The 271045-nt window shown below is 45.8% G+C and overlaps 6 protein-coding genes across 12 annotated transcripts; 4 read left to right on the plus strand and 2 right to left on the minus strand.

Moving 5' to 3' along the window:
• Window positions 1–1128: 1128 nt before the first annotated feature.
• LOC132394455 (zinc-binding protein A33-like) lies at window positions 1129–13075 on the plus strand. Its single transcript, XM_059970631.1, has 6 exons — window positions 1129–1527; window positions 2259–2354; window positions 4178–4411; window positions 8243–8259; window positions 8340–8452; window positions 9792–13075. The coding sequence occupies exons 1-6, from the start codon at window positions 1138–1140 to the stop codon at window positions 10331–10333; spliced, it is 1392 nt and encodes a 463-aa protein (XP_059826614.1). The 5' UTR covers window positions 1129–1137; the 3' UTR covers window positions 10334–13075.
• Window positions 13076–15525: 2450 nt separating this feature from the next.
• Window positions 15526–30332, minus strand: LOC132394454 (butyrophilin subfamily 1 member A1-like). Its single transcript, XM_059970629.1, has 8 exons — window positions 30177–30332; window positions 28906–29013; window positions 25185–25301; window positions 19464–19799; window positions 17324–17608; window positions 16679–16717; window positions 16562–16588; window positions 15526–16069 (listed from the first exon to the last, which is right to left on the minus strand). Exons 1-8 carry the CDS (start codon window positions 30208–30210, stop codon window positions 15543–15545), a joined length of 1473 nt encoding a protein of 490 aa, XP_059826612.1. The 5' UTR covers window positions 30211–30332; the 3' UTR covers window positions 15526–15542.
• Window positions 30333–30475: 143 nt separating this feature from the next.
• LOC132394779 (zinc-binding protein A33-like) lies at window positions 30476–42764 on the plus strand. Its single transcript, XM_059971186.1, has 6 exons — window positions 30476–30544; window positions 34994–35089; window positions 35285–35518; window positions 36172–36188; window positions 36277–36392; window positions 41273–42764. Exons 1-6 carry the CDS (start codon window positions 30476–30478, stop codon window positions 42628–42630), a joined length of 1890 nt encoding a protein of 629 aa, XP_059827169.1. The 3' UTR covers window positions 42631–42764.
• A 4486-nt stretch (window positions 42765–47250) lies between these two features.
• Window positions 47251–80001, plus strand: hsd17b8 (hydroxysteroid (17-beta) dehydrogenase 8). Of its 2 annotated transcripts, XM_059970640.1 has the most exons (9): window positions 47251–47360; window positions 48309–48505; window positions 51691–51807; window positions 60499–60594; window positions 62443–62528; window positions 65310–65394; window positions 70566–70608; window positions 72011–72085; window positions 77880–80001. In XM_059970640.1, the coding sequence occupies exons 1-9, from the start codon at window positions 47294–47296 to the stop codon at window positions 77894–77896; spliced, it is 783 nt and encodes a 260-aa protein (XP_059826623.1). In that variant the 5' UTR covers window positions 47251–47293; the 3' UTR covers window positions 77897–80001. The 2 variants fall into 2 exon arrangements, with proteins under 2 accessions (XP_059826623.1, XP_059826624.1); XM_059970641.1 differs by lacking the exon at window positions 51691–51807 and having other exon boundaries at window positions 47263–47360.
• bbs10 (Bardet-Biedl syndrome 10) lies at window positions 79823–87506 on the minus strand. 4 transcript variants are annotated; one of them, XM_059970634.1, is made up of 3 exons: window positions 87375–87506; window positions 83577–83769; window positions 79823–82614 (listed from the first exon to the last, which is right to left on the minus strand). In XM_059970634.1, exons 2-3 carry the CDS (start codon window positions 83765–83767, stop codon window positions 80310–80312), a joined length of 2496 nt encoding a protein of 831 aa, XP_059826617.1. In that variant the 5' UTR covers window positions 83768–83769; window positions 87375–87506; the 3' UTR covers window positions 79823–80309. The 4 variants fall into 4 exon arrangements, with proteins under 4 accessions (XP_059826617.1, XP_059826618.1, XP_059826616.1 ...); XM_059970635.1 differs by lacking the exon at window positions 87375–87506 and adding an exon at window positions 87088–87294; XM_059970633.1 differs by lacking the exon at window positions 87375–87506 and adding an exon at window positions 87025–87294.
• Window positions 87507–87602: 96 nt separating this feature from the next.
• On the plus strand, window positions 87603–156854 carry rxrba (retinoid x receptor, beta a). Of its 3 annotated transcripts, XM_059970636.1 has the most exons (12): window positions 87603–88415; window positions 93917–93994; window positions 106954–107180; window positions 118064–118205; window positions 129177–129356; window positions 134670–134833; window positions 137985–138062; window positions 146529–146658; window positions 147838–147970; window positions 149283–149374; window positions 150978–151083; window positions 152477–156854. In XM_059970636.1, exons 1-12 carry the CDS (start codon window positions 88397–88399, stop codon window positions 152622–152624), a joined length of 1497 nt encoding a protein of 498 aa, XP_059826619.1. In that variant the 5' UTR covers window positions 87603–88396; the 3' UTR covers window positions 152625–156854. The 3 variants fall into 3 exon arrangements, with proteins under 3 accessions (XP_059826619.1, XP_059826620.1, XP_059826621.1); XM_059970637.1 differs by lacking the exon at window positions 137985–138062 and having other exon boundaries at window positions 87604–88415; XM_059970638.1 differs by lacking the exon at window positions 93917–93994 and having other exon boundaries at window positions 87607–88415; window positions 152477–156853.
• The last annotated feature ends 114191 nt before the right edge of the window (window positions 156855–271045 follow it).

Below are 271045 nucleotides of genomic sequence, written 5' to 3' on the forward strand. Positions count from 1 at the left end.
AGGAGGCCACAACGGGAGCACCGGATTCAGCAGATGACCCCAGCAGACTTACAGGTGAAGTGTCGTCTCACCTGGAAGGACTGTTTGGGGCCCTGAATGGTCGTGAGGGAGGAGGCGTAGGGGAGCACTTGTTCCGCTTGCAATGTTAAGCGCCAGGAGGGAAGACAATGAGGGATGAATGAACAAGGGCGTCACGAAGGGAACGATCCCTGCGGAAAGCAAAAGGTGCAAAGAAGGGAAAGATGTGCTTGATGGTGGGATCTTATTGGAAATGGTGAAAGTTATGGAGAATTATGTGCTGGACTCGGAGGTTAGTGTGGTGGTAGGAGAGGACAAGTGGAACCATGTGTCTGGTGTGGTGGCGGGCAGATGGGGTGAGGGCAGACGTGTGCAAAATGGGAGCAATGCGGACGAGGGCAGTGTTGTTGGTGGAGGAAGGGAAGCCCTTTTCTTTGAAGGAGGAGGACACCTCCATAGTTCTGGAATGAAAAGCCTCATCCTGAGAGCAGATGTGGCAGAAACAGAGGAATTGAGAGAGGGGGGTGGCATTTTGACAAGTAACAGGGTGGGGAGAGGTACAGTCCAGGTAGCTGTGAGAATCGATGGGTTTATAAAAGATATTAGTAGATAAGCCTTCTCCAGCATTAGCCCAATCGAGAAGGGGGGCAGAGGTGTCGGAAATTGACTGTCCTCAAGTCCTGCAAGGGAAATTCTGCAGATGCTGGAAATCCAAGCAACACACACAAAATGCTGGAGACTGGATGTGTGTATTGATTGGAGCTGGAAGTCGATTGCCGGGAAAGGATGTTAGATATTCTCCCCCCAGTCAGCAATGAGGATCCACTCCTAGGTCAGCAGGCTAACTCTCTTCTCGGCCTCTTGATCACGACGAGGTCACCATGATATTACACCTGATCTTAGTCGAAAGGCCGAAAAACGGCATCGCAGATCGAAGCAATGAAGGGGGGAGGCTTAATTGGAGAATTACAGTGTAAACCTCAACGGACTGAATAAATAAGGCAGCCACGCCTCTGAGTTAAGGCGGGAAGATTAAAGTAATTAATTTGAATCATTGAATCCATTAGGCCAGTCTCACAACTGCCACCTGTGTTTTTGTCCTTGCCCGCCAGCCCCGGGATGGATTTGGACAGCGCTGACCTCAGTTTCCGCGAGGAGCTGCAGTGCCCAATCTGCTTGGAGCTCTTCGTGGATCCCGTCGTTCTGGGCTGCGGCCACAATTTCTGCCGGTCCTGCGTCGAGGGGTACTGGCGCCATCAGATTCCCGACCCCTGCTGCCCCGCATGCCGCGAGCCGGCCGGCGCGTCCACCCTGCGGCCCAACGGGGCGGTGAGGCAGCTGAGCGAGGCGTCCCGGACTCTGGCGGACCTCTACTGTGAGCAGCACGGCCTCCGGCTCAAACTCTTCTGTGACACCGACCTGCGGCTCATCTGCCTCGGCTGCCGAGACGGACCGGGGCACCGGGAACACCAGGCCAGCCCGGTCGGCGAGGCCGCCAGGTTCTACAGGGTAGGGAAGGAGGGGTGGTTGGAAGGGGATAGGCTTCTCATTTTCACACCGAACCTGAGCCTTGCAGACTACTGGTAGATAACACTCGAATGACCCCGCTGGAGGCGTAGTCAGCTAAGGGGTCAAGTTCTGTAGAAATGCATATACAGTGCGGAAACGGGCACTGCCAACCAGCTGTCTACACTGACCCCATTTCATTCTCTTCACTTACCTCTCAATTCCCCCCTCGCTCATTTAGAGCGATTTATAGCAGCCACTTGAATTGTATTTCCACCAGTCCTTTAAAATCAACCCCACACCGGCTCATTCTGGAATTTCCTGTCTGGGTGTCTCAGTGTATCACTCAGACCCGCCCTCTCCTGTTGGAAACAGCCCTAATCTACTCCCCATTCTTCTCCAAAGTTCGGACATGAACTGACATATCAGTCACAATGTATTTATTTAAATGTATTTGACCCCTCATGGAGACCTTTAACCTGGACCGACGTCACGAAACTAAGTGACCCATGCAGCCATGTCTTTCTCTAACTGTTCCTCCTGCCTCCCAACCCCTCCCTATCATGTTCCAGTTCTCCGGTGTATAGCCCCATCTTTTCCCCCTCATCCTTTTCCACCTACATCCTTCCTCTGAAGACACTTGTATACTCAGGACCCCTCACCTGCCCCCCTGTCCCTCCTGTCCCTGCCTTTCCCCCAGTGACCCTCTCATAAGTGCTTCTCCCTTCCCGCAGGGTGAGCTGCAGCTGGAGATCTCTACAGTAGAAGATCGATCATGCGCCTTCAGGTACCTCCTGTGTAATGAGCAAGACAAAGTTTCTGCCTTGCAGGTAATATTTGCAATTGACAGCCCAGAATTGGTTCTCCAAGCTGCAATCCCACCAGTTGTTTTTGAAATAATCTGGACTGGTTGGCACACCAGTTTAAACTAACAATAGTGTTTGGAATAATGAGGTTTGGGATTTGACACTGTCAATTGGGTTCAGCTGTCTTTTTTGGTGTGGCTTTCCTGACTTGCCACGAAGGTTTGAGGTGTGTAGACTGGTGTAGGTGTGTGAGAGAGAGAAGGTAGACTAAAGCTGGCCAGAGTACAATGGTGACTGCTGGACTTTGTAAGATGAGCATTGTTCTGTCCTTTTTTTTTTGGGCAGTATCCTTGACTTGGAGATGTGTCTTCTCTGTGAAGTCAACAGGCCCATTGTGGGTAGGACTTGGACCCCCTCACAAGTGGGGTATGAGGTCCCTGAGGGGACAGGCAGGTAGGGAGGGAGGTCCCCTCTGGGGTTGCATGCCCCATCTGATTCTCACTCCCATGACCAATGTTCATAGAAACTAGGATGTGGTTTGTGCAAGGTGCCTCTTGGAGTTCAGCAAGAGTGAAACACTTGTGCAAGGTGGGCATGTGGTGAGTCTTCATCTTGTATGCCTTAATGAGAATAAGGCCACCGGGAAGTTCTGGTTTTGGCAGATGAAGCAGAGGTGCTGGACAAAGCGGTCAGTTTTGACCAATGTGGAGGAGCCACATTGGAGGTGCCAGACACAACAAATGACCCCAGCAGAATTGTAGGTGAAGTGTTGACTCACCTGGAAGGACTATTTGGGCCCCGAATGGATGTGGGGGAAGGAGGTGAAGGGGCAGATGTACCACTTCAACTGCTTGCAGGGTTAAGTGCAGGGAGGGACGAATGGATAAGGGGATCATAGAGGGATTGATCCCTGTGGAAAGTAGAGTGAGGGGGAGGTGAAGGTGTGATTGGTGTGGAGAACGATCTGTTGGATGTGGAGGCTGATGGGGTGGTAGGTAAGGGCAAGAGGAACTCCATCTCTATTAAGGTGGCAGGAAGATATGAGCATGGTCATCTGGGAAATGGGGGAGATGTGAATGAGGGCAGCATCAATAGTGAAGGTAGAGAAACCCCATTCCTGTCGAGTGCTGCTGGAAAGACATCAACTCAGTGAAGGTGCCCTTTGGTCTACCTGAAGTTTGTTGGTCTTCCAGCACAGTGAGATGTTCGCAAGGGAATGTTATCAACTGGCATTTTCCAGCCTGCTGGTGGAGGGGCTGAGGGATGCATACAAGCTTGGTGCAACGAGTACCAAAACTCTGTGGGGCAAGACCTGCACCTTCACATGAAGTTCAGAGTTGGGCAGGGAGATCCCTCCAACATTGAAAGGGTATGTCGCCCCAGGAGACAACATCAGTGGCAATGTCAGCACTACTAAATGTAATTGCTATGAATGTAAAAATTTGACACTATTTTGTATGTTTTTTTATTATGACTAGAGTTTTAATTTTAAAAATGTATTGAGAGTACCAAGGACTGTACCTGGTAGTGTTTGGAACTAATAAATGGATTACAATGTGCAATACATGATTATGTTCAGCAAATGGGCTGTTCTGGTGAACAGTAACCTTTCTAAAAACAGTGGGTTGTTGGAAGTTGTAGGGAATAGAAGGAGAGGATAGAAGGAAGCAAATTTCTTTACCGGAAGAAGAAATCTTTCTTCATGCTATCAGGTTGGCAGCTACCCAGGCAGAATATATTGTGTTGCTCCTCCACCCTGAGGTTGGCTTTATTGTGGCACAAGAGGAGGCCATGGACTAACATGTCAGAATTGGAATTAAAATGTAGGTTTTTCTTTTTCATTGTAGAGAAGCTCTGAGCAACTGTTGCTCCACATCAGGGAGCAGTTTGCACAGATGCACTCCTTTCTGCAGGAAAGGGAGGAGAGCTTGTGTCGGGAGCTGGTGGTGCACAAGAACCACATCCTGCAGCAGATCCAGGGTAACCTACAGAAGATCCAGAAAGGGCTGGATTCCCTGGATAGCCGGCATGAAGAGTTAAGGACACATCAGGCTCAGGAGAGCGACATTGAGTTCCTGAAGGTAGGGCAATGTGGGTGCCTGTTCCACAAATGGACATTGGTGATCGGGCAGTGCAGCCGATGCTGTGTACAGTGACTGTTAAAACATGGAAATACCAAACCTGAAGCCCATCACCATTCCATCTGCCAGTTCTCTGCCTATTCTCCCAATCCAGGTCCTTCATCACAGAGCAGAAGGAACAGCACTGGATCAGTGGTGGGAAGCAGTTGGGACATCGAGTACAACACAGTACAGGCCCTTTAGCCCACAATGTTGCACCATCCTTTTAGCCTAACCAAAATCAATTTAATCCTTCCCACATAGAAAAGTAGAGGGTTATTGTCTATCATCCTCTGTCTATCTGAGTCTCTTAAATGTCCTTAATACACCTTCCTCTGCCACTGCCCCAGCAGTGCTTTCCTGCACCTATCATTGTTTATTTAAAAAAGCACACCGCCTCTGTCATCGCTCCTATACTTTCTTCCAATTAGCTTAAAATGACGTCCTCTTGTATCAGGCATTTCTCCCCTGGGGAAAAAGAGGTTATTGCTGCCCAAATCACCCAAGTGCTCCAGATCGCAAAATTTACTATCTCTCGAGTTTCCATCTCCCTCCTGTCGGGGCAACCCAGTGAGATCATCCCATCACACGGAAGCTTAAACACAAGAGCGGGAACTGTTTGGATTTTAGATTTTGTGCCACAATTTTCAAATGTGTGGATTATCAAACGGGGCAGAAGCTGGGTGTGGGGGTGTTAATGGACCAGCAGAGGACAGCTGTAAGTGGGGATGAAACCATCAAATTCTCTCCTACATCAGCTCTTTCATTGCTGTAACCATTCTCGTTGACCTCTGGACCCTCTCCAATGCCAGCTCATCTTTTGGATAAGGAGCCCAAAACTGCTCACCATACCCCGTGCAGACTGAATAATGCCTTGTAAAGCCTCAGCATTTCATCCTTTCTCTTGTATTCTAGTTCTCTTGAATGTGCTAACATTGTGTTTGCCTGATCACCAGTTCAACCTGCAAGGTAACCTTTATGGAATTCTGCACAAGGACTGCATAGTGTCTTTGCATCTCTGAATTTTGAATTTTCTCCCAGTTTAGCAAATATTCCATGTCTTTATTCCTTCTACCAAAGTGCATGACCATGCAGTTGACACTATATTCCATCTGCCAGTTCTTTGCCTATTCTCCCAATCCAAGTCCTTCTGCAGACTCTCTGCTTCAACAGTACCAGCCCCTCCACCTATCTTTGTATCACCTGCAAACTTGGCCATGAAGCCATCAGTTCTGTCATCCGAGTCATTGATGTATAATGTAAAGATGCGGTCCTAATAGCAACCCCTGCAGAACACTCGGTCACCGGCAGCCAACCAGAATAGTCTTCTATGCTAGTGTATTTCCTGTAATTCCGCGGCCTCCTTTCCTGTTAAGCATCCTTGTGAAAAGGCCTTCTGAAAATTCAAAGGAACAATATCCACTGACTCTCCTTCAGTGACTATCCACTGAATATCCTACCTGTTATTTCCACAAAAACTTCCAACATATTTGTCAAGCAAGATTTTCCCCTTTTAGAAAACCCCTTTTGCCTACTTTATCATGCCCTTCCAAGTACCCTGAAACATCATCTTTAATAATAGACTCCAACTTTCTATTGAAGTCAGGCTAACTGGCCTATAATTTCCTGTCTCTCTCCCTTAGAGTGAAGTGACACTTGCAATTTTCCAGTCCTCTGGAACCATTTGAGAACCTAGAGATACTTGAAAGACCACCTTCAGAACCCTGGGGTATAGTCCATCTGGTTCAGGTGACTTATCTACTTTCAGCTTCCCAAGCACCTTCTTAGTAATAGGAACTGCACTAACTTCTGCCCCCGTCACTCTTCAATTTCCACCATACTGCTAGTGTCTTCCACAGTGAAGACTGAGGAAAAATACTTCAGTCTGACTTTTTTGTCCATTACTACCTCTCCCGAGTCATTTTCTAGTGGTCCAATATCTACATTCACCTCATTTTTTTTATTATCTGAAAAATACTTTTGGTATTCTTTTATATTACTGGCTAGCTTACCTTCATATTTCATCTTTTCTCCCTGTTTGGCTTTTTTTAGTTGCTTTCTGTTGGTTTTTAAAAGCTTCACAATCCTCTATTTTCCCACTAATTTTTTTTTGCTTTATTCTATGCCCTCTTTTGCTTTTATCCTGCTTTTGACTTCCCTTGTCAGCTACAGTGGCCTCATCCTCCCTTTAGAATACTACTTCATCTCTGGGATTATCTATCCTGAACCTTCTAAATTGCCTCCAGAAATTCCAGCCTCTGCTGTTCTGTTATTTCTGCTAACATGCCATTTCCAATCAACTTTGCCCAGCTCCCCTCCCATGCCTCTGCAATTCACTATAATACAGATTCATCTCCCTCTCAAGCTGCAGGGTGAAATCTATCATTTCATGATCACTGCCTCTTGGAAAGGGTTCCTCTTGTATGTACAGTAAGATGCCAGAAAATGGCCAGCAATATCATAAAGGATCACACCCATCCTTTTATGGGCTGTTTGTTCCACTCCCATCAGGGAAGAAGCTACACAGCATCCACACCAGGACCACTGGACTCTAAAACAGTTACATCCCCCAAGACATTAGGCTGATCAACACCTCCACCCATGAGCCCACCCCACCACGACCTCTATGTACACACCACTACCATCCCTTTATGTACATACGAAGTTTATCTATACAACGGTCACTTGTACATTGTTTTATAGGATAGCTTTTGTATTTAATGCTTTTTTAATTGTTCTTTGAGCTTATTATGTTTTTAATGCTGTAGTGGATCTGAAATAATAATCATGCTCTTCACGCACGTACTGAAGAATAGAAATAGACAATAGACAATAGGTGCAGAAGTAGACCATTTGGCCCCTCAAGTCTGCACCGCCATTCTGAGATCATGGCTGCTCATTCACTATCAATACCCAGTCCCTGCCTTGTCCCCATATCCCTTGATTCCCCTATCCATCAGATATCTATCTAGCTCCTTCTTGAAAGCATCCAGAGAATTGGCCTCCACCTTCTTCCGAGGCAGTGCATTCCACACCTCCACAACTCTCTGGGAGAAGAAGTTCTTCCTCAACTCTGTTTTAAATAACTGACCTCTTATTCTCAATCCATGCCCTCTGGTACTGGACTCTCCCAATATCTGGAACATATTTCCTGCCTCAATCCTATCAAATCCTTTAATTATCTTAAACGTTTCAATCAGATCCCCTCTCAATCTCCTCAATTCCAGTGTGTACAAGCCCAATCTCTCCAATCTCTCTTCGTAAGACAGCCCTGCCATTCCAGGAATCAACCTAGTGAATCTACGCTGCACTTCCTCAATTGCCAGAATGTACTTTGAATCTTGAAGCTGCTGTTTGTAAACTGTCTCCACATTCCCTCAAACTGTAAACCCCTTTGGTTCAGACAGTCCCATTTCAGCTCCTTGCTAATGAAATCAATTTTTCCCGTTTATTCCATTGTATTGTATTCTATGCCACTCAGTTTTGGCTTGTTTTGTGTGTGTCTGATAAAATACATTCTTGAATAGAATTGTGCAATCTCCCAGGCTATGACCTTGTACCTTGTTTACCTGCTCTGCAATTGCCCTGTTGCTGTTGCATTTTATTCTGCATTGTTCCACCTCAATTAAGCTGTATTCTGATTTCTGTGAACAATATGCAAGAGAAGCTTTTCACTGGATCTCGGTACACGTGACAGAATAAACCAACTCCAGTGGCTCAGTTTGTTCATGCAAGAGCTGGGATTTGTTGGTCAAATTCAGATTGATGTGTCCTCCTCTCTTCTCCCTACAGACAGTGAAAAGCCTAAGGTAGGTGGACACTCCGTGCTCATTTTTGCTGACTCGACCTCTGGGTTCTTGTTCAACCTGCCACAATACCGCTTTAACAGGCTGGATAACATCCAGATGCCCAGTGAGGTGCCTGCCACGCTGCCCTTGGGAGAGTTCAAGGGACCCCTGCAGTACAAGGTGTGGCGAGAGATGAAAGACTTCATTGGCCCAGGTAGGACAACCTCCATTCATTCCATGTGTAGGTGTTACTGGCAATACTGGGGGTGCTTCTGATCCTACATCACTAGTGTTTTCTCTGGAGGGTCAGAGCGGAGACCTGAAGTTCATAAAATTGAGAGGCCGTCAGTAGACAGCCTGTACCACTTTCTCAAGGTTGAAATGCCTTGCTATAGGACATGCATGAGAAGCGGATGTAAAGGGGCAAGGAAGTAGATGTAAGGGACATGTTTTTAGAGTGCCGGGAGTCTGGAATGTGCTGCCAGGGATTATGGTGGAGGCAAATCCAACAGTTTACCAATAGGCCTTTTGAGGGTGAGTGGATCAAAATCCTTTGATTGGACCCTGCTCAGGTAGATTTCCCCTCCCTGAAGGTTGCTTAAGTGACCTATCCAGCTGGCTGTGAACATGAACTTGCATTGATGTAGCACATGGTATAGCCTCACTTATGACCTGTATCAGGTATTCTACCAAGCCTCTTGATGTGATTTTTTTTGTATGTTTTTTCCCCTATTAGGACATGACTGGTGGAACTGGGCCAGCACGATCGCACTGGGATGTGCAGGAGGGTGGTGGTAGGTGGGAGGGTGTACCCAGGTTTCTTGACTGTTGAGCAATAAGTTGATGTTGGAAATTTTGCACAGAATGTCTGAAAATTCCCAACATAATGGAGCCCTCTGGAAAGAGTCAGTTCCTAGCCTGAGGGGTTTGGTGGGGGGTGGGGGAAGAGAGGAAAGAATCATTAGTAATATTACAGAGCCAAAAAACTTCACAAAGGAGAGTGGTCCTAATGAAATATCTCTATGGCCCAGTGGATCACTTGGCTTTGTGAATGTTAAGTTTCAAAGCCAATCACCCAAGTTCTAATTCAATTTATTATCAAAATATGTATATATCACCATATGCCAAGATTCATTTTCTTGCGGGCATTCACAATAGATGCGGAGAAACATTAGAATCAATGCAAACTTACGTGCAGAGACGGACAAACAGCCAATGTGCATAAGAAGACAAATTGGTTAAAAAAAAGAGTAAGCAATAAATAAAATTGAAAACCTGAGTAATGGTCCTTGAAAGTGAGTCCATCGGTTGTGGAATCAGTTCAGTGCTGAGGTGAGTGATGTTATCCATACTGTTCTTGGACCTGGAGCTGTGGGACCTAAGGCTCCTGTTCCTTGTCCCCAATGGCAGTAGCGAGAAGGAGCACGGCCTGGATGGTGGATGCCGCTTTCTTGTGGCTGTGCTCCTTTGAAATGTGTTCAATATTGGGGGGGAAAATGCTTTAGTCTGAAGTGGCTACTGGTATGTAATGTTTTTACTCTGTTTTCTGCCAGTCCCCGCCTCTCTCACACTGGACCCGAACTCTGCACACCATAAGCTCCTGGTCTCAGAGGACCTGACCCAGGTGCGCCTGACTGACAGCAGGCAGCAGCACCTTCCCTCCGCTGACCGCTTCGACCCCTGCGTCAACATCCTGGCCGCTCAGGGCTTCAGCTCTGGAAGGCACTACTGGGAGGTGGAGGTGGGCACCAAGACGGCCTGGGACCTGGGTCTGGCCCGCGAGTCTGTCCAGAGGAAGGGCTGCCTCACCCTGTCACCAGTGGATGGCTACTGGACCATTTGGCTACGGAATGGCAAGGAGTACAAGGCTCTCGACTGGTCCACAATCCCTCTGCATCTCTCCGTCAAGCCCAGGAGGGTGGGAATCTACCTGGACTATGAGGAAGGCCAGGTGTCCTTCTATAATGCTGATGACATGTCCCACCTCTACACTTTCATGGACACCTTTACCGAGAGGCTCTTCCCCTATTTCAGCCCATACTTGAACTGCGGGGACAATTCTGAGGGCCTGACTCTGTGCAGACTGAAGCTGTAGCGCACACATGTCCCAGTCCTCCCCTGCCTCACTGCGGGCTTGCCACTTCCCAGCACCCCCACTGCAAGCTGGCATGGTTTTGATGAGCCAAGTGTGTCAAGAATTAGACACCGTCAATTTCCATTAAATGCACACAACCCCTGGCACTGGTTGACCTCTGTTACTGCAAGCACAACATTAAAAATCCTTGTAAAGCTATTAGCTGCAGATGCGTCAAATCCATGGGAGGGGGGTGGAGGAAAGCGAGTTGGGTTAAGTGTTGGAAACACTCATCAGGGTGGATGGCATCTGGGAAGAGAAATAGTTAATGTTCCAGGAAGCTGCAGATCCTGAAAGCTGAAGCAAAAGATAAACTGGAGAAACTCAGTGGGTCAGGCAGCATCTGTGGAGGGAAAGGGGATGGTGTCGGTCTGGAGTTGAGTCCCTGCATCAGGCAGGATCCCTCTCCCTAAACGTCACTGGTGTAAATGAACAGTGTTAACCTGAAAAGTTGATATTCAATTTCCCTCCACGGATCCTGTCTGAGTTGCCGAGTTCCTCCAGCACCTTGTGATCAGATTCCAGCGATTGTAGAACCTCTTCTCTCCACAGGGAGAGTTAGATTTGCACTCTCACCCTGGCTCTGGTCATCAGCTTGCATTTGTATAGCACCCTGCAGAGCCTTGGGCTAACTGAACTTGCTTTTCTGGGGTTGAACAGCTGTTGTACCCAGGTACCCAGTAACCAATATACCACCTGCATCAAACTCCTGCTCCACCTGTTATGGTGACGGCAGGTGGAGCTGCTGGCTCACAACTGGATTTGAACCTGAGCTTGTCTGCTGTCCGTGTGGAGTTTGCATGCCTTCCCTGTGACCCCAGGAGCTTTGGTTTCCCTCCATGTCCCAAAGATGTGTGAGTCAGTGGGATGATTGGCTGCTACAAGTGGGCGAGGGGTAGAGGATGGGAATGTGGAGAGAATAAGATGGGATCAGTGAAAGAGGCTGCTTCATCGCTGGCATGGACTCAATGGGCTGAAGGGTCTGTTTCCATGCTGTGGGACCAGCAGGGCTATTGAACTTGACGCAGCATCCCCTGCCCTCACTTTTATTTATCAGCTCCCACAATCAAGGGAATAGCAAGGAAGGGGGGGACCTTGCCATGCAAGTCTGAGGATCCTGGAACATGGCAGCTCGTGGTGAAAATGGTGCATGGGATTATCCAGAACAGTGAGTATGAGGTTGTTGGACAATTCTATAAAGCACAGGTTAAGCCTCTGCTGGAGTACTGTCCCCACGAAATGTAATGATGTGATTGTACTGTGGAGGGTGCAAAGCTGGTTCACTGGGAAGTGACCTGGGATGCAGCTTTGCTCAGGGGAGAGGCTTTGGTGTGGATGAGCAACACAGACACAGTACAAATCTGGGGGCATTGAAAGGTTGGTTTGTGAGAAATATTCCCTGCAAGAGCTCCAGAACCAGGAGGCCTAGGCTTCGGGTGAGGGGATCTGCAGATGAACTTCACCACCTCCCTGCTCCCGGATAGTTGGGGTCTGTATTGCATTGTCTGAGGAGGAGGTGGAAATGGACTCAACATTTAAGAAATATCTAGGTGAGCACATGAGCCACCGAGGCAGTGAGGACTACCCAATGGGATGAGCCTAGATGAGTAGCTGATGGTCAACATCCATCCTGTGGGCCGCTTACTGAGGATGTGACCGACCATGCTAAGGCAGCAGGACTGGAGAAGGTTGTTCTTGAACTGCTGACATGGCAGTCAGGGAGAGGGAGATTCCATACTTGTTTATTTTTAACCTATTTTCTCGTCGACCCTCCTCCCTTTGGCTTACTTAAAACACACCAATGGGTAGTTCACAGAGCCCAAATAATTTACTTGTCTGCAGGTTTGGGAATATTGGAAGAAGCCGGAGAACTCGGGAAACCCAGATGGTCACAGGGAGAAGAGCACACTTTGCACTCGCATGGTATCTGAGATGGGCATCGGACCGGGATTGCTGGAGCTGGGAGTGTGTGGTTTGCCCGCTTCACTGCCCTGCACGTTGCTCACTGCTGATCAGGATTAGCTGGCAGACTTTGCCAGTGCTGAACAACAGCCTGAAGTCGAGGTTTGGGTTACTTGTAGGTAAAATCCAGGTGAGTGGAGATGGTGGACAGGCCAGGAGGTGAACAGAGACCCAGTCCTTTTAAGGGCATCACAGCTTGATGCTGCCCCTCCCCAGATTCATTCCTGAAGACTCCTGTCACCCGGCAACATGGAAAGCACTGGGCTTCTCCGTTCTCAAGATCTCACACTCCGTACACCTTGATTCTAAACTGTACCCGTGTATGAGGCCAGTGCTGGTGATTGCCCACTTGCCAGGTGTTAATGGTTGGGAGGGGGAGACTTGGTTTGAGTTGGCTGAGGATGGAAGAGAGAGTTTGTATTGGGGAAGGAGCTGCTGTCCATTAGCTTGTTCTTCCATGGATTTGGGAAGATTTTGTAGAAATGGCATTAGTAGCATCTTGTGTGCCTTGAGCTGCAAGGTGGTCTTGGTCTCGATGCAGTGGAGCCTGCTGTCCATCTGAGCAGCTGGCCATTCTCTTGGTTGTGTCTGATACTGCCAAACTCAACCAGGGTCAAGGGTCATCTTCATCCACCATACACATGTACATGTATTAGGAATTTGTTGTTTTTGTTGCATGTCACACCATGACCAACAATATTCCACAATTATAAAGAATTATATAAAAAAATAAAGTTGAAGAATGGATACTGAATAAAATGTGCATGAATATATAAATACCAGCATGTATTTACAATATAAACAGGTGTCGGGTGATGAGTATTTGCCTGACAGAAGAAGAATATGTTGTCACAGATCCAAGAAAACGCTGCTTTTGAAGATGCAAGTGATGAAAATTAACAGCAAACTACCCTTGGCTCTGCCTTTCAAGACAAATTCAGTTTATTTTCAGTGAATCATTGGATACAATCACTGGAGGAACGGTCTGAGCTGAACAGACATTGAACTCTGTCCTCGGAGGTCCGTGTCCTGGTACTGAAATCTGTCTAACTCTCTGGAACCAGCCGAGATTTCCCACAGAACCAGTGGGGGATGGGATAAGGAGGGCACAGTGAACAAAAGGCTGGAGGAGCAGGGAGGACCTGCTCACATATTGTAGGAGCAGTTGTAACCAGAGGTTGTGCAAACTGGTAATGGGGAGAACAATATAGCAGTTCTGCTGCTTGGTGAACAGTTAATAAGAATCGTAAACTATTATGATTCAACAGTCCTTCCACGCGAGGCCACACTTGTGCAAATCTGTTTGGGTCGTTGTTGTATATACTAGTCTTGATGTGGCCTCCTCTACATCAGTGAGATGTGTCATAAGTTTGGGGACTGCTTTGTTGAGCACATCTGCTCCATCTGATAAAAGCAGGATTTCCCAGTGGCCAAACATTTTAGTTCCCATCTCCATTCCCATCTCCATTCCCATATGCTATGTCAGTCCATGGCATCCTCCTTCCCTCTTGCCTCTTCTTATCTGCCTTTCACCTCCCCAAGTGCCCCACCCCTTTCCTTTCTCCCCTGATCTACCCTCCTCTCCCATCAGATTCCTGCCCACCAGCTCTTTGTCTTTCCCACCAACTTGGCTTCACCTATCACCTAGCTATTCTCCTTCCCCCTTCCATTTTTTTAATTCTAGTATCTTTCCTTTCCCTTCCTTTCCAGTCTTGAAGAAGGATCTTGGCCCAAAATGTTAACTGTTTATTCGTTTCTATAGATGCTGCCTGACCTGCTAAGTACCTCCAGAACTTTGTGTGTTGCATAAACTATTCTATTATAAAAGAAATGTTTGCCTAGTGGATCAGTTATTTGGCTATTTGGAAAACTGGTAACTAAGAGAATCAGAGTCCAAGTTTTTAGTTTTTCTGGGATGGGATGGGAGGGGAAGAGTGTATTCCTTACACAGTGAGTCAGTGCGCTCTAGAAAGGTGCAGGGTTTTCAGTCACGTCCTGAATGATGCTGGAAATCTGCATCAAATGGACAGACATCATGGGCAGATGGAGAGATGTCAGCCAGCTTCGAGGGAGGGAAACGTTACCATCAGGAAGGAAGTACAGAAGCCTGAAAGCAGATACTCAGTGATTCAGGAACAGTTTCTTCCCCTCTGCCATCTGATTTTCAAATGGACATTGAACCCACCTTAACTCAACTATTTAATAGACCTAATGTAACTCAGTTTTTATTGTGCTCTATATTTATCAGATATCAGATATTTCATTATACTGCTGCCATAAAGTTAACAAATTCCATGACACATGCCGATGATATTAAACCTGATTCTGATAATCTGGCATATTTTCCTGGATTAGTAGATGATTTGAAAAACCCCAACACAGTTTTCTGCCTGTTACACATTGGGACAGCAAACTTCCAGTGAACCTAGTATGTTTGAAGGAAGCAGGAAGCGTATAAACAGTCCAAACCATGTCTCTGGCTGTAAATGCACCCGTATTGCCAACCTCAGTCCAGCCTCTGGACAGCCCAATTTACAGTCTGGACCCCAGCTCACTCTCTGAATGAATGACTAAGCTAGTTGCCCAACCAACAAGGTTTCTGAACAATGTTGATGTGACTTGTCACCTCTTTTGACCAGCAGGTCAGGACTGGCTGTGCAAGTTACCCTGAGGTTGTCCAAGCAGTGATGTCTGAGGAGGGTTGTCAAGGTGTTCCTAGCTGACACTGACTACTCTGGTCCTTAAAAACACCCTCCTTTCTTGGTTATCCACCTGGTGGGACTGTGCTTGAGTTGGTGATGGAGAACCTGTACAGACTGTGATTATAAGCCACTCACTGTGTTTTCCCACACTCTCCATCCACTGTCCCTTTGGTTGTTGACTTTCCAGCCCTCAGGTGCACTGTGAGCTGTTTCTCTTCCCTTGGGCTTCAAGTCCAGGAGCACTTTCTGGTTCAGGGAGGAGAGTTGTGTTTATTAACTCCTGAATGTCCTTGTGCTTCTCATGAAACTGGGTCCAGGTTCTCACAGGAGAAAACAAGGGTCTCTCTCCCCCCCCCCCCACCCCGGTGTGATATGAAGGGAGGATGTGATACAGTCACTCTGGAGAGTATTGCCTCCTGTCGCCGAGTCTCATACTGGATTGGTCACTGGAGTCAAAGTGGGCCCCCCCTCCCCCCACACCAAGGGGCAGCAGTCCTGAGCTGCGGTCAGATGTCTCTGTCACTACCGGTGTTGCCGTGAGCCTGTGCCGTGGGGGAATGGGTGCAGAAGATGGGGTGGAGCCTTTTGGTGGAGTCAACTGCCACCGTGCAGAGGTGCAGCTGCCTGCGAGCATCGAAGAAGGAGAGGTACCCTCGCAGGTGGTTCAGGTGGAGCCCCACCACTGCAGGCTCATCGTCCAGCACCAGGGTCCGCCCTGGAGAGCCCGTCACCCAGTACACCGTCTCGTTGAGCCGCGACAGGGTCCATACCCAGGTTGATCCCTCTCCCCAGGCCTCGTCATCGTCCCTCTGTCCCAGCAGGCCCAGGTGCCATTCCTGGCTCCTACCCACCTCCACCTCCCAGTAGGCCCGGTCTGAGGAAATGGCATGGGAGGAGAGGGCACAGGGGCTGAGTTGCAGGCTGTAAAGTAGTCCAGGGTCCAGCGGTGGTAGGGAGCCCACTGCCATGCTGGTCAGGTGACCTGAGAGGCCAAGCTGTAGATCGGCTGAGTCCGTGTCCAGTCTGAGGGTAACTGAAAGGGAAATGGCAAGGTAACACCATTATAACACAGCGACAGATATGGAATAGTCATTGGTCACACCTTTCCCCTAAACACTAATTAAGAGTATGCTCACCCTTGGCCCATCAACACTGACCTTTGCTCTCAACCAACAGACCTCAAGCCATCCACTGCCCCCTCACTCTGTGGAGCTGAGCATCATCTAGTGAGTTCCCAGGGCTGATGCAAAGATGCTGCCATGGCTACTATATATGTGCCCTCTTTTGAGGGTATTCTCAGGAACCAAAATGGGAAGGCACTGGGCCAGAAAACATTACTCAGCCAGTGAATGGGGTTTCTGTCACATCACAACCCACCCATGCCTCAGCTCTAGGTGTCCAGTGGAGGCATGGAATTCATTGGGGATCTCTCTCTCGCCAACTGTTAACCAGCATTCTTGCCTCTGTTCCTTGAGTCCCACCGTGAGCTGGATTAAATTACCACTGCTCCATCCACTTCACTCACCTGAGAAACTGTGGATGAGTCTCCATTCTATGAAACAAGACGAAACCAGGGTCAGTTCTGGCTGATCAAAGAACCAAAGCTTTAAGTACTTGCTTATCATAATGTGAGATGTCTTACCGGTTTTGCCAACGTAGAACTGAGTGTGTGGAAGCAGTTCTGAAAAAAATCAATAAAACAGTCACAAATTTTCAGCTTTGAGCACATCACGTTTTGCTCTCATTTCCTATTGTAGCAGCCAGTAAGAGCGACTCAGTCCGGTCATAGCAGAATTAGTATTTGTCATGTCATATTAAATGTTGGGATGAGAATTATAGCTGCTGTTACAAACCTCTGCCCCAGAAGTTCCTGTTGGGTCAGTGTAGAGGAAGCTTCACCCTGCGTCTGACCTTTGGAGTGTGTGGTCAGGAGCTTCACTCTGATCAAGGGAGTGCGTGATGGGATGGTTTGGAGTCAGTTTCCCTCTGTGTCTGATCCCAGGAGGGTGTGCTGGGGCAGGGTAGAGGGGATTCACTGTGTTTCTTACCCCATCCGTGTATGATCAGACAATGTTGGGAGCTTCATTCCATTTCTGACTCTGGGAATGTGAGGTGTGACAGTGTGGAGGGAACATCTCTATGTCTGTCCTGTGATGTACCTGCCTGGCCTCAATAATTAAACTGGATGCCGGAGTGGGAAATGTATTCCAATTCTTGATCTCATTAAACTGGTCATTTACATTTAAGCACACTTTGTAAAATACATTTGCAAGTTCAAGTAACTCACCTCTGGTGCATGCAGTTGACACCTTCTTGATGTTATTCACCCTGTTGTGGATGATGCAAGTGACAGAGGGTGGGACCACCTGGGCTGTCCAGTGCTGGATCTCCAACCTGTACAGGCCTTCCTCTCCTGTTGTCTTGGTTACCTTCGACAGTGGCAACAGGTTCTTCCCCTCACTGTTCTTCCAGATGAGGGCGGGTTCGGGGAACCAGCCTTCTGTCCGGCATGTGTACAGGAAGGAGGTCTCGTTGAACTGCTCTGCGGATAAGGTGGGCTTCGTCCCAAGGGCTGAAACGGAATGGGACCATTGGTCAGTTTGGAGGAAGTTGCATAGACGTTGCACCCCCCCCTGGACATCCGAAAGCAATGAGGCACTGTTAGAGAGTGGACACTCATCACATCACAGTAAGGCAGTCTACACATGCACAAATCCCACAAATGAGGAGCTGATTACTTTTGTTTGAGGGGATTATTAATAAAACTGCTGAGGTATCTTCAATATGAATCCCTCAAACAGGCCGTTTTGGATCTCAGGTCAATATATCATCCAAGTGACAGCACCTCCGATACACTGGCACTCCCTCAGGACAGTAAAGTTCGGATAAATCACCACACCCCAGTTCCTGTAATCTCCCTCCAGGACTCTGACTCCTGTGAGTTATTGAAGTTTTACTGTACTGCAGGAGTCCTGGAGCCTCTGTATGGTGAAAATTGACTCTCACTTTTTGTTTGAGGGATTATCTGTTTATTGTGGGATCTTATTGTGCACACAAAGACTACCCTCCTGGGATCTTACTGTGCACACAAAGACTACCCTCCTGGGTCATTAGTGACCACACCTCAACAGTGCTTCATTGCTTTGGGATGCCCGGATTCTCCCTTTAGAACTAACCCACTTCAATGGGAGATTCATTTTGCTCCTTTGCGACATCTAACGCATGAATTAAAAGCTTTCCAGGAGTTTTAAGCGATACGGTATTCATTAATTCTGAGTATTTCCCACTCCAGCACAAAGTCTTGAGTGCGCAGGATTATCAGAGTTCTACTGGAATGAGGATTTCTGCTCAGGCTCGTATTGAAGGATTCAATCCTTGTTCTGAGGGGAGCTCTCCATTCCTTGTTGTCACTGGTCCCTGGAACATACAGCACCCTCCCCCCACCCCCACTCCCATTCATGGCCAGCACCATCTGGGGTCCCAGTTCAATTGGACCTTTACCTCCACCAAGCAAGATGGTGCCACCTCCACACGGCTAGTGTCCATGGACACCCAAGATGGGGAACAGACTCATTACTCCAATGCCAGTCTGACAGGGTGCAAACCCTCTAGGTCTTTGCCCCAGTGAAGCCTGGATGGATGGACACCATTTAGGTTGACGTCTCTACGCATACTGTATGCAAGATGTTAGTGGGACCACACATGGAGTATTGTGTTCAGTTTTGGTCACACTGTTATAAGAAAGGCAACATCATTAAACTGGAAAAAAGTGCAGAGAAGATTTACAAGTGTGCTGCCTGAACTCAAGGGTATCTGTTATAGGGAGAGGTTGGGAAGGTTGGGAAATTTTTCCTTGGAGTGCAGGAGTCTGAAAGATGACCTTACAGTGATGTATATAATCATGAGGAATACACAGTCTTTTCCCAGAGAAGAGAACAGATTCAGAGAGGATCTGAGGGTCAACTTCTTCATGCGGAGGCTGGAATGTATATGAAATTACTAGTGTTTGACGCAGGTACAAACACATTTAAGTACATTTGGCTAAGCACATCGATAGGGCAAATGGGACTAGCTTGGGGAGCACCATGGTTGGGATGGACAAGTTGGGTCAAAGGGTCTGGTCCCAGGCTGTTTGACCCTAACATTGAGAAATGGAGGAAAGCAAGAGTCTCCAGAGAGTAGCAGAGACACCATTTCCATTGTGGGTACAGCTCTCCTCATTGCCTTTGTATTAGTGTGGAAGGGTCAGTGTATATGGAAGGCTGAATCACCTCTTCCAGGGGACACTCTCTACACCTTGCAGTGCGATCTGCAGTTGGGATTACTGGAGAAGGTGTAGTACTGTCCACTCCCCCAGGATGCTAGGCCTGAGCCTATGATGTGGTGGGACCTGGCCCCGTCCCAAAAGTAACTGACCGCCATCATACCCACAACATTTAGATCCATCCGCACGTAGCTGGAGTGGGCCCCAGAGAAGACGGTGCACTGGTACATCCCTGCGTCGGAGGCCTGGACCCCCTCTAGCCTGATCGACACATTCCCATCCTCCAGCTGGTCACCAAGGAGGTGTGTCCCATTCCGGGAGGACTGGCAAGGCCCCCCCTGATCATCGCAGGTCAGGACCACAGCTTGAGACCTCAGGTTCCTCCACTCAACCCCCAGCCCCCTGCCCTGGGGGCAGAACATCACCGAACAGTTCAGTACAGCGCCTTCGCCCACCAGGGCCACGATGGGATGGTCCAGCCCCTTCACCCGAAACAACTCTAGGATGAAAGAAGAGAGCGTGAGAGGGGGCCATCCACCAAATTCAAATTCCTGAGGGCTCGGGAGGGCAAGCAATGTCTGCCAGTGCAGAACACGAACCCACCGAGAAAGGAGTCAATAGTCAGTCTATCACACAAACCGGCCTCCTCTTCGTGGACTCTGTCTCAGCACAGCAGCCAGCTCTTCCAGTCTTTGCCTCTTCTTCCCTCGTCCATCAGAAAGAAGACACAGAAGCCTGAAAGTACACTTTCACCAGACTCAGAGACAGCTTCTACACTATCGAGCAGTCCTAAGGTGGACTTGTGACCTCGCAGTCCACCATGCCATGGTCCTTGCACCTTACTGTCTGTCTGTACTGCACTCTCTCTATAACTGTGGCACTCTATTCTGCACGCTTTCTTTTGTTACTACCTTGATGTTTTTTTCTCTGGGATGACCTGTCTGGATGGTGTGTGAGCAGAAACTTGCCACATGGAGTCGTAGAACACTACATCACAAGAGGAGGCCCTGTCACCCATCTGGGCCATGCCAAACTAATCCCATTGCCCTGCCCCAGGACCGTAGCCCACCCAACCATGTACAAACCCCATTTCCAGAAGCGTTGGGACATTTTCCAAAAATACAATAAAAACAAAAATCTGTGATATGTTAATTCACGTGAACCTTTATTTAACAGACAAAAGTACAAAGAAAAGATTTTCAATAGTTTTACTGACCAACTTAATTGTATTTTGTAAATATAGACAAATTTAGAATTTGATGGCTGCAACACACTCAACAAAAATTGGGACAGAGGCATGTTTACCATTGTGTTACATCACCTTTCCTTTTAATAACACTTCTTAATAATTTTGGAACTGAGGATACTAATTATAGTAGATTTGCAATTGGAAATTTTGTCCATTTTTGCTTGGTATAAGACTTCAGCTGCTCAACAGTCCGTGGTCTCCGTTGTCTGATTCTCCTCTTCATGATGCGCCACACATTTTCAATAGGAGATAGATCTGGACTGTCAGCAGGCCAGTCAAGGACATGCACTCTGTGTCTACAAAGCTACGCTGTAGTAGCTCGTGCAGAATGTGGTCTGGCATTGTCCTGCTGAAATAAGCATGGGCGTCCCGGGAAGAGACGTCGCCCTGATGGCAACATATGTCTCTCTAAAATCCTAATATACACCTCAGAGTCAATGGTACCTTCACATACATGCAAGTCACCCATGCCGAGGGCACTGAAGCACTCCCATGCCATCACAGATGCTGGCTTTTGTACCTTTCGCTGATAACAATCAGGATGGTCGTTTTCATCTTTGGCACGGAGAACTCGACGCCCGTTTTTTCCAAAAACTAGCTGAAATGTGGACTCATCTGACCACAGCACACAGTTCCACAGTCTTTCGGTCCATCTGAGAATGAGCTCGGGCCCAGAGAACTCGCCGGCATTTCTGCATAGAGTTGATGTATGGCTTCCTCCTTGCATAATACAGTTTCAAGTTGCATTTCTGGATGCAGCGACGGACTGTGTTAAGTGACAATGGTTTTCCGAAGTACTCCCGAGCCCAGGTGGCTATAAACATCACAGTAGCATGACGGTTTCTTAGGCAGTGCCGCCTGAGGGCTCGAAGATCACGCACATTCAACAGTTGTTTCCGACCTTGCCCTTTACCGCACTGAGATGTCTCTGAATTCTCTGAATCTTTTCACAATATTATGTACGGTAGATGTTGAAAGACCTAAATTCTCTGCAATCTTGCATTGGGAAATGTTCCTTTTGAACTGACTAACAATTCTCTCATGAATTTTGGCACAAAGGGGTGAGCCACGACCCATCCTTGCTTGCAAAGACTGAGCCTTTGATGGACACTACTTTTATACCCAGTCACGATACCTCACCTGCTACCAATTAGCCTGCTTAACGTGGAGTCTTCCAAACCAGTGTTACTTGAATATTCTGTGCACTTTTTAATCTTATTTTAACTCTGTCCCAACTTTTGTTGAGTGTGTTGCAGCCATCAAATTCTAAATTTGTGTATATTTACAAAATACAATTAAGTTGGTCAGTAAAACTATTGAAAATCTTTTCTTTGTACTTTTGTCAGTTAAATAAAGGTTCACGTGAATTAACATATAAGAGATTTTTGTTTTTATTGCATTTCGGAAAATATCCCAACTTTTCTGGAAATAGGGATTATACTTAACAAAACATTATCTTAAGTGTTGAATGTGAACCCACATCCACCACTTCGACTGGCAACTCGTTCCACTTCTCACCACCCTCTGAGCGAAGAATATCCTGTTATGTACCCCGTAACTGGGTCACTTACCAGCAAAGGTAGAGAGGTCTGTTGAAGTCTGATGGTACTATTTTCAACAGTATTTATTGGTAAAAATACACAAAAATAATATCAATGCAAACATACAGATAATACACGTCGTCAATACTAAATCTAAAAGTGCGGGTATAATAATAATCAATAAGAAATAAGCTCTATCGTTGTCTAGGGGATAACGTATTGTCCGATGGAAATATAAAAATCATTTAGTTCTTTCAGGCTGCAGCTTTTTGGTTGGAGGGAGACAGATTTTAGAAACTTGCCAGCTTTTCCTTTTTATGATGCCGATCCTTCGAAATGTCGTTGGTGGTGATCTCTTCTTTAGCTAAGCCGACTTCCGTGGTAAGGCCTCAATCCCGGGCAACGGGAAAGGACACACGTGGGCCTTCCACCGGCTGACGCTATTAAACGCTGTCACGGGATTTCTAGCGTTTCTCCTGGTGCGTCTGAAGGGGTTGTTCCCCAGACCCTCTTTTATCTTTACTCAGATGTCAATCAGGTTGGGATGATGCCATCCCTCAACCAGCCCCCTCTGATCATCCCCTGAGGGGCTTCAATGAATAGTACAGTACTCAGTACACAATTCCGTCTCCAAGAGACAATGGCCGGTATCCGTGGCTTTGTCTCGCTGGGGGCAGGACACACATTACAAACCCTTGAGGATTCTCTCTCATTTCCTGGGTCCCCAGACCTGAATTAATAGCGATCTTGCGATTCTCAAAAAGGAGGGGGCTACTTTGTACCCTTCGGCCCCTCAGAGTTGTGGCACAGTCGTAACAATCCCTTTCAGGGTCACCTCAGATATTTCACCTTTCACCCTTACCATATGACCCCTAGTTCTAGTCTCGCCCAGTCTCAGTGGAAACCCTCATAGCAAGTGACAATAATAAACAAATTACAAAGTCCGTCTCTCTTTGTGATGTTTGAGCAGTGAACAGTTCTGGACCAAATCCCTGCTGCTGTTTATTGGTTTTGGAATTAGTTTATTAGTTTATTGTTGTCACTTGCACTGAAGTACAGAGATAAGCTTGTCCTGCATAGCTTCATACAGATCAGTTCATTACACGGCACATTGAGGTAGAACAAGGGAAGGCAATAACAACACAGAATAAACGTAACACGAGTGAATCTGCAGATGCTGGAAATAAATAAAAACACAAAATGCTGGCAGAACTCAGCAGGCCAGACAGCATCTATGGGAGGAGGAGACCTGACGAAGGGTTTCGGCCCGAAACGTCGTCACTACCTCCTCCCATAGATGCTGTCTGGCCTGCTGAGTTCTGACAGCTTTTTGTGTTTTTACAGAATAAATGTAATGGCTACAGTGAAAGTACAGAGTAGGGAAACAGTACGGCCTTCTACATCTACCCCATCATCACCCTCAGCAAAACTACTGGTTGTATCCAGATATGAAACTCCCCCACTGATGTCCCACAGAGGGGCACATACTGTGAGGACAGTGGGGGAGTACCCAACACTTCTCTCTCCTGAGTAGGACCAATCACTACACCACTAATCTCCCCGATATGTTACAGGGTCACTGATCACTGTAACCCCGAGCTAGTTCTGGGAATGGTAGCTCCAGCCATTTGTCCATAACACTATCAGGGCAGAATTAGGCTCCGCACCTCTGCCTTTACCTGATGCCGCTGTCTGATCCGTGTGGTGGAAGGTGAAGCCTTCGTGCTGGATGTTGGGGGTGAGCCATGACTCTGTGGAGCTGGGTATGCAGCAGTCCCTGATGTCCCTCCTGGTACTGCAACCTTTCTCGGAGATCTTCACTCTTAATTTTCAGAGACCGTACATTAGCCAGGAGGATGGTAAGAAGGGAATTGGGGTCTTAAGGCCCTGTGTTTCAGTTTTACCTGCAGTCCACTCCAGCAAGCTTGCTTTCTCAAATTCCCTGCATACCAGAGTAGGTCCCGTAATCTTTCTGCTACTACGTTAGCACGCTGGGTGTTCTGCAGTTGCGGGGACTCGAGAGGTCTCCACATTTTGGATCCACATCACATGTTCTGGGATTGCCCGACACTGTCTGAGATACATTACTCAAAGCCACAGAGAGAAGTGATGTTAACTGTAATGAACCATGATTTCACTGGTCATAACCTCAAGCTCAGAAGTTGGAGAGTGTGCAGACGAACTTGTGCAGACAGTGGAGGCTAAGTCAGCACAACTGCCTGTCATGATGAGTTTCTGGGCAACACTAACCCTCACTGTCTCCATCCCCACCTCCCATCCCATAATTCTAATCCAGCACATCCACCCGGGGGTTAGGACATAGAACATTACCAGAAAAGGCCCTTCAGCCCAAAATGTCTGTGCTGACCATTATGCCAACCCAGTTAATCCCACCTGCTTGCAAGTGATCCATATCCCTGACTTCCTGCTTGTTCTTAAGCCCGTCTAAATATCTCTTAAACATTATTGTCGTTCTGCTTCCACCTCCTCTCCTGGCAGTGCGTTCCACGTACCTACTGCCCTTTGTGTCAACAAATTGCCTCATTAATCTCTTTTAAACTTTCCCCCTTTTGCCTTAAAGTTCTGCCCTTTAGAATTTGCCCCTTTAACACTGGGACAAAGATTCTGGCTGTCTAGCCAATCCATGTCTCATTATAGTTTAAACGTATTTCAGGTCACCCCTCCGCGGCAGAAACAATTCTAATTTGTCCGACCTCTCCTCACAGCTCAGGCAGCATCCTGGTGGAGCTGTTCTGCACATCCATGCTGTAATGGAGTGACCACAACAGCATACAACACCCCGGATGTGGCCTGGAGCTGTAACATGACTTCCCGGCCGTGACATTGAAGACCCCGAATGATGAACGTTCCTGGGCCAAGGTCCCACCCCGTTGAGCGGGAGCTGCCCAAGTGCAGTGAGCTTCAGTGAACGGGAGGATCACAGAGAGTCAGGGGTCGAAGGGCCGGAGGAAGTTAGAGTGTGAAGGAGGGACAGGAATGGAAGGAGTTACAAACCAGAATGGGGGATCTCAAATCCACCCGGTTGTACCTTTTGCCGGAGTTGTTTATTCCGTTATCTTGCACCAAACCTTACCTAGGTTTGCCGTATCCCAGTAGGACGTGAGCATTGCTCCTGAAAGTATCACCACCTGTAGTAATATCTCCACTATCAGGTTTCTCCCCCACACAGAGACCGAGCTGTCAGAACTTCCTGTTGAGACACGGAAATCGATAAACTGGTTTATTATTGTCATTTCCTCAGAGCTACAGTGAAAAACACTGTTTTGCTCGCCATCCGTACAGATCACTACATTACTACAGTGCATGGAGTAACGTGTACATTGGAAAACAATCTCTGGCTGCAGAGTAAGGTGCTACAGAGAAGGTGCAGTGCAGGCAGGGAGGAAACCTGGGGGAAAGCCACTCAGTCACAGGTAGAACGTGTAAACTCCACACAGGCAGCACCGGAGCTCGGAAGACAAACCAGATGGGAAGTGTTGGAATCTGGACCGATGCTAGAAGAACTCCCCTTGTCAGGTAGCATCTGTGGAGGCTAAATGTTGAAAGTTGATTGTTTGAGTCAAGACCGGGCATCAGGACTGAGAGGGGACATGATAGCCGGAGGAGTTGTGAGGGAGGAATAGAAGTTGGTGAGTGATAGCTGGACTTACTGCCCACTGGTATGAACAATGAACTTCCCAGTTGTCACATAACCCACAGCTCCCCACCCCCACCATGCTCTCCCAACAGCCATTTGTCCACCTAGTTCTGTTCTCCCTTTCTTCAGTCTTCCCATCCTTTCATTCACCTGGTTCCACCTCTCGCCCAGCAGCCTCTGCTTCCATCTGCCCACACTCCACATGGATAGTCCCAAGCCCAGTTACAAAGGGAGGAAGGTTGGGTGCTGGGCGAGCAACCCCTATAAAAAAACCCAGTGCTACAGAGAGGGCAACAGAAGCTCCAAAGACCACATCCCTGGGAGAAGAAGCACGAAGGTGGCTACACACGGGGAGAAGCTGAACGACTGGCTCAGGACAGAGGACTCTGGCGAGCTGCTGCCAGTGGCTTATGCCCCGACAGAGAGGAAGGGCTTACGAAGACCCTCTCCTCCCCACCTGGATCCACCTGTCACCCACCAACCTCTGTCAAATGCTCCTCTATGCTCTATATACTTCTATACCTGATAAATACTGGCAACCTTCCCTATCCCCTCTCAGTCCCGACACAGGGTCTTGATCTCAAACATCGACCTACTCTATGCTTCCTGACTTGCTGAGTTCTTCCAGCATTGTGGTCTCTTGCAGCCGTGGCCAGGGTCAAACCAGATCTAGGGAGTGCTGCTTCTAGCTGTGCCACTGGGAGGTAAACCCACAGGGTATTTGAACTGGAAATTCAATCCAGCAAAGCACAATTCTACCCTGACCGGTGATGCCTAATGAGCACCAGTGTTGCCATAGCCTTCCTGGTTCTAAGTCTAGTACCCAGGAAAGGAAGCCCGCAGTCCCATCCTAGGATCTCACTTGAACACGGGGGCAGTCCTTGACATGTCTTTGGCTCCCTATGCCATCTGGGAAAATAGGATGGATAACACAATATACTCCCTAACCAGATCCCAGAACTACTTCTAAAGAGTTCTTTCCTGATCTTTGCCAGATTACTGGCCTCTCCTGTGCTGTGTCTATCTGAGACTCGATAAGAAGTGAGTAATCCACAGAAAAGTGGCGCATTAGACGGACGCTAATTCAGTTGAAACGACCAGTGTTTTTATCAAAAACACTACAGATACTTGTTTTCCAATCTGAGGGTCTGAAGGAAGCTCTGCAGAAACTGGTCCGAGGGAGCCACCCAGTGGTAAGAGCCTTCAATTACATCAGCAGCATTTCACAGTAACCATCCCTGTGGAGAAGCAGCCAGTTTGTGCGCAGAGGAAGGACGCGCAGACATAAATGAAGAACAATCGTGTGGTGGGCTTTGGGGGTTGGCTGGGACTGAAACTTGCTGGGTGGAGACCGAGTGTCTGAGGGAAGGGTTTGGAATTGGAACTGGTTTAGTATTGTGACATGGTCTGAGATTCAGTGAAAAACTTATCTTACATACTGTCCACACAGATCAATTTGTTACACAGTGCATCGAGGTAGCATAAGAAAGAAAAAACATTGCAGAAGAAAGTGTAAAATCAAGAGAAAGTGTTGTGCAGGTAAACAATAAGTTGCAAGATGGTAATAGGCAGATTGTGAGGTCGAGTCCTTTTAAGGTCCGCTGTGCTCATTCTATCGGTTAGACAATAGACAGTAGGTGCAGGAGTAGGCCATTCAGCCCTTCTAGCCAGCACCGCCATTCACTGTGATCATGGCTGATCATACACAATCAGTACCCCGTTCCTGCCCTCTCCCCAAATCCCTTGACCCCGCTATCTATAAGAACTCTATCTAACTCCCTCTTGAATGCATCCAGAGATTTGGCCTCCACTGCCTTCTGGGGCAGAGCATTCCACATATCCACCACTCTCTGGGTGAAAAAGTTTTTCCGCATCTCTGTTCTAAATGACCTACCCCTTATTCTTAAACTGTGGCCTCTAGTTCTGGACTCACCCCTCAGCTTCCTGCCTCCAGCATGTCCAATCCCTTAATAATCTTATATGTTTCAATCAGATCCCCTCTCATCCTTCTAAATTCCAGTTAGGCTGATGTGTTACCTGTCCTAGAGCATAGCATACCGTCTCCACTCTACCCCAACCTCCAGCTTGGTTCATGAGCTCAGGACTTGACCCCCAGTCTCTACCCCTGGGGTGTGACAATCTACCAAGCCACTGTTAACCCTTGGCCTCAGTAGGAACTGTCCGTGGGGAGTAGAAGGATGGAATTAGTGGGCAGGCCTGCACTTGGCTAATGCCCAGTGTCTGAGCTGTCAGACATCAGCACCGGCAGAGGCTGCTGACTCCAGAGAAAGCCTGCCACAGCGTCGGCAGCTCCTGAGGTCCCGGGTGGGGAGGGTAAGATAATTACTTCACAAACAGATGTGGGTGTTTAGTTGCAACATTAGCATCTCACTCTCTGTGACCACAGCTATGACTCAGGCATGAAGTCTCTGTGAACATCGGAACAGAGAGCCTAAATGTCTGTCAACACACGTCTTTCAAACAATCAATGGGCCATAAAGAAGACGTAGCACACAATCAGTCTAATTCTGCTGGTGATTAGATGAGTTAATTTGTTCGAAATATTGTAGAATTATACAGCACAGAATGATGCAACTTGCCCCTGAGAACTCCAATTGCTCCCTACTAAAGCTAACCAACCTCACCCCGCGGTCTTATGACTTCTCTCAATGTCCTTTTTTGACACTGGCCTGCTGAGTTCCTCCAGCATTTTGTGTGTGTTGTTAACCTCCTCTGCTCCACGGAATACAGACCTAACCTTTCTAGTTTCTCTTCAAACGGGATTGGAAAAGATGTGCACAGACAGTGTGGCCGGAAAGGACTTTTCCTGTGTTGTTTCTATCTGAGACTCTATAAGAGGCGTATCATTTACAGAAAATTGGCCCATTAGCGGACGTTAATTCCATTGAAACGAGCAGTGTTTTGTCAAAAAAATGTAAGGTACTCTTTCTGATGTGATGGACTGAAGGAAGCTCTGGTCCAAGGGAGCCACCCAGTGGCAAGAGCGTTCAATTACATCCAGACCATTGCCGGCCTTCTGTGGGGGAGCATCTTCCAACGAGGATACATTTCGCGTTCCCTGGCCTTCCTCGTCATCGGTGAAATTCTCATAATGTTCCTTCCCACCTAAGTCTTCTATCACTTCTTTGATACTTACTTTTCCGAAAATGTATCCAGGTCGTTACGCTGACCGCGATTACAGTCACTGTCAAGGCTTCCCAAACTCGAGGCGACCAGCTCTGTGCACCGTGGGGAATTAACCGCCCTGGGGAATTAAAACACCAACACAGTCTGGGTCGGAGTTCCTTGAGGTTAGCAGAAGGAGGGCTGGCTCTTTTCAAACATATGAGATCCTAAGGGGGAGATGCTGGGTATTTCCACCAGTGGTAGAGTCACGAACGAGGGGAAATGGATACAGGATAAGGGTCCGGTCATTTAAAACCGAGGTGTAGAGAACGAGGGTGGGTAATCCCTGGAATTTGCTGCCCTTGAGGGCGATGGAGTTCAGATCTTGAGGTATTTTTAAGTTGGAGATGGATTCATATTTGAAAAATGGAGGAATCGAGGGTGATGGGGAACAGGAGTTGAGTGCAGCCCTGATCATGTGGAATGGTGGGGCTGGAGCGGGTTGAGAGGCCGAGTGGATTCACCCTGTTCCCAGTTTCTTGTGTTCTGCTTTTATTCTTGCTGGCATCTTGGCACAAGGAGTGATTGGTAAATCGGTAAAATTGTTCATTATTGTTACGTGGACCGAATACAGTGAACACTTCGGTTTTGCGATGCTGAGCCCTGGTCCTCAGCTCAGCCTTCATTTAACCGTCCTTCTCCCCAAGCACAGCTTGTGGGGTCTCATCCCTTTGGAGACCGACACCGTGGGGCGTCGTGTACCGCGACCACTGGCTGTTCACCCCGCTGCTGCAGCGAGCCCCGCAGCCACTCCGAGATATCCTCAGGTGCGGCGGGGAAACAGGTGATCCGGAGCCCGGTACGTCGGAACTGGAAGCCTCTCTGTGCTACACAGAGTGGATGGCGCATCACCCTGAAAGGCGGCCTCAGGTTAAACCCAGAACTCATCCCCATGACAAGCTTTTCAGCGTATCCCGGCACGTGTGACTATAATAAACCGAATCCAACTCCAGAACATATACTGTAATACAAATAAGTCCAAACACTAAAATTCCAATTCCGGGGATCTGATCAGCTAGGACTGGGTTTCATTCACCCTGCGGACCGTGGCGTGTGGAGCCGGTAACACAGCAGCTCCGGAACGACGGGGAGCTAACGGTGGTCGGTTCCCTCAGCATGACGGTCCCGGCACTGAGGAACTGCGAAGGGTCCGACCGGTGACTACACCGCTGCTTCGGGCGAGGTTGGCGGACTGACAGCCGGGTTTAGGGAACGCGGGCGAGGGATCGAACGGGAACTCACCGGTCGGCTGATTCGGCAGACCCACCGCGTTCATCCCTGGGCGCTGATACTGGCTCCAGGCCAGATCGGTGCTCTAATTACTGACTTTATCATCTGACGTCCAGTCCACACCCAGCCACGGTTCACACACACGAGTAACTCTTTCTCGTATATACACTGAAAGACAGACACACAGCAGTCTCTCCCTCTCCCTCCCCCCCTCTCTCTCTCTCCCTCCCTCCCTCCCTCTCCCTCTCCCTCTCTCTCTCTCTCTCACACACACAAAGTGCTGGAGGAACTCAGCAGGCCAGGTAGCATCTATGAAAGCGTACAGTCGACTATTCGAGCCGAGACCGTTCGGCAGGATTCGGAGAAGTCAGCGTAAGAAGGTTGGGGGGGGGGGGCGGGGGGAGGTAGTACAAGGTGGCAGATGATAGGTGAAACGGGAGAGGGTGGTGAAGTGAAGAGCTGATTGGTGAAAGAGATAAAGGGCTGGAGAAGGGGGAAACTGATGGGAGACAGTAGAAGACGATGGAAGAAAGGGAAGGAGGGGGAGCACCAAATGGAGGTGGTGGGCAGGTAAGGGGATAAGGTGAGAGGGAATCAGGAAAGGGGGATGGTGAAGGGGGGCAATTACCGGAAGTTCGATAAATCGATGTTCATGGCATCACGTTGGATGCTACCAGTATAAATGTCTTATTTCTCTCTCTCTCTCACACACACACTCACACACACACACACACACACACACACACACACACACACACACACACACACACACACACACACACACACACACACACACACACACACAGTGTTCTCGGTGCTTTACTCTGAACCCTTGGGCAATACCATTGAGTTTTATGCCACTCTCCAGGGGTAATAAAATAATAATTCCAAGGAACTGCAAAACACAAAATGCTGGAAACACACGGCGGGTCGGGCAGCGTCTTTGGTGCGAGTGAACGTCTCAGTTCTGATCATCTTTGACCTGAGACATTAACTGTTTCTCTGCTCAACCCGCTCTTTACCCCCATCACTTTGTGTTCGTGTAAAACACCTGATGCACACAGTTATATTCCGGTCTGTAACTCCCCACCCCAACATAGTTCAATTTTCTATATTTTCTTTCATCGAACCCCTCTTTCTTATACAAAATATCTTTATTACAAATTCCGTGCTACGTGTACAAAGCAGCAACTAACACAACCACCACATTACAAATATACAATACACATTAAACTAAAGTGTTTCCATCTCTGTCAATGATGGCAATAGCCCCCCGCTGGAGCCCAGCGCTTGTCAGGGCGATCGGGCGATGAACGGTGTGAAGAGGGCGGGTGTGCGTATTTGCAGATGAGGCGAAGTGATGAGTGAGTGAAGGAGTGGTTGGAGAGGAGGCGGCAGTTCACGGAGGGGAATTAGGCAGGAATGGGAGCTAGAAATTGCGACAGGTAATCCGCCGTTCGGTGGAGGGGGAGGTTTTCAGCGCTCCGGGTCAAGAGGAGCGGGAGTGGAAACGTCGTGTACCGTAAGGACGAATGTGTGTGAGAGTCCGGAGGTGGGGGAGCGATGGCCGGGTGGGGGGAGGTGGGGTGGGACATTACGGATCACCCGGGCTTCCTGTCACCGCGGGGTCTCGGAGCGCCAGACAGGGACGGAGAGGGTGTGTGTGTGTGTGGGGGGGGGGGGGGGCGGGGGAGAGATCCAACAATCTACCAGATACATGAAACTGCAGATACTAGAACTGCAACTACTGGAACTGCAGATACTGGAACCTGCAGATACTGGAACTGCAGATACTGGATCTGCATCTACTGGAACTGCAGATACTGGAACTGCATCTACTGGAACTGCAGATACTGGAACCTGCAGACACTGGAACTGCAGATACTGGATCTGCATCTACTGGAACTGCAGATACTGGATCTGCATCTACTGGAACTGCAGATACTGGAACTGCATCTACTGGAACTGCAGATACTGGAACCTGCAGATACTGGAACTGCAGATACTGGATCTGCATCTACTGGAACTGCAGATACTGGAACTGCATCTACTGGAACTGCAGATACTGGAACCTGCAGATACTGGATCTGCATCTACTGGAACTGCAGATACTGGAACTGCAGATACTGGAACCTGCAGATACTGGAACTGCAGATACTGGATCTGCATCTACTGGAACTGCAGATACTGGAACTGCATCTACTGGAACTGCAGATACTGGAACTGCAGATACTGGATCTGCATCTACTGGAACTGCAGATACTGGATCTGCATCTACTGGAACTGCATCTACTGGAACTGCAGATACTGGAACCTGCAGATACTGGAACTGCAGATACTGGATCTGCATCTACTGGAACTGCAGATACTGGAACCTGCAGATACTGGAACTGCAGATACTGGATCTGCATCTACTGGAACTGCAGATACTGGAACCTGCAGATACTGGATCTGCATCTACTGGAACTGCAGATACTGGATCTGCATCTACTGGAACTGCAGATACTGGAACCTGCAGATACTGGAACCTGCAGCAACCAGTAAAGTGCCGAGGGAACTCAATGGTTTGAGCAGCATCTGAGAGGGCTGGTGACGCTTCCGGATAAAACCCTGCCTGAGGACTGGTAGTGTGGGGGGAGGGAGGGAGACAGTCCTAGATATCCCCTCCTTTAGAACATAGAACATGGAAATCTACAGCACATTACAGGCCCTTCGGCCCATAATGTGGTGCCAACCATGTAACCTACTCTAGAAACTGCCTAGAATTTCCCTAACACATAGCCCTCTGCTTTTCTAAGCTCCATGTACCTGTCTAAGAGACTCTTAAAAAGACCCAATTGTATCCACTTCTACCACCACCACCAACAGTGCATTCCACACACTCACCACTCTCTGAGTGAAAAACCTACCCCTGTCATCTCCTCTGTACCTACTTCCAAGCACCTTAAAACTTTCCCCCTCGTGTTAGCCATTTCAGCCCTGGGAGAAAGCCTCTGACTATCCACACAATCAAATCCTCTCATCATCTTTCACAGCTCTACCAGGTCACCTCTCAATCTCCGTTGCTCCAAGGGGAAAAGGCCGAGCTCACTCAACCTATTCTCATAAGGCACGCTCCTCAATCCAGGCAACATCCTTGTAAATCTCCTCTCACTCTCTCTATCCACATCCTTCCTCTAGTGAGATGACCAGAACAACCTGGGACAGGCCTCACAAGGGCCTGGGGTTTTACAAATCCTTGAGTTTTTGGACATCACACACCTCCTTGTCACATGTTTCCTTTTTCCCTGATGAAAGCTTCAATACCCTTCCTACTTCTACCCTAACTAGTCCATATTTCTTATACATTGTGTGTGTGTGTGTGTTGTCACGTACCCCGTGACAGGTTAAAGAACCAGCAGAATTGGAAAGCACATTGGGGTCTGGTATTACTATAAACTAATAGTGTTTATAAGTAACTAAGCAATACAGTAATATAAATGCAGATATATTGAACAGGTCAGAAATGATATATATATACACACACACATAAGTGTGGAAATAGGAACAAAACTCGGCTCTTTCAAACCTAGGGGTGGATGGATGTAGTCTTACGAAGATGAAGAGAGTTCAGTTCAATTTGAGGTAGTTAGTTGAGTCGCGTTGGAAAGAGAGAGAGAGGTGAGAGGTGAGCTGATGTCGTTGATCTTCCCGTTGTCTTTTGAAATCCCATTGAAGTCACCGACTGTGACCATAACACGTGCGACCATTCTTTAGTGATGGAATTATCACCCAGGCAAGGGTGGACACACAAATAATTCCCCACTGGTGGCACCTTTTTCACACCGTGAGAGCCACTGATCTATTTCCCTGAATCGATCCTCCAAAAACCCACCTTCATGTGGGCACAACAAAGCTCGTCTAAAACCGTGAGTCTGTGTTTATCGGCGGACCTGGCATTTTATCTCCGCGTGCTGGACACCAGCTGTCCATCAAGCTGCTCCGCCCTCCTCTCTCTGTAAGAACTTTACAAGCAGGTAAGTGTCCTTGCGGAAAGGTAAACAACTTGTACAGAAACCATAACATCAATCTTTCGAGCAGTCTCTGTCTCTCTCAATAGCAGCACAGTTCATAGGGTCAATTCTGGATCCCGTCACAACCTAGGGTCATTTCTGGCCCTGTCACAGTGTGTATTCTACATAGTTGCATGCTCATGAGGTTCAGGTGGAGATTCTGTATGCCTGTGTGTTGTAAAGCATATGCATATATACTGTACCACTGTACTTACGTTGGCTCTGCTGTTTGCTTGGGAAGAACCTATGAAGTAAATTGGTGAGAATTTTCCCTAGTTCCTGAAGCACGGCCACTAATTTTACAGGATCGCCCTATATATTCCAAGAATTGACAAATAAACTGCTGACTTTTGCAGGGTCTAACATCCCGAAGAAAGAAGGTCATAGAGACAACAATGTTCCTTCTTTGTGTACTGTTCATTGTGAGGTGGGAAGAAGACAGATGGTTAGGCTGCCCATTGGGAAGTCTCTGGTTGGGTAATGGAAGGCTTGCTGACCTTCCCATTGGTCTGTGCATGGACTCTCTGGACCAATGGTGAGAGATGGAGGTGGAACAGTTTGAGGTAGAGAAGGGGTGGTTATTCTGGGCTCAGAATTCCAAGGCATAAGAGCTAACGTTTGGGCAAATGACATCTTCAGGGTGTGAAAATTTGGTGTGGTTGTGTATAGTTACGGACTCTTTCACTCTTATTGAAACTGGAAGGTGAAATAGGCTAACGTGCCTCAGTGTCCAAACCCACCACATGGATTCGCTCAATTCTGCCTTTATGATTGTAGGCTGCTCTGAATGAGATCTGGAACACACTGAAGGAGAGGCAGAAGGCCATTGCCAGTGCCCAGATTAAACAGAAGCTGAACATGGCTGAGGTGGAGGTGAGTTCAGTGGACATTCCCTCCATGGTCACTCAGTTACTTGTTCTCTACCTGCTTGCTGACATTGGAATCAGTCTGAGCAGTCAATGGATGCTGCCTGACCTGCTGAGTTCATCCAGCTTTTCTACGTGTTGATTTGACCACAGCATCTGCGGTGTACTTTGTGTTTACTGTTGGAATCGGTCTGTCTTGCAGAAGGCTTTTGTGACTGAGATGGACCAGATTCGACTCTGCTTTGCTGAAATGACAGAGCTCTTGAGAGGAAAAGTCCAAAGTCTGGCCGAAGGGCTGGAAGAAAAGAAGCAGAACATCTTGAAAAGGATGGAATTGAGACTGGAAGAAATCCAGGAAGGTCTGACACGCATCGGAGTGGACCTGCCAAAGGCAGAGGAACAGCTGCAGGATGAAGACAGTTTTCAGCTGCTGCAGGTACAAGCTGGAGCAAACAGGATATGTTATAAAGTTAAAACAGAGAATATGAAGGTCTCCATGGTAGCGTAGAGTTCAGCATGATGTTATTACAGCACCAGGGAGCTTGGTTCAATACTGCTGCTGTCTGTAAGGAGCTTGTGCATTCTCCCTGTGATCCTGTGGGTTTCCACTGGGGGCTCTGGTTTCCTCCCACATTCCAAACGTGTAATGGTTAACAGGTTATCTGGTCACACAGGTGTAACTGGGCAGTGCAGGCTCATTGGGCCAGAAGGGCCTGTTACTGTGCTGTGATCTGTAAATATATAAAACATAAATATAAAAACAATTGGAGTACCTAACATTCATTTAAAAAGGAACAGACTATCCAGCAATTATCAGAAGTGGGTTTATGGATGAGTATGTCTATGAGTGTCTGTGTAATGCATTTATTCTTTGAGCTAATTGCTTGCCAGGGTATAATTTCTACTCCGTTGAGCAATCAGTTGAAGAAACTATGTGACTTGTCTAGACGGCACAATTAAATATTCCACTGGTGGGAAAATAACAGCAACATTTCACCATAAGATAAAGCAAAAACAAATTTCATGACATAAAGCAGGATATTAATTCTGATACTGATTCTTTTAATTTTTTTCTTTCTGTTTTTGAAGGGATTCTCAGAGCTGAGGTAAGTAGCTAATCGTGAATAAATATCCAAAAATGTTCAACATTGGGACATTTGCTTTGCTTTATGTACAGTCTCTCTATATGTACAGGTGTCCACAAGACCTGCGGCCTTTAGAATATATATCTGAAGATCTCTCTCTGGACTTACCAAGTGGCCTTTTAAAGTACGGTTTGTGGAAAGAGTTGGGAGCTGTCATCAGTCCAGGTAAGAAAGGAAGAGGTCCTTGGAGCTATTCACAGCCTCAGGATGTCCCAGGATGCCATTACACTAGGAAGAGTGAGATTACAATAATATTGCCAGGACTTGAGCGACTGAGGTAGAGGGAGAGGTCGATCAGGGTGGGACATTTTTCACTGGAACATATAAGAATGAGGGATGATCTTATAGAGGTCTGTAAAATCATGAGGGAAATAGACAGGGTGAATGTGTATAGTCTGTTTCCCAGGACTGTTTTAAAGTGTGAGGGAAGAGATTTAATATGGAACTGAAGGGCAGCTTGTTTTACCCAGAGACTGGCCATGAGCTGCCCGAGGAAGTAGTTGAGGCAGGTACATTAACAATATTAGAAAGGAACTTGGACAGGCACGTAGGTAGGAAAGTTTAAGAGGGAAATAGGCCAAGTGTGGGAAAATGGGACTAGGTTGGATGGGAATCTCGGTCCACGTGGACCAGTTGGGACAAAGGGCCTGTTTCCATGGTATATGACTCAATGACTCTACTTGGCTGGAGAGCAGTCCCCATTGTCATCAACATCAAACTTCAACCAGCAGCAGAGAGATTGAGCAGAATAGTTTCTAAGTGATGTAACTGCAGGATAAATATTGCCCACGATACTTTACACAGAACAGCACAAGTACAGGCACTTCAGCCCACAATGTCAATGCTGACTATAATTCCAATTCAAACTAATCCTATGTACTTGAAAATGCTCTTTTCCTCTCCATTTCCTGCCTGCCCATGTGTCTGACTAAATGCTTCCTAAACGTTGTTATATCTGCCTCACAATCACCTCTGGCAGCATGCTCTAGGCAACCACCACTCTGTGTAAAAAAAAACTTGTAAATCTTTAAATTCACACCCTCCCCACTGTCAGGTTACCCCTCAGCCCCCGCCACTCCAGAATAAACCATCCCAGATTGCCCAGCCTCTCGTTATAGCTCATGCTCTCTGTTTCAGATGGGGATTGTGATGAACCTCTTCTACAGCTTTGCCAGCACCTCCTGTGATGTACTGACCAGAAATGCAAACTATCTCCAAATACGGTCCATCCAAAATTTATTCGTACACTACAACATGACCTGCCAACTCCTAAGCTCAACACCCTGAACAATGAAGACAACTTCTTTGCCATCCTAACTACATATGTTACCACTCCCAGGGTGCTATGGACTTGCTCCCACAGACCTCGCTGCACTCCCGTGCTCCCAGGGGCCCTGCCATTTACTGGGCACTTATTTCTTACATTTGACCTCCCAAAGTGCAACTCCGCACACTTGTCTAGACTAAACTCCATCTAGCTTTCCTCAGCCCAAATACCGACTGACTATATCCTGCTGCACTTGCTGGACTCATTTTGCTTCATTTGGCGGATGTCTAACACATGACCCCTGCTCATGAGTGATTGGGAGAACCGTCTTTACCCAAAGGGCTGTGTAAATGTGAGCACCCCCCACCCCGCGTGGTTGCATTGAGTAAATGCAGAGATGTTTAAGAGGTAGATGGGTCACCATGAGGAGGAGGAATAGAGGGCTGTGCTGAGGAATTACTAGAGGAGGTTCCAGTGCAAGTGTTGTGACGAATGGCCTCTCTCTGTATAATTCAGCCATGATTATTCCTGGTTTTCAGTATTTCCCCCTTCAGTCCACCCTCCCTCCCCCCACCCATCCCACGATTTCAGAAACTCCAGGTCCCTTATCACAGTCCCTCATAATTTTCTACACCCTTCCACTCGCTAGTACCCTGCAGTGCCATTGGAATGGATTGGCCAAGGTTATGTGGGACTGCAGAGTAGCCTGCCTCCCTCTCCATGAGTCTACTGACTCCCACAGGAGCTTTCATTACCTTTGTATTAGACTGCCATGGTCAGTGCTGAGTTCTGCAGACAACTCCTGACAAGGACTGCACAGATTCCATTTTGGTCTGTGAATTGACTTGGCTGAATGCCCACTTCCTCCTTTTCACCCCATCCCTCACCTCTCATCCTCGTTTCGTCCTCCCATTTTTGTCCTCTTTCCCACACCACCCCCCCCTCCAATCCTCCCATCCCCCGTCATTGTGCCGTTCCGCCTTCTGATCCCATCCGGTCACTCACTACACATTCAGTTCACTTGTGGTCTCTCCCCTTCTCAACATCTCTCATCCTCCTGACACTGTCCAAATCCACCTTTCCCCTCCCCTACCTGCTGCAACATGCCTGTCATATTTCACTCCCCCCCCCCTCGCCACTCCACCGATCACCTGCAGACACCTGTCTCATGACTCCCCATGCCCTCTTTATTCTGGCCATTTCCCCGCTCCACTCCCATGTTGATGCGGGGTTTCAACCTGAAATGTTGCCAGTTTCTTTCTCCCCTTGGATGCTGTTTGATCCTGTGAGCTCCCCTAGCAGATTGTGAGCTGCTCCAGATTCTAACATCTGCAGTCTCTTGTGTCTCATCTGTTTGCGAAACGCTGGGGCGGTTCTTCAACATGTGTTACTGCGCGATTTTGCAAACTGCTCTGGTGATCAGAATTTCAATGATCTCTCTATGCAGCATGTGATTGCAGATTGTTATGGGCGTAGAGATACAGCTGCTGTCTTTTTGGGTCATAATGACTAACACTAGAGGGCATGCATTAAAGGTGAGAGGGTTAAATTCAAAGGAGATGCATGGGGCAAGCTTTTCTACCCGGGGGGTAGAGAATGACTGGAATGCACTGCCAGGGTTGGTGTGGAGGCAGGTATGGTAGAGGTATTTAAGATAGTCTTAGATAGGTACATAATGTGCAGGAAATGGAGAGATATAGACATTGTATAGGCAGAAGGGATTAGCTTAGTTAAATATTTAATGAGTAATTTGGTTAGTTTGGCACAACTTTGAGGACCAAAGGGTCTGTATTCTCTGTGCTTAGCAGACCAGCAACCCCACTTCCAGGCAAGTCTCCAGGATTTCACACCCAGCAGGGAGCACTGATGATTCCTCACCAGACAGTGGAGCTGGGACTGCGCTGGGAACCGATTGTGCAGAGGTGGTCCACGCATGACATTGAACGGCCGTCAGCAGAGGGAGGGAGGGCATGGAAGGTGTTAAAGAGAAGCTGGAGAGAGGACAATGGGGAGAGGGTGTCCGATGGAGGAAGGGAGGGTTCTAATGACCTATTGACCCCTTTCCTGAACACAATCTTTTTTTATTCCTCTTTCTGTCTCATCCTGAAAACTCCTAATGTACGAGCAGTGCCTACGGACAGAAAACCTGAAATAGGAACTAAAGAGTGAGCCATTCAGCCCTCCCTGTCTTTCCTGACATTTAATGGGACCACCCTGTCCCTGCTTGTTGGTTAAGTTATAATAAAAACAGAAAATTCTGGATGCACCCAGCAGGTCTGCATGAGGAGAAACAGAATTAACGTTTCAGCTCAAAGTCCTTTCGTCTGGACTTCATCAGGTCTTCATCGTGACCTGTTAGCTCTGTCTCTCTCCCCACAGAAGCTACCTGACCTGCTAAGCATTTCTAACATATTCTATTTTTATTAAATTTCAGTACTTTGACTTTCACTGAGCGAATGAACTGTTCCTCCATGTGCCCCTTAGTGCCCTCAGATTATTTCCTGTCGCAATCTCTCTCTGTGCATTGGGTGTGTACCATTAAACTCAGCCAGACTTCACTTCTGCATTTATCAATCACCCGCAATCTTCTGATTTCCCACTGTCTATTTCTAGGTTAGTTATTCCCCCTTCTAAATCTCCCTTCTGCTTCCAATTGCCCTGCCCAGCTAAATGTTCTGGCAATTCGGGGGGAAAAGGGGAGACATTTATTATACTGCAACCAGTAAGCTGTTGTTTCTGCTGGGCTTGTTACAGCACACCAGGAGGTTAGCAGAGAACAGATTGCAGAAGCAGCAGTGTGATATAGGACCAGGTAGCTTTTGGGACAACTATTGGTCAAAGTCAAAGTTGAGTTTACTTTCAAATGCACAAATACATGTGTGCACAGTGCAGTGGAAAACTTAGCTGCAGCAGCATGACAAGCCCTTTGCATCACGTACACAACATTCACAAGAAAATCATAAATGAGAAATAAATTCCACATTCAGAACAAGGAAACAAAGCCCATTGTAGTGAAAAGTTGTCAAAGTGTCAATCTAAGGAGGTAGTGACTAGGGTTGTTCAGATTGGTTCAAGAATTGAATGTCTGAAGGGAAGTAGCCGTTCCTGAACCCCGTGGAACTTGAGGCTTCTCTACCTCCTGCCCAATGGGACAGTAGGTGCAAGAAGACGGCATGGCCTGGGCAGTGATGATCTTTGATGGTAGAGACACACGAGACTTCAGATGCTGGATTCTGCTGCAACAACTGACCTACTGAAGCTTCTTACCTTCCTGTGCATTCAAACTAGCATTCCAAAGTCAGAGCCAGAGCTGTTCGGACGGAATATCCGTGTTCATTCCGGTTGCTGCGGACCCGTTTTCATGGGGAGTACGTGGGGTGGTGGAGGGCATATGCGGGTATATTCTGGGGGGAGTGTATACCACTAGGAGTCTAGCTTTTGGAGATCTGGCCTGATTGGGTGGTTTATTTTGCATGGGGCTGGCTGTAGTTAATTAATGTCCAGTGCCCCACGTTTTGTGTATTGCTCTCCCTAAACGTCCCACCCCTCCATAAGTCTGGACAGAACTTTCCCAGTCTAATCTTGGGCCCAGTTTTAAATGTTGCTGCTGTTTTCCCTCAGTGGGAAACTTCAGTTCAGTTCCACTTCTTCGTTTGTAATGTCCAGTCACAGGGTTAGTTTGAGCTTGCTGCAGTAATTGGTCTTGGGGTACGAATGAATCTCTGGCCGGCTCAGAGGAAGCGAGTCCCCCTCACCTGCCCTCTGTTGTATTTCACAGGCTCTGGCCCACTGACTCTTAACCCGGCCACAGCCAGCCCGTGGCTCTCCTTATCCGGGGATCTGAGCAGCACGGGGCCCCGGCCCGAGAAGCGGCCGCTGCCCGAAGACCCGCTGAGGTTTGACCCCAGTCCCTGTGTCCTTGCTCTCGGAGGGTTTGTGATGGGGAGGCACTACTGGGAGGTGAAGGTGGGCCACAAGATCTCCTGGACTGTCGGGGTGGCGAGCGAGCTGGCCAGGAGGAAGGGCAGCATTGTGCTGTCTCCCACCCATGGATATTGGACTCTGGGACTCAGGAACGGGGTGACATACAAGGCCTTCACCGGTGTCTCGGACGAGCTCCACCTGGAGCTGCAGCCCCGGGTAGTGGGGGTTTACCTGGACTACGAGGGGGGCCGGGTATCCTTTTATAACGCCGATGGGATGTCCCACCTCCACACCTACCACGACCGGTTCAGCCAGAGGCTCTTCCCGTTCTTCAGCCCAGGAGCGACGCTGGGTGGCAGGAACGCCGAGCCCCTCCGGCTGCTCCTTTCTTCTACCGGCGATCCCGGCCCGAGGCTGGCTGGGCCACCAGAGCCCGAACGAGAGGATGCCATCCTTGCGGCTCCACGCGGGGACCCCAGCGACGGGTTCCCGGGCAGGCGCTGGGACTGGGTCTGCTCCGCCCTGCTAATCTCCCTCGCCGCCGCCTGGCCGGGAAGAGCCGACTTCCTGGAGGTTTACTTGGTCTGCTGTGGTGTGCTGGGGTTTTCCGGCCTGTGGTGGTCTCTGCTGGATAACAGGAACCTGGCTGGGATCTCTTGGCGGTTCTGTGGTGTGCTGGGCCACGCTGGGCTCTCTTGCTTCCTGCTGGCTTCTGCTGGGCTCCCTGGAACCTGCCTGGTTGGGCTGAGTTTCTTCGGGTGGTGTCTGTCATCCCGAGGTTACACAGTCTCTTCCTGGCTGGCGGTGAGCTTCGGGGGCTTTCTGGGGCTCCTGTGGCTGTTGGACAATAATACTTGGATCTGGTGGGTCTGCTGTGGTGTGCTGGGATATGCTGGAACATTCTTATCATTGCTGGGCTGTGACAATGTCGCCCTGGTCTGCTGGTGGTGTTGTGGCACCCAGGGTTACGTTGGCTTGTGCCTTCTCCTGCTGTGCTCCTCTCCGCTCTGGGGTCTATTCTGGATCGTATCGGGCATGGTGGGGCTGCGTTTGTCCCGGAGGGGCTCCACACACAGCCCGTGGGCTCTGATGGGCCTGCTGTCCTACAATGCAGTGTGGTGTGTGCTGGTGGGCAACGCTGAGCTCTCTGCGATGTCCCTGGGCATCGGCACCTTAGCGTGGTGGCCGTGCTCCCGTCCTCACAGCAGCTGATCGGCCACTACAACGTCTCTCAGGCAGCATTTGCAAATTGACTTCAGCCGGCGGGTCTGCCGCAAAAGTCAAAGTGGAGTTTATTGCCATGTGCACAAGTACATGTATACACAGGTGCAGCGAAAAACTTACAAGATCATCACAGACACATAGCTTCAGAGAAGCAACATTCACAAAAGTACATACATTAATCAGAATCAGATTGATTATCATTAATGTTGTATCAAAATTGTCCTGAGACAACATTGCAATGTAAAGGCACAATTAAATAAATTCTGAAAAAAAGAAATAATGAGGCAGTGTTCACTGGTTTGTGAGCTGTTCAGAAATCTGGTGCCTGAGGGGAAGACGATGTTTCTTGACCCTGGATCTCCAGTATTCTGTACCTCCTCTTTGATGGTATTAATAAGAAGAGGCATGTCTGATTGCGAGGGTACTTAGTGATAGATGCCATGTTAGTAAGGCACCGCCTCTTGAAGATGCCCTCGTGGTGTGCTGGGTTGGATCAGGACACCAGCACCCCTCACCCACCTCCCCTCTGCTGACATCAGAGAGTTACTGAGCTTAACTCACTGTCCAACAACAAAACAATCTGCTGGAGGAACTCAGATCTGTGGTGGGAAAGGAAATGCTGTGTTTCAGGTCAAAATCTTGCTTCAGGACCATCTATTCCATCAATGCCTCTCATCTTTTTATAAACAGGTCTTCCCTCATCCTCTGACATGCTGAGAAATAAACAAGGATGATCCAACCTCTCCTTGTGGCCTATACTCTTGAGATAGGACATATCCCGGTGAATCCCTTCTGCACCCTCTCTTAAGCCTCCAAATCCTCATCATAATGGGGAGACCAGGACTACACACGAAACTCAAAATGCAGCCCAACTAAAGATGCATACAGCTGCATCATGACCAGCTGACTTATGTACTCAATATATTAACCAATGAGGGCAAGCATGCAGTGAACATTATTTACCCACTACTTGAGTTACTGCTTGCAGCCTTGGTCTTGCTCACAACAATCCTTCTGTGCATCAGTGTTCCAAAGTGTCCCATCATTTTCTGTACACCTTCTTACACTTGACACCTCACACTTTTCTGGAGTAACCTTCCTACTGCCATTTCTCTGCCCAAATTTCCTGCTGAATTCTTTGACGAGCTTCCCCGTGATTCACAGCATGACCACTTTTTGACTCACCAGACAACCCCGTTACATTTTTGTTAAAATCATTTTTATATTTCAGAAACAACAGAGGCCTCAGCACTAATCCATGTGAAACACCAGTGGACACAGACCTCCAGTCATAACAAGCCACCTTCTATGGTCAACCCAGTTTTGAATTCGGTCCACCAAATCACTGTGGCTGCTATATGCGTTAATCTGCAGGAGCAGGGCCCATGAGAAAACTTGTTGATGCTTTACTAGGGTCACTTAGGGTCTAGTACATTGTAGACAACATCCACCAACTTATTCTTGTCAAAAATCCTCTTCACCTCGATGCACTGCATTTCACCTTCCAACAAAATGGGTCCACAGCAGAAGCCATCTCTCTGACCCTACACTCATCTCTGAAGCATCTGCACAGTAAATACACTTAATACAGGTTATTGTTCATTGACTACAGCTCTACCTTCGGACAGATGGGGCAGATCAGCCTTGGACAGTAGCCTGCCTAGGAGAAGGAAAACTCTGATTTTGAACCTCTGCGGCCATACCCACTCATGGGAAAGGCTTCAGGAGTAAACCGCGAGGAAGAAATCTGGAGCCAGGGTCCCTAAGGCAGTTTGATGTTGTTTACAATTTTACTCTGGCAACCTCTGTGACAATATTGGTGCCATGATGTATCGGCGCTTGCCGATACATTTATGGTGTTGCAGAGCAGGTACAGAGGAAATGTCAGGGGTAAGTTTTTTACTCAGACAGTGCTGAGTGCGTGGAATGGGCTGCCGGCAACACTGGTGGAGACAAGTTGTCTGTAACTTGCCTTAGACTTCATCAGTGATATGGAGAGGGGGAACCTGCCATATGGGCAACAACCGGATCTTCACATCTTCTCTGGAGAGGACGCAGTCCACCACAGGCACAAACCCATCTCCTGGGATCGATGGCTGCCTACCTCTATAGCTCCGCCTTCAATCCCGTAATTCCAAACCAACTCCGCTATGAACTCCTCGAGCTCACTTTGCAACAGGACCAACAGGCCACAGTTAGCAAGGATAGGCATCAAAATCCCTGTGACAATGATCCTCAACAATGACTGCATCCTCAGCCTCCTACTTTCCCCCTTTACACTCATGACTGTGGGACAACACTCTGCTAATTCCACCTAAGGGTTTGCAATGGGCTGGATCACAAACAATTACAAGGCAGACTACAGGAAGGAAATAGAGATTCTGGTGGCATGGGGTCAAGACAACAACCTTTCCTCAAGACAAAGAATCTGGTCATTGACTTCAGGAAGTGGGATGGAAAGCATGTTGCTGTAGGTATTGATGATGCTGAGGTGGAGATGGCAGGAGTTTCAAATTCCTAGCAAATTTCACCGATATATTGTCCTGGTCCAGCCAGGAAAGCTCACCAAAGCCTTTGCTTCCTCAGGAGGCAAAAGAAATTTGGCATGTGCCCAGTGACCCTCATCAGTTTTTCTTGATGCACTAAACATATCCCATCTCGGCTTGACATGGCAACTAAGCTCCCCAAGACCAAAAAGTTGCAGAGTTGTGGATGCAGCTTGACACAACACAGAAACCAGCCTCCTCTCCGCAGACTCTGTACATTTTGCTGCTTTGGTAAAGCAAACATAACCAAAGGCCGACCCAGCCAGCCCAGAAACTCTCTCTTGCCCTCCCTCCCATTGGACAGAAGATACAAGAGCCAGAAACATGTACCACCAGGTTTAAGGACTGCTACTACCCTTAGTTATAAGAGTATTTATCATATTATCTGAATATGCTAAGATAGATTCTGGACAGCCACCACTTTGTTATGGCTTTGCCCTTCGTTCTGCCTGCACTTTCTCTGTAACTAACATTTTATTCTACTTTTGTTTTCCCTTGTACTATTTCAATGCACTGATGTAATTAAATAATGTATATGAATGGCATGCAAAAGAAGGCTTTTCACTGTACCCCCTTTCACTTAAACCAGTGCTCCCTAGTGTTAGAGGTGAGCAGTGTTGGGACTGGGAGGCAGTTGCAGGTGATGGATTTGTGGAGTTCACCTGCCACTATCTCTCAACTTTAACCCCACTGAGTTCCTCCAGCAGATTCTTTCTTGATCCAGATTCCAGCATCATAGAAACACAAACACTGAAAACCTACAGCACAATACAGGCTCTTCATCCCACAAAGTTGTACTGAACATGTCCCTACCTTAGAAATTACTAGGCTTACCTATAGCCCTCTATTTTATTAAGCTTCATGTACCTATCAAAATGTCTCTTAATAGGCCCTATTGTATCTGCCTCCACCAGTGTTGCTGGCAGCCCATTCCACGCACTCACCACTGTCTGAGTAAAAAACGTACCCCTGACATTTCCTCTGTACCTACTCTGCAACACTATAAACCTGTGTCCTCTTGTGGCAACCCTTTCAGCCCTGGGAAAAAGCCTCTGACTATCCACATGATCAATGCCTCTCATCATCTTATACACCTCTATCAGGTCACCTCTCATCTTCCTTCGCTCCAAGGAGAAAAATCCGAGTTCACGCAACCTATTCTCATAAGGCATTCTCCCCAATCCAGGCACCATCCTTGTAAATCTCCTCTGCACCCTTTCTATGGCTTCCACATCCTTCCTGTTATCAGGCGATCAGAACTGAACACAGTACTCCAAGAGGGGTCTGACCAGGGTCCTATATAGCTGCAAAATTACCCCTCGACTCCTAAATTCAATTCCACGATTAATGAAGCCCAATACACCATACGCCTTCTTAACCACAGAGTCAACCTGCGCAGCTGCTTTGAGCATCCTATGGACTCAGACCCCACGATCCTTCTGATCCTCCACACTGCCAAGAGTCTTACCATTAATACTATATTCTGCCATCATATTTGACCTACCAAAATGAACTATTTCACACTTTTCTGGGTTGAACTCCATCTGCCACTTCCCAGCCCAGTTTTGCATCCTATTAACGTCCCGCTGTAACCTCTGACAGCCCTCCACACTATCCACAACACCTCCAACCTTTGCGTCATCAGCAAATATCCCTTCCCTTCCTCATCCAGGTCATTTCTAAAAATTTCTAAAAAGAGTAAGGGTCCCAGAACAGATCCCTTAGGTCTACTGGTGACCGACCTCCATGCAGAATATGACCCAATGGTCAATGGTCTCTTGTGATCTTCGGTGTTCCTGATTACTTCTGCATCTCAAATTCATGCCGGTAATAAATCGGCTTCTATTATTCACCCCTGGTGTTAGGATTAAGGGCGTGCTTTACAAAAGGTGAAGAGGTTCCCAACCTGGGGTTCATGGACCCCTTGCTTAATGGTAAAGGTCCATGGCATAAGGAAGGGGCGGGGATCCCAGGTATGCACGGGATGGATGGGACTCCTGGACTGCGGTGGTGGCTGAGCTGCCGGACGAAGCTGCAATTCCGCCACTCACCGGCTGGGGGAGCGGCGCGCGTGCGCAGTGGGTCTTGCCCCGGGACACAATTCAATGGCGGCGAGCAGCAAAGGGTTGGGGCTGGGTCTCCGCCTCTGCTCGCGGCTGGCGCTGGTGACAGGTGAGGGGCGTCGGTTTACGTGGACCGAGCCGCGGGAGAGGTCCGGGGGCAATGACACGAGGTAGGGGGACAGGGGACAAACCAGGAGCAAAGGGCTAGTGAGTGGGGGAGCGTCTCCCAATCACGGTGCGCGTTAGTGGAGGGCGGAGGGGACAGTTCCCGGGTCAGTGGGCGGGGCGTGAGGAAGAGGGGCGGGGTCTCTGATGGCAGTGAGTGACACCTCAGATTATGGGACTATGAATACTGTATAGAGGATGAGGAGGGGTGGGGATTCTGGGTTAGACCCTGGACCTGTGTAGGATGCAAACCTGGGATGGGGTCTGTGGGGAAGGGAGGGTTGGGACCAGCTCATCGCCAAGGGAATGAGGGATATTGGGTATGTCCAGGACCCAAAGGGAGTAGAGGACTGGGATAGGGAAACGGGATGGAACTGATAGGGGGGAGGTGCAGCCAGGATGCACAGGAAGAGGGATCGGTTAGTGGGGGTAAGTGGAGAGGAAGTGGGACTGTGAGTGGTCAGGACCGAGAGGGACAGGTGAGGAGATGTAACATCTCAGGCATGCCCCAGGACTCCTCCTTTCATACTCCCTTCGTCTGTCACTTCCTTGCCCATCCAACCCTTCACTATCCACCCATCCACCCCTCTGCTTGCTCATTCCAGTCTCCCCAACTCCCATCCCCATTAACATCACATGCTGCTTCTCACCCATCAAAGCTGCTGTGCTCCTGCCTCCTACCTGTATCATTCAGTTTGCCCTCCCTGAGTACAGTGCAAGTTTCCCCAGGCTGTATCCCCAGTATTCTGCTGCCTTGGATTTTCACTCAAGGTACACGAGCTGGTAGTCCCGCCTTGCCCTTGAGAAGGTGGTGGTGCACTGCCTTCTTGTATTGTCTCCTGTTATTTTGGTTGACACAATGCCCTTAACGCTGCCGTGTGATGTTGTGAAGGTGGTGGGAATGGAATCGGCCGCGCTGTCTGCCAGCGGTTCGCTGATGAGGGAGCCTCGGTGGCAGTGGTGGACATTGATGAAAACTCGGCCAACGAAACTTTGAAGAGCCTGCGCTGCGATGAGCAGAAGCACTCGGTGTTCCTGACGGATGTGACCTCCCCTCAGAGTGTCCACAGTCTCGTGTCATCAATACAGGTATGACTGTGACTGGCTTCAGGAACTGAATGATCATTGATTGTCCTAATGTGCTGTACAATTAATGTAACTACAGGGAATAACAGGAACCTTCTGTCCTTTCTTCTGTACATGAGTGTAAAGGGGAACAAAATAATTGTTACTCTGGATCTGATGCAGCATAACAAAACACAATAAGGAAAAAAAACACGATAAATATAAAAACAAGGCTATAAAACACCATGTGCAAGTAACTGATAAACACAAGAAAATCTGCAGATGCTGGAAATCTGGGCAACACACACAAAATGCTGGAGGAACTCTGCAGACCGGGCAGCATCTATGGAGAAGAGTACAGTTGAAGTTTCAGGGTCGAGTCCTGCAGGTCGACTGTACTCTTCCCTAGACGCTGCCTGGCCAGCTGGGTTCCTCCAGCATTTTGTGTGTGTTTGCTTGGATTTCCAGCAGCTGCAGATTTTCTCTTGTTTGTGATTGGGGAACTCAGCAGGTCAGGCAGCATCCATGGAAATGAATAAACAGTCGATAATGTGGGCTGAGACTCTTCATCAAGACTGGAAAGGAAGAGGGAAAATGCCAGAATAAGATGATGGGGGGAGGGGAAGGCGTACAAGCTAGTAGCCGGGTGGGTGGGGAGAGGGGGGATGAAGTAAGAAGCTCGGAGGTGATAGGTAGTAAAGGTAAAGGTCTGAAGAAGAAGGAATCTGATAGGAGACGTGAGTGGACCATGGGAGAAAGGGAAGGAAGAGGGGCACGAGGGGTAGCTGATAGGCAGGTGAGGAGAAGATGTAAGAGGCCAGAGTGGGGAATTGAAGTGGAGGGGGAGAAATTACCAGAAGTTGGAGAAACTGATGCTCATGCCATGTGATTGGAGGCTAATGTACAAATAACTGTTTGAGTATGGCTGTACACACAACTGATCAGAGTATTAGTTTGACTGGTTGTACGTACACAAAGTGGTGCCTGGTGCAGGAGTATCTGTACATAAGGTGACTCTGACAGGAAATGTCAATGTACACCATCTTGTAATGACCCAGTGCTCATCACTCATTCGTTGTTAGTGAGTGACAGATCTCTCTCATCTTCCGGGACTGCACTGATTGATGCATATTGGGGCAAAATAAGAGCCTCCTGTTGTTCCAATGCCAAACATCAGATGATCGGTGTTGGGCCTAGAGCTGCTTCTCTGTCAGGAATAGTGGAGACCATATTCCATGAGATTTTACTGCCTGCAGCTCTGTGGTGGCACTGGATGATATTCAGTGGCTGTTGCTATGCTGTGTGCTGGGCATTTGGCTGTCATGTGGGCTCAGCCATTGGTTGCAGAGATAGTGCAAGGTGAGCTCCAGCAGGCAGGTCAGCAGAGGAACGGAGTGTGTGGGAAAGGGTGGGACAGATAGAGTAGTGGAGACACGGCAAGGAAGAGAGGGGAAAGGAGACAGAAGCTGATTGTGAGAGTGTACACATAGTGCTCATTGAGGTCCTCTGAAACAATGAAGGATTTATTTCCAAGTGAATTGGTGTGTAACAGGGAGAGATACCTGCAGATGGTGTACCCTTGGGCCTGCTACCCTTGTCCTTTCTGGTGCTAGAGCTTGTGAGTTTGGGAGTATGCAAACGCAGATACTCCCAGGTTATGACAGAGTTCTGTTCCTCTTTGTAACCAAACAGTGCCCAAGTGCGTAATGAGGCTGCCTGGCAAGATATTTAATTAGAAACATCAGCCAGCCAATGGTGATGGGCTGTTAATAGAACAGAACTTTATTGTCATTGCTCAAGGCAGTGAGTTTGCTGTGCTACTCCAGTCCGTGTGAAACAGATATTTACAATGCAGGTAGTATGGTTTAGTTAAAGTAAATAAATAATCCCATATTTACATGCAACAAGTGACTTTGATAGTCCCTAACACTCAAAGGCCATCGGCAAGCCGGGGTGCACTACAACCCTCGGGAAGAAGCTGTTTCTCAGTGTGACTGTCTTGTCTAAGATATTTCTGTCTCTCCTATGAGCTAGCAGGAGATTGAACAGTTTCCAGTAAGTATCAGTATGTTTAACTTAACCAGTCAAATAATGCCATGATTGTGTTCTCACATGGCAGAAAATATCTGCAGTCTTGCTGCAGCTGACAAGTTCTCCCTGCTGCTCTTCCAAATAGTCAATCATATGTATGGGCTGGACGCAAGTTGGGCATACGTAGCCTGGGAAGATCAGTGTCTGCATTTGAACTCTGCGCTATGCAGCCACGGGGTGGGACTGAATGTTTAGTGTGGTTGATGGGCTTCCTATCAAGTGGGCTGCTCTGTCATTGATGGCATTCAGCTTCCTGAATGTTAGAGCCAGGCAAATGGAGAGTGAGAGTGGATGATGGAAAGGCATTGTGGTGTCAGAAGGCGAGTCAGTCATCACTGAATAACCCGTCTGTAACCCGTTCTTGTAGTCCTAGTTCTATTGCACTTGCCCAGTGGTGTTTCTTCTCAGTGGGAATAACTCCAGGATGTTGACATCATTTCCAGTCCTCTAGTAACTAATCTCTAGTAATCTGCGCACTAGATCTTTGGAATAATTTCTAGGTATAGGAGCCTTAGGTCCCACAACACCCAGTTCAAGTCACCCTCCAACCATCAGGCTCCTAATCCACTGTGGATAACTTCGCTCACCTCAACACTGAACTGATTCCATAACCTATGGACTTGCGTCAAGGACTCTACAACTCATGTTTCTTTTGTCATTGTCTGTGGTTCTCATTGGTTCTATTGTATTTCTTTGTTCTACTGTGAATGCCTGCAAGAAAATGAATCTCAGGATAGTATATTGTGACGTATAGGTACTTTAATAATGAATTAACTGAGAGTGCTGAATTTACTTTTGGGCACCACGGTAGCATAGAAGTTAGCACAATGCTATTCCAGATTGCTGCTTCAGAGTTCAGAGTTCAATTCTGAAGCTGTCTGTAAGGATTCTGTATGTCCTCCCTGTGGAATGCATGGGAACTTGAAGTCTACCTTCTCTGCTTCTATTTCCAGTTGACCACAGTCTTTAATGGTGTGGTCAATTACCTTCCAATCGTGAAGCTGCCAGTTAGAATATCTGAACAACTTTTTTCTCTAAACTGAAAGGCAAACCTCATAGTGGGATCGACCTGTAGCCTGGGGTCACTGCTTTAGCCTCTCTTGCCCTTTGCCTTTCAGGAGCAGTTCTCCCGACCTCCCTGCATAGCTGTGAACTGCGCCGGAATCACCATGGACGCTCTGCTGCTGAAGATGGAGCCTGAAGCTTTTGATCGCGTGTTGAAGGTTAACGTGATGGTGCGTGGCATTAGTTAATAAGGGGGTGGAAACAGAATGCTGGTGGGGGAGTTGGAAAGGAGTTTAGCACAGATTCCGCTCTTGGGTGCAAAGTGAGTGCTGCTGCACTGTTGACTAAATAGCCCAACTTAGCTTAGTAGAGGGGTTAGGAAGTAGGGAGGGCAACAACTTTGTTAGCTGGAAGATTAGACAAAGGGGAGGAAACAAAGACTCCGAGGACACTCTGTGTTGTGCTGTGTGACACGGTAGTTGTCAGAATTAGCTTTATTATCACTGACCCTGTTTATTGGGCTTATTTCACTGTTGTGAAATGTGCAGCAGTACAGGGCAGTACATAAAATATATTATAAATTACAATAAAAATACATAAATTAAATAAGCAGTGCAAAAAGTAGTGAGGTAGTGTTCATGCGTTACAGAAATCTGATGGTGGACGCGAAGAAGCTGTTCCTAAGACATTGAGTATGTGTCTTCAGGCTCCTGTACCTCCTCCCTGATGAAACAAAGTTGTGATAAAGGGATAGACTCGGTAGATTGGGTAGCCCGAAGTGGGCACCAGTAGTAGCAGCAGCAGAGGTGTACACCAGCACGATGTGTAACCTCGTGGCCTGGCATGTCCCTCGCTGCCCTGGCTCAGTGAGGTTATGGAAGAGTGTGCTGAGGTTTGGAAACCTGGTAACACGGCAGTGATGGTTGAGTCCAGCATAGGAGCAGCTGAAGCTGATGTTTTCGAGGTGTGTTAAAGCTTCTTTTTGCAGAGGGTGATGAAGGTGGAGTTCTCTACCCCAGATGGTTGTAGGGGCTGAACCTGTAGAAGTGTTGAAGATGGAGGAAGATCATCTTTTTTAAATGGTTGGGGAATTGGGTGTGACGGATCCTACCACAGAAGAGGGGTTGAGACCAGCACAGAGCACGATTATGAGGAGTATTGACAGGGTGAATGCAAGCTGGCTTCTTCCCCTTAGGTTGATTAAGACTCAGAGGACATGGGTTTCGGGTGAAAGGCAAAATATTGAAGGGAATCTGAGGGGGAGTTTCTTCACTCAGAGTACAGTATGGACGTGGAATGAGCTGCCAGTGGAAGTGGTGGATGGCAGATTCAGTTGTAACATTTAAAGAGAAGTTTGGATAGGGATGTGGATGAGAGAGGTATGGAGGGATATGGTCTTGGTCCAGGTAAAGGGGACTAGGCCAGTGTGGACGACATAGGCCACAGTGCTTGTTTCTATCTGTAGTATTGTATGATTCTGTTGATCTTGATTGTATTGAATGGAGGGGCCGAGTGGCCTACTCCCGCTGCTGTGTTCCTGTATCTGTGGTCAGCCAAAGCGCTGAGTGGAGGACCCATCTCAGCTTGTTCTTCAGGTCCCCACCAGTGTAGAAGCCAATTCAAGTCAACAGCACGTGGTCTCAGAAAATGGCTGAGAGCACCATGTATAGCAGAGGCAATGGTCCAGACAGTCTGACTGCAGTACTGAAGGTCTGTGCTCCAGAGCCGGCTGCACCTCCAGCCAGTTCACTTCAGTTCCATGACTGTGCCAGCACTGCCATCTACCTGACAATGTACAGAATGACCTGGATTTGTCATCCACAAAAAAGCAACGCCGGCCGGGGTTGAGGTTATTGTCATGTGCACAGTTGCAATGAAAAATTTACTTGTGGCACCACTAGCATCATATCAGCAGTATTCATCAGGAAAACTAAATAATACACAATTATTGTAAGAAAACAATTAGAACAAAAAAAAAGTTCATTTTAGTGCAGGATTTTCAAAGTGGTCATAGTGTTGCTAAACTGTAATGAATGTCATTTTACAAGTTTGTTCAAGAACCAAATAGTTGAAGGGAAGTAGCTGTTCTTGAACCTAATGGTGTGCGACTTCATGTCTCTGTACCCCTGCCCAATGATGGGACAAATCAATCCAGATATTTTACTGCGCAATCAGACTACCCTTAATAATCAGTGGAATGGTAGAAGGTGTCATTGACATTGTGGTCAAGTGGCACTTACTCAACAATAATCTGTCTGTTCAGTGACCCCCTGTTTGGGTTTTCACTTAGCTCTGCTGCTACAAGTACGGTTTTTAGTTTAGCTGTGCGTATGTGAATTTGCACATATGAAAATAAACTCGACTTTGACCTTGACTGATATTTAACTTTATTCTTTTGGCTCCTGAGCGCATTGCAGCCTAGGCTCAGACATTGAGCCACTGAGGTGAGATCAGAGGGGCTGCCTTTGACAACAGGACAGTGTTTGCTGGAAAGTGGTAGCAAATAATGTTGATGGGCATCCCTCCAATGGCTGACATTATACCCTGTACAAAATGAAGATGGTTGTGTTTATTGGAGGTCAATCATCCCTTTCCCTGAACAACGCCATATTTCCTCAGTGCAGTGTCCTGGGTCCAAATTGGCTGAGTCAATGTATCTAATACAGACTGCATAAACTAATTCTATTGCCACTTTTTACAGTAAAATTGTGTAGTAATTTTTTCTAAAGCACTTTATGTATTTCATGGTGTTTGAATCACATGGTGACATCTGTTTGATTGTAAAATTTGACCCGGAGGGCTACAGCCGATAGTTTCACAACCAACTTCACTGGCTTCTTGGTGACTTTCCATCCGTCATTAGGTTAGTATGGAGATGTTTGCTGATGATGGCCCAATCACTGCTTCCATTTGCGTGGGTGGGAAGATGGAGCAGACCTGTTTTGCTACTTGCTGTGTTCTGCCAAGCACTGTGGACATGCTATGTTGCTGTTGGAATGTGTGACAACACTTGTGGGCTGCACCCTGCATACCCTCATGTGTGTTGGTCATTAACACCAACAACCTGAAACAGTAACTGTTTTTCCTTCTCTACATATGCTGCCTGATCTAGAAAGTATTTCCTGCGGTTTCTGTTTTTGTTAGGTCGGGAGTGCAATGGAATAGTCTCTACTTGCCCGAATGAACACAGATCCAGAATAACTTGTGAGGTTTGATAACACTTATTCTTATTTCATCTTAGTCTTGTAATCAAGTCTGTACTTCTTCCTTATTACTTGCTGTACCTTCCTGTTTTCCTTCAATGAATTCTGTACAACTCCAGATTCTCTGAACACTTGTAGCTACTCTTGTACTTCTTCTGCATGTGGTCATCTCATAACTCAACATTATATTCCACCCGCTGTAGCCTCATCTGTTCAGTTAGCCCAACCTTAACTTCCTCGTGTCACCTCACAACCCATACAGCTACCCAGCTTTGTATCTTCAACATAGTTTGATATGTTCCAGTTGTTGCCCTCACTTACATAAATAATAATCAACTGGGTCCCCAGCACCAGTCCCTGTAGCAGTCCACAAGTCACAGCCTCCTTGCCTATAAAAGAACCACCTATTCCTACTTTTTTCTGCTTATGAACTAATTGTCAGTGCATACCATCTCATATCCTCATCCTTGTATGCTCTAACTTTGTTTAATAAATTTTTGTCTGACACCTTACAAAAGGCCGGAAAGTCCATTGACTAGTCTCTCAGTTACAATTTCAAACAGATTTCTCTTTCATAAGTTGGTGCTGACTCTGTCAATCTCAGGTGGTGATAAAATAGAGCCAAGCATTTTCCCTACTGTTGATGTCAGATTAACTGGTCTGTACACATCCCCACCCACCCAGATTTTACTCATTTTAAGTGGTGGGGTTACAGTCTGTTCTGTAGGAATGATCCTAGAATCCATGAAATTGTGAAAAATGATAGCCTTCACTATCTCCATCATCAACCATTGAAGATCTTGGTGTGCAAATCATCATGTACTGGAAATTATTAATTTCTCCAATACATTTAATGAAACCTAATTATATTCTGCTCCTCATTTACTCTTGATTGTTGTTTTATACCATATTTCGAAGGTTTGTGCTTTAGGCTAAAACCATTTCTTTAATTTTTAGTCATCTCTAGATTTCTCAAAGACAGACAGACAGACATACTTTATTGATCCCGAGGGAAATTGGCACAGTCGCACTAACCAAGAATAGTGTAGAAATATAGTAATGTAAAACCATAAATAATTAAATAATAATAAGTAAATGATGCCAATTGGAAATAAGTCCAGGAGCAGCCTATTGGCTCAGAGTGTCTAACACTGTGAGGGAGGAGTTGTAAAGTTTGATGGTCACAGGCAGGAATGACTTCCTATGACGCTCAGTGTTACATCTCAGTGGAATGAGTCTCTGGCTGAATGTACTCCTGTGCCTAACCAGTGGATTATGGAGTAATTATGGAGTGGATGGGAGAGATTGTCCAAGATGGCGTGCAACTTGGACAGCGTCCTCTTTTCAGACACCACCGTCAGAGAGTCCAGTTCCACCCCCACAACATCACTGGTCTTACGAATGAGTTTGTTGATCCTGTTGGTGTCTGCTACCCTCAGCCTGCTGCCCCAGTACACAACAGCAAACATGATAACACTGGCCACCACAGACTCGTAGAACATCCTCAGCATCGTCCGGCAGATGTTAAAGGACCTCAGTCTCCTCAGGACGTAGAGACGGCTCTGTCCCTTCTTGTAGACAGCCTGTGTTCTTTGACCAGTCCAGTTTATTGTCCATTCGTATCCCCAGGTATTTGTAATCCTCCACCATGTCCACACTGACCCCTTGGATGGAAACAGGGGTCACCAGTGCCTTAGCCCTCCTCAGGTCCACCACCAGCTCCTTAGTCTTTTTCACATTAAGTTGCAGATGATTCTGCTTACACCATGTGACAAAGTTTCCCACCGTAGCCCTGTACTCAGCCTCATCTCCCTTGTTGATGCAATATAGTTTCTCCTGTCCTGTCTGCTAAAGATAGCAAATTATCTTTTCCAAATCTTTTCAATTTCACCTTTCTTAAGAGTAACAGCATGTTTACATTTCAAAGTGGATAACTCGTTTTCACTTACCAATGTTTTCCCCCACTGAATACAGAGATGTTCCCATTTTACAAGCTCCCTTCTCTTCCGTCACTGTTAGAAGCCTTTTCCTGTGCTCTACTAACTTCTTCTTAGCCACAGCTGGACTATTTTTTATTAAGCTTTGCGCTTTGGAGCTTCAGAGCCTCGTCCAGTTTAGGTCCAGTGAGTAGAGCAAGTGCTTGCAGCTCCTGTGACCCAGGTTCATTCATCATCTTTGTTGCTGTCTGTGTGGAATTTCCAGGTTTTCCCTGCGAGTGAGTGTTTCTTCTGGGCGCTGTGATTTTCTTCCACATCCCAAAGTTGTGCTGGCTGGAGGGTTAATTAGCTGCTGTAATATGCCCCTTGTATGTGGGTAAATAGTAGAATCTGGGGAGAGTTGATGGGGATGGTGGAGGCGGGAGAATGTATGACGGATTACGAATAGGATTAGTGTAAAAATGGGTGGTTGATGTCAGTACACCTTTGGTGGGCTGAAGGGCTTGTTTTCGTGCTATGTCTCTCTATGGATCTCCCCAATTCTCATTGACCCCTGCTATATTCTACCCATCACCTGTGCAATTTACCGTGGCCAGTAAGCCCACACCTGCACGTCTTTGGGATATGGGAGGAAACCCAAATACCTGAAAGAAAAGTATGGGGTCACAAGGAGAATGTACAGATGCGGCATCTGAGGTTGAGATTGAACCTGGGTTTTGGTGCTGTGAGACGGGGGTCTTGCCAAGCTGCCCTAAACTGAAAGCTCGGTATCACTGCAATATTGATTACTTATCAGACTTGATGAGCTGCAGATTATTCCTGTTTCTGTTTATTTTTATTCAAGAATTACAGCACGGTGAAACCCCCTTCCAGCCCGTGCCCCCCAAATATACTCATGTGCTGAATTGACCCACAAACCTGTACAGCTCTGGACTGTGGGAGGAAACTGGAGGAAACCCACGCAGTCACAGAGAGAACACATAACTCCTTACAGACAGCGGTGAAAATCAAACCTGGGTTGTTTTAACTGCCAGCTACTTGTTATATTTGAATGTCATACAGTCATATACCATGAAATCAGGCCCTTCGGCCCATCCTCTCTCTCCATGTTGATCTTCAAGTACCCATCTACATCAATCCCATTTACCAGAGTTTGGTCTGTAGTCGACCATGCCTATCAAATTCAAGTGCCTATCTAGAATAATTCATAGAGTTCATGCAAGAGTTCCTGCCTCCACCACCCCCTCAGGCAGTCCATTTCAAATCACAACCATTCTCTGGGTTGAAAAATATTCTTAACTAATGATCACTAAAATCCTGGGTTCTAAGCCAGCAAGCTTTAGATCTAATAAAATCCTCATGAACTTCCCAGTGCTTTTTAGAAAATCTTACACCATTCCCATCTCCTTATCAACATTCAAATCACTGAAGGAAAATTCACTCTGACTTACTATTGAAATCTCTCAAACTTAGGGCTGTTCTGCAAAACTGGGCTGAGAAGATGGAATTCAATCCAGAAAAGTGTGAGGTGGTTCATTTTGGTAAATCAAATATGATGGCAGAATATATTATTAATGGTAAGACTCTTGACAGTGTGGAGGATCAGAGGGATTGTGTCCGTAGGACACTCAAAGTTGCTGTGCAGGTTGACTCTGTGGTTAAGAAGGAATACGGTGCATTGGCCTTCATTGACTGTGGGATTAAGTTTAAGAGCTGAGAGGTAATGTTACACCTGTATAGGACCTCTGGTCAGACTCCACTTGGAGTACTGTGTTCAGTTCTGGTCACCTCACTACAGGAAGGATGTGGAAACCATAAAAAGGGTGCAGAGCAGATTTACAAGGATGTTGCCAGGATTGGGGAGTTTGCTTTATGAGAATAGGTTGAGTGAACTCGGCCTTTTCTCCTTGGAGCAACAGAGGATGAGAAGTGACCTGATAGAGCTGTATAAGATGATGAGAGGCATTGATCATGTGAATAGTCAGAGGCTTTTTCCCAGGGCTGCAATGGCTAACATGAGAGGGCACAGTTTTAAGGTGCTTGGAAGTAGGTACAAAGGAGATGTCAGGGGAAGTTTTTTACGCAGAGAGTGGTGAGTGCATGGAACGGGCTGCCGGCAACAGTGGTGGATACAATAGGGTACAATAGGGATACAATAGGGATACAATAGGGATACAATAGGGATACAACAGTGGATACAATAGGGTCTTTTAGGAGACTCCTGGATACATGGAGCTTAGAAAAATAGAGGGCTATGGGTATCCCTCGGTAATTTCTAAAGTACGTACATGTTCGGTACAGCATTGTGGGCCGAAGGGCCTATATTGTGCTGTAGGTTTTCTATGTTTCTATGTTCTACTAGGACATATAAAATCACTCCACTACATACAGGAATAATGGGAAATGTAGAGTTATGCTTTTTAGTACAAAAAATAATAGTGTGAACTGTTTACTAAATGGAGCGAGAATTCAGAAATTGGAAATTTAAGAGAGACTTGGGACTCCCTTCAGGACTCTCCTAGGGTTAACTTGCAGGTGAAGTTGGCAGAAAGAAGGCAAATGCAATGGTCGCATTTATTTTGAGAGGACTAGAGTATAAAAACAAGGATGCACTGCTGTGGATTTACGAAGCATTGGGCAAATCACATTTGGAATATTGTGAGCAGTTTTGGACCTCATACCTAAAGAAGGATGTGCTGGCCCTGGAGAGGGTCTGGAGGAGGTCACAAAGGATTGAAAGGCTTAACCTATGAGAAGAATTTGGTATGTCTGGGCTTGTATGTGATGCAACTCAGAAGGAAGAGTGGGGATCTCAGTTAAATCTACCAGATATTAAAAGGCCTGGATGGAGTAGATATGGAGAGTAATTTTCCATTGGTAGGTGAGTCTAGGATTCAAAGACGCAGCCTCAGAATAAAGGGATGTCCCTTTAGAACTTAAATGAAAGATAATTTCCTCAGCCAGAGGGTGGTGAATCTGTGGAATTCGTGATCACTGACGGCTATGGAAGCCGAGTCATTGGGTGTATTTAAGGTAGAGACTAGGTGTTCTTGGTTGGTTTGGAGCTTAAGGTTTACAGGGAGGAAGCAGGAGAATGGGGTTGGAAAATAAATAATCAGCTGTGATTGAATGGTGGAGCAGACTTGATTAGCCAAATGGCCTAATTCTGCTCCTATAACTTGTATTCAGGAAACCACACCGGCTAAGAGTGAACATCAGGCAAACTAATGTTTGCTTTTTCAATGGCCGATGTAAATACTTGAATGGTTAAGGACTCCTGGTGGGTGAGACTAGAACTAGGGGCATTGCCTCAAGACTCAGGGGAGAAGATTTAGGACGGAGATGAGAAAAAACTGCTTTTCGCAGAGAGTGGTGAATCTGTGGAACTCTCTGCCCAGGGAAGCAGTTGGGGTTCTTCACTAAATATATTTAAGATACAGTTATATAGATTTTTACATAGTAGGGTAATTAAGGGTTATGGGGAAAAGGCAAGTAGATGGAGCTGAGTTTACGGACAGATCAGCCATGATCTTATTGAATGGCGGGGCAGGCTCGCTGGGCCGGATGGCTTACCCCTGCTCCTATTTCTTATGTTCTTACATTCCTGTAGAGGGTTGATGTTGATGTTGAAAAATGTTTTATGTTTTACAGTTAAGCTGGTACACTGACCCATTTATTTCTCCCTCCACTCGCTAGTTAGTGAAGAGGTGTCCTGTTTTTAATCCCCTCTATTCTGTACGTACCCCTGCTAACCCAGGGTTCCCGAATTGTGTTTCCACAGGGCACGTTCCTGGTGATCCAAGCTGTTGCCAAAGCTTTAATAAACAGTGGGACCAAGAAGGGCTCCATCATCAACCTGGGGAGCATTGTGGGGAAGGTATGGACTGATGACACAGTAGAGGGGCTTGGGTTTGTGACCTTTGTTGGCTCTCTGCGGAAACAGTGCCCAAACGTGTGATCAGCTGCTGGAAGGAAAGAGTGGAGCCGGGGGAAGGCACAATACTTAAACTTCCACAGCCCTCCAGGGGAGGAAACTCAAAGGTTTCCAATTCCCCAATGTGAAGAAGTTTCTCCTAACCTCAGTTCTAAATGGCCTATCCTTTACCCTCAAACTCTGGACCCCCCCCCCCCCCCACTGAGTCCAAGACTCCTTAGTTGGGAAATATTCTTCCTCATCTATCTAATCAAGTCTTAAGAGTCATACAGTACACAAACAGTTCCTTCAGCACACCTTGTCCACACTGACCAAGATTTATGCTAGTCCCAAGTATTTTTTCATTATATTGTCACCATGCCTCATACTAATTTTATTTTCTAATTTGTTTTATTTAATTAACTAATTGTTGAGCTGATCTTTAAGAATATTGTAGGCTTTGACAGATTTCCTCTCATTCTCCTGTCCTTCAATGCTTACAGGCCTAGTCTACATAATCTCACTTCAGCGGCAAACCCGCCATCTTGGATTCAGCCTTGTGAATCTTTGCCGTACCCCTTCCGTTGCTAGTACGTTTTTCCTTAGTTATGGGGCCAAAATTCCAGTTGTGGCCTTATCAAAGCCCTGTACAATTCCAATAAGATTTCCTTACTCTAGGTATCAAATCCTTTGATAATAAAGTTGCCTAGCTAAACCAATTGCTTGTATTTGCCCCATATCCCTCTCAACCAGGGTTTCCCAAACTATGGTCCACAGACCCTAATGGTAATTAGTAGTAGTAATAATTAATAGTAGCATAAAAAAAAGTTGGGAACGCTTGCACTATACCTTTCCTATCCATCTACCTGCCAAAATGTTTTTTAAATGTAATTATACCTGCCTCTACTACTTCCTCTGGCAGTTCATTCCATATACCCTCCATTTTCTCTGTGATATATTTGTCCCACATGTCCCCTTTAAATGTTTCCCTCTCACCTTAAATAGATGCCCACTGGCTTTAGATTCCCCTGCTTTGGGAAAAAGACCTGACCAATTATCAGCCCAATGCTCATCATGATTTTATAAATCTCTAGAAGGTAAGCCTTCAGCCTCCTACACTCCAGACTAGCCAGTCTTTTGGAGAATCTCTTTTGCATCTTTTCCAGCCTGATGACATTTTTCTGTAGTGACCTGAACTGCACCCAGTGATCCACGTACATTCTCACCATCATGTACTCCTGTAATCATTACCCTGTCTGATGAAAGCAAGCATCACCTTAATTATTAAGTTCACTTCTGTGATGAAGAGTTAGTCATATGAGAAGAGATTTATCAGACTGCACCAACCCTGTACAGTTTGGAAGAGGTGGTTTCATTGAACTGTATGAAGTTCATACATGATTTGACAGGATAGATGTGGAATTGATGATCTCTCCAGGGTTTCTAGAACCAGAAAATACAGCCATTCATGAGGAGAAATTTATTTGTCAAGAGGTGGTGAATCTGTGGAGGATTCAGCCTGAAGAAACTATGGAAACTCTGACCATCTCAGCAAGGCCAACTCCTGCTTCTGTGTGTCGTGTTCACGGCCACAGGAGTCTCTGGAAACGACTGCTCCAGCTCGCAGTCTACTTCAGTACAGAGACACTGAAAGGAGTGTCTGACACCGCCTGCTCATTTCAGTCTGGCAGTGGCCCAGCTTTGAGGGGCTTAGAGAAGAGGGGCTTTGAGGAGAGAAGTGCTGGGAGGGATTGGGAGGAGAGTTCATTCCTGTGTGAGGAGATTAACAATTGCTTTGCTGCACTGTGACAGGTTGGAAATCTGGGACAGGCAAATTACACGGCATCAAAAGCTGGAGTAGTGGCTCTGACAAAGACCAGTGCAAAAGAGCTGGCCAGGTATTGTGAGTGTGTACGTGTGTGTTATGTGTGCGCCTGTCTTCACATTAACTTTCCCCCCTGTTCCCTACAGTCCCCTACACCCCTCCAGTTGCCCCTGTCTGTTAGGTAACTGAGGTAACTGTTCTAGGTCAGTTAGGGAATTTGGCCTGCACAGACAAGGTGGGCCAAAGGGCCTGTTTCCTTGCTGTATCACTCTGATCCTCTGGAAAGTTTAAATCCTTCACTCTCAGGTCTGATTGAACCCGAGCAACACCAATGTGACCCCTTCTTTATTACAAAACTATCAAAGCGTCAAGAAAGAAATGCTGTAGGTGGAAGCTAGAGGCGACCACAAGTCCCAAGCTCTCACTTACCTCTGGAACCATTTGCTGTTTCCTGACCCTGTCAGTAGGTTCTGAGTACAGGACCCAAAAATATCCAATGCTGAAGATTGTTGGAAGTGTTGTTGTAAAACTGAGGTTGCAATCAAATTATCGTCATCACCCTCCCACCCCAGCAGAGTAACAATGTGATCCTGACAACCTTGCATTCTACTGTCCCTCTCGGTGCTGTTTTATCTCCCAAAAGCCTCCTCCCAGGTGGTTGTGCATCCCTCCATTTGATGCCTTGTCTCATCAAAATCCTAACACAGTCTTCATCATGTTCAGATACCACTCCCCAACCCGATATCCTTCCAGGCCTGTTTGCAAAATGGGTGATCAGCTGCAGGCCATGTCCACCTCTGCCTCCATTGCCTTCCTGATTTCTGTACAGTCCTTACGTAGGGTTGCATTTTCATGTTCTTAGTTGGAACCTCCTAGCGTTCCGTCTGTTGCTTCCTATTTTTCATTTACATTTCTCCTTTCAGTGACGTCCAAAAAACATGTCAGCTTCACATTGGTACACTTAGCTCCACCTCACTGCCATCTCCCCTGACTGTGTCACTGCCTTGTTCCATGAGAACAGAAACTACCCCCAACTAAGTATGGTGAAAACCTCAAAGCAGTAGTCTTCATTTTGTGTGACATTTCCTCAGCCTTATCTCTCTACGTGGCTTCTATCAGAGAGTTGTAGAGTTATACAACATGGAAACAGCCTCTTTGGCCCAACTTCCATTGAAGTGGTTCCGTTTGTTTGTGTTTGGCCCATATCTCTCTCACCCTTCTTATCTATGTACCTGACCAAGAGTGTTAAACATTGTAACTGTACCCACCTCTACCTATTCCCATGGCAGCTCACACAGTCCTCTGTGTGAAATAGTTGCCCTATAGATCTCTCGTAATTTGTTCCACTTCCATCTTAAACCTGTGCCCTCTAGTTTTAGACTTGTGATTATGATTATCTATATATTAATGCCCTTCATGGCTTTATAAATCTCTGTAAAGTCACGTCTCAACCTCCTTCGCTCCAGTAAAAACTGTCCCAGCCTCTCCACAGTCAGAATTCAAGCCCTCGCAGGTCCCAGCAGTGTCCTGGTGGTTCTCCTCAGCACAGCATCATCACAGGATGCAATGCAGTGATCCGCCCAGACTATAACAGCATTTCTCAGTCCCACATCCTGTAACACCCAGAAAGCCTAGGATAGCAGGAACGGAGAGCTCCTTCCCAGTGGTAGGCTGAACTGACTTGGAAGTGTTTTGCCTTTCCTTCACCACTGTGGGTTCTACATTCCTGAGCCCTCTCCCCTGCAGAGCTGCGGGGGGACCTTTGTCTGAAGGACTGCACCGGTTTGTTAAGGTAAAGCACCAACACCTTCTCCAGGATAATTAGGGAAAGGCACCAAACTTGGCCGCGACGCACTGTCAAGATCCCGAAATGTGAACAAAGTAGCATCAGCGCTGCCTCAATGCACCTGCTGCTGAAACTCTCATTGATACCTTTCCTGCCTTTTGACTTGACAATTTAAAATCATTCCAGTCCAACCTCCCATCTCCCTCCTACACTAATGAGCTTCTCCAAAATCTGCAGCCAGTATCTTAATGCGACCCTTACCCCATGATCCATCCACACATGATTCCGGTCCAGATTCACCCACGGTCCTGTTTCGGTTCTCTTCCCCATACCCTTGCCCATCGGTTTCTTTCTGCCCTTCACCTTGTAGTTCCCATTACCAATCTGTCTTACTGTTATTAGCCAGGAAAGTGCACCAATACCTCTACTTCTTCAGGAGGCTAAAGAACATTGGTCTGTCTACATTGACCCTCACCAGCTTTTATCAACATACTGTGGAAAACATCTCATTGGATGCATCTTGGCTTAGTACGGCAACTGCTCTGCCCAAGACCACAAGAAACCATAGAGTTTTGTGAACAGAGCTCAGAAACCGGGCTCCTCTATGTAGAGCCAGTGTACATCTCTTGCTGCATCAGTACACAGCCAGCATAATAAAAGACATCTCTCACCCTAGACATTCTCGCTTCTTCCCAGCCCTTGTATCGGGCAGAAGATACGAGGAACATGAAAACACGTTAAACAGTCTCAAGGATACCTTCAATCTCACAGTTATGTCTATTGAATGGACCTCTTGTAAGATAAGATAGGCTCTTGACTTCACAACCTACCTTGCCGTGGTCTTGGACCTTATTGTCTGCTGGCACTGTGTTTCTCTGTAACTGTGACACTATATTCTGCATTGTTATTGTTTTTTTCTTGTACTGATCCAATGGATGATCTAATATGGTATGCAAAACAAACATTTTCACTGTACCTGAATACATGTGACAGTAGTAAACCAATTTAGCTGTGTGACCCTGGTCCATCTCATGCAGTGAGTCCACAATCACTATCTTCATTCTGCAGGTTTGGCATCAGGTGCAATGCCATCCTCCCAGGATTCATTGACACGCCAATGACTGCCAAAGTGCCCCCGAAAGTACTGGACAAGGTAAGGCCAAAGTGGGTACAGCAACTCATCCCTCAGATGAGACAGGACTGTGGGGTCACAGCACTTAGACAGCTTCAGTCCTTGGGATTAAAGCACTCATCTTGAAACATGCTCTATTTTTATTTCCCTCGTCTCAGTCATTGAAGGGTCAACTGTTCAGGCCAGAGATAGGGAGAATTAGCTTCACTCAGAGGGTGCGGCCTGTGGAAATCTGTGGCCCAGAGGTTTTTTCATTCAAAGCAGAGGATGATCAGAGCTGGCATGGAGGGGTGTCTGACTGGTCTCTGCCTCCCATCCCATTCAGGACACTCTGTCCCTTATGGGACGGATGACATGTTGTCCTGTGGATGCCCACACACGGGGAACACAGACACCCAGAAAGCCAGGACATGGCTCCATATGTCCAGACGACACAGTCCCCCAGTCTGAGGAGGCAAGGATGTCTGGATGCAGGGGTTGCAGACACCCAGTCACGTGGGACTTGGTTCTCCAGAAACACAGCATATAGTTCCATGGACTCTCATGTGGGGCACAATTTTGTGTAGAGTACAAGATGGTGTGGTTCCTCACCCCCTTAGACAGGCCATCATTCCTCACTGCTTAACTCTGTGTTTAGTTCCACCTTGATGCCACTGGACACCTTCCTTTGCTTCCAAATTAGAATCAAGTTTATTTTCACGGAGAAGCAAGGGAGGAGATTGCTGATGATTTTGATGATTCTGGTGATGATTTTTGCATCATCAATAGGGACGGGAGAAGTACTGGAGGATTGGAGGATTGTAAGTATTGTTCCTTTTTTCTAGAAAGGGAGTAGAGATAACCCAGGCAATTATAGACCAGTGAGTCTTACTTCAGTGGTGGGCAAGTTGTTGGAGAAGATCCTGAGAGGCAGGGTTTATGAGCATTTAGAGAGACATAATTTGATTAGGGATAGTCAGCATGGCTTTGTCAAGGGCAGTTGTACTTTACAAGCCTGATTGAATTCTTTGAGAATGTAACAAAACACATTGATGAAGGTAGAACAGTGGATATAGTTTATATGGATTTCAATAAGGCATTTGATAAGGTTCCCTATGCAAGGCTCTTTCCGAAAGTAAGGAGGCATGGGATCCAAGGAGACCTTGCCTTGTGGATCTTAGATTTTCAAAAGGCTTTTGTCAAGGTCCCACATAGGAAATTAGTGTGCAAACTTAAAGCACACGGTATTGGGGGTATGGTATTGATGTGGATAGAGAATTGGTTGGCAGACAGGAAGTAAAGAGTGGGGGTAAACGGGACCTTTTCAGAATGGCAGGCAGTGACTAGTGGGGTACCGCAAGGCTCAGTGCTGGGACCCCAGTTGTTTACAATATATACTAATGATTTAGACGAGGGAATTAAATGCAGCATCTCCAAGTTTGCAGATGACATGAAACTGGGCGGCGGTGTTAGCTGTGAGGAGGATCCTAAGAGGATGCAGGGTGACTTGGATAGGTTAGGTGAGTGGGCAAATTCGTGGCAGATGCAATTTAATGTGGATAAATGTGAGATTATCCACTTTGGTTACAAGAACAGGAAAACAGATTATTATCTGAACGATGGCCGATTAGGAAAAGGGGAGGTGCAACGAGACCTGGGTGTCATTGTACACCAGTCATTGAAGGTGGGCATGCAGGTACAGCAGGCGGTGAAAATGGCAAATGGTATGTTGGCATTCATAGCAAAAGGATTTGAGTACAGCAGCAGGGAGGTTCTACTGCAGTTGTACAAGGCCTTGGTGAGACCACACCTAGAGTATTGTGTGCAGTTTTGGTCCCCTAATCTGAGGAAAGACATTCTTGCCATAGAGGGAGTACAGAGAAGCTTCACCAGATTGATTCCTGGGATGGCAGGACTTTCGTATGAAGAAAGACTGGATCAACTAAGCTTATACTCACTGGAATTTAGAAGATTGAGGAGGGTTCTTATTGAAACTTATAAAATTCTAAAGGGATTGGACAGGCTAGATGCAAGAAGATTGTTTCCGATGTTGGGGAAGTCCAGAATGAGGGGTCACCGTTTAAGGATAAAGGGGAAGCCTTTTAGGACTGAGATGAGGAAAATCTTCTTCACACAGAAAGTGGTGAGTCAGTGGAATTCTCTGCCACAGGAAACAGTTGAGGCCGGTTCATTGGCTATATTTAAGAGGAAATTAGATATGGCCCTTGTGGCTAAAGGGATCAGGGGGTATGGAGAGAAAGAAGGTACAGAGTTCTGAGTTGGATGATCAGCCATGATCATACTGAATGGCGGTGCAGGCTCAAAGGGCCGAATGGCCTACTCCTGCACCTATTTTCTATGTTTCTATGGATCTAGAATTGGCTTGCCTGCAGAATGCAAAGGGTGGTTGTAGATGGTTCGTATTCTGCATGGAGGTTGGTGACTAGTGGAGTTCCATGGGGATCTGTTTTGGGACCCCTCCTATTAGTGATCTTTATAAGTGACCTGGATGAAGAAGTAGAAGGGTGGATTAGTAAGATTGCTGATGACACAAAGGTTGCAGGTGTTGTGGATAGTGTTGTGTCTGTCAGAGGCTACAGTGGGACATCGATAGGATGCAGAACTGGGCTGAGAAGTGACAGATGGAGTTCAACCCAGATAAGTGTGAAGTGGTTCATTTTGGTAGGTCAAATTTGAAGACAGAATATAGTATTAATGGTAAGACTCTTGGCAGTGTGGAGGATCACAGAGATCTTGGGACACTCAAAGCTGCTGCGCAGGTTGACACTGTTGTTAAGAAGGAGTATGGTGTGATGGCCTTGGGCCTCAACCGTGGGATTGAGTTCAAGAGCTGTGAGGTAATGTTACAGCTGTACAAGACCTTAACCAGACCCCACTTGGAGTACTGTCTTCAGTTCTGGTCACCTCTCTACAGGAAGGATGTGGAAACTATAGAGATGATGCTGGGGAGATTTCCAAGGATGTTGCCTGAATTGGAAAGTGTACTTTATGAGAAAAGATTGAGTGAACTTGGTCTTTTTTCCTCGAAGTGATGGAGGATGAGAGGTGACCTGATAGAGGTCTATAAGATGATGAGAGTCATTGATCGTGTGGATAGCCAGAGGCTTTTTTCCAGGGCTGAAAAGGCTAACATGGAGCATAGTTTTAAGTTGCTTGGAAATAGGTTCAGAGGGGATGTCAGGGGTAAGTTTTTCCCAGAGAGATTGGTGGGTGTGTGGAATGCACTGCCATCGAAGGTGGTAGAGGCGAATTCAATAAGGCCTTTTAAGAGACTCTTAGATGGGTACTTGTAGACAAATAGAGCCCTTTGCAGTAGGGTAATTCCAGGCAGTTTCTAGAGTAGGTTACATGGGCAGCACAACATTGTGGGCTGAATGCCCTGTAATGTGCTATAGATTTTTATGTTCTATGTTCACTGACATAATGACATGAAATTTGCTTTGTGGCAGCAGTACAGTGCAGGACATAAAGAATAAGCTATAATAAAAAATCTCTTTCTTTTTTCCTGAACATTTTGGCGAAAGGTCTCATCCTGAGTTAATGCAGACACAGCAGGAGATTCAGGACATGATTCTGATCAGGAATCAGTTGCCTTGTTTTCTGGACCTGAAGCTTTGTAACCAGTATAGTCAGGAGGTGTAATTAACTCACAGATACTGTAATCTTTTCCTGTCGACATAAAACAAGAAGCTTCCTTTACTGTCTGAGAGCTGGTTACAGACCAGCTAGTGTTTGTGAATGTCAGAATATGATATGCAGCCTGGGAATGTGGAATGCAATGTGTTTAGTCTGCTGTTGGTGGCTGACTGAATCATTTATGGTTTAACAGATTGTGTCAGTTATAAGTTACTGATTGATCTGTCTGTTAGTATGCATTCGGACTCTGTGAACCTCTCACTGACATTGAGACATGAAGGCAGTGCAAATATTGACAGCAGCAAACAGATTTAGTTAGTCAATTAATTAATTTGCCTTGGCTTTGCTCCCAGTAACTTAACCAGATGAATGACTCTGTGAACAGATTGCCCTTGTCTGCCTGAACAGTACTGTGACACCCTTGGAAGCAGATGGAATTTGGGGTACCAGGGTATTTTGGTCAACTTGCTGAATCATAGTTATGCAGCACAAGAACTGTCCCTTTGACCCAACTTATTTATACTGAACAAGGTGTCTTCCTGAGCTAGTCCCATTTGTCTGTGTTTGGCCCTTATTCCTCCATTTCTATCCACATACCAAATGTTGTTAAATATTTTAATTGTACTGCCTGTTCCCGTGTTTCATGTACCCATCGCCCTGAGTGAAAAACATAGTTCAGATTTTTGCATAGTAGAGGAATTAAGGGTTATGAGGAAAAGGCAGGTAGGTGGAGATGAGTCCATGGCCAGGTGAGCCACGATCTTATTGAATGGCGGAGCAGGCTCGACGGGTCAGATGGCCGACTCCTGCTCCTATTGTTTATGTTCTTATGTTCCCCTTAAGCTTTTCCACTCTCAGCTTAAACCTGTACCCTATGGCTTTTGATCTCCCTACCCTGGAAAAGAGTACGATCATTCACCTTATCCTGATTTTATACACTTCTGTAATGTCACTTCTCATGCTTTGTTCCCCAGAGAAAATGGCCCCAGTTGTCCAGACTCTTTATAACTCAAACCCTCCAGTCCCAATAACATCCTTGTGAATCTTTTCCTCACCTTATCTATTTTTTTACTTCCTTCCTGTTTCTAATACTGGACTCGTACAGACCTCCAAGTGTGGTCTCGCAAACGTCTTGTACAGCCCTGTTTGTGACTTGTCAACTTATACTCGGTGCCCTGGCAGATGAAAGACAAGTGTGCCAAACGTTATCTTCATCACTTTGGTTACATTCTCTGTTGCGACTTTCAGGAAACTAAGTACTTGTACCTCTAGGTCCCACTTTTTAACAACAATTCCCAGTGCCCTGCTGTTCACTGTGTAAGACCTACACTAGTTCAACTTCCCAATATGCCATATTCTTGCACATGTCATTCCCTCTGCCATTCTTGAGCCCACTTCCCCTGTTGAACTGGACCCTATTGTAACTTTAGATAACCTCTTCCACTGTCACCACACCACCAGTTTTGCTGTTATCCATAAACTAACTGGCAATGCCATCTACATTTTCATCCATGTTGTTCATATATGTGATGAATAATCCCTCTCCTGTCTTCAAGGTTTTGCAGTTGGTGCCCATGGGACGTCTGGGAGATCCCTCTGGTGAGTAAGGCCACTTACTTCAATCATTTCGTATTCTACAGCTTTCTCTTGGCTTTGTAAGTTAAAGCAGATGACTTTGAAATCATGAAAGGTGTGACTGCTGACACCACAAAGATAGGGGGGAAGTAAGTTGTGAAGAAGAGATGAAGAGACTACAAGGGAATATTGGTAAGTAACTGCTGGATGGAGCATAGAGTCATACAGGACAGGAAACAGGCCCTTTGGCCCAACATGCCCATGCCAACCATGTTGCCCAATTGAGCTAGTCCCAGCTGTCTGTTTCTGGTCCTTTATCCCTCTAAACCTTTCCTATCCTAGTAATATGGGAAAATGTCCATATTGATGGGGAAAATTCAAAAAACAAATGTGGCCTGAGAGATTTCAGTGAGTGGAGATGTAGCAACCTCTGAGTGTCCTGGGGCATCATTCACAAATGGCTCATGTTCAGTTACAGTGAGTAATTGGGGAGCATACAAGGAGCTTGCTGGTGGGAACACACACAAAATGCTGGTGGAACACAGCAGGCCAGGCAGCATCTATAAGGGGAAGCACTGTCGACGTTTCAGGCTGAGACCCTTCGTCAGGACTAACTGAAAGCTTAAACGTGGGGAAGCAAGCATTGTTGTTGAGAAATTCAATTCAAAAGTAAAGAGATTACAATTACATCAGGAATTGGTGAAATCACATCTAAGGGACCGTGTAACCCTTGTCAGAGACCAAGAAGGTGTGAAACTTCAGGACATCATTGATGAGGTGGTGAAATAGGCAGAGCAATGGCATATGGAATTTAATTCTGGGAAGTGAGAGGTGATGGAATTTTGGAGGATGAATTGGGGTCGGACATACTCTATGAATCGTGGCCCCAGGGAGATTGAAGAAGAGGGATCTTGGTGTTTAAGTCCAATGGTCCCTGAAGATGGTAGTATGGGTGGTGAAGAAGGCATTAGGAGATACTTTCTTTAGTAGGTAGAGCATAGAATATTTGATTAGGGAAGTTACAGTACAGCTTTATGAAACATTATTTAGGTCACAATTCTGGACAGGATTGATCTAGAGAAGGTACAGAGGGAACTTCTCCAGGAGAGACTGGAAAGGCTCAGTCTTTTTACCATGAAACATGGGAGGCTGAAAGGGGACCTGATAGAGCTAGCCAGAATTATGAGGGGCATAGACAGGGTAGATAGATCCTGCAGATGTTGGAAATCCAGAGCAATGTACGGTACTGATGAAAGGTCTTGATCTGAAATGTTGACTCTTTATTTCTCTCCATAGATGTTATTTTACTTGCTTAGTTCCTCCAGAATAGTCTTGGTGTAGATAAAAGTTAGTATGGATATGATGGGCCAAAGATAAGGAAATACTTTTTTCCTGTTCCTCATCTCTTGTCTGTATTTCTCTGTAGAAGTGGCTAACGTCTGTGCCTTCTTGGCCTCTGACGACAGCAGTTACATCACAGGAGCCAGCCTGGAGGTGACAGGTGAGACACGTGGTCCTACATGTCATTGTCAAGCTTGTGTCACATTATTCTGACCAACTACATAAAGGTCAATAGGGAGCTGTAATATGGCACAAATGGCCAGTGTACCATACTGTCCTTAACATCATACAAATAGTATGTGAACATCTATAAGGGCTATAAATAAAAATATATGTAAATGCAGTAAGAGTATATATTACCATTCTGCTGCCTATGTAACTAAAACAAATGCTAAATTGTGATTAAATCACATTCATAGTCATACAGTGTAGAAACGGGCCCTTCAGCCCAACTCATCCATGCTGACTTTGTTGCCTACCTGAGCTAATCTCATTTGCCTGCATTTGGCCCATACCCCTCCAAACCTTTCTTGTCCACAATTCTGTCCAGTGTCTTTTAAATATTATTATTGCACCTGTCTCAACCACTTCCTTTGGCAGAGAATGTGACTTTCCCACACAGATGGTGGTTCCAAATAGTAACCTTCCTCTGTGTGGGGGAAAACCTACCCCTCAGGTCCCCTTTAAGTCTTTTCCCTCTCATCTTAAATCTATGTTCTCTAGTTTTAGACTTCACTACCCTAGGAAAAAGACTGACCACCCAGATTATCTGTGCTGCTCATGATTTTCTATATCTCTGTAAGGTCTCCTGCTAGCCTCCTATGCTTAAGGGAGAAAAGCTCAGCGGTATCTGTATTTCCATATTAAGAACTGGTACATGGATGATTTAGCAGTGGCATTCCATTGTTTATCGTTGATTGAGTTCATCTTAGTGAATTTCAAACCATTTCATATACCAAAGGATTTCACTATCATTGTGTTGGTAGCTGTATATATCCCCTCTTTATAATGTTGGCGAGGTGCTGCATGAACTCTACAGCGCCAGTGACTTTCAAACCAAACACCCGATGGTATCTTCATTATCTCAGGTGATTTTAACAATGCAAACCTAAAGACAGTCTGTCTAAAATCCACCAGCATGTTGATTTTGGTACCAGAGGTGAAAATACACTGGACCTGGTTGACACTAACATAGCATGTGCCTGTAAAGCAGTCCCTCCCCCCCCCCCCCCCCCCATTGGACTCTCAGATCACTTATCTGTAATATTAACTCCAGCATACAAACCAGTGATCAAAGAGGTCAAACCAGTTCGAAAGGTGGTGAAAACATGGCCCGAGGGTGCAATTTTTGTACTGCAGGATTGCTTTGATAATGAACTGGAGAATGTTCAGGAGTCTGCTACCTGTGGCAATCATGTTAACGTAGAGGAATATGTGGATTCTGTGAATAGCTACACAGAGAAGTGTACTGAGGATGTTACCATCACTAAACACATCTGGATGAGGGCAAATCGGAAGCCATAGTTTACGGCTGAGGGCCGTGCCAGGCTGAGGGATTGTGCTGCTGTTTTTAGATCAAGAAGGCAAAATAGGAGCATTTTCAGAGAATTAATAGCCACTTCTGCAATACCAGAGGCACGAGCCACATGTGGCAGGGGATTCAGAAGCTTACAGACTACAAGTCTACCTGAGTGTCAGTGACCAGGATCTCTCTGAGAGGCTGAGTGTCTTCTACACCCAGTTTGTTGTGCATAAGAAAGTGCTGGTGAGGAATGCACCCATTTCCCCAAGGGAGCAGACACTCCGTCTGGCTGAAGCTGGGGTAAGGAATATCCTACTCAGAGTCAACCCATGCAAAGCTGCAGGGCCCAATAATATACTAGGTCGGGTTCTGAAAGAGCGCGCAGCCCAGCTGATGGATATATTCAGCATCTCTCTGGAATAATCCATTGTTCCCTGGGTTTTCAAGGTGGCAACCATCATTCGAGTGTCAATGAAGGCGACAATATCCTGCCACTATAGACTAATGGCATTAACATTAACCTTTATAAACTGCTTTGAGCAGCTCATCATGAAGCATATTAAAGCCTTTCCAGTTTGCTTACTGCTCTGATAGATTCCATTGATGATGAAATAGCCTCTGCCCTCCACTTGGTCCTGTTCCATCTGGAGAATGGCGTCTCATATGCCAGACTGTTGTTCATAGAATTAATTAAGGCATTCAACACCATCATACCCCAAAAAATGGTGGGGCAACTGTTCTCGCTGGGTCTCAACACCTCATTCTGCAATTGGATACTGGAGTTATTAACAGTATGACTACAGTCAGTCTGTTATCAGCATTACACTGGTATTGCAGTTTGTCCATTACACTGAGCACTGGCGCTCCCCAAGGCTGTGTGCTCAGCCCAATGCTGTTTATACTGTTGACGCATCACTGGGTCGCAGGATCCAGCTCAAACCGGGTCCTCAATTTTGCAGATGACACAACAGTGGTTGGCCTCATCAAGAACGATCACGAGATGGAGTGTAGAGGAGAAGTGGAGAGACTGGTGGATTGGCGTGAGGAAAACAACCTAGGCCTGGAAACGAAAAAGACAAAGGTGGACTTCAGGAAGGTGCGGACAAACCATCCCTCTCTGTGAATACATGGTTCCTCTGTGGAGTTAAGTGCACCAAGTTCCTGGGAGTTCACATCACAGATGACCTCACCTGGTCCGTTGATACAACCTCCCTGAACAAGGCAGCAGAGCAGCATCTCCACTTCCTAAGAAGACTGAGGCAACAAAGCTCCTCCCCCACCCCCAATCTTAAATCTGTTTTACAGGAGCACCACTGAGAACGCCCTGACAAGTTGCATCTCTATCTGGTATGGGAACAGTCGAGCATCACACCAGGAGTCTCTCCAATATTCTGTGAGAATGGCTGAGAGGATCATAGGGGTCTCCCTACAATCCATCGGGGACATTTATCAGGAGCATTGCATACGCAGAGCCCTTAGTATTATTGAGGATCCTACCCATTCAACTAGCATCCTCGTTGACTCTCTACCATCAGGCAGGAGACTTCAATGCAAAAGAGCAAAAACGGTCAGGATGAGAAACAGTTTCTTCCTCCAGGTCATCATATTCAAAATGTCACTGGTTAATCTGTCCTGTACCTTGCATTATTTAATATTAATGCTTTTTAGTTTGTTATTTATGTGTTATTCTTCTGTAGATTATCTTTACCTCCATAAGTTAACATGTGTTATGTGTACCACTGTGCTTTGCACCCTGCTTTGAAGAAATGTCTCATTTCTATATACATTATATGGTTATTTAGGTTGTTTACATGTATATAGTTAGGTGACAATAAACTGGACTTGATTGTCACAGGAAGATGAGACAGCATAAGGTGGATCTTCAGAAATGCTGACATGTTCACGGTTGGCTGAAGTTCGACTGATTTCAGGATGCAAACCTGTACATTGTTCACCTTCTGTGATGGGTGGCGGGTGAGGGTGGTGGTAGTGGTGAGCAGGAAATACAGAAACACTGGTGGCAGAAGATTTTCTATGAGAGCTGAAAAAAATCGAGGAAAGTGGCTACAGCCCAAATTTAATGCGAGCAAGATGTGACAATGTCTCACATGTTTTATCTCGAGGGATGAGGAGTTTACTCTGGGCTTCAAAGTACCCTGAGGTTGCTGTACTAAACTAAGTAGCAGTGCAAAAGGTGATTAGGGCTTGATGCTCGGATAGTCTACCAGAGGACCTGAGGGCTCTGAAGAGTTAGATAAAGGCCAATCTTCCAGCAGTTTTGAGATCTATCAGAAGTTTCTGGATAACCTGCTGATTTTCCAAGATTCTGTCATGTCATTTTTCTTCCCCTTCCAACGATTCTGTGCGTGGAGTACCAGTGTTGCTGATCATGGACAATGTCCCAGACATGTAGTTAACATCAAGGACAAGGCTGACAATGTCCGAATATCGTTTTTGCTTCCTATCACTCATGCAACAACCCATCATTTGCAGTGTGTAATGGAGCAGATCACATTGGATACAAGCGGCAGAGATGGGTTCACCATTCAGAGTATTTGGAAGCAGGACAATATCAGGATAGTTATTGAATTAAAAACAAAATGAGCTGCTGGAGGAATTCAGTAAGTCAGGCTGAAGGAGGAGGGACATGGACAGTGGATATCTTGGGTTGGGATCTTTCATCTGAATATTGACTGCTATTTCCTGCCACAGATGCTCCCTGGCCCACTGCCAACTCCATTTTTTTCCCTCTAGCTTCCAGTCTCTGCAGTCTCTTGTGCTTCTGGCTGTTGAACACATTAGTGTCCCTTGCATGGAGAAAGTTATGGCTAGGTAGTGTCTCCCATGATTTATATAAACCTTTAAAATCTTTAAGATAAGAGAAGACATTTTCAGATTGTCCGTAAAGCTGGATATGATTGTATAGATCAGAATGATGTGGAAGAGTTACCAAAATCTGATACCGAAGAGCTCACAAACAAGGATCGATCAGAGCTGGAAAATCAGATGGACCAGGAAACCATTAGGACAGTGTCACCACCACTCAAACGTTCACTGTAGTAAGATCCAGGCATTCTTTTACATCAAGAAAACAGTTGCCATCTGCAGAGATGACAGTCCCAGTGTGGAGATCAGCATAAACTGAATCAGCCGGATGGGGACCACTGTACTTTAATTTAAAAATTAAAATAGCATCCAGATTTTCACTGATATCTTCAAGCCTGGAAGGACCCTTTTGCTATCAACACCCCAATTCCATGAAGCTGAGGTTCATCCTCTGAGAACCAGTGACAGCCCTCCTTTTCATTTCCCCGACACGTCAGTGTAGAGTCCCACAGCCTAGAGATCAAGGTGCACGTCAGAAGTCACATCCTCAGGTCTTCATTCTCATCCTTCCAGTCACTTTCTTCCCCTTGCTAATCAAGAATCTGAATCGAAGAAGATTCTGCAACCCCTGGATTGAGGAAGAGTTCCAAAGGCTCATGGTCCAGAGACAGAAAGAAAATAAACTGAATTAAAAGAACGACTCTTTAGGACATTGACCCTTGACCAAAAAGATGACTTTAACTTCTCATGTGTCTGTGTCACTGGGAAAGTATCCAGAAAGGATAACACGTATGCTTTATTATCTTAATAAAATATTTTATTAACAAATCTTAAGTTACTTCAGATATTCTTTGTTGATATATTTTGAAGTGCCATTCTGGATTCTGGAACACTGGAGTGCAACCAGTGTTTATATACTGTCTTGGAATATAAATCTTTCAGAAATTGACGTGTATCTGTGCCTGATATTCTTTTGAGCATTAGATGTTCACTGTGTGGGTCCTTTTCTACATTCAACATCTGTTTATAACACTTGACTTTGGTATGTACATCACATATTATACATCGTATTCTTTGATTACATTCATTTTGACATATATAAATTGCATTAGGCACTTCACATGCCCTGTTTTTTAGACTGTGTCTTGGTGATGTTGCCTCCTCTAGGCACAGAACTGTAGCTTTCCCAGGTAAATGCTTCTACATGGTATCTGTGAAGGCTTGGCCACAGAGATAGCCATGCATCCCCACACTTCAACCCCCCCTCCCCCCCGAACCTCATGCATTGAAGGCAAATAGAGTAGGTTCATAAGCTATTTCATGGGTTCAAGGGTTGTTTTGAATTGAAAAATTAGAGGTTGGGCCCTCGCACTATGGCTAGGAGGGTGAAGGTGATCTCAATGAAATAACTGAGCAGGCTTGATGGGGTAATTACAGAGTGGGTGTTTCTCTTTGTGGGGGAAGCTGGAACTGGGGCAAGGTTAGATTCTGAACTGTTACCCAACTAAGAGTTGAGGAATTTCCATATGGGCTTTTATCTTGTATTCTCATTAGTGTATCCAGCAATACTACTCGACTGAAGTTATTGTGCAATCTATCTCAACAGGTGGTCTTTTCATGTAATGCTGTGCAACACGTGTTGGAGACCAAGGAGTGAGGTGAACAGATGACTGGACTGATTGCTACAATGGATCACAATCGTTAGGAATAATTTCTGAGGAATAGGATTGCCTTCCTTCTTTCCTCACTTTTTGGAAAATCATTTTGGTGGTGTTAATCAGAAGATACCCGTTCTCTGACACCTCTTATACTGGGCTGTGTGTCTCTCACATTGGATTGTGTTCTTGACTGTGCAGGGGAATCTCTATTGATGAGGCTGGGTTATGTTAAACTGTGAAGTTGCCTGATACTAGGGTGGAACGGAAAATGGCACAAATGCTCAGCAGAGTTGTTATTTCTAGTCTATCTTTCATCAGTCTGGTCACAAGATAAAGTGAGTCCAGCTGTTACCACAGCTCCAGTGACCCAGGTTCCTCCTGACCTGTACGGCTCTTCTTGTGACTTATGTCGGTTTCCTCCCACATCTCAAAGATGTGCAGGATGGCAGATTTATTAGCCATTGCAAATTGTCCCCAGTGTGTGGGTGAGTGGTAGAATGTGGAAAGAATAAAACAGAATTTGTGTAGGATTAGTGTTAACAGTCAGTGCAAACTCGGTGGGCTTGAAAAGCCCATTTCCTTATTATCCATATGAAAAGTTAGCTGCCATCTTTCCACAGATATTATCTAAAATGCTGAGCGATTCCAGATCACAAGATTCTGCGGAGACTGGAACTCCAAAGTGGCACACACAAAGTGGTCAGGCAGCATCTACGGAGGGAAATGAACAGTTAACATTTTGAGCCGACAACCTTCATCAGACTGGGAGGAAAGAATGCAAAAGCCAGAATGGGAAGACGGCACAAACCAGAATAAGAAGGTGGAGGGAGGAGAAGGCAAGTGATAGGTGAAATTAGGTGAAGTGGAAGGTGGGTGGGGGAGAGGGAGGAAGTAAGAAGCTGGGAGGTGATAGGTGGAGCAGGTGAACAAAGATTTCCCCCAATTTGACAGCACAAACATCTATTTCTCCAACTTCCAATAATTTCTTCCCCTCCTCTTTTTCCATTCCCCATTCTGGTTCCCCCTTCTCACCTGCCTATCACCTCCCTCTGGTGCCCCTTCTCCGTACATTCTTCGATGGTCCACTGGCTTCTATCAGGTTCCACCTCAAGCCGTTCACCTCTTCCACCTATCATCACCCAGCTTCTTACTACATCCCCCTCAGCTGGCTTCAACTATTACCAGCCAGTTTGTATTCCTCCCCCCCCCACCCCCGCCTTACTTTGGCTGCAGCTTCTTACCTTTCCAGTTCTGATGGAGAGTCTCAGTGTCAACTGTTCATTTCCCTCCGTAGATGCTGCTTGACCTCCAGCACTTTCAGTGTGCAGCTCTGTATTTCCAAATCATTTTTTAATTTCAGTTTTCCAGCATCTTGTTTTGTGGGGAAGGAATGTCACCTGTCCAGAGCTGCCACATCCCGCGCATGTCTGTCTGTATGATACATGCTATCTGCTGGGGACCCATGGCTCAGTTCCTACTATTTCACGACTGTGAAGCACTGTGCTTTGTTTACAGTGCACCCTTTGGAAGCAACAATCACCTCGTGACCAATTGATGAGCCTCCTGTATGTGGAAGGTGGTGTCATTTAGATCTGTGGGTTGACATGGCTCCATTATGAAGTCGATGTTTATCAGTGTGATCCCTGGCCCAGTTACTGCTACAGTAGGTGTGGATTACTGTCTACTAAGTCAGGGAGGTTGGTGTTCATCCACCCCCACCCCATGAGTCCCCTATTACAGAGGTCCGGGGGGGGGGGTAGACTGCCCCACTTTACCAAGAGGCTCCTGAGGGTGAGCTTCTGGTGCACCTGCTGCAATTCAGTGATAGGCAGGGTAGTTGGTTGTGGACGGGGCGTGGGTGACACACAGGAACGGGATATGTTCTTCAATGTAAACTTTGCCTGTGTGTGTGTGTGTGTGTGTATGTGTGTCTCTATGTGTGGATGGAATGTGTAAGTACATGTGAAAGCAACATGTCAGCCTTTCAATTTGTGTCCACTGCTGTGTCTCTTTAACCATACCTCTCTGGATGCCTTAATTATAAAAAGATTTGGTGTTTTTAAGCCACTAGTTCATATATGTTTCTTTTCCCCAAAAGTTTGGTAGGAACTGTAGAAATATCCAATGAAGCTGGATTTGTGAGATATTGTGGCAAGGACAGCAGCTCGGTGAGTTAATGGATCGTTTAGATGGGCTGAATATAACTGCTGCTTGTCCGGTTACACTCTCGGGCTCTGCTGACCTGTGGTGCCCAGTGTGGTCCCACAGGTCTCGCACTGGATCCATCAGAGACAGGCACCCTTGCTCACAATAAGCTGTGGTTCAGGTGTCAGTCGTCTCTGACTGGGAAGCTACCCAGTGGCGGCTGGCGTTTCCGTTCACTCCAGGTCCTCGTCTTCTGCCCTCCCCCTGCTGGCCAGCCTGCCGCGCACCGCCACGGCCCTGTCCACCTTCAGCAGGCCCCTCAGGCACTGCAGGGTGGAGCTCACTAGCTGCACCTTGGCTGCCACCACCTCCAGCGACCCCTGATCCCCCGGCATCACCTGCCCCTCCCGGAGCTGCTGCAGGAATTTGGTGTGGGCCTGTAGGAGTTCCCTGCCGGGGCTGGGGCCTCGGTAGAGGTGCAGGGGGATGTTCAGCAGGGCCTGTGCCAGCACCCTGCAAGCTAGCCCCATGGTGGGCTGAAGCTGCCGGGCACACTCCTGCTGGAGGTGGTGGTGCAGCAGGAACTCGAAGGCCCCACCTGGGGGCAGCACACAGCCAGCTGGCAGCTGCCACTCACTTGGCGCGTCCCTGTTGCCTAGGACAGGGTGAGTAAACGGGAGCTCGGGGGAGAGTGTAGGGGTGGGGGGACTGGGGACAGCTCTGGAGGGCTCGCTCCGTGTTCGCTCAATGCTGAGGCTATTCTTGCCCTTGTTTTGAGCTTCTGTTTTTCCCAGGTCAGAGGCACATTGGCTCTCCCTCTGTCTCCTTGAGAGACCAGCATTGGATCCCTTGCTCCCTGTCCCTAGGGTCTCTGGATTATCTCTCTGCCACCATCCTGGGGGGTCTGGTTTGGCTCCCTCCCTCATTCTTCCTGGGACATCAGCACTGACTCCCTCTTTCTCCCGCCCTGGGTTCTCTGGCTCATCTCTCTCCCTCTCCAATCCTGCGGTCGCTGGGAAGGGTGCCCCCCTCCCTCTCCAAGGGACCCCAGGATTGGGTCCCACCATCCCGTCTCCCAAGTTAGGTCCCTCCCTCCACAGTGTACATGGGTTAGAGTTCTCACCCTCCCTTCCTGGGACCATTAGGCCCCCTACTGGATTCTCTCCTTCACTCTTCCTTTCCAGGGCTCCAGGGAAGGGTCCCTCCCATGCACCAGGTCTGTTCATGCTGCTCTCTGGGGCCTCTGCCTTGGTTCCCTCCCTTTCCATCCACCGGGCCTCTGGGCTGGATCGCTCATCTTTCGATCCTGGGCTCCCAGCCTTGATGACTTCCCTCCTGCTCCCTGGGTTAGGTCCCTTCAACCCTATGTTTCTCTTCCTCCCTGGGTTGTCTGGGTCTGGACCCTGACTGCCCTTCCCAGGGTCTAGTCCCTCTCGGTCTGGTTCCTCCCACCCTGGGGTCTCTGGGTCCCCTGTCTCAGCTGCCTCCCTGCCTGGGTCACCCACCTTGGACCCCTCCCACCACAGCTCCCCCCGCTTGGGCAGCAGAAGCGTCAGCAGCTGGTAGGCGCCGGCAATGGCATTCCGGTGCTGCTGGGCCAGACCAAGGATTGGGGCACAGAGACGGAGGCAGTGGGGCCGCAGGTCACGGCATCCAGCCAAGCCCAGCAGCAGCTGCGGGCCGGGTCCAGTGCCCAGGGGCTGCACGAAGCGGGTTTGCACAGTGTCGGCCGCCTGGGCCTCAGCCACCTGTGACACAGGCCATGTGCCTGTCAGCCTCCCCAGCAAAGCTAGCTCGTCATCTGGCAGCCCGTGAACAAGAGCCAGGCCACTGGCCTCGGCCGCCTCCAGCACGCGGTCTGGCTGCCGGGGCCCCGAAAGCAGCAGGCCGATGTCCAGCGCCCGCAGCCGGGCCAGGTCCTGCTCCAGCCGGCTGGCTACCCAGAGGCGGGCCTCGGCCAGTGCGGCAGCTGAGCTGGGCCGCAGGGTGAGGCCGGGCTCGCTCAGGGCCGGTGCCAGGCTACCCGACAGCAGCAGGGCTTTGGTGGGGCCCAGGCATCTGTGCACAGCCAGCCCCCGGCTCAGCGGCAGCCCCTCCAGCACCTGGCTGTGACCCACCGACAGCCCGCCCGCAACCACCAACAGTGCAGTTGGGTGGCTGACACACAGGTCCAGTGCTGGGCCTGGCGCTCCGTCCGACAGCCGCCACAGCAGCTCGCAGGCCAGGCCGGTGAGGAGGGGGGCCTGAGCCTCAGCCACCCGGCCCGACAGGTAGGCCACCAGCACGCGGGCCACCGCCTCCCGCCGTGGCTGTGCCGGTCCTGGGCCGAGGGCCGAGGTGCAGTGCGGGCCCAGCCCCTGGGCTAGTAGCCGCGGCAGCACGTCTCGCTCCAGCTGGGCCAGGCCCCGAGCCAGCTGCTGCCGCAATCCTGCTCCCTTGGTTTGGGCTGCCCGCAGCAAGGCGGTAAGCAGCAGCAGGAAGGACTTGGCTCCGTCTCCAGTCTGCCGGCGGTGGCGCAGAGCACAGTTCACCATCCACCTGCGGAGAGACGGCAAGGGGTGAGGGTGAGGGCAGCACTGTCTGGGCAACACACACACACACACTGTAAGTATACACATACAACACTCTCCCCTCCCAGACACTCACCTTATACTGCATATGGTCCCAACAACACACCCCAATCTCACCTAGCACATATGCGCATTGTTAAACACACAACACCCTCTCATCCTCTATCTCGCACACACACACCCCTCAACAAGAATACTTACTAAAATACACACACCACCTCACGCTCCATACCAAACCACCCTTCCCTCAGTCCCCTTATCAACCACCCCCCACCCACTACACACACTCAGCCCTCAGTAACCATCACCCACATGCCCCTGACCTGTGCTAAACATCTAGCTCAGCTTTAGTGTAGCATTTTCCCAACTCCTAGTCTCAAGCTTGCACTCTCCACCAATGCCATCCCAACCCATTGGGGTACAACACGTGTGTACTCAGAGACCAGTTAATTGTTGAGTAATGTTTCAGCACTGGGATCAGGGCAGCCTAGGCCAAGGTTGTGTTTGAGTCGGACTAACCTGGGCCAGGGTTGTATTTGGAGGGGTTTGGACTTATCTTGGTCAAGACTGGGTTAGAACATATTGGGACCAGACTAACCTGGATCAGAGCTGGGTTTGAGTCGGACTAACCTGGGTCAACACTGGGTTAGGGTTGGACTAACGTGTCTCTAGTTTGTCTTGGGTTTGGTTAATCTGGGTTGGGTTTGGGCTTGGATTGGACTAACCTGGGTCAGGGTTGGGTTTGGGGTCAGGTTGGACTAACCTGGGTCAGGGTTTGGTGTGGATCAGATTAACCTGAGTCAGGTTTAAGTTTGGTTTGACTAACCTGGGCCAGGGGTTAGGTGTGGGTTGGACTAACCTGGGTTAGGATTGGGTTTGGGCTCCGGTTGAATTAACCTGGGCCAGGGGTTAGGTGTGGGTCGGACTAACCTGGCTGCAGGATGATCCAGCAGGAGAGATTCTAAGATGGTGGCCCCATCCCTGGTGATGAGGATGTCTCCCGTAGCTCTAGTGAACAGCACCTGACCTCCCAGTGGACCAAAGCATGATGACACAATGTTCTCCAAGGTTTCGGAAATGTGCACCAAGTTTTCAATGTCCAGTGCACCATCACAGCCCATTCCTACACAACATACAAGAAACCAAAATCACAGCAATGAAATGGACTCAAAACCACCTCACTGGTTTTAGTAATATTCATGCGAGGTATTTATTACCAGTTAGGACAGAATGAAGCTCCCTCTCCTTGTCTCATCGCACACACACACCCAGAATCAGACACAGAGTAAAATTCCCTCTATGCTGCTCTATGACACACTCTTGGGGTCAGACACAGAGTGATCTTCCCCCTGCACTGTCCCATTACCCATTTTGAGGATGATAAAACCCCGGGTTACATGGTGTGATGTAAGTGCGTCTTTAAGCTGTGACTGCTGAGTTGCATCAATAGCTGTGAGCACATCATTCTTGGGAGGGTGAGGATTTCAATAGTATCCTCGAGGAGAGAGATTGCTGCAGTCTCCATCATAGCTGAGTGTTAGTGGAGATGTTGAATGACCCATCCACCATAACTCCAGCACCTCAAGGTCTGGAGAACGATGGTCACTAATGATTTCTCAGTATACACCTCCCATGACTTGGGCTGCAGTGTGTCCTGGACAGGGATGATATTTAACTTTAACCCCTCTACTGCTGCTGTTTTAAAGAGATGAGTGGATTCTTTCCTGCCTCCCTTGCAGACGGGTCACCAGTGGCTGCAGCACATTGGGCAATTTACGACAGGCACCAACCACAAAGACAACAACAGTGAACTGCGGCACACAGAGAGAGTATCTGGCAGACAGTGTTTAGCTCTGAGCAACACACAAAATGCACAACTGATGAAAGATCTCAGCCCGTAACATCGAATGTTTATTGCTCTCCATTGATGCTGCCAGTTCCTCGAGCATTTTGTCTGTGTTACCCTGCATTTCCAGTATCTACAGAATCTCTTATGTTAGTGTTTAGGTCTGATCCTGTGGGAGAAGCAAATTTCCAGCAATAATTCAATTTTATAAATAAAATTTGGCTAGAGTCAAACACATTAGATACAAGGCTTTATCACTGAGGCTGAACAATATGGGGATACATATGTTCCCATGATAGAAAAAAGGATGTGATGCTTGTTTGCAATTGAATTGGGGACATTCAATATCCAGTCCCCTTGGAAGTTCTCATGTTTTATTGTTTTACAACATTGAATCAGAGTGGATTTAATTTAGTTTCTTTTGACAGTGACCAACAGAAAAAAACTTCTCAAGTGAAAACAGATATCTACAAAGTGATCTACATACAAATATAAAACACTAAAATAATTGATTGCATAAATATTCACCCCCTTTAATATGACACACCAAATCATCACTAGTTTCAGAATTCACATAATAAATGGATATCACCATGTGCATTCAAGGGTGTTTTAATTAATTATAGTAAAAACACTTGTATCTGGAAGGTCCAGTTGCTGGTGAATCAGTGTCCTGGCAAAAACTAGACCTTGCAGACTAAAGAACTCTCCAAGCAACTCCGCAGAAAGTTATTGAAAAACACAAGCCAGGAGATGGATACAAGAAAATTTCCAAGTCACTTAATATCCCTTGGAGTACAAATCACTCAGTTTTTGTTGCTCTGGGAAGATTTATAGCTGTGCCATATTCTTCCCATTGCTTGATGTTTAATTTACCTGTACTTATAACATCGAATGACAGTGGATTTAATTTGTTTTTTTTTTGAAACTGATCAACAGAAAAAGATTCTTTCATGTCAAAGTGAAATCAGATTTCTACAAAGTAATTTAATCTCAAACATTAATACAAAATAATTGATTGCAGAAGTATTCACCCCTGCCTCAAGTCAGTATTTAGTAGATGCACCTTTGACAGCAATTACAGCCTTGAGTCTGTGTGGACAGGTCGCTATCAGCTTTGCACATGTGGACAGTGCAATTTCTCCCCATTCTTCTTTACAAGACTGCTCAAGTTCTGTCAGATTGCATGGGGATTGTGAGTGAACAGCCCTTTTCAAGTTCAGCCACAAATTCTCAATTTGATTGAGGTCTGGATTCTGTAATGGCCCCTCCAGAACATCAACTTTGTGATTTTTAAGCCATTCCTGTGTAGCTTTGGCTTTATGTTTGGAGTCTTTGTCTTGCTGGAAAACAAATCTTCTAAGTTGCAGTTCTCTTGCAGACTGCATCAGGTTTTCCTCCAGGATTTCGGCTTTTAGTCTGATGGCTAAAAAGCTCAATCTTGGTTTCATCAGACCAAAGAACCTTCTTCATTTCTGATCTCTCTATGAGGATTGGTTCATGTTCCCTTGTCATACCCTTTCTGAGAGGGTTGTCCTGGTGAATCAGGATAAGAAAATGTTTTTTTTTAATTTCATGAAGGTAAGATGAATGAGTGATGATCTTGTTCTAATACATAAGATCTTAATGGGGCTTGACAGGGCAAATGTTGAGATGTTCAAATTGAGTTTGTCAAGTGAACAAGTATATGAATGTACAAGTGTAATGAAAAACTTATTTGCAGCAGCATTACAGTCCTATAGCATCAGATAAGCAGCATTCAGAAGAATAAAACAAATTAGACCTAAATCACTCTATAACTTTCACAAGATAGAGCACAATGACAACAAAATCAGCCCATTTTAGTGCAAAATGATCATAGTGCTGCTAAACTCCAGTAATTAGGGTATTGCTGGTTCATTTTAAGAAATTAACTTGTTTGTAAACCTGTGGGAGAATCATGAACAAGGGGACGTTGTTACAAAATAATGGGTCGATCATTTAAAACTGAGAACTATAGAAATTTATTTTCTAAGAGGGTGGTGGATCTCTGGCATTCTCTGCCCCTGAGAGTGATTCAGGCTGTATCTTCAGAGACGTTCAAGGTGGAAATCACCTTAAAGTGATCATGTTAAGGTAATATACCCAGATTTGCGACCAGCACAGTTCAATCATGATCATGTAGATCAGTGGTTCCAAACCTGAGGTCCATGGATTCCTCGTGTAATGATATGTTGGTGCATGACATTAAAAAAGGTTGGGCATGGTGGGATAGGTTTCGGGGCCAAATGGCCTACACCTGTCCCCATATCATTCTGTTCCTGACCTTTCCAAGCACAGATCTCCAGACCCAGACCTTCCAAACGACATCCTCGAAGACCTGTACTGTCCCAGCCCGAGACCCCAACACCCTGACACAAAACGAACCCGAAACTGTGAAGCCCTCCCCAAATTTTGATCCCAACTGACCCCGAGACCCCTTCCCTGCAGTCCGACCCGAGCATCCCGACAGCGACTGAACCATGAACCTCTTCTTGAATTACAGATCCCTACCCCACTCCGCTGCTCCCCTCTTCCCGTCCAGCTGTGGGCTATCCTGCGGAGGGGGGCACTGACCTGCCAGCTCCGGCCGTCAGGCGGCTCCTTTGGCAGCCCCGGCCGGTCAGGGCCCAGCCCATGACGTAACTCGACGTCACGCAGGAGGCAGGGCCACCGCCATCGCGGCGGTTAATTCTCACGCTTGCCCCTTGCCATGTCCACGCTGCCTTGTTCATGCCCCTCTTAGGGTCGGTCGAACAGCCCCCTCCTACACTCCCGACCCCTCCCAGTCCAGCCCCACCCTGTTCCCGCCCGGCCCCAGGTGTAGCCCCGCCCCATCACCCCCGCTCCGCCCAGCAACCTACCTGTCAATCACCAGAAGGCTTCGCCACGCGTTCCCCTCTGACGTCATACACGATCACCGCCCTTTCCCCCGCGCCACCGCCTCCAACCGTGACCTTGACCCCCATTAACCCGCACTATCCACTTGCCCCGCTCGGTCTTGGCTGCTGCCCTGCTCTGTGCCCTCTGGTGACTCACTGTCCCCGCCCTCCCGCCTGCCCAGCCAATCAGGTGCCCACGCCAAATGCCGAGGCTGCCGGCCTCTGCGGCGCTCCGGAGGTGGGAGGGAGTGCGGCCTAGTTGTCGGAGCTACTGATACACCGAGGACCCGCCGACGGGCATCGCTAATACCAAGCCCCAGAGCAGGGACCGGTCCCATGGGGAAGAGTGACCGCAGGCTCCGGGCAGAGCGAGCGAGAGGGAGGGACTGGTACTGGGCGGTTTGAGCCTGGGGAGGACTGACTCTGCTTGGAGAGGCAGCCCGTCGATAGCTGTCTTGGTGCCGAGAGCGATCGGTGACAAGCGATCCGGGGATAGAGGGCTCTGGCCACTGGTTGAGGTGGGGCAGAAGGGGTAGTTTAAGGACTGTCCGGGGAGAGAAGAAGGATGTCTGAGCCCCGGGAGGGGTTTTGGTGCTGAGACTGACCCACAGAGAGTGAAGGCTTCAGGCCACCGGGAGAGAGAGAGAGAGAGTGAGGCAGGTTGATTTATTTTCCCTTGGGGAGTGGACGGGGAGTCTTGGCTCTGGGGAAAGAAGCAAAGGGGGACCCTAGGAGAGGAGGAGAAGACCGAGACCCAGGCAGTGAGCCTAATTGGAGGAGTTGAAAGAAGAACGTTGAATTGTGTTTGAGTGAGGTTAACCCCAGGAGGTGTAGAGAGAAAAAACAAAAGTGATCAGCAGATGGGTTGGGATCAGAGGGGCAGCAATGATCAGAGCAAGGGTTAGACTTCAGAAGCTGGGAGGCATCACGTTTTAGTTCCTCGCTGCCACCCTGCTCCTCCTGCCGCTATCGTTTCTGCAGTCTTGGAACTGGCTGAGGACGGAATGTGTGAGAGTAACAGAGGTAAGGGCAAAGTAACTGGGCTGGGTGGGTGTGACCTCTGGTCCTGGGCACCTGTGAAAAGTTAATGACTAAGCTTTATCATGTTGAGAGGGAGTGACCACAGGTGCTCAGAAGTGTAAATTGAAGCAACAGTGCAGTATGGCAGGAGATCAGTCTGATGTTAATCTGTGCAACAGACACAAAATGTTGAGGAACTCAGCAGGTCAGGCAGCATCTATGGAGCGGACTGAACAATCAACGTTTCAGGCTGAGACCCTTTCTCAGTTCCAGCATCAGTACATGGGGAATCTCTGTATGAAACATCGACTGTATGTTCCTCTCCAGAGATGCTACATGATGGGGTATAAAACCTCTTCCCCTTTACTTGATTTTTATCCTTCAGTGAAGTTGTGATACATCCAGGTAAGATGCTTTCTATGGTGCATCAATAAAAATTGGTAAGGGTCAATGAAGACATGCCAAATTTCTTAGTTCTCTTAAGGAAGTAGAAGCATTGGTGAACTTTCTTGACCGTAGTGTTTACATGGTTGGACCAGGACAGGTTATTTGTGATCTTCACTGCTAGGTACTTGAAACTCATACCTTCTCAAACATTCGCACTATTGATGCAGCCCCAGCCCCCTTCCTGAAGTCAATGACCAGCTCTTTTAGTGATGTTGACAGAAAAGTTGTTGTGACACCATGTCACCAGACTCTTTATCTCTTCTCTAAACCCCAGCTCATTGTTATCAGAGATTTGACCTACTGTTGTGCCCTCTGTAACCTTTAGATGGAGTTAGAGCAGAAATCAGCCATGCAGCAGGGAGTGCGCAGGGAGTGGAGTGAGAGGCTGAAAACGCAGCCCCGTGGTGCTGGTTTTTGCCTGTCCTTACTGACTGGGGTCTTTTGGTCTGGAAGTCGAGGATCCGGTTATAGAGGGATGTGTTTAGTCCCAAGTCTTGGAGCTTGGCAGTGAGTTTGCTTGGAATTATACTGAAGGTGGAGCTGTAATCAGTGAACAGTAGTCTTACATGGGTATCTCTGCTGTCCAAGTGCTCCATTGGTGAGAGCAGGGCCAGGGAGATTGTATCTGCTGTGCACCTATTTTGCTGAAAGGTGAATTATAGTGGGATGTGGTTCACTGGGAAGCTGGAGTTCATGTGCCATGGCCAACTTCTTGAAGCATTTCATGATGGTTGAAGTCAGAGCCACGAGGCAGTAGTCATTATACATTTTACCCTGTTTTGCTAAAATGTTGGGATGATAGCGATCTTCTTAAAGTAGGTGGGAATCTTAGATTGAAGTAGGGAAAGTTTATAAAAAGTTCAAATACCCCTGCAGCTGATCTGTGCAGAACCTAAGGATGTAGCAGGTACACCGTCTGGGCTACTCTCTGGAAGACTGATTAATGTTTGTAACAATAACTGTCGGTTCAGGTGCATTGAAGGCTTTTGGTGTTTTTTTACATAGAATGGTGGGTACTTAGAAATGGCTGCCAGGGATAGTGGTGGAAGCTTGAATGGTAGTGATGTTTAGGTGGTTTCTAGAGAATATATGGGGAAAGGAAGGATGTGGATCATGTACAAGCAGGATAGACACTGTTTGGTTTGGCACTATGTTGTGCACAACTTCATGGGCTAGAAGGCCTGTGCTATCCCATTTTATGTTATACAGACCAACAGGTCATGCAGTTGCTAGTAGGATCTTGCATTGTACAAACTGTTTGTTGTATTTCCCATGTTTCCCATGCAACACTTTAACCATACCAAATAACTTTATGCAATCCATAAATTTATTGGCACCTTGGGTCATTTCTGAGGGCAGATAAGCAACGACTTCATTGCAGGTTGGGAGTTGGATTTGTTCATTGCTTTTGAGGAACACAGAGGCTTTAGCCTAAAGTCCGTCAGCTGTGATTTTATGACAGTCTTGTTGTCGACATTACTAGAGTTTCATTTTAGATTTTCTTACTACTGAGTTGATTTTCGGTTCCCCATCTGTTGTGATGGGATCTGGTCTCAGGTTTCCAGGTCATTGATCTCAGGATTCTAATCTCATGACATAGCTTCCATGGTCACTGTCCTCTGAATCATGTTTATCATCACTCACTTATGCTGAAGTTTGTTGTTTTGCAACTCAGATACAGTACAATATACGTAAAAGTTTCCATAAGTTACAACATAAAGAATTGTAAAAAATGGATTAGCGGTTCTGTTCATGGGTTCACGGACTGTTAAGAAAATTGATGCAGAGCGGAAGAAGCTGTTCCTAAAATGTTGAATGCAGACAGTGATACAACCAGTCAGAATATTTTCCACTGTCCATCTGCCTGAGTTCAACATCAGCTGGCCACTGAATGTAATGTGGGCAGTCTGATTCATGCACTAGTGAAGAGATTGATGCCTGGACATACACTTAGTGTGAATGCTATTCCCATACCTGCCTGTTATGTTTCCATGAACTCTATCCATTTGCTTGTGCTGGAATAATTCCCTGCTTTGGACTTCTCCTAACCGGATTGAAAAGTTTAAGTGCTTCTGGAGTGTTTGGAGTTGCACTGAGAGGTTGTCCCCCAGTACCCACCTTTGCAATTTCAGGATATGACCTGGGACACAGGGTTTATCCACTTACGCTCATACTTTCTGCTGATGCTATACAGTGGCATGCAAAAGTTTGGGCACCTCTGGTGAAAATTTCTGTTACTGTGAATAGTTAGGTGAGTAGAAGATGAACTGATTTCCAAAAGTCATAAAGTTAAAAATGAAGCATTCTTTTCAACATTTTAAGCAAGATCAGTGTATTATTTTTGTTTTGTACAATTTCAGAGTGGGGGGAAAAAAGGAGCAACATGCAAATATTTGGGCACCCCAAGAGATTTGAGCTCTCAGATAACTTTTACCAAGGTCTCAGATCTTAATTAGCTTGTTAGGGCTATGGCTTGTTCACAGTCATTGTTCGTAAAGGCCAGATGATGCAAATTTCAAAGTATTATAAATACCCTGACTCCTCAAATCTTGTCCCACCAATCAGCAGCCATGCTCTGAGCAGCTGCCTAGCACTCCGAAAATTAAAATAAATGATGCCCACAAGGCAGGAAGAGGCTATAAGAAGATAGCAAAGTGTTTTCAGGTAGCCATTTCCTCAGTTCGTAATGTAATTAAGAAATGGCAGTTAACAGGAACGGTGAAGGTCAAGTCTGGAAGACCAAGAAAACTTTCCAAAAGAGCTGCTCGTAGGATTGCTAGAAAGGCAAATCAAAACCCCCATTTCACTGCAAAAGACTTTCAGGAAGATTTAGCAGAGTCTGGAGTGGTGGTGCGCTGTTCTACTGTGCAGCAACACCTGCATAAATATAACCTTCATGGAAGAATCATCAGAAGAATACCTTTCCTGCATCCTCACCACAAAATTCAGCATCAGAAGTTTGCAAAGGAACGTCTAAATAAGCCTGATGCATTTTAGTAACACGTCCTGTGGACTGATGAAGTTAAAATAGAACTTTTTAGCCGCAATGAGCAAAGGTATGTTTGGACAAAAAAGGGTGCAGAATTTCATGAAAAGAACACCTTTCCAACTGTTATGCACGGGGGTGGATTGATCATGCTTTGGGCTTGTGTTGCAGCCAGTGGCACGGGGAACATTTCACTGGTCGAGGGAAGAATGAATTCAATTAAATACCAGCAAGTTCTGGAAGCAAACATCACACCGTCTGTGGGGAGAAAAAAACTGAAGATGAAAAGAGGATGGCTTCTACAACAGGATAATGATCCTAAACACACCTCAAAATCCACAATGGATTACCTCAAGAGGCACAAGCTGAAAGTTTTGCCATGGCTCTCACTGTCCCCCGACCTAAACATCATCGAAAATCTGTGAATAGACCTCAAAAGACAGCCCAAGAATCTCACGGAACTAGAAGCCTTTTGCAAAGAAGAATGGACGAAGATCCTCCAAACAAGAATTGAAAGACCCTTAGCTGGCTACAGAAAGTGCTTACAAGCTGTGATACTTGCCAAAGGGGCTGTTGCCAAGCACTGACCATACAGGGTACCCAAACTTTTGCTTTGGGCCCTTTTCCTTTTTTGTTATTTTGAAACTGTAAAAGATGGAAATGAAAAAGTAATTTTGCTTAAAATATTAAAGAAATGTGTCATCTTTAACTTTGTTCCTTTTGGAGATCAGATCATCTTTTATTCACAGTAACAGAAATTTTGACCGGGGTGCCCAAACTTCTGCATGCCACTGTATGGGCAGATTGTTTTTCCATCTTAATGTACCAAATCAAAATGTGCTAGCTTGGGCCAAAGGGTCTGTATCTAAGCTGTGTTCTTTGAATCTTATCTAAAACTCTGTTCAAGTCTATTTGTTACAGACACAGATCAGAATAATTAGTGTAATTACTTTGAAATATATTGGACCAATGAAGCAACTTTTCTGTAGTCTATTGTAAAATGTTCTATCGTACTATGCGCTCCTGTCACCGGGGGTGGGGGGAACCGCCATGGATTTTGCCTCACTTGACTTTGGTGCTGAGTGGCTCAATAACAGTGACTGTGTGTCTGCAGATCCCGTAAGTATCAACTGTTTCAGACAAGAATTGCTGCTGTATTGAACACTTTGTGCATTCCTCATTCCCTATCCTTATGATGAGGGTAATTTGATAATTCACCCATTAATAGAAATATCCCTAGATAATTTTGTAGAATGTACAAGGCCTATAATCTAAATGATTTTCTGTGCAAACACCCCAGTCTGTTTTTCATTTTCTTATGGGTTTGAAGCAAGATATAAACTGATGAGTTTGAAGTGGAAAGGCCATTCAATTTAATTATACGGCACATAAACAGTCCTTTGGCCCAAATGACCAGTGCCAAACAATATACCCATCTAATCTGGTCCCATTTGCCTATGTTTGGCCCCTATCCCTCTAAATCTCTCTCATCGCCCAATCTTGGGAAAAAGGCAGCATGGTCATCAATAGTTGTTTCTTTGATAGAGCAAGGTGACAAATGGCCACCCTGCCTCCCAGTCCTCCCTCATTGCCTTCATTGAGTATTTATGCACGCAACACGTTCTGATGATGCAGAATCCCAGTGCAGTGTTTCAGCCCGAAATGTCGACTGTTTATTCCTCCAGCATTTTGCGTGTATTGCTGAAGATATGTACAATTTTCTGTGAAAGATTGTTATTGATGTCCTTTCAGAAGATGATCTTGCAAGTTGTGATGACTTGCTGCTTTTTAAGTAAAATTGCTTGTGCTTCTTCTTTTATTGTACTCTCCTCTCACTGGATATCTGACTTATTCATGTCAGCTAATTTCAAACGTGTCTACTGTTGAGCTCTCTTTGGGGCCCTGATTGTGAGTGTGTGTGTGTGCGGAAATTTACTGAGAGCACCTGTAGCGTAGGCTAGTCTCGCCTCTGCTCAGACAGACTTGTGGTTTGAGATAAGGAAGTTAACCTGGGTTTGTTGTCCCCGGTGTTCAGTAAGTGAGACAGTAAGTTAATTGCTTCATTTCACAGGTCCTGACCTCCCACTCTGGGCTCTGGTTGACAAGAGAGACCTTTATCCCTTCCTTGGCAGTGTTAAATCATTTCCAGGTATGAACTTAAGCCTAACTTATTCCTAGCCAAAGGACTGAGCAGGTTTGATGGAACAAGTAGCAAAAAGGTTGTCACATGAGGGGAGTCAGAACCAGCGTGTGTAAAACAAAAATATTGCATCTATTTCAGGGGGAGAGTCATTTCCCAGGGAGAAGTTGGATCTCGCTACCACACTGCTACAGAAACATTTTATTCATTGTCTGGGATTCAGACTTTGTCTGCATGGCCAGTATTCCTGGCTCCCCTTCCATTTCTGTCAGGAAAGTAGTAATAAGCCGCCAGCTTGAGCCACTGCAGTCCTTGTGGTGAAGGCACTACCCCCATGCCAGTTAGAGGGAGTTCACATTTGGGTTCCATTGTGATCTTTCCAGATCAGGTTTGTTTGTGACTCGGGGAACAACCGCATGTTGGTGTTCACTGGCTCTTGCTGCCCCTTGTCTATCTTAGAAGTTGCTGTGGGTTTGGGAGGTATTGTTGGCAGTGGTTGTTGTTTGTTCTGTGGATGGTACTTACTGAAACAAGTGTGTGTCAATGGTGCAGGGAATGAATGCTGGGGCTGGGTTGTTGGGCCGTGGGCTTCCTGATGATGCACACCTTCTTGAGAGTTGGAGCTGCACTCATCTGGGAATCTACATTCCTTGTAGATTGTGTAAATGTGACGGGACATTACCGATTGAGTCACTCCCTGACCTGATCTTTTGTCCACTGCCTATATTTTGTCTTTTTTTGGCAGGTCAGGTTGAGTTTCTGGCCAGTCTGTTAATAACAGGTGTTCATACCTTTAAATTTCAAAAGTAAATGGTTGGTGGTGATTATTTTATGGCACCTTTGTGGCCTGAATGTTATTTACCATTGAGATGAGGGAAATGGAGCAAGCAAATAACTTGGATTCAGCAGATACCCAAGGCATCTGACACACCCATTGGCTCCAGTGATCATAGTACTGAGCTCCTTGGAACTGGAGAGAGGATGGGTTGAAAGTAAATTAGAAATGTTGGTGCATCAGAGTCTCTGTGCACCCCTACCATCACTATACCATTGGTGACCACCACATCAGCTGCCTTAGCCCCAGTTCCCTTTCACAAAATTCTCCACCTTTCTTCTTTGAACAACCTCAGCCCATCCCTTTGTTTTGTGACCATGGTGTCCTGTGACTCGGTGTACAATTGTGTTTGAATGCCAGGATCCCTTGTTTTCTTTGTAAGCAGTCTGTGAATAAAGCTTGCGATTTCAGCTTTACTTGCTTGCAGTAAGTCAGGGTGGTGGGAATGAGGAACTGAGGAGGGTGGGGTGGGATGTCTCGTGGTGAAGAAAAACGTTACATCCCTACAAGCTTGTGAAATTTGACTGGGACCTATTTAACTGAAGAAGCAGTGAATGTTTTTTTTTCCGGGGTCTAGATGTCATTGGCAGACTGTCCCTAAAGTGGTCCTTGAGATGTTGAGCTGCATTCTTTAACCACGGTGGTCCTCCTGGTGCAACTATTCTTTGTAGTTACATCATGAGCTGCAGGTGACAGTGAAGGAAAGGGGATAAACTTCCAAGAAATGTAATCTGCAGAAACCAACGATCTGTTGGAGGAGCTCTGCATCTGTGAGATGGACAGTGGGGATAAAGAATTGTTGATGTTTTGGGTCGAACTACTATATCAGACTGAGAGCCGAGTTTGTGAAAGGTGTTACGCATTCATGAATCAGAATTATTCAGTTTGCCTTTTAGTGTCCTGTGTTCCACTTTGGTCAGGATCTAAAGGGGCAATAAACAACCTGGTGGAAACTTTGGGTCCAACCCAATGTCTTCCTCCAGCAGACCATTTGTTGCTCCAGATTCTAGCAAGTGCAGTTTCCCATGTCTCCATAATACCTTTGCCCTTCTTGGCGCTGTCAACTATGTGAGATGTTGGAGGCAGAAGAGTAAGTTCAGGGTGGTGGATGGGGTGCCTGGCGGGTAGGCTTCTTTGTCCTGGGAAGTGAGTGACCTCTCTTGCTGAAACTCATGCGGATATGGAGAGGAACTTGTGTCATGCTGCTGACACGTGCTTCAGTTGGTCAAGCAGTTCCGGCCTGCCTGGTGTCAGCTCAGATTGCAGTTTGCAGTTGTCGGAGCTGAGTGCCTGGAAGTGACATTGATTGATAGCTAAGCTATTTTTTTCCTGCCCACCCCCCCCCCCCCACCACTCCGCAGTCCCCCACCGACTGTTTGCATGCTTGTTATTGTACTGACTTTGCCGTTGTGGTTTCTTTGAATGCACTGAGTGGCAAATTCAGCAAATCTCACTTATCTATTAGAATGCCTTTGCAGCATTTCAGCTGCTGTCAAGGCCACTGCTGTGCACAGGAGAGTGGAACCACACAGATGCTCTGCAGGAAACAAGCTACGCTGAGCCATATTGGGGGTGACCACAAAACCCAGACACTTTGAACCACATCTCCAGTGATTGCTAAAGCTGAAGTGTGTCTGGCTGTCCTACCCAAAATGTTAACTATTGCCCTTCCCTCATATCCTGCCTGGCCTGTTGTGTGTTTCCAGCAACTTCTTTTGTTTCAGATTTTCATCTAGTGATTACTGAAGGTGCTGAGCTGGAGGGTAGCGAGGATTTTATTTCATCTACCCCTTGCAAGGAGGCATGGGATCCAAGGGCACTTTGCCTTGTGGATCCAGAACTGGCTTGCTGGCAGAAGGCAAAGAGTGGTTGTAGAAGGGTCATATTCTGTATGGAGGACAGTGACCAGTGGTGTGCCTCAATAATCTGTTCTGGGACCCCTTCTCTGTGATTTTTATAAATGACCTGGATGAGGAAGTGGAGTCCTGACGAAGGGTCTTGGACCGAAACGTCGACAGTGCTTCTCCCTACAGATGCTGCCTGGCCTGCTGTGTTCCACCAGCATTTTGTGTGTGTTGTTGTTTGAACTTCCAGCATCTGCAGATTTCCTCGTGTTTGAGGAAGTGGAGGGATGGGTTAGTAAATTTGCTGATGACACAATGGTTGGGGGTATTGTGGATAGTGTGGAGGGCTGTCAGAGGTTACAGCGGGACATTGATAGGATGCAAAACTAACGTGAGAAGTGGCAGATGGAGTTCAACCCAGACAAGTGTGAGGTGGTTCATTTTGGTAGGTTAAATATCATGACAGAATATAGTATTAATGGTAAGACTGTTGGTAGTGGATCAGAGGGATCTTCGGGTCCGAGTCCATAGGACACTCAAAGCTGCTGCGCAGGTTGACTCTGTGGTTAAGAAGGCATATGCGGTACATTGGCCTTGGGACTGAGTTTAAGAGCTGAGAGGTAATGTTATAGCTACATAGGACCCTGGTCAGACCCCTATCAGAGTACTGTGCTCAGTTCTGGTCACTTCACTAATGGAATGATGCGGAAACTATAGGAAGGGTACAGAGGAGATTTACAAGGATGTTGCCTGGATTGGGGAGCATGCCTTATGAGAATAGGTTGAGTGAACTTGGCCTTTTCTCCTTGCAGTGGTGGAGGATGAGAGGTGACCTGATAGAGGTGTATAAGATGATGTGAGGCATTGATCGTGTGGATAGTCAGAGGCTTTTCCCCAGGGCTGAAATGGCTAACAGGAGGGGTCAGAGTTTTAAGGTGTTTGGAAGTTGGTACAGAGGAGATGTCAGGCGATTTTTTTTTACTCAGAGAGTGGTGTGTGTGTGGAATGGGCTGCCAGTGACAGTGATGGAGATGGATGATGGTGATGGGGGTGACAGTGATGGAGCAGTCTTTCTTCTAAGAGACTCCTGGACAGGTACACGGAGCTTAGAAAAATAGAGGGCCATGGGTAACCTTATGTAATTTCTAACTAAGTACCTGTTCAGCACAGCATTGTGGGCCGAAGGGCCTGTATTGTGTTGTAGGTTTTCTATGTTTCTACCTCCCACATTAGTTTACAGTGAGACAGGACCATTTCATGACTGGAAGGTTTCGTTGGCTCAGCCCTGATTTAGCTGGCCATGCTCTGGTCTCATTGCAAAGATGCTTAGACTTTGCTGCCTCAGCTGCCACTCATAGTGGAGTACCAGGGTATGCTGCAGCACATGTTCCCCACCCCCTTTACCCCACTCCCGGCTTGTAGCCATCAATCACCCATTTATTGCCAGTTTCTTGCTCACCACAGTTCAGCATGTCACAGAAAACAGCCACCTCTCTGGATTCTGTCTACACTTCTCTCTGCCTCAGGGTAGCAGCCAGCTTAATTAAAGGCCCCATCAACCCCAGGCATTCTCTTCTCTCCCCTCTCCCATTGGACAGAAGTTACAAAAAGCCTGAAAGCACATACCACCAGGCTCAAGTGAACAGTTTCCAAGCACAGTATAATGGATTCTCTTCTTCACAATCTACGTATCATGATCTCGCAACTTATTGTCTACTTGCACTACACTTTCTCTGTAAATGCAGCACTTTATGCTGCATTCTGTTATTGTTTTATCTTGTTCTAGCTCAGTGCACTGTGTAATGGACTGGAACAGTATGCAAGGCAAGTGTTTAACTGTGTATCAGTAGTAACCCAATAACAATAATAAACCAATTCCAATTTACTGATCTTATTCTGGTTCCAACAAACAAGTTGCTGGTGGAACTTGGGAGGTCAGGCTGCATTTATAAAGGGGGAGAAATGGAAAGGCCAAGCCCCTTCATCTCGACTGAGTTCCTCCAGCATCTTTTTTTTTTGGCTCCAGTTTCCAACATCTGCAGTCTCTAGTGTCTTGTGGACATAAGAGGTTGCAGATGCTGGAAACCGTGAGCAACGCACATACAATGATGGAAGAACTTAGCAGGTCAGGCAGCATCTCAATGGAGGGAAATAAATAATCATCTTGGTTTGAAGTGTCGACTGTTTATTTCCCTCTACAGATGCTACTTGACCTGCTGAGCTCCTCCAGAATTTTGAGTATGTTGCTTGTATCCCCTGGTTCTGGTCACATCTGCCCTCCTCTCCTCTAATGGTTCCCATTATTAGATCATAAGACATAGGAGTAGAATTCAGCCATTTAGCCCATTGAGTCTGCTCTAGCTTGGCTGATTTATTATTTATCTCAATCTCATTCTCCTGCCTTCTTGTAACCTTTGACATCCTTGACTAATCAAGAGCCTATCAACTTCCATTTTAAATATACTCAATGGCCTGGCCTCCAAACCCATCTTTTTCTCTATCCTGCCTGTTTTCTCCTCAAAGAACTTCAACAGATTTGTCAGGCAAAATTTTCCCTTAAGGAAACCATGCTGTCTTGGGTATTTTTTTATCATGTACCTTCAAGCACACCAAAATCTCATCCTTAGTAATGGACTCAACCACTGAAAAAAACATTTTCCTGACCATTGGAGTCGGGGTAGGTGGTCTATAATTTCCTTTCTTCTGCCTTCTTCCCTTCTTAAAGAATGGAGTGACATTTGTTATTTTCTGGTCTACCAGAACCATTCCAAAATGTAGTGATCCTGGAAAGATTATTACTGATGCCTCCACAATCTCTTCAGCTATCTCTTTTAGAACCCTGGTGTGTAGCCCATCTGGTTCTGGTGACTTACCTACCTCAGATCTTTCAACTTTCCAAGTACCTTCCCCTTAAAAATAGCAACAACGCTCACTTCTGCTCCCTGACACTCTTAAGCTCTGGCATACTGCTAGTGTCTTCCACAGTGACGAATGATGCAAAATATTTAAGAGTATTAAATTTCAGCCAGTTCATTTCTCCCTTTTGCCATCTCTCCAGTGTCATTTTCCAGCAGTCAGCCATCTACTCTCACCTCTTCTTCACTCTTTATCTAGCTGAAAAAGCTTTTGATACCCTCTTATTTTATTTTAGTTTCACCTTTTCTCTCCTTGAGGCTTTTTAGTTGCCTTCTGTTTGTTTTTAAAAGCTTCCCAATCCTCTTAACTTCCCTCTAATTTTTGCTGTATTATATGCCCTCTCTTTTGCTTTAAAGCTGTCTTTAACTTCCCTTATCAGCCACTGTTGACTCATCCTCCCTTTAGAATACAACTTTAGTTCTAAGATGTATCTATCCTGCACCTTCCAAATTGTCCCCAGAAACTCCAGTCATTGCTGTTCTAGCATATCCCTGCTAGTGTTTCCTTCCAAACAATTTTGGCCAGCTCCTCTCTCATGCTTCTATAATTCACTTTACTCCATTGTAACAGATTTTAGCTTCTCCCTCTCAAACAGCAGGGCAAATTCTATCATGATCAGTGCTTCCTAAAGGTTCCGTTACCTTAAGCTCCCTAATCAACTCTGGTTCATTACACAACACCCAATCCAGAAATGCCTTTCCCCTAGTGGGCTCAACCACCAGCTGCTTTAAAAAGCCATCTCATGGACATTCTACAAATTCTCTCTTGGGATCTAGCACCAACTTGATTTTCCCCAAACTACTTGATATTGAAAAACCCCATGACTATCATAGCATTTCCCTTTTTACATGCCTTTTCTATCTCCCAATTTAATTTGTATCCCACAACTTGGCTACTATTTGGAGGCCTGTATATCACTCCCATCAGGTCTTTTTATGCTTGCAGTTTCTTAACTCTACCCACAAAGATTCTACATATTCTGATCCTATGTCAGCACTTCCCAAGGATTTGATTTATTTATTAGCACAGAGCCACCCTATCCCATCTGCCTCCTTGCTTGTCCTTTTGACATAATGTGTGTCCTTGTCTGATAAACTCTCAACTACGATATTCTTTCAGACACGGATCAGTGATGTCCACTATGTCGTTATCTGCCAATCTCTAATTGCAACACTACAAGATCATCTACTTTATTCCATATATAGCATGCATTCGAATATAGCACCTTCAGTCCTGTACTCATCGCCCTTTTTGATTTTGCCCCCATTTTACACTTCAACTCATTTCACTGACTGCAGCTTTGCCTATTGTTTGCCTGTCCTTCCTCACATTCTCACTACACTTAATGCCCTATCATTCCAGTTCCCATTCCCCTGGCAAGTTAGTTTAAACCTTCCCCAACATCTCCGACAAACCTGCTTCAACCTTCCTTCCTTTGCAGATTCTAGCACTGATAGCCTTGCTGTTCTTGCTTATCATCCTCGTTATCTCCATCTTTGCACTCACTTCCTCCCACAGGCTCCATCTGTCTGTCATCCTTCAGACTTCTCAATTGCCCAGTCACCTACTGGCCTGTGTCTCACCACTCTTGCTCTCCTCTTTATACTGGCCATCTCTCCTCTCTGCCCTGATGGCAGGTTTTCGACCTGAAACTTCAGCAAGTCCTTCCCCTCCCCACAGATGCTACCTGACCTGCTGAGTTCTTCCAGCAAAATGTCTTTTGGTCCAGATTCCAACATCTGCAATCTCTCGTATTTCCTAAACCAAAACTCCCTTCTCTCCTGAGATGATCTTTAAAAAAAAGTTTTATTGGTGCGTTTTCAATGAATAGGGAATTTCCCTCGTGATATGTGGCCAATATTCATTTCCCCTCAACACCATTCATTATCGCCTCATTAGTTGCCTGCAAATTGTCAGTGCAACCGCACTTCTCAAGTGCTGATGTGGTGGTGTTGGGGGTTTCCTGAATTGATGAAAGGTGTATAATACTTTCCTGTACTTGCAATTATTTTTCATGTAATATACTAGGTAAAGTACAGCAACGACGGTGAAGTTGCATTTGCAGTCGAATCCCAATAAATGAGTCTCAAACTAAATTACCATATTATAGATGCCTCAGATCTTATCTTTTCGATGACTTAAGTACATTTGGTCCTGCCGCTCACTCTGTGCCAAACCAACCAATCAATTCCCTGGGTTGGGTTACTGAGCTGCAGAGCACTAAGGTTTGTACATTGGAATAACTCATAATTTGAGATTAAAGTCTCCACAAATATAATTTAATTGGGAAGGTGATACAGGTGCTTTGGGCAACATGCCACAGTTATCACCCTTCAACCATCAGGCTCCTGAACTTGCATGGATAACTTCATTCACCTCAATACTGAACTGTTACACAACCCAACTTTTACGGGATCTGCAACTCATGCTGTTAGTGTAATTTATTTATCTGTTTATTATTTGCACAGTTTGTCTTTTGCATATGTTTATCATCCTATGTTTGTGTGTACTTTTTTCCATTGATTCTATTGCATTTCTTTGTTCTACTGTGAATGCCTGCAAAGTGAATCACAGGTTAGTACAGTCGGCCCTCCTTATTCACAGGGGATTGGTTCCGGGACCCCTCGCGGATACCAAAATTCGCGGATGCTCAAGTCCCTTATTCAACCTGTCTCAATCCGGTGAACCTTGGGACCCAGCAGAACCCCAGACCTTATTTAATCTGTCTCAGTGCAGTGGACATCAGGACCTGGCGCTAGTGATCTGAATGTGTAGTGTTTCTGTTTACAAAAGTAATCACGATCATGATTGAAAATAAAGTGGAAATAATAAAGCGATCGGAAAGAGATGAAATGCCATTGGTCATTGGAAAAGCATTAGGCTACGCTGGTCAATGATAGGAACAATTTTAAAGGATAAAGTGAGAAAGGCTCTGCCCCAATGAAAACTACAATTATTACTAAGCAACGCAGTGGTTTAATTATTGGGTTTTGGGGTTTTGAGTTTTTGATCCTGCACATCAACCTGGCATGGTGGAGAGCGCACTAGGGAGAAATCTGTACTAAGTCTCGAGAACTTCCGTTCCCGAACCTTGCGCTGAAACATACGTTCTTAAGCATTTTATATACATAGAAAGGTTAAATATATACTATATACTAAGACAAACGTTTGACTAACTGACGCTAAATAATACCGGATGTACCTGTTCTGACTTACTTAGTAAGAGAACTTCTGATTTTTTTCGATCCCGATCCATAATAACCCATGCACATCCTCCCATATACTTTAAGTCATGTCTAGATTACTTATAATACCTAATACAATGTAAATGTTATGTAAAATGGTTGTTATACTGCATTGTTTAGGGAATAATGACAAGAAAAAAAGTCTGTACGTGCTCAAACAACAAGTGCTGAAAGAGCACGTCTGGGTTTTCACGATTTGCGGTTGGTTGAATCTGCGCATGCAGAATCCATGGATAAGGAGGGCCAACTGTATATACAGTAGTGACATTTACAAACTAAATTTACTTTGAACTTCATTTAATTTTAATTTTATTTTGAGGTACAGTGCAGAATAGGCTCTATAAGCCCACAGAGCTGCGCTGCCTAGCAACTCACTGATTTTAACACTAACCTAGTCAAAGGACAATATAAAATGACCAGTTGACCTACGAAACAGTATGTCATTGGACTGTGGGAGGAAACTAAAGCACCCTAAGGAAACCCATGCACAGAAATGTATAAACTTTATTAGAGGGTACTGAAATTTAACCCCAATGCCCCAAGCTGTGATAGTGTCATGCTAACTGCTACACTACTGTGGCGCTCCCAACTTCACAAGCACAACTAAAGTGCTTTATGCTATATAAGCTGTTTAAATTCCTCCACCCCCACAAAAATTTGCTGGAAGAACTGGTCGATTTACATCTGTGAGGAAGGGAAAGATTTGCTGATCTTTCAGGGTGGAACCCTGCATCAGGACTGAGAGGGGAGATGGCTGGTTTCCACTCACCCGCCCATCCACCTTTGTAGATGACTGCAGCTAATTAAAGCAGATGTGAATTTTCTGAACTTTCGCCTATTTGTCTGCAATTCAGCTCCAACATCTTGAAGATCATCTGGCGTTTGAAGCTAAAGGCCTGGTATTTCCTGGTGGTCACCTCAGGTTCATTGATATTAGTAATGAAAGAAAATGCAAACTGGAGTCTGGAAGTTTAAGGAAAAGCTCAAAGTGATTATCTTCCTTTGATGCAATTTAAAGAAACAATAGACGTGAGCTATGGAGAGTGTTTGGCTCACTAACTTTGGAGTGGTGGTGCTGTTTTCTCAGTGGGACAGAGAGGCAGAGAATCAAGATGAAGGGACGATTTCAGAGCAAGAGGGACCAGTGCAAGGCGGCAAGTACAGGAAGGGTGAATGATCAGGGTGTAAGTTAGGACGTGAACGTGGTTGCTTACGGTGAGTGTGACGATGGTGGTCACCTTAGCCTGTTGCTGTCAAGTCCAGAACCACGGCTGAAGCAGGCAAGCTGAGAAGGAAGTGGCTGAGACTTGTCATGTAACAGAGATAGAAATCATGTCTTGACGACAGCACAGACATAGAGCAAGCCTACAAGAAATAGTGACTACAGCCCAGTCCATCACAGGAAAAGCCCTCCCCACTACTGAGTACATCTACAAGGAGTGCTGCCACAAGAAAGCAGCATCCGTCGTCAGGGATGCCCATGATCCAGGCTGTGCTCTCTTCTCTCTGCTGCCCTCGGGAAGGAGGTACAGGAGCTGTAGGAGCCACACCACCAAATTCAGACACAGTTTTTACCCTTCTGGCTCCTGAACTAGATAACTTCACTCACCTCGGCACTGAACTGATTCCACAACTTATGGACTGACTGACTTTCACGGACTCCACAACTCATGTTCTGAGTATTATTTATGACTTGTCTTTTTTTTTTGTAATTGCACAGTTCGTCCTTTGCACTTTGTGTAGTTTTTCACTGATTCTGTTGAGGTTCTTTGTAGCTATTGTGAATGTCTGCAAGAAAATGAATCTCAGTGTGGCTTATGGTGACAGATACACACTTTGATAAATTTACTTTGACTTCGAGGTCCAGTGTGATGAGGCTGACTGGTTATGTGGAGAGAAGTTGGTGGCAAGGGAACAGAGCATGTTGCCAATCTGGTCTCTGTTGTGTGGTGATTTTTGAACAGATTCTGATATAAGGAGAAATTACACATTCCAATCAGACTGGTTGTGCTTAGTTGAATTGTGTGTATGAGTGTGATTAATTGATCTAACATGTAGAACTGGTTGTGTGATATGAAATTTGTTGTAACCAATTAATCCATGATACAGAATCCACTAAGGAATATTCTTTTCCCCAGTATTTGGATCATATTCTGTAGGTATCAAAAACAAGTCTTGAGGGGTAAAAGGGAAAATGCTATTTAGAGGATACTTGAGGAAGATGAGATGGTCGTTGGGATCTGGAGCACACTGCTTGAAGGGCAGAGACTGTCACAACCAGTAGGATGTATCTAGACAAGCATTTGAATCACCAGGGCAGAGAAGATATGGACCAAGTGTTGATAAATGGGATTGGTACCATGAGCAAAAGTGTAGATGCCTTGGCCAAGAAAGCTTACTGCTACCTCTGCTTTCTCAGGAAGCGAAAGAAATTTGGCATCTCCCCTTTGACACTAATCAACTTTTACTGATGCACCACAGGAGGCATCCTATACGATGCATCACAGCGTAGTAGATGAATGCTCAATCTGTGAACACAAGAAATTGGAGAGGCTTGTGGACGGAGCTCAGTACATCATGGAAATGAGCTGCCCTTCACGGACTCTGTCTACGCATCTCACAGCCAACACAATCAAAGATCTTATTCACCCCAGACATTCTAGAAACATAGAAAACCTACAGCACAATACAGACCCTTTGGCCCACAATGTTGTGCCGAATATCTACTCAGATGGTTGATGAAGGCCAATGCACTGTGTGCCTTCTTAACCACAGAGTTAACCTGTGCTACAGCTTTGAGTGTCCTGTGGAATCGGACCCCAAGATCGCTCTGATCCTCGACGCTGCCGAGAGTCTTACCATTAATACTATATTCTGTCGTCATATTTGACCTCCAAAATGAACCACCTCACACTTATCTGGGTTGAACTTAATCTGCCACTTCTCAGCCCAGCTTTGTATCCTATCGATGTAACCTCTGATGGCCCTCCATGCTATCCACAACACCTGTGTCATCAGCAAACATACTAACCCATCCCTCCACTTCCTCATCCAGGTCATTTATAAAAATCACGAAGAGAAGGGGTCCTAGAACAGGTCCCTGATGCACACCACTGTTTACTGACCTCCAAGGTTAATTCCTGGGATGTCAGGACTGTCTTACGCAGAGAGGTTAGAGAGACTGGGCTTGTACACGCTGGAATTAAGGAGATTGAGAGGGGATCTGATTGCAACATATAAGATTATTAAGGGATTGGACAAGATAGAGACAGGAAATATGTTCCAGATGCTGGGAGAGTCCAGTACCAGAGGGCATGGTTTGAGAATAAGGGGTAGGTCATTTAGGACAGAGTTAAGGAAAAACTTATTCTCCCAGAGAGTTGTGGGGGTCTGGAATGCACTGCCTCGGAAGGCAGTGGAGGCCAATTCTCTGGATGCTTTCAAGAAGGAGCTAGATAGGTATCTTATGGATAGGGGAATCAAGGGATATGGGGACAAGGCAGGAACCGGGTACTGATAGTAGATGATCAGCCATGATCTCAAAATGGCGGTGCAGGCTCAAAGGGCCGAATGGTCTACTTCTGCACCTATTGTCTATTGTCTAATATGACTTGTCTACAACCACTCTTTGCCTTCTGTGAGCAAGCCAGTTCTGGATTCACAAAGTAATTTCCCCTTGGATCCCATGCCTCCTTACTTTCTCAATAAGCCTTGCAGAATAATACCTTATCAGAAGCCTTGCTGAAACCCATTGGGTGGAAGATATGAAAGTCTGAATGTGTGTACCTGCAGAATCAAGGACTGTTTCTTCTGTGTTGTTATATATATTGAACAGTCCCCTAGTATAGTAAGATGGTTACTTGACCACAAAATCTACCCTATCATGACCTTCCATCTTGTTGTATGCCTTTTGCAACTGTAATCCTTTATTCTGAAATCTGTTCTTGTTTTTACCTTGTTCAATCTCAATGTGTTGCTGTAATGAAGTAATCTATGTGGGTGACATGTAAAGCAAAGTTTTCACTGTACCACCGTGCATGTGACGATGGTGAAGCAATTTACCAGGGTGTGCCAAAGGGCCTGTTTTAACCCTACTGGATTGCTAATACTTGTTCCTTTTCCCTGTAGATTCCAGGAGCCCCGACAGCTCTTCCGTGAATTCCCCGCAACATCGCCGGTCTATCAACAGCTCGCCACCCCTGCATTCTTCTGTTATTGGGTCGGGGATCTCGTCGTCAGTCAGCTCACCAGCCAGCAGCATTGGCTCCCCCTTCTCAGTCATCAGCTCTTCCATAGGCTCACCCACGGTGGCGTCAACCCATTCTCTGGGATATAGCTCTATCAGCAGTCCTCATGTGAGTGGAGTTTCATCTCACCCAGTAACCTGTGGGGAGAGAAGCTGCTTCTATGTTGGGGACCATCTGGGTACTAATTTCCTTAATTGACTTGGTTGATAGGGGCATAGAAAAGGGTTGAACAAGTTTGCCAGAAATTACAGGAGAAAACAATCAGCTGATGGAACTCAGTGGGTGGAACAGCATCAGGATGCGTTGGAAGAATCTTGACCAGAACAAAGAGAGATAGTTTAGTTGCCTGGGACAGTTGAGTAAGCTGATATCCCAAAGCTCCTAACTGACTTGGTTGATGGAGGCCCAGAAAGGGTTGAACAAGGTTGCTAGAAAATACGGGATCAAACAGTCAGCTGGAAGAAGTCAGCAGGTTGAGCAACATCTGTAGGGGTAAAGGAAATATCAACAATTTCTTCCTATCCATGGATGCTGCTCGACCCTGTTGAGTTGTTCTAGCTGATTATTGTTGCAGATTCCAGCCTCTGCAGTATCTTGTGTCTCATGCACTTCAGCCTGCACTGCGAAGCTGCAGAATTATGAAGCATACAACAATGAGGAGAAGGTTGCTTAGTTCCTTGAGCCTTTTCTATCATTCAATTAGTGACCTGATTGCCTTTTCTAAAAATAACCATAAAGGCTAAAATCTGTCTTGGATCTCAATTCAGGAAGTGACTTGGCAACAATTAGAGAGACTGGGCTTGTACACGCTAGAATTAAGGAGATTGAGAGGGGATCTGATTGCAACATATAAGATTATTAAGGGATTGGACAAGATAGAGGCAGGAAATATGTTCCAGACGCTGGGAGAGTCCAGTACCAGAGGGCATGGTTTGAGAATAAGGGGTAGGTCAATTAGGACAGAGTTAAGGAAAAACCTCTTCTCCCAGAGAGTTGTGGGGGTCTGGAATGCACTGCTTCAGAAGGCAGTGGAGGCCAATTCTCTGGAAGCTTTCAAGAAGGAGCTAGATAGGTATCTTATGGATAGGGGAATCAAGGGATATGGGGACAAGGCAGGAACCGGGTACATAGTAGATGATCAGCCATGATCTCAGAATGGCGGTGCAGGCTCAAAGGGCCAAATGGTCTACTTCTGCACCTATTGTCTATTTATGGAAGAGATTTGGATTTTTTCCCACCTTTGCGTTTGGAAAATATTTCAGTTCTGCGAGGGCTGGCTGTAATTTTTTGGTTATGGTCCCCTGTCCTGGACTCCCCAGTCACTGAATATAGTTTCTTTATACAGTTGATGTGTTAAACGTGGGCAAATTCTGGGGTTTTAAATATTTGTCTTTATGATTAAATCCAGGAGTCATTCTGATAAGTGGTTTTGTCCAGAGGAGAAGCCCATTCTATCTTTTCTGTCAGTTATTTGAAAAAGTTGAGCCTCAAAGAGAAACAATTTTATTAACCATCTTTGTAATTATTTATTTGAAGAGTAAAGGGACCATCTCCTCGTACCCAGTGCTTCAGTGTGGAACTCTTGAGCTGCTTAAAGCAGAGGTTGTATTGGACCAGTTAAGTGATGGAGAGCATGGAAGCAGGTCAAGTTGGTACAGTCATTGTGTCTGTTTCAAGGAAGAGTAAGAGACATCACTGATTAGGGAAGGACTGGCTTTGGATGATTCGGGCCAGTTTCACAAAAGTGGTGAGGCAGGTAGACAGCTCAGTGAAGAAGGCATTTGGCCCACTGGCCTTCATCAGTCAGGAAAATATATGATATTACTGTTAAGGTCACACAGAGCACTGTGTGCGATTCTAGTCTCCCGGCTATAGGCAGGATGTCATTCAGGAAGCGATTCACAAAAATGATTTCTAGAAATGGAGGATTTGAGTTCTGAGGGGAGACCAGGTAGGCTGTTATTTTCCCCTGGGGAAGTTTGGGGAGGTTTATAAATCTTGAGGGGCATAACTAAGGTGGATGGTTACAGTCTTTTACAGATGGTGGGGGAGGTCTAAAGTGAGGGAAAGATGGACTTGGGCATTTTTTCCACACAACAGGTGGTGTGTGTATGGAACAAGCTGCCAGAGAAAGTGGTAGAGGCAGATACAGTTACACTGTTTAAAAGACACTCGAGCATGTACATGTATAGGAAAGATTTAGAGGAATATGGTTCCAATGCAGGTAACTGGGACTTACTCAGGTCAGCATGAATGAGTTGAGGTAAAGGTCCTGTTTGTGTGTAGTAAACCTCAGACCCAATGAATTCTATGGTCATATTAAGAAAGAGATGAAGGCACACAGTCACAAAGTTAGTCACCTCAGGATTACTCCTAGTGACATGCACCAATGGAAAAGGAAAGAGCAGAATGCACGGCTGAAAAGATGGCGCAGGAGTGGGAACGTTGGATTTTGGTGACGTTTGGAAACATGGGAGCTGTGCAGCTTCAGCAAGCCCTACCTCAGCAGGACGAGGGGGTCTGATTGAAGCCCATCAGGTACTGAAAGGCCTGGATAGAATGGGTGTAGGGCAGATGTGTCCATTAATAGGAGAGTCTAGAATCTGAGGCCACAATCTCAGAACAAAGGTGTGTCCTACTGAAACCGAAGTGGTGAGGAATTTTTTAAGCCAGAGGATGAAGAAATCTGTGGAATTCATTGCCAGGAAGGGCTGTGGAGGCCAAGTCACTGTACTTGAGGCACAGATTGATGGTTTCTTGATTAGGTTATGGGGAGAAGGCATGAGAATGGAGTAGGGGGGGAAATCTATGATTGAATTGTGGTGCTGACTCGTTGGGCAAAATTAACTTATTCTCCATTAAATCACTGGTAGATTTACAAGTACTGTAGGGGACGATTTAATCTTGTATGGCTGGGAATAGGAAGCTGAGTAAAGATTCAATACATTTCAGTAATGCATTTAACATTATAGAAATGTATGCAATATACATCCTGAAATACTTTTTCTTTGCAAACATCCACAAAAACAGAGGATTTGCCCAAAGAATGAATGGTAGTTAAATGTTAGAACCCCACAGCCCCCCTCCCCCACCAGCAAAAAAGCTTCGGCACTCCCCCACCGTGCACTCAAGTGTGCAGTAAAGCATCAAAAAAGAGACAGACTTGCAGTACCCCAAAGACAACTCAGTATTCGACATACCACAGGCTCTCTCTCTCTCTCTCTCCCTAATAAGGGAAAAAGAGGTGTCTCCATTTCACGGTGAGGGGAAACTTTACAAAACTACTTGCTGATTTACGCTGAATTGGGGGGGGGGGGGTGTCTCACTTCCACAGAGAACTGAATTCAGCATGTAACTCCAGTCAGGTTCTTCAAAAGAACCCTGAAAGAGAAAAATAGAGATAGTAAGTCAAGTCACTTTTATTGTCATTTCGACCATAACTGCTGGTACAGTAATAGTGAAAATGAGGCAATGTTTTTCAGGACCATGGTGTTACATGACACAGTACAAAAACTGGACTGAACTATGTTTAAAAAAAAACAACACAGAAAGCTACACTAGACTACAGACCTACACAGGACTACATAAAGTGCACAAAAACAGTGCAGGCAGGAGTCTGATAGCTTGGGGGAAGAAACTGTTACATAGTCTGGTCGTGAGAGCCCGAATGCTTCGGAGCCTTTTCCCAGACGGCAGGAGGGAGAAGAGATTGTATGAGGGGTGCGTGGGGTCCTCCATAATGCTGTTTCCTTTGTGGATGCAGCATATAGTGTAAATGTCCGTGATGGCGGGAAGAGAGACCCCGATGATCTTCTCAGCTGACCTCACTATCCGCTGCAGGGTCTTGAGATCTGAGATGGTGCAATTTCTGAACCAGGCAGTGATGCAGCTGCTCAGGATGCTCTCAATACAACCCCTGTAGAATGTGATGAGGATGGGGGGGTGGGAGATGGACTTTCCTCAGCCTTTGCAGAAAGTTGAGACGCTGCTGGGCTTTCTTTGCTATGGAGCTGGTGTTGAGGGACCAGGTGAGATTCTCTGCCAGGTGAACACCAAGAAATTTGGTGCTGTCAACGATATCTACTGAGGAGCCGTTAAAGCTAGAAATAGAGCTGTTTCTGAAGTTGCAAGCAAAGGAGTCGTCGTTAGGTGCTATTATCCTAAGCTCCTCCTCCAACCAATTTAAAAGAAAGCAGTAAATCAGTGATTTTAGAAATAAGAGGAAGTAAAACAAACTGCATGACACCTGTGTGATACCTCTCTGTTCCTTTAAAGGGGGAGAGAGAGCCTGTGGTATGTCAGATTAGTTTTTGTTGTACTGCAGACCATGACTTTCTTGGACATTTTGCTATTGCTTGTTTGACGGGTAGAGGATGCTGACGCAATTTTGCTGACAAAAATGGGGAAGATTATTGCTCTGCTGCTGGTTGTACGTGGGGGTAAGTGGGGGGCTTTGTGTTCTAATATTTTTACTGTCACTGATTCTTTGGGTCACTTCTCTTCATGGATGTCTGCAAAGAACAAGAATTTCAGGTTGTACATTGTATACATTCTCTGATCTTAAATGGAACAGTTGAACTATTGAAAACATTAGTAAATGGACAAAAAGATGGAATGTGAATATCATAAAAATGACATGCACTAGAAATCTAAAATAAAGGCAGAAAATGCTCAACAGCTCAAGAAGCATCTGTGGGGAAGGAAACAGAGTTAATGTCCTAATTTCTCTTGGGATCGATAAAGTCTGTCTGTCTGAATTGATGCTCCTTTGTCAAAACTGGGAGTAATTTTATGAGGGGTGATTGATAAGTTTGTGGCCTAAAGTAGGAGGAGATGAATTAACTTCAAGCTTTCTGTATAATCCCTTAGAGTTGATCTGCACGTGCATGTAATGAGAGCTGTATAACTTATCTCCTTCTACCCTAGGCCACAAACTTATCAATCACACCCGTTGTCAGCGTTTTGGATCTCCAGAAGTGGTTGACTTCTGCAAAGAAGGGATTCGCATGCTCCGTGACCACTGGACTAAGTGTGTAAATGTAGTAGGGGACTATGTTGAGAAATAAATGTGCTAGGTTTTCTAAAATCGACTCCTTCTACCTTAGGCCACGAACTTATCAATCACCCCTCGTACTTTTCAGCAAGGGGAAGAAGGATAGGACAAGGGAATTACCTTTGACAGAAAACTGGATGCAGACCTGGAGTAAATAAAAACTGCTGGAGATACTCAACAGTCGGACACTATCTGTGAGAGAAAATGGGCAGTCGATGTTTTAGGTTAAGACTGCTCATCAATAGAAAGCATCTCTGATAGGGTGTGGTTGTTTCTTCTGGAAATGAGGTAATCTGTTTAACACGTACAAACAAGCTGGAGGAACTCAGCAGGTCGGGCAGCATCTGTTGAAATGAGATTGAAATTTAGCTCATTTCAACGGATGCTGCCCGACCTGCTGAGTTCCTCCAGCTTGTTTGTACGTGTTGATTTGACCATAGCATCTGCAGTGTACTTTGAAGCAATCTGTTTGACAGGTTAATTGGAGCAGTTAGATAGAACAGAGATTACCAAAAGCAATAAAATGAGGGTAGTTAAAGTGTGAAAGCACACAAGGAACATCAAAGTTGTGTGGTGTAAAGCTGTAAGACAAGCCCAGCAGGTCAGGTTGTTTTAATGAAAAGAGGGCATCTGACTTATCAACAGTGGAGTGGCCAGTTCTGCTACAGCAATGAAGGTGAATTACCTGATAATATTGGCAAAACTTGCTGGTTCCCATTGTGTAGACTCTTTGCCATATCCACAAAGAACACTTGCAAATCCATCACACATTATTTCCCTATCAGAAAGCTACATTAACCTCTTAATTGATGTATTTTTTAGCTATATTGTTATTCCATCCATAATTATGGATTTCCCACTGGCAGATGTTAGGCCAATTGAGCTATAATTTCATGCTTTTTCTGTGGTATTACATTTGTGGTTTTGCAGTCCTCTGGGATGACCTCAGGATCCAGGGAATTCTGGTTGACTACGATCAATATATTTATGACCTCTGTAGTCACTTCCTTAAAGGCCCTTGGAAGCAGCTCATTGGGTCAAGGGAATTCGTTGGCCTTTAGCCCTTTCGGGTTACTCTGTGGTTTGTTTATAGCGTTAGATTTTGTTTTAAATTCCATCATTCCGGTAGCCCCGTGTTTATCTATTATTATTCAGATGTTCTTAGAATCTCCTTTCCAATTATTAATACCACAGTCCATCTTCTAAGGGACCGACATCTACTTTGGCAATCTGCTTCCTGTGTATGTTCCTTGAGAAGGCTTTTGTCTCTGTTTACCTTGGATTGGTCACAATCTTAGTGGCGGAGCAACTTGAGGAAAATTCTCCTATTCTTGTTCCTGTTTCTTCTTTCAGCCAAGACTCGGGAGTTATTTGCATGGTTACTGTTAAATAAGGGGATAAAGGACAGGGCAGAAAGTGGTGATGTTCGAGTAAGTGAGTCAGATTTCTAATGATGGAATAGGGCTATGATAGCTAGTATTTTTGGCAGTCTGCTATTTTAGAACGTAGAGCAGCACAGGAACAGGATCGTTGGCTCACTGTGCCTGTGTCAACCACGATGCTAAATTAAACTAATCTGCCTGCATATGGTCTGTATGGCAGTTTAAATGGTTTAGCATGAATTAGATGGGCCAAATGGCATGTTTCTGTGCTGTACTCTTCTATGACTGTATATCCACACATACCCTGCGTGTTTATGTGCCTCTATAATTGCTTCTTAATAGCCACTCTCATGTCGGTTTCCAGCAGAACATATTTAAAGTTGAGTTTATAGTGATTTGTACAAGTACATATATGCACAACTGCAATAAAATAATTTACCTGCAGCAGCGTCACAGGCACATTGCATCAGATACTCAATATTCACAGGTAAAACATAAATATACATTATGCACAATTATTACAAGAAAGAACACAATTAGAACAAAAAAGGTCAATTTTAGTGCTGTGCTCCTGATTTTGTTATACTGTGGTGATGATTAGGGTTGTGCCAGTTGGTTCAGAACCAAATGGTTGAAGGGAAGTAGCTGTTCTGAACCTAGTGGTGTGGGATTTCAGGCTTCTGTACCTCCTGCCTGACGGTAGCTGTGAGAATATGGCATGGCCCTGAAGATGTGGATCTTTGGACGGCTTCCAATTGTACATTTTTCTGATTGAAGATTAGGTTTTATCCCCACGTGCTCTAAGGTGCTGCATAGTTTGAGTTGTTTCTGTTGAAGGATCAAAAAACCTAGAACAGCACTGATGGCTGAGGTAGAAATATTTTGTGTACTGTTCAAGTGCAAGGCCCTTGACAAAAGCTCTTCCTTACATAAAATACCCTTTTTTTTGCTCCCACTGGGATCCTTCTAGGTTCAAAATAATGGCACTTCTTGCCTATATGGTTGCAATATCAGTCACAGTGGTGCATTTTTGGCTATGTGCCTGCGGAGAAACCACTGGGTTACTCCAGTTTTGAGTGGAGTATAAAAATTGAGACCACCACTCCCAGTCATGCATTGGAAAGAGTTCGTAACATTAGAGATACTGATTTTAAGCTGAGATGTTACACTGAAACCCTCTGTCTGTTGTCTCATGTGAGTATAAAAATGCCCAAGATTTGAGAAAAAGGGGAGTTTTCTCAGTGTCCCTCTTGATAGCATCACTGAAGAAGAGTTTCTCATGTGTGGCCTCCGTTGATCGTGGTCGAGCATGGGTACCGTGCCTCTGGTAGTCACCAGAAATGGCTTCTCCAGGGCGCAAGCCAGGGCAGAGTTGATATGGAGATCCATCTGTTGACCATGCAGTGGGACCCCCCCTCCCCATGCTGATGACAGGTCCAAAGGAAGGATGAAGGTCGATACAGTTTGATGCCAGCAGCATCGCAGGAGTTGCCTTTGGGCAAGTCAGCTGCCTTTGGGACTCTTGACTCCAGAATTTTCCTCGGGGTTTACTCCCAAAGCCTTTCCCGTGAGTGGGTATAGCCGCAAGGCAGCAAAGATTTGAAATCGGAGTTTTCCCTCTCCTAGATGAGCTACCATCTATGGTTAACGAGCCCTATCTGCCCGGAGCAACTGGTTTTAAGGCGCCAGTGGCCCGCCTTTGCCCCTTCTCCTGTCAGTGAGACAGCTCTGCTGGGCATAAGAACTATGCCACACGAACTATGCCAGGAGTTGGACTTGGTTATCAGAGGCTGTTTGAGATGTACGCCATGAAGAGCATTTGTTTAGCAGTGGGAGCTCGTCCCCACTACAGCCCTTTGGCTATGACTACCCTTGGTATTGCTGTATATGGGTGAACAGATGACACATATAGGAATTATTAGGAGGTTGCTGAATACAGATGGTCTCCTGTATCACAGCAGTGTTAATGCTTCAAAGCAACTGACTTGATTTTAAGTCATTCTTGTGTGCCCCAAATTTGTGTAAGGCAGCTAATAATTCATGGAGACACAAGAGATTACAGTTGCTGGATGAACTCAGCAGATCAGGCAGCATCTTTTTAGGTGAAGGGGCAGTTGATATTTGGGTAGAGGCACTTCATCTGGACAGAAAGATAGAGGAGAGATAGCTAGTTTAAAGATGGGAAGAGTGGAGTAAGAGCTGCAGGTGATGGGTAGATCCAGGTGAGGAGGGGTGATAGGAGGGTGGAGGAAGGAAGAATAAAGTCAGTCTAGTTTATTGTCATCTGCACAAGGATGTGTATGCACATGTGCATTGGAAATCTTGCTTGCAGAAACATCACAGACACATAGCATCATAGGCGCCGTGGTAGCGTAGCAGTTAGCGACACGCTGTTACAGCTTCAGTCCGCAGTTCAGTTCTGGCATCATCTGTGAGGAGTTTGTACATCCTCCCTGTGAACCATTTTGGTGTTCTCCAGATGCTCTGGTTTCCTCCCACAGTTCACAACATGTACTGGTTAGTAGGTTAATTGGTCATTGTAAATTGTTCTGTGATTAGGCTATAGTTGAGATGCTGGACAGTGTGCTTCATTGGACTGGAAGGGCTGTTCCACGCTGTATCTCTAAATTTAAAAAAATGCACCATTCACAAGAGAAACATAAATTAAACAGAATTTTTAACAAGAAAGCACACAATTAGAACAAAAAAACTTCATTTTAGTGCAAGGTAGTCATAGTGTTGCTAAACTATAGTGCTTAGCATTGTGTCAATTGATTCAGAGATTGAATGGTTGAAGGGAAGTAGCAGTTCCTGAACCTGGTGGTGTGGGACTTGAGGCTTCTGTTTGAATTTTGCTGTAAAAAGATGGTATAGCCCGAGTCTTGGGGACTTTGACAGATTGAGGCAGTGCATCCTGTAGGTAGTGGGGAAGGCTGTGATGTATTGAGCACAGTCCACTGAGCTCGACAGCTTCATGTGTTATTGTCAGTCAAACTGCTGTTCTAGACTATGATAGAACCAGCTAGGATCATTTCAACAGTACTTCTATAGAAGTTTGTTAGGGTGTTCAGTGACAAGTTGAACCTCCTTAACCTCTCTTGATAGTCAATACGCTAATACACTTTCCTTATGACTATGTGTGCTGGGTCATGGACAGAGGCTGAGAAGTGATAGCTGGAGGCAACAAAGTTACAGAGAGAAATGACTAATAATTCATGTTTGTTCTTTATCAGACTATTGTCTGTGAGGGAATGAAAGATGTTTTATAAATTTTGAAATGTCCACAGGTTGTAGCTGAGGTGAAGTCTTGTTTCGTTTTTGGGATATTGGTTAATGTACTATGAGAGATCTTAATCCTGCTAATCTTTACTATTGATTTGAGTAAAGGCAGAGAGCTTGGAGTTTTGCAACTCATTTTGCAACTTGACAGCTGTGATGGACAAATATCTTTCGCAGAATGCAATTTTTATTAATGTAAATACCTGAACCTTGTATTAATTTTTATGTCAAAATTGTGAAAAGAATGAAATCCTACTAGTGCAGTGTCAGAGTTGGTGCTGATGAATTGTGGGTGGTGAATATACTGCTTGACAATCAAATCCAATGATACAGACTCTTATGGCAGTATACAGACATTTTGATTGGCCGAGGCCAATCTCGGGAGTGATTTGCAAGTAAAACAGTACATTAAGGGATGAGGAACTATCCGACGATGTAGTTAGGTGAGAAGAAATTTTAAGGAGTTTAGTAGTCATCATTGAGTTTGAAAAGCCATACTACAAGGAGCTCCACTGCATCTTTGAAAATGCTGGAAGCTGCTGGGGTAGTGAATCGAGCAGCAGGGTGGAATTTTTGATGTTTCAAGTCAAGACCCAGCATCGGGATTGAGAGAGGAGAGAGCCGATGTAAGGGAGAGGAGGAGGGGTGAGAGGGGCAACTGGTAGGTGATTGGTGGACCGAGGTGGGGGTGTAGGATGATGGTAGATGGAGCCAGGGAAAGGAATGGGTTGAGAGACAGAAGAGTGGAGGATGGCAAATAGAGGTGGAGCCAGGTGGAGAGAGGGAAGGGTGAAGGTAGAAATAGACTGGAGTGTAATGTGGGAACCCAAAGGCTCCCCATGCTGGAATCTGGTAAGTAAGTACGGTGATCATGAGAACAATGAGGGGAGAGGTGACAGGTAGATAGAGCCAGATGTGGGGGGGGGGGGGGGGAGAGAGGTAGGGAGATCAGTGGATGACATGGATGGGATAAGGAAGGGTGTGTACATGTGTGATAGAGGAGGTATTGAAAAGGAGTACAAAAATGGGAGCATAGAGGGAGAAAGATGGGGGGGAGGTGAATTTTACTGGAGGTGTGGGTTACCTAAAGTTGGAAAAGCCAGCATTCATTTAATTTGGGTTGTAGACTAGCCAATAGGAGATGAGCTTGGAGATGCTTCCAGTGCTGGGCTCAACCACCTCTTGAGACGTTCTCAGAATGCTACCCCCCCCCCCCCCCCCCATGCAAATAGTGTGGATTTCTGCCTTGTAACTTTCGTAATTTGTTGGTTTTTCAGGTCAACTCCACTGTGAGCATGTCAGGGATGCATGGCGTCAGCAGTTCCGATGAGGCACAGTTGTCACGGGGGGTGTACCCAGCTGGCTCCACCACCTCATCCTTGAGACGTGTCTGTTCCATTTGTGGAGACAGGTCTTCAGGTAAAATGTGCCCAGGGTTAAATACAGACTAGTTCTCTAGGACTGATAGTTGTACCAAATCCACAGTGTGAGTTTGTGATTCTGGTCTGCGCTGAGTGAATTACTGTGAGTGAGTGTGACTGAAATTTGCCCTTGTACTCCTGACTTGAATAGTCAGCCTGGATTTGAGTTTCTTCTGGTTGTTCAGCCTCTCTCAGGTGGTGTCTGTTGGCCCTGTGTGGTTGGTTCTCTGGAGTGATGCAATATGGCAGTCTTGGAGCCGAGAAAGTTGAATGGGTACAGCTCAGGGATATAAATAAATTGCCGCACATGTCCCCTATGAACTTCCCCCTTTTCACCTTATATGCATGCACTCTAATATGAGGTATTTGGCTTTGGTCTGTTTGTCTGCCTTTCTATTTGAAGTACTTGGATGAGATTTCAAAGAAAGACTAGACCACAGTTTAGTGGAATTGTATTGTCCCATGATTTAACTCAGCAAATAGGATCGGGGTTAGAACTTGCACCCTTTAAATTGGCTTTGTATTCAGAATGAACATGGATAGTTATCTATCACAAAGCCTTATTTGTGCTGCCCTCACCCTCCTCCTGCAATTCCTTATAACTTTCTGTCCGGAAATCTAAATATCTCCTCCTCTGTGTCAGTGACTTCGCCTCAGCAGTCCTTAGTAGTGGTGCATCCATAGCTCTAAGTGAAGTAATTTCTCTGTATCTTTGTTCTACACCTCCTGCCCTGTAACCTGAGAGTATAATCCTCTCAGTCTAGACGTGCTCAGCCAGAAGAAACATCCTCACCACATCCTGTCTATCAAACCTTGTCAGCATTTTGCAAGTTTCTCTCTTTTTCTTCTGAGCTCTTGTGAATACAAACCTAGTTAACCTAATCCCTCCTTGTCCAGAGGAGAGTTGGCAACTTGTAAGTGTGTTCTTGGATAACATCAACACTGAACATAATACTCTGTGTATATTCCCCTGTATAAATAAGAGGACAATGCCTCTGTACTCAACACTCATGGAGAAAGCCAACATACAGTGCCTTGAATAAGTATTTAACCCCCACAAATATTTCCACATTTTATTGTCTCATTTCTAAATTTAAAGTTTGTTAAAGTCTCATTTTTTTGAACTAATCTATAAAACATTGTGCAACATGTCCAATAAAAAAGAAAAATATGAAAACCTGTCAACAATTGATTTAAAAAAAAAAGAAAAAAACAAAATTGTGAGTCTAAAAAGTATTCATCCCCTTTGTAAGGACTTTTCTCGGGTGCAATATACAATATACTGCATTAATTTGCCAACACGCAACTTGTTGATGTAGAAAATTGGAGGATTACCTGTTTTCAATGAATTCATAAGAATAAATAATAAACTCAAGTCTGCAGATGCTAGAAACCTAAAGTAATACACACAAAATTATGGAAGGACGCAGCAGGTGAGGCAACATCTAATGAGAGGAATAAACAGTCAACGTTTTGGGCTGAGACCTCCTTCAGGACTGAAATGGAAGGAGCAAGATACCCTCTTGCTGAGTTCCTCCAACATTTTGTGTGTATTCCATAACAATAAATACCCTCTCTCTCTCTGTAAGGTCCAACAACATTGGTAGATTTTCAACAGACCAAACCAAAATGAAGACAAAATGAGCATTCAAGACAAGTCAGATAAATGATAAGAGAGAAGCACAAATCTGGGAAGAGTACAAGACCATCTCAAACAAGCTCAGAGCTCAGTGCAGTCCATCATGAAACCATAGCCACACCACATGTGTTAGGCTACCCCTCCAAACTTAGTTGGTGGAGAAGAATGGCATTTGTAAGAGGGGCTACTGTGACACCAACATTCACTCTGAGTGAGCTGCAGAAGTCAGTGACTGAAACTGGAGATGAAGTTCATGGCTCCTCACTCATGGCCTTGCACAAGAAGGGCATTTATGGAAGAGTGGCAAGGAAGAAGCCCTGGATTAAAAAAATCATATCTTTGTCCATAAAGACTTTGAAAAGTGTCACTTATAAGATACTGTAAAGTTGTGGAAGAAGGTCTTGTGGTCGGATGAGACAAAGTTGGAACTTTGCAGCCTCAACCTAGGCGTACATGTGGCATGTTTAATACTGCGCATCAACTAGATAACATCATCCTTACTGTAAAGGATAGTGGAGGTAGCATCATGCCATGGGGATTCTTTTCAGCAGTAGGGACTAGAAATCTGGTCAGGATTGATAGGAAGAAAAAATGCTGTTAAATACAGAGAGATCCTGGATTAAAAACCTGCTAGCCTCTGCCAGAAAGCTTAAACTGTGGAGAAAGTCTGGCTTTCAGCGGGACAATGGCCAAAGCATACTGCCAGAGCAACAATGGGGTGGGTTCAAATGAAGAAAATTGATGTCCTTGAGTGGCTCGGTTAGTTCTGACCTTAATCCGATGGAACATCTCTAGCAAAATCTCAAGATTGCTCTCCTCCATGCTTCCCAACCAATCTGGCTCAGCTTGAGGAATTGGGAAATCTTGCGCCATCACTTTGTGCAAAGCTATCAGAGACTTAACTGTAACCCATAAAACACAAGAGCAGAATTAGCCATTCAGTCCATCAAGTGTGCTATGCCATTCCATCATGCTGATCCTGGATCTCGCCTTATCGTTTGATTCTCTGACTGAACAGAAAACTATTGACTTCCGCCTTAACAATACCCACAGACTTGTCCTCCACCGCAACCTGTGGCAGAACATTACACAGATACTACACTCTGGCTAAAAAAAAAAAATTCCTCTTACCTCTGTTCTAAAGGTTCATCCCTCAATTTTGAGGCTGCGCTCCCTAGTTCTGGATATCCTCACCATAGGAAACAACCTCTCCACATCTACCCTATCTAGTCCTTTCCATTTCTAGTAGGTTTCAATGCGAACCCCCTGCATTCTTCTAAATTCCAGTGTGTACATGCCCAAAGCTGCCAAACGCTCCTTATATGTTAACCCCTTTATTCCTGGAATTTTTCTTGTGAACCTCCTCTGGACTCTCTTCAATGACAACACATCCTTCCTGAGATATGGTTGACATACTCCAATAAAGCCTCAGCATTATCTCCTTGCTTTTATATTCTATTTCTTTTGAAATAAATGCCAACACTGCATTTGACACCTTTACTACAGACTCAACCTGTAAATTTATCTTCTGGGAGTCTTGCATGAGGACTTCTAAATCTCTCTGCACCTCTGATGTTCAAATCTTCTCCCCTTTTAGATAATAGTTGGCACTATTGTTTCTTTTAACTAAGTGCATTATCATACGTTTCCTAACACTGTATTCCATCTGCCACTTTTTTGCCCATTCTTCCAGTTTGCCTGTCCTGCTGCAAAAGCATTGCTTCCTCAGCACTATCTACCCATCCAGCCATCTTCATATCATCTGCAAATTTTGCCACAAAGCAGTCAATTCCATGATCTAAATCATTGATAAGCATTGTGAAAAGTAGCGGTCCCAATACTGACCCCTGAGGAACACTACTAGTCACTGGCAGCTAACCAGAAAAGGCCCATTTTATTCGCACTCACTGCCTTCTACCTGTCAGCCATTCTTTCAAACATACATACCAGTATCTTTCCTACAATATCATCGGGTTATATCTTGTTAAGCAGCCTTGTGTGGCACCTTATCAAATGCTTTCTGAAAATCCAGGTAAATGGCATCCACTGCCTCTCATTTGTCCACCCTGCTTGTTACTTCCTTGAAAAACTCCAACAGATTTGTCAGAGAAGATTTCTCTTTACAGAAACCATGCTGACTTTAACTTATTTTTATCATTAGTCTCCAAGTTCCTTGAAACCTCATCTTTAATAATAGACTCCCAACACTTTCCCAAACACTGAGGTTAGGCTAACTGGCCTATAATTTCATTTCTTTGCCTCCTCCCTTCTTTAAAGAGTAGAGTGACATTTGTAATCTTGCAGCCCTCTGGGGCCATGCCAGAATTAAGTGGTGATTCTTGAAAGATCATGACCAATTCAGCCATTATCTCCTCAGCAATCTCTCTCAGGACTTCGGGATGTAGGCCATCTGGCTCAGGTGACATCCACCTTAAGACCTTTGAGTTTGCCTAGCAATCTTTCCTTTGTAATAGCAATGGCACTCACTGCTGTTCCCTGACACTTAATGGACCTCTGGCACACTGCTAGTGTCTTCTACAGTGATGACAAATGCAAAGTACCCATGAAGTTCATCTGCCATTTCTTTGTCCTCCATTAATATCTCAGCAGAATCATTTCTAGTGCTCCAATATAAACTCTCACCTCCCTTTTACTCTTCATATAACTGAAGAAACTTCTGGTATCCTGCTTTATATTATTGGTTAGTAGTCTGCCCTTGTATTTCATCATTTCTTGTAGCTATTTTTAGTTGCCTTTTGTTGGATTTTTAAATGCTTCCCAGTCACTTTTGCTACTTTATATGTCTTTTCCTTGGCTTTTATGCAGGCCTTAACTTCCTTTGTCAGCCACGGTTCTCTAGGCCTGATATTTGAGAACAACTTCCTCAGTGGGACATAGCTATCCTGCGCCTTGTGAACTATTCCCAGAAACTTAAGCCATCTTTGCTCTGTCATCATCCCCGCCAATATCCTCCTCCAGTTTACCTGGGCAAGCTCTCTCTCGTGCCCCTGTAAATTCCCTTTAATCCATTGTGATACTGATACATGTGACTTAGGATTCTCCCTCTCAAATTGCAGTATGAATTCAATCATATTCTGATCACTGCCTCCTAAGGGTTCCTTTACATTAAGCTTCTTACTAAGATCAGGGTTATTACACAACAGATAGCTTTTCCCTGAGTAGGCTCAAGCACAAGTTGCTCTAAAAAGCCATCTTGTAGGCATTCAACAAATTCCGTCTCTTGCAATCCGACACCAACCTGATTTTCCCGAACCCCTTGCATATTGAAGTCCCCCCCATTACAATTGAATTAACCTTATTACATCCCCTTTCCAGCTCTCTTTTAAATCTCAACTCCACATCTTGGCTACTATTTGGAGACCTATATATTCCCATAAAGGTTTTTTTTTACCCTTGCAAGTTCTTAATTTTACTAGAAAGATTCAATATTCTCTGACCCTCTGTCACCTTTTTGTAAAGATGTAATTCCATCTCTTACCAACAGAGCCACACCACCGCTTATGCCTTCTTGCCTGTCCTTCCAATACAAAGTATATCCTTTGACATTAAGCTTCCACTATGGCCTTCTTTCAGCCACGACTCGGTGAGGCCCACAACATCATACTGACCAATCTCTAATTGCACCACGAGTTTGTCCACCTTATTCAGAATACCACTTGCATTTAAATACAGCACCTTCAGTTCGGCATTCTTCATCCTTTTGAATTTTGCCTCTGTGGTACAATTTAACTCTTTGCTCTGTTTGCATTTGCACCCAGTCATTGGGCTGTCCTTCCTTACATTCATGTTACATCCATCATTCTAATTGTAAACCTGCTGGCTCATCCTCAGCTCTACCTTGCTGATTCTCAAAAGATTAATGGCTGTAATAGCTGTTCAACTAAGTACTGAGCAAAGGGCGATGAATACTTCTGAGCAGCTAACATTTCAGTTTTTGAATTTTTAGTTTTTCGTGTTTTCCCTGTTTTTTGGGCTCCACTATGGAAAAAGATGCAACTGATTCAGAAATAAAAATTCTCAGTTAAATTGATCAAAATACCTGATTGTAGTCCTCAGTTATGTGAACAAAGGATTGGAGTCTGAATGCTTTTCCAAGGCACTGTACCATTTGAGTTCTAACTGCTTGCTGCCTCTGCGTGTTTCCTTTCAGTTTCTGGTGTGCAAAGGCACCCACATCTATTTCCACAACAACTTTTCCAAATTCATTATGACTGGAATAACACACTGCCCCTTCTGTGTTGTATGAATGCTTGAAGTGGAGTAAATGAGGTGATCTGGAATCTCTGAATTAATTAGCTTGATCTTTTTTATGGGGTGTGTGGGTGCAGTTGATATACAATAAATTTCACATTTTAATGTGCCTTGTGTTCACAGTCATCAAAAAAGCCACAGTGATGTTTCAAGCGGCAGTCAGCTAGTTTTCTTATCTAACTAGTTCGTTTGAAAGATAAAGATTAAAGATTAGCTTTATTTTTCACTATGATATTTCACATATAGTGAAATGTGTCATTTTTGTATCAAATCGAATCTGCAAAGATCGTGCTGCAAGTGTCGTCAAACTTCTGGTGGCAACCTAGCATACCCGCAACTCACTAACCCTAACCTATGTGGTTGGAATGTGGGAGGAAACCGGAGCACCCAGAGGAAACCCACACAGTCATAGTGAAAATGTATAAACTCTTTACAGATGGTGGTGAGAATCAGCGGTGGGTCCGTATGAAGGGTCTTGGTCCAATTTGTTGTCATCTCTTTATTCCTTTCCTTAGACGCTGGGTGACCTGAGTTCCTCCAGTATGTTGCCTTTATCTGGATTTCCAGCATTTTTAGAATCTCTTATGTTTATGAATCTTGATCTTACAGTTGGCATGCTGTAAAGCATTGTGCTAAATGCAACACTATTGTGTCACATTATTGTGTCTCAATAATTGGCAACTTCTAGCCCACCAAACTCATGCAAAAATCAGTGGGTATGCCAAAGTGGAGTTGCATACGGAGGCATGAATTTGGTTCCCACTACAGCAATTGGAGTAACTAGTTGAAGTGGTAATCTTTTAACATAGTTGGAGATCAGGTAGGGCCACATCATCCATCTATGGGTGAAGAAAAAGGACAGGGAGCTCTGGATATTGAGGGTTTGGTCCAAAGGTGAAAGGGAAGCATGTGGTAAGTAGAGGATATTGAAAATGGGAGCTGGCCTTCAGGAGTATGGAGTGGTTCAGGGAGAGGGGAGGTTGCTTAAAAAATCAGGAAGGTATAGGAAGTTCATGAAATATTATTGGCATTGAAGATGAAGGAAAATTGCAATGAGTTTTGCAAGTATGTGAAGGACACAGTGGTAACCATGGAAAGTATAGGGCCCCTTAAGGATCAAAGGGACAATCTGTGAATGGAATGAATGAAGTCTTATCTGTAATCATTACAGATTATAGTTGGAGATTAAGACTATAAGAGCTAAGAGCAGAACTGGGCCATTTGGCTCATTGAGTCAGTTCCACCATTCAATCACAGCTGATTTATTATCCCTTACAACCCCATTCTCCTGCTTCTCCCTGTTACTAATCAAGAATCTATCAACTTCTGTTTTAAGTGTACCCAATGAACTGGTCTCCATAGCTGTCCGTGACAGTGCAGCTGAGATGGCCAATTCTAGAGCATGTTAAGTTTGAAAAGGAGGTAAAATTCTGGTGCAGAAGTTTGGAGCCCTTGGGATCCAAGGTGAATTAATAAACGATCCATAATTGGTTTAATGATGGGAGACATGGGGTGATGGTGAAGGGCTGCTTTTTGTGACTGGAAGGTTTTACACAATAATGACTTGGATATGAATATAGATGTAGTATTAGTAGGTATGCAGATGACATGAAATCCGGTGATGCTGTTGATAATAAAGAGGGCTATAGAATGATACTGATCAACTGGTGTATTGGGCAGGGAAATGATAGATGGAATTTAATCCCAAGAAATTGTGAGGTCATTCATTTTGGTAGGTCAAGTAAGGGTCTTGATGTACTATATACCACGAGTAGTAGCGCCCTCGGAAATACTGAGGAACAGACACCGGTGTATCAATCCAAGGATCCCTGAAGATGGCAGCACAAGTAAATAAGTTGGTGAAAAGAGGCATACCAGATGCAAACCTACATTTACTGAGGCAGAGAGTATGAGAAGGAGATTTTGGTACAACCTTATAAAATGTTGTTTGGACTGCAGCTGGAGTATTGTATGCAGTTCTGGTCATCACAGTGTGGGAAGCATATGACTGCACTGGAGAGGGTGCAGAGGAGATTCACCAGGATGTTGCCTGGATGGAGTAGCATAGTTATGAGGAGATACTAGAGAGGTTGGATTTATTTTCATTGCCGTGCATGGGGTGTGGCATGTCCTGCTAGAGGTATGCACAGTTAAGAGGGCAGAGATTGAGTAGGTAATAAGAAGTATTTTCCCCTCGGCAGAAGTGTCCAAGACCAGTGGGCAAAGGTTTAAGGTAAGGAGTAAAATTCAGAGGGAATCTGAGGAAGAATTTCTTTTCACGGGAAGGTGGTTAGAATCTGGAATGCACTGTCTGGGAGGGAGGTGGAGGCAAAGACTCTCTGTGCTTAGGAGCACCATGGTAGCAAAGGAGTTACTATAATGCTATTACAGCTCAGGGCATCAGAGTTCAATTGTAGTGTCACCTCTAAGAAAGTTCGTACCTTCTTCCAGGTGTGAGAGGTTTCCTCTGGGTGCTCCAATTTCATCCCACAGTCCAAGGATGTAGGTTAATTGGCCATTGTAAATCAGAATTGGGTTTATTATCACCAGCATGTGTCATGAAATTTGTTAACTTAGCAGCAGTTCAATGCAATACATAATATAGAGGAGAGAAAATAAATAAATTACAGTATACATATATTGAGTAGATTAAAAATTGTGCAAGAACAGAAATAATATATATTATAAAAGTGAGGTGGTGTTCGCGGGTTCAATGTCCATTTAGGAATCGGATGGCAGAGGGGAAGACGCTGTTCCTGAATCGCTGAGTGCTTGCCTTTAGCGTCGTACTACCTACCTGATGATAACTGTGAGAAAAGGTTTTGCCCTGGGTACTGGGGGTCCTTAAGAATGGATGCTGCCTTTCTGAGACACTGCTCCTTGAAGATGTCCTGGGTACTTTGAAGGCTAGTACCCAAAATGGAGCGGACTAAATTTGTGACCCTCTGCAGCTTCTTTTGGTCCTGTGCAGAAGCCCACCCCCCACCAGACAGTGATGCAGCCTGTCAGAATGCTCTCCACGTCCAACTAGAGAGGTTTTTGTGTGTTTTTGTTGGCATATCAAATCTCTTCAATCTCCTAATGAGGTATAGTCACTGTCTTGCCTTCTTTATAGCTGCATCGATATGTTGGGACCAGGTTAGGTCCTTAGAGATATTGACACCCAGGAACTTGAAACTGCTCACTCTCTCCACTTCTGACTCCTCTATGAGGACTGGTATGTGTTCTTTAATCTTACCTTTCCTGAAGTCCACCATCAGCTCTTTCATCTTATTGACATTGAGTGCAAGGTTGTTTCTGCAACACCCCTTCACTAGTTGGTATATCTTGCTCCTGTACGTCCTCTCATTTCCATCTGAAAATTTACCAACAATGGTTCTATCATCAGCAAATTTATAGATGGTATTTGAACTATGCCTCGCCACACAGTCATGGGTACAGAGTAGAGCAGTGGGCTAAGCACACACCCCTGAAGTGCGCCAGTGTTGATCATCCACAAAAAGGAGATGTTATCTCCAATCTGCACAGATAGTGGTCTTCCGGTAGGGAAGTTGATGATCGAATTGCAGAGGGAGGTACAGAGGCCCAGGTTTTGTAACTTCTTAATCAGGATTGTGGGAATGATGGTTTTAAAAAGTGTGAGTTGTAGCTGTAAATTGTCCAGTGATTCAGCTAGGGTTAAATTAGTTGCTGTGTGGAGTGGTCTGAAGGGCTGTTCCATGACAAATGAATAAATAAATCAATCACATCTGAATGAGCATTTGAATTGCCAAAGTGTATATTGCTTCTAACCAGTGGGATTGGTATAGATGAGTGTTTGATAGTCAGTATGGGCATGATGAGACGTGGCCTGATTTGTGCTGTTTGGCTCCAAGACTTGATAAATAATTCTGGATTTTTCTCATAACCAATTAAGGAAAGACCCAATTGTCAAGAAAAACCCACTGGCTTCCTTACCCAGTCTGGCTTTTTCAGACCCATTAATGTAATCAGGTGTATACATAGGATAGATTGTTAGTTTTGTTTCTAAAGATTAGCTTTATTTGTGACATGTACATCAAAATATTGAAACATACGATGAAATACTTTGTCTGCACCAATGACCAACACAGCCTGCAGATGAGCTGGGGGTGGGGGCAGGCCACAAGTATCACTGTGCTTCTGGTATCAACATAGCATGCCAACAACTTACTGATTCTAACCCATACATCTTTAGAATGTGGCACCTGAGGAAAACACGCAGTCTCAGGGGGAACGTACAAACTCCTTACCCGAATCTTCTGATTGCAGTCTTTCTTCCCTCAAGTTGGGTGAGACTAGAACCACAGGCCATAGATTTAAACTGAAAGGTAAAATATTGAAGAGGGAATCTGAGGGGGAACTTCTTCACTCAGAGGGTGAGACAAGTGTAGAACAAGCAGGTAGATGGGACTAGGTATAAGACGAAGCTGGCACAGATTAGATGGACTGAAGGATCAACTTATGTGCTGTAGTGCTCTGATTCTTTGACTTTGTCAGCAACAGTCTCAGTTCTAAGGCGATGAAAAGTGGGCAAGAAATGCTGGCCTTCTCAATGATAAGCACATGGGATTCTGTAGACACTGGAAACACAGAGTTACACAAGATGCTGGAGGAACTCAGCAGGACCTGTTACAGGCAGAAGTTGTGCAGGCTGGGCTTTCATTGGAGCCTAGGTGACTGAGGGGTGATGTTATCGATGTGTATAAAATCATGGGACGTAAGATGCACACAGAGAGTGAATGTACTCAGAAAGAAAATCAAACACTAGAGGGCATAACATGAGAGGGCAGACATTCAAAAGGGGTAAACCTTCTCACACAGAGGGTGCTTGGTATATGCCAGAGGATGTGGTAGAACCAGGTGAAGTTACATTGTCTACCTGGATAGGGAATATTTAGAGGTATATGGGCCAAACTCGGTCAAATGGGAATCACATGGGCAATGTGGATGAGTTGGGCCAAAGGGCCTGTTTCCCTGCTGTGCAATTCAATGGCACAACTCAAAATCTGTCTGACCTCTGGCTTGTGTCATGTGCAGGCAAACACTACGGCGTGTACAGCTGCGAGGGCTGCAAGGGCTTCTTCAAGCGCACTGTTCGCAAGGACCTCACCTACACCTGCCGTGACAGCAAGGACTGCACGGTGGACAAGCGGCAGCGCAACCGGTGCCAGTACTGCCGCTACCAGAAGTGCCTGGCCACGGGCATGAAGCGTGAAGGTAGGTTCGGCTCTGGGTGGCAGTGTTATAATTTTAAACCCCTTGTCCACACCACCGCTCTTACCCTGGAGGTCTCTCATTCCAATCTGTTCACCACCAGTCCTCTGGTAGGAGATGACACCTGGCGCAGAAAGGGGGTCATTTCATCAAACACCTTTGCTCCATTTGCCACAATGGTCAGGGTCTCCCGGTGACCAGCCATTTCAAATTTCACTTCCCATTCCCACACTAATATATCTGTCCACATTCTCCACTGCTTTGTTGAGTCCAGACACAGGCTAGAGCAGCAACATGTCACATTTGCTCCAATCTGATGGTGTGAACATCAATTTCTCTGACTTCTGGTAACCACCGTCCACTGTTTTCCTCTCCTCCCCCTCCCCCCATACCTTTGTTTTCCCTGAATCCTGCAAACCTCTCAGCTCTTCTCTTTCCCCTATCCTCATAACCTGCCCTTAACTCCCACCGGTTCCCTCACCTCCTTCCCATCATCTGCTGTCCTCTCACAACATTCCTCCTGCTTCAGCCCTTTACCCCTTCCACCTATCACCTCCTAGATTCTCGTGTCATTGTCTTTCATTCCCCCCTCCCGCTCATCTATCTTTCCTCTCACTTGATCTCGCCACCTGCAGTTCTTGCTCCTTCCCCCCCACCCCACCCCACCCCACCGCCTTTTCATTCTGGCTTCTGCCCCCTTCTTTTCCTGTCTTGATGAAGGGTCTCAACCTGAAATATCGGCTCTTTATTCCTCTCTATAGATGCTGCCTGACCTACTGAGTTTTTCCAGCATTTTTGTTTGTTACCACTGATAAGGGGTCTTCATGGCAACCTTGACTTCCAGTTGTCTCACAGTGTGGAGATTAGATACGGGACTATCCTCCTTGAGCACAAACCTGCTAATCTATTCCCTCAGCAAACACAAAAAATGCTGGTGGAATGCAGCAGGCCAGGCAGTATCTATAGGAAGAAGTACAGTCAATGTTTCGGGCTGAGACCCTTCATCAGGACTAACTGAAAGAAGAGCTAGTAAGAGATTTGAAAGTGGGAGGGAGAGATCCGAAATGATAGGAGAAGACAGCAGGGGGAAGGATGAAGCTGAGAGCTGGAAAGTTGACTGGCAAAAGGGATACACAGCTGGAGAAGGAAGAGGATCATGGGACAGAAGGCCTAGGGAGAAAGAAAGGGGCAGGGGGCACCACAGAGAGACGGAGAGCAGGCAAAGAGTGACTGTGAGAGAGGCAGAGAGAGAAAAGAAGAAAAAAAAGGGGAAAATAATAAAGGATGGGGTAAGAAGGGGAGGGGGTCATTTACAAAAGTTAGGGAAATCAATGTTCATGCCATCAGGTTGGAGGCTACCCAGATGGAATATAAGATGTTGTTCCTCTAACCTGAGTGTGGCTTCATCTTGACAGTAGAGGATAGACATATCAGAATGGGAATGGGATGTGGGATTAAAATGGTGGTCACTGGGAGATCCCGCTTTCTCTGGCGGACAGAGCGCAGGTGGTCAGCGAAACGGTCTCCCGGTCTGCGTCGGGTCCCACCAACGTATAGAAGGCTGCACTGGGAGCACCAGCAGACTCACAGGCGAAGTGTCGCCTCACCTGGAAGGATGTCTGGGGTCCTGAATGGTGGTGAGGGAGTAGTTGTAAGGGTAGTGTAGCACATACCCACAAGGGTAAGTTTGGATCCCTTCGGTGGGAAGGGATGGGGGGGGGATAAATGGACAAGGGAGACGCGTAGGGAGCGACCCCTGCGGAAGGCAGAAAGAGGGGTGGTGGCAGGATCCTGTTGGAGGTGGCAGAAGTTATGGAGAATCATACGTTGGACCCAGAGGCTCATGTGGCGGCAGGTGAGGACAAGGGGAACTCTATCCCTGGCAGGGTGGCGGGAGGATGGGATGAGAGCAGATGTGCATAAAATGGGAGAGATGCGTTTGAGAGCAGAGTCGATGGTGGAGGAAGGGAAGCCCCCTTCTTTGAAAAAGGAAGACACTTCCTTCGTCCGGGAATGAAAAGCCTCATTCTGAGAGCAGACGCGTCAGAGACGGAGGAATTGAGGGAAGGGGATGGCATCCTTGCAAGAGACAGGGTGGGAAGAGGAACAGTCCAGGCAGCTATGAGAGTCCGTAGGTTTATAGTAGATATCAGTAGATAAGCCATCTCCAGAGACAGACTGAAAGATCAGGAAAGGGGAGGGAGGTGTTCGAAATAGACCAGGTAAATTTGAGGGCAGGGTGGAAACCGGAGGCAAAGTTGTTGAAGTCAATGAGTGCAGCATGCGTGCAGGAAGCAGCGCCGATGCAGTCGTCAATGTAGCAAAGGAAAAGTGGGGGACAGATACCAGTATCCCATGATCGTTTACCTTCTCCAGCTGTGTATCCCTTTTGCCATTCAACTTTCCAACTCTTAGCTTCATCCCTCCCCCTCCTGTCTTCTCCTGTCATTTTGGATCTCCCCTCCCCCTCCCACTTTCAAATCTTTTACTATCTCTTCTTTCAATTAGTCCTGCCGAAGGGTCTCAGCCCGAAATGTCGACTGTATTTCTTCCTATAGATGCTGCCTGGCCTGCTGCGTTCCACCAGCATTTTTTGTGTGTGTTGCTTGAATTTCCAGCATCTATAGATTTCCTCGTGTTTGTGTTTTAAAATCTATTCCCTATTTCCTATTCCCCAGACTACCAACACAGAATCAGGCCCTTCATTCCACACTGTCTGCGTTAAACATGCTGCCAAATTAAATTATTCCTGTTTACCTGCATGTGGTCTATACCATTCTATTCTCTGCCTTTGATGCATCTCTCTAAATGTTTTTTAAACATTGTTACAATACCTGCTTTCAACTGCTTCAGTTGGCAGCACATTCTAGACACTTAATTGCTCCGTGTAAAACAAAAACTTACTATGTAAATCTCCTTTAAACTTCCCCTCTCACTTTAAAGATATGTCCTCAAGTATTTGGTGTTCCTACCCTGGGGATAAAGCTCAAATTATCTATTCCTCTCATGATTTGATAAATTTCTATCCGGTTGCTCCTCAGCCTCTAATGTTCTGGAGAAAACAGTTCAAGTTTGTCCAGCTTCTCCTTGCGGCTAATATTTTCCAATCCGGTAACAACCCGGTAATCCTTTTCTGTACCCTCTGCAAAGCCTCCACATCCTCTCTGTAATACATCTACCAGAACTGCAGACAATACAATTATTGTGACTTCACTGGAGTTTTATACAGCTGCAACATAACTTAATAGCTTTAACACTCAATGCTGTCACTGACGAAGGTATGTATGCTGTATACCTACCTTATCCTCTTTCGGGGAGCTACAGACTTGCGCCCCAAAATCCCTCTACATCTGTACCCCTAAAGGTCCTACCACTTACTGTATGCTCTTTCCTCACCAAAAGCATTTTGTGAAGTTTTGTGGAGGCTTGACTTGGTATGGATCAGTTCGGGTTCTCTCAGGTACGGCGGGTTGGAAGATCACATCGAGGCAGAATGTGAATTTGTACTGCGCCTTTCCCAGAACATTTCACTGCCACTGAAGGACTTCACAGTGTTGTAAACTACAGACCGTCCTCCCCAGATTTAACAGACGTCTGTTAATTGGAAAATTCACGAATATCATTGAATGATAACCACACATTACAGTATTGTATTGGATGGCATCAAAAGCACATAAGATGAATAAGAAAAAGTAATTACTAAAAGTGGAGAGAAAGCAAACTAATTCTGCTGTCATAGGAATGTATCAAGCTACATTTGACTTCAGTATTGACTTCAATTACTTCAAAATTTGAAATAATATGGGAGTGCATTCATATGTAGAGGTGGCTATAAGTCAGGCGTTCATAACACAGTGATGGCCGAGAATTAAGAGACACATCAAGCTCCTACTACACCTTTTGATGTGATTTAGATTGGAGGGAGTGGGAAGTATTGATACAAGGTTCCTGCCTTTCTGTCAAAATGGGGATTTCAACGACCACGAGGGGAAAACGCAATCAAAATGCTAAAGAAAACTCAGCAGATCAGGCAGCCTTTATGGAGGGAAATAAGAAGTCCAGGGTTTAGGGCCAGGATTCTCCTTCAGTAATAGTGAGGGGTCAACAGGTTTGACATCTCATTTGAAAGATGTCTCCTCTGACGAAACAGTGCTGTCTTGGCATGTATGTGGAGTGTTATCGTGGGGTTGTGGGACTTGAAGCCTTGCCCTTACAGGAGCCAGAGGCATTTTGACTGATTCTTGGGTAATGGAACCCCTGACAGAACTGGTGAGATCAGCTGCACAGAGGGGACCCTCACCACTCCTGGACCATTAATCCACCAATTAGTATAGCACAGATGGAAGCCATTAGGCCCATCGAGTCCATGTTTGCTCCTAGAGGAGCACTCTCATCAGACCCAGTTTCCTACTCTCTTCCTTGCAGCCCTACAAATTACCTTCCCTTATGTTGAACTAATCCCCTCCTGAAAACTGTGATGAATGGTCTTCACCTCTCCCACTGACACTGCTGCAGCTTGTAATTCCTGCCTGCACAAAGATTTTCCGAAACCATTAACATGCATCAGGGGTTCTGTTCCAAGGTGATCCTTTAGGAATTCCTGTACTCTGTTCTGTTTCTTATTTCTAATTACAATTTCTGCTTCAAATTAGGATGTCATTTGCAGCTATTATTTTCAACTTGTCCCATGTAGATGTTGAGGCCCCATTAGTTCCGTAACTCACTGCTCCTGTGTTGGGAGCCAATTTATCCTTGTTTGTTGACTGTTGATATACTGCTTCTCTTTGTGTACAGCCCTGGCTGCTGTGGTGGATCCTATTCTAATAGGTTTCCTTCCCTCAATTCAGAGTGGTGAATCTGTGGAATTCTTTGCCACAGGCAGCTGTGGAGGCCAAGTCTTGATGTATATTTAAGGCAGAAGTTGATGGATTCTTGATTGGTCTGGGGAGAGGGCAGGAGATTGGAGCAGAGAGGAAAATTGAATCAGCCATGATGAAATGGTGGAGCAGACTTGTGGGCCAAATGACCTAATTCTCCTCCTATATTTTATGGTCTTATTCCAACCCAGCCTCTTCCATCTGTCCCTAATTCTTACCACAGCCCCCCCCCCCCCCAAGAACTTTATCCAACCCTTCGCATCCCCACCTTCTGCTAAACTGGCCCACCCTGTGCCACTCCTATCTTGACAGCAGCTCCTCACTCCCACACATAGACCACTTGCAAATCCCACCCTCCCTAAAAGTGTACTTGCCCCCCCACCCCAACCCGCTGGTGGTATGTACCTGCAAGATTCCATGGTTCTGCTCCTTCCCCTAGCCGTCCAGGAGGAGAGGCAGCGGAGCAGGGAGAGGGGTGAGGAGGCGGAATCCACTAGTGGAGCCAATGATGAGATGCCGGTGGAGAAGATCCTGGAAGCGGAGTTGGCCGTGGAGCAGAAGCCAGACCTGCAGGCGGATGGATCGGCGAGTGACATGACTTCGGTAAGAGTAGTGGGGTGGCAGTGAAGCCTGAAGCTGGATCTCTTGTGTCGGCAGTGTGTCCTGTTGTCCGGGGTCTGGGCAGGTTGTCCTGTCACTTTGCTGTATCATCAGCTGCGTAATTTAAACAAATCATCAATTGTAATCATAATTCTCCCATCTTTTAATGTTTCTACTGTTCCACCATCCAAGTCTTTGGACCTGGTACTGAAAATTGGTGTTGTTTTTGCTTTATTATTATTACATGTACAAAAATACAGTGAAAAGCTTGTCTTGCATGCTGTTCATACAGAACAAGTCTTTACACAGTGTGCTGAGGTAAAGCAAAACAGAACAATAACAAATGCAAAATAAAGTGTAAATCTACCAAGAGGGCAGTGCAGGTAGGGAATATAGTGCAAGAACATAACAAGTGAGGTCAAGAGTCCATCTTATCTTTCAAGAGCTCCGTTCAAGAGTTTGATAACAATTGAGCTGAAGCTGACCTTGAGTCTGGTGGTACATGCTATTCAGATTTCTATATCCTCTACATGAGGTTGAGGGGAGAAGAGAGAATACCCAGGATGAGTGGGGTCTTACTCTATACTTCTCGTTGCCTCACCAAGCCAGCTAGCATAATCAAAGTCCATAGTGGGGAGCCTGGTTTTGAGCTATGACTATAACCCTGAAATTTCTTGTGGTCTTGGGCAGAGCAGTTGCTATACCAAACCATTATGCATCTGGATTGGTAAGCCGTACCAAGCCATTATGCATCCGTGTAAAAATTGGTAAGTGTGAACAGGGATATGCCAATATTCTTTAGCCTTCTGAAGGATTGGAGTCACTGGTGAGCTTTCTTGGCCACGGCATCTACGTTGTTGCATCATGACAAGCCATTCATCAGGACCTGATGAAGGGTCTCAACCCTGAAACGTTGACTGTTTTTCCTCTCCATAGATGCTGTCTGACTTGCTGAGTTATTCCGTTCTTCCAGTTTATTTTGTGTGTGTGTGTGTGTGTGTGTGTGTGTGTGTGTGTGTGATCTAGATTTCCAGCAACTGCTTATTCTCTTGTTATTATGACATAGACAGGAGCATGTGGACAATGCCTAACTCTTTTGTTTAGGTTTTGGGTTACATTAAAGCTCTAAGTGTGGCATATTCAAGGATTTTAAGGACTTTATGGGGAGGTGATGCTAAGTTGTGATAGTGTGAGACTTGGAGGAAAATATTTGTCTTGGGGGCATTAAGTGAGAATGCCACCAAGGCTCGTGTAGGAATAGGGCTGGCAAATTTTCCTGACTGTTGGATGTTATTCCCATTACTCCACCAGCATACTTTGAAAAATTTTTCAGATATTGTATAATAATAGAATAAATTTTTGAGTAAAAGTTTAAAGGGAGTGCAGGAGGCAGTGCCCAGTTTAGTTTATGGCAAAGGCAAATGAGCTCCAATAAGTTTCAAGTGAGCAAGGAGCAGGAGAAGTAAAGAATGGGGAGGGGATGGAATGCATGAAAGTTGGGAATGAAGTTAGTGGTCACTTGGACAGAGTGGGATTAACTAGTGATTGTCAAGTGTTGGACAAGGTTGAAGCCTCTGAGGAAATCAGTGTGAAAGCACATTGGCTGTGAACAGGTACTTTCAGAGGCTTTTATCAAGGTGGGGAAGGGAATGAAACAAGGTGGATGTAACGGCAGGGAAGACAATGAGGCTGCGAGCATGCATTGATATCACCGAGGAATCTGGTGGGGACACTCATTTTGTGCCCTCATTTACTCAGAATGGGTAAGGCAGAGTTCACTCTCACAAACTCACCTTGTTTGCACTTGAACACACTCCATTGCAGACTGTTCTACGCCCTGTGAACATAGACATCTTGTTCACGCATCCACGCATGCTCCCCCTTGCAGGCATGCACTCCCTCTATGCTCACCCTCCCCAGCTGACAACCGTGTGGCCCGCCTAAATGAGCTTTGAACCCAGGATTGTCTGATCCCAGTATCTCAGGGCCACACTGAAGCCTCCACGCTTCTAACCAGGCCTCATGGTAACATTGCAGTTAGTGTGTCACTCTTCCAGCTCGCAGTGTCAGGGTTCAGAGTTCAATTCTGGTGTAATTTGTAAGGAGTTTGTACATCCTCCCCGTAGAACGTGTGGGTTTCTCTGGGTGCTCCAGTTTTCCTCCCACAATCCAAATACTTACCAGGTTAATTGGTCGTTATAAATGGTCCCATGATTAAGCTGAGATTAAATAGGTGGATTGCTGGGCTGGAAAGGACCAATTCCTTGCTGTGTCTTGATAAATAAATAAGCATGGCTCCTCAACATCACCACAATAGCTTGTCTGCTGATAGTCTCCTCAATGCCTTGTTTCACGTGTTGCAGTAATGCCCACTCCTCGGAGGTTCAGCTCCTCCCTGGGTTATGATCGCCCAACTTATGGGCACCATTACACAGGAACAAGCTCTCATAAGTATTATTAAATTTTGTAAACAAATAGACCTAAAAGAACTGGTTTCCATGTAACCTCCCATTACCATTGTCTCTGGCCATGGCGAATGTGTGCTGTTTCACTGTGGGAAGCTTTCTAACAGAGTTGCTCTGGAAATTGACAGGTTATCGCTTCTATTGATAATCGTGTGATGATAATTTATTGAGTGGCATAAAGTGCACTGGTTCTTCTGGACTATTGAAACCAGTTATTTAATGTGGGAGATCCTGACTGTACCATTGCAACTGGGCAGGGGAGGACAATAAATTTGCTGATTGGTGTTCACTACAGTACTAATGAGCTGTGGTTAACAGATGTAGTGATTTTTGTGTACAGTCAGAATTGTCATGGCTGTCTAGATACAAAACTGTTTTGTAACCCGGGGACATCCTGGATGTCTTTGGCTGTAAAGTCTCTGCTGTCTAGAAAAGTGCTATATAAATGTACAGTGTTGTTTTTGAAGTAAAGTGCTCCAGTTCTGTATCTGCCCCTTCCTCTCCCACTCCCAGCCCAAGCTGTGTGAGGTATCCTTGTGGGGATGGGTTGTATCGATTCAAGGAAAGATTCTTCACCCCATATCCTCCTGCAGCCCCCACCCCCCACCAGAGTTTGTGCATAGGGCGCCTCTTTGTTTAATCTAGTCTCCGTTCTGTTCTGCTCCTAACTTGTGTCTCTCTGCCATCAGATCGATGTGATTTCTCGAGTACTCGCTGAGGCCGAGCCCCAACCAACAGTCATTCGCCGTGTGATAACAGCTACAAAAGTAACTCCCTTTTGTTCATGGGTTTTCTCTCCTGCAGTGACTGCGCGGGAGGGTGGTGGCGGGGCAGGGTTAATCCACTACATTACACTGTGAGGTTGTTCTCCAACCGCCTGCCCTTCCCTGCCCAGCTGCTCACGTGTGGGGGTTGTGGGGTGCAGGTGGTGTCCACTGTGAATAGTGAGGGTGCCTGCTGATGTTCCAGAGGTTAGAGCTTCTTCTCCATTGTCCTCCTCCCTGTTCCTCTCCTACTCGCTCCTTCCTCCCTATCCCCCGTATGCCTCCTCACTGTTTTCACTCCTTTACCCTCTATTCACTATCCCCTGCCTGTTGAATCTCCCCTCCTGCCCCTCCTTTTAACCCCCTCCTCCTGTTCTGCCTCCTTCCTTCTGAACCTCCTCATATTTTTGCCCTGTTGAAAAGAGCACAAAATTAAGAAAATCCTGTTCCTGCATACAAACCACCTGGAGCTGGTGTAAGATTTTAGACCATAAGCTATAGGAACAGATTTAGGGCAAGTCTGCCCATTGGTCCTGCTCTGCCACTGAATCGTGGCTGACTTTTTCTTTCTGAACCCGATTCTGCTGCCTTCTCCCATATCCTCCTTGCCAATCAAGAACATATCAATCTCCTCTTTAAGTACACCTCTTTAAGATGGAATATGTTTGCTTTAGAAGCATTCTGACAAGGTTTGTGGGATGTTGGCGGGTTGCAGGGACTGTTGGGTAAGGAAAGGTTGGTCAGCAGTGCCTGTATTTGAGGTTAGGAGAATGAGAGTTAAAGAACTCTACAGGGTTACGAGGGGAGATTGAAGTGACGGTCACAGAGAGGGTGTTACCTTTCATCAAGTTGGTGTTGGTGAATTACTACTCAGTTAAAATACTTTCAAATATACCCCTTTGAATTACTCTCACTGCAATCTACAGCGTCTAATTCCCGTCTAAGTCATGTACTTTTAAATCAACTTAATGACCCCCAGATTTTGCAATCATCTGAAGGACTCCGTGCACCAAGCAGGTACAGGTATGGCACCTTTAAGTGGATGAAATCTCATTACCATGGCCGGAAGCAAGGCAGGAAGCGGGAGCTTCAAGCCAGGCTGAAACACAGAAAGATGAGCCCCCCTCTACCAAGCTTCTTGTTAACAAATGTACGGTCGCTGGAGAACAAAATTGAGGACCTAAGGGCAAGTTTTCTGTATTGGAAGGAAATGCAAGATTTTTGAGTTTTATGTCTGAGCAAGATGTGGCTTTCTCCCAGCAAGTCAGATACAGTGATCAGACCAGAAAGCTTCTCAGCTGACAGAATGGATCGAACTGCTGATGCAGAAAAGGCAAAAAGTGAGTGTGTGCGTTTCATTATAAGCTCTGGACAGTGCTCTCGTGGTGGTTATGTCAGACTCCTGTTCCCCAACCTTGAACACTTAATGGTCAAGGGCCTTTGGGCAGTTCTCCTCCATAAGCCTGACCACAGTTTACATACCACCAATGATGGACTATAATCAAGCGCTTGAGATGCTGCATGATGCCGTCTCCAAACAAGAAAACATCCCGACGCATTTCAAATCATAGACTAGGACTTCAACAAGCCTTGTTTGAAGAAAACTCTGCCCAACTACCATTAGTAGCATGAGAGGTTCCCACGCACCAGACCACTGTTATACTAAGATAAGGAATGCCCAGACAGTATTTCAGAAAATCTGATTAATTGGCTAACCATCTTCATGCAGGCGGAGGCTAATGAGCAAAGCTCCAGAGATTAGGGCCTCTTGTGGTTGTTGCAATCAGAAGAGCTGCTACAGGATTGCTTCGAGTTGGTGGACTGGTCCATGTTCAGTAGACCTGAATGATTTGTTGTCATGAATTTATTAAAACTGTTGTAGACAAGTATATCCCCACAAAATCTTTCAGAGTTTTTCCAACCAGAAGCCCTGGATGAACCATGAAATCTGCAGATCAGAGGCATTCAAGTCTGATAACCAAGAAAGTTGGAAGAAGCCCAGATGCAACCTCCAGAAAGCCGTTTCATGGGTGAAGTGGCAATTCCAGATTAAACTTGAATCAACAAAGGATGCTAGACAGTTGTGGCAGGGCTTGAATACTATCACCTCTTATAAAATTAAATCAATTGATGTAGACGACAGCAGGGCTTCGTTTCCAGATGAACTTGATGCCTTCTTTGCTCACTTTGACCATCAAAACATGGAGGAACCATCACAAGCTCCCACAGCCCCAATGATCATATAATTTCAGACTCTGAGGCCAATGTATGAGCAGCCTTCAGGAAGATGTGCCCATAGGAAGCATCTGGCCCAGACGATGCCTAGCCAAGTACTAAAAAATCTGTGCTGATCAACTAGCTGGAGAGTTCACTGAGACCTTTATCCTTTTGCTTCAGTAGTCTAAGGTAACCACCTGCTTCAAGCAGGCTTCAATTATACTGGTGCCGAAGAAGAAAGTGGTAACCTTTTTCAATGGCTATCGTCCACTAGCACATGCATCCACATTGATGAAGTGTTCTGACAAGTTATTGATTAAACGTATCAACTCCTGTCTGAGAAGCGACTTAGATCCACTCAGGTTTGCTTACTGGTGCAACAGGTGACAGACCAGTAGCAATGGGTTCACAGCAGATGCCATCTCACTGGGTCGTTACTTAACCCAGGAACATCTAGACAGCAAGGGTGCAAATGTCATGATGCTCTTTATAGACTACAGCTCAGCATTCAATACATCAGCCCCTCAAAACTAATCAAATACTCTTCCAGACCTCAGTACTTCCATGTGCATTTGGATCCTTGATTTCCTTACTTGCAAACCTCAGTTTGGACTGGCAACATCTCCTCCATAATATCCGTCAGCACAGGTGCATTACAAGGCTGTGTGGTTGGTCCCTGCTCTGCTCGCTTTACGTAGGACTGCGTGGCTAAGCAGAGCTCCAATGGCATATTCAAGTTTGCTGATGACACCACTGTCGTAGGCCGAATTAAAGGTGGTGATGAATCAACATCCTCTGCTCAATGACCAAGACATTTGACTTCAGGAGGAGGAAACTAGAGGCCCATGATCCAGTCCTCATTGGAGGATCAGAGGTGGAAAGGGTGACCAGCTTTAAATTCCTCAGTGTTATTATTTCGGAAGACTTGTCCTGGGCCCAGCACATAAGTGCAATTGCAAAGGATGCCCAGCAGTGCCTCTACTTTCTTAGGAGTTTGCGAAGATTCGACATGGCATCTAAAATTTGACTAACTTCTATGTGTGTGTGTAGTGGAGAGTATATTGACTGGCTGCATCAGACTGCAGAGCGAAGAGAAGGAGAAGATCTGGTGGTTTCAAAGGCATAATAAGTCGTAGACTGGGGAAGAGAGAAGGAGGCTTGGTAGGAGAATGGCAGTGGTGAGGGGAAGGGACGTTGGATGAACAGATGATTGTTGGATTTTGAAGGCAGGGTCTTGCATTTTCCACAGAAAGTTCCCTTGCTTCCCATTTCCCAAGAGCTCAACCACCACCTCTTGGGGCAGAGAAGAATAAGTAAAGGATGGGTGCTTGAGATTAGGAGAATTGTGTAGGCTTCAATCCTATCACACATACCACCTCCTTCAGTGGAGAGGACCAGATCTGTAAACATTATTCTGAGTGTGGTCTCTGAGATACCTTCATTCGTGCATGAGCCCTCATGCAATAAAAAGTGCAGTGCACCGTTTGCTTTCCTGGCTAATTGCTTCATGTTGACTTGCATACCAGGCCTCTCCACACCATGCGCCCCTCACTCTCTCATTGTCTAAATCTGCTTTTACAACGTTATGTTTCATCTGTTCTGTCCATGTCCATGCATAGAACCTGTACATATCTCCCTGAAGTCTTTCTGTATCCTCCTCAGAGCCCACATTGGTACCCAGCTTTTCCAGCAAACTGAATATTTAACACTTAATTCTCTCATGCAAATCAACGATCAAACGGGGCCCCAGTGTAACTCTTGTAGAACCCAAATCAACAAACATATCCATGTTCCCTCTTTTGTATCCATTAATTGATCCCCATTCTTTCCTTGTTTAATAGCCCCAATAATATGTATAGGTTTATCTGTATTCCTTATTTTCTTTTAATCAGTCCCCATTACTTCCTAATGTATTACCCCAATTACATGTGCTATAATTCTATTTATTAACCGGTTGTGAGTCCCTCTAGCTAAGTGCTCCTCAAAATCTGCATGTATTACATGCAAGTTCTACATTTTGCAAGTCACACCTTTATAAAGTTGTTAACAGAACTGTTGAACATCTTTTCCCTTCCATAAATCTAAATTTGGCCAATTCTATAGTTTTTCCAAGTACTTTGTAATCCACTTCGGGTTAGTGAGAGTGAGCCAGTCTCCCCAATATTGACTCTGTGGTACCTTGGTCTCTGTGTAGATGAATGAGCCACTTGAGTCAGAGCTGTGGCTGTGGTCTGATTGCCAGGTTGACGATGCAGCTCCGAAAGATGCTGATGGAGCAGCAAGCCACTTTCACATACTAACTGCAACCAGTCTCGATCAATTCCTCACTGATTTCCTTCAGATAAGAGGGGCTAGGTGGCTGTCAGCTAACCATTCAAAACCTGATGTGAATCAGTACATGAAGCTTTATAAAATGTGGATTGTTTTCCTCGTGCATCGATATTTGTGATTCTGTGTGGTTGGTGATCAGTCCCTCAAATCTTGACAGGAGCCATGCTCCTTTTGTTAATGGAGACAGGGTGGGGTCATAGCAACACAACCTCTTTCTGTGGAGAGGAGTGGACTCTCAGTTGCAAGCAAGGTACTGGAGGCTGTTGTTAGAAACAATCATATATTAAATGTTGAATAAACAGTTATTCTAGTGTGGTCCTGATTGTGTGTCTTGGAAGACCTCAGCATCTGTGGGGAGGAAGGGAACTGTTGACGTTTCAGGTCAAATCTTCATCCTGTATGCTCAGAATGAAACGGAGAAGGGGAGGGGTGAGAATGAGCCGAAGGTGCTCAGATTGAAAGATGATAAGCAGGTGGGGGAGGATTGGAGTTGGGAGACAGTGAGAGGTGAATGCTATATATAGGCAGCAAGAATGAGAGAGAAATGAGAGATAGATGGAGCACAGTGGGGAGAGGAGGCATGGATCTGTGCTGTAGCTAGTTGACAAATATCAGTATTTGCAGTGGTTGTGTTCCACATATAATATCATGGCCTCTTGCTTTAGGTTTCATCTAGTCAGCAGGAGTAATACCCATTTTTTCCCCTTTTTAAAAAATATAATGTTGGATTGTCTGTATCACATACTGACATTTATGGTAGTACCCAGCCGGTATGTCTGGTCGACATGTGCCTTCTCCCTCAACCCATACCTCCTGCAACCCTGGTACTTTAATCCATTCCTGCCTCTCCATGTACCAGTGACATTGCCCATAAATCCATTTCTCCTGCATGAGTTCAGTATTCCAGCCATTTTGGGTTACATCTGAACTCAGTCTTTGATTTATTAGTGTTCATGGCCTGGGTGTCTACTCCTGCTGGGGGTGGCCAACATTGCTTCAAGGGATGGTCTTCTTAACACTTGCTGTAATAATTGGCAATTGGCTGATGAAGGGTGTAGAATAGCCTGGTTTGGCGTAATGGGATGTTTATTCTAACATCAGTTCCTGCTGGGAGAATTGCTCTGGATGGGTTTATTTTGGAGGTTAGTGATGAATGGGCAGTGCTTGTCACTTTTCACAAAGTTCTGGCCTTTTCATTTGCTGATGACTCCAGGATAAACTCCTTCAGTCTCGTTTCACTTCAGGCCAGCCAGGAGCATAGATTCGCAGAGTTATACATCACAAAAGTCAGCCTTTCAGCCTATTGTGTCCATTCCAATTAATACGTTTACTTGAGCTAATCCATCTACCTGCATTTAGACCACATCTCTCTAAATTTTTTCCAATCCGTGTACTTGCACAAATGTCTTTTTAAACATTGTAACTGTACCCTTCTCTACTACTTCCACTGGCAGCTCATTCCACTGCTGGAGTCTGATTGTGTTCCAGATGGTTGAATGGATGCCCAGGGTGTGAGCTGAAGGCTGAAATCTACAGAAGTACTGTTTAATCTGTTCATCCAGTGCCTTCCATTATGGTGCTGTCGTGGTTTGGGGCTCTGGCTGACTGGGATTATTCACCAGAGGCAGTCCTCTCCCTGAGCATGACTGGTTAGTATTTGTACCAAACTTCACCAGTCCCAATGTTAGAGAGAAGAGTAGACAGCTATTATCCTTTTATTCTTATCAAAATGCCTAATACTAGAGCGCACACACTTTCAGGTGAGGGGCAGATATGCCAGGCAAGTTTTTCCACACAGATTGGTGGGTACCTGGAATGCTTTGCCAAGGGTGGTGGTGGAGGCAACTATGATGGATATGTTTAAGAGGCTCTTGGAAAATAATGGGAATGGAGAGACATAGACTTTGTGTAGCAGAAAGGATTAGTTTAATTAGGTGTTGCTATTCTGTTCTGTGTTCCAGGTATCTGGGTTTAGCATTCCTGAAGCATCCAAGGTTTCTAAATGATCTGGGAAGGTTGCGGAGATGGTGGTGCACTGAGTTGTGCCAAGCTTGGATAGCTGGTGTGAGTGTGCCACTGTTCCCTAGAGTCTGATAGGATTCTCTCTGTTGGTTACTCATCTTTTTAAAGATTATTCCAGGAAATAATCTTACATTGAGTGGGAGGTGCATGGAACACACTACCAAAGATGGTGGTAGAGGCTGATGTATAAGGGACACTTAAGAGACTATTTGATGGGCGCATGAATGAAAGGAGGGTTATGTGAAAGAGAAAGGTTAAATTGATCTTGGAGTAGGTTAAAATGTGGACACAACATCATGGGTTGAAGGGTCTGTACTGTGCTGTCCTGTGTTCTATGAATATAACCACGATGGGCAGAGGCAGTAAGGATAAGGAAAAGTCTTATTGATGCTAGTTGGACCAGGTGGAGGTACTGAATGGATTTCTCCTCCAGTGTCTCAATATCAGTATGAGTGCAACTCTGGGCAGCGGTGCGCTTTGCCTTTGGTTCTATTATAACTAGTATATGACAAAAAGGTTGCCAGGTTGCTATTGGAAAGGAACTGTTGCCCTCCTCTTTCTAATGTGTCCACGTTTTGAATCATCACCTGAAATGATACCTGCTTTTCACAAAAGCAGAGTTAAGTTTCGGGTCGGAGAGTCAGTATGTTACTCTGAGTCAGAATTACAAATGGGGCAGACTGGGTAAAGAAGGCAAGCTTCGCTTCCTCATTGACATTTGGTTCCAGATGGAGGATCTCAACCGAAAACATGGACTGTCCAGCTCCCTATAGATGCTGCCTGACCTGCTGAGGTCCTTCAGTGTTTTGTGTATTGCTTTAGAAACCACATGCATTTTCTAACAAACTGGCAGTTTCTTCTCACTAACACTGATAATTTCTTTTCACAATTACAGGTCATTAATGTAATTGTATTTATTTTCCCCAGAGGGGTCAGTGGGTTTGAACTCATACCTATGAATTTACAGTCGAGTTACCTTACCACAGGGCAACTTGGTTCCAGTGAGCAACTGTAGCTGGTGACAGACTTGCCTTGAAGTCAAACATTTGAGTTGAAGCTATGGACATTACAGACCTGAAATAGGACAGCCCTGAGAAAAAGATGGGAAGTGATCAAGGAGATGATGTCTTTATTCTGCTAGGTGTGAGCTGAGGTTCAGCAGGTGGAGCTCTTCCCCTTGAATCAACAGGTCATGGTGTCAAAACCAGGGTGTGAACTCTGGGTCCAGTATGACTCTCCTTGAAGACCCACATTCAATGATTCAGGAACAGCGTCTACCTCTCTGCTATCAAATTTCTGAACAGTCCATGAGCCCACAAGCATTACCTCACTATTCCTCTTTCACACTTTACTACTGCCACTAAACAAATTTCACAACATAGGCACAAGACATCCTGCAGATGCTGGAAATCTGAGCAAGACACAGAAAATGCTGGAGGAACTCAGCACATCAGACCGCAGCTATAGAGGGAAAGGAAGGATCTCAGCTTGAAACATTGACTTGAACTTTCCTCCATAGATGCTGCCTGACCTGCTGAGTTCTTCCAGCATATTGCGTGAATTTTATGATGCTTGTCAGTGATGATAAACCTGAATCTGATTCTGATACCCTTACTGCCCATGGGAGTACTGTAGGTGTTGGAACTGCCATCCTTTGGAGATTGACCCTCCTGACTGAGAGCATGGACCTCCTCTTACAGCTGGGATAAAGCTTTTCCAGCAGTCAGCATTACTATTGCTCTCCATATGCTGCCTGTGGGTGTTTGCTCTCTGTAATCAGGTTGCAGAGTGCGTTGTTGATTTGTAACCTGTTTCAGGATGTCCTGAGATGAGATAATGCTCTCTGTGAGTGCTCTGAGACACTCTATAACCCCAAATAACTTGCTGCTTCATCCACAGCCCAACGACCCCGTGACAAACATCTGCCAGGCTGCAGACAAGCAGCTCTTTACGCTGGTGGAATGGGCAAAACGCATCCCTCATTTCTCTGACCTTCCACTGGACGATCAGGTCATCCTCCTGAGAGCAGGTGAGGCATCTTCTCCTGAGGCTGGGCTGGGGGCAGTTGGTTGTGCTGAAATGGGGAGGGCACCATTATTTCAGCCTGACTTTTTGAGTGACACTGAAATCGGTGGTCTGGTGGACAGTGAAGATGAAGATTACATCAGGATCTTGATCCAGCGGGCTGAAGAATGGCAGATGTAGTTTAATTCTTATAAAAGTGAGGTGGTCTGAATGGCCTGTTTCCTCTAGTTGTCATTCAGCCTGGAACTGGGTATTTTGTCAGGGTGATCAGATTACCAATGAGTGAAGTGGGAGAGATTCCCCTAAGGTATGAGACAGGTAAGAGTGTTCTAGTCTTCTTGGAACAAGAGAAGGGGGTGATTGGGAGATTCCTGGGGATAGGGAGGGCTGGGGAGTTTCACCCAAGGTATCTGGAGAGGGTAGGGTGTGTGAGTTCCCTTGAGGTATGGGAGAGAGTTTGGGTGGCAGAAAGATACACTTGGGTGGATGGCTTCCACCACCACTCTCGAGGTGGGGGGGGGGGAAAGGGGGGGAAGCTGTCCTGCACATCTTTGCATCTGATCTTAAATGTCTGTCTGATTCTCTATTGCATGGAGTTTATTACTTATGGAATCTGTTTGTGTTGGATCTGGAGATGTTATGATTCAGAGGTTCTTTGGAAGTCACTAATGAGGCATGAAACTTGATGGTTATGGCCATTTTGTTAAATGTTCATAAACAAAGAAGTGGAAACTTACTCTACTGTAATAGGAGAGAACAAAGAGAAACAGAGTTGTGGTCATTTTATACTAAAAACTACTCAGTCTAGACAGATAATTACATTGATCAGAAGTAACCTATGAAATAGCCAGGTTCAGTGGTGTGACACAGGCTGCAGAGAAACTTACAGAAAAATAGGGAACTGGCTATACTACAGTTACTGGAAATTCACTGAACAATTACACACAAACAGGTGATTATATATAAATATCAGCAAGCATAAGAAAGATAAAACTACTTTGAGAAATCATTTTAACCTCTAATCAAACATTAGCGCAAGAGGCCGAGGGACGGACTGAAGCCTGGGCAGTCAAGGCTGTAAAAGTGGGATTATCAGTATGAAGCAAAGGTGGTTGGGGTTAGAACCACAATAATTCCAGACTCAGTCCTATCCTTGTGATAACTCTAAGTCTTGTGCCCTCAGGTTGGAATGAGCTCTTGATCGCCTCATTCTCCCACCGATCAATAACTGTGAAGGACGGGATCCTTCTCGCCACCGGTCTCCACGTTCACCGCAACAGTGCGCACAGTGCTGGGGTGGGAGCCATCTTTGACAGGTTGGTGTTGGGTCCACCAATAGTGTTGGGGTGCTGGCATCACAGGGCTTTGTCCCTTTCTCACTGTGGGTGATTTGGGGATCTAGCAGATCAGGTGATCTAGCCTCAGGAATAGGGGTCACATGTAATGGCAAGACCCTTAACAGTGTAGTGCCCTTGTTGAGATTTTAACTAGTGTTTACTGCTAATGCTGTGGGTTAGTTCATTCAGTAGATTTCTACAATAGTGTGTTCTGCTGGTGATGTTTGGGTCACCATTAAAGTAAGGGGGTTGTGGTGTTCAGCTTATGAATGTTGGATCAGCTGATCTGGATGGTGGAATTGGGAGAAGGTTCTAGAGAAAGCTGTGTGGAGGGGTTCTGTGACGGTCCCTAAAGGAGTCGAGGCCCTTCTTGTGGGTGATTGAGAGTGAAGATCAGGGGAATCAGCAGTAGGATTCAATCCAACTGGAATGTATGATTCGATGGAGTCCAAGATGGAAAGTTCTATCAGTGATAGCTGCGGACTGGACTGGTTTTAGTTGCCTTGGTGGTTCGTGGCTGTGGACTCACCATTGGAGACTCAGCAATTTGATTTCTAATGTTTTGCGTGTTATTTGTTCACTCTTTGGTGTTTGCGCGATGTGCTTTTTTTTTGCACGTCTGATGGTTTTCTTGTGTGGGAGGTTTTCTTTAAACATGTCTGTGGTGTTTCTTTGTTTTGTGGCTATCTCCAAGAAGATCAATCTCAGGGTTGTGTACTGTATACTTTGATAATAAATCTACTTTGTAATTCGTAGCTTTAACTTTTTAAATACATATTTACTGTAAGTATGACAAAAAATTAAGTCGCTTATTCTCATTGGAGGCTGAGGGGCAGACAAGGGTGAACTCAGTCTTTTTTTTCTCAGAGTGGACATATCCAGTGTCCAGTACTTGATGTCATTCATTTGATAAGAGGGAAGGTTTGTACACAGAGTGGTGGGTGCCTGCAATGCACTGCCAGAGGAGGCAGTGGAAGCAGATACAATAGTAATGTTTAACAAGCATTTATAGAGACACCCAGATATGAACAGGTGGGAAATGGAGAGTTATAAACCATGTGCAGGCAGATGGGAAGAGGTTGCATCAGGACTTTGGTCAGCACAGGTACTGGGGTCTGAAGCACCTAATCCTGTACTGTTCTATGAGCTGTACCATCTTTAGGGCTGTTGAAGTGTACTGGATAGAAGGAACTTTACCCACAATCTAGCCTGTACGTTCCCTGCCTAGGGTGTGACCTCAGGAAGTGACCCGTTCTACCTGGTGGTAATGTGATTTTCTCTCTGTCTCCAGGGTGCTCACTGAGCTGGTCTCCAAGATGAGAGATATGCAGATGGACAAGTCAGAGCTCGGTTGCCTCCGCGCCATCATCCTCTTCAACCCTGGTACGTCGAGCTCCCAGACCGGTTGTGAGGCCCTGGGAGAGTGGAGTAGGTCAGGGTAGTTCAGTCAGTGGAGGACAGAGAACTCTGATGCATGGCTTTCCTGGGGTTAGTGTGCTGAGAGGGCGAGGGTTGGTGGGCTTTGAGTGAAGGTTAATATTCAACTTGCCCTGTGCCCACTTGTATATGCTCACGTGGAAACACACACACACACCCCCCCCCCCCCTATCTATTCTGCATCCTTCCTCCAGTGAACTACCCAGGTAAGCAAAAACAATCTAGTTGCTGGAACTCTGAAATGTAAGCAGAAAATCTGGAAACTCTCAGTAGCTCAGGCAGCGAAAAGAAAAAAGTTCAGCAACGTAGGTGGGGAGAGATGGATAACGTAGCTGGGGGAGAGAGAAAGGTCAATCAGTGTACCTGGAGAAAGCTCAGGCGGTGTACACTGGGATAGACAACCTCAGCAACAGATGATGAGGTATACTACCCTTCATATAAGTGGTTGTAACCAGACAACACACAGGTTTAGGGTAAGGGGTAGGGCCTTTGGGGGGGGGGGGGAAGTGATTTAGGGAGAAATATTTTCCTCAAGAAGTTATTTGGGATTGAAAGCACTGCTTAAATGGATGGTAGAGGCAGGAACACTCCCAACATTTCTTTAGGTGTAAACTTGCAGCCACATGCTATGAGTGTGCATGGCACTTTGTGGCTTGCATGAATACTGGGCAGAATGGCACGTTTCCACGCTGCATGACTCTTTGACCTTGTGTGCAGGCTGCGATGGGGTGCGGATTATAGGTGGTGTTAAGCATCTGTGAGTCGGCTGGTGTGGTATACTGCGTCCGGTGCTCCCGGTGTGGCCTTTTATACATTGGTGAGGCCCAACGCAGACTAGGAGACCATTTCGCTGAACACCTACGCTCAGTCCGCCAGAAAAAGCAGGATCTCCCAGTGGCCACATATTTTAATTCCGTGTCCCATTCCCATTCTGATACGTCTACCCAGGGCCTCTTCTATTGTCAAAATGAATCCAAACTCAGGTTGGAGAAACAACACCTTATATACCAGCTGGGTAGCCTCCAACCTGATGGCATGAACATTGACTTCTCTAACTTCCGTTAATGCCCCTCCTCCCCTTCTTACCCCATCCCTGACATATTTAGTTGTTTGCCTGTTCTCCATCTCCCTCTGGTGTTTCCCTCCACCCTTCCTTTCTTTCTCCTGAGGCCTCCCGTCCCATGATCCTTTCCCTTCTCCAGCTCTGTATCACTTTCGCCAATCACCTTTCCAGCTCTTAGCTTCATCCCACCCTCTCCGGTCTACTATCATTTTGCATTTCCCCCTCCCCCCCCCCCCCCCCCCCCACTACTTTCAAATCTCTTACTATCTTTCCTTTTGGTTGGTCCTGACGAAGGGTCTTGGCCCTAAACGTCGACAGCGCTTCTCCCTATAGATGCTGCCTGGCCTGCTGTGTTCCACCAGCATTTTGTGTGTGTTGCTCGAATTTCCAGCATCTGCAGATTTCCTCGTGTTTGCTCTGATACAGGGAGCTTGTTGAACAACATGATGATTGGAGGGGATTCTGTCTGACTATATTGTCCCACAGATGCGAAGGGGCTATCCAATCCGGCGGATGTGGAGATCCTCCGGGAGAAGGTTTACGCTTCGCTCGAGTCGTACTGCAGGCAGAAGTACCCAGACCAGCTGGGCAGGTGAGAACGTGAGCAGTGATTTCTCTCCCACCGCTACCCACTGACCTCCCACCTGAGAGTCCCCGACCCCTCCCGCCCGAGAGTCCCCGACCCCTCCCGCCCGAGAGTCCCCGACCCCTCCCACCACCCCCCCACTCCCGCCGCCACTCAATAGCTATAACAATAATAAACCAAATCCAGTTCCAACCATAATGCCTAACTCACTAATCTCACTTGTCCACATTAGTCCTGAATCCATCAGAACATTTCCTATTCGAATATCTGTCCAAACATCTTTGTAAATACTGGAATTATCCCTACAATTATTGCCACCTCTGGCAGCTCACTCCTCATAGCCAGCACGCTCTGAGTGGAAAAACTTGCTCTTCAAATCTCCTTTAAAGTTGCTCCCTTTTCAGTTTTGGATTCTCCTGCCTAAGAAAAAAAATTCCAACTTTCCTATTTATGCCCCTAATAATTTTATAAACCTCTTCAGGGTCACCCCTCAGCCTCCTATATTTTACTAAGAATTAACTGCAACCTATCCATTCTTTCCTAATCACCACTGCCCTCCATTCGTATCTCTTCTGCACTATCTATGGATACTGTGTCCTTCCTGTAGGGCAGTGGCCAGAACTCCAAACAGTAATCTAACTGCATTCTAACAATTGTTTGTCCAGCTGCAACATACCAGGCAAACTCTTGAATGCAGTGCCTCAGTCTGTGAAGGCAAGTACACCAAATGCTCTCTCCATTGTCCAGTCTACTGGTGACTCTGTTTTCAGGAGGTTATAGACCCTGTACCCCCAAGTCTGTCTCATATCAGCACTCCCATTGTCCCTACTATTCACTCTGTATGTCCAGCCAGCCGTTGACCCCCCCCCCCCCCCCCCACACCACACGTCTGGATTACATTCCACTTTTCCACTTGGCACGGAGGAGTATGGAGGGGCAGGTAAGGATGGTGGTGGGGCTGCTTTACGGAGAGGAAAGGTACTGGTATGGCATGGTGGAGGGAAGGATTATGGAAGGCAAGAAAGGTGGAAGGGATTAATGGAAGTCCAAGGGGGAGGGTAATGGGGAGGTTTTATGGGGATGGTCAGGGGAGTTGGAAGGTGTGCTGTGGAGGTGGAGCCAGGGTGGGCATCTGAGTGAAGAGATCGGGAGGGAGGGGTTAGAGAGATGTGCTGCAGTGTTCAGGGTGAACATCTGGTGTGTGAAACACATTGGGCTGAGAATCTGCAGGCTGGGGCTGATCTGATGGAGCAGATGGACAGGAAGGTGTGAAGTGATGGGGAGGTTGGTGATGCAGTTCTCGTCTGGATGGGCTGGTACATGGGACCCAGTGGGCTGGTTGTCCGCAGGCTATGCCTGGTTCACTGGTGAGGTCGCTGACCGTCTACTCTCCCTCCAGGTTTGCCAAGCTGCTCCTGCGTCTGCCCGCATTGCGATCCATTGGGCTCAAGTGCCTGGAGCACCTCTTCTTCTTTAAGCTGATCGGGGACACCCCTATCGACACCTTTCTCATGGAGATGTTGGAGGCTCCCCACCAGTTGTCGTGAGGAGGTGCCATGGCTGGGGGCACAAGTGAGGGGGATTCTTGGCAGCACGGTGAACAGGGCAGAGGTGCCAAGAGACAGCCTCCAATACCATTGACTCTGGTCATACCTCTGACATCAGCAGCCATTCGTGTACGAACAACTGCAGCCTCACATCACTCAGCCTCGCACTCTGTAGTTGCCCCGGCAACCGGTGACCACGGCGACAGTGAGGATGTTGCAGAGGAGGGAGTGCTGTTTCAGACACTCCACTGGGAGGGGCGGGGTGTGGAGACAACTCCTCAGGATCAGCAAGAGAGCTGCGGTCGGGGGCTGTCTCTATATTCGGGTGTCCTTGTTGGGTGTGCTCTGTCCTGCAGAAGTCCTAGTTTCCAGGCAATTCCCGGCACATCACTAGAACATTGGCCCTCTGGTTTAACACGGACTAGAAACTCTGCTTATCTCGCTGCCTGGAACCTCCCCAGCTGGATGTTCCAGCTGAGACGCTGATGGATTACAGTGCAGGCTCATTCTGCCCTGTCCCCTTGAGTTAGAGCTAGCTCTACTGTGTATAGAATGTGTACTGCACCTGCTCAGGGTACATGTGACTGGACAATGTAGAGGAAGCTTTGACTTCTGCTGTCCCAGACCTGGCGGTTTTTAATGGGACTGTGTAGAGCAGGGTTTCCCAAACATTTTTTATGACATGGGCCCGTGCCATTAACTGAGGGCTCCGTGGACCCCAGGTTGGGAACCCCCAGTGTAGAGAGATTTTACTTTGTATTTAAGCAGATTTGTCCCTTCCCTTGAAAGGTGACAGGACATTGTAGAGGGAGTTGTACCCTGTATTGAACCTGAGTTGTACCTGTCCTGGGCATGTGTGAAATGACAGTGTGGAGGGAGCTTCACTCTGTGTCTGACCCAGGGAATGTGTGATGGGATAGTGCAGAGGGAGCTTCACTGTGTGTCTGACCCAGCGAATGTGTGATGGGACAGTGCAGAGGGAGCTTCACTGTGTGCCTGACCCAGGGAATGTGTGATGGTACAGTGCAGAGGGAGCTTCACTGTGTATCTGACCCTGGGAATGTGTGATGGGACAGTGCAGAGGGAGCTTCACTCTGTCTCTGACCCTGGGAATGTGTGATGGGACAGTGCAGAGGGAGCTTCACTGTGTGGCTGGTCCTGGGAATGTGTAATGGGACAGTGCAGAGGGAGCTTCACTCTGTCTCTGACCCTGGGAATGTGTGATGGGACAGTGCAGAGGGAGCTTCACTGTGTGGCTGGTCCTGGGAATGTGTGATGGGACAGTGCAGAGGGAGCTTCACTCTGTCTCTGACCCTGGGAATGCGTGATGGGACAGTGCAGAGGGAGCTTCACTGTGTGGCTGGTCCTGGGAATGTATGGTGGGAGAGTTAAGAGGAAGTTTCACTTTGTCTGTTCTGAGCTGTACCTCCCTAATCCACAGTATGTGCAGCCACTGGTGCTGGACCGCAGTGTCCTAAATTAAACTAAATAGTGGCCAACACTAATGTTCTGTGTGATGTCAGTGACATGAATCCAATTTGGAGAGTGTCTGCTCTCAGAAGTGAGGGAAAGCTCTGGCCCTCACTACATTAGGAACAAGTGGGAGTTGGCATGCTTTTGCTTCAGAGCCTCTTCCATTGAATAGTTGTATCAGCTTTTTGCCAGTTTAAGGATGGCTATGACTGGCAATGCCACACATTTGATGAAATAATCTCAGCATTGTGATGCATTGACTTTATTTTGCTACAGTGCCCATACATAAATCTCTTTGGTTCAACCAATCCAATGCACAGGTCTGTGTGGTGTGTTTCTGCCCTTCAGGCTGGGAGAAGGGTGTGGGTGGTGGGAACATGATCTGCTGGCTTTCACAACTGTCTGGTGCTGGTCGTCTGTTGTTTTTGTCATTGAAGGGTAGGTACCTGGGAGTAGAGTACTCCAGATAGTCAGTGTCAGTACCGTTTGCTGTCAGCATGGTGAATGGCCCAGGGTGATGGTCAAGTCATGGCGAGTTTATGGTAATGGTCACAAGTAGAGATGAGATCCAGGTACAGTGGAAAAAGCTAGAAGCAGCATCACTGACGCGGAGATATAGATAATGCAGAGAGTATAAATTTTTACAAGACAGTGAGAGAAGTAAAAATACTTGAAATAAAAAAGGCACGAACATCCATGGTAGTGCAAAGGCTAGTCAGTAATGTTCTGTTGCTGAACTAGTGATTAGGATTATGCAAGTCGGTTCAAGGACCTGATGGTTGAAGGGAATTAGCTGTTCCTGAACCTGATGGTGTGGGGCTTCCAGCTTCTGTCCATTCTGCTAGACAGTAGCAGTGAGAAGAGGGCATGATCTGGATGGTGGGAGTCTTAGATGCCGTCCTCTTGAGGCACTTCCTTCTGTAGGTGTTGTCTGTGGTGGCAAGGGCTCTGCCCATGACGGATTGGGCTGTCTCCACTACTCTCTGCAGCCTCTTGTATTTCAGTGTATTGGAACTGCTGTACCAGCCCATGATGCTACCAGACAAGATATTTTCAACAGTGCATGTGTCATGTTGAATTTCTTTAAGCTTCTCAGAAAGCACAAGCACTGGTGTACTTTTCTCTGCTACTCCCCTTCAGCCATTCAGTTCTTGAACTAATCTGCGCAACCCAAATCACTACCTCAGTATACCAACACTGTGACCGTTTTGATCACTTCACACTACAGTGGACCTTTTCTTTCTAAATCTATTCTTGTAAAGATTTTGTATAATTTGTTCATTTTATGTTTTATGAATATTGTGTCTCTAATGCTATGTGATGTTTGCTGCGAGTAAGTTTTTTCTCTTGCACTTGTGCAAACATAAATTAATGCAGATGGCACTAAACTCTGTCATCTCTGACATTAGAGATTCTACAGTTGCTGGAAAACCAGAGCAGCACACCCAAATGATGGAAGAACCGAAAAGATCAGTCAGCATCTGTGGAAGAGTTTCTGGCTGGGACCATTCATCAAGACATCATTGATTGCATCTATGTGCTGGGTTCAGGGCAGTGCACCTGGTTGATGGAGAACATGTATGTGGTTTGAGAGTCTTCTAGAGATGTCTTGCTGCCTCTCACAGGGTGGACGAGAATGTTTAAGGTGGGGGGGGGGGGGAAGAACACTCATCAAGTACGCCACTCTGGACCAAGCTCCCTGTAGATGGGGTAATACTAGGAAGGGTGCAAGTATGTAGCTTACCCTGCTTGCTTGGTGTAAAGTGCACACATTGCTTCCTGGAAGCCATCAGTTACCCTAGTTAGAATTACTATCAGTGTTTCTGTGTTGAATGTGGATCTTCAGGCTCCTGTGCCTCCTCCCTGATGGCAGTAACAGGAAGGGAGCATGTCCTGGATGGTTAGGCTCCTTAGAAATGGAAGCTGCCTTCTTGAGGCACCACCTCATGAAGATGGTCTTAATGTTGAGGAGAGTTGGATGGTTTCAGGGCCTGCAGCCAAAGCAGAGCAGAGACCTGGCAATCCAGGGTCAATCTCTTTTCCCAGCGGATCAGTGTATGGCCAGGAGCATTTGTGGTGAGGCCACATTCAGAATATTGTGTTCAGTTTGAGCCACCCTGCTTCAGCAAAAATGCCATTAATCTGGAAAATGCAGAAAAGATTTGAGGATGTTGCTGGCTCTCGAGGGTATGTATTATAGGGAGAAATTGGACATTCTAGGAGTGTAGGAGACCGGTGAGGTTGTAGAGGTGTCTAAAATCATGAGAGGCATAAATCTGGTGAATGCACATAGTCTCTCTTCCCCCCTCCCCGGGAAGGGGAATCAGAAACTCGATGGTATCGGTTTAAAGTGGGGAGAGAGAGATTTAAAAGGCTCCTGAGTGGCAGCTGCTTTACGCAGAGAGTGGTGGGTACATGGAAGGAGAGAGTGGTAGAAGGAAGTACAATAATATTTATATGTGGATAGTAGAGAGCTGAACATTGGCAACAGACACATTGAAGGGATCGTAAGAAATTCACAACAGATGGACTCCATTCAGCCCATCCTGTGCTGCCTCCCAGCATTGGTACTCTGCAGACCTCAGTTCCTCCTGTGGATAGCCAGAGATGTACTAAGGGGACCTTTGCGATCAGGTCTGATGGCCCCCTCCTGCTCTTAGAATTGAACTGAATTGATTTTATTTCTTACATCCTTCACATAGGTGAGGAGTAAAAATCTTTACATCTGTCTAAATGTGCAATCATAGTAATTTATAATAAATAGAACAGTCAATGTAATATAGAGTACACTCAAATCAGTGTGAGTTCATTAGTCTGATGGCCTGGTGGAAGAAGCTGTCCTGGCTTTTATGCTGCGGTACCGCTTCCCGGATGGTAGCAGCTGGAATGGATTGTGTTTGGGATGGCTTGGGTCCCCAGTGATCCTACGGGCCCTTGTTACACACCTGTCCTTGTAAGTGTCCTGAATCATGAGTTCACAACTAGAGATGCGTTGGGCTGTCCACGCCACTCTGCGGAGTCCTGCGTTTAAGGGAGGTACAGTTCCCATACCAGGCAGTTTAAGATTTGGAGCATACCAAACTTCCTCAACGGTCTGAGGTAAAAGAGACGCTATTGTGCCTTTTTCACCAACAGCTGGTGTGGACAGGCCATGTGGATCCTTGGTGAAGTGGTTGCTGAGGAACTTGAAGCTGTTTACCCTCTCAACCCCAGATCCATTGATGTCAACAGGGGTTAGCCCATCTTCATTTCTCCTGTAATCCACAACCAGCTCCTTTGTTCCTGCGCCATTGAGAGTAGATCGAAGAGTTGTTGAATGGCACTGGAAATAGTGTTGCACTTTAATAGGTTGGTATCTTCGTGGCCACACTCCCACCTATTCACTCATAATTGAACTGTCTTCAACAGCCTGTTCCAAAACACGGGGGGTGGGGGGGAGCGATCTTTCACAGGATGCATACACATTTTATAACTCGGCCTCGACAGCTGTCAGAGGCAGGAAGGGGTTAATTTGCACAGGGATCAAACTGCTTTCTTTATGTAGATATTGGAGGGGGATTTTTAGATGGTGTCTCTATAAACAGGTGGAGCTTAGGCACTAGATTGCCGAGATGTTTAATAGAGTAATTGGTTAAGGTTGAGGTATAGGGACAGAATGTGGATCGCTATCTCAGCGCTTTAAGGTTATCTGCCAATGATCTGGCTACACTATCGTCACGTAAACGAGGGTGTAATGAAGTCCCTTGTTCGCTTGAAGCTCACAGGGCAAAAGAACCCGCAGTGATAACGAATACGACACTAAATATAGCGATTAAGGCAAAAAGCTGCAGATTGGTGTAAAGATTGTGCGGTCACAGTCGAGTTTATTGAGTACATTAATGCATAGGTGCAACGAAAATTTACTTGCCGCGGTGTCACGGCATAGGATCATAAGTTGCAATCCTGAGGAAAACATTTTTTCAAGAACGCAATTAGAACAAAAGAGGCGAAGTCTTGTGTAGTGAGCAGTGTCACAGTGTTGCTACTCTGAGGGAATGATGATAGGATTTAGATTGAGATTGATTGCAGGCAGTTTCGTGGCAACAGTTTGCCCGTCCCTTTGCATTGTCGACTCTCGGCTTGCTGCTTTCCCACTCCCCGATGGTCAGCCGTGTTATTCGAGCAGCAGCCAGTCCGCCTGGATCCCAGGGTCCCTGGCGTAGAGGAAGAGAAGCTGCAATCTGCTTTCCGGCCAGCAGAAGGCAGCAGGAGCACAGGGAAGGGGCCGAGCCGGCCACTCCGCCGCTTACTACAGCGTCCCACCGGCGCTGCCCAGGGAGAAGAGTGCGCGGGAGCGGCAAGTCCCGGGAAGGGGCACACTATTCCAGATTACTGCGTGCGGCAGCTTCTCCACTTCCGTGGAAGCTGGCGGTAAGCGCCAGTTGTTTCCTCTGAATTTATCCTGCGGTTGGATGGTATGATGGACATCAAGGTGAAAGTTGGGGGTTAACCCATGCGATGCCAGCATCCCTCAGTTACCCCGAGACCAGGGAAAATGTTACAAACTGTACAAGCCCTTCGCCCAATTCCCCCTTGGCGACCAAGGTGTTGAACTGAGTTAGTCCAATTTGCCCGTATCCCTCCAAACCTTTCATATCCATGTGACTAAGTGTCTTTTAAACATTGTAATTACGCCCGTCTGTACCAGTTCCTTTAGTACTCGTTCCATATACCCACCGCGCTCTGTGTAAAACCTGCCCCTCGGATCTCTTTTAAAATTCCCCCCATTCACCTTAAACAGCCGCCTTCTAGATGTAGATACCCCTTTGCCCGGAACGTAGACTTTATTCCCCTTCGTGGATGATGAGTTGTTCTAGCACCTTGTGTGCGTTGTTCACTGTGGCCGTACACCCCCACCCTCGTGATCTTATTAAAGTTGCCCCTCAGTTTCTGATCTCCCAGTGAGATTCTAATCCATTTTAGTGATAACGCCCCACAGGGAAAAGTCCCAACCTATCCAATCTCTCCTTATAACTCAAACCCTTCAATCCCGGTAACGACCCTGTGAATCTTAACCAGTGCTGGAGATGTCCATTAAAAGCAGTGGTTTGTAAATCCGCAAACGGGGGAGGGAGATTATAATATTTATTTATGTATTACTGAGGCAGGGGTCTGCCTGTGCCGTTGTCTGTAAGGCACAACTGACACCAACACTAACTTGCCGGAGGGATGTATGTATCACTGAAAGGGAAAGCAAAGTTCAGCGGTATGGGGTTAAAAGCAGGGAAGTGTTGCCAGTGTAAACACTCAATCAAAGAAACAGCGCTAATCCCATTGATTTTGGACTTTGCCTCTTTTGCAAATGCATGGGCTCCAGGCTGGGACTGTGTGCTCGGCACTCGCGGGGTGATTGATGGCCGCTTCCTTGCACCGATTCCGAAGTGAGTTAATTGGAAATTGCGCCAACTGTTTTATCACTTTAGTTCCCCAAAGAGAGAGAAAAAAACAACCGTTCAGCACAATTAACTGGAGCTGGGTTATTAGATGTAATAACATTCATCCGTACTGTGTGTTACAGAGCTTGCCAAACTCTGCAGCGAAAAAAAAAACCTCTCCTCTTCTGGGGCCCAAACGTAACGTTAGCCCTGTGAATAACAACGCGATCTTCAGGACGTACTTCCACATCCCACTGAACAAAGGGCGCTGTGTTCAGCTGCATCACACACAGATCCTGACCCTCTGACAGTGTGGATCTCCCTCAATCCCGCCCATCTCACACCGCTGAGCTCCCTCACCGGCCCTCCCACGGTGTGACGCATCCTCACTGTCCTCCCGCTTTGTGGTGCTCCCTCAGAAGCGCTCCTCCACAGTGCGGAGATCCCTCAATCTCGTCCTTCCCGCAGTGTGAAGATCCCTCGGTACCGTCCCTTCAGCAGTGAGATGCTCCCTTAGCCGCCTGTTGACCTCACACCCCCTCCAGCCTTCGCTGGTTGCCTCAGACCCTCGCACCCCCCACCCACACACACGCACACAAATTGTGCCTATACTTCGAGCTGTGCCCTTTCCCCTGCTGTTCCTGCCCAAGCCCCCCCTCCCCCCAGGCAGATTGGTGCCCCCTCCTCCTACATCCTACCCTAACCAGGAAGGGTTTGAACCCACTGGCAGTGACAGTAGTTGCTAGGGGTGGGGAATGTATGTCGGACTCGCAAGTGAGACCTCCAGCCCGGGAGGAAATGCTTCCAGCAGCCACAGGTATGTTCGGACTGACGGGCACTCCTGGTTCGAGAGGTAACTCCCCCAAACCTTCTCGGTATGCAGCCCCCCCCCCCATACACACACACACGACCTCCCCCCCCCCCCCACTAACTCACCATGGCCTTCTCTCTCCGCAGAAAGGAAAACAGTGGAAAAAAAAACTTTGATAAAATAAACCCAGTGCTGTGGGACACAGAAGCCCCTTTGTTGGCGGACTTTGGAAAAGAGCTGGGCGGTCAAAGGTCAAGCCACGCATCTCAAACACGGGAGGGGAGGGGAGCATCAAATTGATCCTTCAGCAGGGTGCATTTTAACCCCGTCCCACCCCAGTTCCCTTCTAACCACCCCCCCCCCCACACAACTCTCTTTACTCAACTATAGGTCCAGACCAGCAGCCTACTCATCATGTGCACTGAACTAGTCTTTATTTTTTTGTTGAAGCCTTCACAGAGTAACAGCACAGTAACAGGCCCATTGGTCCAACTCATCCATGCTGACCAACATGTCTGCTTGAGCTAATCCTATTTATCTCTGATCGTCACATATCCCTCTAAACCTTTCCTATCTACATAGTGTGCTAATGTAATTAATCCCCCTCTACCACTTCCACTTTTCATATACTCAATGCACTCTGTGTGGGAAAAGCTTGCTCCTCAGATCCCCCTTAAATCTTTCTCCTCTCACCTGAAACCAATGCCTTCTAGTTTTAGACACCCTTACCCCGAGTAAATGAAACCCCTGTAAGGTCACCTTTCAGCCCCCCCCCCCCACGGCAGGGAGAACAGTCCCAGTCTGTCCTTTTAACTCAAGCTGTCCAGTCCTGATGACATCCTCGTGAATCTTCTCTGCACCCTTTCTGGCTGAGTGACATCCATCTTACAGCTGGGGGACCGGAACTGCACCCAGTGCTTCTGGTGCAGAGGATGTGAGTATAGTGGAAACCTGCAGAGTTGACCAGGGCAGCTGATGCTCAGAACTGCTCAGTCTCCTGCTCCCGTGTAACCAGGGTCTTCAAAGTTCCAGCTCTTTGTTTGGAGAGTGAATGGGGAAGCAGCAAACTATTATCAATAATGTTTGATTTATCCTGATGAACACAAACACAATTAAATTCCTTGTGAGCATTGGAGTTCCAGTGCCTCCCTCCTTTCCCAAGGGTTGTGCCATTTTCTGAGCCATTGTTGATCCCCTGGTGATGTGGCTTTAAGGCAGTGAGTCCGTGGGACCTCTCACTTCGCTCCTGCACGACTACTCATTGTCAAAACGTAGGGTCAGATGGTACACCCCAAGCATGGAGGGAGTGGGAGCTCTGTAAACACACTGGGGCTGAACCCGCAGGGGTCTGTGTTGGGGTTGAAACTGCAAATGTCTGCTGTAACCATTGCAAGAAAATTCAACTCCTGATGTTCATGGCTTGTAACTGAATCCATCGGAAGTCCCACCAGCTATTCAGCCTCATCACCAGCCCCAGTCACCTCCTGATCCGCATTACTCAGAATGGGGTGGGGGGGGGGTGTGGATTGTTTCTCCATTTTCCTGTAGTCTAACTCCTCTATCCCTGTGTCATTCTGTGCCGGACCCCTCCCGAGGTTTGTCCATCCCTTGGCCTGTGGCTACGTGAGAAAGCCAGAAGCTGGGAAAGTTGCAGAGAGTAACTCAACTAACTAACTAACCAAAACCTGGCCACGATGCTAGAATCAAAGACTGGTGGAACACTTCCCTGGGTGTGTGCAGCTTGAACAAACCTCAGGAAACCAGAGTCCCCACTATTGAGGACATCTACAATGCCTCAAGAAGGTGACATCCATCACTAATGACCCTCACCACCCAGGGCATGCTCTCTTATTAGTAGAAATGGGGTGGAGACACAGGAGCCTAAAGATGCAAACTCAGCAATCAGGAACTGTTTCTTCCTCTCTGTCAACAGAGTTATGAATGGCTCATGTGCCTTACTATTTTTTTTGCTTGTATTATTTGTTTATTTTTGAAATTTATAGTAATGTTATGTCTCTGCACTGTACTGCTGCTGCAAAACAACATCCTGTAAGTGAGTGGTAATAGATCTGACTCTGATCCTAACCATATAAGCTCTTCCAGCCTGATTGCTGAGCATCGCATCCATAACCATTCAATCACTTCAGGGCAGTGATTTGTATCATCTACAGGTTGCACTGCAGCAGCTCATTGAGACACCTTGGGGAGCAGCTTCCAATCCCACCACCCGTACCAGCGAGAGGGACAAGAGCAGCAGAAACATGGGGAGCAACACCACCCAGAAATTACTCTCCAAGCCTCACCCATCCTCATTTGGAAATACTGCATATCACCATTCCTTCCATATCACTGGGTCAAAGTCTTAGATCTCCCCCACTAACAGAATTGCAGGCATTTATTCACATCTCAAGGACTGCAGTGATTCAAGAAGGCAGCACGCCACAATCTTCTCAAGGGCAATTGGGTATGGCAACGAAATGCAACAAACAATCTGTTGGAAGAACTCAGCAGGTTGGGCAGCATCTGCGGGAGGAAAGAGAATACTAACGTTTCAGGTCAAAATGGAAAAACCTGATGTTCATGCTGTTGGGTTGTAGAACATCCAGTTGGAATTTAAGGTGTTGCTCCTACAGTTCATGTTGGTCTTCACCTGGGCGATGAAACACTGGCTCAGCTTGTGAAGCCCATGTACCTTCAGTCTGAATGGGATGTACAAGCTGTGGCCTGTCCAGAGTTTCTGTTCCTCCTGAGACAGCGTTCAATGTCACATTTCCTGATTAAAATTTATTTGTTCCTTTTCTATTCTGGCCGTCACCCACAAGGCCAGTATTTATCACCTGTCCTTTAGCACGTGAGAAGTTGAGGGTGAGATCTGTCCTTGAACTGCTGCACTGATTCTAGTGAAGGTGCTCCCATGGGGAAGGAGCTCCAGGATTTAGACCCAGCCACAATGAAGAACAAATCACTCAGTGGCCACTTTATTAGATACACTTGTACACCTGTTCATTCAAAAAAATATCTAATCAGCCAATCATGTGACAGCAACTCAGCTCATAAAAGCATACAGATATGGTTAAGGGGTTCAGTTATTGTTCAGATGAAACACGAGAATGGGAAAGAAATGCAATATAGGGACTTTGACCATGGAATGATTGTTGGTGTCAGACAAGGTGGTTTGAGTATCTCAGAAACAGCTGATCTCCTGGGATTTTCATACACAAGTCTCTAGAATTAATAGAGAATGGTGTGGAAAACAATGAAAAACAAACAGTGAGTGTCAGTTCTGTGGGCAAAAATGCCTTGGTAATGAGAGAAGTCAGAGGATTGGGAACTGCAGGGAAGTAGGTGCCCCTAAGTTGCAGGAGAGGGGAAGGGAGTAGGCAGCCAATGCAAAGCATCCCTGTGGCCATTCCCCTCAATAATAACAATACTGCTTTGTATACTGTTGGGGGAGGGATGGGGACAAACCACCTGGAGAAAGGCTCTGGCTCTATTGTTCAGAGGGGAAGGGGTAGAAAAGGAGTGCAGTAGTGATGGGGGAATCCCATAACTAGAGGAGCAGGCAGGAAATTCTATGGACGTGAAAGAGACACCTGGATAGTATGTTACTGTTCAAATGCCAGAGTCAGGGATGTCTCAGATCAAGTCCACAGCATTCTAAGGGAGGAGAATGAACTACCTGAAGTCGTGGTATGTATCTTTACCAACAATGTAGGTGGGAAAAGGGATGAAGTCCTGAAGAGATAATATAAAGAGACACTAGAAAGCTGAAAACTAAGAGCTCAAAACTATGGATTGTGGATTGTGGATTGTACTAGGTGCCAGTGAGGTGGGAGTAGGATAATGTGGCAGATGAATGTGTGCCTGAGGAATTAGTGCAAGCAGTAGGGTTTCAGCTTTCTGGATCATTGGGATCTCATCTGGGAAAGGTATGACCTTTTAAAAAAAAAAGGACGAGTTACATCTAAGCACAAGGGTCCAATATTCTTGTGAATAATATAAAAGTAGAAGCCAAAAGTTTTCTTAGAAATATAATGAGTGAAAGAGAGGTGAGAGTGGATATGGGACCACCAGAAAATGATGCTGGAGAGGTTGTAATGGGGGACAAAGAAATGGCAGACAAAGTTAATAAGTATTTTGCACCAGTCTTCAATGTCGAAGAGTCCAGCAGTTTGCCAAAAGTTGGAGAGTGTCAGGAGGCAGAAATGAGCATAGCTGCTATGACTCAAAAGAAGGTGATTGGGGAGCTGAAAGGTCTGAAGTTAGATAAGTCACCTCAACCAAATGGATTACATGCAGGATTCTGAACGAGATTGTGGAGGCATTCGTAATAACCTCTCAAGAATCACTAGACTCTGGAATGGTTCTGGTTGGAAATTTGTAGATGTAGTTTCACTCATTAAGAAGGAGGGAGGCTAAAAACAGGAAATTATCGACCAGTTAGCCTGCCTTCAGTGGTTGGGAAGATGTCGAAAGCTTGCCTAACAAATATGTTGGAATTTTTCAGGAAATAAGCATGGAGAGTTAGTGAATATTTACTTGGGTTTTCATAAGGCTCTTGACAAGGTAACACACATAAGGCTGCTAAACAAGAGAAGTGCCTATGCTATTAAACAAAATAAGGACCCATTGACAGAATATTGACAGATGAGCAAGTGGTAAAGAGTGAGAATGAAGGGGGCCTTTTCTGATTGACTGTTGGTGGCTAGTTGTGTTCTGCAAGGGTCGGTGTTGGAACTAGTTTCTTTTATGCTGTATGTCAATAATTTGGATGATGACTTTGTGTCCAAGTTTGCAGATGATATGAAGGAACTTGGGTGTCCTTGTGCAGGATTCCCTAAAGGTGAACTTGCAGGTTGAGTTAGTGGTAAGGTAGGTAAATACAATGTTAGCATTCATTTTGAGAGGACTAGAGTATAAAAGCAAGGATGTAATGTTGAGGCTTTAGAAGGCATTGTTCAGACAGCACTTGGAGTACTGTGAGCAGTTTTGGGCCACTTATCTAAGCAAGGATGTGCTGGCATTCAAAAGGGTCCAGAGGAGGGTCAAGTGATTGATCCTGGGAATGATCCTGGTGAACATATGAGGATGGCTCTGTGCCTGTACACTAGATGGAGTGGATGTGGAGAAGATGTTTCCTATAGTTGGGGAATCTAGGACCAGAGGGCACTGCCTCAGAATACAAGAACATCCCTTTAGAAGAGAGTTGAGGTGGAATTTCTTTAGCCAGAGGGTGGTGAATCTGTGGAGTTCTTTGCCACAGATAAATGTGGAGGCCAAGTCATTGGGTGTATCTAAAGTGGAGGATGATAGTTTCTTGATTAGTAAGGGCATCAGATGTTATGGGGTGAAGGCAGGAGAATATGGTTGAGGGGGGATAATAAATCAGCCATGGTGGAAGGGCAGAGCAGACTCAATGTTCCTATGTATGACAGTCTTAGGACAATGACCACACTGGTTCAAGCTGACAGGAAGGTGAGAATAACTCAAATAAACACAAGTCACAACAGTGGTCTGTAGAAGAGCATACCTGAACACATAATATGTCGGAATTTAAAGCGGGTGGGTACAGCAACTGAAGACCATGAATATACTCAGTGACCACTTTATTCAGACAGGATGTAACTAATAAAATGGCCACTAAGAGTACATTATTAAGTCAGGATAAGGTGTAACAGGATGGGAATCTGAAGGTGTGATGTTCCTATATGCCGGAAGGCCTTGCACCTCAGGTTATTTGGGAGGTGCTATTGAGGTAGGATGGGTGAGGAATTGGAGTTTCTTTGCTTTCCAGTCACTAAGAGCTGTGGTGGGGAGCTGCTTTGTACTGCTCAGTCCCAGCTTCTCAGGGGCGGCTGCTGTGTACTTGTCCAGGCAAGTGGAGAGTTTATTCTGCTGCTAATTGTACAGAGGGCTCAGAGAGTCAGGGCGGAGGCTTGTACATTTGTTTGCTATCTTTAACCAGACTTTGTAGCCTCAGGGTTTATATAGGTTCAAGCTGATCAGGCAGGAGATACAGAGCCTGAAGTCCCACATCAACAGGTTCAAGAACAGCTGCTTCCCTCAACCACTCACTTCTTGAACAAACAGGCCCAACCCTAATCACCACCTCACTATAGCAACACTATGATCATTTTACACTACAATGGACTTTGTTTTGTTATAATTGTGTTCTTTTCTTGTAAATAATATGTATCTTTTATGTTTTTCTTGTGAACTTTATATAATGTGCCTTTGTTGCTGCTACAAGTAAGTTTTTCTTTGCACCTGTGCATACATATACTTGTGCATATGACAATACACTTCATTTGACTTTTTGACTGCTTTGAGAATTGCCTCCCAAAGCAAAAATCACAAGAGAAGTCAATCTGCTGAAATCCTGCAGCCCCATTTGGAAGTGTCCTTTATTCCATGTAGTCTCACCTCAACAATCGACTTACAAAATTTGATTTTGCCTTTGATTCCTGGGCTGTGCCTGTTGCCCTGTGTGAAGGGAGGTGGAGTGAGGTCGGCCCGTTCCAGAATGAGCCACCATCTCATGAGATGAACAGGTTTCAGAGAGGGGCTGTACTACGTCCATTGTCTCTATTGTTTCCACAGCTCTGTGCTATGGGGTAGGGTGACTGGAGTTGGATGAAACTTGACTCCTGTAGTGATGGAAGGCATGGAGTTATGCAGGCCCATTGGCCCAACCAGACAAGATTCCCATCTAAGTAGTCCACTTGCCAGTGTTTGGCACATATCCCACTAGACCAAGGGTCCATGGCATAAAAAAGTTAGGACACTAAACTCTAAACTTTTCTTATCCATGTACCTACCAAAATATTTTTAAAATGCTTCAACCACTTCCTCTGGCAGTTCAGACTACGTACGTATATATCACCCTTCCTGTAAAACAAGAAGTTGCCCCTCTTGTTGTTATTAAATTCCTCCCCTCTCACCTTGAACTCATGTGCTCTAGTTCTTGATTCCACAGCCCTGGGAAATGGACTGCATTCACCCATCTATACCCTTTAATATTATACACTTCTTGCAGATTACCTCCTATACTCCAAAGAATAAAGCCTCTGCCTGTCCAGGCTTACCATACAACTCATTCCTTCAAGTCCTGGTGATGTCAGGCAGAGAATGGGATACACTTTCCCCCCCAACTGGGGAAGGGTACAAAAGTCCAATCCTGTGTCCAGAAACCATGAGGCAGATCCCAGCACTTTCTCCTGCTGGTTGAGTTCTCGTTTATTGCCATGTGCAGAGGTATAGCGAGGTACAGGTACAATGAAAAACTTGCTTCCAACAGCATCACAGGCAGGTAGCACGCAGGACATAACTAGATGAAAAGACAGCCACTGCAGACATTATTCAGTTGTGGTGTGAACAAAGAAACGAAGACCATGAGTGGGTAGGATGTTGACTTTAGAGTTCTCATGCCAGTATTCGGGGTCTGACTGTCCACATCTCCATTCCTGCAGCCACAGCAATTAAACTACAGCAAGTTAGTTGTGTTTAACTTGCCTTCAGATAAACCCAGCCTGGAATTTTTAATGATCTTTCACTTTTGTCTTTCACTTTCTGGAATAATATTTTCAACTTCCCTGCCCTTGGCACTAACCCTAAATCGACAGGTCATGGTCAGTGGTACTGTACTTCCTTCTTTTGTGGGTAAATGGTCACAGATGCTTACTCCGCTCTATAGATGCTGCCTGACTTGCTGAGTTCCTACACCATTTTGTCTGAGTTGCTCTAGCAAATCTGCCCACAATGACATTGGTCCTCCTCATGTTCAGGTGTAGCCTGTCTCTCTTGTACTGGCCATTTCTTCCCGTATGTTTTGTTCTGGGTTCTATTCTATATGGTTCCATTTGCACATGACTACATCCGTTGGTGCTGACTACCCTGGTGCAGGTACCCCCGGGGGCAGGACAGTGAGGCAACTTAAACCCTTGGTAAATTAGGGCTGAAAGGAGTTGTTGGGCTATTGTCCTCTCTACCCTCAGCGTGCGATCAGCCAAGTGCCTGACCCCTCTTCTCTACCTCAGCCACCCAAGGCCGAGTGACACTGTTGGACTACTCTGGCAATGAATGGAAGCCCTGGAGTCATTGTGGGTGTATGCCAGCAGTCTGGGAAGACCGCTGCTGGCTCCTGCTGTCTGCCAGTCATTTTTGCTATATGTGAGGAGATTTTGATCTTTGGCAGAGAGGAACAGTTTCCTCTTGCCGTTCCCTGATGTTGGCTAGGGGTCAGACACAGCCTGTGGAAGTCTCCCGCCAGTGTGCTGTCCTGACGGGGCCACTGTGAGGACAAAGTAACCGGAGTGCAAGGGGTAGCGATTTCCCAGTCAAAGCAGGAAGAGGCAGAGTGGGGGCAGTGATCTGTCAGTCAGGCATGAACTTGGCAGTAGCCAAGTTTGTGGATGACAGAAAGATAGGTGGAGGTGCAGGTAGTGTCGAGGAAGCAGGGACTTGGACAGATTAAGAGAATGGACAAAGGATTCCTTAAAGCTTAACTTGCAGGTTGTGTTAGTGATAAGGAAGTCAAATGCCATGTTGGCATTCATTTCAGGAGGACTAGAATCAAAGAATCAAGGATGTAATGTTGAGGCTTTATAAGGCATGGATTAAACCACACTTTAAGTATTATGAGCAGCTTTGGGTCCCCCTCTAAGAAAAAATGTGCTGGCATTGGAGAAGGTCCAGAGGAAGTCCACGAGAATTATTCCAGGAAGAATAAGGGGGGATCATCCTTGAGACATTGGATATTGAAATGTTAAGAAAGAGTGGATGTGGAGAGGATATTTCCTATAGTGGGGGAGTTACAGACCAGATGGCACTGCCTCAGAATATAAGAAGAGAGTTGAGTCTCTTTATCTTCAATATCTTTAGCCAGAGGTTGTTGAGTCTATGGGATTCATTGCCACATTTGGTTATGAGAGAGATAATAAATCAGCCATGATGAAACGATGAAGCAGAATCCTATGTCTCAAGGACACACCTCACCTCTCTCCACAGGTCCCACAAGCCACTCTCCCTTCAGTCTGTAAGACCATCCATCCCTTCCCTCACAACCCGTGACCCACATGTTGGCATGGACTCATCTCTGGAAGGAAGGCCCAAGATATACCATGGATGCTAGGAATCTGGGATCTCACACACACACAGCCACAAGAGCCAAGATCTCTTGGTGGCCACCCACTGTGATTCCACCACATTTCCACACTGACACATCTGTCCGCTGTCTCCTCCACTGCCTCATTGATATCAGATGCAGATTAGAGGGATAACACCTCATATTCCCTCGTGATAGTCTCCAACCTGACTGTATCAACATCGACCTCCAAATTTTTAACTATTCCACACTGTTTCTCCTGATTCCACCCATTTCCTCATATCTCTCTAGCCCCTTTACTGCTTCCTCTATATCCTCCTTGCCCTCATGACCTGACCATTATCCACACCTTCCTCACTCCGGTATCCCACCTCCCTCCCCTCATTCCCTCTCCTGTCATATTCCTTCTTCATCAGCTCTTTGACCTATCATTTCCCAGGTTCCCACATCTTTCTCTTTCATTTCACCCTCCCCTTCCACCACCCACCCTCAGACCCCTCACCTATCATCTGCCAGCTTTTACTCCCTCCCCTCAGCCCATCTTATTCTGGCTCCTGTCTCCCTCCTCTACAGTCCTGATTAAGAATCTTTTCCTGAAAGTTTGACTGTTTATTTTTCTCCATTGATGCTGCCTGACTTGCAGAGTTCCTCCACCATTTTGTGTGTGTTACTCCAGAGACAGGAATTACTTCTTTTAAGGTGACGAGGGAAAAGGTCAGGAGAAGTAGTGGGGCTCTCTCAGGTGGTTTTTCAGACACTCAACTTGGTGGAATTTGATCCCAGAGGTATGATCCTGTCCGGAACAGAAGTCCCCTGACTTCAGGGGAGTCTGTCACCCACTTACTCAGCAGGCTCCTCGGTGGGGCAGTTGATCACTCAGGGGATGGCCTGGTGGGTTTGCTTTACAGACTCAGGCAGTGGTCATTCGAGGGTTCTGCCCAAGCTGACTGCCTGCCCTTCTTCTGACTGTCTGTGCCCAAGCATTCTTGGAGAAGGAGCATTTGCACTGTAGGGGTAAGTATAGTGAAGACTCATAACCAGTAAATAGGGTTGTGCCGTTTTGGCAATAAGGAACCAGAGGCATAGCCTAAAAGTAGAGACACGGATTGCAGCACTGATGAAATCTAAACTTCAGGAGATCCACTAATTATGTTATGGCATGCACCCAGTGTTGTAAGAGAAAATTAGATTGACTGTTAACTGTTAGAATTGTGGTTAATCATTTGATGCTGTAGTCAAGACCCAGTCTATTACAATTTTTATTTTGTATCCACCATTCTGTTACCCAAATCTAGTTCTGCTGTTAATCACGTTTTTGTGCAATCCTGTCAGCTGAGGATATAGCAGATTTGCACTTTAGTAGATCAGAATTGACTGGTCTCCTGGTGGGCACCAACTTTAATAAATTACTCATTATTTCATAAAACCAATTTCATGCTTCTACAACAAGGTATCCACGGGTACATTAGGAGATTTTCCAGAACCATTGGCACCTCATAGGGCATGATTGTGTTCTGGATAGAGTTGACAGTGTTGTAATGTGAAGCATTACAGTGTTGTAATGTGACTCTAACTAATATGTGGTACTGCAGTGATGTGATGGTTTCATTACTGAACAAGCCTCCTTTTCTAATAAACTGAGTCACCAGGACAAAGGTGCTCAACTGTAGGTCCACTCTGTTTGGGGAGTGGCCATGATTTGTGTACAGGACAGAGGGCCTCAACCGAGCAGGATTTAGAGCCTGCCCCAGGGAGTGTAGATAGACAATAGACAATAGGTGCAGGAGTAGGCCATTCAGCCCCTCATTCCAGCACCACCATTCACTGTGATCATGGCTGATCATCCACAATCAGTACCCCGTTCCTGCCTTCTCCCCATATCTCTTGAATCTGCTGTTTAAGAGCTCTATCTAACTCTTCCTTGAAAGCATACAGAGAATTGGCCTCCACTGCTTTCTGAGGCAGAGCATTCCAAAGGTACACAACTCTCTGGGTGAAATAGTTTTTCCTGCACTCTGTTCTAAATGGCCTACCCCTTGCCAGATGTGCCAGTAGCTCCAGTCTAACCTCTGGACAGGATGATTTCTGATGTAAGGCTGCCAACCATTTCTCCTTCCAAAGAAGGGGTTCATCTGCTGAATGTCGCCCATCCCCATTCTTCCTTTAATGAAAACACCCAATCCCTCCCCCATCTGCCCATCACCCACTCACAGGGTCACTACTTTGTGGCACAGGATAGTGCCAGAATTCACTACCTATCCCTAATCCACTTTCACATATCATCTTCCTTCCTTACCCGATTCCAGCATTTGCAGTCTCTTGTGTCTCCATCAATTTCTTCCAGCTGGTTCTACCTGCCCCAACTCTCTTTCCTTATCGGTCTTGACCTATCCCTGTCTGGTACGAAGACTACAAAGCACGTGACTTCAGAAGAATGAGAGGAGATCTTATAGAAACATATAAAATTATGAAAGGGGTAGATAAGATAGAGGCGGGTAAGTTGTTTCCACTGGTAGGTGAGACTAGAACTAGGGCACATAGCCTCAAGATTCAGGGGAGTAAACTTAGGATGGAGATAAGGAGGAACTGCTTTGCCCAAAGAGTGGTGAATCTGTGGAATTCTCTGGCGAGAAAGCAGAGAATATACCTCAGTAAATATATCTAAGACAAGGTTGGATATATTTTTCTATAGTAAGGGAATCAAGGATTATGGGGGAAACGCAGGTAGCTGGAAGTGAGTCTATGGTCAGATCAGTCATGATCTTATTGAACAGGATTGATGGGCCAGATGGCCTACTCCTGCTCTTATTTCTTATGCTCTTATGATTACAAGACGTTGCTAGGGTTGTAGACTCTGCAAGCTCCATCATGGGCACAAGCCTCCGCACTATCGAGGATATCTTCAAAGGGCGATGCCTCAAGAAAACAGCATCCATCATTATGTACCCTCAGCATCCGGACGTGCACTCTTCCTATTACTACCATCAGGGACGAGGTACAGGAGCTTGAAGATCCACATCCAGCAATTTAGGAGCAGCTTCTTCCCATCTACCATCAGATTTATGAACAGTCCATGGATCCATGAACACGACCTTGTTTTTCTGTTTATTTTGCGCTATTTAATTGCTTTTTTTAAGATACCTAATTTTTGTTGTTGCACTGTAGTGCTGCTGTGAAACAAAAGCATCTTTTGTATTATTCATGATAATAAACCTGATTTTGATTCTGTAAACAACCAGTCACTGTTGCCTGGTTTCACCCCTCCGTTTTATGCAGTGCCCCCCCCCCATCTGTCCATCATCTCCCTCCCCACCTGGAGTCAGTTGTCAGCTCCTGTCGCACTATGTCCGTCTCACCCCTTTATACCATGTGTATCCCCTCTCAACCCTTAGTCCCAATGCAGGATCCCAAGCTGAAACGTTAACTGTCCCTCCATCTCCAGTGACCCACTGAGTTCCTCCAGCCATTTGATTTTGACCAGGTTTCTACCTCCTGGGTTCCCACTGCACCCCTCTGACCCACCCTGAGGAGCTTGCGATGCTGGTCAGGAGCTGCAGTGGGAGAATGCAGAGCAGGTGACCTTTGTCCGAGAGTCTCCCCCACATGGTCTGTGTCACCTCACACAGCAGCTGCAATAATTTGGACCTCTGTCACTGAGACTGGGGGGCCAATTGGAGGTGTTGTAAATGACAGAACAGTCATCGGTCAAAGGAGTTGGGATGTAGACTAACCATGTCTTTCCGACTCTGGGTAGGTTATTGTCATGTCTGTCAGAGAGGACTGAAATCCTTCCCCTGTATGAAGCTCACTGACTATCAGGGTGAAGGGATTTCTGTTCCAATATTGCACTTTCTCTAAAGCTGTTACAGTATATTCCATATCTTGTTACCTTGTTCTACCTTCATGCCCTGTGCCAGACAAGCTCTTCACTGTACCTTGGTAGACATGACAGTACTAAACCAATTCCAGTGGCTGGACCTGATGTTGGAGTGAGGTTGGCAGGAAAACCAAGAAAAAAAAGTCTGTAGATGCTAGAAGTGGACCACAAGATATAGGAGCAGAATTAGGCCATTCAGCCCATCAAGTCCACTCCGCCATTTCATCATGGTTGATCCCAGAACCCATTTCAACCCCGTACACCTGCCCTCTCACCATTTCCCTTGGTACTCCAACCAATCAGGAATCTATCAAATTCCACTTTAAGTATACCCATGGACTTGGTCTCCACTGTAGTCTGTGGCAGAGTATTCCACAGTTTCATCACTCTTTGGCTAAAAAAAGTCCTCCTTACTTCTGTTATAAAAGATTGCCCCTCAATTTTGAGTCTGTGCTCTCTAGTTCTGGATATTCCCATCAGAGGAAGCATCCTCTCCACATCCAACTTATCTAGTGCTTTCAACATTTGGTAGGTTTCAATAAGATCCTCCAAGTATTCTTCTAAATTCCAGTGAGTACAGGCACAAAGCTGTCAAACATTACTCATATGTTAACCCCTTTATTCCTGGAATCATCCTTGTGAGCCTCCTCTGGACTCTCTCCAATGACAATACATCCTTTCTGAGATATGGGGCCCAAAACTGTTGACAGTACTGCAAGTGTGGCCTAACTAGTATCTTCTAAAGGCTCAGCATTATCTTCTTGCTTTTATATTCTGTTCCCCTTGAAATATATGCCAGCACTGCATTTGCCTTCTTTACCATAGACTCAACCTGTAAATTAACCTTTTTAGAGCCTTGCATGAGGATTCTAAGTCCCTCTGAACCTACTCTTCATTTCAATAATAGTCTGCACTATTGTTCCTTTTACCAAAATGCATTATCATACATCTCCCAACAGTGTAATCCATATGCCACTTTTTTTTTGGCCATTTTTCCAATTTGTCAAAGTCCTTCCTCAGCACTACCTACCCCTCCACCTATTTTAATATCATCCACAAACTTTGCCACAAAGCAATCATTTCCAGTATCTGCATCATTGACTAACAATGTGAAAATGAGTGGTTCCAATAATGACCCCTGAGGAACACCACTAATCAATGGCAGCCAAACTTTATTCCCACTCACTACCTCCTGCATGTTAGGCATTCCTCTAACTATGCCAGTATATTTCCAGTAGCAGCATAGGACTTTATTTTGTCAGCAGCCTTCTGATGCCTTCTGAAAATCCAAGTAAAGGAATGAATGAATGAAAGAAAGAAATTAATTTATTTCAGTCAGTACAAACATAACAAAAAGCATCATTTACAACGATGATTTCATAATGATGATTTCATAGGACAAAATTACAACAAAAAACAGAGATATTCTTTAAAACAGACCAAAAAGGTGTAGGTTGAAGCTGCAGCTACCCCGCTTACTTAAACAACATATTTGGCGTCAATCATCACATCAAAACCAAAAAATTTCATAATCTTTTAACACAAAATCCAATTCCAAATATCATTTATTTACATTACTCCCATTTATTTTAAATCATGTATTTTATATTTGTTCATTAAATAATTTTTTAAACTTGTTAAGTGTGGTGCATGTTTTTAAATTCTCACTACAACTGTTCCATAGATTCACCCCTCTGACTGAAATACAATGATTTTTTACATTTGTTCTTATCCTTTGTTTTTGAAATATACATGTTTCTCTCAAATCATCTTGACTTTCTCTCATTTTAAACAACTTTTGTGGTAGCTGTCCATTTTTTACTTTCTACATAATTTGTATTATTTTAAAATCTATGAAATCTCTGAGTTTTAAAGTGTTTAGTTGAATAAATAGTGGATTGGTTGGCTCATAATAACTTATGTTATTTACGATTCGTATAACTCTCTTTTGGAGTAGAAAAATGAGTTTGTATGTGTTTTGTATGTATTTCCCCATACCTCTAGACAGTAAATCATCTATGGGACTATAAATGAACAGTATAATGTATACAAAGATTCCTGATTTAAGAAGTATTGCGCTTTGTACAGTATTGTAATAGATTTTGACATTTTTGCTTTGACATGACTTATTTGTAGTTTCCAGCTTAATTTATTATCTATTACCACTCCTAAAAATTTTGTTTCATATACCCTATCAATTTCTAAGTTTACTTGTATGAGTTTGGTACATGGTTTCCAAATGTTATGAATTTATTTTTACTTAGTTTTGGGTGATAATTTATTAGTATCAAACCATTTCTTCATTTTTCTTAGTTCTTTCTCCACTGTATCCAAAAGTTGTTTCAGATGTTCCCCACTACAAAATATAGTTGTATTATCAACAAATAATATACACTTTAATGTCTGAGACCATACATGTATCATTTATATACATAATGAACAGCAATGGACCAAGCATTGAACCTTGTGGAACCTCACAAGTTACCCTCAAAAGTTTTGAATTCGAGTTTGAATTCGAATGACATCCACTTCTTTTTCTTTGTCCACCCAGTTTGTTACTTCCTGAAAGAAACCTAACGGATTTGTCAGGCAAGATTTCCCTCATCAGAAACCATGCTGACTTTGCCTTATTTTATCATCAGTCTCCAAGTACCCCGAAACCTTGTCCTTAATAATGGACTCCAATACTTTCCCAACCACTGAGGTTAGGCCAACTGGCCTCTAATTTCCTCTCTTTGGTCTTCCTTCCTTCTTAAAGTGTGGTGTGACATTTGCAATTTTCCAGACCTCTGGGACCATGCCAGAATCAAGTAATTCTTGAAAGGTCACGTTGGGGTCTGGAATAAAATCAAATGTGTGGGTCAGGCAGCATCTGAAGGGACAGAAACACACACAAAATAATGATGGAACTCATCAGTTCAAACAATATCTATGGAAATGAATAAACAGACAATGTTTCAGGCTGACACCCTTTATCAAGTTTGCAAAGGAAGAGCAGTAGATGGCAGAAAATGTGGGGGGAGGGAAAGAAGCACAAGCCATAAAGTGAAAGATGAAGCCGGGTGGATTGGGGAGGGGCGTAATGTAAGCTAGGAGTTGATACATGGAAAAGGTGAAGACCGTGGCAGGAGGAATCTGATAGGAGAGGAGAAAGGGAAGCTGGTAATGCACTGGGGGAGGTGATAGGCAGGTGAGGAGAACAGGTAAGAGGGGTCCTGAGTGAGAAATAAAAAAGAGTGAAGGGGGATGAGGAAGGTATACAGCATGTTGGAGAAAATGAAGTTCATGCCATGAAGTTGGAAGATACCTCAACAGAATATAGTGTCTCACCTCCAACCTGAGATGGACTCCTCATAGTAGAAGAGGAATGTCTTGGAAGAAAGTCAGCATGGGATTGGGAATTGGAATTAAAATAGTTGGCCACCTGGAAATTTTACTTTTGTACAAGGAGCGAAGGTATTCAACAGTGTTCCCCCAGTCTGCATTAGATTTCACCAGTGTAGATGAGGTTGCATCAGGAGCACCAGAAACTGATTCAAAGATGAAGTGTTGTCTCACTTGGAAGGACTGTTTGAGGCCCTGAATGGAGGTGAAGTAGGAGGTTAATGATTATGTATCGCATTTCTGCCGCTTGTATGGGTAAATTCCAGGAGGGAGACTAGTGGGAAGGGATGAATGAACAAGGGAATCACGGAGGGAGCAATCCCTGCAGAGGATGGGAATGGGGAGGAGATAAAGATATGTTTGTTGGAAGGTTCTCATTGGAGATGGTGGAAGTTGCGGAGAATGATGTGTTGGATGTTGAGGCTCATGGCACATTGGGTGAGAACAAGAAGAATCCCTGTTAAGGAAGCGGAAACTTGGGATGAGTGCAGATGTCCAGGGAATGGAGGAGATGCAGGTGAGGGTAAGCATCAGTGGTAGGGGAACAGAAACTCTGTTGTCTGATGTTCTAGAAAAGAAAGCCTCATCCTGGAAACAGATGCAGTGGAGACACAGGAATTGAGAAAAGTAACTGACATCTTTACAGGAGCCAGGGTGGGAAAAGGTATAGTCAAGATAGTCATGGATATTGGCAGTTTTATAAAAGGTATCAGTATACAGCTCTTCCCCAGAGATGGAGACAGAGAGATTGAGAAAAGGAAGAGAGGTGTCATAAATGGACTGAGTGAATTTAAGGGCAAGATGGAAGTAGGAGGCAAAGTTGATGAAATTGATAAGCTCAGCATGGGTGCATGAAGCAGCAACAATGTAGTCGGTAATGTAGCGCATTAAGAGTTGGGGAGCATTACCATGGAAGGTTTGGAACATGGACTGTTCCAGTGAAAATGCTGGTATAGCTGGGGACAATGACAATGCCCGTGGCTGTACTTTGAGTTTACAAAAAGTAGGAGGGGCCAGAAAGAAAAAAATTTGTGGGGTTAGAACCAGATCCGCCATATAGAGGAGGATGGTGATGAAGGGGAACTGGTCAGGTCTGTTGTTGAGAAAGAAGTGGAAATCTTTAAGTCCTTCTCGATGGGGTTGTAGATAGGGACTGGAGATCCATGGTGAAATGAAGCGGTCAGGACTAGAGAACTGAACATTTTTGGGGAGATCAAGAGCATGTGAAGTGTCATGGATGTAGGTGGGAAAGGACTGAAATTAGGGGGATAAAATAGAGTTGAGGTATGTGGACACAAGTTCAAGGGGCAGGAGCAGACAAGGACAACGTGCCTGCCTAGTCAGATTTGTGGATGAAGGGAGAAAAGCCCGGTCAACACTGTAGTTCATTGAATGTTCATCAGTAAAGCGAGGTCTCACAAAAGCTGTGTGAAGGTAACCAATGGATCAGTTTCAGATGCAGTATGAGAGTTAATCTTTGGCCAGGATGTTCCCTGTTTTTGGATAACGTCCCTCACGTTTTGTACGTACAACTGTGAGCCTCATGCTGTCACCACTAGAGAGGTTTGGGTATGCTTCCTCTGTGGGGATGCCACCATGGCTGGGCAAGATGGATATGTATGACCAAGCTTCTTCTTTGTGACAAAACCCCATTCAAAGTGAGACCGCCAGCCAGCAAGCTATTCTGGGGTTGTCCGCATCCTGTCCAACCCAGTTACACACTTGGGACCTTTGTGCTCTGTTATGTTTTGTAACTCCAGAGACTAATTGAAAGAAAAATACAAGAGCCTGGAATATTTGTCTACTCAGTTTTTCATTTCTCCTTTTTTCTTTGTGAGGCATTCAAGTACTGCATGACATGTTGGCACAATGATGTATGCCATTCACATACAACCCACAATGAATAATGTAAACAAAAAAATGCTTAATCAAACAATATGTTTATAATATTACTCAAATATTGAACACACTATGCTCTCCAGTTTCCAACAGGGGATGGCGGACTAGGGTCTAAATTACCCTTTATTTTGTAGTTTAACTTTCTTTATGCTTGTTTCTATAAGTTTGTCTGTAAATGTTCAGTGGATTTTCGGTCATTTGTAGTATAGTTAGTTTTGTATTTGCTTTTGAAGTTTCTTTGTCTGTAAGCCTGCATCATACCAACATCTATCAAACTGTCTCTGTTCTTATCAAAATGGTTTTCTTATTTGTCCAGTTTGAGTTACTTTTAGTATAAAGGCAAACATGAGTTAAGTTTCTCTGACATTTTCTTTTTTGTCTTACTTACATTAGGGTGGGATGGTTACTGTTATTTCTTTGTTATGAGCATCTAATAAAATGGCTGTAACCACAAGATTTGCTCCTCATTCTTAAATTCCAGTGAACCTTCTAGACAACATCTTCTCCAGATCCAACAGGTCACACAGACACAGGTTTGTCCCACTGACGGATGTCAGTCACACCTACAGGGTCAGTGGCCAGAGGCATCTTCCCAAGCAGAAGCTACAGTCATCCTGTTCAGTCAAATTGGTACAATGGTTTATTATTGCCACATATACTGAGGTACAGTGATAAACTTTGTATTTCATGTCATCCATGTAGTTAACTTTATCGCAACAGTGCAATGTGAAAATAAAAATATAGTGCAGAATAGAGTGTTATAGTTACAGAGAAAGTGCAGTGTAGACAGACAGTAAGGTGCAAGCCCATGATGAATTACTGTATATTGTGAGGTCAAGAGTTGATCTTGTTGTATATGGGAACCATACAAGAGTCTTAGAACAGGGGACACACACAAAATGCTGGAGGAACTCAGGAGTGCAGGTAGCATCTATGGAAAGGAACAATCGATGTTTCAGACCAAGACCCTTCATCAAGAATCTCTTTTGTCTTAGAACAGTGGGATAGAAATTGTCCTTAAGCCTGGTTAAGACCTTTGTACCTTCTGTTTGATGAACGGAGGGAGAACTGAGAATGTCTAGGGTGGGTAGGGTCCTGAACTATATTGGTTGCTGTACCGAGGTGTGAGGTGTACAACAGAGTCCATGGAGGAGGTTGGTTTCTGTTACGTGCAGAGTGCTGCCCACAGCTCTCTGCAGTTTCTTGCAGTTAAGTGCAGGGCAGTTGCCACATCAAATCATTATGCATCCAGATATAAGGCTTTCTTTGGTGTATCAATTAAAAATTGAAGAGAGTCAACAGTGACATGCCAAATGCTTTCAGTCTCCTGAGAAAGTAGACACACTGGTGTGCTTGTGATCCTTGGACTCATGCACTGAGGTCTCTCTGTTCTTCAATACTCCCCAGGGATTTTACTGTTTGTGATGTGTCTCCTGCCCTTAACCACTTCCAAAATGCAATCTGCAATTGCTCAGCCCATATTACTCACTGATCCACAATACTCACTGACCTAACAATGCCACCAATTGTTGTGCCATCTGCAACCTTACTAATCATGTCCCACTCATATAAAACAGAGAGGAGCCCAACATCGATCACTGTGAGTATTGGACACAGGCATCCAGTCACAAAACAATCCTCCACCATCACTCCCATACTCCTGTTATCAGTCCAGTGTTGGATCCAATCTGCCTACTGGCTTTGGATCCATGAGCTCCTTCAGACCAGTCTCCCACCTGGGGACTTTGCAAGCACCTAAACGTTCCATGTTAGTAGCATCAACTGTGCTGGCTTCACCAATATATTTTAAGAACAGAAAACAGTACAGCACCGTACACCCCATTGGCACATGGTTTTACACTAACTTTTTAACGTTACCACTTTGGAAATGAACTTTGATTAATTCCTGTCTTTCCAAGTGTAGATCAGTTCTGACCATCAGAGCTGTTTCCATTATCTTCCCTTTAGACCTAGAGACCTTGAATCACTTGACATACAATATCCTGGCTGCATGTTTTAAACAACAGAAACACATTTGCTGTCATCTGGTCACCTGTCACCTCAGCTGTGTCCATGGAAGACTTAAATATCTCCATCAGAACATCAACACTCACCTCCTTCTCCTCAACCCCACCTCCACATTTCATCAGGCCCTGGGGGTTTACCCACTTTTAAGACTGGTACCTCCTTCTGTTTGATGCCAATGTTCCATAATGCTCTGTCCAGTGTCTATATCAACAGTTCAATAGACTTGAGAGCTTCAAGTTGCAAGGAATGAACATCACCATAGCCTGTCCTGGTCTAATCGTATTGATATCATGGCCAAGAAAGCTCATTAGTATCTCTGTTTTCTCAAATTTCTAAAATTTGGCATGTCCACACCCCCCACCCCATCAACAGTGAGCATTTCTCAATGCTCCATTGGAAGGACTCTATCTGGATGAATAATGGTTTGGTACCACAACCGTTCTGCAGTGATTGGAAGAAACTGCACATTGTGTGGACACAGTTCAACACATCATGAAACCATCCTCCCCTCTATGGATCCTGTCTATCCTCCTGGCTGACTCAGTAATGCAGGCAGCATAATCAAAGACCCTGCCCACTGTCTCCCCTCTCCCAGCAGGCAGAAGATACCAAAGCCTGAAAGTGTGTGCCACCATGTTCAAGGGCAGTTCCTATCCCACTGAATGGACCTCTTCTATGGATTCTTGACTTCCCAGTCCACCTCATTATGATCTTGCCCCTATTGTTTCCCTGCACTTTCTCTGTAGCTTTTACATTTTATTTTGCATTCTTACTGTTTTGCTTTGTACTTCTTCAAGGTTCTGAGTAATATATGAACTGTATGCTCGGCTAGCCTCTCACTGCATCTTAGCAAATAGGGACATAGAACACTAAAACACAAAAGCACATCTGGTCTATGCTGAACTATTATTCTGCCTGGCTCCATTGACCTGCACCCAGACTGTAACCTCCACTCCCCTTCCATCCATGTACTTATCCAAACGTCTCTTAAATGTTGCAATTAAACCCACATCCACCATTACCGCTGGCAGCTTCTTCCACACTCCGCGCGAAGAAGTTCCCCCTCATGGTCCCCTTAAACATCTCACTTTTCACCCTTGTATCGCATGATCTCTCATTCTAGTCTCACCCATTCTTGGTGAAAAAGCACTTACACCAGAGATGTGGAGAAAATTCCTTTAGCCAGATGGTGTTGAATTTGTGAAATTTGTTACCACAAGCGGCTGTGGAGGCCGGGTCGCTGAGTGTATTTAAGGCAGAGCTGGATAGGTTCTTGATTGGGCATAATATCAAAGGTTATGGGGTGAAGGTTGGGGAGTGAGGTTGAGAATGGGAAAAAATATATGATTGAATGGTGGAGCAGACTCAACAGGCCAAATGGCTCAATTCTACACCGAGTTTTTATGGTCTTATACCCTTAATAATTTTGTATACCTTTATTAAATCTCTCCTTATTCTCCTATACTCCAGGGAATAAAGTACTATCCTACTCAACTCAGATTCTCAACTCCAGGTAACATGCTGAGTGTTGCCATTTCTCTGCACTCTTTCAATCTTGTTGATATCTTTCTGTAGGTAGGCGAGACCACTAGAACAATACCAATGCAAATAGCACCGGGCATCATTGCTGATGAAGTTTTTCATCGCAACGTTGATTACAATCGATACCTGTACCCGGCTGGAAACCCGAGAAGAGTTCATTCGTCATGTACGCCGGGAAAGCACCAGAACAATGCTCTTTCCCGAACTCTGCCTAAGTGATGAGAGAGGCATTGCTTTTGGAGAGTTAAGGGAACTATTCATCCAATCCACCACCGATGACTTGATATGGCAAAGGGGTAACCATTGGAAACCGGAATAATCAGACACCACCTCGGATACACCGTCCCAGGATTCTGCGGCCGCAGCAGGCACTCCCCACTCTCTGCGATGTCCGAGGACACGCCGACGAGAAGAGTTAAATGAGGAGGCCGGAGGAGAGTCGAGAATGGAAATATTCCAGGACTGCAGGGAGGGAATGAATGGAGAAGCCCGACGCAAATATGCGCAGTGAGCTCCCGATGAAAGGGGGATTGTGCCATCTGAACGGCCTCACAATTGGCCTTTTCAACGGGCCACATTCCACAGTGAAGGCAGGCACATTCAGCGGCATCGGATACACACGCCGCAGCCTTTGAATTTATTTAAAGACGTACTTTTTTTTCATGGGCTCAAGGCGGGGCCTAGACAGAACAGTTTACTGGAAGTGGAAGTCTGCATGGGAGGGGGCGCGGGCGTCATCAACCGCACACTAGGTTCGCGAATCCAGACAACCGGATCGGTCAGCACTAAAACTATACCGATGTTACATAATGAACAACGGGGGGGACGGGGGGGGGGGAGGGAGAGCTTTGGGCAGGGTGGGGGTCAGGAAATACGGCTCGTTTCTGAATCCATACACATTTCCCTTGGACATCTGATCCTGCCCAACCTCTTGCACCGCGTTCCCCGTTCCGATACAATCGGATACAGAACGATGCACTGAATTTGTACTAAAGATATACACCACACTCCACCGTCTGATACGTCCCACCATCTGATACACCCCACCACCTGATAGATCCCACCGTCTGATACATCTCACCACCTGATAGATCCCACCGTCTGATACATCTCACCACCTGATAGATCCCACCGTCTGATACATCCCACTGTCTGATACACCTTACTATCTGATACATCTCAATATCTCATACATCCCACTGCCTGATACATCCCACCGTCTGATACATCCCACTGTCTGATACATCCCACCATCTGATACACCTCACTATCTGATACATCTCAATATCTGATACATCTCAATATCTCATACATCCCACCGGCTGATACATCCCACTGTCTGATACATCCCACCATCTGATACACCTCACTATCTGATACATCTCAATATCTCATACATCCCACTGGCTGATACATCCCACCGTCTGATACATCCCACTGTCTGATACATCCCATCACCTGATACATCCCACCGTCTGATACATCCCACTGTCTGATACATCCCACCGTCTGATACATCCCACCGTCTGATACATCCCACCACCTGATATAGCCCACCATCTGATACATCTCACTATCTGATACATCCCACCGTCTGATACATCCCACCACCTGATACATCTCAATATCTGATACACCCCACCGTCTGATATATCTCAATATCTGATACACCCCACCGTCTGATACATCCCATCACCTGATACATCCCACCGTCTGATACATCCCACCGTCTGATACATCCCACTGTCTGATACACCCCACCACCTGATACACCTCACTATCTGATACATCTCAATATCTCATACATCCCACCGGCTGATACATCTCACCGTCTGATACATCCCACCATCTGATACACCTCACTATCTGATACATCTCAATATCTCATACATCCCACCGGCTGATACATCCCACTGTCTGATACATCCCATCACCTGATACATCCCACCGTCTGATACATCCCACCGTCTGATACATCCCACTGTCTGATACATCCCATCACCTGATACATCCCACCGTCTGATACATCCCACCGTCTGATACATCCCACCACCTGATATAGCCCACCATCTGATACATCTCACTATCTGATACATCCCACCGTCTGATACATCCCACCACCTGATACATCTCAATATCTGATACACCCCACCGTCTGATATATCTCAATATCTGATACACCCCACCGTCTGATACATCCCACCGTCTGATACATCTCACTATCTGATACATCTCACTCTGATACATCCCACCGTCTGATACATCTCAATATCTGATACACCCACCGTCTGATACGTGCCCACAGTCCAATGCACCCACTGTCTGATACATACCCACAGTCCAATACATCCACCATCTGATACGTGCCCACAGTCCAATACACCCTCCATCTGATACATTCCCACAGTCCAATACACCCTCCGTCTGATACATGCCCACAGTGCAATACACCCTCCATCTGATACATTCCCACAGTCCAATACACCCACCATCTGATACATTCCCACAGTCCAATACACCCACTGTCTGATACATACCCACAGTCCAATACACCCTCCATCTGATACATTCCCACAGTCCAATACACCCACCATCTGATACATTCCCACAGTCCAATACACCCTCCGTCTGATACATGCCCACAGTGCAATACACCCACTGTCTGATACATACACACATCCCAATACACCCACTGTCTGATAAATGCCCACAGTTCAATACACCCACTGTCTGATACATACTCACAGTCCAATACACTCACTGTCTGATACATGCCCACAGTCCAATACACCCTCCGTCTGATACATTCCCACAGTCCAATACACCCTCCGTCTGATACATGCCCACAGTGCAATACACCCTCTGTCTGATACATACACACAGCCCAATACACCCACTGTCTGATAAATGCCCACAGTCCAATACACCCATTGTCTGATACATACTCACAGTCCAATACACTCACCGTTTGATACATGCCCACAGTCCAATACACCCTCCGTCTGATACATACTCACAGTCCAATACATCCACCGTCTGATACGTGCCCACAGTCCAATACTCCCACAGTCTGATTCACCTTGACTCTTTGATACAACATCCTCTTGCCCCCAGCGCTGCGGCTGTAAGTGCGTTTTTGGGTCTATTCTCCGCACCCCCTCCCAATGCGGTGTTGTATCCCATCCCTCCCACCTCATGAGTGAGCCTGGGTTTTTCCATACCATTATTCCCCCCTGCGGACGCCGTCACTCTTTCCCACCGACAGCTTCAGCGGTGAGATGACCGTCAGCGGGAGACTGCGCTATTGGGACACCCCCCCCCCCCACTCCTCCGTCCATCCCACACACAGCACCTCATGCTCATCGTCATCTACCTGTCCCGAGACCCTGTATCGACCGACAGTCAGACCGTTCCCGTGGTTAAAGATAGTTCCTGCTTTTTACAGGCGTCCATCCGCTAACTTGTTCCGCAAATCGGAAAATACAGAAATCGCTTTCTGTGGTAACCGCACCTCCACAGTGTTTTAGTGAAGGGCAACAGTAACACCCAAGGCTGATTAATGAAGGACATTTACTTAATAAAAAATAATTAAAAAAACTATTACTGAAAGAGAAGAGAACGACAGAGATACAGTGAGGGAGAGGGGAGGGAGGGAGAGGGAGAGAGAAGATTCAGCTGTTTTGGAAATCCGGAGCAACACCCACAAATTGTTGGAGGGATGGAGGGATTCTCCTGGTCAGCAGCATCTTTGGTAAAGTATGAGCCGTAACATTTCGGCCCAAGACCCTGAATCGGGACAAAATGCTTCACAGACGCAGCGTGATCTGCCGGGTTTCTCTTGCAGTCTGTGTCCTTTGAGAAAGGAAGGGAGGAAATTAGTTCTGTCGTTCCAGGGAACAAATTATGTGCGTCGGACACAGAGGAGCTCGCTCGCCCCTCTGTGGGTGTCTGTAACCCGGAGACTGCCCCAGAACAGTGTATTGGGGTGGGAGCCCTGCAGGTCTCTCGCCCTCTCACCCCGTTTCCCGTTTCTGCACCAGAACGACTTTGAAACAGGTGAAATGAAGGTAGGGCTGCTTCTCGCATTCTTTTGGCGTCTGTCATGTTTTCCTTTCCCTTCCTGTTTCTCTCCTAGACCCTGCCTTCTGCACCCCCCCCCCCCCCACCCACCCTGTGAACCACTGAGAGTGCGCCGTTGTCGGTTCCAAGGCTGTTTCAAGGTGTGCTCACCATCACCTCCCCTCTGTGACTCGGTTACCCTCCCGCGTGGTAAATGCCACGAGTGCACCGAGTTCCGTCCCAGGACAAGAGATGTAATCGGGAAATTGACCCCGTGTCAGATTTCTGCTTCAGTCACAGTCGGATCCGGGATCCCACAGCCGCCTCTTGTCTCTTGAGCCACTGGAAGAGACCGGGAGCGAGTGGGGTGGTGGCAAGGCGTGAGGCGGAAGGCGGTTAGTGGGCAGAGGAGTGTGTGAACATCGATTTAGGGTGAGGTGTTCAGGGAAAGGGCTGGAGAGGGAGAGAGAAAAGGGAGAGAAGCACGAGGAAGCGAGGGGAACGGAGGGTGAGGAACAGGAAGAGGGAGAAGGGGGAATGGAAAGCGGAATGAAGGGCTCTTCTCTTCTTCACCCACCTTTTTCCCCCAGCTATAATCCAGTGTCAAGTTTCAGTGGTTAGACATCTGCCATTAACTCCAGCATCTGTCCACATCTGCTTAGTTTCTACCCCAGTCTCAGCAACACCTGCCCACATCTGTTCAACATTTGTCCACACCTGCTATACCCCCCACCTTTCCAACCCCCCACCCCAGTCTCTCCATCCACTCAGTCCCAGTTGGTCTCTCCAAAATATGCCACTACCTCATCTACCTCATCTCTGCCAGCTGTCCACCCCTTCTCCCATTTTCCCACATCTGCCTATTCCCCAGCTTCCAATATCTGTGTGTGTGAGCATGTGGGAGAGAGAGAAAGAGAGAGCGAGTGACAGAGAGTGTGTGTGTATGTGTCTGCATGTATGCCTCTATGTGAGCAAGTTAGCATATGTTTGTATGTGAATATCTGTGATTGTGTGTTTCTGTGTGGCAAGTGTTTCTGTGTGATTGTGGCTGTGTGAGAGTGCTTGGTTGATCTGTGTGTGTGTGTGAGAGAGAGAGAGGGAGAGAGGGAAAGAGAGAGAGAGAGAGAAAGAGAGAGAGAGAGAGAGAGAGAGAGAGAGAGAGAGAGAGAGAGAGAGAGAGAGAGAGAGAGAGAGAGAGAGAGAGAGAGAGAGAGAGAGAGAGAGAGAGAGAGAGAGAGAGAGAGAGAGTCCATATGTATAAATATGTGTGTGCCTGAACTACCAGGAGGGGTCACTGATATCCCAGCTGCTCTGACTGTAGACTAGATGGTCCATAAACACTGGCTGCAGATGGTGACAGTACTGAATAGACAGTGTCGGCAGGCCCGGGTTCTCCACCATCAGCTGCTGTCTCTGAAAGAGACATCTTTAACTTGTCTCATTAACCTGTTTCATCTTTAACCTATCTCAGTCCCTGCAGAGTGATTCACCCCCTTCACTATGCCCTATGGTGTTACAGACAGGCACCACAGTCATCGGTCCTAACAGAGGGGATTAATCCTTCACTAGCCACCTGGTATTATATGATGTATACCAAACAGATACCAGCAGAGGGAATCAGAAAGAGTGAATCACCGGATGCCGTCACTAAAGGGTTAGACATCAAACTGATGTGTCATCCAACACCAAGCCATGTTCTTGCTGAAATATTGGACTGTGATAGGTTTGCGCTCATGCCTACACCTGTCAGGGTCTCTGGGTTTGTGATGGTGTGTGGCTGTCTTGTCAGTGTTTTGTGATTTGTGTTGGAGTGTGCCTGTACCTGTTAGTGTCCCTCAGTCTGTGTCAGTGTGTCTGCATGTGCCCAGTCAGCTGACAATCTGCTTCCCTGCAAGTATATCTGTGCTGTTGTGTGTCTGTCCCCATATAAGTGTCTGGGTTTGTGGCTGTGTGTCAGTGTCACATGCTCCTCCCTGTGGTGGCTGTGTCTCTGTGACTCTCTGCATCTCACTTTGTGTTTAACCGTCTGTATCTCGCTCTGTGTGTGACCATCCGCACTTCACTCTGTGTGTGACCATCCGCACCTCACTGTGTGTGTGACTATCTGCACCTCACTGTGTGTGCATCTGCAACTCACTCTGTGAATGTCCCACTGTACCTCAGTCAGGGTGTGTCTGTCTGCACCTCACTTTGTGTGTGTCCGCCTGTACCTAACTCTTGTGTGTTTGCATGTACCTCACTGTGTGTGTGTCCGTCTGCACCTCACTCTGTGTGTGTCTGTCTACACTTCACCTGTGTGTGTCTGTCTACACCTCACTCTCTGTGTGTCTGTCTGCACCTCACTCTGTGTGTTTCTGTCTGCACCTCACCCTGTGTGTGTGTGTGTGTCTGTACCTCACTCTGTGTGTTTCTGTCTACACCTCACTCTGTGTGTGTCTGTCTGTACCTCACTCTGTGTGTGACCATCTCCACCTCATTGTGAATGGCTGTCTACACCTCACCCTGTGTGTGTCTGTCTGTACCTCACTCTGTATGTGTCTGTCTGCACCTCACTGTGAATGGCTGTCTGCACCTCACTCTGTGTGTGTCTGTCTGTACGTCACCTTGTGGTGTCTGTCTGCACCTCACTCTGTGTGTGTCTGTCTGTACCTCACTCTGTGTGTGTCTGTCTGTACCTCACCTTGTGGTGTCTGTCTGTACCTCACTCTGTGTGTGTCTGTCTGCACCTCACTTTGTATGTGTCTGTCTGCGCCTCACTTTGTTAATGTCTGCCTGCACCTCACTCTGTGTGCGTCTGTCTGTACCTCACCTTGTGTGTGTCTGTCTGCACCTCACTTTGTGTGTGTTTGTCTGCGCCTCACTTTTTTAATGTCTGCCTGCACTTGACGACCTGCATGTGTCTTGCTGGCCCTCTGCCATTTTGCCTCTGTCTGTCTTTGTTCACCTGTCCCATCCAACATCTTGCATTTGCCTCCTGGCTCCTGAATCCCACTGGACCTGGGCAGGCCAGGAGTGACTTCAGTGTTTCCAATAGTTCCAAGCTCTGCTAAAGCCATTTCTATTCCACACTTCAGATTCATTCCCAACTTGCCCCAGGGCCTTACAGAAATGCTGAGGAATATAAATGAGCAGCGGGATCCCATGGTAAAACGGAGTTGGCAAATGTAGAGTTACTTATCAATACAGAGGGCCTGTCCCAGGTCAGAAGTGTTCACTCAGTAATCAGAGAAGTTCCGTGTTTCATCCATTCCAGGGGTTAATACTGTGGGAGACTCAGCAGCCAAATCCCAATCCAGAGATGGTTGACACAATTTGTGGGACACATTGTCACATCAGAAACCCCCAGGGTCTGACACAGAGTGAAGCTGTCTCTCTATTGCCCCATTTCATACCCTTGGGGCTAAACACAGAATAAAGCATTCTACGTTGTCCCATCATACCCTCCCAAGGTCAGACGCAATGTGAAGCTCCTTCTCTAGAAAGAGGTTTTGCAAGCTGAGAGGAAAATATAGAAATGCCCTATTGAGGATATTGAGAGGTTGGGGTAACTGCTGAAGCTGGTTGTGGAGTACGAAGGGTGGTTGGGTAGAGGCTGCACAACCCTCTGTTTTGTTTCATCCCTGGTACCCTACCATTCATAGTATGTCCTATGCTGATTAGATTTGGTCGCCACACTATAGGAAATATGTGATTACACTAGAGAGGGTGCAAAGGAAATTCCATCAAGATACCCTCTCTCTCTCTCACTGCTCCCCTGCTGCTCTCCTTCTCTTTGACCACGTGCTTACCCAGACCTGCTACTGCCGCCATGTATCCTTTCTGGGAACCTGCCTTCTGTCTCTTTCACCAATCAACTTCCCAGCTCTTTACTTCATCCCTCCCCCTCCAGGTTTCACCTATCACCTGGTGGTTCTCTCTCCCCTACCCCATCCTTTAAATCTTCTCCTCAGCTTTTTTTCTTTAGTCCTGCTGAAGGGTTTCAGCCCGTAATGTTGTCTATACTTCTTTCCTTAGATGCTGCCTGGCCTGCTGTGTTCCTCCAGCTATTTGTGAGGGAGGACATTATACCTGAGGTGCTACGCAATTGTGAGAAATACAGATGGGTAAGATAATAGGGAGCTTTCCCGCAGAACAGAAGTGTCTATAACAAGGGGGAATACTTTAGATTTAGGGTAAAAGGCAGGATGTGAGAAAGAAATTGTTTCCCCAGAGATGAAGTTGGAATCTTGAATGCAGTGCCCATGTGATGGAAGAGGTAAAGACTTTCACAAAATGTAAGGAGTATTGGGACGCGTACCTGAATCACAGAGGGAGTAGAGAAGGCTACAAACCAAATGCTGGCAACTAGGATGGGTGTAGTGGGGTACCTGATGGTTTAGCGTGAACATGGTGGGCTGAGAGATCTGTTTATGCACTAAACTGCTCTGAGGGGACAGGGAGAGACAGTGAGAGTGGCAGTAACCTGGGGGGGGGGGCAGAAAGAGGGAAATTCAGTTAAATGTGCCAGGGAGTAGGTGGGAGGGATTATATTGTAACGCTGCAGTTAGCAGTGACCCTCAGAGTGATGTATAGTCATCCATTCTACATAGAGCTTTCAGTTTGAGCCAGAAATCTTGTCCAAGTTAGACATATTTCATTTTGCTGTTCATTATCAATACCCTGCTCTTGTGCTGCATTCTTTTTTGCAGTTTTCAGGTCTACTGCAGCCTTGAGACACTTTTCAACCACTTCCCTGGATTTCACATGGTCTTTAATTTCTCCTGTAAGTCCCAGATGAAATATCTTTCTTGTTGGGATTTCAGGCCTTAAAGAGATTTATTATTTTTCTGCATATCACTCACTTTACCTTGTGTGGCTACAATCTCTTAAACAGAATGATTGTATCTGACTTTGCCAACTCCTCCAGCAGTAGTTTCCAGATTCAAACATTCCCTGTGAAAAAAAGTGCCCCTTTGAAACTCCTTCCTTTCATGTTAAATATCACACATTGTTTTAGGTATCGATACCATGGGAAGAAGTTTCTCACTCTCTTCTTTCCCTGCTTATCATTTTAAACTTCTCACCTTGTTGTGGTGGGGAGGCTTGTGAGTTCCTGAGTTCCCAAAAGCAATGCCATCTGGTGCTTGTCTCCTGGTAGGGTCACCCATGGCGGTAAATTCAAGGGGATTGTTCTAGACAAAGAGCAATCAAACCATAGCCTCAGCAGTGGAGCTGGCGGAAGTTGATGGCACATCACTACGGCAGTGAAGGTGGAGGAAGATTGCATCAGTGAGGGGTCCCCAGTCGACTTACATTCTTTACCACTGGGTCCTGACGCCGATATATCAAGGACTGTGTGGTGGCTGCCCATGAGCATTAGACAAAGTCACCCACAGTTCCTCTAAACTAGGGGAACCCACCCTAACTTCCTGGTTTAAGTCCCGTGGCAATCAGCGAATGGCGAAGGAGGCAGGGTTGTGAGGTCTGGAAGCCCACACACTGCACCAGAACATGTGGGCCCCAGATCGGCCTAACAGCCACCTGAAGACTCACTAATGGACAACCCCTGAGGAAAACATCATACTCGATTCGAGTGATTGTGCGATTACTACTACCACTACATTTCAAAAACTATCAGGTCTTCCCTCAGCCTCCTTCACTCCAGGAAAAACAAGGCCAGCCTGTCCAATTTCTCGACATACTTCAAGTTTTCCAGTTCAGGCAGCATCCAGGTAAATATGAGACGCAGGAGGTTCTGGAAAACCTGAGCAACACACACAGAATATTGGAAGAACTTAGCAGGGGAATAAAGGGTTAGAACCTCTTGCATGTTGTCTCTTATTTCGGTGAATCTCCTCTGCACTCACTCCAGCACAACCACATTCTTTCAACAGTGCAGTGACCAGAAATACAAAGCAATACTCCCAAATGTGATCTAAACAGTGTTCTGTAAAGGCATAACTTAATACACTAACTTTTATATTCAATGCCCTGGGTAGGCACTCCATGTGCCTTCTGCAACACCGCAGTGATCTGTGTCGCCATTTTCAGTGAACTCTGGACATGGATCTGTTGACTGGCAGTCTTCACTGTCCCAGCATGGCCAAACCAAATATGACTTCTGGAATGTATCACTTTTCATAAGGTTGACACTGATTGATTGCCGGGCAGTGGTGAGTTAAGGAGTGCAACGAAGAGGAAAGGGGAACTTACATCAACATGACCTCATTGGATGGTGGGGCAGGTTGGAGAGGCTGAATGGTTTTACTTGTGTTTGGTTTGACATCACCTTGTGTGCCTGGGAATGGACGCAGGGACTGTGAGACCGAGGGAGCATCCACTGACAGAGAGGGAAATGGACAGGGAAGGAGTAAGGGAGAGAGAGTGAGTGTGAGAGGCAGATATAGGCTGAGAGACAGAGACAGAGAATGACAATGAAGAATAGAGCAGTAAGGGGGAAGGACAGAGAGGGAGAGAAGAGAAAGCGAGGGAAGGTAACAGTAAAGTATCAGAGGGAGAGATTAAAAGAGGGAGAAAGAGAGACAAAGAACGAGACCAAGTGCAAGGAAGTAGAGCAGCTGGATGGAGGGACACCAGCATGGACAAAGAGAGAGACAGGAGAATCCGCCAGAGGGAGGAGGCAGGAAAAGAGAGGAAAGGAGAGTGGGACAGAGAGAGAGGCAGAGAAGAGGGCACGTGTATGAGAGAGAGGGGCTGAAGGGAACAGTCGGGTGAAGCAGAGGAAGAAATGAGGGAGAGACAGACAGAGGAATTGGATATCTAAGAGCGCAGGATGAGTCCAGGCAGCGGCAGGAGAGACGGGAACGGAGGAAGGCTGAGGGGCAAGTGGCAGATGGAAGTAATTATTGCAGAATGGAGAGAGGGTGTGCAGCTTCTTTGACAGAGTTCCCAGTGCTGGCTCCAGGAAGCTCATCGATTTTAATCTCTGGGAGGACTGTGTAAACTTACGGAATTCACCGGGATCGTGCCAGGAATCACTGAGGCATCATTAAAGCTCGCGTTCCTTTGGTGTGAAAGGAGCAATGAAGCCGAAGTAAATGGCTGCGTGCCTTCCTGCATCAGCTCCTAGACAGCGAGGGTTCAGCCCTGACCTCTCATTACCAGCAGCGGGCAAGCCTCCAGCAGCCGGCTGCTTTTGGGTATTGCCTCAGGCAGGCCGAGCACAGCAGATCCCATCGGTGTCAGGGAGTCGGTGGAGCATGCAGAGAACGGCTTTCCATAGTACAGAGTTACCCTTGTGTCTGGGGAGGTGGGGGAGAGAGGAGAGCACAGGGAAGAGCAGAAGTAGGAATAGACGGGGGGGGAGGGGTTGCTGAAGGGGAGTGTGGTTAGGGAAGGGGAGGGGAATGGAGGGCTAAAGGAGAGTGAGGAAGCTAACAGCTGGGAGAGGGGCAGGGGCAAGCGGAGAAGAGTAGGGAGGTGAGGTGCGCGGGGGAGAGGCATGTGGAGAAGGCGAGGAGTTGGGGATTAGTGAATGGGAAGGGAGGTACGGGCTAAGGCCAGAGGGAGGGGGTTGCATGGACAAAGGTAGGAGAGAGGAGTGGTGTAGGGCTAAGAATGGGGAAGAAGTGAGAGCTTGACGGGAGGGAATGGGAAGAGAGGGTGATCCGGGAAGAGGGGCAAGGGGAAACGGAGAGGAGTGGGGAAGACGCAATAAGGGAGTGGGAACGGTTTGCGGGAAAGGGGGAAGTGAGGAACTGAAGACATCGAGAGCGGGATCAAGAGGAAAGGGGTTGGGAAAAGGGCTGAAAGGGTGGAGGGGTAGAAAGGGTAGGGAGAGAAAGTGGTGAGGGAGGGAAGGGTAAGAGGATAAGTGGCAGGGGAAGAAAGGGGAGGGAGAAGGGGCAGAGTAACAGCGGGGATGGGGTCGTCACCCTCCCCTCTCTCTCTTTCTCCCCTCTCTCCATCCCTATTCACTCCTCCTCCATTCCTCTCCTCCCCACCGCTCCCCTGCACTTTTCCAACCTCCCCACTTTATCCCCCCTTCTCCCACCACTTTCCTGCCCCTGCTCCTCCCTCTAAACTCCCTCCCTTCTCTCCTCAACACTACTCCCTCTGCCCTGGCTCCTGGAGTGGTAGAGGAAGGGAGAGAGGAGCTGTAGGGGAAGGGGAGGGGAATTAAGAGGGGAAGCAGAGAGGTGGGTGAGAGGGAGAAAGGTGGCAGAGAAGGAGAGAGGGAGTAGATGGAGAGAGCATCAGGGGGAGAGAGAGAGGAAGACAGCCGCGGAGATAATGAGTGCCATTGGGAAAGAGAGAGGGGAAGACAGCTGGGGAGATAGTGAGGGCCATGAGGAAAGAGAGAGGGGAAGACAGCCGCGGAGATAATGAGTGCCATTGGGAAAGAGAGAAGGGAAGACAGCTGGGGAGATAGTGAGGGTCATGGGGAAAGAGAGAGGGAGAGAATTAGGGCATGTGAGAAGCAGAGAAGTGGTAGAGAGAGGGAGAAAACAGGAAAGTGGAGGTGTTGGGAAGGACAGACTTGGGGAGGAAGAGAGAGGGAAAGAGTGAACAGAGAGAGAGGGAGAGCCTCACTCAATCCACAACAAGCAGGATTTCCTGGTGTCAAACCATTTTAATTCCAGTCTCCACTCCCATACTGACATGTCAGCTCATGGCCTCCTCTACTGACCTGTGACTGGAAGAACAGCTGTCATATTCCACCTGGGTAGCCCCCAACCCAATGGCATCAACATGGATTTCTCTAACTTCCAGTAATTATTCCTCCCTCTTCTTCCATTCTTCATTCTGGCATCCCTCCTACCTCCTCTTCTCCTTGCCTGCCTATCACCGCGCCCTGCTGCAGCTCCTCCTTCCCTTTCTCCTTTGGTACACTCTCTGCTCCTATCAGCTTCTTTCTTCAGCCCTTTAACTTTTCCACGTATCACCTTCAAACATCTCACTTCACCCCCACCCATCTGGCTTCACCTATCATCTTCTAGCATATACACCTTCACCTCCTCCCACATTTTTATTCGAGCACCTTTCTCTTCCTTTCCAGTCCTGATGAAGGGTCCCTGCCTGACAGGACAACTGTTTATGTGTTAAATATTGGCCACAACACCAGGAAGAAACCCTGCTCATTTTCTCTTCAAAGAGTGCTGGGAGAGGTCAGAAGGCTGGAGAGGATGGGGCTTTGCACATATCCCTGTCCCTCTTTCTTGCTCTGTCTGTTTCTCACCCTCCCTCTCCCTACTTCTCTGTCTCACACACTCTTTTTCCCATTGTCTCACTCTCTCACACCCTCCCACATTCCCTATCCTGTTCTTACTGTCTCTCTCTGTCCCCTCTCCTTCACTCATTGTCTCCTCTCACTTTCCCTCCCTTGGGTATCGGATGTGTGTGTGTGTGTCTTGAATGGCTATGTGTTTATGGAGTGTGTGTGTGTGTGTGTGTGTGTGTGTGTGTGTGTGTGTGTGTGTGTGTGTGTGTGTGTGTGTGTGTGTGTGTGTGTGTGTGTGTGTGTGTGTGAGTGTGTGTAGTGGGGGGGTTGTATATCGGACTCTGTTCATTCCCCTGGTGTGCTGTTCCTAATTGCAGGGATGCGGATGTGGAAATTGGACTGTACTTAGGCTACAATTCTTTATTTTCATTTTTAAAATACTTGCTATTTTTTCAAGCAGGGCTGATTCTTGTTTCTGAAGGCCATTGTTGGGAAGAGCTTCCCAGCAGCAGGAATTAATTTTGATGACTCAGACTTGCCCTGTGCTCCCCCCGGAGCAACTAACACCAACCATGTATTTGCATAGCACATCTTGCTATGTAGGGCACTGAGTTCACCCCTGAAGACCACTGTTATAAACAGCACGATCCCACCAGCAATATGCTGGGCTATGGACCAGTGAGGAGGGGAAAGGAGGGGGCAGCTGGTTCAATGGTTGCTGCTCTCTGATCTTCAAAACTACCTCCCCCCACCACCCACATAGCTTCTCATCCAACAAACCCTACAGTGGATATTAAGGAGTAGGTTCTGCTCTTCTAGAACCACACAGTATCCATAACTGTTGATGTGAGTCCTGAGGCTTGTGTACATTTAGACGCAAGGTGTAGGAGCTGAATTAGGCCATTCAGTCCATCCAGTTTGCTTCACCATTCAATCATGGCTGATTGTTTTAAAGTTCCATTCTTCTGCTTTCTTCCCATTACCCTTCAAAGGTTCAAAGGTACAACTTAATGTCAGAGAAATGTATACAATATACATCCTGAAATGCTTTTTCTTCACAAGCATCCGTGAAAACAGAGGAGTGCCCCAAAGAATGTTAGAACCCCAAAGGTATCCTCCAGCTCCCCCTTTCCATGCGTAAGTGAAAACAAGCAATAATCCCTCCTCCCCACACCAGCAGAAAAAAACTTCGGCACCCGCCACTGAGCACTCAAGTGTGAGCAAAGCAACAGCAAAGACAAGACTTGCAGTTACCCCAAAGAATACATTGTTCACCCGGCATTCGACATACCACAGGTTCTCTCTCTCCCTAATAAGGAAGAAAGAGGTGTTTCCGTTTTCACAGTGAGAGGGGAGACATATCAAACAACTCATTGGTTTACGATGTTAAGAGTCTGCCACGTCACCTTTTTTTGAGCTCTGTGCCCAAAGATCACGAGTCTCTGGGCACACAGCCACAGGTGTTCTGACTCCCCCAACGACACACGGGTCTCCTGTCGTGACACCGACCCTCAATCCACCCGTCTCCAGAGTCCTGGGATCCTAGGCTTCCAAAACCGAGCTCCCTTACTAATCAAGAACCTATCAATCTCTAACTTAAATATACCCTGAGACTTGACCTCTACAGTCCTTTTTGGTAACAAACTGTACAGGTTCCTCCTGAAGAAATTCCTCCTCATCTCAGTTCTAAAGGAACATCTCTTTAGTCTGAGGTTGTGCTCTTGAATCCTACACACTCCTCTCCATTTCCACTCTATCCAGGCCTTTCAGTATCTGGTAGATTTCAATGTGATTCCACCCTCATCCTTGTGAACTCCATCAAGTACAGACCCAGCAACCTCAAACGTTTCTCGTGCATTTCATTGCCGGATCATTCTTGTGTGTGAACCTCCTCCGGATTCTCTCTGGGGCCAGCACATCATTCCTTAGATATGGAGCCCATTTGCTCACAATATTCCAAATGCAGTCTGAGCAATTCTTTTTAAAGTCTCAGCATGACATGCATGCCTTTTTCATTCTAGTCCTGTTGAAATTAATGCTACCATTGCATTTGCCTTCTTTACAACTGACTGAACCTGCAAGTTAACCTTAAGGGAATCCTGAACTATGATTGATAAGTCCCTTAGCACCTCTAATTTCTGAATTTTCTTCAGGATTAAAGAATAGTTTGCACTTTTATCTTTCTGCCAAAGTACAAATAAATCTTTCAGTCTTTTCCCTCTCACATAAAACCAAGCCCTCTAGTATTAGACTCCACCATTATAGGGAAAAGACTGGGACCATTCACCTTATCCATGCCATTCCTGGATGTATTAAGCTCAATCGGCATCATTCACTATACAAAGAACAGTCCCAGCCTATCCAGTCTGTCTTTATAACAAGCCGTCCAGTCCCTATATCATCCTTGTGAATCTTTTCTGCACCCTTTCCAGATTAGTGGCATCCTTCCTGCTGTTTGGTAACCAAACCTACTCACAACACTCCAGGTGTGGACTAACCAAATGAGAGTGATCCTGCCTAGGAGTGGGCAACCAGTGTCAGCCTGGGACTCAGGGACGGTGGCATTAGATGGCGATGGGATTGGGCATGGAATAGTTGGATGCAAGCTCCAAGGACTCCACATTAAACCCAGCAGCAGGAATATGGGAAAGATGTGAGAAATCTGAAATAAAATTGGAAACTGTTGGAAACTCAGAGGGGCAAGGTGCGTCAGTGGAAACAGAAAGTAATGCAAGTACGTAGGATCAGGAGTAGGCCATTCAGGCCCTCAAGCCTGTCCTACATTGGCTGATCTGCCCCAGGCCTCATCTCCTCTAACGTAGTACCCTACTCCACTCAGTCTCCCAATCCTTTTAACTTTTCATTAACTTTCCAAAGTGATCCACCACCTTTCCCTTAAAATGAGGACTAGGACATGAAACACCTGTGTCTCTCTTCGGAAATGCTGCCTGGCCTATTGAGTGTTCCATAAGAAGAGCCAGGAGGGGTTCTGGGGTGAATGAAGTACCATGAAAGTGGGGAGAGTGAGCAGAGTCTCACCACTGAGACTATCACTGTGGATCACTGCTTTTCTTTAGTGAAAAGACTCTATGCTGGTCTTTAAGTTAGTTCACTGCTTATAGAACACGGATTAGTACAGCACAGAAGCAAGCCTTTTGGCCCACCCTGTCTGTGCCAACCATGATGCCAAATCTATCAGAGCCTGAAAAACTTACTTATGAAGCCTCTACAAGTACGCTTCTCATTGCAGCTGAGCATATGTGTACTTGACAGTGAACTTGACTTTGACATCATGTTTCTACCCATCCATTTGCTGTCTGTTTAATGTCAAAGTCAGGTTTATTGTCATCTGTGCAAAATAATCTCTAAGTCATAGCATTGTGCCAGCTGGTTCAAGAACCAAAAAGTTGAAGGGAAGTAGCTGTTTTAAACCTGGTGGTGTGAGAATTTTGGTTTCTGAACCTCCTGCCTGTGTGAAGATGGCATGGCCCAGATGGTGTGGATCTTTGATGCTGGACTTTGATATTTTGAGGCAGTGCATCCGCAAGATACTATCGATGATGGAGAGGATGGTGGAAAGGATATATTGAGCTGAGTCCATGACTCTGGCTCTTCCTACATTCCTGCACATTTGAATTGCTGTACTAGACCAAGATACATCTAGGAAAGATACTGTTGAAGTTCATTAGAGTGTTTGGTGACATGCTGAACCTCTTTAACGGCCTAAGAAAATAACGGTGCTGATATGCCATCCAGGTAATGGCGTCTATGTGCTGGGCCCACGATAGATTATCTGATATGTTAACAGGTCTAAAGGTGCTGACTCTATCCATCGCTGCTCCTCCAATGCAGACATTAACATTAGACCATAAGACACAGGAACTGAACTAGGTCATCTTTTCCATCAAGTCTGCTCCACTATTCAATTGTGGCTGATCCTTTTTTCTCCTCCTCAGCCCCATTCCCCAGCCTTCTCCTGTGGCTTTGATGCTGTGGCCAATCAAGAACCTACCTAGCTCTGCCTTAAGTACACCCAACAACCTAACCTCTACACCTGCCTGTGATAACAAATTCCACTAATTCACAACCCTCTGGCTAATCAGATTTCTCCACATTTCTGTTTTAAATGGATGCCCCTCTATCCTGAGGCTGCAGCCTCTGGTCCTAACCTCCTCCACCATGACAAACATCCTTTTCACATCTACTCTGTCTAGGCCTTTCAGCATTCGAAAGGTTTCAATGAAATCCCTCCTCATCTTTCTAAGTTCCAGCAAGTAATGACCCAGAGCCATCAAACGTTCCTCATATGATAACATTTTAATTCCCAGAATCATGCTTGTGAACTTCCTCTGCACTGTCTCCAGTGCCAGCACATCTTTTCTAAGATAAGGAACCCAAAACTGTTCACAATATTCAATGTGAGGCCTCACCAGTGCCTTATAAATCCTCAGCATCACATCCTTGCTGTTGTATTCTAGACCTCTTGAAATGAATGCTAATAGTGCATTTGCCTTCCTCATCACCGACTAAACCTGCAAGTTAACATTTAGGGACTCCCAAGTCCTTTTGTATCACAGATATTTGGATTTTCTCCCTGTTTCAATATTAGTCTGCACGTTTATTCCTACTACTAATGTACATGCACCCAGTTACATTGGGAAATCAGTGGTGGATTGAGTCAACTCCTTTAGATCACTCTAACTGCCTCTTTCATGCTACCAGTGCTTCTCTTGCTATGTGACAAGCACAATTTGGTCCACTTGCTAGTTTAAACATAGAGTCCTGGGTAAGGAAGTGCTAAATAGTCCATTATGATGTGAAGTGTTTTCTTTTTTTCCACAGATTCTTGTACAGTGAGTCAATGAAATTGGTTGTTAATCTTCTGTCTAGGTAACCAGAACTTGCTACATTGGAGCTTGCTGTTATGCTTTCAGGCCATTGATGGATCATCCTGATATTACACGGGGTCTCGTTGACGACACCATTTCACTGTGGTCGATGTGTAACTACAAGCATCAAACATCCCGAATTTAACAGCTGTGGAAGGTGTAGCATGCCTCTCACTTAATCACCAAAAATGACCTCTCATGTGGGTGAGCCTCCACTGGACTCTCTCCAATGCCAGCATATCTAAGATGAGGGGCCCAAAACTGTGCACAATATTCCCTTGAGGCTTTTTAAAGCCTCAGCATCACATCCCTGCTCTTGTATTCTAGAGCTCCTGAAATGAATGCTGACATTGCATTTGTCTTTCTCACCACCAACTCTACCTGCAAGTTAACCTTTAAGGTGTTCTGCAGCCAACAGACGCAAATCTTCCCAAATATTTGCCACCCCCATCAAGTAGAAGATACAAAAGTCTGAAATCATATAATCATATACCACCAAGCTCAGGGACAGCTTCTACCCCACTGCTATAAGACTTTTGATGGATAGACTCTTGACCTGACAATCTACCGCGTTATGATCTTGCATCTTATTGTTTTCCTGCCCTGTACTTTCACTGTAGGTGCTACTCTTCATTCTGCATTCTGATTTTGCTTTGCCTTGTGCTGCCAAAGTGCACTACGTATGAACAGCAGGCAAGTCAAACTTTTCACTGTAGCTCAGTTCTTGTGACAACGATAAACCAGTTCCAATTTAACAGATTATCTGTCTGAACCCTACATTTGAAGCTAACAGATGGGCTTTAGAACTTGCTCCAGGGAGGCTAACAGCAGAGTCAAGTGAAAAGGTCAGTGGTAGGTGTGGGTGAAGGTGGTCACGGAACTCTTGGAGTCTGCTGCTGAGTGTGGTGGCATTTAGTACTGAGGTGGAAGGTTGCACTTCACTGAGATCTCAGCTGTGACTGTTTGAGGGAAGGTCTTGACATATTGTTGCATGGGGCGACTGTGGAGAACCCAAGTGCAGGACACCGGCACATTGACTGAGTTGGGGAGGCTGGCGTAGACATGAACGTAGAACAGCAAACTGGAGGAATCTTGACAAGGAGACGGGATTTACAGGGACTATCTTGAAACTAGAGTGGAACTTAGAACTAACGGTTCTAATTGGACAAGGAACCGAAGTATCACACGAGAATAGACCAACAAACTGGCAACTTGTGATAGTGACACCATCATTCTTATTCCACAGTCTCTGATGAAAACCAGGTGTACCGTAATTATGTAAACTAACAGTAATTGGAAACCTTATGACTGAAATTAGGGCATAATCAGGGAGAAAGGAGTGTTAAAGGGAAACAGCCAACCGGAACCATGACATATCTGGAGGTGGGAGGAGAACTAGCTCATGTATTTGGGCTGTCCTCATGGTACAGGTACACAGTTCCCTGAAAATGGTGATGCAGGAAGTCAGGGTGGAGAAGAAGGCACGTGACACACTGGCCTTCATCAGTCAGGACAGCAGGACATCAGATCCAGAATCAAGTTTATTGTCACCAGCATAAGTTGTGAACTTTGTTACTTTGTGGCAGCCATACAGTCCTGGCATATCAAATAGTGCCAAAATGGAATAGTGAGGTAGAGTTCATGGGTTCATGGAATGTTCGGAAATCTGATAGCAGAGGGGCAGAAGCTGTTTGGATTTGGAAGAAGCTGTCTGAGTTTGGGTCTTCAGGCTCCTGTACCTCTTCCCTGATGGGAGAAATGAGAAGAATGTATGTCCTGGATGGTGACCATCCTTAATGATGCACCTTTCCACCTGGAGCACCACCTTTTGATAATGAAGGTGGGGAGACTTGTACCCATGTGGAGCTGGTTGAGTCAATAATCCTCTAAAGCCTCTTACGAGACTGTGCATAGGGGCCTCCATATAAAATGGTTATGTAACCAGTGAGGATACCCTCCACATGGCATCTGTACAGAATTACTCGAGTCTGTTACAACACTACAAGAGGCTGCATTTGGAGTACATTTCTAGACACCACACTAAAGGAAAGATGTCATTAAATTGGTGCAGAAAAATATTTATAAACACGTTGCAGGGAATTGAGGACTTATGTGAGAAGAAAGGACTGGAGAGGCCAGGACTATTTTTTGTGGATCTCAGGATGCTAAGGTTTGATCTTGTAAAGGTTTATAAAATCATGACAGGTGTAGATAAAGCGAATGGTCATAGTGTTTTCCCAGGGTGGATGAGTCTAAAATTTGAGGGCACGAGGTCAAGGTGACATGAGGGGCAATTTTGTTACACAAAGGGTGGTGAGTACATGGAATAAGCTGCCAGAGGAAATGACAGAGATGGGTACAGTTACAATGTGTATGTGTGTATAGATGTGTATAGGCTACAATTGCATGTGTCTGTATGCATTTGTTTGTATGTGCACATGCACAAATGTATGTGTTTGAGTACTTTATTTCAAAATAAAGTTGAACTGTAACTTTTAGCCTTAATTTCATTTTCAACTTTTCCATGATCTTGCAGAAACTAGAGCTGACCGTAGACATCAAATGGGGTGGTACCAGTGACAACCTTTCAGTGTTGGGTAGGAGGTGGCATACTCCTCCTTGGCTGGCTGTCGGAGTCATTGTCTAAGTGCAGTCAGCCTCCCTGGTTACTGCAGACCTGTATTGCACTGGGGCATTCTGCAGGGACTGAGATAGGGGCAGCAAAGTATCCCACTGCTACTCCAAACTCTGCAAAGTGAAGATTCAAATACCACGGATGCCAAGCATTATATTGATTTCCCTTAGGGTGAGTGGTTCCCTCCCCACTGAGACAGTATTGACAGATAAGATGCATCCATAACAGACTCACGAAATGCACTCATTCCTCACTCAGAACTGGGGCCAGTAACAGAGCCGTCCAGTCTGCGTGCACACCCCTAATCCTGTGACTGTGCAGTATTCACCCCCCCCCCACTCAGTGTAGAGAAAGCACCCTCCAAAATTAAATCCAGTTCATTGCCATGTGCATGATGAAGCACAGTTGCAATGAAAATCTGCTTGCTGCAGTATCACAGGCTCATAAATAGAAACAACACACAGAACGTACAATCAGTTGTCACTTTACCAGCTACACCTGTACACCTGTTCATTAATGCCAATATCTAATCAGCCAATCATATGGCAGCAACTCAAAGCATAGAAGTATTCAAACATAGTCAAGAGGTTCAGTTGTTGCTCAAACCAAACACCAGAATGGTGAGGAAATGTGATCTAAGTGCCTTTGACCGTGGAATGTTTGCCAGATAGGATGGTTTGAGAATTTCAGAAACTACTGATCTTCTCGGATTTTCATGCACAAAAATCTCTAGAGTTTACAGAGAATGGTGCAAAAAGCAAATAAGTTAAAAATATCCAGTGAGTGGCTGTTCTATGGGTGAAAATGCCTTATTAATGAGAGACATCAGAGGAGAATGGCCAGACAGGTTCAAGCTGGCAGGAAGGTGAATGTAACTCAAATGACCAAGTGGATGGGCTACAGCAACTGAAGACCACAAACACATCTGATAAAGTGGCCACGGAGTGTACCTATACCAGTGAAGAAATAGAAAAGAAAGACTGTGCCAATATGTGACATCAGTGCAGATACTGTCAGAGACAAGTCCATGGTAGTGCAAGTGGTGGTCCTTGCTGTTCTGTTGCTGAGTTAGGGTTAGTGATGTGCAGATCAATTCAGAAACCCGATGGTTGCAGGAAAGTAGATGTTACTGAACCTGATGAGCAGCTTGTACAAGAGCTGACCAGGGACAAGGCTATTCTGGATTTAGTGTTATGTAATGAACAGGATTTGATAAGCGATATTGAAGTAAAGGAGCCATTAGGAGGTAGTGATCATAATATGATATTTTTATCTGCAATTTGAGAAGGATAAGGGCAGCTCGGAGGTGTCAGTGTTGCATTTGAACAAAAGAGACTATGGAGCCATGAGGGAGGAGCTGGCCAAAGTTAACTGGATGGATATCCTTGCAGAAAAGACAGTGGAACTGCAATGGCAGGTATTCTTGGGAATAATGCACAAGGTGCAAAATCACTTCACACCCGGAGAAGGAAGGATTCAAAGGGGGGAGAGGGGCCACAGTGGTTGACAAAGGAAGTCAGGGATTGCATAGCATTGAAAAAAAGGAAGTATGACAGAGCTAAGGTGAGTGGGAGGACAGATGATTGGGAAATTTTTAAGGAACAACAGAACTTAACTAAAAAGGCAATATGGGGAGAAAAAAATGAGGTACGAACGCAAGCTAGCCAGGAATATAAAGGAAGATAGCAAAAGCTTTTTTAGGTATGTGAAGAGAAAGAAGATAATTAAGAACAATGTTGGGCCCTTGAAGAATGAATTGGGCGAAATTGTTATGGGAAACAGAGAAATGGCAGGAGAATTTAATAAGTACTTTAGATCTGTCTTCACTAGGGAAGACACAAGCAATCTCCCAGATGTATGGATGGGCCAAGGACATAAGGTAACAGAGGAAATGAAACAGATTGACATTAGGAAGGAAACGGTGATGAGTAGACTGATGGGACTGAAGGCTGACAAATCCCCAGGTCCAGATGGTCTGCATCCTAGGGTACTAAAGGAGGTGGCCGTGGAAATTGCGGATGCATTGGTAATCATTTTCCAATGTTCCTCAGATCAGGATCAGTTCTTGAGGATTGGAGAATGGCTAATATTATCCCACTTTTTAAGAAAGGAGGGAGGGAGAAAACAGAGAACTATTGACCTGTCAGCCTAACATCAGTAGTGGGGAAGATGCTAGAGTCCATTATTAAAGATGAAATTGTGGCATATCTAGATAGCAGTGATAGGATTGGGCCGAGCCAGCATGGATTTACCAAGGGTAAATCATGCTTGACTAATCTATTGGAGTTTTTCGAGGATGTAACCAGGAAGTTAGACAAGGGAGATCCAATGGATGTAGTGTACCTCGATTTTCAGAAGGCATTTGATAAGGTCCCACATAGGAGATTGGTGGGTAAAATCAAAGCTCATGGCATTGGGGGAAGACATTGACATGGATAGAAAACTGGTTGGCAGATAGAAAGTAAAGGGTAGCGGTGAATGGGTGTTTCTCAGAATGGCAGGTGGTGACTAGTGGGGTGCCATAGGGCTCGGTATTGGGACCACAGCTGTTTACGATTTACATCAACGATTTAGATGAAGGCATTGAGAATAACATCAGCAAGTTTGCTGATGATACTAAGCTAGGTGGCAGTGTGACATGTGTTGAGGATGTTCGGAGAATTCAGAGTGACTTGGATAGGCTGGGTGAGTGGGCAGATACTTGGCAGATGACGTTTAATGTGAATAAGTGTGAGGTTATCCACTTTGAGAGTAAGAACAGGAAGGCAGATTATTATCTGAACGGTGTAGAGTTAGGTAAGGGAGAAATACAAAGAGATCTACGAGTCCTTGTTCATCAGTTGCTGAAGGTGAATGAGCAAGTGCAGCAAGCAGTGAAGAAGACTAATGGAATGTTGTTCTTTATTACAAAGGGAATTGAGTACAAGAGCAAAGAAATCCTCTTGCATTTGTACAGGGCCCTGGTGAGACCACACCTGGAGTATTGTGTACAGTTTTGGTCTCCAGGGTTAAGGAAGGACATCTTGGCTGTAGAGGAAGTGCAGCGTAGATTCACAAGCTTAATTCCTGGGATGTCTGGACTGTCTTACGCAGAGAGGTTAGAGACACTGGGCGTGTACATGCTGGAATTAAGGAGATTGAGAGGGGATCTGATTGCACAATTATTATTAAGATTATTAAGGGATTATTAAGGGATTGGACAAGATAGAGGCAGGAAATATGTTCCAGATGCTGGGAGAGTCCAGTACCAGAGGGCATGGTTTGAGAATAAGGGGTAGGTCATTTAGGACAGAGTTAAGGAAAAACTTCTTCTCCCAGAGAGTTGTGGGGGCCTGGAATGCACTGCCTTCGAAGGCAGTGGAGGCCAATTCTCTGAATGCTTTCAAGAAGGAGCTAGATAGGTATCTTATGGATAGGGGAATCAAGGGATATGGGGACAAGGCAGGAACCGGGTATTGATAGTAGATGATCAGCCATGATCTCAGAATGGCGGTGCAGGCTGGAAGGGCCGAATGGTCTACTTCTGCACCTATTGTCTATTGTCTTCAGGCTTCCAAACCTCCTGTTTGATGATAGCAGCAAGTAGAGGGTATGACTGGAATTGCAGGGATGTCACTTTCCTGAGGCAAAGCCTCCTGTTGATGCTATCACGGTGGGGATGGATGTGTCCGGGATGGACCGGACTGTGTCCACTTCTCTCTGCACAGTCCACACGGTACCGCACAGTCCAGCAATGCACAACATCCCTCTGCCTGTGTGCACACAGTACATCACAGGCCAAATTTAAACAGTGGTGTGCGTAGCAAGTGCAGAGTGATAATAAATCAGAGGCTTAGAAGTAGAAAGCTAAAGTAAACTGAGAGACAGACAGAGAGAGAGTGGAGTGAGAATGTGTAGAGTGGAGAGAGGGAAAGTGAAGTGAAAAAAGTAAGGAAAGAGAGAGGAGATAGTGTGGGGAGAGAGATAGAGGTAGAGAGGAGAGAGCGATACCACGACCTGCGTATATACAGTATGTCTGTATTTATTGAGATACAGCATGGAAAAGGCCCTTCCAGCCCTCCGTGCCACCCAGCAATCCCTCAATTTAACCCTAACCTAGTCACAGGACAACTTACAATGATCAATTGTAAACCATTACGTCTTTGGTCCGTGGGAGGAAACCAGAACACCCTGAGGAAATCCATGGAGAGTGGGGAGAATGTACAAACTCCATACAGGCAGCAGCGGGCGTTGAACCCAGATTGCTTGTACTCTAAAGCATTATGCTACACCATCAAACTACCCTGTGTATATAAGACAGGTTCCTGTGCCTATACCAAACTCCATGGTCTATTTATATGCAGTAGCATCCAGTCCACGTACAGGTTATAACTTACACAGACTTTCAGCCTGATTTACACCCTGACTCTCAGTCTATACATACACTGTACCCACAGAGTGTGTATAGGGTGGTGGCAGCTGTAGCCTCATGCCAGTCCTGCCACACTCGGCCATCAGCTCTGACTCGGCCGGTGTATTGAGACCAGAGTGTTTTGGACATTTAAACAAAACGTGCTCTTATTCCCAGCATCTCAGGATCTGCCAGTGTCCAGTGATGGACTGCTCAGCTGCTGGGGGTTAGTGCACCTCTTCCACATTCAGACATTCTTCAAAAAGGAAGAGCAGAGAGCGTGGTGATGGGGTAACAAGGTGCCGAAATAGATGGGCTCTCACCAGGAGCAGAGAATGGCCACTTCATATCTGCTGAAGCTACTGGAGAAGGAGGAGTGGGAGGGAGTGAGAGGTGAATCAGGGAGAGGGAGGGAGAATGGATGGGTGAGTAAAACAGGGACAGGATAGGGGTGAGGGATGGGAATGGGAGGGTTGAAGAAGCGAGAGAGCGAAGTGGGCAAGGTTGCAAGGAGATGCAGTGAGGGGGAAAGCGATGGAGTCGGAAAGCAAAATGGGGAGGGTGAAGAGTGGGAAGGGTGTGGGAGGAGGGGAATGTGGAAGAGGCAGTGGGGGAGAGGTAGAGGGAAGTGTAAGGCCAAGACCGAACGAGCTCATGCAGTAAACAAACAAGAGAAAATCTGCAGATTCTGGATATCCAAGCAACACACACAAAACACTGGAGGAACTCAGCAGGCCAGGCAGCATCTATGGAAAAGAAAGCAGGAGTCCTGCTGAAGGGTTTCGGTCTGAAACGTCTGCAGTACTTTTTTCCATTCATGCTACCTGGCCTGCTGAGTTCCTTCAGTACTTTGTGTGTGAGTTAATGGTGTACATTGAATCTAATGATGGAGGGGAAGGAGGACACATGAGGTATGGTTGGAGTGAGAGAGATGTCCAGCGAAAGAAACGCCTGGAGAGGGAGAGGGATGGGCATTGGAGTGGGGGAGGGGGGAGAGAGAGAGAGAGAGAGAGAGAGAGAGAGAGAGAGAGAGAGAGAGAGAGAGAGAGAGAGAGAGAGAGAGTGTGTGTGAGAGAGAGAGAGAGAGAGAGAGAGAGAGAGAGAGAGAGAGCGAGTGAGAGAGAGAGAGAGAGAGAATGTTAAAAAAATGAAAGGAAGAAAGAATGAAAGAGATGAAGAGGCCGCTGTACTGAGGAATTTATGCTCTCCCATGGGAACGCTAAAGACACTGGCTGAAAATTGGTAGTTCACCTGGTCATTAAGTGGGGAGGGGCAGGAATGTGTGTGTGGAGGGGTAGTTGAGTGTAGAGCTTGTGTGTGTGTCTGTGTGGATGCGTGTGTTATAAAGAGAGAAGAGAGAGCGGCAAGTGAAAGAGAGAGAATGAGGGAGAGAGTGAAAAATGGAGAGTGTGAATAGACAGTGGAGAGTGTGGAGAAAGTGGAGAAAATGAATGAAATGAGAGAGAAAGAGATGAGGGAGAAAGTGGAGGAGATGAAGGGGAAGTATTCATGGAGAGCTGGAGAGGAGAGGGCAGGGTAGGAGAGAGTTAAGAAGCGTACGAGAGGAGAATTGTGAGTGAATCCAGTCCGGAAGCCGTTACATTCCAGAGGCCTGAGACAGTTTCTGTGTTGGGAGGTTAGTAGCTGAAACAGAAGCTCTTGCAGAATGTCAAGATGTTCTCAAGTTGTTTTATAACACACTCTGCAGCAGCCGGGCTGAAACCTGACACGCTGGCTGGGGGGCTGCGTTTAGTTTCCAATGAGTGCGAGAGTCTCGGAGGATCACCTGAAATCAGTTAGTTGGAACAAATGGCAGGCGGTCACGTGACGGGGCGTCTGACGGAGCCAGTGCAGGGGCCAGGTTCTGCAGAACTGGATCGGGACCAACTTCAGCCTGACATCGCAGATCAATCCCTGCCTGGCATGGCTCCCCGAACTCTCCTCTCCCAGTGTTTGCTCACCGACCCCCTCTGGGGAGCGGGGGATCAGGGTAGGGGGAATTCTCCGGGGTGAACTCAGCGCCAGGGGAAATGCTGTATCCCGCAGCTCACACCTTCCTCAGCGGGTCCTCTCGGGGAGGGGGAGAACTCGCTGGGAGCAACGGCTCCTTCTCTAGGGGCCCAGGCTGGGGAGGAGGCCAATGAGAGCCAAGGGGTGGGCAGTTGGAGGAGTCTCAGTGGATTAGATATAGACTTGCCCCCAGATTGGGCGCTGGATGGATGGAAGAGAACGGCTTGCCAGTGAGGTACTTTGAGTGCATCCCACAGCTCGTGAGGCGGAGAGTCGAGTGTTGCACGATGGCAACGGAAGCGCCCAGCAGGGGCACAGTAAGATCCCAGCAGCAGCAGCCTGACGTTGGGTTATTCCTGGGAGTGGATGCTGGACACTTGGGGAAAGACTCTTGCTCTTAGAACACATATCTAAGCGCAGCTTTTGTCCCGCTGTTGGCAGACTCTTGACTGGAGCTCTCAAATGCTAATTGATGAACTCCTGACCTCCCAAGTCTACCTCATCGTGACCCTCGCAGTTTATTTGCCTGCCTGCACTGCACTTTCTTCCCCGGTTTCTTATTGGTGCAAACACCGTGAACGTGAGACAATGCAACACTCCTTCAGAAACACACTGGAGAATAGTGTATCTACAGTGAGGCTCAGTTGATGAATGAGGTTTCCCCCTACTCATGACCCCTCACCTCCACCCCCTGTCCCCACCCTCCCACCACACCATCACTGAGCCAACACTGACAGGTATCTCCCCCACACACAGAAGTGAAGGAACAGAGAGACCCTGGAGATGGTCAAGGAGTGGAGGAACAGGTGGTACAAGGGAATAGGCCCTTTGGTCTATGATGTCTGTGCCAAAGATGCAACTGAATTAAAGTAAATCTCTTCTGACTGCACATGCTCCATATCCCAACATTTCCTGCATATCCATGTGCCTATCTACCAGCCTCCGAAACACCTCCGTATCTGCCTCCACCACTTCCCTGGCAGGCCATTCCACCACTCTTGGCGGAAGTGAACTTTCCCCACAAATATCTTATAAACATTCTCCCTCTCACTTTAAATGTACGGAACGTCCTCTGGTACTTGGCATTTCCAAACTGAGAGAAAGATTCTGATGTGTCTACCCTGTCTACGTCTCTCATAATGTTATACAGTGAGCTTCCATCAGTCCTCTCCATTCCAGGGAAAACAACCCATTTGCCCAAACTCTCTGTTTTGCTAGTACACTCGAAATCAGGGAACATCTTGGTGAACGCCTGCACTCTCTTGAAAGCTTCCACATCCTTCCTGTAATGGACTGACCAAACCTGCGCACAACACTCCAAGTGCAGTCTAGCCAAAGTTTTATACCAATGCCACATGACATCCTCTCTCCGATTTTCACTGCCCTGTCTGATGAGGGCAAGCATGCCATGTGTCTTGTTTACCACCCATTCCATTTGTGTGGCCACTTTTAGAGAAACATGGACTTGGACCCCAAGATTCCACTGCACATCAACACTGTTAATGGTTCTGCCATTAACTGTACACTGTGTCTATACGTGGGATAAGAGAGCACAGTCCAATCCTGACAGCAAGAAGCCCCAGCACTAAAAAACACCTGTGGCTTCCATGCCTCCGGCTGACCACAGGGGCTGAGGTCTGAGATGGACATTCTAGCCACCAGCCCAGGTCCCCACTAATGGTTCACCTCCTGTATAACTGCTCTGTCCATGTCTCTCTCCTATACATCACCCTGACACACACCCTCACATCTGTGTTTCGGCTGGCACCTAGGCCGCAAGGGGTTAAAACCGTGAAGATTAACAGTAGGGATATGGTCAAACGAGGGCAAGTGGGACAAGCTTAGATGGGCATCTGGGTTGGCACAGACCATGGGCTGAAGGACCCGCTTCCGTGCTGGATGGCTGGAAGGCTCTGCGAGGTGTGGAGCATGGACCTGGTGCAGCATCCATGTTCCATTGGAAGTGGTCAGGCGTTTCAGAATTTAAAAATTCTGGCTCCATGAGTTAACTGGGTTGTCAAAGGACCTCACAGGTTGTCTGATGCCCCTTACAGGAGTGTCCAGACCCATTAATAGAGATGGGCCCCTCACTTCTTACCTAGTTCAGGGGCAGCTGGGAATGGGAAATAAATGCTGGTGTTATTAGCAAAGTCCCATCCAGGTACTATTGAGGTGCCCTGACTGAGAGCAGAGAGTCAGATCCAGGGGTCGTTGAGGTACCCTGACTGGGAGCAGAGAGTCAGATCCAGGGGTCGTTGAGGTACCCTGACTGGGAGCAGAGAGTCAGATCCAGGGGTCGCTGAGGTACCCTGACTGAGAGCAGAGAGTCAGATCCAGGGATCGCTGAGGTACCCTGACTGGGAGCAGAGAGTCAGATCCAGGGATCGCTGAGGTACCCTGACTGAGAGCAGAGAGTCAGATCCAGGGATCGCTGAGGTACCCTGACTGGGAGCAGAGAGTCAGATCCAGGGATCGCCGAGGTACCCTGACTGGGAGCAGAGAGTCAGATCCAGGGATCGCTGAGGTACCCTGACTGGGAGCAGAGAGTCAGATCCAGGGATTGCTGAGGTTATCTCACTGAGAGCAAACTGGAGAAAAGCGAAACTCTGTCATTGTGGCTGAAGTGTTGAATTAAGCTACAGTCAGAGGTGTGTGTGTGTGTGTGTGTGTGTGTGTGTGTGTGTGCGTGTGTGTGTGTGTGTGTGTTTGAGCAAGTGTATCGGAGGGGTGGGAGAATATCAATGAGGAGGATGGGGTGGGGTATCAGTGAGGAGAGTGGGGTATGGGGATTCAGAGGGTATGTGAGGATGAGGGGGAAATGGGGGTGAATGAGTATCAGTGAGGAGGATAGAGGAATGGGAGGATATCCTTGAGGAGGATAGGGGAGTGGGAAGTTATCAGTAAGAAGGATGGGGGATGTGAAGGGTATCAGTAAGAAGGATGGGGTATTAGGGTGTGAGGGTATGTGAGAAGGATGGGGGTATCAGTGAGCAGGATGTGGGGTGTGGGATATCAGTGAGGAGGATGTGGTATCGGGGGTTTTGGAGAGTATGTGGAAGGAGGTGGGGTTATGGGGAGTAGGAGTGTGTCAGTGAGCAGGAGGGAGTGGGAGGCTATCAGGAGGATGGAGGGATGTGAGGATATTAGTGAGGAGGATGAGGTATGTTAGGTGGGATGTTATCAGTGAGGATGATGGGGTATGGGGTTTTTTTAAGGGCATGAGTAAGGAGGAGGGTTTACAAGAAGTGGGACTGTGTCAGTAATTATGAGGGGGTGGAAGAGTATCAGTGAGGAGGATAGGGTATTGGGGTGTGTGGGAGGGTATCAGTGAGGAGGGTAGGGTATTGGGGTGCATGGAAGGGTATCAGTGAGGAGGGTGGCATTTTGGAGGTTGGGGTGTTCTCAGTGGGAGGGTATCAGTGAGGAGGATGGGGATTTGGTAGTGCACCAGTAAGAAGGATGGGGTATTGGAGTTGTGAGGGGGATGGGGCATGGAAGGGGTGGGAGGGTATCACTTGTTATTTGAAGAGGAGGGCGGGGTGCTGAGGATGGGGAAGGATGTTAAAGATATGGAGGGTGTGTTGAGTGTGGAGAGGAGCGGCTGACAGGGAGGAGGAGATGAAGATGGAGAAGATCAGCTGAGTGGGAGGGGGAGTTGAGGATGGGTGAAGGGGCTGAGGACTGGAAGGTGTGGTGGTGGTAGAGATAGGGACAGTGAGGTGAGGCTGGGGAGTGGGGTTGAGGGCTGGAATTGGTCAGATGTGAGACAGAGGTGAGAGGATGGCAAGTCTATGTGGGTGGACAACAACCCCTTCCCCAGAAGGTACCAGACCCTCAGGTAACCTGCTAGAGGAATAAAGCATCTGTTGGAGGAAGAGGAGCTGGAAACATTGAGTCAGGATCTTGATCCGAATCATCGATGATTTCTCTCTCCCCAACAATGTTGCCCAAACCACTGAGTTACTCCATCATTTGCAGCCTCTTGCAGCCCCTGACAGGAGTGGGTGGGCTTCACTGACTGGTGAGTGAAAGGGGGAGGGCCCTCTCCCAGCCCCTGTCAGCCCCCGATGCCCTGGGGTCAAGCCCAGCAGGGCCTTGTTGAATGATTGTGTCTCGGACTGGGTGCAGATCCCCGGGGCTGTGAACGAGCTCTCTCTGCCAAATCTATTCTCCCTCCCTCTCTGCATTCCTGAGTGCAGAGACACACTTTTCCATCTGCTGCATCCTGCATTGATTACTTTTCTGCAGTCCCACGCCATCTCCCAGCAGCTTGCCAAAGGGAGCCCCCATGCACCACCCCCTAACAACACAAAAGGCCTCACCTTGGGAAGTCTGACTGTACAGTGAGTGAATCTGCAGGATCTGTCTGCCGCCCCAGCCAGACCTAATTTATAGCGAGGTCTGTTCCTTCTCTCCACACCTCCCCAACTCCTCCTTTCACTGCCTCCCCCTTGCTCTCCGAGGACCATCTGAACAGTTGTCAGTGCTCTGTCGAAACCTGCAGCCAGAATCAGGTCTAATGCTAAGTGCAGTTTGAAACTACACAGAATTTACTGCCCTCCCCATTGTGGGGCAGTGGCTGTGCTGCTGGGGTGATGTGGTGGTGCAATACAGTGTTTTTCAGCACTGAAACAAGCCCATTGGCCCAGCGAGCCCCTGCCAACAATTAAACAGCCATTGACACTCCTCCCAATTTATTCTCCAGCCTCCCCATCAATTTTCATCAGATTCTACCCCCAGCCTGCGCGCGCGCGCGCACACACACACACACACACACACACACACACACACACACACACACACACACACACACACACACACACACACACACACACACACACACACACACACACACCACCCATGCACACATACGCACTCAAGGGCTGATTATCCCACCAACCAGCACATTTTGGGTTGTCTGTGCAGGGAGAACGTGCAAACTCCACAGACTGGGCTGGAGGTTGGGACCAAGCTGTGGGTCTCTGGTGCTGAGGGAATGTGGATTTACCAGTTGAGCCACTCTGCTGCCTCGTCTCCTGCGTGGAGAAGGAATCAGTGGCACATCTGGAAACACCTGCACAGCTGTGCCAGCTCAAGCATTGGTCAGGACTGGTGGGAAGGGAAGGTGGCGAAGTCTGTTCTTGGCTTACTGCAAATGTCGACTGTCCACTTCAAAGTTCAAAGTACATTAATTATCAAAGTACATGAAGTATATGTCGCCATATACCACCCTGAAATTTGTTTTCTTGTAGGCATACACAGTAAATCCAAGAAACATAATAGAATCAATGAAAGACCAGACCCAACAGGACTGACGAACAACCAATGTGCAAAAGGTAACAGACTGCAGGGTGAGTCCAGTCAGGGTTCTGGGCTCACAACTTGAATGACAGTTGTCCTCCTGACCTCCAGATGCAGAGGACATAATTTCTGTAGTCTGTACCAAGTCCAGAATCATCACAATGTGCAGTGTATTGGGCCTTAACAGTGACCGTGAGGATCCCACATTCTTGCCAGTGTCCCGGTCCATCTCCCTTTCTCCCACCTCACAGTGGCCCACCTGGTTCCCAAGCCCGACTAATAACCCCCTCAATTTCAACAGCCCAGTTCACATGAGACTTTGATATGTCCCAGTGGAAGCCCATATGAATTTCACTCACAGACATTCCCCCTACCAGTAATTTCTCAAAAATGAAGACCATGTTGTTAGTCAAATCTGCTGATTACATAACCAGGGTTGGCTCTGTCTAACCATCTGAGAAGTGCCAAAATACCCTTAACCTTAACAGGACTGAAGTACTCTTGGGGTCCAAATCAATAGCTTCCTGAAAGTGACAAAGCAAACAGATAGTTCAAAGTTCAAACTACATTTTATGACCAAAGTACACATATGTCAGCATATACAACCTTGACATTAATTTTCTTGTAGTCATACTGAGCAAATCTAGAAAATAGTAACTATAACAGGATCAATGGAAGATCACGTGCAGTGTAGAAGACAACAAACTGTGCAAATGCAAATATAAGTAAATTTCAATAAATAGTGAGAGCATGAGATAATGACTTAGAGTAATTGAAAGTGAGATCATTGTTTGTGGGAATGTTTCAATGTTGGGGCAAGTGAAGTTGGGTGTCATTATCCTTTTTTGTTCAAGAGCCTGGTGGTTGATGGGTAGTAACTGTTCTTGTCCTCATGGTGTGAGTCCTGAGGCTCTGGTATCTTCTACCTGACGGCAGCAGCGAGAACAGAGCATTGCCTGAGTGGTGAGGGTCTCTGATAATGTATGTTTCTTCCCTAAGGCAGTTATTCAGGTAGATGTGCTCAATGGTTGGGAGGGTTTTACCTGTGACATAGTGGGCTGAATCCACTACCTTTTGTAGGATTTTCCATTCAAAGACATCGGTGTTTCCATGCCAGGCTGTGATGTAACCAGTCAATCTACTCTCCACTACACACCTATATGAGTTTGTCACAGAAGTGTGAAATAGAAAGGAATATGAAGGACTTCCCTTCGTCAGCTTGGGCATTGAGTTTATGAGTCAGGAAGAGGTGGGTGGTATAGTAACGATGGGGATGTAGGGGTTAGTGTAACACTACTACATTGCCAGTGACTTGGGTTCAATTACTACTGCTGCCTGTGAGGAGTTTCTATGTTCTCTCCATGACATGTCAGTTTCCTCCAGGTGCTTTGGTTTCCTCCCACACTTCCAAGACGTATGGGTTTGGTAGGTTAATTGGTTATGGGTGTAATTGGACGGTGCAGGCGCATTGGGACGGAGGACCTGTTCCTGTGCTGTAACTCTAGAAAACAGATGTGTTGCACCTGTATAAAACTTTGGTTAGACTGTATTTGGAGTATTGCTTGCAGTTCTCATTGTCTCATTACAGGAAGCTTTGGAGGACATCCAGAGAATTTCACTGCCTGGATTAGAGGGGACTAGCAAAGAAGAAAGTTTGAACAATTTGGGGATTTGAGAGGACAAGAGACCTGATGGAGGTTAAAAAAACTTATGAGAGGCATAGATATGTTAGATTCTTTTTTCCTAGGGTAGAAATGTCAAACACTAGAGGTGAAAGGGGAAATAATTAATGGAGATGTGCGGTACAAGTTTTTTAGACAGAGAATGGATGCCTGGAATGTGCTGCCAGAGGTGGTGGTGAAAAAAGTTACAGTAGCAACAATAGCTGCTAAGAGGTGTTTACAGGGAATGGAGGATATAGACCATGTACAGGCAGAAGGGATTAATTAGGCATCATGGTCAGCACAGACATATGAGCCGAAGTGCCTGTTCCTTTACTGTACTGTTCAAAGTTCTGTGTTCTATATTCAATTCCCAGTTACCAGCTGTAGACTTCTGTAACACCTCAGCCCTGTGCTTTCTGGTCCATGGATCGGATTTCAATCTCACTCGTTCTAAAAATAGCAATTGTCCAATCTAAGGAACAGTTAGCAAGTCAAGAGAGCTTTAGAATGTTGTCATTAGAATGTTTGCAATGCCCTGACCCATTTCCTGTTCAACCACCAAATACCAACAGCAAAGTTAGGAGCAGGAGCAACACACTGGGGATCTGATGCTCCTTGTTGCTGGTTTGCCTACATTAATTTTGGCCCGTCCTTGCCCCTTGAATCAATATTAGTTTCCCGGGTGTGTTCAGGATACGACCCTCTTCCTCTGACATCAACCCCGATCCAAAGTAATCACCAACGTGTCCACCATTTCCTGAGCATTCTGTCTCCCTGTAGGAGCTCTGTATTCCTTCAGACCACCCTCCTGTTCCGAGTATAATTGTAAAAAGAAAAAATAATCGATAACCCTTGCATGGTTATTTTCTTGCTTGTTCTGTTTATCTGCTTTGCTTTTCTTTGTACTTAGGTGCCAGGATTTGCCTCAGTTATGCCTCTGTGTGTATTTCTCTTGCAGTTTCATGTTGTCTCCCTTCCTCTCCAGATGCCCATGGCTGTGCTGCCTGTTACATGGAACCATTTCCTTGGGCCACTCAGTACGTGTTGGAACACCTTGCTCTACTGTGCCCTACCCATGAGCAGATCTGCCAGGAAAGAGCCATCCATCAGCTCATCTTCGGTCAATGCTCCCACTGAATTCAAACTTCTGAATGCTGCTTATTGCAATGGCTACAGGTTGTTAATTAAATCTGACCTACTGATGGTGTCATAGACACTGAAGAAGGTCATCAGGATTCACAGAGGGATCTTGATCAGCTGGGTATGAGAGCTGTGGAATGGCAACTAGAGTTTTTGGAACTGGAACTTGAAATTGGAATAGTCACATGACTGAGATACAGTGAAAAGCTATCTTGCTTACTCTTTTTACAGATCAAATCATTACATAGCTCATTGAGGTAGGATAAGGTAAAACAATAAAATGTAATATCTATGGGGATAGTACAGTGTAGATAGACAGTCTGGTGCAAGATCATAACGAGTTAGATTGTGAGTTCAAGAGTCAATCTCACCTTACTGGGGAACCATTTAATGGTCTTATAATAGCCAGATAGAAACTAACCTTGAACCTGGCAGTACATGATTTCAGGCTTTTATATCTTTTGCACCATCAGAAGGGGGAGAAGAAGGAATGGCCAGTATGGGAGGAGTTTTTGATTATGTTGGCTGCTTTACTGAGGTAGCGAGAAGTGTGGACAGAGTCCATAGAGAAAAGGCTGATTCCTGAGGGATGTTGAGCTGTGGCCATAACTTGGCTGATAGGTGTACCAAGATGCGTTTAGGGAGGATAGATCAGGATTGGAGTTTCACAATGAATGGAGGGGACTGGGGTGTATCATAGAACAGAGTACAGGTACATGGTTCCCTGAAAGTGTCCTTTTACAGGAGTATAAAGTCATGAGGAGCATACCTGGGGTGAATGCACAGTGTTTTTCCCATGTTTGGGGAAGCAAGAATCAGGGCATACAGTACATATAGGATGAGAGGAGAGAAATTTACTGAGTTCCAGAGGGTGCTCAGTATATGGAAAGACCAGCCAGAGGAAGTGGTTGAGGCAGATACATAAACAGAATTTTGGCTGTACTTGGACAGGTACATGGATAAGGAAGGATAAAGAGATATGGGTCAAACTCTGGCAAGTTTGACTGGCTTGGATGGGTATTTTAGTCAGCACAGTCCCATTGGGCTGAAGAGCCTGTTTAAATCCTGTATGAATCGATGATTTTGATACTATAATGACTAAACACTCTGAAACACAGAAGACAGGGCATGGGGAGGCAGTTTGTCCCTTCATCTTTCTTGCCACTTAATAATATCATCCAAATTCAGTGTCTGACTTCAGCACGTTCCCTATATCCTTCAGTCCATCCAGCCCCAAGAGCAATATCCAATTCTGTCTGAATATAAGCAATAGGTCATCTTCAATTACTTTCCATGGTAGAGTTCCCCACCTTGGGAGAACTTTACGTTCATCTCAGTCCTATCTGCCTTATTCTCAGATTGGGACCTCTGGTCCTGGTGCACTGATCTCAACTTCCTCCAACTCTCTTTCATTCTCTTCTCTCTCTCTCTCTCTCTCTCTCTCTCTCTCTCTCTCTCTCTCCCCCTCCCTCCCTCCCCATGACTTTCTCTCCCAATCTCTGTCTCTTTCCCCTCTCTTCCCTACTTTTCTCTACTCTCTATCTCTCATTACATCTGTCTCTCCACCATTTTTTGCTCACCCAATCTCTCTCTCACTTCATCTCTCTGTCTCCTCCATCTCTTTGTCTTCATCTCTCTACCATTCCTTCGCTCTTTCCCATGTCTGTCATCAAGCTCTCTTTCTTTCTTCCACCTCTCTCATTTCTATTTCTCATTCTCTCTCTCTTTCTCTCCCTCTCTCCCACTCTTTTTCCTCATCTCCCCCTTCCCACCTGTTTTTCTCTGTCTCCCTCATCTCGCTCCCTCTTTCTGTGCTTACCCTTTCCAATTCCTGTTGGAATTTGGTTTCCATGATGTTACTTAGTGAATATCACCCTGGCTGATCCATATCTCCTCATAAGTTATCCTACCAAAGCAGGGGCCAGTGTAGTGAGGAATGGGTTGTTGCACCATTTGCTCTGGAACAGCAGGGATGGAAGAGAGATATCTGAAACTGGTGGAAACCCTTGCCTGAGGCAACATCTATGCACGCCTTTCCACAAGAGAGTGGTGATGTGGCTTTGTTGGAGGGGGAGGTGAGGGCAAGGTCAGCTCAGCACACTGGCGTACCCATTGGGTTAGAATGGAACAATGGATGGTCGTGTTGTGGGGTGGAATTTGGGAGAGTGTCAGATGCTGAGTGACGTGGTCAATAATTCCTTCTGACGTGTATCTGAAGTTTAGTCAGTCTGATGCCTCAGGGTCATAGAGTACCAGAACCCGGCCTTTTGGCCCATTACATCCATCAAGTGGTAGTTTGTGATTGTACTGAGATTTGTTATCCAAATGGCTCCAAACGGAAGTACACCTAGGTAGTACAAAAGGAGAAACAATAACAGAATGCAAAGTTACAGTTACAGTGAAAGTACAATGCAGGAGGCATAAGACCATAAGACATAGAGTCATGAAGTCATAGAGAAGTACAGCACAGAAACAGGCCCCTTGGCCTGTCTAGTCCATGCCGAAAACCATTTAACCTGCCTACTTCCAATGACCTGACCTCCATATCCCTACTATCCATGTACCTATCCAAACTTTGCTTGAATGTTGTAATCGATCTTGCATGGACCACTTGAGCTGGCAGCTCACTCCACACTCTAACGAGCTTTTGAGCTAAGTAGTTTCATCTCATGTTCCGCCTAAACTTCTCAACTTTCTCACTTAAGCCATGATCTCTGGTTGTAGTCCCACACAACCACAGTGGAAAAAGCCTGTTTGCATTTACCCTATCTATACTGCTGAAAGTTTTGGATACCTCCATCAAATCTCCTCTAAGTCTGCTACGTTCTAAAGAATATAGTCCTAACCTATTCAATTTTTCCTTATAACTCAGTTCCTCCAGACCCGGCAACATCCTTGTAAATTTTGTCTGCACTCATTCAAACTTGTTTATATCTTTCCTGTAGTTAGGCAACCAAAACCACACACAATATTCCAAATTAGGCCTCACCAACATCTTATACAACTTCAACCTTAATTCTTATCTCCTGTACTCAATACCTTGATTTATGAAGGCCGATGTGCCAAAAGCTTTCTTTATGAATCTATTTACCTGTAACACCATGTTCAACGAATAATGCACTGTATTGCCACTACCCTTTGTTCTACCCTACTCCTTAGTGCCCTACTGTTTGCATAGGAGCAGAATAAGGCTATTCAACCCACCATGTCTTCTCTGCCATTCCATCATGGCCGATTTATTATCCCACTCAATCCCATTCTCTTGCTTTCTCCACGTAACCTTTGATGCCCCGACTCTGCTTCAAATGAATTGGCCTCCAGAGCAACAAATTCTACAGATCTACTAAGAAAATTCCTCCTAATTTCTTTTCTAGATTTACATTCCTTTATTCAAGACTGTACCCTCTAGTCCTAGGTTCCCTCACTATAGGAAACATTTTCTCCACATCCACCATATCTAGGTCTTAAAATATTTGATAGGTTTCAATAAGATACCATCCCCATCCCATTCTTCTAAAATCTGGTGAGTACAGGTGCAGAGCCATCAAATGCTCCTCATCCATTAACCATTTCATTCGCAGAATCATTCTCGTGAACCTCCACTGGACCCTCTCCAATGCCAGCTCATCTTTTCTTAGATAATGGGCCCAAAACTACTCAAAATACTCCATTTTACAGTGCCTTATAAAACCTCAGCATTGCATCCTTGCTTTTATATATCCTTGCTTTTAATTAATGAAATTATTGCTCAAATTGCATTTGCCTTCTTTACCACTGTCTGAAACTGCAAATTAACCTTCAGGGAATCCTGCATGAGGACTCCCAAGTCCTTTTGCACCTCTGAGTTTTGAATTTTATCCGCATTAAGGAAATATGCAATGACATTATTCCTTCCACCAAAGTCCATCGAAGTATACTTTCTGACCCTGTATTCCATCTGTCACTACTCTTTATTTGTCTAAGTCCTTCTGCAGACACCCTGCTTCTTCAACACTACCTGTCCCTCCACCTATCTTCATATCGTCCGCAGACTTGGCCACAAAGCCGTCAATTCCATCATCCAAATCATGTGAAAAGAAAAGGTCCCAACACTGACCCCTGCAGAACATCACTGGTCATTGGCAGTCAACCAGAAATGGCTCCCACTAGGAAATCTGCAGATGCTGGAAATTCAAACAACAACACACACAAAATGCTGGTAGAACACAGCAGGCCAGGCAGCATCTATAGGGAGAAGCGGTGTCGACGTTTCGGGCCAAGACCCTTCGTTAGGACTAACCGAAAGGAAAGATAGTAAGAGAAATGGCTCCCTTTGTTTCCACTCTTTGCCTCCTGTCAATCAGTCAATATTCTACCCATGCTAGTATCTTTCCTGTACTACCACGGGCTCATATCTTGTTAATCATCCTTATTTCCAGCACCTTGCCAAAGGCCTTCTGAAAACTAAGTATACGACATCCACCAACTTTCCTTTGTATATCTTGCTTGTGATTTCCTCAAGGAATTCTAACAGATTTGTCAGGCAAAATTTCCCCAGAAGGAAACCATGCTGACTGTGGCCTATTTTGTCATGTATCTCCAAGTACCTGGAAACCTCATTCTTAACACTCCAAATTCCCCCCAACCACTGAGATCGGGCCAACTGGCCTATAATTTCCCTTTTTATGCCTCACTCCCTTCTGAAAGACAGGAGTGACATTTGCAGTTTTCCAGTGCTCTGGTACAGGAAGGTCTCACACCACCAGGTTGTTATTTTTGACTTGCACAGTTTATTTTCTTTTGCACATTGGGTGGCTGTCCATCTTAGTGTGTAGTTTTTTTTGTTGTTGATTCTATTGTGTTGATAAACTCATTTTGAACTTGAAGTACAGACAGACAATATGGTGCAAGGGCCATAACAAGGTAGATTATGAGTCTATCTTACAACAATGGGGTAGTCCTTGAGCTTGGTGGTAGATGCCTCCAGGTTTTTATGCCTCTGCATTCTATCCACTCTCAAAAGTGAACTGCTCCATCCCAGGCACCATCCTGCTGAATCTCCTTTGCCCTCTCTCCAACACACTCACTCCCTTCCTGTAATGTGGTGACCAGAAATGCACAGAACACTCCAGCTGCAACCTAACCAAAATATTACAAAATTGTACCGTAACCCCTCTGATCTTCACAGAATCGCTTAAAGTGTTGAAAAGCATAGATAATGTGCGTGGTGACAGTCATTTCCACAGGGTAAAAGAGACCAAAATTAGGTGCCTTACCAAAGTTAGGCTGCCTCCTTCTTTCTAACTGATTTGGGTTGTGGGGGGGCATGAGGTGTGGTGCTCCTTATTAGAATGGTGTGTGCTCATGGTGGGATACATCTAATTCTGGGCTGAAGGGTCTCGTGTGCATAACCCCTCCCCTCTGCAACCCTGTTGACAGCAGCCATGGAAAGTTCGGGGTGAGAGAGGTTATAAGTGGTTTGCTGTCTACCAAAGATGACATCTCACCACAGGACTGCTGTAACCAGGTTCCAAGCAGCACAGGGTAATAGTGGGTAGAGTTGCTTCCTCACGGTGATGCAGACCTGGGTTCAGACTTGACTTCGAGTGTTGTGCATGTGCTTGTCCAGTCTTCCCTCTCCTGTCTCCTTGCTTCCCTCATGCCATTTCTGTCTCCCTGCTCCTGTCTCTCTTCTCCCTCATTCTTATCTGTCTCTCTCCCCTCTCCCTTTCCTCATTTCCTTTTCCTTCCTCCTCTTCCCTCCTGTCTCCCCTTTCTGTCTGTCTGCTTCCCCCTAGCTCCTCACTTCCTTGCTGTCTCGCTACTCCTTTGTCTCCCTGACTCTCCCGTCTCTGAGCTCCCTCCCCCATCTCCCCACTGCCTCCTCCTTTTCCTGCACCCATTTCTCTGCTCCGGTCTCCCTTTATCTCCCACATCCCCACTTTCTCTCCTCTCCCCCCCCCCCATCCCCTTCCCCCACAACTCCTCTATGATAGAAGAATTTGGATATTTGTTGCTCTGTTTGATCAGCTGCTGTCTTTCTAAGAGACCAACACATCCCTCGAACACCTTCGGAGTCAAAGGTTCAGGGGGCCTCTTGCCTTCAGGAATTCTGAGCTCGTCGGTCATAAATTCCTGGGAGGAGGAGACTCAGACAGCACAGACAACACTCCAGTGGAATTCCAGAGGAAGCCCCCCTTCTTCCAGCCTTCCTGCCTTCTGTTCAAATTCCCAGCTTGTGTAATGGAAAATCTTAAATCTGGAAAACATTCCCTTGAATTACACTGTAGGATAAAGCCATCCATGTTCAAAGTAGTGGCAGCTGCAAGGAATTGTCCTCACTTGGAGAGCTGAGCTGTTGGGCTTCGCATTACTGTGGTGACGGGGCCTTCACTGTCACTATCAACTTGACCAGCCCCATGTTGAAAGGAGCTTAATCTTGGGTGCCCACAATATTAAATGTTCCAAGTGTTAAGTCCCTGCTTTTGATGGAAAAATCAGCACACTCATTGTGGCTGCTGGGAGAACTCTGATTCCATGGAACAAAATCCCGGGTGGGCCGGGTGGAGGAGAGGAAAGAAACAGGGTGACGGATCTGGGGTGGGTGTCGGCGGAACTGGGTAGATCAGGAGGAGAAAGAAAATGGACAGAGTGGAGCAGATTAGTAAAGTTTGGGGAATTCGGTGTTTGTGCTTCCATGTTGTAGGCTCCTCAGGAGGAATATAAGGTGCTGTTCTTCCAGTGTGTATTTAGCCTCTCATTGGTAGTGGAGGAGGTCGAGAACAAACAGTTTGGTGTGAGAATGGGGAGGGGAATTAGCTCTAGACAGGTAGGGCAGACAGAATGATGGTGTCTGGGGAAATGGTTGCTATGGCAGAGAGAGTGATGCTGCCTGTTGAGTTTGTTGTGATAGCAAACAGAGTGATGGTGTCTGGGGAAATGGTTGCTATGGCAGAGAGAGTGATGCTGCCTGTTGAGTTTGTTGTGATGGCAGACAGAATGATGGTGTCTGGTGAAATGGTTGCTATGGCAGAGTGAGTGATGGTGCCTGGTGAAATGGTTGCTATGGCAGGGAGAGTGATGGTGCCTGGTGAAATGGTTGCTATGGCAGAGAGAGTGATGGTGCCTGGTGAAATGGTTGCTATGGCAGAGAGAGTGATGCTGCCTGTTGAGTTTGTTGTGATGGCAGACAGAATGATGGTGTCTGGTGAAATGGTTGCTATGGCAGAGTGAGTGATGGTGCCTGGTGAAATGGTTGCTATGGCAGGGAGAGTGATGGTGCCTGGTGAAATGGTTGCTATGGCGGAGAGAGTGACGCTGCCTGTTGAGTTTGTTGCGATGGCAGACAGAGTGATGGTGTCTGGTGAGATGGTTGCATCATCTGTATCCAATCTCACTGATGACCAGGAGGCCACATCTGGAGTGCCTGTGGGAACAAACAAGGCCAGTGGATCTGTACATGAACTTCTGCCTCACTGGAAGGATTGTTTGAGACGATAGTGGTGACCAGAACAACATTAACTGGTCTATAACTAACAGTCTCAATAGCACTTTATGGAAGGTGACCACTTGACCCATTGTGACTTTACTAATTCCATCTGGTAGCATTCTCACTAACCTGAATCCCCATTTCTCTCTGGGTAGCCTATGACCTGACACCATGAACATTGAATTCTTGAACTTATTGTAACCTGTCCCTTTCCCTTTCGTCCTGATTTACCCATTTCCTCCGACACCCAGGCCAGCCCCCATTAACCACACACTCCTCTCACTAGGTCCCCTTCCTCCACTCTTCACATCTGCCCTCTGCACCTCCTTTCCTTGATTCCATGCTCCCTCTCCTATCAGATTCCAAAGACTGGCATTCGGAATTGAGGCAAGGTTGGACAGACTAGGCTTGCATCCATTAGAGCCAAACACAGGCAAAAGGGACTAGCTTAGATGGGTATTTTGGTTAGCATGGTGGGTAGTGCTAAAGAAGCTGTTTCTGTTTTGTATTTCTCTGTGACTCCATGGAGTTCAGAGTGAGATAGGTGATTGACACGCATAACATCCTTAGGGGGTCCTGGGAAACATAACTACATAAATTGTTCTGAGAAAACAAAAAGCACAGTCCATTGTTGTGCAAAGAGGCCCATTGTTGCAAAATGAGATAGTGATTTGGGTTGTGGTTCAAGAACCGAATGGTTGAAAGGAAGTTGCCATTGTTGTACCTGTGGTGAGGGGCTCTATGCTTCTGTATCTCCTGCCTGATGATAACTGTGTAAAGATGGTTTGGGTTGGATGGTGGGGATCTTCATTGGTGGGTGTTACCTTCTTAAGGCAGTGCCGCCTGATTTTACTACCAATGGTAGGGAGAGATGTGTCCATAACCAGCCCCATTTCATCCACCCCACATTTTTTCTGAGGTGCTATCTCTTACCCATGAGCTGGAGATGATTTACAGTGGCCAGTTAACCCACTGACCCACACATCTTTGGTCTGAGAGAGGAAACCGGAGCTCCTGGAGGAAATCCCATGCGTTCTCGGTGAGAATGTACAAACTCCACACAAGGTTCTCGAGGTTGGGATCGAACCTGGGTCTCCGGAAACAGAAGGTGGCGGCTCTCCCTGCTGTGCCACTGTATGTCAGATGAAAGCAAGATCAAGTGACAAGTCTTCTGTGTTCCTGTCCTGAGTGGGATAAGAGCCAGCCTCTGCTGGCTGCCTTGGTGAATTCGACAGCTCTACCCAATCTAAGCAACGTGTGGATCACCACAGGGCTGTGGGTCCAGAGGAATGTGTTCCTTCTGGGTTGATGAAAGGGTTGAATCGTTGACATTCTTTAATCTGTTAATCTTATGTTTTGGTTCTATTTCTGACCCTGTCAATCTCGGCTAAGTAGTCATTAAGGCAGCAGGGTGAAAGCCCCGCCTTCACTGTGACAGTACTTGGGAAATAGAGTGTGTGCAGGAGACGGGGCCAGTGTGAGGTGTGAGGTAACTGACCTGCAACACTTTCCAGTTTAGCTGCTAGGGTCTTGAGCCAGCGGCACCCCAGACACTGATGATCAGAGTTCAGAGTCAGCACGTCACTGTGAGTGTAGGAGGCAAAGATGGTAATTATAGGGAACCGTGGTTAACGGAGGATATTGAAGGTTTGATCATGGAATCAGGGAATCATGCCTGACTTGTGACTGCCTGTGAGGAGATGAATCTTAAGGTTGTATCAAGTATACATACTTTGATAATAAAACATATTTAGAATTTTGAGAGAAGTGTCTGTCAGATACAAAACACGGAAGATAGCACAGTACAAGCCCCTCAGTCACAATATTGTTTTTATTTATTCATTTACAGAATGTGGGCGTCGCCAGCTAAGCCAGTATTTATTGCCCATCCCTAGTTGCCCTTGATAAAGGTGGTGATGAGCTGCCTTCTTGAACCGCTGCAGTCCCTGAGGTGTAGGTTCACCCACACTGCTACTAGGGAGGGAATTCCATGATTTTGAACCAGCAACAATGCAAGAACGGGGATATGTTTCCAAGTCAGGATGGTGAGCAACTTGGAGGGGGATTTCCAAGTGGTGGTGTTCCCAGGTATCTGAAATTTCTCAGCATTTACATATCGGATGACCTGTCCTGTGCTGTGAATGCAGACACAATCATAAAAATGGTCTGCCATTGTCTTAAAAAACACAAAATGCTGGCAGAACTCAGCAGGCCAGACAGCATCTATGGGAGGAGGTAGTGACGACGTTTCGGGCCAAAACATGGTCCAGCTGTCCGGCCTGCTGAGTTCTACCAGCATTTTGTGTTTTTATTTATTTCCAGCATCTGCAGATTCACTCGTGTTGCCTTTGAATTCACTACTGTGAAGCCTCTTCCAGTGATGCCTACACTGAAGAAGTTCAGATAACACTCCTGATGAAGGGTTTTGGCCTGAAATGTTGTCACTACCTCCTCCCATAGATACTGTCTGGCCTGCTGAGTTCTGCCAGCATTTTGTGTTTTTATTTATTTCTAGCATCTGCAGATTCATTTGTGGTGCCATTGTCTTTACTTTCTTAGGAGGTTAAGGCAGTTCAGTTTGACACCAAGTTTCTACAGATGTAATGTTGGCAGTACCCTGACTGGTTGCATCATAGTCTAGTATGGCAATTTGAATATGCAGGAGTGTAAGAAGCTGAAGAGAATAGCACTCAATACATCACCGGCACATTCCTCCTTACCATTGGTAGTATCTGCAGGGGGGGAACTGCCTCAAGAAGGTAACACCTACTATCAATCCTCCAGCTGCTCTTTAGCAAGTTAAGCTAATAACCGGATATCCCATGTATCCTCCCACCATTTGGACCACGTCTTCTTCTCGTAGCTACTAATGGGCAGGAAGTTCAAAAACTTGAATTCCCACACCAGCAGGGTCAAAAACAGCTTGAACTAGCTTGCACAACCCCAATCACAAGCAGCTCTTCGACCATATTGATCACTTTGCACTACAATAGCCTCTTTCTTCAAATTATATAATCCTTCCTGTTTAATTTTGTACAATTTATATACAATGTATGTTTCTCAGGTGAATATTGTGCAGATTACTATATGCCTGTGATGCTGTTGCATTGAAGTTTCTTACTGCACCAGTACATACATGGGCTACTGCATGTGACAATAAACTTGACCTTGACCCGAGAGCCCGCTTGACTCCAGCATCCTTTGTGTTGCTGAGACCCAGTAGTTGTTTTCAAGTGGTTGGCTCTTTAAAGATGACGTCACGTGAGTAACTGTGCAGTTTGCAGTGGGTGTAGAGATTTCTTTAGTCCGTAAGTGAACTGCTTCTCAACCACCTTGTGTCTCATATGTGTGAAGCTTGGTTAGAGTTATGAACCCATTCAATAAAACTGTTTTGCCAGCCTGAAGCACAGTCTAGATCCACCTTGCCTGTACTTGTGGATATATTTGGATGCTGGTTTGGCATGGGGCCATCTCTGTCTTGCAGCTTTACTCAGAAGACCTGTCAAATTACAGTTCTTGGTTGTAAATTATACCCAGTGCAGAATCGCTCCGTCCCCACTCTGCCTCGTCCACACCCCTGACCAAGTCCAGGTCTGAAATGAACACAAATTTATAACTGGGGTGTGAGGCTGAGGGACCCTATGATTTGAGGTTGCAGACCTCATCCCGCTCCTGTCTCTCTGTGCTGTTTGTAGTGGCTATATAGTGGCATATGTGGACTTCTGCACCAGAAACTTTCCATTACGATAACCGCAGGCAAATCCTCCTTCTTCGCGAGCCCTACAAATACTCAAGCATGTTCTTCCTGCAAGCTGGAGGCTTGGCCTCACACTGTGTGGGGCTGTCTGAGTTGGGACGATGGAAAATAGTCATGGAAAAGGCAGATTATTATCAGTATTATTATTAGCTTATTATTGCGACATGTACCAAGAGACAGTGAAAGGCTTTTCTTGCATACTGTTTAATTTATTACACAGTGCATTTCAGCATTACAAGGTAAAGCAATGACAATGAAGAATAAAATGTAACAGTTACAGAGAAACTGCATCACAAGTGGACAAGGTGCAAGCTGACAATGAGGTACATTGTGAGATCAAGAGTCCATCTTGTCATACAAGCGGTCTGTCCAAGGGTCTGATAACAGTGGGATAGAAGTTGTCCTGGAGCCTGGTGGCATTTGCTTTCAAGCTTTTGTATCTTTTGCCCAGTAGGGGAAGGAAGAAGATAAATATTTGCGGTGAGCAGGATTGTTGATTATGCTGGCTGCTTTACAAAGGCAGAAAGTGGACAAAGTAAATAGAGAGAAGCCCAGTTTCCACGATCTACTATGTCACAACGCTTTGCATTTTCTTCTGATCATGTTCAGAGCAGTTGCCCTACCAAGCTATTATGCATCCAGATGGAATGTTTTCAATGGGGCATTGATAAAAGTTAATAAGGACTGATGGGACATGCTAAATTTCTTTAGCATCCTGAGGAGGTAGAGGCATGGTGAGCTATCTTGGCCTTGACATCAAAGTGTTTGGTCCAGGGTAGGATATTAGTGATGTTTTCTCCTTGGAATTGAAGCTCTCAACCCTGATCAATCTTAGCACTGTTGATGTAGACAGGAGCATATGCACCGGCCCCTTCCTAAAGTCGACATTAGGGAAGGGTTGCTGTGGAGATAACTCTGGCCAAGTGTGGCAATGAGTACAGGAGTTGGGCACTATGTTGCTGTTGCATAGGTCTTCGGAGAATTGGTTTACAGATTCTTTTTGGCATTAGACAATGAGACCATAACAGATAGAAGCAGTATTAGACCATTTTGCCCATCGACTCTGCTCCACCATTTCACCATGGCTGATTCATTTTCCTTCTCAACTATATTTTCCTGCTTCTCCCCTTAACCGTTCATGCCATGACTCATCAAGAAACTAGCAACCTCAGCCTTAAATACACCCAGTAACCTGGTCTCCACGGCCACATGTGGCAATGAATTCCACAGATTCAGCACCCTCTGAGTAAAGAAATTCTGGCATCTTCCCCCTTCCTTCACTGTCCTGAAGAAGGGTCTCAGCCCAAAATATCGACTGTTTATTCGTTTCCATAGATGCTGCCTGACCTGCTGAGTACCTCGTGCGTTTTGTGTGTGTTGCTAAAAAAATTCCTCTTCATCTCATTCTAAATGGATGTTCCTCTATTCTGAGGTTGTGCCTTCTGTAGGAAACATCCTCTCCACAGCCACTCAATCTAGATATTTTTAAATTCAAAAGGTTTCAATGAGGTCCCTCCTCGTTCTTCTAAATTCCAGTGAGTACAGGCCTGGAGCCATGAAATTCTCTTATACGATAACCCTTTCATTCCAGGAATCATTCTCGTAAACCTTCTCTGACCCTTCTCCAATTTCAGCACATCCTTCCTTAGATAACGGGCTCAAAACTGTTCACAATGGTCCAAGTGAGGCCTCACCGATGCCTTATAAATCCTCAGCATTACATCCTTACTTTTATATTCTAGTCCTCCCAAAATGAATGCTGACATTTCATTTACCTTCCTCACCACTGACCCAACCTGCAATTTAATCTTTAGGAAAACCTGCACGAGGGCTCACAAGAACCTCTGTACCTCAGACTTTTGAATTTTCTGCCTGTTTAGAAAATAGTCAATGCTTTTGTTCCTTCTTTTGAAGTGCATGACCGTACACCTCCCAAAGCTTTAATCCATCTGCCACTTCTTTGCCCATTCTCTTAATCCATCTGCAGCCTCAACACTAGCTACCCCTCCACCTATCTTTGTATCATCCAAGAACTTGGCCACAAAGTCTGAGTTACAGAGAGATGTTGGCCCAGGCTAGGACTTCATTCATTGGAATGTGGTAGAGGGAGGGGTGACCTTGCAGAGAATTATAAAATCATGAGGAGTACAGGGTGATGCTAGCAGTGTTTTCCTCAGGGTTGGGTCGTGCCATAGGGGTCATGCTCTTAGGGTGAGAGGGGAAATATTTGAAAGGGTCTTGAGTGGCAACTTTTTCATGCAGAAGATAGTGAGTACAAGGAACAAGCTGCCAGAGGAATTGGTTGAGGCAAATACAATAGTATCATTTAGGAGGCATTTGCATAGGTACATGGAAGGGTGGTGTTTGGAGGGATACAGGCTGAACACAGAAAATTGGGACCACTGTGGCCAGCATGGACTGGTAGGGCTAAAGGACTCGTATCAATGTTATGCCACTCTATGATCCTGTGACTAAGTGTTTGGTGTTGCAGTTTGGGAGATAAACATACAGCAATGGTACACAGTTAATGGCAGAACCTCTAAAGGTGTTGATGTACAGAGGGATCTTGAGTTTCCTGAGAAGGTGTGGAGGAGGATGGAAGGGACAGTGTCGAGGTTCATCCCCAGCAGCTGCGTAACGGAGGACTCTCTGATCTACGGGCTGTTCCCGGGGACGCACACCGAGACCAACATCCGGTGCTGCTGGCAGATCATCAACTCGGTCAAAGACGCTCTTTGGTCGGCCCGAAACTTGGTCTACCAGCACACGGAGATGTCCGTGGGGGAATGCTGCCGACTGGCACATTCTCGGCTGCAGGAGTACGTGCTGAGGGACGCACTCAAACTCGGTGCAGCCACTGCAAGGGCCCGGTGGGGAAGGACCACAGTCTAGGGTTCTTCTCCCGCTGGAGTTGAGGGGTAAGCGGGGGTGGGATGTATACCCCTCAACAAGTGTATGTAAATATGGAATAACAGTGCTACGTGGGTGGTGAAAAGTGTGAAAATGTAAAGACAGCAATGGAAACAGTTGTAAAGGATTGAAAGTAATTGAATGGTTTACTGTATATCATTTATTTTTGAATAAAGTATATATTGTTTAATAAAAAAAATCTTGAGTTTCAAGTCCACAGATCCCTGAAAGCGGCTGATTGATGGGGTGGTTGAGAAAGTTGGTAGACATACTGTATGTCAGTGATAGTTAACATGACTCTGATTCTAAGGTTGATTCTGGTAAAGGAGGCATAAGGCATGCTTACTTTTATCAGTTGAGCCATTGAATTTAGGAGTCAGGAATTATATTGCAACTTTATAAAGCTCTGGTTAGGCTGCATCTAGAGTATTGCATTCATTTCTGTTTGCACCATTATAGGAAGGATGGAGGATTTGGAGATGGTGCATGGTAGGTCTACCAGCGTGCTGCTGGATTAGGGGGCATGTGGTATAAGGAGATGTTGGACAATCTTGGGCTGTTTTCTCCAGTTATAGTTATAAGACTATGAGAGTCATATATAGAGCAGGCAGCTGACATCTTTTCCAAGGTTTGGAATGTCTAAAAGTTGAGGGCATGAGTGTGAAAGTAAGACAATTTTGTTCAATACAGAGAGTGGTGGGGCCTGGGGTGATAGTGGAGGCAAATACAACAGATGAATTCAAGAGGCTCTTAGACAGCACATGAATATGTGGAGAATGGAGGGATATGGGCAACGTTTAGGCAGAAGGCATGAATTCACTTAGGCATTTAATTAACAGTTTAATTTATTCTGTTCAACATTATTGGCTGAAGGGCCTATTTCTGCACTGTACTCTTCTCTGTGTTATGGTCTATGTTCTAAGTTTTATGTTCACTTGTACCTCAAGCCTGCCCCACCCTTCATACGATCATGGCTGTCTCAACCTCTCTTTTGTGCCAGCTCCCCATAGCCCTCAATTCCTTGCCCTTTCAAAAATTTATCTCTGTCTGTTTTAAGTACTCCAAATGATCCAGGCTCCAAAATCCCCGGGATAGACAACTCCGGCTGTCCACCACCAACTACATGAAGGAATTTCTTTGCTCAGTAGGAAATAACCATGCACTAATCTTGTAATGTTGTCCCCTGATCTAAGGCTCTCCAACTGATGGAAACATCTCCACATCTACCCTATCACACACCCTCAGGATCTGATACTTTGCAAATTGGTCACCACTTGTTCTAAACTCCACAGAATATAATCTAACTTTAACTACTCATGATAGGAATTGTGGTTCTACCAGTACTTGTGTCTGTTTCCGGGATGTGTTACTGTGACTCACAGGTCTAGATGGATTCTGCCCCTATTCCCAGTATACGTCGGTGCCAGAAGTCCCTGGAGAACGCAGTGACCACTGACTCTCTGGAGTCTATCTGGGCCCAGTGGACACTGCATGAGTGGGAGTACATGCTTGACAAGGAGAATAATGTTTTAATTTATTTATTTTTCAGCTGCTTTTAATTACACTACTTTGAAACAAAACAAGTCAAAGAAAACCCAGAGGAAATAGAGGGTTGGATGTAAACAAGAAGAAAAAAATGGCTTAGATACTGAAGAAAATTTCCATGGGCTGGATCTTAGATGTGGAATGATGATATCAATCGAGAAGTCATGCTGACTAGTGTGCTGGGTACCATGGGGAGCCACAGTAGTGCAGCGGTTAGCGTGACGCTATCACAGCTTGGGGCATTAGAGTCGAGAGTTCAGTCCCAGCGTCCTCTGAACGGGGACTCTACAAGTCCTCCCAATGGAATGCATGGGCTTCCTCTGGTTTCCTCCCATAGTCCAACAATGTACTGGGTAGGTTAATTGATTATTGTAAATTGTCCCAAAATTAGGTAGGGTTAAATCGGGGTTGTCAGGGGTTGCTGGCAGATGTGGCTCGAAGGACCTATTCCGTGCTATATCTCTAAATAAAATAAATTACGCAGGTGAGATAAGTTTCGCTCCTTCCTGTGAACCTCAGAGTGCGTGCTGAAATATTTGTGCTTCCCCTTTCCTGCTGATATACTACCAGGCAGTTTTCCAATGTGTTCGTAACCTGCCCGTGTACACAGAGAATAGAAAGACTGACCACAAAAGACAGAAAGACACTGAGAGGCAGGAATAAAGGCAGTGAAAGATGGAGCAGATAAGTAACCAAAAGAATCCAAGAGTATCAGGTGGGGCGGGGGCGGCAGCTTGTGGAGAGAGAATGTGAGGATTAAAGGAGGAGATAGAGAGTGAAAGAAGAAAGTGAGGGCAGGGAAATGAAAAAAGACAAGTTGGATAATTGGATAGAGAGACCCAGAGTGGGTGAAGGAGAGAGTTGAAAAAAGGAGAAGAGGTAAAAAGATGGAGAAGGAGAGAGGAAGGAGAGAAGGATGGTTGAAGAGAGTGAGAGAGATATAGAAAGATTGTGAGAGTGAAAGACAGAGAAGAAAGACAAAGAGATAAATAGGCTGGGGGGATAGAGTGAAAGAGACTGACTAAGTAAATGAAAGAGAGAGTGAGAAAGTGTGATAAAGAGAGAGAGAGAGAATACTCTGAGAGATAGATACCTTGAGAGATAGACATAGAACAAAAGGGAAGGAGGAGGAGACAGAGAGAGAGAGAGAGAGAGAGAGAGAGAGAGAGAGAGAGAGAGAGAGAGAGAGAAGAATAGAAAGAGTTGGAGATATACAGTATAAAGCAGTATGAGCAGAGAGAAGCAGGGAGGAGAAGTATTGAGTAAAACAGATGCAGAATGAGTGAGGATAGAAGCAGTAGTGTTTATGACAGAGGGGCAGCAGACAGACAGACAGACACTCTCACACAGACACAGAAGACAGTGACGAAGAGTTATGGTGAATATGAGGGTAAGAGATCAAGAGCCCCGCCATAACTCATGGTCACAGTGGGATTGTTGTCCTCAATAGGTTTCCCAGATCCGCCTCTGAGCCCCCGGGGAGTTGTTGGGGGAGGCTGACATCTGTGTACAGTAGCTGGAATGTGAATGCCGCTTCCATATGACATGAAACTGTTGCTAATGACATTCAGATGCCTTCCTGTTAGTGCCTCACAATGCGTCACAGTCCCATCTCACTTACACACCCCAGTGGATTTCCTCCTTCCCACCTTCCCTGCCCTATGACCTAGCAACCCCTCTCACCTCCCCGACTCCTAAATCTTCACCATGCCTTGGTGTCTACCCTGATGCAGAATGAGTGGGGATAGAAGCAGTAGTGTTTATGACAGAGGGGCAGCAGACAGACAGACAGACAGACACTCTCACACAGACGCAGAAGACAGTGACGAAGAGTTATGGTGAATATGAGGGTAAGAGACCATGCCTTGGGTCTACCAGACTTCTCATTGCCCCATTAAAGCCTAACACGCCCCACCACCACCGGCTAGCACCTGTCCCCAACTCCCTGTCAAGACTCTGACCCTAAGTATATACCTCCCCTTTTCCCTTCTGGCCTGATGCAGGGTTTCAAACTAAAACATTATCATCTCCTTCCCCCACCCCACCACAGATTTTGCTCAACCTGCTGAGTTCCTCCAGCAGATTGATTGTTGCTCCAGATTCCAACACGTGCCTTCTCTTGTGTCTCCCCTTTTCACTTGTCTGGTACAGGACTGAATCCAAATTATCAACCCTGTCCCCCATCTCCAAGGAGACAAGGTTTGGGTTTTAATTTAAGCACTGTGTTTTGGGAAGTTGAACCACATTCGTGAATGGCAGGGCCTCGGTAAGTGTTGTAGATCGCTGGTCCTAAAAGTCGCATCACAAGTAGACTGGGTGTTGCTGAAGTGGTTTGCCATGCTGGACAGGGCAATGAGTTGGGACATTTTGTTTCAGTTGTACAAGACGTTGGTGAGGCTGCACTTAAAGTACTGTGCAGTTTTCATCACCCCTTTATAGGAAATACGTTGCCAAGCTGAAAAAACTGCAGACAAGATTTATGAGAATGTTGCCAGGACTTGAGGGCCTGTACAGGGAGAGATTGGTTAGGCTTGAATTTATTCCTTGTAATTTAGGCAACTGGGTCTTTGAGTAATGGAGTCATAGAGCACATGTGTATACAGAGAGTAGAGCAGTGGGCTAAATACACACCCCTGAGGTCTGCCAGTGTTGATCGTCAGCGAAGAGGATATGCTATCACCAATCTTTCTATTCTGTATAGCTCTATGATTCTATGACACCAAAAACCAACACGTCCCATTACAGTTCCAAAACACTGAGATGCACTCACACACACTTACACTGTTTAGCGAGAACTTCATTAAAGCCATTTACATGATATCACATGAATACAAAATTGATCTTGTGATTGGATTCAAGAAGATAGCAGGGGAGGGATTTCTCAAATTGTAAGCCATTTGCTTGAGATGTACTTTGGGCACTACCTCACTTTTTTAACATACAGTATTTTTTGTTTTTTGCACATTTAAAAAAATTCATTCAATAAATGTAATCGATTTACTTGTTTATTTACTATTATGTTTTATTTTATTTATTATTATTTTTCTCTCTCTGCTAGATTATGTATTCTGTGCTATATCTCTAAATAAAATAAATTACACAGGTGAGATGAGTTTCGCTCCTCCCTGTGAACCTCAGAGTGAGTGCTGAAATATTTGTGCTTCCCCTGTCCTGCTGATATACCAGCCCGACTGGTCTATGCTGATCAAGGTGCCCCTCTACACTAGTCCCATCTGACCGCATTTGCCCATAGCCCTTTAAACCTTTTTTAACAATTACCTAAATGTCTTTCAAATGTTTTTATCATACCTGCCTCAACTATTTTCTCTACTTATTATTCCACATATGTCCAACTCTCTATGTGAAGAAACAACAACTCAGGCCCCTTTTAGCTTCTTCCTCTCTCACCTTAAACTTATGCCCTCTAGTTTTTGAAGTCATTTCCAAAGGAAAAAAAGACCGTTTACATTCACCCTGATTATGCCTCTCATGATCTTGTACATCTTTATTCTATACTCACCTCTGAGGGGAGAGGGGAGAAGAGAGAATTGCAGGGTGGGTTCAGTTTTTGATTACGCTTTACTGAAATAACCAGAACTCCAGGCAGAATCTATGAATGGGAGGCTGGATCCTGAGCTATCCTCTCAACTCTCTGCTGTTCCTTGTGGTTGTGTGGAGAGCAGCTGCCATACCAAGCCGTTGTGCATCCAGAATGAAATTAATAAGATTCGACTGGGGTGTGCCAGATTTCTTTAGCCTCCTGAAGAAGCGGAGTTGTTACTGAGCTTATTTGGCCAAGACTTCAGCGCGGTTGGACCTGCATGGGCTACTGATGAATTTGACTCCTAGAATTTGAATTTCTCGATACACAACACTGTTGATGTTGACAGGAGCATTTGCCCCACCACCCTTTCCCAAGTAATAATTATATTTTTGCTGACATTGAGGGAAAAATTGTTTTCATGACACCATGTCACTAAGCTCTCTATTTTCTTCCTGTACTCTAGCTCATTGTTATTTGAGATAACATACAGGTATCATCTGCAAACTTGTAGATGGATTGTTACAGGCCACAATCTTACTGATTGTGGCCTGTTGGTCAGGAAGTCAAGGATCTAGTTCAGAGGGAGACATTAGTTGCTGTACTTTTTGAGGCTTCTTTGTAGCCGTAAATCATACTAACTCATAGACTGTTCTGATGAAGGAATTTTCTTAACTGTCTAGTTTGAGGTCATTTTCAGTATGATTGCCATCACTTCTTTGTTCTTTGGTGGCACAGTAGCATAGCTGTTAGGTCAATACCTTACAGCACTGACTGATTGGAGCTCGATTCCTCACATGATCGATAAGGAGTTTGTACGTTCTCTCAATGACTGTGCGGGTTTCTTTGATTCCTCCCACATTCCAAAGATGTAGGGTTAGTGCCAGTGAGTTGTGGGAATGCTATGCTAGTGCCCGAGACATAGCTACACTTGTGGGCTGCCCCTAGCACAATTTGACTGATTTGATTTGACACAACTGACAAATTTCACTGTATGCTTCAATGTATATGTGACAAATAAAGATAATCTTTCTTTGGCTGTTTCTTTGGTTCTTATAGTAACGTGAGTTGATTACTGTTATTTCTTTGTTATGACTGTAACCACAAGATTTATGCGTTGTGCTTGACTTTGGAACAACCTTCTGGATAGTGTCATCTCCAGGACCAACAGACCACAAGTGGAGTACTGTGTGCCTTTCTGGTCACCCAACTATAAGAAGGATGTCATTAAGCTGGAAAGGATTCAGAAAAGATTCACAGGAATGCTATTGGGACTGGAGGACCTGAGTTAGAGGGAGACTGGATAGGCTGGGACTGTTTTCCCTGGAGCTAAGGGGGCTGAAGGGTGACCTTATAGAGGTTTATTAAATTATGAGGGACATAGATAGCTGGATGGCAAATCTATTTCACAGGGAAGGGGAGTCCAAAGCCAGAAGCCATAGTTTTAAGGTGAGAGGGGAAAAATTTAAGGGAGACATGAGGGACATGTTTTCACTTGAGGAAAAGAGACATATAGAATGAGCTCCTGAGGAAATGGTGGAGACACACACCATAATGTTTAAAGGGCCTTTAGACAGGTGCATAGATTGGAAAGGTTAAATGCAGACAAATGGAAATAGATTGAATAGGCACTTTGGTTGGCATGGATGGGTAGGTCCAAAGAGCCCATTTCTGTTCTGTATGACTCTATGATCTATCATGGCCCTAAACCTCAAAACCCCCTGCTACTACTCTGAACACCAACTCACCCCCATCATTTCAGCTACAAAACCTCAACCCCTTACACCCTCTCCCCAACACAGTAACCTCCTCCAGAAGCATCTTCACTTTATAGTCCCAAACCTTCCCCCCATTGCAGTCCCAAACCTCAATGTACACATCCAGCATAAACCAAACCGCCAATATGTCTGTCCCATTACTCCCCAAAGTTCCACATTACCGCACCCCCCCACCCCCCTGCTCCCCGGCTCAGGTTGAGGAAGTGAGTTCCCAGACGTTAGTCTCAGACATCCCGAGGGAGGACTGACAATGAAAATTAAGGACCTTCAAGGGCAGGTGGGGTGAGGAGTGGAAAGGCACGGATGAGATCTTGCGGGGCTGGAGTTGCTTCCTGAGGGGCGGGGGGGGGGAGAAGGTCGATATCAGATTAGTGTCCAGAGATCTGTCCCTTCATCCTTTCTGGGTTTGTAGACACCAAACCAGAGAGGGTGTAGGTTGTACTTGAGAGGGAGTGGGCAACAGGATCCAAAGTCAAAGTTAAAGTTGATTGTCATCTGCACAAGTCCATGTATGTACCGGTGCAGTGAAAAACTTACTTGCAACAGCATCACAGGCGCATTATATCAAGTAAGCAGCATTCATAAAAGAAACACAAAATAAACATAAATAATACAAGAACGAACACAATTAGAAAAAATATTCATTGTACTACAAAGTAGTCTTAGTGTTGCCGTACTGAGGTAGTGATTAAGGTTTTGCTGGTTGGTTCAGGAACTTAGCTGTTGACGTAACTATTTATGAACCTTGTGGTGTGGGACTTCAGGCCTCTGTATCTCCTACTTGTGGATAGTTGTGAGAAAATGGCATGATTTAGATGGTGGGGATCTTTGATAATGGGTGCTGTCTTCTTGGGGTAGCACCTTTAGCAGATACTACCCATGGTGGGAGGAATGTGTCCATGACTTATTGGTTTGAGTCCACAACTCACCGTCGCTGTTCGATCTTCCTGCACATTCGAATTGCTGTACTGGACCATGATGCAACCAGTAAGGACACTTTCAACAATACATCTGTAGAGGCTTGTTAGAGGGCTCAGTGACAAAACAGACTTAACCTCCTAAGAAGTTAAAGATGCTGGTGCATGTTGCTTGTTATTGTATCTGCAATATGTGCTGGGCCTGGGTCAAGTCATCTGATATGTTAACACGCAGGAATTTTACACTTACTGGGCTGGGCGGGTCAGTGTTCAATTCTAGGGATGGGCTAGAGGACCAAGTCAGAGAGTGGAAAGGTCGGCGGAAGCTCAGGGGTCACATCAGAGGTCACGTCCTGGAGACAGAGCAGGTGAGGGGTCAAATCATGGGCCAGAACAGGAAAGCTAGGGGGTCTTCAGTGGGCAGATCAGGGTGCAGGTTAGAGGGAAGGTCAGAAGGCAAGTAAGAGGACAGGTTGGGGGCCAGTCAGGTGTGGGTTAGGGGCCAGGTGAGGGGAAGGTCAAAGGTGGTTCAAGGGGTAGTTCAGGAGCAGGTTTTGAACTATCAAGCATTGATCACATAAAATACCCAATGCTTGTAAAATATGTGCAGAAAATGACCGCTTGCCTTCTCTCATAATAAGTAGTCTGTAAAGAAGTTTTCAGATAGATCCTGTACCATAACCACATATAATGAGTTTGTTCCAGTGACCATGTGTACAATTTACAAAAGACTTTCACAAAATGTGGGTGTTACTGGCAAGAGCAGCCCTTGCTGTTCTTCTGTTGTGAACTGTCTCCTTATAACATCTCATATTGTACCATAGGGAATTGCAACAATGTGGTCTAGTGATAACAAAATCTTTTTTAAGAAAGTGCAATGTGTGGCTTGAGGAGAATTAGCAGGTGGCAGAGTTTCCTTGCACCCACTGCCCTTTGTTCTTCTCTGTGGAGGAAGGAGGTGGCTTTGGGCTGGCTGCCTGAAGAGCTTGGGTGAGTATTGTAGATGGTGCATTCTGCAGCCACTGGGCACTGGTGGTGCAGGGAGTGAGTGTTTAGTGGGGTGGATGGAGTGTCCATCAATCAGGCTGCTTTGATTTGATTGGTGCTGGGCTCCTGGGTGTTTGTTGTAGCCTCACTCATCCACACAAATGAAGAATATTCCATCATACTCTTGAGTTCTGTGTTGAAGATGGCGGGAATTCTGATATATCAAGTGGTAAGTCCACCCCTTCAGAACAGTGCATTGCTCTTGAAGTATTGACATTTTGGAGGCAGGACAGGTTGAGTTTTTGGTCAATGGTAGCCCACACCACCCCCTTCACCCTGCATCTTGATTCTGGGAACTTCAGTAAAGTTGTTAGCACTTACAGACAGTGAATCTCTGGCATTTGTACAATCTAAATGTTGCACTGTCAGTCCTGTTCCAACTACATTGATGCAACGGCCAAGAAAGCTCACTGGCATGTCCACTTTGTCATGAGGCTAAAGAAATTTGCCATGTTTCCGTTAACTCACAGAATTTTTAAATTGACGTATGTTATCCAGATGCATCACTGCCTGGTAGGGCTACTGCTCTACACATAACGACAAGAACAACAGAGAGTTGTGGACACAGCTCAGCACATCATAGAAACCAGCCTCTGCCTTATGCTTCTTGCTGCCTCGTTAAAGCTACCAGCATAATCAGTGACCCTGCTCATCCCAGAATGCCCATCAGGCAGAAGATATAAAAACCTGAAAGCACATTCCACCAGGTGCATGGACATTGTGCATCCCACTGTTATAAGACTATTGAATGGTTCCCTGGGACAGTATGATGCACTCTTGCTCTCATGATTGCAGTATCTTTGTTGGCGCGTGCCTAGTGGATAAGGCATCGGACTAGTAATCCGAAGGTCACTGATTCGAGCCTCAGCTGAACCTCAGCGTGTTTGTGTCCTTGAGCAAGGCACTTAACAATACGTTGCTCTGCGATGACACCAGTGCCAAGCTGCTTGTGTCCTCGTGCCCTTCCCTTGGACAACATCAGTGGTATGGAGAGGAGAAGACTTGCAGCTTGGGTAGCTGCCGGTCTGCCATTCAACCCTGCCCGGACCTGCGCCCTGGAAAACCTTCCAAGGCGCAAGTGGTCTCACGAGACTAACGGATGCCTATTATCTTTGTACACTGTATTTTCTCTGTAGCTGTAACACTTCATTCTGAATTCTGTTGTGTACCTTGTACTGCCTCATTGCACTGTTGTAATGTGTTGATCCGTATGAACAGTACGCAAGACAGATTTTTCATTGTAACTTGGTACATGTGACAATATCAAACCAATTTACTAATTTACAATGTTGCCTGCCATTCATCATCCTGAATGATATCCAGCTCTTGTTGCAAGCTGGTTTGGTTGCTTCACTTGCCGGAGAGTTGCAAGTGGAATGAACTCTGTGACATCATAAGCAAACATCTTCAGCTGGACTTTAAAATGGAAGGAGGGTCAACTGATAAAATAGCTGAAGTTGGTTGGGCCTGAGACCCTGGCAGGACATTCTGCATCTGGGGAAACTGACCTTCAACAACCACAGACCATCTTCATTTTAGTGAGGACTGACTCCAGCTACTGCAGAGTGGCCTATGCGATACCAGCACATAGGAAGTTTCTACCTTCTCATTAAAAAGCCTTCACTCTGACCTCCACTTTAAAAGTTAGTTAACATCTTTCATGTAAACCGTAAATTGGTCTATTATTGTCACATGTACTGAGGTACAATGAAAAACTTTGTTTTGCATCCCTACGGATCATTTTAATACACAGAGCCGTGAGGCTGTACAAGGTAAACCAATAAGAGAATGCTGAATAAAGTCCCACAGCTCAGCCTCCAAATACCCTGAAACCTCATCCTTAATAATGGACTCCAACATCTTGTCAAACATTGAAGCCAGGCTAACTGGTCTATAATTTCCTATATTTTGCCTTCTTCCATTTTTACAAAGTGGAGTGACATATGCAATTTTCCAATCCTCTGAAGCTATTCCAGAATCTGGTGCCTCTTGAAATATCATTACTAATGCCTCTACAATCTCTTCAGCTACTGATTTTGGAATTCTAAAGTTTAGTTCATCATGTACTGGTGACCTGTCCACCTTCAAAATTTCTGCTTTCGATGTACCTTCTCCAAGTAATAGCAGCTGGGAAATCCATCCCCTTCTGTCCCACCAATCGCAAAAACACAAAATTATGTATGGGATGTCCATAATCAGGCATTTGCAATCTGGGCTGGGTTGTTTGTAATATTTTGGGGAAGTATCAGGACTGACAAAGGGCAATGAATAAATTGATAAATTGAGAGAAGGAAAATGAAGACTTAAGACATTGGAAATCTTAAGCAACACACACAAAATGATGGAGGAACTCAGCAGGTGCCTGATCTGCCGAGAACGTCCAGCATTTTGTGTGTGTACACAGACAGAAAATGGATGTGCAACTCAGAACTTGAGATAAGAAAAGATTGTGAGAGCACCTACTAGTATGCAATGAGTGAGTTAGTGACAGGAAGAGAAGTGGGGACCAGCACAGGTCAGACTTGGTCAGATTATGGGCTATGGGCCACAGCTGAGGTGCCAAATGGCCTACACATATCGTTAGGTTCTGACTGGCAGAATGCTGGTCAGTGGTGTAGTGGCATCAGCAACAGACTTCGAGATAAATGGTCCTGGGTTCAGATCTGGCCAGCCCCTTACATGCTTTCCATCCATGCTGGGTTGAGCTAGCAAAAACAAATGATAAGGAGATGGCAAAAAATGTTGCCCAATGCACCACAAGGCTTGCAAAGGAACAACAACAACTGATAGAAGTCAAAGAGTGGGAAATAAGGAGACCTCTTTTGGCCAGCTGCCAGTGGCTATTTGTGTTCTGCAGGAGTGGGTGTTTTCACATTATATATCAATGATTTAGATGATATAATTTATGGTTTTGTGGCCAAGTTTGTGGGGCAGGCAGTTTTAATGAAAGAGGGAATCTGCAGAAGGATTCAGACAGATTAGGAATATGGGCAATGAACTGGCAGATGGAATACAGAGTAGGGAAGTACTGTATATGGTCATGCACTTTGGTAGAAGGGATATAGGTGTAGACTATTGTCTAAGCAGGGAGCACATTCAGAAATTGGGGTGCAAAGGGACTTGGTGGTCCTCATGCGGGATTCCATTAAGGTTAACTTGCAGTTTAAGTTGTTGGTAAGAAAGGCAAATGCAATGTTAGCACTTATTTCAAGAGGACTTGAATATAAAGACAAGGATGTAGTGGTAAGGCTTTATAAGGCATTGATCAAATTGCACTTGGAGTATTGTGAGCAGTATTGGGCACCTTATCTTAAAAAAAGCTGTGCTGGCATTGGGGAGACTCCAGAGGAAGTTCACAGGAATAATCCTGGGAATGAAAGGTGTTAGTATGAGGAGCTTTTTGCTGGGTCTGGACCTAGACTGTTCTAGAAGAACGAGGGAGGATCTCATTGAAACCTATGGAGTATTGAAACTCCTAGATAGACTGGATATAGAGAGGACGTTTCCTGTAGTGGGGAAGATTGGGACCAGAGGGAACATCTTCAGAATACAAGGACGTCCCTTGAGATATAGATGAGGAGGGGTGAATCTGTGGAATTCATTGCCACGGACGGCTGCGAAAACCAAGTAATGTGGTATATTTAAAAGATAGGTTGATGGGTTCCTGATTAGTAAAGGTGTCAAAGGTTACGGGAGAAAGCAGAAGAGTGGGGTGGAGAGGGATAATAAATCAGCTATGATGGAACGGCGGACCATGTTGAATGGGCCAAATGGCCTAATTCTGCTCCTATGTCTTATGGACTTAATTCTGCGCAACAGCAGATATTTTCTTCCGTGTGGGAACGGAATGGAGCATTTCCCCGTGCCTTCTCCTTCCCCACAGAACTAGATGGAGCAAAGCAGAACTGGGAGTGCTAAGCACACTCAGTGAGGCGGGCTGGCGGCCGCTTTTCCCGCAATTGCTGGCTCTTACGTTACCGCTCTTTCTGCGGTCCTCTCCCATGCGCCGTTGTTCATTTCCCACTTTTGAGCATTTTGGCTTAAGGACAATTTTCAGAAGTGGATCCTTGGCGTAATCTGGGGACTGACTGCTTTCAGCACATTTTTAAAAGTTTTGGTCGAATGCTACTTTTAACTTTACTAATTATCCAGCAATTTATCACCATCTTTTTGGATCCTTTGTTTCTCAATGCAATGCATTTATGTTGACGATAAAAAAATACTTGCTTTGGATGTCTGCCAATGCTTTTATACAGTCATACATTTTAATCAAATTTTCCAGTTGACTTTAGCCAAATCGCTTATATCAATGAAATTGCCTTTATTCGGATTTAAACCTCTGGTTTCAGGTCTCAGTTATTCACATGCAAACTCCATCTGAAATTTGACGAGTTTCAGTCATAACGCCAATATGTTAAAAACTTACCTTGTGGATTAGCCGCAAAGAGGGTAATTAGAAAGACCGAGCTGTTTATTTCATGAAACCCAAGTGATATGACATAATAGTGATGGTCAAGATACTATACTGTACTCATAGAGAGATGCAGCAATGGACTTTGTTAGCGTTGATTTATTATTGTCATATGCACCGAGATGTAGTGTAAAGTTTTTGTTCGGATGACATTTGGAAGATACCTTTTTCTTATTAGTACCATCGGAGAAGAGGCACAAGGAGCCTGAAGACTCACACTCAATAACTTAGTTCGCTGTTCCTCTTTGACAATATCTATCTGCCAATTGTAGTATTTTTGGCTTGCACTGTGCTGTTGCCACACCATTAAAAAATCACGACATATGTCAGCGGTATTAAACCTGATTCTGATCCAGACAGATTATTCCATGTATAAATACTTCGAGGAAGCAACAAGAAAGCAACGCAGAATATGGTACCCTACTACATTTACAGAGGAAGTGCAGGCTGGCAGACAAGTTAAATGTAAAGGATCTGAAGGAGGATGATTGGGTGATGAGTTTTCTTGAGCCCAGGAGAAGTACAAACAAGAGATTAATACCTTCGGACCTGGCAGGGATACCTGTACGCCGAACGTCCTCCCGGGTGTGTGCTTCTGATGAATTTTCCCGTCCCGGGCACTCCCTTAGTTGCTTGTAGTTTATCGATGCCTTTTCAAGATCTGGGGCATGGCCATCTCCCAGTCAGAGCTTTTCCCCCTGTTGACAAGAGGGCGGTGGTCTGCCCAGGAAGGTGACAGACCAAGGAAACGGACAGAATGGTGGAGGAGAGACAAGACCACACGACCCATCGCAATGGATGTTGAGGGGGCCCGTGAGCGATCCCAGCTAAGCTGAACCCCACCCGCCTGAAATTGCTTGTGGGACCGAGGTCCCTCTACGCTCACAAGCGGTTTATAAACGCGGTGTACTTGTTCTTCTACGGGGCACTGCGTGGAGGAAAACACGCAACCGACCGGCGAACACCAATGGTGCTCCTCTCTGGGGAGCTCTTTCCTGAGCTTTTCAGAGTCTGGTCCGCAGTTTCACTCGGCACAAGGGTGGCCTGGTTGGTCTAGACGCGGGAGGAATGGGCTGCACGCCACTGGGGTCGCGGCTGAAGCTCCAGCAGTTCCGTTACGCAGAGTATGGAAGGAGCGCTGGAGTGTTGGACAATCCCATCCGGCTGACCTCCTGCTCATTGAACCCATCCTCGGGGAAAGGGGATAGTGATGAGCTGCCTCCAAAATACCCCCCACCCCATGTCATTTCAACCCTACTGAAGCGACTCCAATACAGGCTGTTCCTGCAAGCTCTTCAGAACTCTGTTCTTGCTGCTTTCCGGAGGCTATGGTGACCTGCTTTATCTCTGGATTGAAAAGAGATCCCAGTGGAGAGTTAGGGAGTGATACAACAAAGAAACAAGCCCTTTGGTTCAAATGGCCTATGCCGAACAAGGTGTCAATCTGAGCTATTCCTACTTGTCCATCGTTGGCCCATATCCCTCTGCACCTTTCCTACTAATGTACCTATCCAAACGTCTTTTGAACGTAATAACTATGGCCTCTACTATTTCCTCTGGCAACTCGTTCCTTATACTCAGTATCCTATGTGTGAAAGGATTTTCCCTCATTTCCCCTTTAAAGCTCCCCCATTTCAGCTTAAGCATATTCCCTCTAGATTTTGATTCCCCTCCGCTGTGAAATAGACTGTGACTATTCACCTTATCTACCCCTCTGGTAATTTTATAAAACTCTGTGAGGTCACACCTCAGCTCCCTATGCTCCAGGGATTTAAGTGCCAGTCAATGCAGTCTCTTCTTATAACACGTGCCCCCTTGTCCCAGTGACATTGTCATCTATCTTGTCTGTATCCTTTCCAGTTTAATGATTTCCTTCCCACAGACAGAGGCCAGAAGTGCACAAAATGTTCGACTTGTGGTCTCACCAGTGTGTTGTACAAATTGTACAGTTTACTCTGCGGGCCATGTGTGAATAATACAACACAGAGCGGATCTGTACCCACTCACAGACACACGAGTTTCCTGTCATAACTGTAACCTCGTGAGCTATGTTCCGTGCATGTGTCGAATATATGAGACTACATCTCTCTGGGTACTTGCAGAGACTACTCCCCAGGTTCTGGTTGTACTTCAGCATCTCATTTCCAATAACAGGGCACTCAGTGTTCAGGATGACAGCATGAGGGACCTGCTCTTCTGTCTACTCTTGGAGCTCGCAGTAGTAAATCAAGGGCAGATTGAGTTATGGGTTTGTGCTGGCAGAAGATGTCACCATTAATGAGAGAATGAAAGAGGAGGGGGCATTGAGAGAGGGAGATGGAAAGAGGGGGAGAAAGAAAAGGGAGGAGGGAGGCAGAGGAAGAGACGGGCAGAGATAGCAATGGAGAGTAAGAGATGAAAAGATGGAAGACGCGGAGAGAGAGGAGAACGGAGGTAAATAGAGAGGGGCATAGGGAGAGACAGAGACAGTGAGACAGGCAATAGAAGGGAGAGAGGACAACAGAAAGGTAGAGACAGAGAGAATAAAGAAAGAAAGGCAGGCATTTAGAAAGAGCCCGAGGGATGAGAGAGAGAGAGAGAGAGAGAGAGAGAGAGAGAGAGAGAGAGAGAGAGAGAGAGAGAGAGAGAGAGAGAGAGAGAGAGAGAGAGAGAGAGAGAGAGGGGTCGACCCCCAAAGAGAGGATATGGTTTGCACCGTCTGAGGCACTGCCACGTACAGTAAATTGAAAAGGTCATGTAAATACAGGAGCAAAGGCAGCAACAGGATTCCTTTGTTGAATTCTTTAGGTGAAACTCTCCGTCTGATTATGACACAGGAAAGCTGACGTAATGTGATCAGGTTTCAGGTTGGTTCTGAAACAGCTCTGTCTGTTCTGGAGATGAAAAGGTTGCAAGAAAGTGCGGCAGGGGCACATTAGCAGAAGCTCAGCGTGCAGACATCCACATACTGGAAGTAACTTAAATAAAGCAGTGTCTCACCTAAAACATTCAGTTATTCAAAGAACTCTTTCAGATGGATTCCTGAAGTCAGTTGATAACTCCGTCCCAAACTCGATGCCATTGGCCGTTTGCTCGTATGTGCCTACTGCCGGTTCAACCTAATCCCAGTGCCGGCTCTCTGTGCTGGACACCAGTGACACCTTCAGGCCCAGCCTGTCAACATCAGAAATCACTGGAAGGGGGTGATGAGAGGGAGCTGTCAGCCCTCACACTGACCTCCCACTCCCAACCCTCAGTCCCTGCCTCTGCAGTGTGTTATCCAGTGTAGTGAGTCCCACTGCTGAATTCTGAACACTCTCAGATGTGCCAATTCCTTTGTTGCCAGCTAACTCACGGCTCAGAGCGTCACACAAACATAGGTTACAACAAATACAGATTCAGCTAGTTTCCTCAGACTTTGTCCTTGCTCTAAAGACACTGTGAACAGGCTCACCATGTGTCTTCCTTTCTGGTCTAGTGTCACTGTGTCTCCCATGAGCAAGGTGGACGTCAGTGAGATGGAGGGACAGACAGAATGGGAGAGTGGTATATCAGTCACACGGAATAATATAAGGGAGAGAGGGATACCAATGAGGAGAATGGATATCAAAGTGAGACTTGGATGGCAGCAGGAGGGACAATTAGAGTGGGAGGGTGAAATATTAGTCCATGATACTAGGGAGAGATAGATTTCAATGGGAAAGCAGCTGCAACTGCGATGGAGGGATATAATTCAGGACCGATAGTGGAAAGAGGGACAGATATCAGAGAAAGGGATGGATATCACAGCTAGTAACCTATACAAGTGAGAGGGCTGTTTATCTGCCTTCTGGCTGCAAAGGAGACATCTAGTTCTACCCCCACTTTGTACCTCGTATCTGTCAGTCAGTCATAGTGACATCACTAATATCAGGCATTCACAAAGGTTTGGTATTAAAAGCAATCAAATAGATATGTACAGAGCATGAAGATGGGGAGGCCCTTCAGGGTTATAGAGATTGAGGATAGCGTGCTGAAGAAAGAAGCAAACGGCCAAGTAATCACTGGCAGATAAGATAAAGAAAAATCCCAGGGGCGTTTAATATGTACACCCAGAACAAGTGGGTAACCAGGAAAAGTATGGGACCTAAAAGACATCAGTAAGTGGAGGCAGACGATGTAGGAGAGATATGAAATGAATACTTTCCATCTCTAGTCACTGAGGGAAAATACATTATAATTGGAGATTTTGGTTGGGACAGTGAAGTAAGACATAAAAGTAGATAAAACCCCAAGGCAAAATGAGACATATTCCTGACATTAACAGGAGTGAAGGAAGAGATTTCTAGGACCCAGACCAAATTATTGAAATAGACACTAGATAATAGGTGCAGAAGTAGACCATTTGGCCCTTCCAGCCTGCACCGCCATTCTGAGATCATGGCTGATCATCTACTATCAGTACCCGGTTCCTGCCTTGTCCCCATATCCCTTGATTCCCCTATCCATAAGATACCTATCTAGCTCCTTCTTGAAAGCATTCAGAGAATTGGCCTCCACTGCCTTCTGAGGCAGTGCATTCCACACCCCCACAACTCTCTGGGAGAAGAAGTTTTTCCTTAACTCTGTCCTAAATGACCTACCCCTTATTCTTAAACCATGCCCTCTGGTACTGGACTCTCCCAGCATCTGAAACATATTTTCTGCCTCTATCTTGTCCAATCCCTTAATAATCTTATATGTTGCAATCAGATCCCCTCTCAATCTCCTTAATTCCAGTGTGTACAAGCCCAGTCTCTCTAACCTCTCTGCGTAAGACAGTCTGGACATCCCAGGAATTAACCTCGTGAATCTACACTGCACTTCCTGTACAGCCAGGATGTCCTTCCTTAACCCTGGAGACCAAAACTGTACACAATACTCCAGGTGTGGTCTCACCAGGGCCCTGTACAAATGCAAAAGGATTTCCTTGCTCTTGTACTCAATTCCCTTTGTAATAAAAGTCAACATTCCATTAGCCTTCTTCACTGCCTGCTGCACTTGCTCATTCTCCTTCAGTGACTGATGAACAAGGACTCCTAGATCTCTTTGTATTTCTCCCTTACCTAACTCTACACTGTTCAGATAATAATCTGCCTTCCTGTTCTTACTCCCAAAGTGGATAACCTCATACTTATTCACATTAAGCGTCATCTGCCAAGTATCTGCCCACTCACCCAGCCTATCCAAGACACTCTGAATTCTCCTAACATCCTCAACACATGTCACACTGCCACCTAGCTTAGTATCATCAGCAAACTTGCTGATGTTATTCTCAATGCCTTCATCTAAATCGTTGATGTAAATCGTAAACAGCTGTGGTCCCAATACTGAGCCCTGTGGCACCCCACTAGTCACAACCTGCCATTCTGAGAAACACCCATTCACTGCTACCCTTTGCTTTCTATCTGCCAACCAGTTTTCTATCCATGTCAATATCTTCCCCCCTATGCCATGAGCTCTGATTTTACCCACCAATCTCCTATGTGGGACCTTATCAAATGCCTTCTGAAAATCGAGGTACACTACATCCACTGGATCTCCCTTGTCTAACTTCCTGGTTACATCCTCGAAAAACTCTAATAGATTAGTCAAACATGATTTGCCTTTGGTAAATCCATGCTGGCTCAGCCCAATCCTATCACTGCTATCTAGATATGCCACTATTTCATCTTTAATAATGGACTTTAGCATCTTCCCCACTACTGATGTTAGGCTGACAGGACGATAGTTCTCTGTTTTCTCCCTCCCTCCTTTCTTAAAAAGTGGGATAACATTAGCCATTCTCCAATCCTCAGGAACTGATCCTGAATCTAAGGAACATTGGAAAATGATTACCAACGCATCCGCAATTTCCAGAGCCACCTCGTTTACTACCCTAGGATGCAGACCATCTGGACCTGGGGATTTATTAGCCTTCAGTCCCATCAGTCTACTCATCACTGTTTCCTTCCTAATGTCAATCTGTTTCATTTCCTCTGTTACTCTATGTCCTCGGCCCATCCATACATCTGGGAGATTGCTTGTGTCTTCCCTAGTGAAGACCGATCTAAAGTACTTATTAAATTCTTCTGCCATTTCTCTGTTTCCCATAACAATTTCACCCAATTCATTTTTCAAGGGCCCAACATTGTTCTTAACTATCTTCTTTCTCTGCACATACCTAAAAAAGCTTTTGCTATCCTCCTTTATATTCCTGGCTAGCTTGCATTTGTACCTCATTTTTTCTCCCCGTATTGCCTTTTTAGTTAAGTTCTGTTGTTCCTTATAAATTTCTCAATCATCTGTCCTCCCACTCACCTTAGCTCTGTCATACTTCCTTTTTTATAATGCTATGCAATCTGTGACTTCCTTTGTCAACCAATGTGGCCCCTTTCCCCCCTTTGAATCCTTCCTTCTCCAGGGGATGAACTGATTTTGCACCTTGTGCATTATTCCCAAGAATACCTGCCATTGCTGTTCCACTGTCTTTTCTGCTAGGATAGCCATCCTTTTAACTTTGGCCAGCTCCTCCCTCATGACTCCATAGTCTCCTTTGTTCAACTGCAACACTGACACCTCCGAGCTGCCCTTATCCTTCTCAAATTGCAGATAAAAACTTATCATACTATGATCACTACATCCTAATGGCTTCTTTACTTCAAGATCGCTTATCAAATCCTGTTCATTACACAACACTAAATCCAGAATAGCCTTGTCCCTGGTCGGCTCTCGTACAAGCGGTTCCAAGAATGCATCCCGTAGGCACTCTACAAACTCCCTATCCTGGGGTCCAGCACCAATCTGATTCTCCCAGTTCACCTGCATGTTGAAATCCCCCATAACTACTGCGACATTACCTTTGCCACATGCCAATGTTAACTCCCTATTCAACTTGCACCCAGTATCCATGCTACTGTTTGGGGGCCTGTAGACAATACCCATTAGGGTCTTCTTGCCCTTACTGTTCCTCAGTTCTATCCACACAACTCTACTTCTCCTGATCCTATGAAATCTAAACAGGTGATGTGCCCGGTGACTGCAGGGCAACAACTGTGGTTCCTCTACTGAAGAAGGGCAGCAGGGATAAGTCAGACAGTTCAAAGCAGTGAGCCTAATGAAAGCAGTGGAGAAATTAATGGGAAACAAAAACAGGAGTGACGGGGAAAGATTGAGATTAGTCAGTATCATCACCACAGATTTGTTGGTAAAGGATCCTCTTTGATGTTATTGAGTTTATTAAAGAGGTAACTAAATATATAGATGAAGGGGAAGTGGTTGATGTGGTTTATGTAGACTTAACATAGAAGCGAGAAAATTATAGCCCAGTATAGTCCTGTTAGCCCATAAATTTGTGCCGACCTTTCAACCTACTCTAAGGTCAATCTCACTCTTCCCTCCTACATAGCCCTCTATTTTTCCTATAATCCTTGAGTCTTAGAGTTTTTTTAATGGCGTCTAATGTAACTACCTCTACCACGACCCATGCCAGGGCATTCCACACATCCACTACTTTGTATAAAGAACTTACCTCTGACATCCCCCTATACATTCTTTCAACCACCGTAAAGTTACTCCCCCTTGTGTTAGCCATGTCCACCCTGGGAAAAAATCTTTGACTATCAGAGAAGACATTGGCATGGCCCCGCAAAGAAGGTTCATCTAACAGGTGGGACCAAAGCAAGTTAGCAAATAATGGCAATAGAATTGGATGGTGATGGCGAAGTGCTATGCGAACAGTTGCTGCTTGTTGTATACGGTCATGACTTAGATGTAAACGCACTATGTGTGATACACAGACGAATTGGTTTATTGATCATAAGAAGGGTAGTCTTAGACGAGAGAATTATTTTGATTATCTGTTAGGGAAATAACAGGTGAAATTTATACTAATAAGAGTGAGGTGATGCAGTTTGGAAGGACTAACATAATAAATAGGATTTACAGGATGACTGAGGAACAAAAGGAACTCAGTGTTCAAGTACAAGGATCCCTAAAGGTGGCATTACAGGTGGAGACGATAGTGAGGAGGCATATGGGGCATGTGGGATACCTGCCTTCATTAGGCAGGTTATTGCATACAAGAGCAAGGTGGTTGTGGTGCAATGTTATATAACATTAGTTCAGCCGCAGCTGGAGAACAGTGTGCAGTTTGGTTATCAGTCAGCAGGACAAATACCGGGGCGATTATTAATCAGTGGGATAGGTAGGACTGAGGGGATGGATATCAGTGAGGGGGACTTATATCTGTGAGGGAGGTGGGTACCACTCAGGTTGATGGATATCAGTAAGGAGGAACTGATATCAGAAAGGGTTTGGATATTAGTCTGGGGACAGAAATCCGTGAGGGGATAGGATATAAGTGAGGAGTTGGATATCAGTGAGAGGGATAGATTTCAGAGAGGAGAATGGATATCAGTGAGCAGGATGGACATCGTGAAGAGTTAGACATCCATGAACAGAACAGATATGTGGGGATGGATATATCTTGAGTGGGGAGGTGGCAGTGGATAGGAAGGTGAGAGAAATGAGAAAGAGGGGAAGATATAAATGTTTGAAGTAAAATTTAAAGTAAATTTATTATCAAAGTACGCATGTGTGAACATATACTACACCGAGATATATTTCCTTGCAGGCGTTCACAGTAGATACAAAGAAACCAGACAAAGATAAACAAACAGCCAGTGTACAAAAGAAGACAAATGGTGCAAATACAAACTAAAGCAAACAACACTAATAAATAAATAATGTTGAGAGTAAGATTTGTTGAGTCCTTTAAAATGATTCTATAGGTTGTGGAATCGGTTCAGAGTTGAGGTGAGTGAAGTTATCTATGCTGGTTCAGGAGTCTAATGGTTGAAGGGTAATAATTGTTCTTCAATCTGGTGGTGTGGGACCTACCAGATATTAGTGGGAAAGTTGAATATAAAGGAAGAGAGCGATATCTGTGAGGAGCCATGCATAAATTAGAGGATTGTATATCAGGGAGTGGTTAGATATCAGTGAGGACAGATACCAATAGTCAGTGAGGGTACCACATTCAGCATGTCTTAGCAGACATAATAGCCCTGCTGAATCACATACCATCAAAGGCATTTTGAGAGCATGGATACTAAGCTGGCTAATCAACGGAGAACAGAGGGCTGCAGTGATTGGCTGTTTGTTGCGCTGGTGGAAGCTGAATAGTGGTTTTCAGTATTAGAGAATGTTTTTAAACAATCTTAATGACCTTGATAGTGGGATGATGGTGGGGCATATCGCAGTAGCACATTACCTGTCCTTACTGTGGATTACAAAGAGGATTGCAGCTGCATGTAGACAAGGCTGGAGGAGAGAGCTGGTCTGTAGCAGGTCAGGTTTGAATCTGAAAAATGTGAGTAAAGGATGAAGAGAGACAACATAGAATAAAGGCCATTACTGAAGGGATTGCAGGATTTCAACAAAGTTGTTTCCCTTGGGATCTTTGCTTTGGGAGGAAATTCTCAAAAAATAAAGGCAAAAAGTCAGAAGTGGAGTTTATTGTTATATGCACAAGTATTATGTATGCACTAGTGCAATGAAAAACTTACAGCAGCATTACAGACACATAGCACCAGATAAACAACATTCATGAAAAAAAACATAAACTAAACATAAATTATACAAAATTATACAGCATAATTAGAACAAAATGTCAGTTGTAGTGCAAAGTAGTCATGGTGTTGCTATAATGAGGTAGTCATTAGGTTTTGCCTGTTGGTTTAAGAAATGATCATTTGAAGGGAAGGAGCTGTTCTTGAAACTGGTGGTGGGATGTTAGGTTTCTCTACCTCCTGCCAGTGTTAGCTGTGAGAAGAATGCTTGGCCTGGATGTTGGGGATCTTTAATGATAGATTTTCCAGATTTGTGGGTCCACTTCCTGGTACAGTTCTGGTGTCTCTGTTATATTGAATAGACATTTCTTTGAGAGTGTAGGGGTGAAATAAAGCTACACATTAGTGAACAGGAGAAAATCTGCAGATGCAACATGCACAAAATGCTGGAGGAAATTAGCAGGCCAGGCAACAACTCCTGATGAAGGGTCTCAGCCTGAAACAATGACTATACTCTTTTCCATAGATGCTGCCTGGCCTGTTGAGTTTCTCCAGCCCTCTGTGTGCTACACAATTGTGAACTTTGTGGTCAGTACATGGTGTATGGAAACAATGAAACTGTGCTTTCAATGCCACCACTGAGAGTGTTGTGACCATCCCTATCATTGTTTGGTTTCCTGCTGCTGCCTCCTTCTCCAAGTCCAAGTTGCAGTGAATGGTCCACTCAATGAAGAAGATCATTGGCTGTCAGCTACCAACATTAAAAGACCTGTTTATAGCCAGAGTGAAAAAAAAGATTTGAAAATAATCCTGCTGACTCCATCCACCATAGCAGTCACCTATTTACCAAATTGCCATCAGGGAGATGCTACAAGTCCATCACCACCGGGACTACTTGTCATCCCCTGTAGCTATCCAGCTTCTCATCAAAACTTACTCAGTTGTAATACCCTAACTGGCCCTGCACAACATCCTTTCAATGGTCTTTCCTGCTCTCCTGGTTCTGTTGACAATTACCTAACCTTTCCGTATGTTCACGCTTATTTAAGTTTAATTTTTGGATTCTGTGCATGTACTAGGGATGGGCAATAAATGCTGGCTTAGCTGGCAACCACCCACATCCTGTAAATGAATAAATGACCATTCTGCTAATTGTTCATGGCTGTTTGCTCTATTGTCTAGTAAATTGTTGGTTGCTATTGTGTTGTTGGTTGTGATATTGTCCTGTGGTTTATGCTTGGCACTAAACCACAATCAATTACGGTATAGTTCACATACTGGCATTAGTGTGCTTCTGATTCTGATTCTCACCTTTATAGAACGTGGGTCCTCAGCTAGAGCATAGTTTTCCATGCAGGTCTCTGCACAGTAGGAAGGGCTGCATTTACAGGAGGTAGCAGGCTAGACATAGGGAGAAGGCTGGCCTGCCTGAGGAGTCTGGAACCACAGCCTTGGAGGATGGAAACCCTGGATATATTAGTGTTGTAAATATACACATATCTGTCATATCTTTTGGCAGCTCACTCCATGTACACACCACCATACAGTAAACATAGTTGTCTCTAGCATCAAGATGGGGAGAAGTTTCTTCCCTGAGCAGGTGGTGAATTTCTGGAATCTTCACTCCTGGGACACTACGGAGGCTCAGCCATTCAGTTTGTCCAAAGATTTGCTGTATAGGGAGGGAACCAAGTGCCACCAAGATAGTGCAGCAAAATGGAGAAGCCCGGCCCTGGTCTCAATGAATTGTGGCATGGGAATGATGGGCTGAATGGCTTCCTCCTGCTTATGTTCTTATAAACCAGGGATATCAGGTTTAGAATTGTCCCATAGGGTGTTCACACCTTCTTTAAAGTACAGTCAGATAGACATGTACCCATTAGAACAAACTCTATGTGTTGTGAATTTTCTCTGCACTCTCTCTTGTTTTCATTCATTCAGAGCTGTGGGTCAGCATTTAATAGTCCCTCCTTACTTGCCCACGAGAGGTGGTGGTGAACTGCCTTCTTGAGTTGCTGCATTCTGGATTTCAAAGACTTCATTACAACTGAACAGCTTCTAGGCCATGTCACAGCAGCTAAGAGTCAGCCATTGGTGAGTTTCTGCAGGCCAGATCAGGTAAGGTTGGCAGACCTCCTCCCCTACCAACATTTTGAACCAAATTGGTATTTCTTAATTTTGATTACGATCATCATTAGAATTTTTAGACTGTAGGCAGACGGAGATGTGTGCTTCCAATATGACCTTAGGACATAGGAGTAGAATGAGGCCATTTGGCCCATTGTATCTTTTCTGCCATTCAATCATGGCTGTTTTTATTCCCAACGCTATTCTCACCAATCAAGAACCTATCACATACACCCTTTGACTCAGCCTCCAAGATCCTCCATAGCAGATTCAACACTCTGGTTGAAGAAATCCTCATCATCTCAGTTCCAAACTGATGTCTTTTATTCTGTGGCTGTGTCATTGTGTCCTAGATGCTCCTGCTAATGGAAACATCCTTTTACCATCCACTGTATCTAGGGCTTTCAGTATGCTGCATGTTTTAGTAAGATACCTTCTCATCCTTCTAAATTGTTTGCGTGCAGGGGTTGACACGCAGACTGCAAACCGTCAAGCAGAGGTATGGTGACTGTACTGTCTGTGTACAGCTTCTGACACACAGACTGTGGACTGTCAGGCAGGGCTGTGACTGTACTCTCTGTGCACAGGGACTGTCAGTATGACCCTCACCGACTGACTGGTTCACTTAGTCTCTGCTTCTCCTGATTTAAATACAGAATGTTGACAGCCAAACAGAAAATCCAAATTCTTTCCACAAGGAGAGGGAAAACCCGGATTCTGAGCAGAGAGACTCTTTATTCCCGCGCCCAGTTTGACCTGAGTAGTGACCTTCGGGGAGAAAGCCATGACTTTATTACTGAACTGACCTTTGTAGAACGTTTACACAGCTGGGGTCTGTGGCTGCTGGTAACCACTGGGGCTTAGGACTGTGAACTGCCCATTGCTGTCCCCCACACAGCAAAGAGCAAAGTAGGCACGTCTTGTTACTGAACACACTTACAAACTTCTACAGATGTACGATTGAATGTATGCTGGTTGGTTGCATTGTGGTCTGGTGTGACAATACAAATCCACAGGAATGGAGGAAGCTGCAGAGAGCTGTGGACTCAGCCCAGTACATCATGGGCACATCCGTCCCCACCGATAACAGTATTTACAGGAGACGCTACCTCAAGAAGGCAATATTCATGATGATAGATTCCCACCATCCAGACACTTTCTCACAGCTACCATTGAGCAGGTGGTATAGAAGCCTGAAGTCCCAGACCAGCAGGTTTAAGAACAGCTCTTAAGCAACCCTTCAGCAATTTGGTTGTTGAAACAACCTGCACAATCCTAGTCACCACCTCTGTATAGCAACACTTTACACTACAATGGCCTTTGTTTTTAATAGCTCTCTTTGTATTGTTTCTTGTATAATTTTGTGTAAATTATGCTGCATACCGGATGCTTTGTGCCTGTCCATATGTCATTGAACTTGACTTTGACCTTGAGATTAATCACATTCTAACTGGTGCAGGAATGTCCCAGGACAGAGAGAGAGAGAGAGAGAGAGAGCACGGGGTAGAACAGGACTACAGGTAATGTTTGGGACTGTGTGACCTAACAGCCTTGGAGCATCATAGCAGATAAAGTGACATCCAAAAGACTGTGAGGGGCAGCTTTATAGAAGTCTGGTTAGGTTGCATCGTTCAGTTCTGGTCACCCCATTTTGAAGGATTTGAAGGTTATGGAGAGGGTGATGAAGGGGTTTACCGGGTTGTTGCCTGGATTAGAGGGCATTTACTATCAGGAGAGTTTGGAAAAACTGGGTTGTTTTATCTGGAGCAGTGGAGACAGAGGGGAAGCTTGTAGAATTCTCAGAAGCGTAGGTATCTTTTTCACAGGGTCAAACTATCTAGAGGATATGTACTTAAAATGAGAAGGGGTAAGTTCAAAGGAGATATGTAGGGCACCTTTTTCAGCACAGAGTGGTGGGTATCTAGAATGCACTGCCAGAGGTAATGGGGAAGCAAATGTGATAGATATGATTAAGAGATTCCTAGCTAGGCCCATGAATGTGCAGAGAAAGGATATTGTTTGGGCAGAAGGGATTGGTTTAGTTAGGCATCATTAGATTAATTAGTTCTTCACAACATTGTGAGCCAAAGGGCCTGTTCCCGTGAAGTACTGTGCTATGTTCTATGAAATACTACTTACTTGCATTTTGGCCTTTCAGTGACAAGTGCGAAAATGCTCAACTCCCTTTTGTACATCAATACTACCCAATCTCTCACCAAGCCAAAAAAATACCCTTTTTTCTCCACTATATTCACATATTCCCACAGTATTCCATTTTTGTCACTCACTCAGTTTGCCTACGTCTCCCAAAGACTCTTTACATCTTCCCTCGACCCGACTCACACTCCAGGCTCGTCTGTCTCAGCAGCAAACTGGGTGACGTGACATTTCATCCCCTATGCTGAATCATTGATATGGATTTTGTATGAACTGAGACCCAAGCATCAATCGTTGTGGTACACGATAGTCACAGCCCACCAAACATTCATTCCCATCCATGATTTCTCTCTGACAACCAATTCTCAATCCATGTCAGCCTGTTGCCCACAGCTTCATTTCCTCTAACCCTACCAACCAACTGTCTGTGTGGGACATTACCGAAATTCCAAATTTACCACAACTGTTGTTTTCACTAATACATTCCACTGGTTGCATTCTCAAAGAACTCAATGTTAAGTCATAAACACAAATTCCGCAGATGCTAGAAATCTTGGGCAACCCACAGAAAATGCTGGAGGAAATCAAAGGGTCAAGTTGCATATATGGAGCAGAATAAACAGCCAACATGTCACACTGAGCCCCTTCATCAGGACTGAAATTGAGGGGGGCAGAAGATGGGGGCAGGGGAAGGAATACAAGTTGGTAGGAGATAGGTGAAGCCAGGAGAGGGGGAAGGTGGGTGCGTAGGGGAGAAGTTGGTAGGGGATAGTTGGAAGAGATGAAGGACCGAAGAAGAAGAAATCTCAACGGAGAGGACAGACAACTATGGGAGAGAGGGAAGGAGGGCAGAAGGATAAGATAAGCAGCTGAGAAGTGAAGAGTTAAGATGGTAACCAGAATGGGTAATGGAAAAAGGAGAGAAGGGATGAGGTGGAGCATTTACTGGAAGTTAGAGAAGCTGATGTTCATGTCATCCTGGAGGCTACCCAGATGGAATATGAGGTGTTGCTCCTCTAACCCTAGTCTGTCCTCAATGTGACAGTACAGGAGATCATGGACAGACTTATTGGAATGGGAAGGGGAAGTGGAATTGAAATGGGGTTATTGGGAGATCCTGACTTTTGTGGTGGATAGAGTGAAGTTGCTCAACAAAGTGATCTCCCAATTGAGTCAAACTTCATTTTCCATTGACACTGACTCCGCCCAGTCATATTTTCCCTTTCAAGGTACTCTCAGACCACATACTGAACACAGACCAGTACAGCACAGCACAGGAAAAGACAATTTGGCACACATTGTCTGTGCTGAACGTGATATGAAATTGAACTAAATCTTTCTGCCTGCATATGAGCTTTATTTCTCCATTGCCTGCATTTCCTGTCTGTCTATCAGCCTCAAACACAATGATCATATATGCTTCCGTCATTACATTGAACAGCCAGTTCCTGACACACACCGTTCTGTGTGTAAAAAAATTGCACTTCAAATCTCCATTAAATTTTCCGCCCCACCCCCATCTTAAATGCTGTTCTGACTGTCTACCTTACCTATGCCTCTCATAGTTCTATAAACCTCTATTAGGCCTCCTCTTAGTCTCCACTGCTCCAGCAGAAACTGTACGTTTGTCCAACCTTTCTTTGAATCCAGGGAGCATCTTAGCAGACCTCTTCTGTACTCTTTCCAAAGCCTCCACATCCTTTCTGTAATAGAGCACCCTAAAATGCACACAGTACTCCAAGTGCAGCCTAACCAAAGTTTTATATAGCCGCAATCCATCCTTCATTAAAGAATTCTGTGTTTTCCTTTCCACTAATGGATGGCAGCTTCCTGCTTTTATTCGCCTTATGTTATTTAACAGTGGAGACACATTTTCTCTGCTCCAGTCCCCAGAAACCATTCTTGAATTTGCAGAACCCTGGAAGATGACAAGCAGAGTGCTTGCTGTCTCCAAAGCCATCTGTTTCAAATCTCAGATTCAGACAAATCAGGTGCTGGGGAAGAATCAACAACCTCCCCAGCATTATTTTTGACTGATAGTTATATCTTTCATTCTCTCTAGGCCTGCTATTTTCTAATGGATCCTACAGGTTTGGCAAGTACTTTGTGAACTCAGATGCAAAGTATTTGTTTAATTCCTCTGCCATTTACTTATACCACATTATAAAGTCTCCCCCTCTTTAAGGGGCCCACTTTGTCCTCAATCCTCTTTTCCTTTTTATATACTGTACCTATAAAAGCTCTTACTATTATTATGGTTCTCACTGATCTCCCCTCATATATTATCCTGACTATCTTTATCATCTTCTTCATGTGCCTTGCCTGGGTTCTGGACTGCTCCCAATTCCCAGGCCTACTTCTATTTCTAACAACGGTATAAGCCTGTCACTTTGATCTAACACTGTCTTTAATTTCTGCCGTGTGTCTGCTTCAGTGCCTGCATGTGTGCACTAACCTAAAGAGATGGTTGTTGATTCAGAGGAGGGGTGGTGCACATAGACGGTGCTGAGGTCAAGAGGGTGGAAAGCTTCAAGTTCCTGGGAGTGAAAGTCATCTACAACCTATCTTGGTCCAACCACGTTGATACCATGGTGAAGAAAGTTCACCAGTGACTCTACTTCTGCATGCCCCATTTGACCCTTACCATTTTTAATAGATGTACCATATAAAGTGTCCTGTATGGATGCATAATTATTTGGTATGGTAATTGCTCTGCCCACGACTGCATTAAACTGTGGAGAAACGTGGACACAACACAGAACATTATAGAAACCAGCCTCCCCTTCTGAACCGTGCCTACACTTCTCACTGCCTGAGTAGAGCAGCCAGCATCATTCAAAGATCCCACCCAACCCAAACATTCTCTTTTCTCCCCTTTCCCAATGGGCAGAAATACAAAAGCCTGAAATCATGTACCACCAGGCTCACAGACAGCTTCTACCTCACCGTTATAAAACTATTTTGTTTCTGAGTATGAAAAGATGGACACTTGACCTCACAATCTATCCTGAACCTTATTTTTTACCTTCACTGCACTTTCTCTGTAAGTGCAGAAAGCCTAGGTAGTTCTAAGTGAGGGACATGTTCAGCACAGTTTTGTGGGCCAAAGAGCCTGTATTGTGCTATATGTTTTCTATGTTTCTATGTTTATTTTGCACATTGCTATTGTTTTCCCTTGTATTGCCTCAATGCACTGTGTATAAAATGAAATAATCTAGATAGATGGCATGCAAAACAAAACTTTTCACAGTACCTTGATACATGTGACAATAATTAAACCAATTTACCATTTTGACCTAGGGCTGTCCTTAATTATCCAAACTGGTATATTTCAGAAATATAGTGGACTCTAATTAATTGGGCCATTGGTTAATTGAGGCTGCCACTTATTTTACACAACTCTTAAAGAACAAACATTATTCAAGACAATAGCTGAAATTCCCTTTATTTGGGACACTATGACTCTTAATTGGGACAGGAGACCGTTGCCAAACAGTTTCTAACTTGTGTCAGTCGTGTACTCTTCTCTGGCCGTTAGACACTACACCATGCTCAGATTGAATAGTTTTTAAATAACTTCAGTTGCATATGTTTGCTTTTGAAAAACAGCGACACTACAGTTTCGAGCATTCAGGCTTGGAGATGTCAGAAACTGCGGAGAGTGAACAATGAAATGATATGACCTCGTCAACAAGTTAGGAACTATGAAGAATTTGAACATATTGACAGTCGTCTTGAAGATTACAATGAAAACAAAGATTTGGAGGATGCAATTGTCAAAAACGTTGTGTGAATGCAGTCCATTACCTGTACTGTGCTAATTTTGTTAATTTACAGTCAATGAGAAGAACACGGCAACATACACTGGATCAATTCCTCTGCTGATAACTATTAGGAACTAGTAGTTTTATAGTGTTCTAATTTGTTCTGTATTTTATTTAAATATTATATGTAATGCCCTGGTTCACATCTGTACTGTTATGCTGTAGGTATTTCGTTTAGCAGCTCTGTAAGAGGAGTCTGTTCTGCTTTCAGCCTGTTTGAGTTATTGTTGAAGATATGGGAATGTGTGCCATCCAATTAGCAGGAGGTTTTCTTGGTGAGGGACAATAAAGTTGGACTTGGGGCTTTTGTTCAAGAGCAGATGAAGACAGAAGGCATTGGGGAAAACCAGTCATAGCATACGATCCAGTGGGAGACCCGTTTGTTCGAGGTGGACTGCGAGCAACATTGACTGAGGGCCCAGCTTGTGAGTGACAGTGAAGTTCAAGATGAGCTCAGACTTGTGCACAATTGACTGTTTAATTAGAGTAGGCCCTTTCCTTTTGCAATGTTTTACTAACCTTTCAGTTAAGATTCGTAAATATAATTCCTTTGATTGTATGCAGTGTGCAGTCTGTTATTTCATAGCATTAATTTGTAACAGGGTAGCAAATGACACAGCACTGAGGTTTGGGGTAGGATCAAGTGCGCCTCAATCTCACAAATTTGGAGGGCCAGATATTGTCTTCCCTAGCCTTACACAGCCAAGGAAACCAAGGTGGTTTCATATGTTACTCAGCTTGTCTTCTTTATATCTTCTAAACTATTTCCATGAAGCTTTGGCTAATTAAGGCAGATGCCTAATTGGGTCAAAATGTACTTACCCTGATATGTCTCAGTTAATGGGAAACCACTGCACATGCATAGCTCAAGAAAATGTTTTGCATACTGGAAGTATTTAGGCCATTTAAAAAAATTAAATGGATTAACAACAGAAATGGGAAATGGTAAATTAAGGCTACTGTCAAAAGCAACCAAATTAACATTTTAGGTTAAAGACCATCTCTTCTCAGTAACTATGTGACCATTGAGCATTTGAACTATATTGCATTTTTATTTTCAATTTCAAGTGTCTAATTTTGAACAAAGTTCATTGGCAATTTCCATGGATGAACAGCACAGTATAACTACTCGAGAGAGAAGATTATAAGCATTGTTCAAACTTCCCAGGGCACGGGTTAAACATAGAGGGAGGCTTCCTCTACACTGCCACGTCACACGTGCCCCAGATCTGGCACAGAGTGAAATTCCCTCTACCTTGACCCATCAGACACTCCCCAGGACATGGTCAAACAGAATGAAGATCTCTCTACCTGTCCTATCACTGTCAGTGACAAACTCAAACTGAAGCTCCCTCTACCCTGTCCAATCACACACTCCCAGCATTAAACATGGAGTCAAGTTCCCTCAGCATTCTCCCATCACATAATTTGAGGGTCAGAGGCACAGAGTGAAGCTCCCTCTATACTGTCCCATCACACAATCCCAGGGTATGGGTTAGACATTGGGGTTGGGCTGAGGTTTAAAGCTGTTCTGAGGGGTAAATTATCTATACAATGTAGTTGGTATCTGAATGCGCTTCTGGAGAAAGTGGTGGATTCGGGAACAGTAATAATATTCGCAAAGTGTCTGGACATGTACTTGAAAGGGAGCAAGGTATAAAGGCATAACTGGAATAAATTCAGGCAGGTGGAGTTGGTATAGATAGGCATGATAGTCAACACAGACATGCTGGACAGAAGGGCCTACCTCAGTGTTGCATAGAGCTGTGACTTCATCACTGCAGGCCTGGAGTAGACTCTGGATGTTGTTCCAGGGATAAAGGGATAGAAGCTGGGTTTGAATCCTGGAATGAACATCAGACCCAGAACCAGTTCTAGTATCTGGCTCCATGTCCAATGCCCTGTCCCTGCCTCCAAGCCTAATGTACGGTCTCTCATTCCCAATCCAGAATCTATCCTTGGTTGGAGGACCAGGACCCTGTTCTCTGGTCCCTTGTTTCAGTCCCCACACTCTCCTTGGTTGCACAGGTTCTCTGTGGTCCCTGATTCTCAGCCCTGGCGACTAGTGTCAGATCCAGTCCTCCATCTATCCACCTATATCTAATCCCAGTGTCGACCTCAGTGTCCCAGGTCTGACATTCGTACCCTGCTATAGAAAGTGATTGGATCCTTGACTTTGCTATGTCATAAATGCCCCATGTCTGGCCAGCTCTAGTCTTTCTCCCTGGGGCTGTTTGTGATTCAGTGATGGAGGAGAATGACTGGAGTGAGTGAGGCTCCTCAGGGTTTGGTTGCACTTCAACCCTTCCTCCTGATCTATGGACACCTGGTGTGGAGGGGTATCTCCTCTGCCTGTCCAAGTGTCTAGATGTCCTGGACTGTAAGGAAATGTTTTAATTTGACTAGAAGCAACAACAAAAGTTAAAGTCAAAGTCAGGTTATTGTCATCTGCACAAGTACATGTATGCAGAGTTGTAATGTCAAACTTATCCACAGCAGCATCACAGGCACATGGCATTGGATAAGCAGAACACAGAAAACATAAATCATGCACAATTTTTACAAGAACATATTTAGATTAAAAAAACATTTACAAACCCCATTTCCAGAAAAGTTGGGATATTTTACAAAATGCAATAAAAAAATCTGATGTTAATTCACATGAACCCTTGTTTAACTGACAAAAGTACAAAGAAAAGATTTTCAATAGTTTTACTGACCAACTTAATTGTATTTTGTAAATATACACAAATTTAGAATTTGATGGCTGCAACATACTCAACAAAAGTTGGGACAGAGGCATGTTTACCATTGTGTTACATCACCTTTCCTTTTAATAACACTTTTTAATCATTTTGAAACTGAGGATACTAATTGTCGGAGATGTGCAATTGGAAATTTTGTCCATTCTTGCTTGATGTAAGACTTCAGCTGCTGAACAGTCCATGGTCTCTGTTGTCTGATTCTCCTCTTCATGATGCGCCATACATTTTCAATAGGAGATAGATCTGGACTGTCAGCAGGCCAGTCAAGGACATGCACTCTGTGTCTACAAAGCCACGCTGTAGTAGCCCGTGCAGAATGTGGTCTGGCATTGTCCTGCTGAAATAAGCATGGACGTCCCGGGAAGAGAGGTCACCTTGATGGCAACATATGTCTCTCTAAAATCCTAATATATGCCTCAGAGTCAATGGTACCTTCACATACATGCAAGTCACCCATGCCGTGGGCACTGATGTACCCCCATAACCATTACAGATGCTGGCTTTTGCACCTTTCGTTGGTAACAATCAGGATGGTCGTTTTCATCTTTGGCACGGAGAACTCGACGCCCGTTTTTTCAGAAAAGTAGCTGAAATGTGGACTCATCTGACCACAGCACACAGTTCCACAGTCTTTCGGTCCATCTGAGATGAGCTCGGGCCCAGAGAACTCGCCAGCGTTTCTGCATAGAGTTGTTGCATGGCTTCCTCCTTGCGTAATACAGTTTCAAGTTGCATTTCTGGATGCAGCGATGGACTGTGTTAAGTGACAATGGTTTTCCGAAGTACTCCCAAGCCCAGGTGGCGATAATTGTCACAGTAGCATGGCGGTTTCTTAGGTAGTGCCGCCTGAGGGCTCGAAGATCACGCACATTCAACAGTGGTTTCCGACCTTGCCCTTTACGCACTGAGATGTCCCTGAATTCTCTGAATCTTTTCACAATATCATGTACTGTAGATGTTGAAAGACCTAAATTCTCTGCAATCTTGCGTTGGGAAATGTTCCTTTTGAACTGACTAACAATTCTCTCATGAATTTTGGCACAAAGGGGTGAGCCACGATTCATCCTTGCTTGCAAAGACTGAGCCTTTGATGGACGCTACTTTTATACCCAGTCATGATACCTCACCTGCTACCAATTAGCCTGCTTAATGTGGAGTCTTCCAAACTGGTGTTACTTGAATATTCTGTGCACTTTTCAATCTTATTTTAACTCTGTCCCAACTTTTGTTGAGTGTTTTGCAGCCAGCAAATTCTAAATTTGTCTATATTTACAAAATACAATTAAGTTGGTCAGTAAAACTATTGAAAATCTTTTCTTTGTACTTTTGTCAGTTAAATAAGGGTTCACGTAAATTAACATATCACAGATTTTTGTCTTTATTGCATTTTGGAAAATATCCCAACTTTTCTGGAAATGGGGTTTGTATTTTAGTGCAAAGTGATCACCTGGTTGAACAACATTTTCAAAGAGAAAGGGTTAAAAAATCTAGGTAAAGTTTGCTCTGTGCTGTGCCATCACACTCCTCTCAATCAAATCCCTCTCACTCAATGCTTCTGAAGCCAGATTTCATCTCAGTCAACATTCAGTTACAAGGAAGGGGTTAACAGCAAGTTGTCACTGGTCTGGAGCTGTGATCAGGCTCTCACCAACACATCCCATTCCAGTCCTTCGACTGTAGTCAAAACAAAGAGTGGAGCTCTCCATTAGCGTGCCCCTATGATTTGATGTAAGATTGCAATAACACTGTCCAGAATAACAGGAATGAGCAAAGTTGCAAAGATCACTTCGAGCAGGTTATAGGCCCTAAGGAGTGGGGATGGGTGAGGGATGTTCTGTTGCAATCAGTGGAGGTCTTCAGCTCACTGCCTCTCCCAGGGCGTCCCAACCTGGTTATTCTCTCTCCTTCACCAGAAGATACAGAATTTTGAAAGTAAGAACCACCAGGCTCAAGGACATTTGCTCTGTACTCTCTCTCTCTCTCTCTCTCTCTCTCTCTCTCTCTCTCTCTCTCTCTCTCTCTCTCTCTCTCTCTCCCCCCCCCCCCACCCCCACCCCATTCACTGGGATGAGCTCAGTATACAAAAATAAAAGACAAACAATTATGAGAATCGTCAAGGAAGTGTGCACTGCTTTGAGTCAATCTGCATTTAAATCCAACATGGCTGCTACTTTAATTATTATCATTAACTAAATGACTCTTACCTTAATTGTTGGGCAGTTTCCCACTGAGAGCTGTAAACCAGGCCATGGATGGGAAATTGTCCCTGTAAATGCAGACAGAACTTTAAATTCACTGTCTCAACAAAGACAGGCACCTTCGCTGTCCACTGTGCCAGATGCGAGCTCCCAATTTCCAGCTATTTCAATTCCTCTCTCTGGTCTCATACTGGTTTGTCTGTTTTTAGCCTCCTTCACTGCCATGGTGAGGATACACACAAACTTGAGGAACACAACACCTCTTATTCTGCCTGGCTAATCGACAACCCAATCTACAACTCCTTTATTCCATTTCTTTTCTCTCCCTTCCTGCTCCACCTAGCTTGCCTGTTTCTTTTCCCAATCCACCTGTCCATCACCTACACACTCCTCCAACTGGGCCTATTCACCCACTGTTCTCTTCTGCCTTCCCACCTGTCTCCCTTCCTTCTATCCTCCAACCTTCCTCTCCTATCAGATTCCATCATCTTCAGCTCTGTGTCTCCTCCACCAATCACCTCCCAGCTTCTGACATAATTCCCTTGCTTGTTCCTTCCTCATCTGCCAACCAACTAACCAAGCCCCTCACCTGGATCTATCTCAGGGGAAAGACATTTCTCCCAATTCTCAGCTGGATTTGTTACCAACTCTCCAACACTTAAACTTGTTGGATCTGATCATCATTGAAGCATAGAGAGTTACAGCTTGGAAAAGGCCCTTCGGCCCAACAAGTCCATGCCAGCCATCAACTCCTTATTTACGCAAATCCTACATTAATCCCATTTTATTCTCCCCACATTCCCATTCACCTCTGTTTCTACCCCACTGCAACACCATAGGGACTATTTAAAGTAGTAATTAGTTAAACCACGGTCTTTGAGATGTGGGAGGAACATCGCGTACCCCAAGGTCAGAGGTCAGAGGGAGAATGTGCAAACTATGCACACTGATAGCACCGAGTTTGGGATTGAACCCAGGTCTCTGGAACCATGAGGCAGCAGTTCTACCTGCTGCCCCACCATGCTACCCTCATTATATTCTCAAGCGGAAAATATCTCCTCCAACTCTACTCTCTTCACAAGCTCTTTGCGGGTGAGTCCTCCACCTGCTACAAAGGGAAAGCCAGTTGGTTCTGGTGAGTTGATCTGCAGTGGTCCTGGATCATTCGTCCAACTTGGTGTGGATCTCCAAACCCAGAACAAGACTCTGTGGTGACCTGACCACAAAAGCATGTGGGAAAAGTTTGGAAGAATGGACAATGTGTTGGAGAAAGAGTGAAGCAAGGAATGATGTAGAGAGGTGGAGAGATGTTGGTGATGGAGTGACGGAGAACTTGAAAAGATCAAGGGAGCGGAGGGAGAAAGAAAAGCATTAGGGGGGTTAGCAGGAAAATGAGAGAATGAGGTGGTAATAAGGGCAATGCATGGGAGGGAGGAAGAAGAGAGAGACGGAGAGAAAATTTGACAAAGAGGAATTAAAGATTGAGAGAGTGTAAGGAAGAGTGAGATGAGCAAGAAAATGAGAGGTGTGGAGAATGAGTTGGAAAGAGAAAAGAAGAGAAGGTAAGGGAAGGTGGAAAATGAGAGATGGGGTGCTGGAAGGAGAGGGGGATGTAGCAAAAATGAACAGAGGAGAGATAGAGAGGTAGAAAGTGTGAGAGAATGAACAGCAGAGAGAGAGAGAGAGAGAGAACATATAAAGCTGTTCAGAGAGAAACGGACACAGTAAAAGAGAAGATGGGGGGGTTTCAGAGAGAGAATTGGGGAACGGGAGCTTGGGGAGGGAGATAGAAGGGAAAAGGGAGAAAGGGAGAAATCCTTGAAGGTTGTAAAACATACAAAGTGGAGAGGGAAGAGAGAGAGGGAGAGAGAGATTGAGTGGTAGAGAGAGAGAGAGAGAGAGAGAGAGAGAGAGAGAGAGAGAGAGAGAGAGAGAGAGAGAATGAAATGAAGAGAGAAAGACAACAATGGACAGTGTCACAGAGTCCTTCAGCCCAACCCATCCATGCTGATCACATTGACTATCTGATCTTGTTCCACTTGACTGTGATTAACCCATAAGAAGCACAAATGCTTCCTATTCACGTTTCTGTCCACATGGTTATTTAACATTGCAATTATACCCATCTCTACAACTTCTGCTGACTGTTTGTCCATCCTCTGTGTGAAAAAACTGTTCCTCAGGCCCCTGTTAAAGCTTTCTCCTTAGTTATATGTTCTCTTGTGTTTACTCCTTGTCCCTAAGGTCACCCACTCCTCATCCTTCCAAAGCAACTTTCTTCAAGTAAAAAGTCTCCAAGTATTCAGCCTCTCCTTATAACTCCAGCCATCCATTCCCAACAACATTGTCATGAACCTTTTTTGCACACTTTCCAGCTTAATGACATCCTTCCTGCAGTTAGTCAACCAGAACTGCACACAATACTCCAAGTGTGATCTCAGCAACAGTTTGTATGGTTGCAACATAACATCTCAGCTTTTATACTCAGTGCCCTGACTGACAAAGGCCAGCAATCCAAACACCTTCTTTACCACCCTGTGTACACGTGTCACCACTTTTAGGGAACATGTACTAATTCTACAACACTCTCCAGTGCCCTACTATTTATTGTGTAAGTTCTGCCCTGGTTTAAGTTACCAAAATGCAAAATAGAGAGAGGGAGGTGGAGATAGAGAGTTGAAAAGAGAGAGAGAAGTGGAGAGATGTAGAAAGAGAGGGACATTAAGGGCTGAATGGAGAAATAGGTGGGGAGAGGGTGGTTTGGAAGTTGTGGATGAAGTGAATGAGGGAAGGAAGTGGCTAAAAAAGGATCTGGGGAAAGAGCTGTGGATAAATTTTGGAGAAAGAATGTTTGCAAGGGAGAGAGGGAGAGGCAACAAGGGGAGGAGAGTAGTTGGGGAAGAAGGAAGAGGTGAAAGTGGAAAACAGTGTAGTGGATTAAGAGGGGTCAGAAAATGAGAAGCAGAGACAGTGAGAATTAATGGAGAAGTGTGAAAGAGAGGACAATAGAGGTGGAAGAGAGAAAGAGATGGAGAGTTTGCAAAGAAGATAAAATACCAGACAGGTCAGAGAACAAGAAAGATGGATGAAGGTGCCACAGAGAGGCTAAGATGAGTTGTGAGATATTAGAGGAAGCTTGTTTAGAAAGGGGAAAGTTTCTCCAGTCAGGTGCTTAGGGGATTAGAAGCAAGGGGAAGTGTGGAGAGGTGGAGGAGGACAAGATTGCAAGAAAAGTTAGAGGAAGAGATGTGGTGAGTAAAAAGGAGAGAAAGTTTGGAGAGAAGCCGAGGGTAAGAGGACACAAGAAGAGCAGAGAGGGCAAAGAGAACATGAGAAATGAAGAGAGAAGGAAGAGAGTTTAGAAAAAGACAGAGAAATGAAGAGGGGAGGGGAAGAGGAAAGTAGAGATGTTGGTGAAAGATAGTTTCAAATAACTAGAGAGAAAGAGAGTGAGGGAAGGATGAAAGAAGGGGAGGAAGTGAAGATTTTGGTGATAGTGTGAGAGAGCATTGGGAGAGATCAGAGAATGATGGTGTTAGATGAACTGAAGAGAAGAGGAGAGAGTTAAAAGAGGCAGATAAAAAGGAAC

The sequence above is a fragment of the Hypanus sabinus genome, chromosome 5 (genome assembly GCF_030144855.1).
Source record: "Hypanus sabinus isolate sHypSab1 chromosome 5, sHypSab1.hap1, whole genome shotgun sequence".
Lineage (NCBI taxonomy): Eukaryota > Metazoa > Chordata > Chondrichthyes > Myliobatiformes > Dasyatidae > Hypanus > Hypanus sabinus.

What these genes read in the sequence shown, in the direction of transcription:
- LOC132394455 (XM_059970631.1), top strand. Translation starts at nt 1,138, where the DNA reads ATGGATTTGGACAGCGCTGACCTCAGTTTCCGCGAGGAGCTGCAGTGC. An exon ending in ACAAAGTTTCTGCCTTGCAG is followed by an intron (nt 2,355 to 4,177) that starts GTAATATTTGCA and finishes TTTTCATTGTAG; the next exon opens with AGAAGCTCTGAGCAACTGTT. An exon ending in GAAAGACTTCATTGGCCCAG is followed by an intron (nt 8,453 to 9,791) that starts GTAGGACAACCT and finishes GTTTTCTGCCAG; the next exon opens with TCCCCGCCTCTCTCACACTG.
- LOC132394454 (XM_059970629.1), bottom strand. Translation starts at nt 30,210, where the DNA reads ATGAACGCGGTGGGTCTGCCGAATCAGCCGACCG. An exon ending in GTTCTACGTTGGCAAAACCG is followed by an intron (nt 16,589 to 16,678) that starts GTAAGACATCTC and finishes CTTGTTTCATAG; the next exon opens with AATGGAGACTCATCCACAGT. An exon ending in ACTCATCCACAGTTTCTCAG is followed by an intron (nt 16,070 to 16,561) that starts GTGAGTGAAGTG and finishes TTTCCCTTTCAG; the next exon opens with TTACCCTCAGACTGGACACG.
- LOC132394779 (XM_059971186.1), top strand. Translation starts at nt 30,476, where the DNA reads ATGAAAGCGTACAGTCGACTATTCGAGCCGAGACCGTTCGGCAGGATT. An exon ending in GGAGAAGTCAGCGTAAGAAG is followed by an intron (nt 30,545 to 34,993) that starts GTTGGGGGGGGG and finishes TTATGATTGTAG; the next exon opens with GCTGCTCTGAATGAGATCTG. An exon ending in GGGAGCTGTCATCAGTCCAG is followed by an intron (nt 36,393 to 41,272) that starts GTAAGAAAGGAA and finishes TGTATTTCACAG; the next exon opens with GCTCTGGCCCACTGACTCTT.
- hsd17b8 (XM_059970640.1), top strand. Translation starts at nt 47,294, where the DNA reads ATGGCGGCGAGCAGCAAAGGGTTGGGGCTGGGTCTCCGCCTCTGCTCG. An exon ending in TGTTGAAGGTTAACGTGATG is followed by an intron (nt 51,808 to 60,498) that starts GTGCGTGGCATT and finishes GTGTTTCCACAG; the next exon opens with GGCACGTTCCTGGTGATCCA. An exon ending in ACGTCTGGGAGATCCCTCTG is followed by an intron (nt 70,609 to 72,010) that starts GTGAGTAAGGCC and finishes ATTTCTCTGTAG; the next exon opens with AAGTGGCTAACGTCTGTGCC.
- bbs10 (XM_059970632.1), bottom strand. Translation starts at nt 86,975, where the DNA reads ATGCTCGGGTCGGACTGCAGGGAAGGGGTCTCGGGGTCAGTTGGGATC. An exon ending in GGAGATCTGTGCTTGGAAAG is followed by an intron (nt 83,770 to 86,797) that starts GTCAGGAACAGA and finishes TATGTTGTGTAG; the next exon opens with GAATGGGCTGTGATGGTGCA. An exon ending in CTGGATCATCCTGCAGCCAG is followed by an intron (nt 82,615 to 83,576) that starts GTTAGTCCGACC and finishes GTCTCTCCGCAG; the next exon opens with GTGGATGGTGAACTGTGCTC.
- rxrba (XM_059970636.1), top strand. An exon ending in GTGTGATAACAGCTACAAAA is followed by an intron (nt 138,063 to 146,528) that starts GTAACTCCCTTT and finishes CTTCATCCACAG; the next exon opens with CCCAACGACCCCGTGACAAA. An exon ending in CATCATCCTCTTCAACCCTG is followed by an intron (nt 149,375 to 150,977) that starts GTACGTCGAGCT and finishes ATTGTCCCACAG; the next exon opens with ATGCGAAGGGGCTATCCAAT.